We start from the raw sequence: 239,268 nt of genomic DNA on the forward strand, positions 1-239,268 counted from the left end.
AAAATATTTAAATTTAGAAAAATAAATTTAAATATGTAAAAAAATATATGATTTTAGAAAAATATATTTTATTTTAGAAAAAAATATTTAATTTTAGAAAAAAATATTTAATTTTAGAAAAAAAATATTTAATTTTAGAAAAAAAATATTTAAGTTTAGAAAAAAAATATTTAATTTTAGAAAAAAATATTTAAGTTTAGTAAAAAAAATTAAATTTAGAAAAAATATCAATTTAGTTTCGAGAAAAAATTAAGTTCATTTCACTTCAGAAAAAAAATGTTTTAAGAAAAAAGTTTTTCTTTGGAGAGAAAAAAGAGAAAACCTTTTTTGCCTGATTCCGTGCATGCTTACACCAAAAGTCCACCGTCTGAAAAAAATTGAAAAAAGAAAAACTTTTTGATCTGATTCCTCCCGGGCGGCACACTTACTTACAACTTTCGTTTTCATACTTCCTCTGGATTTGTCTTTGGATTTGACTTTTGTTATTCAGACAAGATTATTTTTAGTTAGTCACTTTCACGTGACTAAACTCTCAAAATAATATAGTCTGAATCGCAGACCTCTACAAAACCAATGGAATGTTTACATTTGAAATTCGAATCCCAGACCAGAAAAACAAAACAGAAAAAAGATAAAAACAATCTGATACGCGCATTGTGTACAGTCTGTAGATTTATTTTTGACTTTTGCTTTTATAAAATATCTGGTCTGTAAATTTATCAAAACTTTTCCATCAGCTCTTCGGTTCCTCTTCGGTCGAAGCTCAAGAAATACAAATATGAACACAAAAGTGAAAGAAAACAACCAGAAACACTCCAATCTCTTCAAAGAATTGGAGCTAAGTACCTGAAAAGATACAAAGGCCACACAGTATTAAAAAGTGAAATGCCAAAGCTGAAGAAAAGTTCTTTGTTTGTTTTGACATTTAAAGGCCCTTGTTGAAGGAACAACAACACTCCCTTTTGTAGAATCATAAAGAAGTAATGTCAGAAATATTCAATATGACCCCCAAAATGTACTGTATATACATAACTAGAATACCTTGAAATAATCTGCAACATATCTGTAGAACTGACAAAACAATTATCTGGAGCCAAAGTGATCAACGAATCCAGTGTGGTAAAAAATTATACACTCATCCAAATTAAAGCATCAAAATGTAGTTTTATGAAGCAAAATTTTGTTGGTGCACACAGAAGATACACCAGGGCACTTAAATTCAATAAATCTAATTTCTCATCTTTAAAAAAATCTCCACATTAAACAAGAAAGGAGGAAGAAAAACAAGCAAACTTCCTTCCGCCTACTTTTTTTTCAAAATCCAAATATATTTTCCAATCTATGATTTGGTGCCTCACAGAAAATTTAAACATTACGTAATGTTATATTTGTAGACACTCGCCAGCTAAAAATGTCTTTAGCCGTATATCGGCTAAAGGCGGCAAATCTCTGGACAAAGGAAATATAGCTTATTAAGCATCCTCTATAAGGAGCACGAATCCGTTAGTGGATGCCAGCAGCCTACAAATAATATGGTTTTCTTCACTTAGCTCGAAAATAGATCTTGTAATTCGACGTTTATAAAACACTAATTTCGGTTAATAAAGGTGTAAAAAATTTGGATTTGAAATTGGAAAAATTGAGTAAAAGTTTTTGGTCGGGAATAAAAAAATCGGGTAAAAAAAGTTTTGGTCAGGTGATGAAATGTCGGGAATAAATTTTGTTGGGGAAAAATTTCGTCACCCCTTCAAAATTTTCGTCACTTTCCACCGCTGACATTTTTTTCCCATAATAACAACGTAGGTAAAAAAATTTCTGATTATCATAAATAGGTAGGTAACGGTTGCGTTAGATTTCGGTAACAAAAATTAATGTAATTTTTTTTTACTAAAATTAAATTTAAATATTTTTTTCCCAATTTAAATAAATTTTTTAAAAATATTTTGTTTCTAAATTTAAATTTATTTTCTAAAATCAAATATTTTTCTCTGAATTCAAATTTATTTTTCTAAAATTAAATTTTCTTTTATTCTAAAATTAATTATTTTTTTCTGAAATTAAATATTTTTTTGTCGATGGCACTTCTCGGCTTCCGTAAAAAAGATAGTATCCCGTAAAAAAGATAGTATTGTTTCAATTAAGATAATGTTTTTTTGGAAAGATAGTATCGTTTTAATAAAGATAGTGTCGCGAAATGAAAGATAGTGTCGCGAAATAAAAGATAGTGTCGCGAAATAAAAGATAGTGTCGCGAAATGAAAGATAGTGTCGCGAAATGAAAGATAGTGTCGCGAAATGAAAGATAGTGTCGCAAAATGAAAGATAGTGTCGCGAAATGAAAGATAGTGTCGTGAAATGAAAGATAGTGTCGCGAAATGAGAGATAGTATTTATTTCCGCTTTGGCGCGCCATACTTTTCCTTCATTTGATTGGATACTTCTCTATAAACAATTGTACGGCAATTTTTTGATTGGACAAAATAAAACAATCAATATCGTCGTGATTGGATAATAAAATATTTGGCGCTTTCACAAGCTTTGTGATCAGATTGAACAAAATAAAACAATCTAAATTTCCAGGTCGTGAATTTTAGTTTTTCTTCTATTTCTTCATGTTCGCTGGGAAATCTTCATATATGTATACCATAGTAGAAAAACTGAAATGAAACCCGCCAACTAAATCTTGAGTGTGGGAAATCCCAAAATTGGTGAGCAATCATTTTTACAGCTTTTCTCTTTGATCTTTTATTGGTTTCTTTTCAGTTCTTTGGTTGATTTCTTGTGTCATCAATGACTTGCACAAAATTCCTTGAAATGGAAACACACATATTTTACCAAGTTGCTTGAGGTGCTGTTAGCCGCTGTTGAAGTTAGCTTGCCTACTAAATTAAAAAGAGTGATTGAAATAGTGGGCAAGCAGTGGTTTGTCTAGAACAGTTGTTAGGAAGGTGTGGTTTGTTTGTAGTTTTGTTTTGAATACTTCTTTGGAACAATTTGTCAAATTTCTTATTAGTCTGGTGGATAAACATAGTGTGCATATCCCAACAAATCTCCCAACCCTACATGTGGGATCCTCACAGGTGTTTACAACAACAAGCAAAAAATGGAAATACGGGAGGCACGATCACGATTTCGACATTCAACAGAACAAACAAAATTCAAGATGGTAGACGGCGAGTGAAAAAAAGAGAAGCGAGAAAAAAAGCTGTTTTTGTTTAGGATAGCTTTCCTCTATCAAGAGGTGATTTCACAGGGGATTTTCATGAGAGTGATCCTAAGTTATCATAGAACACAGCATAAATAAAAGTATCATGCACTTACATTCCGATATGAAAAACGATGCACATTGTAGAGGGTACTTTTCAAGTCATTTCTAGACATTTCACTATCATGCACGGGGTCTATTTGAAAATCATTTTTATGAGAGGCTTGGAATCATCGTAAACAAAGCCATTCTAAATAGCTTATACCAAAATCCCGTTCCTTTGTTCTGAAAATCCAAGAAAACCAGAGAAAACTAACCTTAGAATGTTAGGGAGGCCATTTACAGTGGTTTAGAGAAAAACTATTTTCTTTATCCTTAATTAGCAGACTACAGATTACAGATCACAAAGCTTCTTTTAAAGTGCAACTTTAAACACCCAGGAGATTAAAAAAACCCTAATACTTAAGTTTTCTTAGCAGCAAAACATGACTAAGAAAAGAATAATGAACCCCCGTCCCAGAGTAATACTGAGAAATTTGGCGTGGAAATATTGATCCAATCAGTGTGCCTACATTGCAAGCGCAAAAGCAAAATACAGCAACGCAGTGCATCAAAATATGAGTGACACGTGCGATATCCGCGATGACAAAAGTAAACGTTAATTTTACTGGATTCATTTGCCAAATTAAAGATGGCGGACAAGGAAGTGTGTTGATTCCTGTTTTTGCAGGTTTGTGATTTCACTTTGGTTAGGTGGGACCTGGAACCCCCTTGCCTGCCCTTGCACACTATGATAAAAGTACCATTTCTATTTAGTATAGCGAATGTATTGATCTAATGAGATAAAATATATGTACAGTAACATTACTCTGAGTTCATTATTGTACAGTCTGGGAAGGATGTTGGACAAGCGAGGGCCCTGTTGAATTTGCGGTATGTACATGCACTTATATTTGTTACTTTTTTAATTTGATCTTGGATTGTTTCTCATATGTCAACTTTGTGTCTAGGGTGACTTTGAGGTCTTTAACTTCTTTTTATTTTTGATTAACGTTGCTGTGTTGGAAAAGTAGCAAGAACTTCAGGGTGTCATTTTTCCCGTAGGTAAGGTGCTCAAATTTAAGACCATTCATCTGCATGTTGTTGTCTTTTGTCCATCTGTAAGAAAATGTTAAAACCCCTGTTTTGATATCTATGAGAAATTCCAAAAATTTTCTTCCATTCCTTGGAATCCAACCCCTTGGAAAAACACTAAGACCCCTGGACTCCCTGGAAATGTTAATCCACAATTACATGAGACTGATATAAGATGGAAGTGCCTATTGCCCGTCAACCTTTTTTGGGAGGGGACTGTTTCAGTACCAAATCGTCCAATCTGTGTTAATTGTAAGCAACCTCAGTTTTAAAATTTGTTCTGGGAAAGTTCCCAGATATCTGCACACAAAGTTATGTGCACTTTTCAAGGATTAAAGGGTCACAAAAATAAAACTCTTCTTTTAATTCAAGGCAATAATCATAAGATGAAATAAACATTTGTTAATCATAATAAAAACACCCTATAATCTTGAACCTTACGATTTTATTATAAAAATAGGGAAAATTAGGAGTAAGAACCCAATCGCAATCTTTAGTTCCAAAATTCTATATTAAAAATTCACTTAGATTTTCAAATATATTGAATGGGTTATCATTTTGTAGCGGGGGGGGGGGGTCCCTGGGAAGCTATGCATGCTCTGAGCACCAACTTTTACCCATTAGAGACGACTTAATATATTTAATAAATTAAATATTCAAAAATTACTACTTTCTGTATTTTAGAAAACATGACATGACATAAAACATTAGATGTAAGAGAAAAACGTGCACCCAAAAGATTATAATTTGGGTATCTGGAACACTAATATAAATAGTCATGAGTTTTTTGTTTGCCAATAAAAATAAGACTTTTCGTCCAAGGAGAAGTATCCCAGAAGGAACACATCAATATGATTTATTAAAACATGCTGAAGCTACTCTTGGATCAGGAAATCTTCGAAATGCTGTGATGCTACCTGAAGTATGATTTTCTTTGATATTTTAGCATTTTTTAGTTGAAGAGGTTTACAGTATACAACTCCTATGTCTTTTTTCTCAAAAATGACGCTTTCGATAACTTTTGAACACGTGACGCAAATTTGAAGTATGATAGCTCAAAATTCAAGTTAGTCTTTCCTCCTTCGAATGGCAAAAAAGCTTGGATTTATAACATTTTCAATTTTCTAGAAAACTAACTTCAAACTTGTACACTTTTTTTCTGTATCACCCGGTACTTTTTATGGGACTTGTTTTATGTAGCAGAATTAATTTTTAAAGTGTAAAGGTGTCGCAGCAGTGTTTTTGCAAAACTTATTTTGACAATTGAAAATCATTTTCTGTTGAAGCTATTCACAACTTTTCAGTCACACTTAAATGTAAGCTTAGCTTAAAAAAGATTTGCCTTCCTAAAAAATTTGTTGTTGCTAATATTTGTCTTTTCACCTTTTCAGGGCGAAGATCTAAATGAATGGGTTGCTGTCAATACCGTTGACTTCTTCAATCAAATTAATATGTTATATGGAACCATAACAGAAGAATGCACCCCTGAAAGTTGTCCAGTCATGTCTGCTGGACCCAAATTTGAATACCTTTGGGCTGATGGTACCTCTATTAAGAAGCCTGTAAAATGTTCTGCACCGCAATATATTGATTACCTAATGCAATGGGTTCAGGATCAGCTTGATGATGAGACCTTATTTCCGTCCAAGATTGGAGTACCATTCCCCAAGAATTTTTTGAGTATCGCTAAAACCATGTTAAAACGTCTGTTCCGTGTTTATGCTCATATCTACCATCAACATTTCCCGCAAGTCGTCAGCTTGAAAGAAGAAGCTCATTTGAATACGTCTTTCAAGCATTTTATCTACTTTGTGCAAGAGTTTAATTTGATTGAGAAAAGAGAGCTGGCTCCTTTGCAAGAATTGATCGATAGGCTAATTAACAAAGCCTCTGCATAAATTCCTCTTGATTTCACCTCCATTTTTTACTGGAAGCTACACAATTTGTTATGAGTGATTATACCAAATGGGAATCAAATTTTATTTTTGGAATATTTTTGAATGCATTCATGATACCATATAATAACCGAAACCTTCCAAGAGCACCTTATACCAACTGGAACTAAGGAATTGGTTTATTGTTTTGCTTCGTTAAATCGTAAATTTTTACTGGCTAATTACTTTGTGAAGTAGATAGATGTGTTATACTAAAATTGAGGAAACTGGTTACATATGTTTGTAACCAAATGCTGAATTATTATGTTAATTCAAATGGAATTTTTGCCAAAATCTTGATGTGACTTGATAGAAAATCGAAAAATATTTTTTTATATGGTGACATTATAACCCCCAGATGAATGATTGTGTAAAAAAATGAAGTTATTATTTTTGGTTCACTTACTAAGCTGTAATTATGTTTGGTTTAAAAGCTCGAAGCCAAGTCGTTTTGGTTTTTTTGGTTTGTTGGTTTATGTTCAAATGTTTATATATATAACTGAAAAATAACAATTTTGTTTATAACTGATTTTACAGTAGTTTGTAGTATGTTTGGACAGAATTTTTAGAATGTGCTTAAGAAAATGAATCAAGGCAACACATTTTTATTCAACCAAAATAATACTGTAGATTTTGCCAAAAGCAAGTACGTAAGTGTAATGTAGCTTCTCAAATCATGTATATTAAAAAAAAAAAAAAAAAAAAAAAAAAAAAAAAAAAAAAAAATTATGACCAGCTGTGGATTTTTTTAATTCACTTTCCAATGGTATATAATACACCTATACCTAATTTTTTGTCACCTATTCGTATCTTGTAGACGAGTTTAAAATAGATTGGTTAAGATTTAATTCAGCTTTTCCTATCAATTCCAGCTTTTATATTTGTTGTCTTTGGTATTTTATGAAGTACTATAGTTTTCAATTGTGGCAAACTCATTCTAAAGCACAGTTAAGTCTCGACTTGAATTTAATTGATAGAAAATTCTCTATAAAAATTCTCTCTAAAGATGTATTTGTTTAACAGTGATTTAACAGGGATAAATTAAACACAAAAAATAATATTCTGGGATTCTACAGTTACTTTACTTGTGAGATGACTTAATGGGGTCATCACTTGATGTGTACGAAAATAAAATTCTCAAAAAGCATTTATTGTTTTTTTCTTTCTTCTTTAATTCTATTGAAGTATGGTTTAGGAATAAGGTAGGATAAAACTTGGGATTAATTTCAATCTCATGGATTTTAGAGAGCATATGTTTTTCTCTCATCGATCCACTTACTTTTTATATTTTTTTGCTCGAACATTACGTCACCCCTTAGATTACGTCATATTCCCTTACTAAACTATGACGTAATAATCAGTGGCTTTCAGTTTGTAAATAGTTAAACGAAAGTTTATCACCATTCGAAACAATATTCTTCTGTGGTCCTTAGAATTTTAGTCTGTATCGCCGCTTTTGAGCCTGAATTAAAGCCGGTCTCCACTTTCGTGCAAAATGAGCGAAAAGTTTTTGACGTTTTTGTAAGGTCTTTGGTCGGTTGAAAAATGAAGCAATTCCATTGGGCAAATCTGACGTAACGGTTTAAAAAAGTTGAACTTCTTTCAACTTTTTAAGGCCGGTCTCCACTTTTGCGCGAAAGTAATCTTATGCAGGCAAAATCGATTGAAAAAAAAAGGTTTCGCTCATTTTTGCGCGAAAGTGGAGACCGACCTTTAGCGGGAATTTCCCAACGTGATCCTATTCATGATATGCACCACTGGAGAGTCTTCTGAGAACTTTTAAAATTTTCCACCCAATACGTCATTTAAACAATAAAAAATATGACGTATTGGGTGGAACAAAAATAAAAAAGTGAAGTCATTGCACTGGTGCATATCATGAATTTGACGTCATATAATAAGGAACTTCAATACCATTACATAATGTTAACAGCGTTCCGTATGTTTTTTTTTGTTTTATTTGAAAATAATTAATTGATAAATAATTAGTTTCATAAATAGTTTTTATGAAGTGAACTTATTTTTATGCTAAAACTAAATGATTTTTTAGAAAAAATACAAATTTTCTTTTTTTTTCTTCTTTAATTATTCACTACCTATATATTGCACTTTTTCATTCTTTCAAGCGATTTTTTGTAACTTTTTTGTTGTTGTTTAGTTTAATTTCATTCTATCATTGTTAGCTTTAAAACTTAAAAAATACTTTTCTTCCCTTTAAATTATTGTTCACTTTTTTTCTCCCCGACCTGATTCCTTCCTTTAGCCCCAATGACACCCTCGCACAAAGCGCTGGGGGCCTTTACTTGTCATTCTACATAACTTGGAGCTAAACCTTAGCTCAGGTTAATTCCAAGTCGAATGAAGTACATCCCGCCACCGCACCGAGGCGGTTATGAAATAATATATTTCGGCTGCCGGTTATTCTGTCCTTCGCCTATATATATCCTACCGTCAAGCCCCTTTCAGCGCAGTTCAGCTCGGTCTCAATTGATCACAACTTCAATCTTTCATGGCTTTCATCATCTGAATAACGAACAACACGACGAACAACGACCACCATTTCAGCCATTTTGCCGCTATATCTGCTACACGTGTCAACAACCAGCGTTGAATCCAACGGCTCGCCCAAACTTTACAATTCCATCAACAGTGCCAGTTTCTTCAGTAGGCAATGAAACCAATATCCTGGTAACAGTATTCGAAAGCATCCAGCAAGCTGGCTTCGTCCATCCAAATAACGAACGAACTACAACCTCTTCACCCGCTACCGCCTCAAACGCCCTCACAGGAGCGATCAACAACAATAATGGTAGCCTCGCTACGAGTAAAAACGTCCATCAACTCTCACTGCCACCCCTCCTTTAATTTTCGGTATGAATCTTTGTATTGTTTTCTCTTTTCGTCTGGATTTAGATAGTCTTAAAAGGCTGGTAAAGTTATCGAGGCAAGTTTATCAGTATTCACCTGAATATGTGGCATTTTAAATTCAATCTTTGACTTGATTGTTTGCTTCTTCTGGCTTTTGTTGTTCCTTTGCTTTGTTTTGAGGAGTCGTGTCTGTCTTGAATCAAGATAATTTCTGGCACTAGAATTTTGTTCAAGGCTTAAAAGATTTTCCTGCATTCTGAGTGATTTGTGGCTGGAGTGACACTTGTCATCGTTTCTGGAGTTGTGATTGTCGGTCGTTGTGCTGCTTCATTTAGCCTTTTGAGGATAGGGGCCTGTTATCCAGTGTTATGGTTATGTATTTTTTATTCATAATTGTTATAAATTAACCGGTCAATGAGCTATGAAACGATTGTCAAGTTGTTTTGGGATTTGATATGATGGGACAAGTTCTTTGAGAAAGATGTCAGACTGTCAGATTTAATGATTGTTTTGATTTTGACACGTACGTGGTATACAAGCCTGGTACGATTGAATATTTGTATCTGCTTTCTCAAAGTTGAAATGACAAATTGGTGTTGTTACTTGTGACTTGAAGAATAAGGGTAGTGATCCAGTTTTTGCCTTTCGTCTTTATAGCCTTTTCGTCTTTTGCTTTTTAAATAAGATCAAATTAAATGCTTGTTATAGTTTATATATATATATATCTTGATGCATCCCCAATGTCATCCCAAGTTCTATTATACATTTTCGGCATTCTTGTTTACGTTTCGAAATATACTGTTTCCATTACTGCACACTTATGTCTCTATTCTATTTCCTCTGTTGCTCATATCCTTTGGTACCTAGATCAGTGTATTTCGACCACTCTCAAAAACTTCTCATCTTGCCTCCTTACAGTTAGTCACACTAGGAAATCTAGCTTTCAGAAAAAACAACATCAGTCATCTACAGGATGTATTTGCACAACAAGGATGAGAGTTACCTGAATCAAGTTCGCAAGACAATTAATTAAAACTTGAAAGTTTGAAACAAAATAAAACGTGCAGCAGCCAAAATCAACCAACCAAAATTTGTCATTCAATTCCCGAGACAGCGCTTCGATTTTTAAGGCCTTGTTTATACACTAAAGTAAAAATAATTCCGCACATGTAAATGGGTCACTGTTTGAGGTCCGGCAAAATTTCCGGAAAACAGCCTATCCGGTGGTGCGCGGATCTAGGTGGGTTCTGCCTCCCCCGTAGATCTTTTTCTTGGGAAGTTGATCTTCAAATTAGTTTTCAAGGTTGGCTTGGCTCAAATTTTTTCATCTATGGCTCAAATTTTAGGCAATTTCTCAAAGTTTTTGAAAATGTTAATTTCAATTTCTAAACACCTGATTTTAAGAGCTGACATGTCAATGGTTAAATGCATTGAGTTTCAAGCCGAAGGCTAGAGGTCAATCTCTAACCTTTCTCAGGCAAGAAAAATTGAAGCCTTAAAATATGCGCCGTATTTTTGATGACGGATTGAATCTAGCAATTCCTTTGTTTTCGAGTGATATATTTTTCGAAATTAAGCGGTAAATTTTAGTTTCAATCTGTCATTTGTGTAAAAACCAGGCGGGTCGCTCAAGGCCGCGCAACTTTGGTAGGATTTGTTGGCTTCAAATCCTACCAAGGAGATTGACCTCTAGCCTTCGGCTTGAAACTCAATGGTTAAATGTGGACAAAATTTATTGACAAAATGGGCGTGGCCTTTCTATTCTTCTCCGTACTTATTTTACTTTGTAGATTTTTTGTTGGAGGACGAGTTAAGGGTTTAAAAATCTGTCAAAAATATTAAATAAAGAGCAAGTAGCCACCTAGTCCTGGAAAATTTCAAAAATTTGAATCTGGCTTCTAATCAAGACCTTAGTGTAAAGTATAATGCTGGGGGGTACTAGGTTTGCGAGGTAATGGTTATGTCCAAAATCGAAATTAGACCCTTATAATGAGAAAAATTCGAAATTTTAGAGAGCCTTAAAGAGACTTTTTCCTAAATTTTGGTCGATTTGTCCCCAGATTTTGACTAATTTTATTCAAATTTTGGAATTTGTGACCCTTTGAGAGGGAATTTGTTATTTCTGTGATAATAGGGCGCTTTCAGAGACTAACTTATGAATTTATTTCTCTTTGAGAGACTTGTGAGGTATGAAAAAGGGTACCCTTATGGCTCACACTCCCGGAGTAAAGTCTAGCTCCTACACCGCAAGACGTGTGTGGCTTTTTTCCTGCGTTGTCTCTTTGTAACTTTCTACGATTTCCCCCCATTGAAAACCTTGTAGGAAGATTGACGTGACTTTGAAGTCATTACAGTATAAATAAGAAAGTGACGTATTTAATTTCAATAAAATATCTTTCAAAATCCTTTTTAATGATTGATAAAAACATACCGCCTTATGTTTATTGAAATGAGGAATATTTTTTGATGGTTTGAACTTTCATGATAAACGTTGGCATTTATCTAATATCTCTGTTTGTTCAGGAGTGAGTGCTTTGGAACTAAAAAAATGTGGAAATACCCTGCTAAGCGTCAAGCCTTGAGATATCAGATCTTAAGGTCCGGTGTTTAAAAATGATTCATCAAATACAACAAAGGGACTGGGGACTAGCCAAACTTTGCTATTTAAGTATTTTGAATCCTATAAAGGGGAATTTCCCAAATTAGCGTCGAGGCCACGCCCATTTTGTCAACAAAAATTTTCCACAGTTAACCATTGACTTTCTTGCATTGACATGTCAGCTTTAAGATGCGGTGTTTAGAAAATAATCTTAATACAACGTGGAGACAGAAAACTAAAAAAGTCTATTCACGATAAGTGTGCACTCTTCTTTCTTTTACCTATAACTTTTGAAGGGATTCTTCAATCTTTATAAATTTGGTATCATTGGAAAGATATTAATGAGTTGAACCAATTGAAATAAATCAACTTTAAAAAAATTCTAAAAATGAAGATGAAAATGGAAGAGAAAAAATGAAGATCTTGTAGAAAAGTAGAAAATTATAAAAACAGGTGAGTTAAGGCAAGTCTAAAACATATTTTGCGTGACGCGCACCGCTTCCCATTGTTCCTTAACTTTCGTATATAGCTCAAAAGAAGCGTATTAAGGAGAGGATTTCGGAAAGTGCTGGACCGAAAATTTAAATTAAGTCAATCTCAAGATATCGGCCAAAAACTGATTTTTACGTTAGGAAATACGTCGAAAAAAGACGTCAAAAAGACAATTAAATACGTCATATTAAAAACAGCGATAACTTCGATAACATTGCTACAAATAACACCAAATTTTGACTGGAGACGTAGATTAATGATTCTAAAATATTTGTAGAGAAATTTTCAAATTTTTTAGATGACGTCATTTACTGTCGGTAAAAATAAAAACGTCAATAATGATGACGTCATCAAAAATTTTCAAATTTTTTTCATGCAATATTTCAGAATTAACAATCAACGTCTCCAGTCAAAATTTAGTGTAAATTGTCGTAATGTAATCGAAGTTATCGCTGTTTTTAAATATGACGTCATTTAACTTGTCTTTTTGACGTGTTTTTTCGACGTATTTCCTAACGTAAAAATCAGTTTTTAGCCGATATCTTGAGATTGGCTTAATTTAAATTTTCGGCCCAGCACTTTCCGAAATCCTCTCCTTAATACGCTTCTTTTGAGCTATATACGAAAGTTAAGGAACAATGGCAAGCGGTGCGCGTCACGCAAAATATGTTTGGAACTTGCCTTAACTCACCCGAGAAGTAAAAAGAGAGCACACTTACGGTGAACAGACAAGTAATAATGCAAAATGTGATGATTGCTTTTTTTTCTTGTTTTATTTTAGCAAAACAATTTTGCGAAAACCACTGATATTTGAACCTGAGTTACCCGAGTTTGAGCTGTAAAGAGGCCGACATGAGTAAACGGGTAAATCAGGTAAACCCGATAACTTAAAAATCGCGAAATTCACGACATTTACTTTCGTGAATTTAACGGGAAAATGTTTTTCGCGAATCAAGACATAAAATTGAGAATTTTCACGTGAAAAAATGACTTAGAGGGACAAATACTTCAAGGATTGACTTGAAACATTTATCAGGCTAAAAAGTGCCATAAAGTTGCATTTTATTCAAAGTTTGAAGTTTTACAGATTTCCAATTTTGTCAAGAATTTTTCGCAAGCATAAACTTTCGCGAATGGCCCTTCCTAGAATTTTTGAGGAACATTCACTTTCGCGAAAAGGGCCAAAATTCGCGAAAATCGTGAAAGTTTCTGCTCGTGAAAGTTTGTACGCCTAAAGTATTTTTAGGGAAAATTTTAGCTCACAGAAAGTGCAGAAAGCATGAAATCTCACATCACAGAAAGTTTTCTTTGCAATTTTGGTGAAAATTTTGGTCTAAGAAAAGTCAAACAGCAAAGGAGGCCTTAAAAAAGGTCAAAGGTAAACAAAGGAAAAAGGTTAGAGGCCCACACATTCTTTTAAAGGCATGATAAGGGAAGCAAAAAAAATTGGACGAAAAATTTTTACTAAAAAAATTGAGACGATTCTTCTCGGCATTATTATTACGTAATATACAATTAATTAATATGATGAAAAAAGGCGAAAAAAATTACATCATTTGTGAAGGACGAACAAGGAAAAAAATTAGTATGAAAAAATAAAATTGAAATTTATATATGTATAATGGAAATTTCTAAAATATAAAATGTAAAAAAAATTTATAACAGAGCAGGACTCAAAAATGGCAACAAAAAAAGATACTTTTACCATTTATGTTGAGAGATTTTACCAGCTAAAAATTAGAGACCTTACGACCTTTCTCGGTAAGAAAAATGAAGCCACTTATTTCCCATTCAGAACGCGCCTAGAGTGCGCCGCGATCATGACGACGGATTGTATCTAGCGGTTCTTTTGTTTTGAGGACTGCATTTTTTGAAATCTAGCCATAGTTTTACTTTCAATCCGGCGTTTGTGTAAAAACCGTTCGTAAAAACCGGCGTTCTGGATGGGAAATAATATGGTATGATTTCCCATCGCAGGAGTCTCGAGTCTATGATAACAACACTTCTAATTCACCACTGAAAATTGAAATTTTCAAATTAGAAAAGTAGAGCTCTGTTGTAATGATGGAAAATTGTTCCCATATCTTAGCTGTCAAAATAGGAATTAAGCTGGAGCTCTACTTCTCTAATTTCTAAAGAAATTTACAAAAATGTAAAAAAAAAATAATTTATCATGGTATCACAAAAAGTAAAATTGATCAAAAAAAATGTCAAACTAAGATTTTCCGGTCAAATTTAGAATTCAAAAGACTCAAAATATTGCAAAACCAAATTACAAATTTTGTACTTCTTCCTCTTACCCGCAAAAGAAATATTTGCAAAATTTACGCATGTCGAAAAATGTCTAAGCAACGTGCAAAGATGTCCAAAATAAAGATAATAAAAAGAATAAAAATATGTCTATCAACTAGTCTTTTAAAAAGTGGAGTCTAAACGTAAAGAAATATAATGGCGAGGTCAAATATCGGTAGATAACTTGAGATTCTTGCCACTTTCGTTCATAACACGGCGCTTTTCCACAGGTTAAACCCGAAAGCAAGGCAGACATAAAATATCACGTTCGCTAATAAAACAAAAAACTGAGCGGAAATTTGCTCTAAAAGCAAAGTCGATATTTTGTGAGTGGCATATCTGTAAACAAAGTTCCGTGGCGCGAATGGTGGCTCTCGCAACATCATGCGTCGTCGCGAGACCGTTAATTAACCTTGTTAATGAGTGAGATCTGTAAGCGTCCTTTTTTTGCCTATCAAATTCGTTTGAAATGGTGGCTATGAAGTGCCGTAAGAAAAAGCTGCATATCGTTGTTTGACGTGGTTGGGTCCGAGACTATCCAGTTGAAAACTTCTTAGTATTTGCTAAAGTTTTCGCTGAGAAATCAGAGTCAAAGCATGATCCCTTGACCATGACAAACTCGGACCAAATCACTAATACTCACAAAAAAAAACTGAACCACTATTGGTCCCCCGCAGGTACAAAAAATAGTTACAAGCCTAAATTTGACATCGCCATAACAAAAATAGGTGAAAAGTCACAAAGTTTCAAATATGAGTTTTGAGTCCCATCGTCAGACTTAAGACCTTGATTTGAACTCATCAATAATAAAAAGGTAAAGATATCTGTATTTTCTATGTATATGATAATATGTCTGTGCATTGGGTCCTCTTTCCATACAAGAGTCTGCTTATCGTCTTTTTACGAACTTAAAAGAATCATTTTGAACGACCAACGAACGTATAATCTGTCCATTTTCAAACGAATGATAGCAATCTGTATATTATATAAAGATACGTTCTTCATTCATAGTCTTTGCTGATCATTCTGTTAGCAAGTTTCCTTTTCCGTTCCCATCATACAAACCAAGTCTGTTTGGATAGTATCTTCATTTCGTTTCGTTTGCTTTGAAACGTTAAAAAGTGTAAACAAATCCCTTATGTTCAAATTCCGTCACCAAAAATAAAAAGCTGACGACCAAGCTATTAAGTTCCAGAACACACTTTTCAAAATCAAACCAAACTTTTGTTTTATTCCTTGATTCTCATTGGTTGTAGAACTTCTATTCTCAAATTCCATTGGTGGAGAGAAATTGATCCTCGTTTATCATTAGTTGAAAACCATTCATCATTCGAATAATACGCCAATTTCATTGGTCGACAAACAAAGCTATTCTCGGTACGCTATTCGTTAAAGATGATGTAACCCACACATCTGATTGGTTCAAGTAATAAACAGAACTGAACATGATTGGTCGATCGACCAGCGATCCTTCTCTCTACATTTTCTCTTTAAAATCAACAAGAAAGCTTGAAGAAAATTTCTCACTACCCCTCTCTTTAGTGAGGTCATTTAAAAGCCTCAGCGACATTATTATCAAACGGCATCAAGGGTTCAAATTCGTTACTAACAACACCATTCTCTTGAGGGGGCTGGGTTCGAGAGTTATGATTATAATGAGTTAAACTTGATCTTAAACTACTGGTCCGATCGAAACGACTTGCGAGTGCTATGGGAGATCCACGATGACTTTGCGGTGTTCCGGTACCGTGAGGCTGACGTCGTCGATTCCCGGGTGAGTTCCGTATTAACGGGTAGATATTACTGAGAGATATATTGAGTTGATTTCGATTGATTGGATCATCACAGCTCTTTAACCAGAACGTTGGTACGTCTCCAATTCCCTACAGAGGAGTTTACCGAATTCATTATACTGTATTCAGGAAAGAAAATTGGACAGAGTCACACTCGATAAGGTCATATTTTTTTGAATACTTTCAATTACCTTTTTCAAGTGTTTCGTGAAATCTAATAAAGAGATAAAATTCGCAAAAATGTCAACCGAAAGAAAATTTGACCTGTGGCAGGAATGTTAGAATCTTACTTATTCTTGGTGTCATGGTTGGTTTACTAATCTGCTGAGAGTCATTAGGCCAGTTGGTAGACGGCTTGGTTCACAGGCCCAGCGGAACAACCGTAAGATTGGGGAGGCTGAAGGCTCAAAATGAGATAAGATTCGCTAGGAATTCGTGAAAAAATCTCAATTGCTTAAAAGTGGGAAGGCTGAAGTCTCCCCAGCCTCCCCGCTTCCGCCGGGCCTGGTTCAAAGCCGCGCGCCCGCTAACTGGCCTAAGTATTCTTAGTAAGAGGTGAAGAGCTTTAAAGATAATTGTAAATTACCTTTAAGAACACGGGACCACGATCTTCAGTATGAAAAGTACCGAACAAATCCAAATTCTTTTTCAACGGTTGACTGACATGGATCCGTAAAGCTGAAAAGAAAACATTCCATTAGAAAGAAAATGAGAAAAATTACATAATTTCATAAAGTCATTGCAGTGGTGAATATCATGAAAAGATGAATTCTTACTAAAGACATGAAACTTACGAGTAATACAAAAAATGAAATACAGTGGACCCTCCAGAACTCGAATGTCTCCTTAACTCAAACATGATTCCTAGTCCCTTCATTTAACATAACCTTATAAACAAATCTCCATAACTCGAAATGTCCGCGACTCGAGTCATGGAGACTGCAATGTAGTTCTTTTCTTCTTGATGGTACAGTTTGAGCAATGTTGAAGCACTTGATATCATGGATAACTTACGTTCACCATTAGATTCCATTCGAGCAGCATAATTGACCGTGTCACCAAACAAACAATATCGTGGCATAGTCGTTCCAACAACACCCGCTACAACCGGTCCCGAATGTAATCCGATTCTCACTAATAACGGTTTATCGGGTTTATGTCGGATTTTGAATGTTTTGACTGCGTCGAGGATGTGTAGCGACATGGCGGATATTTCACGGGCGTGTTGGCGCCCGTTACGGATGGGGAGACCGGACACGACCATGTACGCATCACCTATAGTTTCAACCTACGCAAAAAAAAAAGAAACAGTAATCAACTACTTTACAATTTGCTGCTTTTTTTTATCTATTTATTTGAAAGACAAGACAAGATAGCGTGAGAGACTGGAAAGATCAGATCCCAGTCGAGACTGGATCCACGCTCAACGCTGGGTCAGCTTTAAAAATTTACAGTAGATACCCTACATGGAAAACTACTGTCGCGAGGAGCCTGACCACCTGACCAGTTAAGCAAGCAAGCATCTGTTCGTTTGTCGTTTGTTAAAATTTAACTATCATTGTTTATGTTTCTAAAGCCTACCTTTAGGTTAATTTCGAATTAAAGGTTTTTAAATAAGAGTGATATCGTTCGCTTACTCATCAATTTTAATTTACAAGCTTTTTCACATTGGATCGACACGGATGTGGAGCAAGATTGGTCAGAAAGGAGGAAAAGAAAGACATTTTTGCTTATATCAGCGTGATATACAGTATAACGATAGGAAGACACTGTCCTGATATGAAATATGTGTCTGATATGAAACGGGAACACTTATGTAAAAATAAAACTTTTAACGTTTTTGAATAAAACCAAGCTTTTGTACCCTCGTATCCTCGTATTTTTTTTTAAATCTTACTTACCTTGTAGACATCGTAATAAGAGATGACGTCATCAAAGAGGGTGTATAAATCATTGAGTAACGAAACAACCTGAAATAGAGATAAAGAAAAATAAATTGACGAGGTATCAGTTTAAACCAATGAAAGCGACTTCAAGTTAAAAGTCAAGTTGAACGCGGATGCAAAGAGAAGATTGAAAAATACAGTCGACGCTCTCTAATTCGATTTTCAAGGGGAATCGGATTTTCATCGAATTAGGGGAGCGTATCGAATAGTAGAGTGTCGTTTATGAGAATTTCTTGTTGACAATAGCTTTCAATATTATCGAATAATGGAGCGTATCGAATAGTAGAACGTCGAATTAGAGAGCTTGAGCTGTACTAAAAAATGTTCAAATTTATAATCTTTGGAACCCTATAACTCCAAGCTCTGAAGAAAATGTACGTGTAGATTCTTCATAAGCCAATCCAAATTCTATCAATTTAAAACCAAAGTAATGATGCAGTGTAGTCTCTTTAACTCGAACCTCTATAATTCGAATGTCTTATTAACTCAAACAAGTTTTATATAGTCCCTTCAGTTGACAAGGCCTTATAAAACTTACTCTATCTTGAAGTTTCCTTAACTCGAACAAATTTCTGTTCCCCGTGTGTGTTCGAGTTATACAGACTCCACTGTATAACCCCTGGAAAGTTAAGCCCTACCTGGAGAGGTGTGCTATCAGAACACAGGGTTGTGAATCCGACAATGTCACTAAAATAGATAGTCACTTCCTGAAAGCTCTCTGCTTCAACTTCTTGCCCTTTCATCAGTTGCCTAGCAACCGATTTAGGGAGCATGCGTAATAAGAGATTTTCAGTGCGTTGTTTTTCGCTGATTAGTTCGCCAGTTCGTTGCTCCACAACTTCTTCTAAATGATTTGTGTACTTTTCCATCATGGCGACCATATTATCAAGAATGTTCAGTTTTCTATGGTGCATAGAAAGAATTAAAATGTGCAAGGGAGAGAAATATGTCAACAAAAGCCTAAACTAAACTTTCATGGACTTCTCTTACGTAGAAATAGTGACGAAGAAGATAGCTCTTCTATACATTCACCAATCCTTGAGCAGAAAGGGACCGGGGTAGATAAGTTGATAGATTGATCGATAGATAACTCGTGACGACGGACAAGGTCTCTGGGTCCGGTTGTTCAAATATAGAGAATTATTCGGGCGATTGTTTGAAAAAAAATAAAGATTAAACCTTGATCACTTTTCTAATGGCTGAACGGGAGACATTTCCCTGCGTGAAAATACCGGCTTTGCTTTTAAAACGTATATAGTAGTTCAATTTAGTTTTTCATTTTCAAAGCAAAGGTGATATTTTTCAGCTCTTGTAGACTTACAATCCGTTTATTTTCATGAGATTTTCGATTTCTTTACGGCACTCGGCGAAAGAGGGTCGTTCGTCGGCGTTCTCATCCCAGCACTTTTTCATTAAGTCTCTCAACGTTTCAGCGTTCTCAATAAGTTGAGGAACGTGAGGGCGGAAAGGTGGGCGTTCAACTCGTTTCACACGAGTCACAATTTCTAGAATTAGAAAGTAAATAGATGAATACTTAAAACCTTTAATAGCGGTTGAAAATATCTGAGTTCAATTTTATTCTCAAGCTTTAGTTGGCTTATGCGTCTAAAGAGGCTACCATATTAGCGGGGAAAAGGGGAAAAAGAGTCTCTTGGCAAGCTTATAACTTTTTACCAAATAAAGCGAATAGAGAAAACTTTAATGCATCTGCCTTAATTATTATGTTGAGTTGAGTTTCACAAGTTTAACCATTTAGCAGTCTTTTATTATTGGTCGATCTTAGTTTAACAAAATGACATACCTTTAGGCTCAAGATAAGAAGTAGACCATGGTCCTTCGCGAGTATGGAACTCTTGAATAATGATGGCAAAACTATAGACGTCTCCTTTCTGCGTCCCTCGGCCACTTGGGTCCGGTAGCCGTAAAAGCTCAGGTGCTTTGTATAATAGATCTATGGGAAGAAAATAAACTCATTAAAAATTGTTCAATTGAAACACTGTCTAGTAGAATTATTGTTTATTTCTTTATTTTCCCAGCATCAGGCTTTTTATTAGCAAGTCGCTTTCCGTGGTGATTGTCCGTTTTTGAAAAAGCAGCACTTTGTCAATTTAAGTAAATTTTGGAAGAAACGGCGCCTTATAACAGACATTCGACTATTGCTTTTTCGCTGGGCCTTCATGCCGCTTTGGCTTCTTGTTCTCAGCTTTAAATCCTCGACAACTATAGAAAGATTCTTTTTTTCCTTCAAAGATTCTAAAGAAATATTACAAAGCGTAAAAAGATCGAGAGTAGATTTAAACTGGAGAAAGTTCTTCTAAGTGAAATGCTAAAAAAAATGATAAGATCGTGATGAGAACTTAATTAATCCAGCATTAAAACAATAGCGTACTGATGCATAATTAGTAAAACGTGCACTAAATACGCATTGCCATTGATTCGATTATCGATATTTTAATCATTAAAACATGACATTGAGATTAGGAAAAGGTCCAGGACTCACTTCTATAAAATTGATGTGCTTCAATATTTGAATCATCTTGTTTGCTTTTAAACTCTTGCAGTCCAAAATCTGTGATTTTCAAAACCCACCGGCTGTCGATGATACAATTGGATGATTTGAGATTGCCATGCGATTTGATGTCTTCAGCGTGGAGATATTGCATGCCTTTCACAATGTCGTGGAGTAAGGATAAACAGAATAACTTGTCTAATTTGATGTCTTCGTTCTCCAAAATATCCTAGAATGGGAGGAAATTCAATCGTTTGTTATAGTTTATATAGCAAATATAAACTTAACTGTCAGCTAAGTAGCATTTACTCAGATCATATCTTATATGTCATTTAAAACGTATTTTAGCTAAAATTACTAGTTACTATATTATATTATTATATTACTTGCTATTATAATCTAAAGAGGACAGATCTTGAATAAGATCTTGAATATTTTCGAAATAAATTTATCAAGGCAGTGAAAGAAATTAACATTGAATCAATAAAGCAGTCAATGAGTAGGTCAAGTATCGAAAAGTAACTACCACTCGCACCAACGGACGGATTCATGTAGCCTTTTTTGCACAACGGCACTTCTTTAGGCTAACGGAGGACGACATACGGCTTCCCGTATAGTTGATCGAGTTATTCATACTTTACCAGGCTAATACTACAACGGAGCCTCCATAACTCGAACACGCACGGGGAAGACTAACTTGCCCGAGTTAAGGAAATTTTGAGTTATGGAGTAAGTTTTATAAGGTCTTGTTAACTGAACGGACCATAAAACTTGTTCGAATTAGAAAACATTCGAGTCAAAGACACTCCATTACTGATTTTATGTATCAAAGGATATCGAGGGCGACGGTAAGTGAAATCGATACAAAACAAGTGATACTTTTATGGACCTACCTGGTTATGCATTTAACACATTTATAATTGATATCTTCGTGACGTGACCATTTAACAATCATTCAGAACACAAATAGTGACAATCTATTTAAATTAGTCGCTTGTTTCTTATAAAAAAACGTTTAGAAACAAAAATTTACTCTTGAAATATTCTTTCATATTCAAGACTTCGTGAGCAAAAAAACATATCTCATCAAAAATTTCAGCATCTTAAGAACATTGATGTATGCTTATTAATAGTGATTCTTATAGATAAAGATGCGTTTTTTGAGCCGAAAAATTCTTTTTTTACCAAAATCTGCTTGAAGTATCTTTTACCTACTTTCATGCAAAAAATCAGAAAAAAAACAATGATCCAATATTTCACAAAGTCCAAAAACCCGTTTTTTAGCCGTTTTTTGGCCCAAATTTGCCCAATAACATTTTTATTTGAAAATCGGACACCGTCACATTCGAAGGTTTATAGTTATGCATCTTTGTGCAAAATATCATAAAGAATGAAAAAGCCAATCTCGAGAAAAGCTAATACCTAAGTAATTGATAATGTGCTTATAAAAAATATCGAATTTGGCCAGTTTTTCTATAAGAACACGCCAAGCAACTAAAATTTCCTGTCCTAAACATACATATTCTTCAAAAGTAAGCCCTCATGAGCAAAAAAAACATCTATCTCATAAAAAAATTGAGTAATTTGACTAAAAACATTGATGTATGCTTATTAATAGTAATTCTTATAGATAAACATGCGTTTTTTGAGCCAACAAAATTTTTTTGCAAAATTCTGCTTGAGCCATCTTTTACCTATGATGGTACCCTACTTTCATGCAAAAATCAAAAAAAATTAATGATCCAATTTTTCACAAAGTCCAAAAAACCAGTTTTTTAGCCGTTTTTTGGCCCAAATTTGCCCAAAAATTTTTTTTTCTCGAAAATCAGGCTCCGTCACATTTTGGCCACCACCGTTTTGCACTTTTGTACCAAAAATCAAAAGATTCCTATGATTCAATCCTGAGAAAAGTTGGTAACAGACGAACGAACGGACGGACGAACAAACACAGGTTAATTTATAGGACCTCCACCGGGGTAGGTCCAACAAAGTCGAAAGTTGATGTACAGCTCTATATCGCCTTTGCTCACCTAAACAGACGACGGTATTTTGGTGTTTTTATCGTCATCGAGCAAAGTGGACGGCGATTTCGGTCCCATGTCAACTTTGCTTTATACCGTCCCCCTCGATTTATCTCGAATACATAAACTCGCTAGTGTAACAAGAAAAAAAGGAATCCCTTACCTGTAAACTACCACGCACTCCGTATTGTGTGACAATCATAACATTGCCTGTGTCTATACAAGCTCCAATGAAAGGGTTAATGTTGTCGTGCCGAATATCACGCATCTAGAAACAGGTAAGTATGGAAGAAATATTAATACAACGAGAAAGATCTTTTAATGGACTTAAAAGAGTCCTGGAAAACAGGAGAAAGTTAAAAAATAAACTGGAGCGAAACTGCTGGAAACAATAGCAGACTGTTGATTTAGGATGTACAGTAGAACCTCCAATTAGCGGACACTCTAAAAGGCGGACACCTCTAATTAGCGGACAAAATATTTTTCCCCGGCCGTTTCCTAGTCAAATCCTTTTAAAAAAGTCTCCAAAAGGAGGACACCTCTAATTAGCGGACATTAATCCGATTCGATCCGATGGTGTCCGCTAATTAGAGGTTCCACTGTAGGGTGATTAAGAAAACATGCTCACGTAAAATTCTTCTAGTGTAAAGATGGATACACTTATTCGAAAGCCTAAACGAATTCATTTTTTAATTCAAAAATTCAGAAATTTCTGACTAGGGCATTTAAATATAGAGAAATAAGGAAATGACAGACGGGCTTTATAGGCAAAATATAATAAATGTTTTTTTTAATTTAAGATTCTTGCCATGAACACTTTTTACATACCTGTTTCAATTCCAATAGGACTGCTCTTGTCAGGTCCACACTTCGCTTGTTCAATTTTCTTACGGCAACGAAAGTACCTTTATAAGTGGCGACTGACGTGTATCTTTGACGTGTAGCAGGATCGGTACCGTATGAATTGTAACTTGTCCCCTCCCTGTAATGATAATTAAAGAAAAGATGAAAAGAGATTTAGAATCACTTTGGACCAAAGAAGACTTGGTCGGGATATTTAGAGTGCAGTGCGTTTTATAACAATATGTTTTCGTAGATAGCGTGTAGCTGACTGTAGTATCATTACACCCGCATGCATTTATCTGATATTTTGATGGCGGATTGGCGGTCACCCACGCTAAAGCTCTAAAGGAACAGGCTAATTTCCATTCGGAGAGGAATAATAGTGAAAGTCAGCCTTTAATGTGCCACAATCTTATCGATTGGAATTCCGTAATCCAAATCTTCAAAATGTTGAAAGTTTTCCAGACATTTAGAGCTTTAGCGTGTCGGAAGAATATTCGTGTATCGGATGCAAGATGACCATGAACATGTAATGTGCGTTTGTGTGTGAGCCCAATGAAAGCGAAGGCGGAATGAAAGACCACGTTCAGACGGTGCTATTCCGTTCCTCTCCGAAAACTTTCATTACCAAATGAAGCTATTCGTCTGGTAGAAATGACGTTAGTCCCAAAATTAAGTCATAAAATGGCTTAATTTCAGGTCAGAATCCTCACAAAATATGAACGTAGTCTAAAGCTTTGGCGACAGAGTGATGAAAGAATTTACCAAAGGGTAAACCCTCCTACGGTGTATATACAGTTGCTTTGACTGAGGACGACGGTTAATCAGCAGTTTTACCGTCCTCGATTTACAGGTCCGAACAGGTCCCAAATCGCTTCGCCGTCCTCAAAAGGATAGGTTCTCAAACTCGGCCATACCGAGAAATTTCAACGACGATGGGCGATGCCCGATTGAACCGCCTCAATGGGTGCTATCAAATGGTGCATATGAGTGACGGCGCTCCTAGGTCCTTACAGAAGGTGTCCAGTCACAAATGAGCGTGACGTAACGTACCTCTTATTCATGATATACACCATTGCAATGTATTCTAACATTACATCACGGACCCAACTACTGATTGGTTTCAAGTGACGTATTGTCTGATTTTCCGTTACTTACAACCAATCAGCTGCTGGGTCTGTGGTGTGATGTCGAAGACATTGCAGTGATGCATATGATCAATTCTCAGGAATGGCCGGTTACTCCAATGGGTGAGAGTGGAGTTGTAAATGAATGAATGAATGAATGAATGAATGAATGAATGAATAGTGAGTGTGCAATGTGCATTATACTTACAACACTTACGAAACTACCAAAAGAAAGTTGTGAAGATCGCCAATCCCTAAACGTCAAATCGTATGAATTGATCTTCCATAGTTGACTTGTTAATTCTTGTTCCAACTTGTATTGTCTATAAGAAGAAGATTGACACATTGATAAATTCAAGTTTTACGTCACTTCTAACCAATAGAATGGTTTTATTTATTTTGTTTCGGAGCGAAACGAAACAGTTACGTGCGAACGTGGTCTTAAAGATAACTTACAACAAAGACTTTGTACTTTTGTAAAAAAAAATTATACTTGGAGCCTCTCTGCTTGATGCTCAACAATCAAATACAATGGGGTCAAAGGTAAGTGGAAATATCCAGTGAAAAAAGTGGGCGCCCTCTCCTACCTCCAGGTATATAACTATTGAAAGAGGGGCATTCGAGTACGCTCCGACCGCGGTCGCAACACTACCGATTACGTATAGGTAATTGTAACTTTTAAAGTTAAAACATGCTCATCTTTAAATAAAAATAATATAACGAGTTTACCTGATATATTAACTTAGGGGTAACTTATCATACGCAGGTAACATCTAAATGAGCATGACAAAACTATTCTTTATACAGGAATAATTCAACTATTTCACCTGTATTCAAGAATCGAGATCTGAACTCACCTGTACATAACGATGGGAGCGATGATCAAGATAACACCAACCATGGTCATTGCTATGGAAACGCCAAGCACTATCTTGTCTAAAAGAACATAGGAAAAAAAGGTATCAATTTCCGAGCATTTTCCTAGTGTACCTAATTTTTAATGTTTCACTCCAGAAAATGGATATAGAGAATCATGAGCATCTCCAGTCGATAGCCCTCTCTCTATATCTCGTTTTCAAATATATCTTTTATTATCCATTATATAGAGGTATCAATTTCAGGGCATCAAGTGAATCTAATATCTAATCCTCTGAATAAAATGAAAATTGAAAATAAAATAGCAAGAATATCACTTCAAGCAAATTACAACATGTCGATAGCCTTTCTCTTTTCGAATAATCCCGCAGTTCCTTAATCCCGATCAGCCAAAATCGTTGATTGAAGTTTTTTTGAGCGATGTAAATGCATCGAGAAAACTAGATCTACTTTTCCTTGAATACTGTGATTAAGCCACAAATATCTTATATTTTGTTTCAAATCTCATGACTTGGGAAAGGGACGAGAGGCAGTAGCTCTATTTAGTGTTTTATGTAAGATATCTGTAGATGTAGCGCCGAGTGACGTCAGGCAAAGTTTCAAAAGTGTTTCTTTGCGCGTACCAGTCTCAAAGAAAAACGATACGTCAAATATGGTGGATATATCTGAGTCCAGGCTTTATTATACTCTGTACCAGAGTGTATCTCACGTTTATCGCTGTGTAGTACACTCTGTGCACATTGTCTGTTTGATAAAAAAAATTCCCGTACGGAGACCTCTGCGATGAAGTATGATTTATAAATAGTCGAACGTGCGCAACGCACTGGGCTCAACTTCAGTGGCTTCAAATTATTCATAGGCCCAATTGTAGACCAGATATTCACCCAAGGAACAAGTGTGCAAAATTTCAGCCAAATCAAACAATTTTTGAATCCTCCAGGCTGCCCCAAAGTTTTAGCCTCGTTTTGGCGAAAAACTCGTCCCCAGGCCCCAAAAATCAAAATTTTCAAAATATGAAAAAAATAGCCCCAGATATTCACCTAAGGAACAAGTGTGCCAAATTTCAGCCAAATCCGACCATTATTTAATTCTCAAGGCTGCCCCAAAGTTTTAGCCTCGCTTTGGCGAAAAACTCGTCCCCAGGCCCCAAAAATCAATATTTTCAAAAAATGAAAAATACCCCCAGATATTCACCCAAGGAACAAGTGTGTCAAATTTCAGCCAAATCCGACCATTTTTGAAGTTTCCAGGCTGCCCTAAAGTTTTTGTGACAGACAGACAGACAGACAGACCTTGTCAGATTGTAGCTCAACTGAAGTTGAGAATAGAACACTTCTCTCATAGTCTCCCCTCTCTCACAAACACTCCATTGCAGCGGTCGGTTGAAAAATCTCAAATGAAAAATCTCATTGGCAACAAGCCAGAACTAAATCCAATCTACGAGAGTCAACTGTAAATCCAACCTACCTCTTTGGTCATCATCGTCCGTGCTACATTTCAGTCCGTCAAATCCGCATTCCGGCTCATCCCGTATATTTTCCAACGTCTTTCCACCGGGCCAATACATTTTCGCATCCGGTATAGGGATGTATTGGAATTCCCAGTTCTTACTAGCGTTGGTGTCTCGTTTCCTTATCAGTTCTAATTCCCCAATGGGTTCCATCTTGGGAAATGGGTATATACACTTGTTGGCTTGATAAGAAAAATAGTAAATCCCTAATGAATCATATGGTCGAATGGATGAGGAAATTTATTTCTCACTAGCTGGAATATCATTTTCATAAGTTGAAACTTATTGCAGTTTCGTGTTACTATATTTCAGCAAGATGTTTCAACCACATGGAAATATGTTTATGTTCCAGTAGTGGGAAATGAATTTCCCCATCCTGACAACAACTAGGGAAACTACTTTTCCCCGAAAATCGCAATATTTCAAAACATGCAAAAAAACTAAAAAATGTTTTTTGACATTGAAAAATTCTTCCAGCGACACTGCAGAATAAAATGGATTTTTTGTTTCAAGAATTTCCCGTGTCAAAAAAAACATTTTAGCGCATGCGTAGGAGGTACAATAGTTAGTAGAGAAAAGATTATAATATATAACGGGGGTAATATTCGTGTGTGCATACATAGCAAGTGTGTTTGCATTGGGTGAGAAAGGATGTCAGAATAGGAAACAAAAGAAAATGCATGAAAACTCCGGTCTAAAGATTCACGTATAAACTCATACAACCAAATTTCCCAATAACTAACTAAAAGGGAGTTTTTACCAGAATTTTTGAAGAAGTTTCGAATTAAATCTTTTACACAAAGTCTATGTGAAAAACATGAAATTTTCACACGAGCTGGAGGAAATTTTTGGGAAAGTTCATTGTAGTTTTAGGGAGGAGCAATCTATGGAGCATACTACGAGTTGTTACATTTTCATAGTCTCCTTTTTTGACATCCTTTCAACGTTTTCCTAACGTCATTAAAATGACACTGAATGAATGAGAGGGGAGGGGGGATCTCCAACTTTATGGAGCATGATTCAACGAAACGACTCCTGAAGTTAAATTTATTAAGGCCAATCCGAAAAAAAAAAACTACGGAGGGTGCCAAGGGCCAAACTCGACACATCACCACAACTATCAACTGAACCAAAAACTTTATCCAATTGATTTCTCAATATGCAAAAGAGCAAAATCTAGAAAAAATTTATCTCCGATTTTTAAAAGAATACTTCTATAAATTATAGAATTAACTCGGGTAAGAACGAAGAATCATGCTATAAAGTTTGAGATCTTGCTAAGTTCAAAACTGTGTAATTTTCGTTCAGTGTAAGGTCTTCTTTGCAGATACATAAGCTACTGACTTTTCTGGTCTTTAAGTAAAAATCAATATGGCGGATAATACATAAATTTAAAGGACAATTGAAAGACCAGAAAGTCTATGGTTTAGAAGGTTGTTAAACTGATCAAAATTACATAGTTTCGACTGCATGAGAGGGCAAATTATGATCATGCAAAACTTCTGGGTCTAGTAGAGCAGGGTGTACTAAAGTAGGGATGTTGTGTATGGGTGTATCATGTATGGGCGTTTAAAAGGTTGGTAAAATAGTAAGGGTATGTTTATGTGTATAGGTTGTGAGTTGTGTGCGTTGATATGAAGATCTGTGTTTTGGAGAAAATGAAGAAGTAAGACTCTTCAGTGTAAATAACACTTAAAAATATCAGAGACATTGTAACAATATTGCAGTTTTTGACATAACAAAATGGATAAAAAAGATCTTGGCATTGTTTAACTCTCACAGTGCAAGATCGACTAATTAGTTTACTGATCGTTTTTCTAGTTCTAGCTCTAATTCTTAGTATTCATGATGTCATTTTCAATACGGAAACGCCTGAAGAACACCAAGTGTTTGCTACTAGTTTGAACTTTGAAAAAGAAAATTGATGGCAAACGCCCGATGTTTTTCGGGTGTTTCCGCATAAAGGACTAAGTCATGATTATCAAGAATTTTACTCGTTTCAAGAGAAAGTTTTCAAGAAGGGAAAATAAGAGTGACTGAGGTGTAAAGGAAAAAAAGAGAAGACCAAGAAATTGAACGAAATAATGAAGAAATGAATGAAAAGATTGGTGAATGATTAAGTGAATGAATGTTGGTAAAGACATACTATCCTTTCTATTGAAACTGACAGAAAAGTTCCCTTAATATTTAAACCAAAGATTACCTTAAGGGAAGAAATTGGGTATGTGTCATTTTGGTATAATGAGTGACACAATGCAAGTAAAACTTTTCGAGTTATAAAGGATCTCGAGTAATGGAGTGTTCGTTCAAAAGGATGTGTTTACAGATTGAACAAGACATTTCTTTCGAGGTTGGGAGAGATTAGTGTAGTAGAGATTCAAGGGTAAGATAAAGAAAGAAATTGTGTAAGAAAAATTCCAAATTGTCTGTAGTTTGAGTTGATTCATTTAGGACAGATAGAAAGTAGTAATTGGAATGTAACTGTGTAGATAAACTTTGTCAGCCGGTTAAATTATCCCATTTTTTAGCATTTGAGCCTCATCATTTTTAGAAAATTCCTCATGCTACCAACTTTACGTTTCCACTTTCTATTTAAACATACCTGAAAAAAAAAAGTTTTTAGAAAAGACGAGCAAAACTCAAGACTGGATAATTGTTTTCGTGCGATTACGTTACGTGCAATTTCCATAAAATGTATTTGTATTTCCTACGTGCAAAATATTGTACTTTTATAGTGCAAAAAATAAATTGAAATTATAGTGGTTTAGAACGTGATGGTGTGGTTAGTAAATATTAAAAGGCAAAGAAAACCAAAAAAATATATAATACATTAATTTCGACATTCCCAAGTAGTCTCGGGGTATGGAAAATCTAAAAATTTTGATCCGGTATAAAAAGTTTCGGTTATTTTGAATGACAAATTTGAATTCATCCATATCTACTATTATCAGCTATTTTTTACATTATTTCATATAAAATGCTGAAAAATAACATTTAATTTTTTTCCCTTTAGATTCAAAAAGGTCTAACAACATTTTATTTATGAAGTTACTTGGTTAGAAAATGGAAACGGTTAAATGGAAGGATGATGTTGATTAAGTTGTTATTCAAATGAAATTCATATATATAAAGTCTGCCCTTTTGAACACTTTTCAAATGATATAATATAAGAGTTGACTGGACTTTCTTCGTACAGAAAATCAAAAATCTTTTGAAAAAAATGGACCAAATCATCTTTTGTGGCTATTCAAAAGGGCATTGAGTCGCTCTCGTTACTCCTGTCCATACTGTTTTTAGAATCAAGATATTTCAGGATTTAGAGACTTGTCGTCGTTAAAAATAAGTTTTCAAAACAAAAACATTTTATTTCTCACAACTGACCGCTTTAAAGTGAATATCCAACATATGATTCATCTTAGTTTTTAGAGAGCAATTATTTCAAATTTTAAAACGACGAAACCGCTATAGATTCAATCCCTCGCCTTCAGAAATGCGGCGCAAAAGTATCACTTTCTCGTGACTGGAAAAGACCAAAGATTCTCTTCCAACCTTCAGCTATATTTCGCCCTTTGGCAAAGATGATTTCGAATTAGAATTTTCAGGACAGAGTTAAAGAGACACGAGTCAATCAGAACAACCTCCATGCATAATAAATTGTTTAAGCGTGCAAAGTGCATGTGTGTGGTTAAGTGTGAAGTCGATGTCGTGTAATATGTCGAGTTATAACGAGTTAATCAACTCGGTGAGTTGTCAAAAGTCGAGTTGTTCAAGCATGTCGTGTTAAATTGTCATTCAGTCAAGTAATTAAACGTAGATAGAGTTAGCAGTCAAGTCAAGTCGTAAAGTACGCGTCGATTTAAAAAAATAAAATTGTCAACGACCTTTCAGTGTCATTTTAATAAACTAGGATTTGTTGATTTTTTTGGAGGGGCAAGCTTGATTATAATATATTCATAGTGCAGTGCATCTTATGGGGGCGGATTAGAGAGTGCGAAGGGGCGTTAGTTTTGTGACTTACTTTCGCCCGGATTATCAAATAAACAATTGCAAATTGGTCCGGAAGCTAGAATGAATAAGAAAAGAAAAGAAAAACATAAACTTAAAATTCCCAAGAGAGTCTTCTGTTGCTAATTATTGAATTGATAAAACCAAATGCACATTAAGGAATTCGTAAACCAAGTCTTAATTTCATTTTGTTTATTTTAATTGCAGATCGTTGCTTCACTCAATATCCACCATGTTGATCCAGTTTTGGCGTATCTTGCATATCTGGAGCAGGTTGTGTGTTCAATCACTGGCTTAGTCATACCAAATACTTTGTACTAAAGCCTTTGTACCTCTCTGTTTGATGCTCGGCAATTAAGAGAAGGATCAAGGGTAAGTCGAGCAATCCAGGGAGAAAGAGTAACGCCCTTTCCCTTCTTTCTGCCGTCGGGTAGATAGCTACCGAAAGAGGAGCATTCGTCTCCGACTGCGATCACAGACTTCCTTAAGAGATGGCCATTAAAGAGATCTTTAGGTTGTGATATCTTTGAGCTATGAGACACCTCTTTTTCTTTGGCTATTTTCGAAGAATCCAAAAATAAAAAATAAATTGTCAGAAAATTGTGCAAAACGTTTTGTGTATTGTGTGATTTTTGAAGTCAACAGTCCATAAAAATAATTGTCACAAAAAGGAATGATGCATCAATGAAGTGAATATAAATCTCATGCAGAATTATATATATTGATATCAGAATGATAAAATGACGTGCTGCTTTCTTATTGGTGCTTGTACAAATTTGATGATCCGATAAATTTATAATGAGATTGGTTGCAATTTCTACATATCTAAGTCAGTTTTTTATTGATTTTAGACACTACAGGCACGACGCAACGGGTACGGCAGGTATGGCGGCCACCGTACCAGATTTTCACAAAAAAAAACCCCGAAATTTTCCTCTTCGTCGGTAATAATCGCTATGAAATCCCTTAAATTTTTCTCATTCGACGTACCAGATATAAAAAGCTTCCGTCGTGCCTGCACTACGATATAGCTTGTTTAACACAGTGATATAATTTATTTTTTAAAGAAATTATTACCAAGAAGTTAAATCAAGTGTAAGATACCCGTATGTTTCGAAAAATGATAACATAACATTTACTCTTTCAATTTAAATATTGACGTGCCTTAGACTTTTTCTCCATGCAAATTTTCTATGCAAATTAGTGAAAATGCTTTTAAAATGATTAGATAGAAAAGGCTGTTGGTTAGTTAGTATTTAGTTAGAGTTAGGAGGTGAATCAAACCTTCAGAATAATCTTGACACTCGTGAGTGTCGCAAATACATCCATTAACGAACGCTCTATTATCTGGGTAACAAACCACTGGAAGAGAAAAGAACAATATATCATAGATTATATGCAACTCGGCTCAACTCGGTTTAACTTAGATATTAATGTTTATTTATATACGCATTATTATCTCAGAAAACCACCATTACCCGGGGGTGTACTACCCTTGCCGACCGACGGGGGTGTGCAGCTGAAGTTAAAAAAAGGAGCCTACTTGGGACTCTTTTTTTTTCTTTTTAAAGTGACCCTGAATGGGACTGAAATTCCAAAATTTTCTCAAAACGTCCCATATTTTTTTCAAAATTTCCCCAAAAAGGGGCCCTAAGAGGGACTGATTTTTCTATTTTGGCTCTACCTGGAACTCATTGAGGTGAAAAAAGGTACCCTGACCAGCGGCACATCCCCGTACCTCTTTTTGCCCAAGGAATCCCCCCCCCCCGCGGGCGCCAGTAGAAGTAGCTCGATTCAAATCAGTTAAACTCAGATTTTTAGTTCTCATTTGATGGAGGTAGTAATAATACACGTTTTTTTTTATAAGGAACCTTAACTTTGCTCTGAGCCTGGAGTTCCTTATTTTTACAGATATTCAAAGTTCCTTATCCAGTTCCTTACTACATAGGAAATTTTGAACTTTTTGCCCCTTGAAAGATCAAAATTTGGTCAAATTAGTCCCAATAAGGTACATTATTTTCAAATTCACTTATTCTCAGCCTGAGCAGTTCCTTAACAATTCCTTATTTTTTGAACCATTTTCAGCCTCGAGTTCCTTATAAACGTGTTCCTTATAAAAAAAAAACGTGTATTCGAATAAAGATAGATTCGCACAACTCGGATTAGCTTCTTTTGTATCTCTTTTTAAAAAGACTTGACTTAAAATTCGAAATTAATTTTAGCGATAGAAAAATCTTTTTTTTCTTCAATATCATGGAACACATATGTGATTAGTGAACTTTATTAACAATGGCGTGAAGTCTATACTTGTGGGTGGAAAGGGTTTGATGTGATATGTTATGCGGGGAGTGCTGAGTTAAAAAAAAAAATTTCTATATTATATAACGAGTAAGTGGTTTGAAATGATAGAAAAGGGAGATTATGTGTGACAATTTTTATATAGACTTTGGTTTTTACGAAGCTATGTGTAGAGCTTTATTTGATTCATTTTCTGATAGGTTTGGAACCATTTATTCCAGCCTCGTTCCCGTGTATCCCAGGCTTGATTAAAGGGACATAACATTAGCCATATTTAGTTTTATTTTTTATTTTGACATGTGAAATTTGTAAACAAACTGTATGCAGCGGATACAAAATCAAAACAAATGTCACATGTCAAAATAAAAAATCAAACTAAATATGGCTAATTTTGATTGTTTAATTGTTTTACAAGTTTGTTTTGGACACGTGATTTTAATTGTTCTCTTTAATGACACGTGGTTCGAGCAATGTTTACATTTTACTACTTTTATGTCCCTTTAACGTTAATGATGAACGCCAGAGAATACCAGGTCTTTTTCTGACGCTATCAGTATCAGTTAGTATACAAAACCGACAATGCGCAGGGAACAAGATCGTTTTTATCCCATATTTTCTTTCAGTTGATTTCAAAACAAAACAGACTCGATGCGTCACGTGATCTTTCTCCATTCAACATAAATCTTGTTCTCGTGTGTGAACTTTTGTTCAAAAGATTCTTGCTGCACTGAAAATTATATTCGGTGAATCGTCGAGTCCATTTGATGAGAAAAAGGCTGTTTATTCAACGGATATTACGGCTTTGTTGAGTATGAATGTAAGACGGGCCTTGGGGATGGTAAAATCTTAAACACGTATATCCAGAAAGCCCGTTGCAACTTAAAAGCATATTTTTGTAAAAAAGCAGAACACATCCATTACTTTAAAAGTGGAGTGCCTGCCGGGGGAAAGTGTAAAAGAACTTCCTTAATTGAAAAAAGCAAAAATATTATAAAATACAGCTGTCAGAATAAAAGCACCAGTTTTCACCAAGACTAATGATCGAAATCGAGCCTAGTTAACACTCTTGTTGTGCGATATCAACTTGGTATTATATTAAGGCCTAGTTTACACTCTCCTCAGAAGAGAAAGGCCTAATTTACACTTACGTTCAGTACCAAAATGATGCAAACGGAAAGAGTATTGAACTTCGCCCTCAATATCAAAAGACATCTCATAACCATGAATACCTGAATAAAAGAGAAAAAATTTGCTCGGTTGGTTGGTCTCAAAAATTTCATTTGGTAGCCTTATAATTTTTTTATCGAGAAAGAAAGAACATATTTACTGAGTAGACCAAAGTTCGGTACCGGTAATTTGTTCAATCAGATGGCGGGAAACGAGGAGGCGAGAGGATGGTCTTGATTGATCGAAATGCCGGCACCGAACTGTAGTCTACTTATAAAGATGACGCATTATTTTGCTTCAGTCTGGGACAGAGTAGTTTTCTAGTGTTTTATTATAAGATCTCGGTGGTTGATATACACCTTTTTTTTAAAAGAACATCCAAAACTGTTGAAGCCTTTGGATGATCTTAACTTTTTGAGTTTTAAGCCTAAAAATGTTCTTAAAATGTTCTTAAAATGTTCTAAATTCCGTAACCCTAACAGAGTATCTGAATTTTGTGAGTATCTTTGTGCAATTTCCTAAGAAATTATGTGTTTCAAAGCCCATGAAGCCTTAAAATGTTCTTGACTTGTTCTTAACATTTTGGCCTTCAAAGCCTTATGTTGTTGTATAGTTTGTTCTTATATAAAAAATGGTATACTTACTTGCAAAGACTTTATTCACCATGTTCATTCTAATGGTGGTACCATTCCTGTAATTCCCTCCTTGTGATATCGTATCATTGACCGTAATCGCGTAAAACATAATAGCGTCGTAAAGATTTTGTGCATAAGTTGGTGGCTGAAATATCATTAAGATAGAAGACGTTGTAATTGTAAGTAATAGGTATGCACCATTGCAATGTCTTCCGGACCTAACATCTGATTGATTGCAAGTGACGTATTGACTGATCAGTTGTTGGGTCCGTGATGTAATGCCAGAAGACATTGCAATGGCGTATATCATGAATATCAAGCGATTATTTGAGTAGAGCTAACTGTTATACTTTCAAATATAACTCATCATCTGGTACCTGCATTAAAAGGGTAGAGGAACAACTGATTTTAACAAACCTTGGAACAGGCTGTACCCGCCATCTTTGATCAGAGTTTTTAGAAAAGTGGAACTCTAATGGTAGCGCTACTCGATTTGGGTTAATTTAAAATTCTAATACAATTCTTATACTAATTCTTAATACATTGAGCAAGCAGTGGTACAATTAGGGTACCATTTACAAAAAACTTCGATCAAAGATTTTTTTGGGCTGGGATCAAGAAACTGTGTCCAGGTATTATTACATAAAGGTCGATGAAAGGGACGCTTAATTGAGAAAAAAGAATCAGAAAAACTCGCCTGGTGTTCTTGTCGTGTTCTTAAAAAAATTTCTCTAAAACATAAAAATGATAAAAATCAAACCTTTGACATGTTTCGCGAATAATTGGTGGCAGGTATAAAACCTTCGTACACCGAACTGTTGAACATGTTCTTCATGCCATCCCGGACGCGTTGTTGAAATTCGGGTAGGGACTCGTGACTAGTGATAAGTCTTTTCTCAGGTAACTTGGTCATCATAAGAAGTGTGGCTTCCCAAGCTTTACATAATTTCTTGCTTCTCTCGATAAATGCTTGGAATGTTTCTTGATTCTCAGCAGCTGTAAAGTAATGAAAGAAAAATTTTATTTTCCTCTACGACAATTTTTGCTGCAAGTAAGCCAAAGTAGCAAGAAAAATACTGGAAATTTGATTGAAGGTGAAGGATTGTATGTCAAGTCTCGAGTTACGGAGAGTTGAAGTGGAATGGTCTATAGTCTACAAATAGACAAAGTCGATATTTAACGTGGATAGCCCAGTTATCTATAACTTTCAGACAGTCTTTCGATTGTTTTGACGGGGTCAACGGCCAGCCGACTCGGCTATCTACGAACTGAACAGAACATTGGAAAGAGCGGGAATTCGAACCGTGAACCCCAGGTTACAGGCGCTAACGCCTTGACCATTCGGTCATCTCTCTACAAAGACTGGAGGAAGGAATGAGAAATGTGCGATAGCTGATTCGAGTAACTTTAATGTAAAAAAATATATATTTCTATAAAGAAACTTGCTCATCATTCATTCAGAGTAAATCAATTGAACAAAGCAAAACGAAAGTCGATTTTAGGTTTAGTAAATATTATATAAAGTTGATCTGGAAAAAAACTTAACTTCACTCTCTAATAATCACAGATATATTATATGAAACACTAGATGTAGCTTCTACGTTCTACGACTGAATAAAGTGAGACGTCTTTGTTCAATGGTTGAAACCATTTCTAGCATCCTAGCACTCCGCTACACGTTTTTTATAAGAACAAACTATATAAGAACATAGGGCTTCGATGGCCAAAATGTTAAGAACAAGTTAAGAACATTTTAAGGCTTTGTGGACCAGTGTGGACTCTAAAACACTCGATTTCTTAGGAAAATTGCCAAAAAAACTCACAATATGGTGAAATTAAGAACATGTTAAGAACATTTTCAGGCTTGAAACTCAAAAAGTTATGAACGTCCGAAGGTCTCAAAATTTTGGATGTTCTTATAAAAAACGTGTATGTTAGTTGCTTTGCTTCGAATAAAAAAACGCGGGCATCAAAGCTGTGGTCTACATTAATCAATTTTTTTTTTAAAAATGAAGATTATTTTGCTTCACCTACCGTGGCGTAGAAATAAAATAGAAGCTCTATCTAGTGTTTTATATAAGATATCTGTGTGGATTTTGACACCTTTTTATATTATGATGAAGGTGAAAGGGAGGAAAATATATTTGACAGGTGAAACAAAAGGGAAGAGGTACTTGATTGAGTGTGAGAAGCAATTTTTCAAATTTTTCATATCGAAAAAAAAGAAGAAAATTTCGTTTTATGTGGTTATGATGAAAACCTGACTCTCAAGTTACAAATGAAAGGAAAATTTGGACTTTTTATTTCTATCAATACACAAAAATTCGCATCAACTTTTACCTTTTCGTTTTGATGAGGTTTTGTGAGGAAAAGTGTGAGAGCAGATGATGAAGATGTGTAGAATGGAAAATTAGATTTTGAAAGAGTTTACAAAGTTGTTTCAACGTCAATTTAATGTTCACAACGTCCATTTAACGTTAAATGAACGTTGAAAGAACGTTGTGTGTCAGCTGGGGGAGCAGATGATGAGGATGTGTAGTATCAGGGTGTCTACAGATTTTTTTTCGGGATTTTCAAGGTTTTCAAGGTTTTTTTGGTCATTTTTAGTGGTTTTCAAGTTTTTTTGGCAAAAACTTTGGCATTTTTCAAGGTTTTTTGATACTCAGTTGATATGGCTCTTTACTGGAATTTTTTTTTTCAGAGTGGTAGGTGGAATAAAAAATAGAGGACAGCAAATAAAATTTCTTCGCTTTTGGTGCCCGGGGAATTACTTCCACAGTTAAACTCCTATCTCCCTCTCGAGACAATACCACAAAAAGAAATACTCCAGCTCCCTAGTCTTCCAACTGTAGAAATAAAGAATTAGAAGCAAAACCAATTCTTTACAGTGACCGAGGAGGCGCAACTGGGTTGCCCCGACGAGAGAAAATTTTGATTTTAACTCTTTCAAATGGCTAAAAAACGCCTTGTTTTTGATTTTGTTTTTTACAAAAATCAATTGCCAAAAGAGTTGTTTTAAGGAATCCTTGAAATTTTATTGATGAAGAGCCATTATTCCAAGACGCCCGTGAAGCGCTTTAAAAATTGGGAAACAGCTGATTTCTTAGGGCTCATGCATAGGAAAATTAGTGACAAAATGTTGCATTCGTTGCAACAGAATCGCAACAGAAACAGGGAAATATGGAATTCTCTAAATGTTATAAACAGGTTTAGCGCCGCAGGCGATTTTTTACTTATTCTTACTTTTCGAATGACTGGATAGTGCTTTTCAAGGTTTCTAACGATTTTTCAAGGTTTTCAAGGTTTTCAAGGTTGGGTGGTTCATTTTCAAGGTTTTCAAGGTTGGGTGGTTCATTTTCAAGGTTTTCAAGGTTTTCAAGGTCCCGTAGACACCCTGAGTATGGAAAATGAAATGAGATTTTGAAAGAGTTGTTTCAACGTCAATTTAATGTTCACAACGTCCATTTAACGTTAGATGAACGTTCAAACAACGTTGTGCGTCACCCAGCTGTATATAGCATATACACCTATCAAGTCTTAAAAGCGCGGCCTTCTTGTGGCCTGGTATTGAATTTACAAGGAAATAATGACAAAATACTTTGTCCTTGAGAATGTCAATGCAACAACTTCAGACAATTTGACGTCATTCCTTTCTAGTAAACTCGAACTCAGTCTCCTCGTGATTTAAGGTTGATACCTTAAGGGGATTAATTTTCACGGGGATTATATTTCGCGAATTTCGCGAGTGTTTCCGAAATTCGCGAAAATTAATCCCCGCGAAAATTTTAGAAGCCTTTGGATTCGCGAAATTCGCGAAAAATAATCCTCGCGAAAAATTTAAAATCATGATTTTTGCCTGAACCCCTTCCTAGGAAAATGAAAGAAATTCGGTCAAAAAGGTCAGAAATTTTATCCTCGCGAAAATTTTCATTTTCTGTGCTCATGAAAATAAGTCCCGCGAAAATAAATTCCCTTAAGGTATATATGGTATATTGGCAAGTGTTGTTACGGTTTTATTTACTTGGTTACCCTCAAATTACCAGGAGGCCGAAGATACAAGTTTATCTTTTTGTTTAATTTGGAAGCAATGGCGATGACGACTGGACACTGTACAAAAGGACTGTCAAACTCTCAGACGAATTTCACAAATTGATGCGGTAAGTGAAATATTACAATTGCTTAAACCTTTTGGTAGCATTACTCGACTACTTGGTGTGACTCACTTTATAATTCAATTAAATTTACAATTCAAAAATGTTTTCAGTCACTTTAAGGAGTGCTATTATAAGCCAATTCACAGTCGAAATGGATCATGGGTAATCAGGACTGATAACGGCTTTATTGGTTGGTTAGACGCTATAATCTTCAAAAATTTTCAAAACTTTGGACCAATAGTAAGTAGTCATTAGCGCGCAGTGGTCCCGATTACCCATTACGCTTTGCGACTATGAAATGGCCTATTACGGTACCACCTTCAACGAAACTCTGAACAAAGTTTTTGTTGAGCTGGGATCGAGATATTGTGTCCAAGGTACACGTTTTATTTTTTATAAGAACAAACTATATAAGAACATAAGGCTTCAATGGCCAAAAATGTAATGTTAAGAACGAGTTAAGAACATTTTAAGGCTTCGCGGACTCTAAAATGGCCAATTTCTTAAGAAAATGGACAAAAATGCTCACAAAATGGTGAAAATAAGAACATTTTTAGGCTTAAAACTCAAAAAGCTAAGAACATTCTAAGGCTTCAAAATTTTTAAATGTGCTTAGGAAAAAAAAAACGTGTATATAAAGGTCAGTCGTCTATTAAAATAAAACACAAAAAACTTGATCACTCACCATAGTCAGCGGTTGCCCATTTAAAAGTCATCGATTGTCTGGCCGTTCCGCCAGCGATGTCGATTTCGAACGCTAAAAACACGTAATCTCCTCCAATCATATCGAGGTCGGCGGCGGCGATTAAACATTCCTTGACTACTCGTATACTCATCAGTAAAATGATGACTGAAAACGAAAATGATTTGTTTATTTTAAAGTAGACTGGAGTCGTTTATAATTCGTGTAATACAGTAATATGGGTATTACATGATATACGATAATTGTTACGGGATATCAGTTTGTATAAGTTAGCCGTCTATAGCATCCTAGGTTAATTTTTCAGTGTTTTTAGTTCATTTGAGAAGAAAATATTGTAGTTTTTTTTGAGATGAAGTACAGAAAAAAGATCCAAAATGTTTGTTATATGCAAAACAATGGCAGGAGTGGTCAGCGATCAGGATATGATGATGTTTATCTCGGGATAAAATCTATACATTTATATGGGCCACTGATCTTTTTATATCCTGAACCAAAGTACAAAGTACAAAATATCAGTGGTCAAAGCAAGGTTTCCCGTCTGAGACGGAAAATGGATTTAACCGAGCATATTAGTAGCACATAGTCTTGAAGTTTTAGTAAATCATGCAGAATAGCGCTTCGTCGTGCAAACGTCATGATATCTCAACGTCATGATTATTACTTCTCTCATTTGACCGAAATTCAATCCCACATAGTCTTGAAGTTTTGGTAAATCATGCAGAATTTTGAGACGTAAAAGCCTCTTCATATACTTCAATGAGAAGGATAGCCGTCTCAAACGGAAGAACTTGTAACGCTTAAAAAAGATACTGAGAATCAAAGACCATTCCGCCACCGACAATTCCCCGACCGACCATTCCCTGACCGTGCAATTCCGGTTCTATTCAAAACTATCTACATTTTAAAAAACGTGATATTTCTCCTGTCAGTTAAACTTCGTCAGTCGGGGAATTGTCCGTTTAGGAAATCGTCCGTTCGGGGAATCACCCGGTCGGGGAAATGTCCGTTCGAGGAATTGTCCAGTCGGGGAATAGTCTGTCGGGGAGCTGTCCGGTCGGGGAGTTGTCTGTCGGGGAATTATCGGTCGGGGAATTGTCCAGATACCGATACTGAAAGAAAATACGCTGATAAAAAAACAAATAAAAGGGGCGTAGAATTGCAGTCAAAATAATGGACAATAAACCACTTACTTCTTGCTTTATCCTTTAATTTCAACATATCTTCTCTAGCTTGTCTATAATGTTCATCGTACGAATATTTAGCGGGCGGTGGCATGTACGCCTCCGCCAACACTTGTTTTCCAAACGCTAACTTGATATTATCAAAAGCTTTCTCGTACATTGTAGAGTTTTCACCAATAAGGGCAAACTTGTTCCATTTGAAATGTTTTAGGAGCTCCTTGATGGCAGGCGTTAATTGGCGACCGATTGGTTCCGTCCGCGCGAACGTTGGATAGTCGACTTTATTTGATAGAGATTGCTCTTGGCACATCTGAAAGGGAAAACATGAAAACATTTTGAAAGCGAGGCAAATTTAGTTGCTCAATTAGCAAATCTTTATCAAATGCTCTCTTAGATTTTTGATTTTAAAGGCCGAACGCTACAAAGACGCCATTGGCAAATTTAACAATGCTCAACCTTAAAAATAATAGAAAAAATAAAATTCCAGGCTAAAATTTCACTAATTAATATTCATTAACCCGTTAAGTGCCACTGGAATCATACGAGATCGCTCAATTTTTTTCGGTCCTGTACCGGTAGGAGCGCCGCAACTCGTGCCCGGTTTTTCGACCCCGCTCCGAATTAAACAGAGTTGAAATTGACATTGTTTTTTAGTGATGGAACTTAATGGGGTAAAAAATAACCTTCAAATGGTCTATCTAATCTCACTATAGAAATTCCGTTCTTATAAAAAAAGAAAGAGGAAGGTAGGTAATATAGAAAATACCACGAGTTAATATGAGAGAAACACCACGAGAAGTTTTACCCATGAAGTGTAATGAAGTCGTTAATCATTAGATGAAACAACCATGACAAAAGATCTTTCTTTTTGTAATCGGAAGTATAGAAGTGATTTAATGGTGATTTATTGAGGTTTTATTGAAATGCAAAACACAGATATCATAATCGCTTTTATACGCACTAGATAGGCTAAAATGATTACAAGTTTCCCATGAAAGTGTGTCCAGTTTTAAATCTAAAGAGCTGACTAGCCCGCCATGTTGCTTTCTATTTAGGCCATATTTCTGAACGTTTTAATTTCAAAACATTCAAATCCCTTGGTTGTTAACCTGGAGAAAAAAAACGGTTAACTGGTAGATTGGTGAGCTCTAAAACTAGACACACTTCCTATTATACCATAAGCCCGATCCAGTGCAATAGTTAGATATCAGTTATCGGAAGTATGAGAGTGACAACATTTTTCCATTACATGATTTATTGAGGCTTCATAGGACAACAAGCAACCTGACTGACAGGTTATTAAAAGATATATGCTTTTTAAGCACGAATTTCTATGAGCCTTATTAGGGTCAAAAATGTGGGAAATAATTCCGGATGAGTAAAGAGACATAGTTGATCTTAGTATTTTTAAGGAAAAGATTAAGCAGTGGAGGCCTGCATCATGCCCGTGCAGAAACTGCTGGACAAAATCTTGACGGAGTCAGCTTTTTGTAATCACCTTACAAATTGTAAAAGTAGCGTTGACTTTTATTAGCCTTTGTTGCTACCTGTTCGTCAACTTGAAATAAACTATTACATACATACACATTATTATGCCTATCAAAAAAAATTCCGTTTGGGCCGCAAATTTGCTGTCTAAATCAGGTCTTCGTCTGCATATCTTTACGAGGATTCTTGGTAAAAAACAATACTCTTCCTGTCTTTGACTTTCGACCTTACTAGCCACTACCGTTTAAAATAGCGATAATAATTAAAGAAATAACAGAAATATCCCATGACATCTTAACCCTTTAACTGCCGTTCGTATTTTTTAAGGTTTTAACCTATTTGCCACGGAAAAAAAAGAAGGTTCGACCTATTTGCCAGACATGGGCAAAAGGTAGCGATTTTGACTTCATTTCCTGAATAATATATGAAGTATCAGCGAAGGACTATAATTTTGAGTTGAACATTGTTGAATAGTTATTTTTCAACATAGAAAAGCTTTTAACTATTATCTTTTTTCATTTTAAACCATCTAATACAAAATCTTTGTAGAAGTGTTAAATTTTGCGACTGTCATTTAATGGGATTAGTCAATTTTTAAAAAGTCATTACTTTAAACTTGTCCTGTTAGAACATTCCTTTTATTTCAATGGGAACACTTTAGAGTAAAATAGTTTTTAGTGATCCACCTCCTTATTCTATGAAGACATCCTAAAAATACCTCACTTCTAATAATACTTGATAAGAGGAGACCAAAAAGGAGAGGCTAAGATTTCTGAAAGTGTTAAGAATTTAGTTTTTTTTTTACTGGCAATTAAGAAGACTCTTGTAAGCCTGGTTCAGACTATCATGGTATCAAAAATTTGCGATATTGGAGGCATTTTTCTTAAACCATCTATTGTTTAGTTTGAGCCGGGCTTCAGAGTTAACTTCTGTGGAGACTTAATCATGCTAGCTCTAGCTGATAAAAGATTACATCATTTTTCTGTCTTGACAAAGTTCTTGTAAAACACAGCAATGTGTATAGCTTTTAATACCATTACAGGCATTATTAAAATCGTATCATATCGTGTTTCAGATAATTCTATTATAAGTCAATAGCCCGGATTAAAAACCTTATATAAAGAAATACTTTGGACTAACATCATTGTATACAGCTCAACATACCAAGTACTACAAGAAAATGAGGAGGCATTGTTTCAAAAAGTGCCTCGTTATATAAGAGCAAGTTAAGAACATTTTAAGGCTTTGTGAGCTTTAAAATACCCAATTTCTTAAGAAATTAAACAAAAATACTCACAAAATGGTGAAAATATGAACATTTCTAGGCTTAAAAAACTTAAAAATTTCAGAACATCCGACGGATGCGTACATTTCAATTTCAAGTATGAAATGTTACGTGACTTAATGCTGAGAAAATCTCAAGTCAAGTCAAGACAAAAAGGATTAAAGACATTTCTTTTGAATGTTTAGCCAAAATATGTCAGAACGGATAAACAGTCGAGGAAAATAAAAAAGACATATTCTTTGCGTTTCAATCCTACTATTCAAAAGGGGATCATCACTATCCTTATTTCAAAATGTCTCTTTAAGAATGAGAAATAATGCACACTCTTTTTGTTATTAGAACAATTTTATAAGAACAAAATCTTCGAAAAAAATAAGAACAATTTATGAGCAGGGAAATGGTGAACCTCAAGCAATTTAACTGCCAAAGTATAAAAATCGGACATAAAGTCTAAAATGACTTAAAAAATCTCAACTAAATACTTCTGGATGTTTATCAAAACGAAAGACCAGTCTGTAAGCGCCCTACAGAGCCGTTGTGCTATTGGTCAAAGGTAATGAAGTCAATCTATTGTTTTAACCTCCCGAAGTATGTTTTTACCGCTAGCTAAAAAAACGATTTATAAAACTCGAAAATTTAAGTGCGCTTAAAAAGCTTCACTAGAGAGTCGAGACCAGATTTTTAAAATCCTAGAGAGAGGAATGCTATTGAGTATTTGAACAAGGCTAAAACAGTTGAAGATCTCTTTACTAGTTTCGTCTTGACAAACAGTCATACAAACCCGGAAAAATTATAAATAGTGATTTGTCAGCAAATATGAATCGTCAAAACTTTCGTAAACGTGATAAACGTGTATGTCCTTTCGAATTTTTTTCATCACTTGCTCGTTTCCGGCTGATTTGAACCGAGATTAATAACCGATATTAATATCCCTGATTTCATAAACGAAAGGTAACGTAGCGTGGCTTAACTTTTTCATTCTCGGCAAAACATTCCTGGCGCATTTTCCAGGTTTGCTTCCGCTACTTTTAGGTGAAATACTTGTCTGACTACGTATAAAATTGCTTTGGACAATCTTTTACAGCTTTTGGGCTGACCGTTATAAAGTTATATACTTTTTAACCTATACAGGGTCTTAAAATTTTTCCGCTGTACAAAGGCAAATGGAATGTTATACCGGTAGAAAATGTTTGGCGGTTGCACGATGGTAGAACCAACGTGATACGAATTCAAAAGTGAAAGTGCAAAAACAATTTTCACTCACTAATAATTCCAAAGTAATTTCTATTTATAGGTTGACTAATTATTCAAAGGCTACCGAATGATGACCGTGCCAAAAACAAATTAAGATGTCTTGACTTGGTAGTGTTGCCAAAAATTCAATGACAATTGACAACATTTATTAATGAAATGATCTGTTTATTTCAATTGTTGTTCATGTCTTCAATTTTCGGCAAACTCTTTCAATTTTAAAATTTAAGTAGAATGTTTTTTATTTTATAATTCGACTATGTTCAAAGTAGACTCAATTTCAAAATATCACATTTGCGGTTGGTTCAATAAAGGCCTATAATACACCTACGACCTGTAAAACTCTTTTTTAATAACAGTATTGGGTTATTCCATTTGATGTCGATACAGGGGGTTGGGCGAACATTTTTAGGGGGTAAAAGGAGGGTTTACAGGTAGTAAAAAGTAAATTCTAAAAAATCCAGGAGGTAAAAGATTGTAGTACGTCCAACCTCACTCTCAGGTATGAAAAGAATCTTTCAAAGGGTTCTTATGCAAAATGTTGCTATTTTCCAGGGGGTATCCACACATTTACAGTTTTTAATGTAAAAGGGTATGTTTGAACCAGTAGCATGGATTTGACAAAATAAATAGTGGTAAATAAGCAAATAATCAGAAATAATCGATTGAACCAAATCTATAAATGCTATCAAACGATGCATTGGTTGTAGCGCACATAACGCTTTAAGCCATCCCCTAATAAAATTACAGTTAACGCTCTCTAACTCGATTTTCAAAGGGAATTGGGATTTTCATTAAATAAGGGAACGCTCGAATCGAATATCAGAGCGTCGTTTATAAGAGTTTCTTGTTGACTTCGATTTTCAACATTATCGAACAATGGAGCGTATTGAATAGTAGAACGTCGAATTAGAGAGCGTCAATTGTATTGCCAAATCAGACAAAAAGAAAGCTTTTTATTTCATGCTAATCTCTTATCTGTTTATCTCTTATAGTCGTATCACTTCACGGAAGCCGTTCTAAAAATAGAATCAATCCAAAAAGGTACAAAAATAGATTGTCAAAAACCAATAATATCAACAAGGTGACGTCAATTGATCACGTTCTAAGATCATCTTAAAAGTCATAAGCCGAAACCGCTAAGAACAAATTACATTTAGAGAAGCAAAATTAGAATATTTTGTTCAAAATAGAGCTAAAGGTCTTTGCAGATCCATAATTTAAGGCTTAAAGAAGGCAAAATTAAAAAATAAAAACTTATAAGCAACTCTTGTGCCTCAGTCTTGCAAACAAGGCTTAGACTAGAAGTCAGTCTTGCAAATAATGCTTAGACTAGAAGTCAGTCTTGCAAACGAGGCTTAGACTAGAAGTCAGTCTTGCAAACGAGCAAGAACTCAGGCTTAGACTAGAGGCAGTTCAGCAGTCAGTCCTGCAAACAAGGCTTAGACTAGAAGTCAGTTTCGCAAACAAGGCTTAGACTAGAAGACAGTCTTGCAAACAAGGCTTAGACTAGAAGTCAGTCTTGCAAATAATGCTTAGACTAGAAGTCAGTCTTGCAAACGAGGCTTAGACTAGAAGTCAGTCTTGCAAACGAGGCTTAGACTAGAAGTCAGTCTTGCAAACGAGGCTTAGACTAGAAGTCAGTCTTGCAAACGAGGCTTAGACTAGCATTCAGTCCTGCAAACAAGGCTTAGACTAGAAGTCAGTTTCGCAAACAAGGCTTAGACTAGAAGACAGTCTTGCAAACAAGGCTTAGACTAGAAGTCAGTCTTGCAAATAATGCTTAGACTAGAAGTCAGTCTTGCAAACAAGGCTTGGACTAGAAGTCAGTTTCGCAAACAAGGCTTAGACTAGAAGTCAGTTTCGCAAACGAGGCTTAGACTAGCATTCAGTCCTGCAAACAAGGCTTAGACTAGAAGTCAGTTTCGCAAACAAGGCTTAGACTAGAAGACAGTCTTGCAAACAAGGCTTAGACAAAAAAATCAGTCTTGCAAACAAGACTTAAACTAGAAGGAGGGTACAATTTATACTTTCAATTAAGAAACAAAACGGAACATGTTATTGTTGAAGCATATACATTTTGAAAATGAGGTCTAGACAAACTTTAGTATCTTTTTTTCTGATTTGTTGATAAAATAAAACAATAATAAGTTTAAACATGTTTTAGGGTTTTGCCTCCGTAGAGCAAACATTCTTTTAGCGAAAAATAGAAGTATTTACTATTATATGTATCAGGGGAGGAGTTTCAAACTTTAATAAAACCACGAAGTGAATTAATTACACATCTAAAATTTCATAAGCCTTTGGATGTTCTTGACCTTTCGAGTTTTAAGCCGAAAGATGTTCTTAACATGGTCTTAATTTCACCATTTTGTGAGTATTTTTGTACAACTTCCTAGGAAATTGGGTGTTCTAGATTCCATAAAGTGTAAAATGTTCTCAACTTGTTGTGATATACAGTAAAACCTCCAATTAACGGACACTCTAAAAGGCGGACACGTCTAATTAGCGGACAGTAATCTTATTCCCCGATGGTGTCCGCTAATTTGAGGTTCCACTGTAGTTTGCTCTTATGAAAAACGTATATTTTTTGGAAATGATATGTATGATAAAACAACAGGCACATAGCATTGTCTCATACATAATAATAAAATGACGAAATTGTACAATCTTTTTATAGAAGTGAAATGTGCATAAATGAATATACAGAGGCCTTGATATAAGAAAGATTTCTCTGTTCAAATTCGTCAAAACTGTCAAATTAATGTCTAATCAGAAATGGATAAAAGTAAAATGTACTTTTTTTGGTATACGAATATACGCGTTTTAACATAAGGCTTCGATGGCCAAAATGCCAAGAACAAGTTAAGAACATTTTAAAGCTTTGCACACTCGAAAACGCCCGACTTTTTAGGAATATGGGTAAAATGGTCACAAGATTTGAAAAAAAGAACAATTTAAGAACATTTTTAGGCTTAAAACCCAAAAAGTCAAGAGCATTCGAAGGCTTCAAAAATTTTTTTGGATGTTCTAATAAAAAAAAACGCGTAATTTGAATTCAACAAGATGTAAGCATTTTGATGAAGACATTCTAGAATTATATAAGATATAGTCGAACGTGCGCAACGCACTGGGCTCAACTTCAGTGGCTTCAAATTATTCATAGGCCCAATTGTAGACCCCCAGATATTTACCCAATGAACAAGTGTGCCAAATTTCAACCAAATCCGACCATTTTGGAGGCCTGTAGGCTGCTTCAAAGCTTTAGCCTCGTTTTGGCAAAAAACCCGTCCCTAGGCCCCAAAAATCTAAATTTTTGAAAAATGCAAAAAGCACCCCCAGATATTCACCCAAGGAACAAGTATGCAAAATTTTAGCCAAATCAAACAATTTTTGAAGTGTCCAGGCTGCCCCAAAGTTTTAGCCTCGTTTTGGCGAAAAACTCGTCCCCAGGCCCCAAAAATCAAAATTTTCAAAAAATGAAAAACGTGAATTCCCCAGGATTTTCTTGTGCAATCTTTTTCATAAGAACAGTTTTAGAACAGTCCTGTAAACAATTTTTGATAAAATTTAAAGCTATATCAGACGTCAATCATACCTTTTGGCAATTTGAGCCTCAAATTGATATCATGTTCTGTCAATAAAGGGGGGGGGGTATTTTACCCAATTTCTACTGATTTGACTCCAAAATTGCTTAAAATCCAACAATTCCAGGCTTAGTTTTGTTCTTAAATTTGTTCTTATTTTTCGGGGTTTTCAAGCCACATTGTTCTTATAAAATTGTTTAAAAAAAAAGAGTATTTTTCCCAAGTCAAAAATCGATACAAACCAATGGATAAGACAAGGATATTCAAGCTAAATTTTTGATAACATCGTCTCTAAGATCCTAGACAGATTTACAAAAAGGAAGAAAACTTCGTATCTAGAAAAAGGACTCAAAAATTATCACCTGAAAAAAGCGGGAGAATTTATAATAAGGCCACAGAGAATAATAAATAACTTTCAAAAATATTTCAAAAAATTTACGTAATACCTAAGGCAGTAATCCTTAAAAAATTGAGGAGAGTGGAAAACAGTTGTTTTAAACGAATTGCGAAATTTGTCCCTCGACTATGGAGGTTGGAGAACTGAAAAATTTTCAAAGTAAAAGATATCTAAAACAGCTTTCACGTCCAATTCAGCGAGTGGGCAGTAATACACTTTTTTATATAAGAATAAATTTGGACTTGGTTCATTCCTGTTCTTATGCTATTCTTATGGTTTCCAATCCCATTATTCTTTTGATATGATAATTAGTTACTTTCTTGTTAAAAACACACAATAGGAAATTCGAATAGTCATTCCTTTATAGCCAGTCTTTGAGATCTTGGCATTAGGTTGTTCTTAAAAAATTTGTTCTTTAAATTCCAGCAAACATCGTGTTCTTACAAGAATTTCCTTATAAAAAGAACAAAAAAAGTAAAAGATCTGTTCCGTATCATCAGGTTCATTTTCTTACAACAGAAGAATCATAGGTGTAGCAACACTTAAGTGATAGCTCCTCAAATTTGCTTAAAAGCTTATAGGGGTCTCATAGACATAGATAAGAAGGAAGACCTGATAAGCTCCTATTTCTATTTCTAAGTTTTCCTATGTCTTTCTTCTTTATAGTATATAAACCAATCCTACTCCTTTTGCTGTTCATCTAAAATATTCAGAAATAAAAAATACTTCGAAACCTATAGATGTAGCAAAACAAAAAAGCTCTGATGATTTTTAGATAAAAATTTATGGAGTTAATTGTGAGTTTAGTTATCCAAAAAACTGTATTTATAAAGGTATGATGATTTTTGTTACAAATAAATATACGATTAATACTTAAAGCATTTTTTTCTAATAAATAATCTTCGGACTTAAATATTTCAAGAGTGGGAGAATGAAAGCTCAATGAGTTTATTGGTAAAAACATATATCACCCCTTTATTTCTTATCTTTTTTCTAATTATCCTTCTCCTTACACTGGTCTAACTATTTATATAAGTTTTTTTTCTTTCTTTCCGTCTTTATTATAAATAGATCAGCGAGAAAAAGGAAAAACCCCTATCTAACTAATCCAAAAAAATATTCTACTTCTTGCTGTTAGAAATCGAGTCAGCAATTTCAAGTTTTCAAGGGGGTATCGAAACTTTTAGGGCTGATAGGATATCATGATATTGCACAGAAACAATAAAATTTAAAGTAACATCACAAGATATTGAAGATTTACTGAGACAATCTGTTTTAAAAGTGCATTGGATAACATTTTAAGTGTTCATAATAATAGAAAAACCAACTAGGCCTGGAATCCGTACGATTTTATACTTATCAAGTTACTTTTGAAAAGTATATATGGGTCCTTATTTTGTTTTGAAAGTAGGCTCTTCTTTCATCTTAAAGAAGGCAAAAATTCATTAAGTTCAATTCACAAGAATCATGGAAAAATAAATAACCCTTGAGAATAAGTAAACCCTGCCCTCAAGAAATGAAATCAACATCACTTTTTATTATCCCAATACAATGACTTCCAAGAATTTGAGAGCCATCAAAATATTGGTTGGTGTACAAAAGAATAAAAACTTACATGTGAGATGAAGGGTAGATTTTCTGCACCAGCATTCCGTGCCGTAGCCTCACATCCCTCACAACCTCCACCAATAAAGGCATCCACTTGGAGGTCCTTCATCATATTCAGTTGCAATTGTATTGTTTCTTTCCAGTCACATTTTGTGTCTGCCCATATCAACTCTAACTTATGGTTTGGTAACAAATCTGTATTATTGTTTACGTCATCAATAGCTATAAACATAGCCGATGCATAAAAACTACCACTGTAGTAAGCAGTCATCTGTGCTTTTCCAAGGGAATATGGTAACAGTACGCCCAATAATATAGTGCCTTTATCTTTACGTAATGAACTACCAGACCATGAGGCACATGTTAAATTATGCAATGTATTTCTTAAATTGACGCATTGGCAACTCAAATTTCCTGATGGTGAGGTTTCCTTTTTACCACAATCACAAATATACTGTTCTTCGGCTGTATATACATTATTATCCTGGTGTTTACATTTGCATCCAAAAGAATCAAATTCGTGGTTATATTTTGGGCAAAAACATTTGCCGGTAACACCATTAAGTTCAGTGTATGAACATGTCATGTCATAAAAACCCTTGTTCTCCTTATCTATTTTATAGTCATCACCACGAAATCCAAAAACTGGTTTTCTTGAAACAAGTAAAAAAATCAAAACCAAGTACACTAAAACCATATTTTTGTTTAAAAAACAACATTGTGTGGTACTACTATACGATTTCATTGATATTTTTATGTCCTTTTATACTTTAAGTATTTATTATATGTCTTTCTGTTTTCACTTTTTTTTAAATTGTTTTTTCATGCTATAAAGAAAGAATTAGAAAATTAATATTAAAATAAAAAGATGATATACTTCAACTTCTACCTCACAACAAATTTGAAAAAGATTGTACTTGTAACTTGCAATTTTTGGAGAAAGAGAGAAAAAGTTGTCTTACTGCAGAAAAATTCGTGCATCTTGTACATAACACAACTAAAAGGTTTTAAAAATTGATATACTTTCCTTTTGTTTGCAACAGTAACTTCTTTTTCTAAATCAATAAAAAGTTCTGAGTAAAAGACCCAGAAAAAGTCTTTTTTCCCTGACAAAGCAGAAAAATACCATGGATTACAATATTGTTAGTTTATTCTCTATTTCCAGTGAAAAGGAGGAACTTGAAGAAGAAAGAGGGGAAATTTACTGTACTGGTATTGTAATCGAAAAGTGTTTTGTTTTTTAAAGTCCCAAAAGAAATTAATGAAGAACCCACTTTAAGTCTATTCTTTTTCACTTTAAAATTCAAAACAAAAATATATATATATAACATGAGAAAATTATCTGTGAGAACCAAGAAAGCGACCAAAGAAAGAAACTAAAAGTATAAAGTAATAGTTTTTATCAAAAAAACATATCAATACAGACATCAAATTGTTCACACTATGTTCACACTTCGAAGTGATAAACTTCAGGGATACAAGGACTCTTAAGTAATAAAAAAAAGAAATTGATATTCTAACCAGTTCTAACAGTGTCTAAAAACAATAATTTAAAACATTTTCAATTAAAATTTGCCTAAACTGAAATATGATTAAGAGGAAAGGATGCGAATTGAAAATCTTTTTTTGGTAAAACCACATATCATTTTGCAGCAGTGTACCATCAAGTTTTTCCTCTATTTTTTGTAGTAAATTATAACTTATCTCTTTTGCAACTTTAAAGGTTTAAATTGTTTTTTAAATGATAAAAAAGTGCTAACTTACTTACTTACTTATAACACTACTCCAGTCTATTAACAATTCTCTCCATCTTGAAGAAATATCACCCAAGTAAAATTAACACCACACTTTTGTGTTTCCATTCAAGTCAATGGAAAAGCCAAATCAAGCCAAATCAATTTTGAGTTCAATGATTAAAACCTTATTGTGGAACACAATCATTGATTATCCAGGCCCAGGTTATTACTTTTCTAATACATAGTATGCTCATAGATACCTACCTTTTTTCATGGGCCCCGGCGAGCCATTTTGAGTGAGGGGGCCAACATTTGGGGGCCAACATTTTGGAAAAAAATGTCCCCTACCATGGTTGGGCGACAAAGAAAATTTTTCACTTTTTACACCCTCAAAACACCTTAAAACGGTATCTAATTGGGGAGAATAATAGTTTTTGTGGTTTGATTTGGTCTCAAACCAGCTTAAAATAATAACTCTTAAAAACGTATGACATGGTCTACCAAAAAGTGGGGGGCCATGGACCCCCTGCCCCCCCCCCCCCCCCCCCCGTTGACGGGGCCCATGTTTTTGATTAATGTCATAAGTGTATCAATGTAATTCTTTTGTTTCAAAATTTAACCTTATCTAAATGAAGAATAAAGACTATCAGGCAAACGAAAGTTGAAAGTTTTTTTCCAGCTTTATTGTATAACCAGAATATACATTCTTGAATATATTTATACGCATTCTGGAAGGAAATTATATACATTTTAACACAGTGCAGATGACAACATAATAATAACACAGTTTTAGAACAAGGTTATACGTCTAGAATAAATATAAATGTAAATGTATATAGTACAGCATTGTGTGTAAAAAGAGCCTTATTTGACAACTTTTATTTTGGCCTAGATTAAAATGCATTGAGAATGTAAAAAGGAATAAAATACAGTACTGTATATAAGAAACAAAGGATTCAGTATTTTTTCATCACATTTGAAATTCCCTGAAAAAAAAATTTTGTATAGACTAATTTATCAGTAAGTGTCATTCCATTCCCAATTCAGAACATCTTTGGTACTTGATCAGACTAGACCAAAAGATTTTTTTTCTTCAGACTATGGAAAAAGGTTCCACAGCAAAAACTGCAAAAGCTTCTGTCACAATAATATGTATTCTATTGAGTATTGAATACAATGAGCTTCAAAATTGATTGAAAGTTATAAAAATTATAAGTACCATTAGCTCAAAAACAGGCTATTTTCATGCCTTTTCATTGTCAATCCCTATTTACCTTAGCTTCAAAATAACAAAATTGTTGTTAAATACAGTCCCTTCAGTGGAAAAATTCCCTTTCAGGTCACGAGTCTAGGTGCTATTATGTCTTTCTTGAAAATTCTGTTTTGATCAATTTGAACAACCAGATATCTTATCACACTCAGATGTTGTAAGTCTGTTTAAGTGTGTGTGGAGTAGGGTCACATGCACTCACTGGTCACATAGCAGGTCTAACACGATTCAGTCTACATACTTCATTGATTCATCAAAAAATATGTATTGTATTCCTTTAACACTACTAACCCGGCATAGTGCGGAAAGGGGTCTGATCCTCCCTTTATAAATGATCTTCTTGGCACCCCCCTAACCTTTAAAAATCCCCAAGGATTTTGGACAAAAATAGCTAACAAATATATGTGAAACATCTTTAGAGAGAGAAAGCGAAATAATAAACTTCTTTCTTCTTTTTGACTCAGACTACTCTAAAACTTTCTTTCATGAAGACCAAATTTCATAACAATGCTTGAAATATGAAAATAATCTACAATATATATGTCAGCCCCCCTTCCTTGCTATCCCCCTCCCTTTTTCATGAAAATTTCTGATCCCCCCCTTCTTCATTTTTCGGAAAGTGTCATCCCCCCTTCAGAAAGGGGGGAACACACTATGAAACCAATCACCATTACTAGTCCAATCCCCTATCCTCACTGACATCTCCATTCCTCGCTATTTTTCAATGTTCCTCTTCTTTTCTCAGCATTTCCCAGAAACTTTATTACTTTATTTTATCATTCCTCACTCATTCCTCGAGTACGTTGCTCAGGAATGGAGATACTTCTTCTTCATTTTAATATTGTTCCTCATCTATTTTTCAAACGCTCCAGAGGAAAGGATATTCATGGCGATATTTAAAAACATTCCTCATTGCTCCTCAGGAATAGGCATTTTCAGAGCTGTTATATTTCCATGGAAAAGATATTTGATAAATAAGGGCTTTTTACAACCTGTGTTTTTCAAAAATCCAGGTACAAAACATGGAAAGATGGACAGAGTTCATTAGTTCCTTTAAAAAACATAAAAATAAAGATGATAACAAAAGTAACAGAATATATACTTTATCTCTGTTTATCTTGACTTTCATTTTCGAAAACTTCACAAAAGAGGTTCCTCGAAGTGGATTCGTACTAAACAATTATTCCCAAGGAAGTAGTGACAAATGCTGTACATGAATGTCCACTCCTTAGGAACGTTCGAGGAATACAGGAAGAAAGATACAGTGAAGAAGAAATATTTCCATTCCTGAGGAACGTTTGAGGAACAAGTAAACACATAAAAATGACGTTATAAAATGTCCATTCTTCAGGAATGTTTGAGGAATAGATAATGAATGCTAATTTTAGCTTTGTTTTAACAAAGTTTTGAAACATCCATTCCTGAGGAACGTTAAAGGAACGCCGAGAAATAGAAGAGGAATGGCGATGTCCATGAGGAATGGTGATTGGGTTAGTAGTGTAAGTGGCTATAATAACTTCGATTCACAAGAAATTGTTGTTTCCTTACCACTTGACCAGAAAGAACAAACATTTCTTTGTAAAATAGGCCCAACCTTCTAACTTCTTTTTCAAACAATCAACAACACAGAAAAGTTAAATAAGCTGTGCTTCATTTTTCTGTTTTATACATTTGCTGCTTCTATATTTTATGTTTTTTACAATAAAGTGAATCGAGTTGCTGGCAGAATCACTGATTGAATTTCCTTTTAGACTATTAAAAAAAGAAATATAGTTTCAATCAGTGATTCTAGCCTTCCTGTTATTCCCAACTCTAAAGAAGGGTGTGGGAACTAGATAAAGGATGTCAATAAAGTAGGTACTCATGAGTAGACTTGCTTGCTTTTCAATAAAATCTCACCACTGCAAATTTTCTGCCATTGTTCTTGCATTTAATCTAATGTCGTTAGTATGTATCATCATGTTTTTGCTGCTCATTATTTTAATAAAGATAGAATTCCCTTTGGTTCATTGTCTTGGATTGATTGACTTTGTCTTGAAATATCTTAAGATTTCAGGTAAAATTTCCTTGATAATCAACTCCACATTTTAACTCAAAATATAAAATATACCTGTTTAAAAGCTCTCATTTAACTGCTATGTGTCATAATCTAAAATATGGACCTAGGAGTCCTCAACTCGCGGTATGGCCCGTATCTTTTTAGGCAACTTGGTGATTTTGAACTTGAAAAAGTCCAGAACATGACCCATATTGGCGCGCTCATGTTTATGGCATGTTTTTGAAGGCAAAAATCTGGCCTGAATCTGACCCAAACATGACATGGTCCAAAAAGATTATTTTGTTATTTTCAGTATTTTCGCTTGGACATGTCCTGGAAATGGTTGGGTTGTATTCTGGGTTGTATAAGTCCTGTCCTTTTATAGTCAAACAGATGAAGACGCACCAGACTTACAGGAAAACTTTTTAACACTGGACAATCCAAACACCACCAGATTGGATGTGAACCAGTCCGGTGCAGTGCGCGCCGCGCTAAAATGCTAAAAAAAAGTCCAGAGTTTGTCAAAGTGTCTAGATTTCATGCACAACCGTGAGATCGGGTAACTTGCATCAGTGGAGGCTAACATGCATAGCCCTCAAATGAAAGACTTGGCCGGTCATTAAAATACAAAGTTAAATCAAAACAAAAATGGTAGAGTAGAGCTGCAAGCGGAGCTGCGTAGTTGTATTTTAATGACCAGACAGGTCATTCATTGAGGGCTATGCATGTTAGCCTCCACTGATGCAAGTTACCCGATCTCACGGTATAACATTGGACAAGCAACAAACAGTTTTGTCTGGCATAATTTAATAATACTTTTCAGCACCGTGCAGTTTGGTGCATTGGCAGGGTTGTAATTTGTAATTTATGTAGTCAGATGGCACATACTGTAAGGGGCCGTCGACAAACGACTTTCCTTTTTTTTAACGGCCTGAGGCCGTTAAGGTTCAGACCCCCTCCCCCCTACGTCTTAGCGGCCAAAAAAATTCTTCAAAAGTAAATACTTTCACTGGTCCATGGCCGCCATGTTCTTTCGATTCGTAATCCTCAAAGTTCTTCTTTTCACACGGAATAAACATGTGGTTTTGAGCCGTGACCTTTCAATTTTGAAACTCCAAGCCCCGCAGCAAGTCAGGGCGGGATGGGTGGAGCAAGGAGTCAACTGAGGCGGAGGGAAAATTGCTGACTTTCGTCACGTGACCAGTCATTTTTCTCGTCGAAGCATTAATTGGTGATCGGGAATAAGGTGAATGTCGTGTGGTTGCTTTGGTCTTAGCCTTTCTTCACATATTTCTACTTTTTGGACTGATGAAATTTGTAAGTGAGACTTTCCCTTTTTTAAAAACTTTTTTAACGGCATTGCAGTGACCCCCTCCCACCCCTTACGGCCAGAAGCCGTTAAAAAAAAGGAAAATCGTTTGTCGACGGCCCCTAATGCCGAGCCAGCAGAGCACAAAAAAGACAAAGTAAAAGAACATCACATTTTTCCAAAGCTCAATCTTTTTTTAAACATAGAATATAATATGACTTGAAAAGAGAAATATATTTACTCAGTACCATACAAGTTACAAAAAATGTTAAAAATGGGGTGAATTGAGTTTGGAGGCTTGAAAATATAAATTTTTAAAACCTATTTAGATTGAAATAGGAAGAGCTGAAATGAATGAACATTTAAAAAAAATTTTCAACTTTGATACTAAACTTCTGATTTTTGAGCCTAAGCCTCTTAGTAAGCTCATATAAAGATGTCATATTTTTAATGACTCTGTCAGCCATTTTGGCCTAAAAATTGATTTTCTCTCTAACAAAAATAGCCCAGTTTAACAAAATTTCATTCTTCAATCAGTTTCAAAAACACATCAAATAGAAGACATACAACACAAACAGTACTCTTACAGTGTAAATACCCATCTGCTTTGTCCCAACACAGGCACTTTATCAAAAGTTTATGTTCTCTTTTCTTTTCTCTTCTGGCTTCTTTTCTGACCTCTGTCATTTTAATCAAAACATAAACAAATGCAGCGGACGGACTAGAAGGATTGGATCGAGTTTTGACTTTTCAGCGCGGAGAGTTTTTTCCTTTTTGACTCGTCAATCGTACAGAATCTCGATGTCTCGAGAATCTTTTGTGGTGACCTCTCTCCGTGCTACTTAGGAAGTATAATTACGTCAGGTATTTTACCCACATGGTGATTTTTTATCCAAAAATTTCAATCTCAACTTTGAAACCATTGAACAAGGAAGAAATCGGAAGAAGAACAAAGTTTTTGGGGACTTCGTCGATACTTTTAGGTAAAGTTTTCATGATGTACATTTTTTACTGTTTTGAAACAATTCTAGCACCACCCTCCCTTTTTAATTGTCATTTTTGGCGGCTGTCCTCGATTTGCTCATGTCTTAAAGCGGGCAAAGATTCGCTGTGTTGATGACCTCTTGAACAAATTTTGACCACACAGCCGATAAGTCAGTGTCTCTTTCTAGGATGTGTCCACTGTAAATTTGAAGTTTTTAGGGAAAATGAGCATTTCTCGAAAATTGCTTGGTATTTTTTTCCCATTTCTTTTGCATGATGATGTAAGATGGTAATGTTTTACAATCTGATGGAGTCAAATTTGGGCTGAAAAATCGACGGGTACATAATGCATAAAACATAATGCATATTGCATAATGCATCATAATGCATAATATTTGAAAAATGTCAATTTTAGAGGCTGTAATAAGGCGGTCATCGAAAAAATGCTCTGTTCGCGTCGCAACGGGTGTTAAAAATGCATGCGGGCGGACGGGCGGTCAAAAACATTCCCGGGTTTTTTTAATCACGCCAGTAACTCAGGGGTGGGTGGTAACACAAGCAAAACAATTTTTCGATGGTCGTCAGAGCAATTGAGAAAAAAGCTATACTTTAAAAGAACAAATTGCTCTTCCCAGATTTTTTTCCGCATCTCCGCACCGGAAAATTTGCGGAAAATTTGATGCGGGGGCAGGTGACGCGAATAGAACAATTTTTTGATGACCGCTTAAGGAGAATTTGAAACATAATACTTTCAACAAATCAAATATACCATTTTCTACCAGAAATTAAAGGCTAGAAAGCTGTAAATTTGAATTTTGGATAGTGAAGAAATTATATGATCCACTGAAAATGCTTGTCGCCATTGTGATTTTCATAGTTGTATTTTACAGAACGTAGTAGAAGTGTAGAAAAAACACGAAAATATCTCCTCCGTATATTACTTTTTTAACTTGAAAACTTAGTTTTTATAGCAAGATCTTTATTCTGGGTTTTCTTGTTTTCTCAGAGATCTTTCGAACAAACAATATTGCTAATAAATTTCGACGGGTTTTCCCTTACAAAGCATTAACCATGTGAAAACTAGATCAAAGAAAATAGACTTGGAATCTTTTTACATTCGAATGTTTGTGTGTATTTACCTTTTTTGAGGAAGAAAGAAGGGGGAAATCTTTCTGATCTGTTGCTTTTTCTTATTATTTATGCAGAGGGAAAACCCTTTCTGTTGTTATGATTCGAATGTTTTCTCTTTCGTTCCGATTCGAAAAGTAAATATCATGTCTGGGGAAATCCCTCTGATTGGAATGTTTACTTTAAGAAACTCTGAAACTCTTCTAAAGAGGTTTTTCGCAGTTTTAGCCTCTACAAAGGAGAGTTTTAGGAATTATAAAATCGTTCTGTAAATTACACAATACTTGTTCCATGTTGGGAACATCAAGACAATCCTCGAAAAAAGTGCCCCTGAGGTCACTACATCATCAATTGACAAAGCCCACCCAGTTGGACCAGTTATCAATGGAAAGCAGTCAATAATTGTAAAGTTCTCCAAACATTCAACTGTTAAGAGTCTTTACATGAAACGAAGACAAATCAAGAAGGATTCACTGGTATCACTTCAACCTTCTCTTACTCGTCAACGCTCGAAAACTCTCAAATCCTTGAAAGAGAAAATTTCTAAAGAAGGAACTATTTTTAACAAGTTGGTAAATTTTATTTTTGCGGACATTGAAGGAAATTTGAAAGCTTGCCTCAAAAATCCTTTGCGTGGCAGAAATATTCACACTTTTACAAATGAGGACCATCTTGCTTATATTATTCATGATCTAAACTATGAACGATTTGATGCCCCTATGTAACTATGCTAACCAACCTGAATGCTGAAACTAACACAAACTAACGTAGAATGACTCCAACCTATGCTCCAAGAAAGAAAAGTTCGTTAACAATTTCATCTTAGGTATATTTTTTTATTATTTCTCACCACCTCAACAATCTCTTCACGTACATAGCTCATTGCATTTATTGCCTGATTCTTACTACTTTAAACACTTTTCTCGTCTTTTGAATTTTTTAAGCTCATTTCATTTATGGACAAATGTCCTGTTTGTAAAAAAACTGTTAGTGATAAGTGTAATTCAATTCAATGTGACATATGTGACCTCTGGACCCACCAACACAAATGTTCAGGGTTATCACGAAAACAATTTCAAGCTCTGTCTTTACCCAATTCTCCAAACTGGTATTGTCCTGTTTGCATTAACAATACATTACCAGGTTCGTATATTTTCAATAATAAACCTGAAGACCAAAAAACAACTGATTTCTCTAGCTCCAATCTTAATGATGAGTTGAAAACACTACTTTCTGATCTTAACAAAGTCGATAACATCCAATTTCACAACAACAGTTGCAGTTACCTTGACTGCAACGAACTCAATGACGTAATCTCTAAAAATAATTTTGATTGCTCTGCGTTCCATCTAAACATTGCATCAATGTCTAAACATTTTGACAAACTAATAAATCTTCTAGCATTGATAAATTCCAGTTTTAGTTTTGTTGGTATCTCTGAAACTAGAAGCTTGACCGACCAGCCTGAATCTACTCTAGAATCTGTTCCCCTGGAACAAAAAAGTGACTTCACTATTCCAGGGTATGAAAAATTTTTCACTCCGACAGAATCTTCTGCTGGTGGGGTCTCTCTCTACATTTCCAAGAAACTTCTATATAAACCCAGACAAGATCTCAGTAATTCCTGTTATCAATCTCTCAGTCTTGAATCTGTCTTTGTTGAAGTCATTCTCTCAAACCGTCCCAACATTTTAGTTGGTAACATATATCGCCATCCATGCATGTCCATAAAAACTTTCAATGAAGAATTCTTACAACCACTGCTTCACAAAATAAAACGTGAGAAAAAACAAATTATTTTGCTTGGTGACTTCAACATAGACCTGCTCAAATGTGAAGAATCAGCTGAGGCTTCATCATTCATGGATATCCTTGACTCCCACCTTATTCTTCCTCAAATTCTTCTCCCTACAAGGATAACTGACCATTCCAAAACTCTCATCGATAATATTTTTTCTAGCCCTTCTGAGTCAGGAACAATTTCAGGTAATATATGCCACTCTATATCTGATCATCTACCACAATTCTGCCTTTTCCCCTCTCTTAATCTTGACAAAATCTTAGACAATGGTCCCTATTTTCGGAAAGACTGGCAAAAATTTAATGAGGTCAACTTCATTCTTGACTACTTAGATATTGACTGGGCTGCTCTTTATGAATCCTCTCATCTCCACCCCAGTGCTTGTTTTGATGTTTTTAATAATGAAATCAAAGACCTTCTGGAGAGACACATTCCCACAGTCAAACTTACAAAAAATCAAGTCAAATCACAGCTCAAACCTTGGATCACCCCTGGCATAGTAAAATCTATGTCAAAACGAGATTTTTATCAACGAAAATACTTAAAAACTAAAAAAGCAGAAGAAAAACTAAATTACAAAAATAAATATAACACCTATAGAAATACAATTGTTTCATTAACTAGACGGAGTAAGTACCTTCATTTTACTAATTACTTCAACCGACACTCTAAAAATATGAAAAAAGTATGGTCTGGTGTTAGAGACATTATTTCTTCAAAATCAGGTAAGTCAACTTGCCCTATATCAATCTCAGTTGGGGACACTGTAACCTCTGATCCCAAAAGAGTTGCTAATTCTTTTAATGATTTCTTCACTTCCATAGCGGACTCTATCAGAGAAAAGATGCAGCCACCTAACCATCATTTCTCAAGCTTCATGAAAAACCCAAATCAAAACTCAATATTTTTTGCGCCAACGACCCCAGAAGAAATCACTAAAATAATTAATTCCTTCTCGCCCTCTAAATCTTCAGGTCCGAACAGCATCCCAGTCAGAATACTTAAACTTTTGAACCAAGATTTATCCACTCAAATATCTTTCCTTATCAACAAATCCTTTGAAACAGGAATATTTCCCTCATCTCTTAAGATCTCCAAAGTCGTTCCTGTCTTTAAAAATAAAGGATCACCTCTGGATGTTTCTAACTACAGGCCTATATCTCTGCTTTCTAATATCGAAAAAATTTACGAGAAGGTAGCTTACTCTCGAGTAATAAATTTTCTAAATCGGTATAACCAGATTTACTCAAAACAATTTGGCTTTCGGAAAGCTCACTCAACCATTGATACCCTTATAAACATCACAGAGCGAATTAGAAACAAACTTGATAATAAAGAATTTGCCTGTGGCGTGTTTGTTGATCTCCAGAAGGCCTTTGACACTGTTGATCATGAAATTCTTCTTGCTAAATTAGATCACTACGGTATTCGTGGCATCGAAAATGCTTGGTTCAAGTCATATCTTTCTGACCGTTCTCAATTTGTCTCTCTATCTAATTCCAATTCTGAGCTTCTACCTATAAGACATGGTGTCCCTCAAGGCTCTGTCCTAGGGCCATTGCTCTTTCTACTCTACATCAATGATCTACATTCCTGTATTAAGACATCTGAAACCTACCACTGTGCAGACGACACTCATCTTCTTAACTTTTCTAGTACAGTATGGTCTTTGTGTGGACGAGTTAATGCAGATCTTAGGGTTTTGGTCAGCTGGCTCAAGGCCAACAAAATATCTCTCAATGCAAGTAAGACTGAATTTGTTATCTTTCGATCTCCTTGGAAGCGCCCTGATTGCATTCCCCGACTCAAGCTGGCCGGTCAAGTTCTAACACCCAGTAAGTGGGTTAAATATCTTGGAGTCTATCTTGATGAGCATCTTAACTGGAAGCAACATGTCTCGAACGTTGCTACTAAACTCCGCAGAGCAAACGGAGCTCTCTCAAAAATACGTCATTATGTTCCTACAAAAACCTTAGTCAATGTCTATCATGCAATTTTTGCCTCACATGCTAGATATGCTGCTCAAATCTGGGCTTTGCGTGACAATACAACAACTCACAGAATCCAAACTCTTCAAAATATTGCGGCCAGAATCATGACCTTCAATGGCCCTATGGTATCTGCCAATCCTCTTCTAGCTAATCTAGGACTTCTCAATATCTTTGATCAAGTCAAAGTTATGAACATTATGTATGTTCATAAATATTTCAACCAAAATCTTCCTCTGGAATCCCTAAACACTTTAAAATTCATGAAAACCCAACATGAGATTGGAACTAGAGATAAAATCATTGAATTAATTTTTCGACCCAATGTCAACACTAACTATGGATTGCACTCTTTCACAAGGATTTCCTCAAACCAATGGAATGAGCTTCAACGTATCTTTTCCGACGATAATCTTTCAGAACTTAAACTCAAAGAATTGAAAAATTTCTCTTTTGTTATCTGCATGAGCTTGTACGAGATTTAGAAATATTGTTATTATTATTATTATTATTATTTATTATTTATTATTATTTTTTTTTTTTTTTTTTTTCTCAGATGTAACTGGTTTTATATTTATAAATCCTGTAGCTAATAAGGCTATTTTTTAAATGTAAATATCAAACAAAGTTTATAGTTTTTACGGTTATATATGTATATTTTTTCTTAGGTCGACCTCTGTATTTTTATTAGAATTAAGTTTCTAAAAGGGGTGTCCCTTCTACCTCACCTGGGTAGTAAATATATTCAAAATGTTCAAAATGTTCAAAAATGTATTATTATGCATTATGCATTATGCATTATGTTTTATGATTTTGTACCCGTCCGCTGAAAAATGCCTAAAAATGGCATTTTGTGAAATTACCATCATCAGTTTTTTCTGACTTTTTCCATAAAGACAGAGGGCAAGTTTGAATTTTCTTACTATTCCTGCTTCAGGTAGGTCCATTCAGTATGTAGCTTGTTACCTTCTCCCAGCATACATTTTCTGATGTTGATGTAGAGCAAGTCGTGAAACTTAAAACATATTTAAATTGTTTTTAGATTGGGAAATAACAAAAATGACATCATTAGCTACACAACTGAAACAGTTGCAAATCCCTGGATTACAACAAACAGTTGGCAAAGTCAGCCATGTTTCAATCCTTTTTGACAAAGAAGTTGCTGCCACCCTTGATATGGAGTCCATCTACAACATTGGTACGAGTGGATTTCAGCAGATTGTATCGGTCGATCCTATTTTCCAGGATTACGAAGACATCCTTTTCTCACAAAAGTCTTTGCATTTGCAGAGAACAATGGAAAGTAAAGATATTAATAACAGAATTCATAAGGCTGTTGATGAGTTCCTAGTTTTCTTGTCTCCTTACTTACAACTTCAAGCTGCCAAGAAATGTCTAGAATGGCTCATTTGGAGATTTCAGATTCACAATTTTGAGCGTGATTCATTGATTAGATGTATTCTACCATACCATGAAACGCAAATCTTCTCCAGGATCATCCAGCTTGTCCATATGACAAACTATGGTACCATTTGGGAGCATTTGCTACCAAAATTAAAACAAGGTGGTACGATCAACACAACAACTTTGTTAAAACATTGTAGATCCAATTTGAATTTGTTGTCATTCATTTTTGATATGGCACAACAAGCAAGTCATCTTTTGAAGAAAGAACCTAAATCTGGGTTGCAAGTTGTGTTTTCGTTCTACTCAAGAACCATTTGTGGGGTCATCAGTGAAGAGAAGCTTAACATTGAAGTCATTGAAAGGGTCATGTCTATGATTGAAGTGGGAATGAATTCAAATAGTTCAGATTTCATTTGCTCAACCTACATGGTCATCACTATGTTTGTTTCAAATAACCGGCAACTGAAGTCCAAAGCAAAAGCAAGTCTTATGATCAGAATTTTAAAGGTTTGTTTTTTGATTTGTTGTCAATGATTGAAACTAATTATTTCCTTTTGATTAAGTTATGTTATTGTTATTGATATTGATATTAACTGATTTTTTGTTCTTTGCGAGGCTGCAAGGGAAAGCTTGGTTGAAATCAAATCTTTCAGCCAATTCGATTGACTTCAAAATTTGCCAATTTTGCCCTTGAAATTGACATTGAAATTGTGGATTTGGCAAAGTTGGCGAGTATGGTAAATTTTTAAGTCAATCGAATTGGCTGTTGGTATTGCATTCAATTTCATTTTATGATGGAACTAGTTCTGCTCCATAAAAAAATTGTTCATTATCGATGACAATACATAAAACAACATATAATACCGGGTGACCCACGAAAAAGGTGACCCACGAAAAAGTTCGGACAGTTTGTCTCAAATGTCTCAAAGTTTAAAAGAGGTATCAAATTGTTTTATTATCAATCAATCAAACAAGGTCCTTAAATCGTTAGAAAAGAGCATGTTAGATATTTTTATTCAATTTTAAAACTTTTTTTAGATTCTTTACTTTCACAAAATTTATTAACAAGTTATTCGTTCAGAAAAGAACCACCACCATACACTTTCTAGCATATTCCAGGCAAACCCACACTCTCTGTTCTTTCATAAGACACGACATTTTCATAAAGAAGGCAAATTATGCCTATTTATAAAATATTTTTGATAAAAATATTTACAATAAATTTATATAAATCTACTTCGTTGTTAATTTATTATTTTACAAACTTTAATTACCTACAACACTAATTAACGAGGTCATAAAACATCAGCACACTCGAAAAACACAATGTTAAAGATAAAAAAAACATTTATAATTTGATACCACATTTTTGACGTGTTTTTGCACTTTCCGATGATTGAATTTTGACTTTAAAAGCTCATAAATGAAGAACCAACTGAACCAAATTTAAAAAGTAATAGCTCAAAGTTTAAGTTAGAGCATCCTCTATCTTTCAAAAAAAAGATTGAGTTTATATTACCTTTATTTCAGACCCTAGCCAACGAAAACCGTCCGAACTTTTTCGTGGGTCACCCGGTATATTTTCTTGTTTTTAAAGGGCTTGTGAAATAGCATGCTATCATAGATATTATTCTTTTTTTCAGTCAATGGGAATTGCAAATTATGAATATGGCTTGATGTGCCTGCTGAGTATAACTCATCTCTCCAGCTTTACCTCTTTACCAGAAAGGTATTAAAAACTGGCTGAAATCATAAAACTTATCTACATAGGTCTCATAAAACTATTTTAAGCTGATCTGCCTATAATGCCATAGAAGAAGCTCCATTGTGACTTATTTCTGGTCTGATTTGAGCTTTTACAGCAAAAGAAATTGAAAAGGTATAACCAGTTAGTTTCAAGATACAAAAAGTTTCAAAGAGTGTATGAAAAGATTGGGCTGCCAAAATAAAGGATGTACACGAGGGGTTCTATTAAAGATTCTACTTTCATTTTTTTCCAGTCTTTACAAAGAATTTCTGAATTTGAATCCCAACCGGTTGGTAAACTGTCTATCAGAAATGCAACAGAAGTATGAGATTGATTCATTCCTTCAGTTGGTCTTACAACTTTTCTGCAAGCATTTCAATGTTCAAGAACCAGAGATTGCTTCCAGTGCCATCGATATGCTTTTCATACATTTAGAGCTTTCTGCAGAAATGCTTCATAAACCTTGCCAGTAAGTGCCTTTTCTTAGAGTTATTAAAATTGCTTTCAAGAACTCTGAAGCCATGGGATAGAGCCATCAGGAAGCCATAAAGAAGGCAGCTCTTAAGTAAATTGTATTTATAAAAATGGAGAAGAAATCCTATGAGAGCCAAGTCTTATATATTATAAGAGGGATAATGTACATAATATGCCGGAGCAACTTTTTAAAATAGATTTTCATTTAATTTCAGATACTTGGTTGATGCTTTTGTCAAATTAAACGATGACAATGAAAGTGCTGCTGAAGAATTAAGTAGACTGATCAAAATCATCTCCAAAAGGTTTGTTTACTATCTTGATTTAATAAAACATTCTTTCACCATCAAAATACTACAGTGTTTAATGCATGGAAGGCTTTACTTACTAATAAGAAATAATCTTGACAAGGTAAATCTGCTTTCCTCCAAAGTGTAGATTATGTTTTATGTAATGTACCTTCAGGGCAGGGGGGGGTCATGCAGTTATTATATAAACACTATGACAATTACTACCGTGGTGGTATATAAACCAAAATTTGGGAAAACAGTTACTCCACCAGTGGACTAACTGCAACATGGGTGGTGCCTAAGCCCAAAATTGTCGATTTTGGTAGGATATGGTGTACTAAGTGAGCACATTTTTCAATTTTTCACTTAAAATTTTAGGTTTTTAAAAAATTTCGGAAGCAAAAAAATTCAAAACATTTTTTTCAAAAGTCAAAAAAAAATCAAATTTTTTTCTTCAATCAAGGCATGAAAAATATTTTAACAAATTTGGAAAATGATTGAGATATTTAACTCTTGAACGGTCGTTAATAAGACGTACCCAGTGAAATGGTATCAAAAATGAGGAATTCAGTAAAAAAATTGCCAAATTTGGCATTTTTGGGGGTGGTATACACCAATTTTGAGGGTAAAATCAGTTAGTACACTATGGAATAACTGCAAGGGTGGTGGTGTCTGTAGAAAATGTCCAAAATTGCAGTTACTCCACATAGTGTCAAGGAGTAACTGCAAGACCCCCCCCTGTTCAGGGAAGTAACTCTAGTGAAAACTTTTTTTGTGGTACAATGGTACGAAGTAAGCAATTTTGCCAGCGTTTTGCCAAAAGTTAGAATTTAAGTAAAACTGCTGGTTTTCACAGAACAAATTTTTGAGGTAGACGACTGAAGCCACAAAAATTAGCTCTTACAAAAATGATTTCTTAAAAAAATTATTTACGATGAGTTAGTAATATAATTATTATAAACCATAATTACAAACGATATTTCCCTTAATAAGGTATGTCATTCTCATTTCATAGATTTCCAACAGCTTTTGATGGTTGCATTGATACAAAGTTCAAGGAGCATGAAGAGAACCCATCAGCCATTGAACAACTAAAAATTTTAACCAGAATTTGCTTGAGTGAAGAGAAATCAAAAGTGATAGGAAACGCTGAACTACCCCTTGTTGTTTGCTTAAACCATCCTGAGAAACAGTTACGATTGATGGCTACAAAACAGCTGTTTGAGATTTTCAAATCTGGTGTTTATTCTGAAGATCCTTCATTCTTTCAAGAGGGCGTCATCAGCAGATTGCAGGATGATGAGCCAGCTGTGGTAAAAGAGTGTCTGAGCCATCCAAAATCACTTTTGAAGATTCTCTCTAAAGATGATGTCCATATTGTCTTGGAAAAGTTATCTGAGCGAGCTGATGATACCTACAACTTGAGTCCCTTGTATATGAGGGTGTTACAAGATGTAGATCAAAATAGTACTGCTGATCAAAAGTTATTCTTCATGGTTTTATCTCAAGTTTTCACATCAATCACAAGTAAAAAATTAAATGCAGTTTTTGAATTTTTCAACAACAAAGAGTATAACATCGACAATCACATCTTGAAAGCAATCAAAACCACACTTTCATCCCATGGTGGTGTCAAAGTCAAAGATGAAGCCAAGTTACTACAGCTTAATCGAACCTTGATGATGAACGTTGCAGAAAGTTATGATTTGGATTCATTCAAAATTCTTTGGCAGTTCCAGTCCTCTCTACATTCTGATCACATTCTGAAATTTATCTCAAATCTGATCTTATTGATCAACACTTTATCTGGCAAATTTGGAGTAAATGAAGCTGCTTGTTTTGGACTGTCGAGAGATGTTGTTGCTTCTCTTGATGTCGATAACTTTTTAGAGAATGACCCAGTTCCATTCATGTTGGAAATGTTTGTAGATGGTATCAAACGAAATCGAAAGTTTGATGTTTCATTGACCAGTCTTTGTAATGCATTCTTTGTGAAGGTCTTGATCCAGAAAATTTCAGGTCAGTCAACTTTCTCGTCTTTTTGATTGCCCTAAAGTTATAAGGTTGTGTTCAAGTGCTGTCTCTCAATTATTATTTTTTATGTCTGATAGCTTTGCCTTTTAACGTATTAACAGAATACTGAAGCAGATGCTATCAAATTAGATTTAATAATTCCTTTTTCTCAACAAACTGGCCTTGTACATTGGTTTAAAGCTCCAAGTAATTTTAGTAGGATCTGTCTCACCTTAACGAAAGACTGTTTTAAAAAGGTTTCTTATTTTACAGAAAACAAAGATGAATTTGATGAAGTTAAACAGAACATCTTCAAGACCATTGTCCCTTTTGCTACCAATAAAAAGTCAAATGCTTTAAGCAACACTTGTCGTGAACTAACGAAAACGTTTTTCCAGGTAAGAAGATAGCATCAGGAAAAATTGATGATTTGTAAAATTCATACCATAGTCATTATAAAAAAACCCCGGTCTGGCAATGTCTTGTTTTACCTTTTTGTTCAATTTTCTTTTGTTACAAACAAAAGATAAGTTGCGATTTGCATACTTTTTGATAACGTTACCAAAATCTCCTCTTGGGATTGGTCTATTTTGTACATTAACTTGTAATCATAGCTATAAAAGTTGATGTTTTTGCTAAGAATATTTCATACACTTTAAATTTATTTGTTCCATCTTTCAAGACATGTTTCCAAGATACAGAACAAGTCCGTCTGTTCACCGGCCAACTATGTATCAACGAACTATTTGCGAACCAAAACATCAGCAAGGTGGATTTGGAAATTTCTTTGAGCTGTTTATCAATTGTTGGTCTGTTGGTTGAAAGTGCTGAGAATGCATCAATCACTGATCTGGGTATGAACGTAATATCGATAGTGATCTATTAAAATTCTGTTATAAAAGAGGATGGTTGTGTTTGAAACTTCCAGAAATTGAATAAAGGGTATTGGGAGTTAGCTATAGACGATGAGGACCAGGAATAAAGTCATATCTATCTGAAGGCTTTTGACTTAACAGAAATTTGCCAAAATTTGACAAAATTTTCTTTTTAAATTTTGTAAATTTTGTTTGAAGAGCTAGAAATGCAGCAAAGACTGTAAAAACGAACTTTTAGACTTACAATACTTTGTTTTTCAATTTAAGAAATTGGACTACAAATCGGCTTATTATCCTTCCCAAACAAGACAGTACGAGAAGTAGTGTGCGACATAATGGCGAAATATGGTGAAGTATTGAAGTCAAATCATCCTTGGTCATTCTTCACAAATCTTGTTGTGGAAAATACTAACGAAATCGTTTTGGATGATACCCATGCTAAAAGGTAAAAGAAATTAATTTTCTTTGGCTGTAGAAAAAAATATCAAAAGAGAAGTATCATTAAACAATTTTCTTTACCTTTTTTAGCAAAAGACAATCTATTTCAATATTCTGAGTGTCGGAGTTATAAAAACTTTTGTGTTCATCTTTCTAACGAGTATTTTTATCAGCCAAATAGTTTGAGTGAAGAAATTCTTCTTGTCCACTTAAAATGAACTAAAAGATTTAATACCATAACATTTTTATTAGGATGTTTGGCTCTACACTGAAAGCATCTTCAACTCGGAGAAAAAGTGAATTTGATATGTTCTCTAAGAAGGATATACCAAAGAAAGAAAAACGAAAGACTGCAGCATCAGAACATTGTATCTCTTGTTTGGTTAAATGGCCAGCACTGGTATCTTCAAGAGTCTTGGATGTTATCCAGTTTGCTTCTCTCCCTGATGTAAGATTCTATTTTTATACCCTATTGAAGCCCAAAATACCTTAAAAAACCTCCTGAAAGCCTAGATTTTATTAATAATATGCAAAAATAAAACCACTTAAGAAAGAGATTAATGCATTTTCGCTCATGCGGAACTATAAACTTAAGTTTGCATTAGTATTTGTTATAACTTTTATCAAATTTTTGTCTTCCATATAGGAGCTGTTACAGAAGTACCAGAGTATTGAAGAACTCCAGAGTGTTCCAACCACCTTGAAATTTTATAAACAACTAATCAATGGCATATTGAAAACAACCTCGTCGACACTATCCAAAGATGCCATCAACTTTATCGTCAGATGTCTAGATACTGAGAATTCGCAACTTGTTTCGACAATCATTGAAAAAGTAAGCACCTTAATGTTTTCAAAGCTCATTATTTTCAAAAATCAGTATTTTCGACAGATGTTCAAAAATAGTACTTGGTTTACCTAGGCCCTTCTCTTAAACAGGGCCCTATTTAAGAGAGAAACTGATCGTACAAACAAAAACTTGTTGAGAAAACATAGGCGAGACAAGGAAAAAAATTTGGCTGAAAAAAAATATCCCCAAGAGATTCTTAGAACAACTTTATGCTAAATATCAGTACTAGAGATCGTTCAGGCTGTTTAGAAAAAAAGTGCACGAACAGTATATATCTTTGGATGGGCCGTTTTCAACTTCTTATATATCTCTTTTTAGGCAGTGTTAATAAGGCTTTCCTCCCTTTTGAGACGGTAAAGTTTGGCTCAAAAAGAGTCAATAATGAATTCCGTAGGGAATTTCCCTTCTGTCCACTATTTCTCTCAGTTTGAACCACAAGTGATTTTGTGGTTTAGAGATGCTGGCAAGTCAGGGTGCAGTACGCAGTGTTGATGAGTCCCAATAAGGACGTAATGCATAATGCTGCTGCCCTGTCACCCAAATCTCCTGAGTGAATATAGTTCTCATATAGTTGGACAAATCAAAATATAATAGCCGCATTCTTTTTCACCGTTCAACATATATATTGAAATCTTGTTTTTAGCTTGATGGTCAAACCTATGAGAACTTAGAAGACAAGTCAAAACTGGAAATTTTGAAGACTTTTTATAAACTATTGAAGAAGCTTCCTCCAATCAAAACAGCAGAAGTGAGATCAGCCTTGAAAGAACTGCCAATGAAAACCGAACATGTTTGTCAATTCTTGACGCAATTTGTCACTTCTGTTGAAGAGACAAAGAAAGTTGACAATGACGAAACGTTAGTACAATTATAATTTTTTTAATCTATGATTTTTGGTCTCTTTTATTAAATTTCTTTCAGAATTCCAAGTTTTAATACAAAGAAACTTACACAAATCAATTAGTATAGAACTTTCAAACCCGAAGGTACTAAAAAAAATGATCATCGTTAATTGAAACATTGTAGATGTCTGTTACGTCTTTGAAGCTTGGAGTCTTGATACTTAAAAAGCAGACAACCTACTAATCATACTTTTTTAAAGTCCCTACTAATGAACTTTTTCAGCAAAAACTCCTTTTTGAAAAGTGTAAAAAACACGTAGAATTATGTTAGGAGTCAAGGAGGACTCCAGGAGAACTGTAAGTAAGCTGTGCACAGATCCAGTATCAACGGCTAATTTCAAAATTCATTGCCGTAGAAGTTGTACTACGAAGCGATAAATGTGAGATACTCTCTGGTACAGAGTAGGAGAGTCCGGGAAAACTATAGTAAGCCTTCTGCTATCTTCCCACTCAATAGAACAACAACACAAGAAAACTTGAAAGAATCCATTGGTGATATTGAAGAGCTTCTACTGGCTGTCAGCAATCAAATGGTTCAAGAACGAGAAAATGATCTGGTTACCAGTCTCTTTGCTACACTCGAAAGGTTTGTTTCTTTTCTTTAAAGCTTTTTTCACATGTACGTAAAATTTTACTTAAGACCTTGAAGGGTGGGGAATTCCCCACGCTTACGTAGTGTTTTAAGGCCTTATGTAGAGTTTGCTCACGTTCAAAAAGTTTTGAACGGAAGGAAAAGTCACGTAAGACCCTCTTAATCAACAAAAACTTTACATAATGTCGAAATTCCCAAAAGACAGCCTTACGAACGATTTCCCGTAAGGTCTAAAGTAAAATTTTACGTACATGTGAAAAAAGCTCAAAGGTTCTTTTTAATAAAGCTTTTTTCACATGTACGTAAAATTTTGCTGGAGACCTTGAAGGGTGGGGAATTTCCCTAAGCTTACGTAGTGTTTTAAGGCCTTATGTAGAGTTTGCTTACGTTCAAAAAGTTTTGAACGGAAGGAAAAGTCACGTAAGACCATCTTAATCAACAAAAACTCTACATAATGTCGGGGAAATTCCCAAAAGACAGCCTTACGAACGATTTTCCGTATATTATAAAGTAAGATTTTACGTGCATGTGAAAAAACTTGACATCGTTTGCTTACTCATCAATTTTAATCCACAAGCTTTTTCACATTGGGTTGGGATTGGTTAAAAATAGGAAAAGAAAAACATTTTTAGCTTTTAGGCGAGACCAATTTAATTTGTTGTTCTACGGACAGATCGTTAGAAAAATATGGGTCGGTCGGTCGGCAAAATAAGAATAATTTTTTCATTTATCAGGGTCGGTAAGGTACCGAGAAAATTTCCCAAAAAGTATCTGGATCAAAAATTCACTTTGTTTTTTATCTTCGATGAAGATCATAATAAAATTTTAGTGTATGGAATGATTTTTATGATTTTTCAATTTCTTGAATTAATTTTCAGCTTTATTCAAGTTTAATTCTTACAAATAACTAGTGTGTAAAACATATTGTAGTGGAAATTTGAATTATTTTTTTGATTTTAGCAAAAATAGGGTCGGTCGGGTCCGTAGAACAACAAATTAAATTAGTCTCGCCTTACCAGCACAATATAACAATAGGCAGACACTGTCTTGATATGAAAAGTATGTGATATGAAACGGGAACACTTATGTAAAAATAAAACCTTAAAAGTTGGTGTAGAATAATACAGAATGTACTTAGCTCGAGGATAATTCTTTCCTTAGGAGATAAGAATTAATTTGAGCCATAACTTTACCATAACTCTTGAGTGTTTTCTCACACGATTTTAAGCTTTTAAATCTCTGATATAGTAGAGTTACCAAAGGTTGAAAACCGTTTAGTTGCTTTGACAAGGGTTGCAAAACTTTAGAAACCACTTCTAATATAAAAGGCCGAATCTGCTAATGAATGGGACATGCAAATGTTTGATAGATATTTCACTATTCAAACTATTTTCCACCCTTATCAACTATACTTAGATTTCTATTCTAATCTTTCCAATTTTTTCCACTCTTTACAGTTGTCTTCTGGTGCCAGGTAGTGAGTTCGTCAAACAGCTCTGTCTCAACGTCTTAACCAACCTTACACAGCAAGACAAGCTCAAACTCAATTTCCACTGTTTCAAAATGGAATTCCTACTCGATTGCTTGCGTTCAACTGAAGATCCACAAACACAAGAAAACTGCTTGCAACTCATCTCTGCTACGGCTGTTTTGTTCCCGACACATATTCTACACTCTGTGATGCACGTCTTTTCGTTCATGGGTGGTACGTTGTTGAAGATAGATAATGAACATACGTTTAACGTCATCAAAAAGACAATTCATACTATACTGCCACCTATACTACAAGTAAGGAACTATGATTACTTTGATTTGCATTTTTTGGAGCGATGGCCTAGTGGTCAAAGGCGTCAGCGTCTCAAACCAGAGATTTGTGGTTCGAATCCCCGCTCCTTCCAATGTTCCGTTCAGTTCATTGATAGCCGAGCCAGCTGGGTTGGACCCTGTGAAAACAATCGAAAGACTGTCTAAAAAGTCCTAGATTACTGGGCTATCCACGCAAAATATCTACTCTATGTATCTATCTATCTATCTATCTATCTATCTATCTATAATAGCTTCGTTGTTGTCAAGCTTCTCTTAGTATTACTACTAGATTGATACAAAAACAACCGCTGCACAAATGGAAAAGCTATTGTTAACCTTTAGGCACTGCTGCTTCCGGATAACCAACATCACGGAACACATATTGACCAGAAAGCCAATGACGACGCGAAAAAAAAAACACAATTCGTAAAAAATTGAGATTACCGTCCAATATCTTGCGTGAAGCTATGAGTGCGTCACTGCAATAAATGGCGAAATTCAATAGCAACCATCCTTTTTTCATAGTGTTTACATAGGCTCCTCAGCAATATGATATTTCCTTCGTTTTTCTATATACAGGTGAAAGAAAAGTCATCAAGAAAACGCCTTTCAGATTCCAGTATTCAAGAAGTTGTGTTAGATGCTATACAGGCTTTTGTAGCTTCGTGTCCCCATTGTCCAGAGGTATGAGAAACCAACCATATAATAGCAATATCTTAAATGTTTCCTTTATTTTTTTTATCTATTAACAAAAATACTAGGCTATGTCATATCTTCCTTCGTATCGAGCGTAAAATTCCTACTTAGATTGCCTAAAATCCTGGAGCTGTCTATTTGTGTGGACTATAAAACTAATTGCCTCAGTCAATTCTTCATCGGTTTGCCCCGGAAGTGAAATTGCACAAATTGGGAAGTAATCTAAAATGATCCCTACTTTCTATCTAGCGTTTTAGGTTTCCCAAAATTAGAAAATTATTAAGTCTAAATAAAGCAATAATTTTGAGATAATCATTTATATTTTTACTTTATCACCTTCAGCACCGTCGCGAATTCATTCTTCAAGAATTATTAAAAGCGATTGGAATTGAGGACAACCTTGGAAATACTATGTTACTTTTAATCAAACTGATCTCAAGTGATTCCGATGGCGGTAGTGGCGGTTCAGCTGAGGGCGTTGGCGGAGATGTTGATATGAAGGAAGTGGAAGGAAAGGTAATATGGTTTTAACGGTTGTATTTACATTTTTATAAGAACAAACTATATAAGAATGTAAGGCTTCGATGGACGAAAAATTAAGAACAAAATTTTAATCTTAAAACTCAAAAAGTTAAGAACATCCAAAAACAAAAAGATTGGATGTTCTCATAAAAGAATGGTCGTCTCTCCCAAGAGATATACAGTCATCAGACTCATCTTGTGTTTGTTCTTTCCAAACTATTACGTTGAATCCTTATGATAGTAATTTTAACATTTCAACTATGTAATTTCTACTCCAAAAATTTTATATTCTGAATGCACATTCTCTCATATATTTTCGATCGACCATTATTAGGTCATATCATATCATATATGTATAGACCTTTCAGCTCTTATGCCGTAAGCTGAATGTATTATTTGCCGAACAAACTAAATTGACGTTAAAGTTTTTGAATTTACCGCATTCGATGTTATTCAACCTTAGTAGATCCGCATCCATTCCACTTGTGGTGTTTAGCAACGAAAGAACATTTGCAAAGCCTTTGACAAAGCTTCCATGAGACTAGAGTATACTTCTGACTGGACTCTACCTTCTGACTATTTTGTCCAGTGAAGTATCAGCGCCAACTAGTCAATCAAAAAGCTATAAGTGGCCCTCCGGCCAGGGGGGGTTCTGTAGTAAAATGTCAGACATAATGACGTTTACTACGGTGGTGGTGTGACGAAAAATCGAAAAAATATTTTACTACCCAGGGTAGTTAAATACTAAAATGGGTGGTATCTGTGTGTTAAATGTTGAAAAAATTTTACTACCTGGGTAGTTAAAACTGGTAAAATTAGCAACTTTTAGCTATTTTTGAAAAAATTTTCTGTTGGAAAGTTGTTTGCTGCAAACAAAAAATTCTCGAAATTTTTTGTCAATATAAAAAAGACTAATTCTAAGGGCAAAACAATATTTTTTTCACTAAGTGAAAATTGTGTCACAGAAATAATCATTTTTTAACTTTTTTTGTAAAATCAGTCCGAAAAGCAACCAAAAAATAGGTGGTCTCAATGACAAATTATCCCAAAAACTTTTACTACCAGGGTAGTAAAATAACTCTTCCAAGAGTCTGGGTGGTGGTATGTAAAAATTCGTAAAAATCATTTTACTACTCATTTATGTCTGAGATTTTACTACCGATCCCCCCCCCCTACTCCGGCTACGTTTCCATTGAAAAGTTAAAAAAATACTAGATACATTCGATTCTCTTTCAGAACATGTATTCGCGAATGACATTGGACTTTTGCATCCACTTCTTCTCCTTGTACGACATCCCAACTCAATTGTCGACCGTCAATAAAATGATTCGCTACCTCTCAACATTATCCATTCAAAAAGCTAGTAAGTTACGCTGTCTATTAATATTTGGCTATAAACCCTCTCGGGATCGGTCGAGCCATGGCCGGCTTATTTCCTTTTAACCAAAAACATCTTTAAGATGTTACAAGAGTTGTAAGAATGAAATAAATGGACTCTTGACGAAATCAGCAAGAGTAATCAGTAGAGGGGGTAAAGCGACAGGAAAATTTTCTTCGTGGTTTAAAATAGAAATATTGAAAATGGTGAATAGCCATGGTATGACTTTTCATCATAATTGAATGGGAAAAACCAGGGAACGTGTCAATTTCAATGTAATATTTCGAAATATATATTTCGGCAACAATTTTGGCCTTGAACCAAACCAAAACCTTTTCGATGTTTGCGCATGGTGTGCTATCCACATGACTGGAGGCTCGAATCTCAATTGAAATTAATTGAAAATAGAGCCACTCAATTTCCATCCAATTCTTTTTCGTACTCGAATCAGTTTCCCCTCTTCATACAAGATGGCTGATTTTCCAAATCAGTCAAATGAAAAATTCTTGATTTTAATCTTAAGTTCTTTTTAGTGACGAAAAAAGCTGATAAAAATCTCCCTTTGGTTTCTTCGCAGACACAAGGAAGAAGGGTCGATTAGGAGCAGTGGATGCTTTATTCGATACACACAACGAAGGAGAGAAGAAATCAAGATTATTCATTTATACTGTGATCTCCTTCATTGATCATGTATTGAAAAGTTTATCTGCTGATCAACAATTACACGTTATTGTCGCTTCACAGAACTTTACAAGAACTTTCCTCGCGTAAGTGAAGCACAGATATTTTATATAGAATACTAGCTACTGTTCCTGGCTGAACCATATAATGCGTCATCTTCATAATTGATAATTAGACCAGTTCGGTGTCGGCAATTTGGTCAATCAAGACCATTCTCTCGCCTCCTCGTTTCCCGCCTTGATAGTTGTTTATTATTTATCAACAATTACACGTCATTGTCGATTCACAGAATTTCACAAGAACTTTCCTCACTTAAGTGAAACACAGATATCTTATACGATATTGGGTTGCGAATTTTTCGACAGTCATCTATTCTGCTTTTTTGAAGGGTCAATTTTCGCTAAAATATATCAGCAAAAAATATTTAGGTTAACGGAGGCTTTCATTCACTATGCTGACCTTTTGGAGAATTCCATCAAAGATTTCGAAAATAACACAATGTCACGAGCGTTCGTGAAGAAACTGTTGGCAAAGACTTGCCATGTGATGGAAATGTCCTTCAAACTGTTACCTTTCATTACTTACATGGAACTTTTGGCTGGTAAGATTCTAAATCGCCAAATGTTAATCAATCAATATTTAGAGGCGATAGTTATCTTTCTCAGTGCCAAAAGTTCTTCCGTCCCAGAAAGAATTCTGAAGTATATTCCGTCAGGCTTTTCCGTCTCAAAATTCTACATAATTCGCCAAAATTTCAAAAAAATGTGCTTAAATGGCTGCCTTAAATCCATTTTCCGGCTCAGGCTATAGCTTGAAATTCTTATTTTGTTTTGTCGCGGCTATTAACTGCTATTCCTCGTCGAAGTGTATCAAAGAATCATATTGGCTCATAATAGGAAGCCCTTTACAAGATGTTAATTCCTTTTTCAGATTTCATAAACATGTTTTTCTGTAAACTGATATTGTCAGTGCATTTGAATTTTTCGTATTTTTAATCCAAATTTTCTTGAACGTACGTTATATATTGGTATATGAATTCCAAATCTTAATTTCTTAGGCTTAATGCAAAAGACACAGATATTGTTGAAAACGAAAGCATTTGAATTGCTGGCTAAAGTGTTGAAGGAGACTGAAAAACTGACAGAAAAAGAGGTAGGGAAGGAAACTTCTTCAATTAATTTAGTTTTAAAACTTTCTTCGATTTTTTTCGATTGGTAATTAAGCATTTTTTGTTTTACCTCGCTTCAAATTGATTTCGAATTACCGGTCAGAATTTTGATTAACAGACCCCGGAAAGGACGTATAGTAGAAGCGATAATAGATAACTTGTATAACATTACCCTATTTTGATAAAGCCTGTTAAAATGAAGTAAGTTCCTGTTTCGTGCATGTCAAACTATACACCCCATTCTGGTATCAGTTTGAATTTTAGGACCATACTTTACAGCCATTTTTACTTGGTGGTCACTCTAGGCTGCCTGATACATTGTTTGGTGTTTTGATTCCGCTGGACGTGGCACTTCTTAGAGAAAGAACTATGCAATTTATTTCTTCTTTCAGGAGGAAGCTTTGATCGCGCTCACTCCGATCATCCACAATGACGTCACCAGCTTGCAAAAGAAACGAAAAGTAGACCCCAACATGTTACAATTACAACTTTTCGCTATGAAACTTATTGTGATCCGAGTCAGTGGAAACCATCCCGAACTCTTTGTATCGTGGCTGCCTATTACAAGTGCGTTGTGCGCTGGCGCGAACACCAATGACATGGTTTCTATTAACGCAATGTTGCTATGCAAAGAATTAGTTGGCTTGTTGAAACTTGAAGTGCTTCCATACTTAGGAGATATCGTTCAACCAATGCTACAGAAACTTTCTCATTCCATTGAAAACATTAGTTCTAGGTACGTCTTTTCGATATCTTTGGGACCATCCGAATAGTACGAAGGCAGTGAACCATATGATATGAGAATACTGGACCTAACACCGCTGTGACCCAGGCTGCTCAGTTTTATTACCCCTCCCGAATAAGAGACTTCGAGATAGGAATCTTTTTTTGGGGGGGAGGGTGGTGTGCGCGCATTCAAAATCAAAAAATATTTGAAAAACTGAAATTAAGAAGTGATGTCAGTTAAAGGAATTATACGGTGTTTATATACACCCGACTCGTCTGAAACTGATGTCAGCAAAATTTTAATAAAAGAGTCCTTTCAAATTTGTAAATAAAAGGAAGAAAAAAATCTTGCTCCACATTTTTCTTTATTCATTACAAAAGATTCTATTTATTTCAATCTGCTGAATCAAAATACATTATAACTATGTAAAAGGTCAAAAGCTTTAAGGGTTTAAACCCCTGGTTTCTCTATTTTTTCTTTTTTACCTTTATGATTCAATCAACAGCAAAGACACACTACTCATGGTCACGTGTATTATGTCATTACAAAAGATCTTCATCTCTGTGCCGAAATTCATGAGTCCTTACATCAACCCAATATTCACCAAAATCTCACATATTGAAACTTTGAAGAAAACTTTATCAAAAGACACAAGCACACTGGATGGAGTGGTCGAGAAATTCAAAACGAATTTGGGTGAGAAGGTGGCACCGCGTATTTTGTTTCCCATCGTCAAGGAGATGGTATCCATGGCAACTAATGATTCATCGAACACAGTAAGTGTAGTTACTTTTAGTAAAGTTAAGTCTTTACTCGTCTTTCAAAGCGCTTGCTTTCGACGGGCGGTTTTCTTTCTAAAGTTGGAGGACTAAGATAGCGAATATTATTGATATAACAGCAAAATGTAGGGCCCACACCAGCGGGGGGGGAGGGAGGGGTCCAGGAGGCCACTTTTTTGCAAAGTTAAAATTTTTGGTTGCGCCTCTTTAGACTCCTCTTCAATTTCTTAGCGTGGGCCCTGAAATGAAAAACGATTGTTTTAATGATCAGGGCAATCAGGGTACAAAGTAGCCTGTCAGACGAAAACCGCTTTTTTATCGCGATTTAACGTCTGTTACTTTTTGCCGTGGAATCGAATGTTCTTGGACGGGAAAGTCCGTCCAAGATTTTCTCTTCGGCGCGGCGCATTTTGCCGTGACTTTGGACAAGTTGCACTCCATTGCATGTGCCTTTTTCTGATTTTCAAGAAGTCATTGCATTGCTTCGAGCGGTAAAGTTCAAATAGATTATCGAACTTTCGAATTTTGAGATTCGAATGTTGAAAATTGTTTGAGTGATTTTGTTTTGTTTTGAAAAGTGAATGGCTCTTTCTCGAAAAGAAACAAAAATCTGCGGAAGGATGAGAAAGAAGATGGAAATTTTATCATTGCATCAACAGCAGCAGAGTCGTTGGGTTATTTCCATAAAAGTTTAATCTCTCGGCTTCTACAATCCTGTTATGGTGAATGAAAATTATCAAATCATTTCTTTGCTTTGGTTTGGATCCTAGCCATAATAGTGCTGATGATATACGAACTTGGTTTGGACTTTTTGTATGTTTTGGGATGGCAACGAATATCTTTTGGATATGACTTGAAACCTAGAAGAATTTATCCCTCGCTTATTCCAGTGGAAAGAAGAACTGTTTGTTTGTTATTGTTTTTATTGGCGGTTCGACGTGGTTTGTGATCGCTTGTTTGAAAATGTGACATAAATTGAATTGTAGAATGTAAATTGACATACGATTGAAAGTAAACTGAAATTTGATTGTATTCGATTCGAAAGAATTTAATGAATGTTGCTGGGTGTGGAAATGATTTTCTTCAGCTCTCAGCACCAGTGACCATTGTCATTGGCAAATCTTGACATATCAAAACTTGACACTATTTTTTTTATTTTGATTTTAAAACTTATGCGCTGAAGTTGATACAATGACAGATTTTTTATATTTTTATGTGAAAAGTTTTGTTCTGTATAATTAGAGTTTAAAGGTTTACTACCAATTAATTTTGAGTGAAGATTAAAAACTTTCAAATTCCTCAACTTTGGAAACTAGATAGCCAGTAAAGTTTGGAGGTTTTGCTTCGAACTGTGGGAGAAATTTTGTTATTTTTATCTTACTTTCCTTTTAAGATTTTACAGTCATGGTTATAATTTTATTACAATTTTTAAAAAAACTTTGATAATTTTTCAAGTAAATAATGATGTAACAAATAATTATTTTTATTTTGTACCTCTGTATCTTGGAATTGTACGAGATCGACTTATTCCATCAAATACTAGTCTTGGAATCCTCATTATTTTACATCCCTGTTTCAAAGACTGGCTAGTGCTGAGAGTTTTTTGATTTTGGTTGTTTCTCTGCAAGGAAGAAAACCTTTTGAAGAAGGGGGGTTTCCTTTTTTATTAAATTAAGAGCCTGTTGACAATACCATTAATCGGAGCTGCTTGGAGACTTTTTTGCTTCTATAGTTCTTTCGTTATAAAGCGGTGTATCAAAATATTCTCGTTTTGAAAAACAAGCATTTTTAGCTCACCAAAACTTTACCCCGATCCCGAGGATTCTCTTGTTTTGATTTTATGCACGGAACTCTAAAATTAAGACTAGATTTGACATCGACACGCAACCTCTCCACCAAGAAATTCTATTCGGTCGTCCATTCCAGTCTTTGCTTTCGAGTTCCGTGTTTTTCCCGCCTTTATGCACTCCGCACGGAATCGACGTCACCCTCCACCACAGTGCGATAGCTTTCGACAAACGCTTCAAAGTGTAACTGACCATAAAACAAAGAAAAAATTTGGTTTGTGGGAAGGTACTGCCTAGGTACAAAGTTCTTCCGTCACAGACGGATTTCAATCTGAGGGAGGCTTTTCCCTCTCCAAATTCAACAAAGTCCTGCAAAATTTGAAGAATATTACCCTTATTTGAAATAAAACAAATATCAATGATCTTTCCTCCTGGCCTCCTGGTTAATTCGTTTCCTATCCAATAATGATATTTTGTTTATATTGCAGAACACTTTGGTCACGTGTCTCGACATTTATCGAATCAGTTTGGATCAAATGACGTCATCAGAGATTAACGACGTTTTCAAAACAGATATTGTCTCACTTTTCCAAGTTTTACTACAACAGTCGTCCAACTATGAAGGAGAGATGAGCGAGAATATGCTTGAGACTGAAACCATTAAAACGTTCTGTAAATTAGCCTTGAGGATGACAGAGAAATCATTACGTCATATTTACACACAGGTTTGTGTTTACAAGCATCACCCATAGAGCCTTATTGATTAAATACTTTAAAAGTTAGATTAACCCTCTACCATTTAAGCCCACCCAACACTGGCGGATTTAAAACAATAGAGCAAGTATGTCGAAAACAAGCGAAGGAGTGCAAGGCCCGTTAAAAGACGAGAAATTACAATTACAAATCTCCTCTTCTGACAAGTTCGACATGGTCAAAAACCGCCTATGCCCAACTCTTCGTCGCAATTACAATATGCTCATCTTAAGGTTTTCGTTTTTCATTCACGAGACAGATAGGAGATTTGTTTCTAGCGCCTTTGGTTAGTTCAATTCTTTGCCAAACCATGGCTTATGTCAGAATTTTACACACTTGTTTTACTCACTAAAGATAAATTTTGTGTTTTCAGCTCAGCAAACAAAACCTTTTAGCGAGTTCAACCATAGTATGTGTTTTCCAACAAACTGATTAAATCTTTATTGGTTGAAAAGTGCATAACGTGACTCTCTGTGGGTACCTGATATAATTCTTATTTTAAACATTTCATTATTATAGCTTTTCAACTGGGCAACAAAAGACAACGAATTGGTCTCAAGGAAGATGTTGGTATTTTACCGTTTGTCTGTCTCTATGGCAACAACACTGCAAGGGTTGTTCTTGTTATTCGTGCACGAGTTACTCGAGAAATCTGCAGATGTCCTGTCTTTCTTATCTAAAGGTTTGATTTGATTTTTAAAGCCTTGGTTTTTGATGGCTTCTACTTTTGCTCAGCTTGCTTTTATCCCCATCATTTAACTGCGTTTGTATGACCAAAAAACTTGTTTGATTTTATTCTCTCGAATTCTAATAAAAGGAGGCTTTCAATAATCAGTGTGATTGGAAAACATCTCAAAACCGGGGAAGGGGGTGGTTGGGATGAGAATGTCTTCGATGGAAACAGTTTGAAAAGGAGGCTAATACAGAATTAGTGGGAATTCAGCTCTTCCCTATTCTGTATGTTATCACATCAATTATTTTTCGAACGTTTGTAGAACAAATCTTAATAATATTTCCTGACAAAGAGAATTCAGAAACCTCATATCATCTTTCGTTTTTCAGGAACAGCTCCCAAAGACATGACGTTATCACGTGAACTTTTGATTTGCGTCATGGATTGCTTCACGTCAATCTTTACGTATGACACGCACGGTTTCATGAATCGTGAACGATTCCAAATGGTCGCCAAACCCATCGTACAACAGGTGAGCGTTGAATGATTTTTCTCGGGAACTAGGCTAGGATAGAATTAGGCTGGGTAACGTTAGGTAAAAGTAAGTCTCATTTTACTATTGAAACGTTTTACTGTTGAAAAGTAATCATGGGTAATCAAGACTAATTGTGCTCCCCATAACGGCTTCCTTTTGATTGAGCAAAAGCCTTCAAAATTTTAGAACAACAACCAACAGAAAGCTGTTATCATATCCGAGCGTAGTGGTCCAATTTCGACCCTGAACAATGACTCGTTAATGCTACAGTGTATTTTCTATAACTCAGTCCCGCACCGGGGGGGGGGGCACAAATTTGTTTGATTTAAGGCATTGTTAACTGAAGGGGTGAGAAAACTTGTTCGAGTTAGGGTGACATTCAAGTCATGGACTCTACTGTTTATCTAAGAAACCCCAGCAAAACTCATAGATTGAACATTCTATTTGTTACTTTCACCTTATAGATCGAGACATCACTATTCGAGGAGGACATTTCAAGTTACAAGACTTTCTATGGCGAACATTACCAACAGTGTGTAGTGAAATTAGCATCAGCAGTCAACGACCCTGTGTGCTGGAAAACGTTAAATATCGAATTATTGAACCGAACTAAATCCGATGACGTACAGGTTAGTGTAGCAAAGGCTCCGTCCGTTGACGGGTGGCTAGCAGGTTGGGCCATGGCCCCCTCACCAGAGATTTTTCTAAGCACTTTTTTGTGTCTGTATGTCGGCCAAAATACTACTCAATCTAAGATTGAGTTTTTCAAACTAAAATAAAAGAGACATTTTCTAGCAAAATTCAACTTCTTTGTTGTTAACAAGCAAAAATAACTAACATTATCTACATATTCAAAAAAGTTTCGGGAGCTTCGCCCTCTAAACACCCACCAGATCCCAGGCTTCACCAATATACAGCTTCAATGAGAAAAATTTCCTTTCATACAGATTAGAATCTCAATCTAAGTTTACAAAAACGGCCCTAGCTCAAAGTGCTTAGAAAAATACCTGCTCACTTTTATGCAGAATACTTTTTTCATGTTTTTATCAAAAAGATAGCTTTTATGGAGTTTAGAAGGTGCAAAAAGTAGAGAAATATTTTCTTCGCTGTCCAACCATGGTGGGCAACACCCCCTTTCCTAATCCCCGAAGTTTTGGCCCCTTCACTTCAAACGACTCGCCGGAGCCAATATATAGGTCTTGAAACCCGCTTCTTTCGTGGGTATTTCGTTGGGCTCGATTTTAACGCCAAAAATTAGATATCTTTGATTGATATTACCATTGGGCCTAGGAGAACTAAATGGTTACTGTAGTATGTAATTTTGTTCATCAGGTGCGCTTGGCTGTACTGAATGTGATTGACAAGATCTACGATTCTTTGGGTGAATCTTACATGGTACTGATCCCTGAAACCATACCATATCTTTCTGAGGTTCTTGAAGGTGAGTATAGTCCTTTTTGGGCCTTTAACATGAAATTAATTAAGAGTTGCTCCCTGAGAAAATCATCATTTCGTGATCCGTAAAAGATTTATGGAGCGATGGCCTAGTAGTGGTCAAGGCGTCAGCGTCCGAAACCAGGGGCTCCCGGTTCGAATTCCAACTTTTCCGATGCTCCGTTCAGTTTTTAGATAGCCGAGCCAGCTGGTGGTGGACCCCGTAAAAACAATTAAAAGACTGTCTAAAAGCCCTAGATTACTGAGCTATCCATGTGAAATATCGACTCTTGACATACTTTGAATAAATCTGATGAGTCTGTGAAGTTATTATTTGATGCCTCTTTGTACAGTGGGTCCCAAAAGAGTTTATTTTATATAAAAATTTGTGCGCTTTTTTGGGACACGCTGTATTCACCTTTAATGTTGAGGTCGATTCCATTACATCTACATGTACGTTAACCAAGGTTTTACTGACCGGTTTTAGAGCCCTTAAGAAAACAATCATTATGAACATCGATGATACCATATTGCCTAACCAATCCATAGAGAGTAAACCTGTAACTTTTATTGTCTGATACTTGAAGTATTTTCATCTTTTCTTTTCATAGACGAGTCAGCAGAAGTGGAAGAGAAATGTCGTTTCGTCATCAAAAAGATTGAACAAATTACTGGAGAATCCATCCAGAAATATTTCTAACCAAATATTTTACTGTATCTTTTTATGGTTTTATCTCATGACATTTTTTTAAATTTCTCGACATTTTTTATATCAACATTTTATATATCTTACCATGATTGATATGGATTCGAAAGATTCCTGCTATAATTGAATCGAAATTTGAAATTCTTTTGCATTTAAATAGCGTTCAAGGGCCGATCCCAAACTAGTAAAGTCAATGTGAGAGATTTTTGTCAATGTAAACCAAATTTGTGCTTTTTCGGTAATTTTGTCCAATTCTTAAAACCTAGCTACAGCATTGTTCTACACGAGAAAACAGGTGACTAAAAATCGGTGTAACTTTATCTACCATTGTTTTAACATTGGAAATTGAGATTTTCTGATCGTTTAACTAATATGCTTTTTGATAATTTTTGATGACGCTGAGTCCAGTGAGTCAAGCTTTAAGTGGACCCCAGGCTACTAATAATGCGATTTGCAATAAATAAAATAGGTTGATATAAACGTTTGAAAATTATGAAAAACAAATAATCTTTCCCGTGAAATTTTTATTCTTCCACCAATTTTGAGAATTTAAAAACTTGTTTACATAAAAGCCGAAGCAACATTGATAAATTTGTAACAGAAAAATAAATTTAACAGAAAACCAAATAGTACAGAGTAGCTACTTTCAACTTGGAATTTTATCTTTTACATTTCCGTAGGTGGCAAAAAATGTATAATACGGTTTGTATGGTAAGTTTGTTGTCTATAATGTACAATAAATTGAAGTCAAGATTAGAATTGTTTGATACTCAAAGTTTCACGAAACTTTTCGTTACGATCTTCAGTCAAAAAATCTATACTTAAAATTCAAGTTTCAAGTTTACAAAAATATACTGTGCAAAAATTTACGAATTTTTTGACTGAAGAATGTAACGAAAAGTTGCCTGAAACTTTTAATCTCAACTTCAATTTATTGTATAAAATGCTTCCTCCGGGTCAAGCACTCTCTTGCTGAAGAAGATATTCATGATATGCGCCACTGGAGAGTCTTCTGAGAACTTTTAAAATTTTCCACCCAATACGTCACTTAAACAATAGAAAAAGTGAAGTATTGGGTGGAACAAAACAAAAAAGTTGCATAATTTCGTGAAGTCATTGCAGTGTTGCATATCATGAATAAGAAACTTAAGATTATTTATGATATATAAACATGGAGACTGGAGACCGGTAGAAGAGATGGAAAGATGGAATTCCAAGGAGTATTGTAAAGCAAACACTACACTAAGTTGTTTTTCAGTGAAGTCATTGTACAGTAATTTGATTTTATTGCCTTGCATCTGATTAGCCCCTACAACTATCTAGATTGCAAAAATTACTTCATGTTTTTTGTACTTTTAGATATAATACCACAGACCTAAAGCCAATCAATGCAAACTGTATTGTTTACAAAACGAAAGCATTTTTCCTCTATTGCGCCATCTTGGTAACGAAATCTCCATGGTGACCCCACAAAAAGGTATTTACATTTGCACTTATACGTTGCTATTAATTTTATTTTGAAAATAGAAATGTGCTTTTCTGAACAATTTTTTGAGGAAAAGCTTTCCTCGTGATGTCGTGGTAGCTAATACGAAATGCCAAAATTGTCTGTGTGTGATGAACTTTTTTCCTTCTCGTTTTAAAAGCTCTTTACATTGTAAGCTTTTTGAGCCAGCAAAGTAGACTATGCCCTATTTTGAATAGTATGCTGGAAAAAGATTCTGCTTTCGTGCGCATTTTCATTTATTAGTTGATACCAAGATGAATTATGATTTTTCATGCTGGTGTTTTTCTCGTGCGCTTTAGTGTAGTTAGATGAGTAGCATTTGCTTTGGGAGGTTGTGAAGCTGGTTACTTGATGGAGAGCTCTGTGAACATCTTTATCTATCCAATTTTTCCTACTTTATACATGTATAAATGTTTATGCAGGCACGACGCAACGGGTACGGCATGGATGGCGGCCGCTGTACCAGATTTTCACAAAAAACCCCGACATTTTCCTCTTCGTCGGTAAAATCGCTATGAAATCCCTTAAATTTCCTCATTCGCCGTACCAGATATAAGAAGCTATATATGTTATTCTCAACTTCAGTTGAGCTACAATCTGACAATGTCTGTGTGCCTGTGTGTGTCTGTCTGTCTGTCACGCTGAAATTTGGTACACTTGTTCCTTGGGTGAATATCTGGGGGTGTTTTTTCATTTTTTAAATAATTTGATTTTTGGGGCCTGGGGACGAGCTTTTCGCCAAAATGAGGCTAAAACTTAAGAGCAGCCTACATTCCTCAAATATGGTCGGATTTGGCTGAAATTTGGCACACTTCTCCATTGGGTGAATATCTGGGGGTCTACAATTGGGCCTATGAATAATTTGTGCACGTTTGTTATATATGTATAATTTGTTTCCAGGTGTGGTTTAAAACGTCATCATACAATGTCTTATATTATACGAGTTAAGATATATAGTAACCTCGTTTTCATGCCTGGGCTAGTTTGTCAAACAATGTTAGTTTAGCCATTGTTGCATCTTTGTAAACATCCTCAGAGTTATTTTTCTGTCTGTTGTTGTCTTTCACGATGGCATGGGGAAATGCTCGATTGTTGCAGTGTAATTTGAGATGCGTTGTTGATAATTGTCAGACCTTGTTTATAAATGCTATGATCTAAACTTCGGGCAATGTTCAATGGCTTTGAATGCAAGATGAAAGCTTTAATCTTCATAAAGATTTTAGTTTGCCTTCCGTGATAGTGGCTTCTTTTTATCATTTTTTATCGTTTTATATATGAGTTAAATTGGATTTTCATTTTTGACTTCATGAGTTGTTTTATCAGGCTTCCATCTGCTACACGTTTTTTTATATAAAACAGACTAAATAAGAAAATAAGACTTCGTGAACTCGAAAACAAGTCCGATTTCTTAGGGAAGTGGACAAAAATACTCAAAAAATGGTTAAAATAAAAACATGTTAAGAACATTTTTAGGCTTAAACTCAAAAACTTAAGAATATCCGAAGGCTTAAAATTTTGAATGTTCATATTAACAAAACGTGTATGCGCTTTACTTTAGGTGTGCTAGTTTGAAATAGGTTTATGAAAGTGAAAGAATTTTACTATGCATAAGCTTTAACAAATGTTATGCTAATTAACAATGTTAGAGATCATTAGAACGACTGGATTATATTTTACATTAAGACTTTTCGTTCTTTTTTCAGTTAAAATCTGTGAACACAATATCAGAGCACCAAGAGCAGAGGAAGTTTGAAAAAGATTTGACGGTGGTGAACCTTTAGCTCGACAATAATGTATCCAGCAGGTATGTTATAATTCTATTTGCTTTTTATTTCTAAAGAACTGCTTTCAGTTCTTTTCCAACCAGCCAACTCGTTGAATGCAAAAGAAAAAGATCTAATGGTGCAAACGGATTCAGTTTGAAATAGCACAAATTTATAAAGCCCGAAAGGCTAGATGTCGTGATTTAAGCCATCGCAGGCAAAGAAAAATTTGATAGCGGAAAAATATTGTTGCAACTGTTTTCAAAAACCCGCAAAGCTTCTGATTGGTCAAGCGCTGAAATTCTATTATAATGTCACGTGACCTAGGTAGGATTTCCTACCTAACCACGGCACACTTTTCAGCCGAAGCACGACATCTAGCCCTTCGGGCTTTATAAATCTATGGGGAAAAGTTTGTTATCAGTGGTGACCAGCGTGGTGACAGGGGGTGCGAAAAGACAAGGGTCGGAATATCTGATAACTCATTTTGGCGCCCCTTTGCTTTTTACACCTTGGAATTAGCAGTTATTTCATCCAAATAGCAATCCCTGTCTGAATTAGTGCGTGATAGCTCCAATTGTGAATGGAGTTGAACACAAATTTGATTACAACTGTTTCTATAAAAGGAATCCCTACCTACTAAATCTTGAATCTGAATCAAAATTTTTCTTGATCAAATATTCATAAATTGTACATTTGTTGAATTTCATATCGTAGTGAATTTGGAATATTTAACCGAAATTCAAAATAAGGAATACAAAATGCATAAACTTTCTGCGAGGAAATCATATCAGAGATGTACATTTTGAGGCTGTTATTGATGATGCTATAGATTTGGGGACTGTTAACATCTTTTTGGATTTTTTTTTATTTTGAAGATGCTTTTCCCAAGATCTGTACCAAGCTTCTGGCTAGGTAAATTATGATTTTTTTTTACTTTTGTTATGAATGGATTTTTTTAAGAACCCAAAGAAATCCATCTCGCTTCAAATGCAAAAGCCGATTTTCTGACTATGAACACACTCTACATGCTTTCTTTTATAAGAATATTTATGATATGATGAAATTGAAAATTAAGAATATGCTTAAAATATCACTATCATGGAGTCTGGCAGTAGAACCTAACAATGCCAATTTTAGAGCCTTTTTAGTTGTAAGTTGCTCGAAACTTTTGCTAAAATGCCACTTTATACTTTAGGTATGTATTACGTTTCAAATTTAGGTTGAATTTTGATCCTGACCGTAAGAATAGTTTAGGATGATTTTCCCAAAGAGTTAAGAATATCCATGATGAAATGGAAAAACACCATTCTTATACAAAAGCGTGTAATTAAAAATTGGCTGTGCAAAAGAAGAACAATTATGACCTTTGAGATTTACGTACAATTATGCATGCAAGCACACGTTTTTTTATAAGAAAATGAGAATAAAATTTGATTAAAACCTAAGAACCAATTAAGAATAAGCTGAGCCCCGGATTACTTAGATAATACTGATTTATAGCCCTTAAAGGTTTTGTTTTTTAATAAGAGTGATATCGTTTGCTTACTCGTCAATTTTAATTCACAAGCTTTTTCACATTGGATTGACACGGATGTGGAGCAAGATTGGTCATAAAGATGAAAAGAAAAACATTTTTTGCTTCTATCAGCACAATATAACAATAGGCAGACATTTTCCTGATATGAGAAATATGTGTCTGATGTGAAACGAAAACACTTATATAAAAATAAAACCTTTAAGTAATGAAATAAAGTGTAATAAGGAAGCTATAAGAACATTTAAACCTAAAGATTTCGAAAGAATTGAGAACAGCCGAGCATCAAAACTTACTGTTCTTATAAATAAAGCGTGTAACAATAAACCTGGAAATACTATCACTAAAATTATGTAGTCTCGACTTCATCAATGTCTAAAGAACTATCAAATAACCAAGAAAATGCATTGCAATTTTATATAAAATCAACGAAATGGTTTCGATATGTCAAAATTCTCATATATTAACGAAATCAAACTCTGAAAATGTCCACCCAATTTTGACAGGACGGTGTAAAATTTCATTCAAGCATCAAAATTAGAAATTATTAAAACATTTCATTGATTGAAGAAAAGGCGTTAAATTTGTTTGGGCATCCACGTGGGAGATTGTCTTGACTGATAATCTTGTTGAATAACAATGGCCTGACACTTCTTCAGAGAGGTTTTGTCGGGTTCACCTTGCCTCTTTTGTTTAATTCAACTTTTTCTTTAATAAAACGGCTGAGTAAATATTTCTTGTATTTTTGATGCTACCTAGCTCTGTTTTGTTTTTTGGAAGTTGTGGAGAAGCCTTCTTTTTATCTGTTTTATTTATTCGTAATTTGTTAAAGTTGGTTGATTGTTGATGTTACTGTATTCCAAAAAAGGTTTTCCAGGGGATGAGTGTTTGTGTCCAGGAGGTTCATTTAGATGGAAAATTAATAGTCTTGCACGGTTTTTCGACCGTGGCCGACGGCTCGCAGAACATTAGCTCGATTATTCCTCGTCAAGCAATTTTTTTCTTCGTATAACTTTAAAGAAAGGGTCGACTTGCTATTAAAACATTCTGTTAGTTGCCTTCAGATAGTTTTTTTGAGCTTTTTTTTCTTTTGCGAAACTTCACAGTCAGAAAGATCTTGCTTTACTAGACGTAAATAAACTAATTATAATTATCAGAAGTAACTGCTGGGCGTAAACTTGAGACATTGACAATTATTACGAAAATTGTTTCGAAATCCCAGATGAGATGAGAACATCTGAAACCGTTGGTTGAACTTAAATTATCACATAATTGTACAAGTTTCTCCCATTTTCTTATAGACTTCAGACTGTCCTTATATTTGATAACAAAGTAGAAAAATTTTGGCTGCAAAAGTAATCAAAACCTTTCGAAACCATTTTTTATTGGTCATGAAATTTGATGAAATTTTATTTGAAAAAGTGGGTTTCAATAACTTGAGATTTTTTCTTGAGCTTATTGGAGCTTATTTTATTAAACTCATTTGTAAATCGTAGCGTTGTTGATTATTGGGTTAAAAATGGTGCTAGATGTTTGAAACTGGTTTCATAAAGAATGTAGCCGAAACTATCGTTTGAAATTTAGAATTAATTTTTGAAATGTTAAGTCTAAAATTAATCGTGAGGCTCACGTTGTTATCACAAACATCTAATACTCGAATTTGATAACAGTTTAACATTCTTTTACTTTTGTTTACAAGTCGATAAGCACTAAAGAAATATTTGCTGATTGTTGGAAAGATTTTGATTTTTTGTTGTTTTGAATATTATTAGTATGGCTGATCAAGAGGGTAGGTACATGTTTCTATTTGAACATTTCTCATTTTCTTACTAAATTATTCACTGAAAATGCTAGTAAATCGATAACTTAACTCGGCCCGCTTTTCGCCCTGCCTATTCTAATTGTGAATTAAAGTGGGGGAAAAGTTGGCTGTCTAAAGTCAACGCAGTGCTCTCTTTTGAGGGAAATGCAATGTCTTATTTCAAGCGAAGATTTCAACTGCAAACTTTCTGCCCACTTTTTGCCTATTCTGACAATTGGAATAGGCAGAGATGAAAGCTGGCCGTCTAAGCTAGAGCTATGACACTACCTCCAAGATCTTTGGCATTTCTACTTTGACTGCGAAGGGAATCTTTGAGTTAAGGAGAGGCTAAATAGCCTGAGAGACTCAGGGATCAAGAGAGGTTCAAGTTATGATCATAGATTTATAAAGCCCGAAGGGCTAGATGTCGAGCTTTAAGCCATCGCAGGCAAAAATAGTGAATATCGGAAGAAATATTGTTGCTATTGTTTTCGAAAACCCGCGAAGCTTCTGATTGGTCAATCGCTGAAATTCTATTGTAATATCACGTAACTTAGGTAGGTTTTCCTACCTAACCACGGCACACGTTTCAGCAAAAGCTTTACATCTAGTCTTTCGGGCTTTATAAATCTATAGTTATGATGCTCCGGCTGTAGGATATGAAGCCACGCCCCTTTTGTCTCAGCTGGAGGGTCGATGTCTTTTGTGCTGATGCAGGGTTGTTCCTTTTGTTATGCGAAAAGCGATTAGTTTAAGATTTTATGCTTATTGACTTGATTAGATCTACGATATGATCAACTGAAGCAAGAAAGAGCGTTGGTGAACTCAGACAGATATAAAATATAGGTTTGAAAATGTTCTTAGGCGTCAAGAATGAAAAAGTTACCATGGTTTTAGATTTTCATTGGCTTGACAAAGTAAAGCCAATACTTTCTTTTTTCTAGTGAACTCCGGTTTCAGTTCTCGCTTATATGTAAGAATCAAGATATCGCAAATTATAAATTAAGCCTTGGAAAAATTCTTTACATATCTTAAAAGTAAGGGTGGACAAACTAAAATCAGTCTTTTACCCCCTAGAAATCAAAACTTTTACCTCCTGGAAAAAATGAAAAAATACTTCGTTATACCCTCTGGAAATTTTTCCGGGATTACGCTCTGGAAGTGTTCGTCCATCCCCCTGTATGGATATAAAATGGAATGGCCCAATTGAGATTTTAATATTTGATTTATAACACCATGCATATTGAAATAATGTTGCCTTGAATTAGTGGTAATTTCAGGTTTAAAGTCTCGTATTGGGAAGTGACGAGAGTATGATTTTCAGGTAGAAAGTGGGACGTTTTTAACCGGATTTTTTTTCGTTGTGATTGGGTGTTCCACTTGATCTCTCTGAAAAGGAACGGGGAGTTTTTTGTTTTTTTTGTTTTTTGACTTTTTGCATATTTCCGGACGTAGTCTCTGTACTAATAAATCGATCAATGACATTTGAGACATTTACATAGGAATATTTTATTATCAAAAACGAATTGAATTTTCCTGGACTACAAAACTAGTCCCTTTCTCTCTTAATTCCAATGAAATTGAGAATTTCCATATATTCTTTCAATGGAAAACCTGTTCTACCTTAGATATTTAACTAGCTTTAAGTTATACGAGGTTCAATACAAGTTTTTTTAAGAACAAACTACATAAGAACATAAGGCTTCGATGGCCAAAATATTAAGGACAAGTTAAGAGCATTTTAAGGCTTTGCGAACTCCCAATTTCTTAGGAAAGTTGACCAAAATACTCACAAAATGGCGAAATTAAGAACATTTTAAAAACATTTTAGGCTTAAAACTTAAAAAGTTAAGAACACCCGATAGCTTAAAAAATGTTGGATGTTCTTATAAAAAAACGTGAAGATGAAAGACCCTTGGAAGCTAGTGTCTCACTATTTCGTTATGTTTATAGGGCTCTAATTTGAGCTTGGGTCTAGATGATTGTAATTCAACGTGGAGAGAGTGATATGGTTTAACACCCTGTTTATTAAAGGACTTTACGTTTGAAACTTAATCTGAGGTTTTATTTACACATTCACGGCTATCAAATTTCGTGGTAAAGAGATGGATTCTTTTGCATATAAATGGTGATTTGTCAACATTGACTTTTTACTACACCAGTGTACAGTCAATGAAAATTTTCCGTAACAGCGGGAGAGATCTTAATAACCCCATATTAGGATTGAAGATTCTTTAAACTCTCTCCCCCTCTTGGAGGATTTCATGACATTTTTTCTCTCTGGTGTTTGGTGACATATTAACTCGTCATGTTAAGCAAATAGGGATGAATTTCCTACGAAAGTTGATGACTTGCAAATAGTTGTTTTTCTTTGGTGCAACTTCGCTTCATTTTTTGTAAATTGATTTGCTGTCTAGTTTTAGGATAGGCTTTCTATGACTTCCTTCCTTAAGGCATACACAGCCTGGTGTGTGATATCTTTTAAGATGTAAAGCCTGGTTAGGAAGCCCCCAGCGGTTTTCGTGATGGAGTGATTGGCGTTTTTTCAAGTTTGTGATTTCGTGATTTAAGATTTTAAAGTGCGTGATTTGATTGTGTGATTGGAGGAACCAACGTGATCAACGTGATTGTGATAGAAAGGAAATTTAACTCGTGATAACGTGATTTGGATTTTTTTTGCGTGATAGCGTGATTTGAAAAGTGACTGGGGGGTCTGGTTATCTTAATTTCTTGTTATATTCTCCCATCGGGGTTCAAGATTGGTCTTTAAGCGTTATGTAGAAAGAGTAGAGTATAGTGTTTGTTATAAGGCGAGACCAATTTGATTAGTTGTTTTACGGGCCCGACCGACCCTGTGAAATTCCATAAATCGAAATAAAAATAAAATTGATTTTGGTAGTACCTTTTTATTTTCTTTGCTTTACAGACTGCCAAATTTTCAAAAATTTTGTAGTTTTTCCAAGGTTTTGAGAATTTTATGTCCAATTTTTCATTTAATCCATGAATTCAAGATATATTTTTTGTATCTTTTTAATTTCTGTTTTTTTAGGAGGCTCTACGTAAAATTCTACTTTTATTTTTATTTTTTCGCCGCCGACCGACCTTCTTTTTTGGGTAGCTTGGCCCGTAAAACAACAAATTAAATTGGCCTCGCCTAACAAAACATATCAGTAGAATGCTGACAGACCAAGTTCTCGTTATTTTTACGGTTTTTAAACTCCGGTTTCAGTTCTCGCTTATATGTAAAAATCAAGATATCGCAAATTATAAATTAAACACGAATACAGAATGGGCTGTTCCATTAAATTTCCATACAAGAGGGTGGACGAACCTTTTAAAGGAAAATAAAGATTCTTAGAAATATGTGAATACCCCTGGAAATTTGCAAAAGAACCCTTGGAAAAATTCTTTACATACCTTAAAAGTAAGGGTAGGAAGAACTAAAATCAGTCTTTTACCCCCTAGAAATCAAAACTTTTACCTCCTGGAAAAAATGAAAAAATACTTCGTTATACCCTCTGGAAATTTTTCTGGGATTACGCTCTGGCAATGTTCGTCCATCCCCCTGTATGGATATAAAATGGAATGGCCCAATTGAGATTTTAATATTTGATTTATAACACCATGCATATTGAAATAATGTTGCCTTGAATTAGTGGTAATTTCAGGTTTAAAGTCTCCTATTGGGAAGTGACGAGAGTATGATTTTCAGGTAGAAAGTGGGACGTTCTTAACCGGATTTTTTTTTCGTTGTGATAGGGTGTTCCACTTGATCTCTCTGAAAAGAAATGGGGAGTTATTTTTCAACTTTTTGCATATTTCCGGACGTAGTCTCTGTACTGATAAATCGATCAATGACATTTGAGACATCTACATAGGGATATTTTTTATCAAAAATGAATTGAATTTTCCTGGACTACAAAACTAGTTCCTTTCCCTCTTAATTCCAATGAAATTGAGAATTTCCATATATTCTTTCAATGGAAAACCTGTTCTACCTTAGATATTTAACTAGCTTTAAGGTATATGAGATTCAATACTGATGGAAGACCCTTGGAAGCTAGTATCTCACTATCTCGTTATGTTTATAGGGCTCTAATTTGAGCTTGGATTTGGATGATTGCAATTCAACGTGGAGAGAGTGATATGGTTTAACACCCTGTTTATTAAAGGACTTTACGTTCGAAACTTAATCTTAAGTCTGAGGTTTTATTTACATATTCACGGCTATCAGATTTCGTGGTAAAGAGATGGATTCTTTTGCATATAAATGGTGATTTGTCAACATTGACTTTTTACAACACCAGTGTACAGTCAATGAAAATTTTCCGTAACAGTGGGAGAGCTCTTAAAAGCCCCATATTAGGATTGAAGATTCTTTAAACTCTCTCCCCCTCTTGGAGGATTTCATGACCTTTTTTCTCTCTGGTGTTTGGTGACATATTAACTCGTCATGTTAAGCAAATAGGGACGAATTTCCTACGAAAGTTGATGACTTGCAAATAGTTGTTTTTCTTTGGTGCAACTTCGCTTCATTTTTTGTAAATTGATTTGCTGTCTAGTTTTAGGATAGGCTTTCTATGACTTCCTTCCTTAAGGCATACACAGCCTGGTGTGTGATATCTTTTAAGATGTAAAGCCTGGTTAGGAAGCCCCCAGCGGTTTTCGTGATAGAGTGATTGGCGTTTTTTCAAGTTTGTGATTTCGTGATTTAAGATTTTAAAGTGCGTGATTTGATTGTGTGATTGGAGGAACCAACGTGATCAACGTGATTGTGATAGAAAGGAAATTTAACTCGTGATAACGTGATTTGGAATTTTTTTGCGTGATAGCGTGATTTGAAAAGTGACTGGGGGGTCTGGTTATCTTAATTTCTTGTTATATTCTCCCATCGGGGTTCAAGATTGGTCTTTAAGCGTTATGTAGAAAGAGTAGAGTATAGTGTTTTTCTCCTCTAACTCTAAACCATAGTAACTTCCCACACCCTAAACTCCCGACTCCCATACCCACAGAAGAAAAGACACAGTGTTTTCTTTATAATTTGGTGGACGGGTCTTTGCAAGCACTGAGGATACTCTGGACAGCGGATAAAATACAAGAAGTTTATTCGTTGAGTACTGTATAATAAATTCTTGGCTCGAGTGTCATTGTTGTAAATTTGAACGTGGTAATATTTCGTAGAAAGTAGTGATTGCGAACCGGCCGGATGCGCCACAAACCCCTTCGTGAGAGGAAAATACATATTCCTCGTCCCAATGCACGGTCGCGTCCTCGAGGGTTAAGGCACTACTCTTGAGTCTCTCGCAAATACGATCTCTCATTAAATCGTTCATAATTACCGCCTCTCTTTAATTCGTTTGTAATTACGTATATTTCGTCAGTTCTTTCGATGGAAATATATGATAACATCGACCAATGTTAGGATATCGTATCGTATCGTTTCGTCTTTCGAGTTCGGAATGCTCGGATTCTTCTCTTGCAGGTGTTGTCAGTGGTTGTTCGTTATCGAGTTTTTATCGTGTATCTGATTTGTCCGGTTGCTCTTTAGTCGGCTATAGAATCGGAAGTGTTTTTCTGGATACATATCCCGTTTCGTTGCCTCCGGTCATCGTCGATGCATCACATGAAAATAAAATATAAGATTTATGTAAGTAAGGTTAATGTCCAGAGCCCTCGACCCGAGATGTTGTTTTGAAAAAGGGCTACCATTTTTAAACCCATACATGTCTCATCTGAGCATGCGTACTCGGACCCATGTCTCTCGGACGCCCGTCCGCCCATTCACGATCACGCCCTGACGCCCTACTATTTGAGTGCGAGATCGCGGAGAAACTAATTTTCGCTCTATCTTCGACTGCGCGAAAATTCGCGTTATAAGGCGAGACCAATTTGATTAGTTGTTTTACGGGCCCGACCGACCCTGTGAAATTCCAAAAATAAAAATAAAAATAAAATTGATTTTGGTAGTACCTTTTTATTTTCTTTGCTTTACAGACTGCCAAGAATTTTATGTCTAATTTTTCATTTAATCCATGAATTCAAGCTATATTTTGTGTCTTTTTAATTTCTGTTTCGCATTTTTGTCACGATGTAATAGTTTTTGCTGCCTTTTTAGGAGGCTCTACGTAAAATTCTACTTTAATTTTTATTTTTTCGCCGACCGACCGACCTTCTTTTTTAGGTAGCTTGGCCCGTAAAATAACAAATTAAATTGGCCTCGCCTAACAAAACATATCAGTAGAATGCTGACAGTCAGGACGAGAGTAGTGGAGGAGCCCTGGTTTCATATGATTGCATCTTATATGGATCAAAGGTCATGACATTCTGATACAAATCAGACTTAAAGGTTTTCAGCTTTCCTGGTATGCAAAGCTGGAGTCTCGACTGCTTTTTGTAACTCTATATAAAGCTAATAGCCTGATCAGTGGAATCTTTAGTAAAAGGTTTGTGACTCTTGTAACCATAGCTAGGTGGTTTCTGGTGGTCAGTTATTAGAGTTTGGTGTGTTGGTTGTAATCAATTCTGATCAATTCTCATTTTACTCAAATCTTTTGCGGGAGCTGATTTTCAGTGGCGTGATTGAGAAAATTCGTGGATTTTCCGTGGCGTAAAAATAAAAAGAACTTGGTCAGGCCCGGCGGAACAACTGTTAAAGTGGGGAGGCTGAAGGCTCCCTGAAATTCGCTAGAAATTTGAGAAAAAAATCTAATTTGCTCAAAAGTGGGGAGGCTGAAGTCTCCCCAGTCTCCCCGCTTCCGCCGGACCTGTTGGTTCAAAGATTTTAATGAACAATCAACCTTACAGAGCCAATTTTGACACATGTTGCTTAATGCCTGAGCAGAGTTTCAGACACATCCATACTGAAATATTTGCTCTCTCAAACCTATGAAATGGGTTTACCGATGTCAATCGTTTTTACAATGAATTTTTGAATCCAATCCCCAACAAGGCGTAGACTCTTCTTGATATTCAAGGTCTCAAACACGTAAAACTTAATATTTTAAAATTAGAGAATCTTGGATCTATTGCATATTAGCCTGACTTTTGTTCCGTGAGCTACTATTTTTCCAGCATCTAGAATGTGGTACAGCATTGTGGTCACGCTAATGCCTTGTTAATTGAGGCTTTTAATTGGGAAATGATTATAATCTATTGGAGTAGGCATTCCAATATTTCTGTTTTAATATAAAAGAGGATTGACATTGTTTTTGTTGTGATCGTTAAGGAACCTCGTATTTTTTTTAAAGTTTTCGTTGATTGAAATGTGTGATTAGCTTTTTCTGGATAGCTTGAATAAGGTTAGATGATTTTACATTTTAAGGTTTTTGAGGTAGATTAGTATCCATAGTGGAATGAGTTGTTAGGTAAACTCTGTACTAGAGTGCATTATTGACGCTTATTAGCGAGTTTACTCTCGGGTACCTAATAGCCGTCCCCCCCCCCCCCGCTAATTAATTTTTCGAAAAATTTCCACCCAGGACATTCTTATTCCAACCCCCCCCCCCGCTTATTAATTTTTGGGAAAATGTTTTTGAAAGTTCCCTTTTTGTGTTAATTCTGCTGTATTAGCCTCCTTTTCAAACATTTTCCACCCAGGACATTTTTATTCCAACCCCCCCCCCCCGCTTATTAAATTTTGAGATTTTTTCCAACCCCCCTGCTTATTCCAACCCCCCCGGCTATTAGGTACCCGAGAGTATGTATTCGAGGTAAATAGAGGGGAACGGTATAAAGCAAAGTTGACATGTCTCCAAATTCACCGTCCACTTTGCCCGACGACGGTAAAAACACCAAAATACCGTCGTCTGTTTAGGTGAGCAAAGGCAATATAGAGGCGTACATCAACTATCGACTTTCTTTTGTATCATTTCACTTACCGTCGCCCTCAATATCCTCCGATATATAAACTCGGTATTTTTTATTCTACGGCAGTAAATTCTCAAATTTTCTTCACTGCTTGATATATGTTTTATTGTCAGTTTTCCTATGTATGTATCCACCTTTTCGACCGTCCACCTTATTCTTTAATTTACCACTCGATCCAATCCTTTTTTGACACTTTTTTCTATTGCCTCAGTTGCAAAAAAAAGACTGGGACGATTTTAAGGTGGTAAATCGGACAAAAATGCCCGCGCTGTAATTGGCGGCTGCGGTCAAAAAGGTGTATTGTACTGGTGTAGGTTGCGTTCTTCTACTTAATTTTCAAATACTTTATTATCTCGATCCATAGATAGTGAAGCACATCTCCTCACAAACACACAAGGTGATATGTCTGATGAGAAGACAAAAACACCGGCAGCTGAGGATCTCATGTTCGAAGATGGCGTCCGAAGAATCGACATCATTTTCGCGTATGAAGCGAACGCTGAACTTGATCCACAGCGACAAAAATATTTAGACAATTTGAAAGTGTTAGGATTGGAATTTGAACAAGCAAAAATGGTAAGTCGCATTTTTCTGAAATTCAGGATGACTTGTACCGTACTTACCGCTAACAATCCAAAAGTTCGCAAAACAATCAATCGAAAACATTTCCGCTGAAAATGAAAATTTCCGAATAATTCGATTAACGAACCAAGCTGGCTGGCTAAAAAAGACTCTGCGAGAAGCCTTTCGGGGATAAAGCACCAGCTTGGTTCTGTCTTTATTCTATTCTATTATTTTGGCGCGTTTGATCGTTGAGCGAACTTTTGGATTGTTGATGGTTTATTTTTTCAGTTTTTCGTAATTAGAAGTACTCTCAGTTACCTAATAAACCTCCGGAAGATTTTCACTCAGAATAATCATATTCAAACCGCGCCCCGCCCTTGCCAATTAAATTTAGGGAAACCCTTTACCATATCTCCCTTCCCGTGATTCATATTCTTCGGGCAAGACACTTTTATTATAAACACCTACCCGTTTTTTCTAATACCCCGTCTATTAGGTACCCGAGAGTAAAGCTTATATTTTTTTCTCCAACCTTTATTGGAGGGTCATAACCTATTTTCTCATGCTAAATTACAACTAGCTACTAACAAACTGCTAACTGAATAACAACAATAATGCAAAAACACTAACATATTTTCCAACATTAACTTTGATTATTGAGATTCCAAGTTGATAAGGGAAAGTGTGGTTATAAAAGTTTATAGTGTTTATAAATGTTGAGACTTGAGCCTCGTAGACTACTAGGATAGAAGTTAAAGGAAGATCAGATATTTTTTTCTGATACAGTGGAGTTTCTATAACTCGAACACGCACCAGTCAAGTTAAGGAAACTTCGAGATATGGTGTAAGGGGGGGGTTGTAGGGGTTCGAAATACCGTTTTCCCGTCAAAATTTTTGCTGAATCTCGGAATCCCGAAAATTGAAAAAATAATAACACCGTCACACCGGCTTGTACAGGGCAAAAATGTACCTAAATACCGTCACCGTCTGATTTTAAAATACCGTTTTCCCGTCCCTTTTTTCGTCAAATCCCGTAATACCGTACTAAAAAAGGGCCAATCCCGTCACACCGTAAAAATACAAACCCCCCCCCCCCCAGTAAGGTTTTATATATAACAATGTTCACTGAAGGGATCAACATCGATCGAGTTAAGGAGACATTCGAGATATATAATTTCCAGTTATGGAGACTCTTCTGTTGTTAGTTAGAAACAAAAAGTTCTTATGACAAAGAAAGATTTAGAAAGATTACTTTTGTAAAATATCTTATGTTATAAATTATAACATTTGAGGAAAATAAAGTATGTTCTTACGCTATAGGAAGCTTTTATATATATATATTTCCGATCGGATATTATGGACGGTTGTATGATACATATGCAACTATCACTGGTGACAATGATATGATATTACACCATCAAGTTAGATAGAATTCCGTAGCATCAAAACTTAAAACTCGTACCCATAGGAGGAAGTGTAGTTATGCAACCTCATTCCCGCTTCGGCTTTTTGCTGTTTTACTGATACACTTTGAGCCTCAAATTGTTCTTATCCTGTTCTTATTTAAGGGTTAATTGAGGTGTTTTAGGTGGTATACCAAATTTTTACTACTTTGGCTCCTAAATTGCTTAAAATTTAAAAATTTCAGGCTCCGTATTGTTCTCAATTTTTTTTGTTCTTATTTTTTGGCGATTTTGGGTGCCATTGTTTTTATAAAATTGTTCTTATAAAAGAAGAAATGTAGCGTCAGATGATATAACAGCGTTCAGTTTGAGGTCGTTGTTGTTATTTTCTGCTCGCGCAGTTTGATTATTAGCCCGAGAGTGTCATTTCCGCAAATGGCACTAGAGGGCGCAAATGGCACTAGAGGGCTAATAATCAAACTGCAAGGGCAGAATTAATGACAACAACGAACGAAAGCTTAACACTATTACTATTATTATCAATATCGGAAATTCAAACAACGTTTTTTTCTAGCGTCAGCCAAGTCTTTTCGCTTCAATGCAATGACTTCAACAAGTTTTGAGTACCCTTGCGAGCGGGCTGCAAATGACCAAAAAGTGTTTTTTTTCTGACGTCGGTTTAGTCTCACCGCTTCAATGCAACGACTTCAATAAAGTTCCGAGCGGGCCGCAAATGACGTTATCGCCCTATAACCAGGGCGGTTAATGATATTTCAGCCCTCTGAAGCTATTATGACTATTTGAGTCATAGAACCTTTCAATACCGCCCGCCGTTCGAATCTTTAATGGCTTACTTAATGACCGCTATATGGATAATAATACCCTATTATCTGACGTCCATCAGTGCAGTAACATAAATAAAGCCTGGGATACATCGGGAAGAGGACTGTTTATGTTAATACGAAGGGGGCGACCGATAAGCATTCAGGCGAAACACTTTTTTTGCTCATAATGTTTCGACCTTGCTTGAAACATTTCTCTCTCACAAAAAGTCTTCAAACCTGTCAATATCCCTCCGACTCAGCATGTTTACTCGTTATACCTTCATTTTCATAACAAAAACTAACTGGGGTGTGAGCAGCATAAACAAACACCCGATGTATAAAATACAAGAAAGAAAGCGTGTGGAAAGAGGGTGGGAAAAAATAGAGTCTGCTAAATTGCGTGGGTTGCGTGGGTGCGTGGGTCGATATTTTTGCGTGGGTCATTTTTTTGCGTGGGTGCGTGGGTCAAAATATTTTTTGCGTGGGTCAAAAATTTTGCGTGGGTCAATTCTTTTACGTGGGTCATATTTTTTGCGTGGGTCAAATTTTTTGCATGGGTCAAAATTTTTGCGTGGGTCATTATTTTTTGCGTGGGTCATATTTTTTGCGTGGGTCATATTTTTTGCGTGGGTCATTATTTTTTGCGTGGGTCAAAATTTTTGCGTGGGTCAAAATTCTCTCTGTAATTCGAAAAAATGCCTTCCCTTGAAATTCGAACTGGTCACATCCAAAATGTTGGATGTGTTTTACATAACACGTTTTGGTTTATTTTGTTTATTTTGCATAGCTGTACAGTTCCGTACTTTCTGAATAATAATATGGTGAATTTGTTCCAATAAACGAGGTCGGAAAGAACTTTTCCAACAAAGGAGTGTCTTTTTATAAGAGGAAGCTTTATAGAATCTTTTTAGAAGCTTTATAGCTTCTTATAGCACCCCTTAATCTTTTGGGTTTCCTTTGAGTGTTAAAGAACGAAGCAAATGGTGACAAAACCTGAAAATTTTTCTACAAAAGTTATATTCATTAGGCGAGCGATGCTTATTTCCATGACACTGGAATCCTGAAATATAGCATGCTAAAATTCAAAAGTGTGATCCTGAAGTGTGTCTACAAAAATTAGAGGGGTGTGTGTTGATTCTGTATAATGTTATAGTAAATAAGTGCAGCTATGTAAAATAAACCACAAGGTGTTACTACATAAAAACTATGTGCCTTTGTTTAGTTTTAGTAGATATATACACAACACATTTGTGTATAAGATAACTTGAAAATTTAAATTTGACAAAAAAACGTCTTAGCTAACTCGAAAGTTTTAATTTGGTAAAAAAATCGAGTTAGCTAAAAAATCACCAAAAAAATAGTGACCCACTCAAAAACTTAGACCTACGCAAAAATTAATGACCCACGCAAAAAAATATGACCCACGCAAAAAATAATGACCCACGCAAAAAAATATGACCCACGCAAAAAAATATGACCCACGCAAAAAATTTGACCCACGCAAAAAAAATTGACCCACGCAAAAAATTTGACCCACGCAAAAAATATTTTGACTCACGCACCCACGCAAAAAAATGACCCACGCAAAAATATTAACCCACGCAAAAATATTGACCCACGCACCCACGCAACCCACGCAATTTAGCAGACTCGAAAAAATTCGCCCTTTTTTGATGATGCGTAATAACAGTTGTTTTTTTCTCTGTTCTAATACACCTTTTCGACCGTAGCCGCCAATTGCCGCCCGGGCATTTTGTTGTCCGCTTTATCCCACTAAAACCGTCCCAGTCCTTTTTTCACACATATAGACAATAGAAAAATGTGTCAAAAAAGGATTGGATCAAGTTTAGGGGGATAATTAAATGATTAAGTGGCACGCGCTTGACCGCGTGACGACGGTCGAAAAGGTGTATATGATATAAAGTAAAACAGTTAAAGAATAAAGTATAAAGTTATTACCCAGTCTAGACAAATTCCGTCTTACACGGCTTACACGTTACGTAATTTCCATGTTACTTTCTGTAATACCAGAAATACGCAGCTAGGAGGTCAAAAAATGTCATAAAGTTCAAAAGGGAAACTGCTTTTTGGTTCTACTCTACTGTCCATAATTCGGTGTCTTTATTCAAAAAGAGCTTTATCTTTTTACTGTTCAAACGAGATCGAGGCAAATACAGTTTGACCTTGATAAAGTAAAGATATTCAAATTTATTTTTGAAATGCTTTAAACAAACGTTGCCTTGGAAAAATATTTTTTAGTAGAATTGCTTGTTTGCGATACCGAGATGATATAAATTGTTTGCGAAAGATATCCAAGATGTCAGCCAAATGTGGATAATTATGATAATAATTTTTTTTGCGAGATTAACATTTCAGACTATGCTCAGACCGATCTTAAGCAGAGTCACGGAGTCATGATGTAGGTTATTTAACCATTGCTCTCTTCGCGTCCGAGAATTTTCACTTTTTTGGTGAAGTATATTTTGAAGAAGTGGTAGAAGTTTCCCTGAATATAAGATTGCCTATTCTTTAGATATAAACCGTTTGTTTGCAAATAACTAAAGTGTGACCACAGTGTCAATTGGGAAAACATCGCGTGGTTGTCACATGCGAGAGAGATTACATTTGAAATATTTCCGGACGTTATTGTGTATCGCCTTGGCCCTGTTTGTCGGAGGTTTCTTGAAAGAAATGAAGTTCAATGATAAAAGCAAGAAAGTAGTACCTATTTACTCAGCTTGCTGTTTGATCTTCAATATAGCTTTTTTTTTATATACTCGTCGATTCGACGTTTAAATTTAACTTAAAAATACATTTTTCAAAAGCGTCGTCTTCAAAAATATATACAGTAGAGTCACCATAACTCGAACGGCCAGGGGGGAGGAAACCGTTCGAGTTGAGGAGACGATCGAGCAAGATTCGAGCTATAGAGACTCTATTATACTTACTACACACAGATAAGGAAACTAGTTATCTAATCCCATTATGAAATGGCAATTAGTCGCTATTGTGATTTAAATAGATTGGAACTTGATTGCTTTTGTTGACGGGTGAGCGAAAGAGAAGCCAAGAAAATGTCGATAGCTAGATATAAACACGGAAATATGGCTTTGTGTGCGTTTTGCAGAAAAAAAAACATTAGGATGAGAAAATAGACTGTAATCAATTAAGATTGGACGCGGATGTCAACTATTTTCTCTATCCATGTCAAAATAAATAGAACATGAAACCGAAATCCTTAATGAAAACATTAGACTATTAAGATTTATCAAGATTCGCTAAAATAATAGCAATGAAACCAAATTTATTTGTGTCCACAAACTGTGTTTAATTAAAAACGTGTGCCGCCTAGGCATTTTTAAAACACTTTTTCGAGCGCAATTTTTCGCGTTATATATGCGCTCTTCGCTTTTGTTTTGAAGTGTTTAGGTGTGGTTCGACTTTTTGGTGTGGCTCTATAACGTACGTACACGATGTCTCTTCCATTTCCTCCTACTACACTACCACACCGCCGGCGCGAGCTGGGTATGTCCTTTTCACTCCTCCCCGGACGGCACGCACACTCTTCCGGGTTTTTTTGTAGAAAAATGTCAAAGTTTCCGCTTTTACGTTCTGCAAAATACACAAAATCATTGTTTTGATCTTTTATTCGATTTTTAAAGATGGTAGCCTTTTATCATAACAAATCCCTTGTGATTTGTGATCTCAAAAAAAAAACAATACATGTTTTATACGGTACATTAATTCTTTTAATATGAATCTATTCATATTCCACATAATGGTTTCAGATATCCATAATATAAAAAGGGGATTTGATCTGACTGTCATTACAGACTGTGGTTAAATAGCCAATTGTGTTCAATGTTGTCAAGGAGAAAGGCAGAGGGGCGTTTGTAAAAAAGAGAGAAGCTCGTCACATCGCATGCAAAGCTTTCATCTGAATAGCGATTATCAGTGACACAACAAAGATATCTTAATTGTTGACTTTTGTGTCAGAGCTCAGAATGGCTAGTGAGACACAAAATGATGATCAAGTACTGTTAAGTGCAAAAGACATGGCTGAAAAAAAGAGCGACGATTCACAGAAAGACTTACGTTTTGATGATGGTGAACGTAAAATTGACTGTATCATAGCTTATGATGTTTTAGCTGATGATGAAGATGCTGCCACTAAAGAAGCTCACCGAGAAGCTTATTTAAAAAATATCGAGAAAAGAGGCCTTCAAATTGAAAAGGGTGACTCCAAACAGGTAGTTATATTTATACAAAACTGAAATTTCTTTCAATATTTTTATATCTTTACGGAAAATTGCCTTTTCTCCACTTTGTCATGTTGTTTTTATTATTTTCAAGCTGTAAACCAGAAAGTCCAAAGTTCAAAATTTGATTCAGCGGGTGTGTTATGCTACATGATGATTTTACAAGATTTTCTTCTTATCTTGGATTACATCCTTAAGGATTTTTATATTTCCTTCACTATCATGTCAAGCTTTTCTATATGAGAAATGAGGATTGATCTTTTTATCCCTGTGCATTCTCAAAAATTGTTATTTGAAAAACTTCTTTGGCAAATCTTAAGTTTTAAAATCACTGAAGCTATATCATCATCATCATTGCTCGAACGCAGTCGAGACAAGCTATATAAGCTACCGTAAGTTGGTCTAATATCGACATCCCTCGTCTAATTCCAACACCCTTCTTTAAAGAAAGGAATAATATGAAAGCTTGAATCACAGATTGAAAAAGGATTTTTCCTCTCTAACCACTGAGCAAAGAACAACAGTTTCAACATTTCTATAAATTTCAGCTGATAAAAAGTGTGTCGAAATTAGAGGAGGGGTGTCGACATTAGACCAAGTTACGGTAGCATGTTCACAATCTAAAAAGATTAACCAATACAACCTTTGGTTGTTAAGGGAATCCAGCTTATTGCAAAATGTAGAATTTGTTTGTTGTGAAATTTGCAACCTTTGATTTTTGTTTGAGATTGTTTTACTTTGAACACAATGACATTTTTACACAACTTACATGAAATAACCACACCATGACAGTGTATACTTATACTAGATAATTTCACAATTCATATTGTAACTATACATTGCACGCATAAGTTTTGCACTTTCTGGAGTAAACTTTGCATAGAAAGAAACTAATTTCAAAGAACTAATTTCAAAGAACTAATTTTTAATGTGAAATTTTCATACAATTACATTTTGATTTTTAGCTTGTAAAAAAGTAAAACACAGAATTAATATGGGACCGCCTTAGTTAGCTTTTTAGGTGAATAAGACCATGCTCACACTATACCGGATAGCTTTTTGAGATGATGGAAAATGGTTAGTGTGAACACCAAATCCAATATGATTTTTGAGACAATAGAAACCAATTTTTGTAGTGGATAAGGTGTTGAGACGATACGATGTCTTAAGTGCTATGTCACGTTCCATCACATTCTGGATCGGTGCATATTTTCAGTGTGAACACCCTATCCGATATGATTTTTGAGATGGTAATCGCTTTATAGGAGAAATTATTGTTGTCATTTTTTATCTTGTCATAATATGAACACAGTAAACAAAAAGAGCCCTTCGTAGCATTTCATGCCAAAAGATGTTCACATCAAAGCGGATGGTCTAAGTTAGAAAACTTTCGTTTTAGAATCGTGCAAAATTTTAAAGTTTGGATTATATAAAAAATTTTGAGCCAAAAATCCACTAGTACGTGTGAATGTGTGAATGTTACATATTTTTTGCATGATTTTTCCATTTATATATGCCCTATTTTTGCCCAAATTGCCCTTTTTAATTTAAGGCAATTTTCTCCAAAGAATTTCTGCAGTCTTGCATGAATTTCTAAAGAAATCAGCATGAATTTTTAAAAGAAATTTTTGTGAAGGGTCTAGGGAAAGTTCCTCAACTGAGAAATTGTCTTTGAGGGAATAAAGCTGGAATAATACAAAGTGAAATTTTAAAATCAATTTATTCTTGCAGCCCCTCCCCATTTTGTAAAATCAAGTTATTGCTATTGATTTTAACTTTTCAAACCTTGACCAAAATAAACCAAATGATATACTCTGGGGTTCTTTGAATTTAGTGAACCTAAATAATTTATTCTCGAAAATCTTTTTACACAATATTTTGACAGTTGGTGAATTCTGGCAGTTGAGCTAATATAAGATTTCATTACCTTAAAGGAAGAAATTTTGGCGGAAAGAAAATTTGGCGGATTTGACTGAAATCCGGCAAATTAAGTTCCCGCTAAAATTAAGCATTTTGAAAATATGATCTCTTTTAAAGTGTTTTTGCTATTTTTTCGCTGTTTTGACGCCATTTTAAGGTTAAATTTTTAAGCGACCGCCAAATTAAATTCCCTCTGAAAAAACTTTTTTGGCCATCCGCCAAATTAAATTCCTGCCAAAATTTCTTCCTTTAAGGTATGTTAAAAATGATTTAACTGTGAATAATTGCACCTGGGATTATGCAGTAGTTTATGAGTTATCAAAATCATAGAATTGGTTAGGAAATGGCAAGCACAAAAAGAACTTTAAAAGATAATTGATACTTTAAAGTGATTTTTTTTAAGTAGAGTTGTTTTTAATTTTGTAATACTTTAGTTAAATTCATCTTATCAAAGGAGGTGTTTCTAATCGCACGACAAGTTCAGACATAATAGGGCTTTATTGAAATATTTTCAAAATTGGTTCAAAGAATCAGACAAATGAATAATGTATTGAGACAGAAACTGACAACTTTTATAAATAGATCAGGATGTTTATTTGTAATGTAAGAGCTAACAGTTACATTGACTTAAAAGAATATTTACGTCATGAAAACTTAATTTCTAATAATCATTTTGTTTTGCTATGATAATAACTAAAGCTTTTAATTTTAGAAAGGCTTGGACGAGTTTAAGTCTTTATCCTAACTTGTCAAATCAATAAAACTTACAATACCATGCAATTTGCATTTCACTTAACTTCACACCACACGAGTTTGCTTGCATTTTAATTATTTACTTTTGCACCTTATACCACTATACTACACCCTATACTCTGAATAAGTGTCAAATAAACTTAGGAGCATATAGTTTTTTGTCCGAAATTTTACACCTTTGAAACCCATGAAATCTGGTTGAAAATTTCCTCCTTTGAATTTTTATCAAAGGATTGGAAAAGAAGATTTATTTGACACTTATAGAGTTTTTGTATTTTGTCTATTGCACTTTTAACACACTCATTTTATATAATACATTGACACTGACATTCTCCTACTACTGACTCGACTTTTTAGCATGGTAAAGACTATGGCAGTTTCGAAGGACAAGAACAAAAGGTAAACAAACACAACACAAAAAGAATAAAAAAACAAAATCACACAAACATCATTCATTTTGCAAAAAGTTTCTAATTTAAGAGGTTTTTGCCTCTTTTGCTCTTTTACTTCCATTTTGGAGATATACACAAGCAATGATAGAATAGATCACAATTGTTCATCATTTATCGAATTCTTATATCATTTTTATCTCAAAAGCTCTTAAGTATATAAAAATACATCACATGTATTTTAGCATTTGGATATTTAGAAATTACTGTACCCCATTTTAGTTATTTTACATGCTTCAAACATTCCCCTTTTCTCACCAAAATTCAGTGAGAACCAAGTGAGAAAATCATAAAACATCACTTTGACTTTCTAGTGAATTCACACTAATGTTATTGAAGAGTTTCAATATTTCATCGTAAATTAGCTTTAAAAACACTTCACGCCTTTTACCTTGAATTCACCTGAAAGCAGATTTCTGTAAAGCCCAAAGGGCTAGATGTCGTGCCGTAAGCTCTTCCTAGAAAAAAAAGTGAACATCGCAAAAAATATCACTGCTATTGTTTTCGAAAACCTGCGAAGATTCTTATTGGTCAAGCGCCGAAATTCTAGGTAGGATTTCCTACCTAACCTCGACATACTCTTCAGCCAAAGCATGACATGTAGCACTTCGGGATTTATAAATCCATGCCTGACACTGTATTTTGATATTTTTTCCATTAAATGTCACTTTCTAAATATTTCTTATTTCTTGCTTTTAAGGAAAATGAGACGCATTTTATCAAGGTACATGCACCTTTCGACCTTCTATGCGACACTGCCGAAGACATGAAGATAAAAATGCCGGTTAAAGAAAACGATATCAACATTCCCGCATGGTACGAAATGTTATAAAACCATAAGGGATGAGGTTCAGAAACGTCACACTACTGTGACATCAAATGTCATCAAATCATAGGTCCTTTACAGATCTCTACAGCAACGAGTTTTGAAATTCTTGCCTTTTTTGCAGACAATCATAAGTATTAATGCAGTGATAGCTCTGAGAAAGAGCACCATCTTGTAGATTAACTTTTTCATTTTCTTTCAGCATTTTAAGCCAAAGTAAATTTACTTCAAAATATTAGCCTTTTTAAGTAATGTTTTTGATTGCAGAATACTATGCAGTATTATTTTTTACTCACGTTTGCCGTAAGTTAAAGTATTGAGCCTCTACTCCCTCTATCCAGGTACGAAAACTATAGTGTAATCAACACCATCAAGAACTTGGATCCGTTCATCATTCGCGAACCGAAAACCGTCGATGAGAAACTATTCTTTGTAGCCACGTTCGATAAAGATCGGCTTAAAGAATTCGTCGGACATGAAAATCAAGACACGTTTTTCTCACCTGCCGAACGTAGCCGCATCGTTTATTTCCTTATGGAGAAGACGAAATTTGGAGACCAAGATTTGGATGTAGGTATCCTTAAAATGCAACACGAGGGCATTATCACTGATGTCTATCCACTCCATGATGGACCTACCAAAGAGATTGATGGTTCTGAACCAACCAATGACCGTCAACGTCTTCAAGAAGACTGGGCTCGACCAGGACGTATCTTCAAATACCAACCCGTACCCGCAATCAAGGAATATTTCGGTGAAAAAATCGCATTGTATTTCTCATGGCTTGGCTTCTATACAGCTTTTTTGATCCCAGCTGCTATCGTTGGTGTTATTTGCTTCATCTATGGTGTTGGAACTGCTGTTAATTATACTCCAATCAAAGAATTATGCGCTGAAGATACCAATAACAATGGCACAGGCGCATACAAATTCGTCATGTGTCCTTTATGCGATAAACTTTGTTCATATTATCTACTGTCTAAAGAAGGTTGTTTATATTCAAAAGTGACTCATTTCTTTGATAATGAAGCCACACTGTTTTTCGCCATCTTTATGTCGTTATGGGCCACCATTTTCTTGGAGTTTTGGAAACGCAAACAAGTTTCTCTTGCTTATGAATGGCACACGATGGACTTTGAAGAAGACGAGGAAAGACCAAGACCTGAATATTTGGCTGCTGTTACTCGATTGAAGGAGAATCCTGTTACAGGTATGAAATTTTTGATGAGCCGTTAGCGAGTTTATGTACTTTAGACGTACAAACTTTCACGAGCAGAAACTTTCGCGAGGTCGAAAAATCGCAAAATTTACAACATTTACTTATGCGAATTTGAGGAAAAAATATTTTTCGCGAGCATAAACTTTCACGAATTATCCAGTTAAGAATTTTCAAAAACATTAACTTTTGTGAAAAAGACCAAAATTCGCGAAAATCGCGAAAGTTTCTGCTTGCGAAAGTTTGCCAAAGTATGCCATGGAAACGATAAGTTTATTATTTGTCTTAATCATAACTGACTCTGGATGACGGTAGATTATTGCTTTTGCCTTCCTCGATTCTGTAGGTCAAAACTGCGAGTTAGATATACAACTTATTTTTAAACCTATGATCAGGTTTCTAATTTAATTCACTTACAGACGGTAACGACTGATTTTTGGCACAATGATGCAAAGAGACCGGCCTTTAAAACGTTTTTTTTCATCATTCTAGGTAAAATGGAACCCTACATGCCGCTCGGTCAAAAATGTAAACGCTTAACGGGAGCGTTCGGTATCGTTATTTTCTTCGTCGTCCTCGTGTTAGCTGCTGTCGTAAGCGTCGTCATTTTCCGTGCTGCATTCTACGCCTTCTTGTTAAAATCTGACAACGCCATGATCCGACAACGTGCAAAATTGGTTGTATCTGGCGTGGCTGCATGTGTCAATTTAATCGCTATCAACTTGTTGAAATTTATTTACCAACGTATTGCTGTTATGATTACCAACTGGGAAAACCCGAGAACGCGCACCGATTATGAGGATTCCTTCACTGTCAAAATGTTTTGGTTTCAATTTGCTAACACCTACGCTTCAATATTCTATGTAGCTTTCTTTAAGAGTGAATTTTTCACTGGATCGGTTGGACGATACAAGAGATTCACAGCTTCCAACTTCAGGTTCGATGGCTGCTCTGTACAAGGTAAACATGATTTCTTTTTTATTTAAATCTTGTAAGAATTTTATATGGTAAGCTTCTGGTTATCTTGATCCTCTTTTTTTAGAGTTAAGTTTGGAAAATATGGATATCAAAATACTATACTGAAATTGACTATTCATAGTTCGGACCCCCTTCCTTTCTTAAGTGGGGGATGACCCCTCTTTCGAAAAAATGTAGAAGGGGTATCAGAAATCTTTATGAAAAAGGGAAATAGTTTAAGAAGGGGGGCTATATATTGTAGATTATTTTCAAGCACTGTTATGAAATTTGGTCTTTGTGGAACAAAGTTTTCTGTTAGAGCAGTCGGAGTCAAAAAAGTTTATTATTTCGCCTTCTCTCTCTAAAGATATTTCACATACATTTGTTAGCTATTTTTGTCCAAAATCCTTGGGGGATAGGTATTTTTTGAAGGTTAAGAGGGATTCCAAGAAGGGGACAAGCTGGAGTTTTTACAAGCTCTTATTTGATTTTGTTGGTCGTTAAGATGTAATAAAAGAATCTTATTACTTTTTCTAAAGAAAGCGTCATCTCTATCACTTTAAATGACCAATTAGTGAAGTTTCTTGTAAAAACTCCAAGGCATCTCCCAAGAAGGGGGGTCAGACCGCACTATGCTAATGGGGAATTGGTTGCAAATTTAGCAAACCTCACTCAAGTACGAAGATATATGTATATATGTATTAGTCAAGAAGTATAAAACCTTCAACTACTTAAAATGGAAACAATAAAGACAAAACTCACAAAACAAAAAGACAATATAAATACAACAAAAATCTAGAATGAACATTCACAGAAAATCAATCAGGTTGGAATTGAAAAGGAAAAAATGATGCTATAGACATCCATCAATGCAAAACTAGTGATCTAAAGTGACTATAAGGAAGAAAGCGACTCAATATGAGTTAAGATGGAAAGAAGTGACTCAATATGAGTCAAAAGAAATTTCAAGAAAACACATTATCTGTTCCTCAGTTTTCGACCTACACAGGATTTCGGCCTTTTACGAAAATATCCTCCTATATTTATTATGGAAATAGGGTTGTGTAGGTAGACCAATCAGTATATATATATATGTCCATTTGTAACTCTTAACTCTCAATAACTTTTAGGTTGTTTCATGGAGTTGACATTACAATTGATTATCATTATGGTTGGTCAACAAATTATCGGAAACATCATGGAAATTGTCATCCCGTAAATTTGTTATATTGTCCTCTATGTGGTTTGTGAAAGTCAAGACTACAGCTATTTTCTGATAAAAAAAAAGAAAAGAAGAATTTTTGATAAGAATCTGTTCTTCTTCTTGAAACACTGTCTTTCTCGTCCTTAACAAACATCTCACCCATACAGCTTTATGATCGCATCTTAATCTAGTATTGTATTTCTTGTAGATTCTTGAAGACCAAATACCGCGATTATAAAGGCAAAAAACAACATTTGTACGAATCTAGCGAGGAACCAAGATGGGTTACTGATTATGAAGGAGAAATGCAAACAAAATTCTCGCTTTTCTGGCAATACTTAGAAATTGGTAAGTATGCTATAAGACTGTTTTTTGTGTTCGATGTTAAAGAGCTGATTATGTCCAGCTCAGAAACAAATATGATCACGCAACGATAACCGCACTGGAGTGATGCGAGATCGTCGAATCATGAATGTCTAAAATTTAAAATCTCTTTTTTGAGGTAATACTTTCGTTAATAAATTTTCAAGGTTGTTTTACAATCTTCACTTGATTGTACGAAATTCTTCATTTTCATTTTCTCTCAGTACTTCAATACGGATTCGTCACTATGTTTGTCGCTGCTTTCCCATTGGCTCCTTTGTTTGCCTTGATTAACAACATGGTGGAAATTCGTCTCGATGCTTCAAACTTCATTCACAATTTCCGCCGACCCGTAGCAGAGCGAGCGGAAGATATCGGAGCTTGGTATTCGATCCTTGCTACCTTAACCACCGTAAGTAGTCCTTTTAGTGTTCTGAATTAGTAAGTAAGTAAGTAATGAATTTATTTGTCTTAATAAGCGAGACGAGCGACCACACTCATAGACATAAAACTAAACTAAGGAGGTGGCCGCACGCTACTGTTACAAGAAAAAATAGTTTCTAAGATCTTACTAGGATACATTGAAAATAATTTTTTTATATATTTCGATTGCATTAGTTGGTATTCTGTACTGCAACTTTCCATTATGAAAGCAATTGCGGTAATCTGTAAAGGCAATCTTTTATGCAATCCTGATGTTAACGGCCAGAATCGTAAGCTGGTTGGTTGCATCCACTAACGGATTCGTGCTCCTTATAGCTATACTACTTATACTTAAAGGAAGAAATTTTTGCGGGAATTTAATTTGGCGGATAGCCGAAAAAGTTTTTTCAGGAAATTTAATTTAGCGGTTTACTTGGCGGGAATTTAATTTGGCAGATGAAGGACATTTTTGTCCAAAAAACGCCATTAAAAAAGGAAATACCTGTTTTAAAGCCTAAAGTAGCACACATTTTGGGGAATAAATAGGGCAATTTAAATTTGGCGGGACTTAAATTGGCGGATTTTGACCAAATCCGCCAAATTTAAGTTCGCGCCAAAATTTCTTCTTATAAGGTATCTGCGGTTTTGTAGAGGTCTGAGATTCGGACTACAATAATCACGGAACTTTTTTGAGCAAAACTTTCTGAGCAAAACTTTTTAAGCAAAACTTTTTAAGCAAAACTTTTTAAGCAAAATTTTTAAGCAAAACTTTTTAAGCAAAACTTTAAAAAACCTCAATATTTACCGTCTGCGGAGCCACCTGTGCCCCATGCGTTGGTCTCGTGTTTGAGATAATAATAAGCTGTCTGACATCTCGCGATGCGTGTGATCTTTCCTATAAATTTCTACTTTATTTGCTACACGGAAATCTAAAATCCGAATAATACGTTGATGGACTTTGAAGTTTTTGAGTTGTTCAGCTTTTCAATTGTATGACTTCGATTGCCTTCCTCTCTTAGCCTTAGCCTTTGTTAATTCAGTTGGAATTTATACCAATAATATCTGATTCATCTTTCAGTTCTCAACAATCGTCAATGGATTTGTATTGGCTTTCACATCAGAATTGATTCCTAAACTCGTCTACAGATATTACGCCTCAACCACTGGTAGCTTAGAAGGATTCACTGAATGGAGTTTATCCAAATTCCCGATTGCCGAAATCGGGGCAAATGGACGACCCGATAATCCTCAATTAAATATTCCCGATTTCAATGCCACAGCTAATAAATACTGTCTGTAAGTATTATTTTATGAAAGTCGTTTTTGAATTGAACTCTTTTTATTTCTCTTTCAATAAGTAAATATAGAGCTATTTATGGTTACACGCTTTTTATTCATAAGAACATTAAAAAGATTCTTAACTTTTTTACTTCCGTTGAGTCGAGCCTCAAACATTCTTATTTTAACCATTTTGTGAGTATTTTAAGTGCGATTTTCTACGAAATCAAATATCTTAAGTCTGCAAAGCCTTAAAATGTTCTTAACTTATAATTTATTCCGGCCATCGAAGTTTATGTTTATTTAAGCCCATTATAAATTAACACCTTTCTCTTTTCCCACAGTTACCCTGGTTACCATGAATCAAAGGCACCTTACAAACGTGATCTTGATTACTGGGTTATCACATCTGCTAGATTAGCTTTTATCTTGGCCTTCCAAGCTCTTGTAATCACAATCACATGGGTCATCGGCTATCTGGTACCTGACGTTCCCAAAAGTAAGTATCTGCACCTTTATTGAAACATTTCTAATCTTAAAATGATCCATTGAAGGTTTGTTTTTATTATAATATTCTATTCCATCAATCGAAAATTTCCTTTGTTCTTATAAATAGCTATTGTATTCTAACAAAGGTTTCAGACAAAAGTTCCCTGAGTCTAAAATGCTTATTTTATCCTAAATATTCAATAAATTACGGTTTAAACGATATATTTGACATTAAATAAAAGTTAGGAATTTACCGATAATTTCATGGCAAAAGCTCTATTATTTCAGGAGCTGTCGCCATTAATCTGACCTAGGGTTAAAAGCAACGAAGTTAAATATTTATTGAAATGTTGCATTAATGTAAAATGAGGGAAGATGATACCTTTTTCGTTGACTTGCGTTATTGTGAAGCGAATATACACGAGCGAAGCATGTTTTCTATAGTGTGTTTGTACCCTTAAATCAGCAGAGCAAGTAAACTTCATGTGTTTTTACGGTACTGAGAAAGTCTGTTCAATTCGTCAGATTTCACAAAACGTTTAAAATGATGTTTTTTCATTCAAATAAATTTCTTATTTCTTCAGCTTTGGAACTCAGAATCAAACGTGAGAACTTTATCGCTGCCGAGATGGAGAAAAACCACAAAGAAAGAACCGGTAAACGAAAACCACGCCCTGATGATGACCGCAATGACGTCACACTTTCAGGGGAAATCACTAACCGTGGACACGCAGACTCGTCACTGTAAGCTACGTACAATCCACGTTTTTATTTTAGCGAGGTCGACCATACAGCTGGTCACTTTTGATTGGCGTCTATAGAAACAATAGAACGATGCAATCTATTCAGATCTTGGTACAAAACTGCAATGAAAACTCGGCATCAAAACTCTTATTAAAAATGATAAAAATGATACAAAAATTCATAAAAAAAGTATTTTTAGGTGAAACAAAACATAGGGAAAAGACAATGCTACTTAATTTGAAGGCGGACTACATTTATTATTTCTATTTGGGAACTAGCGTAATTTTTTTGAGTTTTTCATAGAGCCAAATGTTGCTTTGTTTATTCTTTTTTCTTTGTTTGTCTTTGCATTTCTTGCTAGCTTAAAGTTTCTTTGTTATCCCAGTTTTAGCCTAGTCTGCTAATTCTAAACCTAAAATTGAGCTTTCTGATTGGATGAGAGTTGGTAGATAACGAACGTGATTGGCTAATACATTTCTTATTTCGTTTCCAGGTCACCTGATCATACTCATACAACATACATCTAAATACCATACCCTCAAACCACATTCTAACTTTTTCCATACAAATATATGTAGAGTAGAAGCCAGAAAACCTTGGATATGTTTATAAGTCTCAAACCATGCATGTTTCTCTAACAATTCCATTATTTTCTCACATTTTCTGCATGCTGCAAAATTGTTAGGACTGCATTTTGTTAGGTCTTGCACTTGATATTTTTCTTTGCTGAAGCACAGTGAAGAAAACCAAAAGTTTGAACTCTTTATTTACGCACAATTTTATACACAATCACAAATTCATGATATTAATGATACCTCGGTTTTAGCCAGTAGTGGCTAAAATTTAAACTAGTCTAAAAATTGGATAAAATTTGCCACTACTGGCAAAAACCTGGGTCTTTCCGTAGAAAACATTACGTCATGAATATCATGAATAAGGAGTCATTCAGCATTACTCAGACGTTAGTTCTAGATAAGTTCTAACTCTCTTTTTCACTCACTTTTTCTCTATGCACCACTCTCTGCATTTTTCTTGCAAAGTATTTTTATAGGTATCTTTAATATTCTTAGGAAATGATCTTTAATTTATTCACTTTTTGTAGTATCGTACACGTAATGTTATTTTTTTCGTTTATTTTTATACTTTTTCGTTCGTAGATAATCTTCAAAAATATTTTTTTACACTACTAACCACCAAAAAATACACTTATTATTCAGCTTAATGATTACTGGCAATTTTCTTTTGTATTTTTTGTGTTTCTTTAAAATGACACTTTTATAGTCTTGGGAATTAATGTTACATACTTAATTTATATTTTCTTGGGTGTATTTTCAGTTTTTTAGCACTTCCTTTTTGTTTCTTTTTGCTGGCATACAGCCACGTTGTCCAAACGTTTGAACGGTTTATATTTTCATTTGTTTACCCTCTGTTATTCCCAAATAGCATTAATTTATCTTAAAACATTATTTTTTTATTTCAATTTTTTTGGGTAAAACTATAACTAAGTACTAAATTTCTTTTTTTTTCAATTATTTTTTAATATGGCAACTTTTGGTTTTTCTCTTGTAAAAATTATATTGGAAAAATATATTTTAAGAAACTTGTATATGATATTTGTGTACTCTGTGTCTTCAATTATAGTTGATCTACGTTGAGTAAAGTTCTTAGGGCTTTCAAAACTACTGAATGCTGACAAAGTAGCAGTGGTTAGCTCTCTTTTTGCTTTTATCAGTGTGTACTTCTTTAGGCTATATCTTACTTTACTTATAGTATCCTGTCTTAACCTTTGTTTTAAGTTTCAAAAGTATTTTTCTTTTTTTAGCTCCTAAGAAAAGTGAGTGCATTCGTTTCTCACAATGCTCGTGAGCATTGATTAAAGAACTGTTTAAAGAACAAATTAAGAAATAAGCTGGAACTCAGATTTTAAAATCGCCAAGAAAATACTGATTTAAAAAACCCTTCAGTTCGCCCGGAGAAAACTTTTGGTACTAATTTCTAGAAATCTAATGTTTTTCCCGTACAGAGCAAAGTAGACAACGACATGTCGCCTTTTAGCCGTAGAATATCTCCAATACAATCTCGCTATTGTTTTATCTTTAACTGGAAATGTTTTGGAGGGATTTTAATCTCAGAAAATGTGGGTAGAAAGTCTTCATTTTCACAACGATCTTCAACAGCTTCCATTACTTGGTACTTTACAACATATCGAAATAAAAATAAAATTTATTTTGGTAGTAAATTTTTATTTTCATAGCTATACAGACTGCCAAATTTTCAAAATCTTGGTAGTTTTTCCAAGGTTTTGAGAATTTTATGTCCAATTTTTCATTTAATCCATGAGTTCGAGCTTTTTGTGTCTTTTTATTTTCTATTTCGCATTTTTGTCAAGATGTAGTAGTTTTTGCTCCTGTTTTTAGGAGATTCTATCGACCCTCTTTTTTGGGTAGCTTGGCCCGTAAAACAACAAATTAAATTGGCCTCGTCTAATGAAATAATTAAATCAACGAAAACAACATTATCTATCCCAGTTAAATATTCAGTCTTTCATTTTTAGAAAAAATTCAATGTCAATAAATACAATATGATCTTATTTATTTTCAAAAATAGTTGCCACCAAGCAATCAGTGCTTGCTCGTCTCCAGGCTCTACTGCTCGAAATTTTCCAATCCAATGGGATTATTCATAAAATTACTACAAATGAGCTCTTCCAGAAAAAAAATTTGAATATAATGGTGGAGGATTTAACATTTTTTGGAAATTTACCCCCCGGACATTATGAAAATGACCCCCGGACAGGCATTAATTGACCCCCTGGACATTAAAAATCACCCCTAATCAGAGCAAGCAAGTTTTCCCCCAAAATAAGGAAAACTTTGCAGATTTTATTCACTACACCCGGACAAAATATCCAATATATCTTCCACCACCCCCCCCCCATAGGCGTAGCGAGATACCCTGCAAAAGTTATGGATAAGAGCGGTTTTTACGACACTGTAAATATTGTTTGTGTTTTATCAAAAGATGATGAATATGTCATAAACGTCTGCACTCCCTCATAAATTTTTCAGGGTATCTCGCTACGCCTATGCTCCCCCCAATGTACAATTTTTCTGGAAGAGCCCAATGTTTTACTTTCTAAACAAATTAACAAAGTCAAAAATGTCCTTAACTTTTCTAGGCAATCAGTGTTTTCCTTATTTTATGAACCATTTTCAAGCAATCAGTGCTTGCTCATCTTCAGTCTCCATCCCTTGATCTTCTCCAATCATCATCTCCTCATTATTGACCGTAAACCGCATTCGAATATCTTTCGATTGTAACGCATGTGCAAAAGACACATTCTTTTTTCCGTAGCGAAAACAACAACTAGCTAGTTTAGCGATACGTCGGAATTGATCATCAAACGCGTATAAGATAAACATATTCATACAACACTTGTAATGGAATAGATTCTCAACAATGACTTTAGCACGCTCTTTTTGATACCATCCGAAAGTGCAACAGTATTTGTGAAGCATATCCAAAGTGAACGAAGGCGTCCATAGAAAGAAGTAAGCTAAGAAGAATCCGTAGATAGCCAAAAGTCGACCAGTACTTCCTGTAGAGAGGATAAGATTTAATGCTGTTATATTATTTCTAGTCATCTCCTGTGTCACTTTTCCGGAGCATTTCTCACAAAAAAAGATAACTAGGGAATAATAGAACGGCTATATTTTAAGGTTCCATACTAAAAGTTTGTGACTGACATAGTCTAGATCTAGACTAGACTAGTAATTTAAAATTCCAGGTCAATAATTAGCTCCACGAGAAGAAGGTGCGCTCGTCAAAAGAGGAGAGATTATTCAAAACACTCTCTCGTCCGTTTTTTTTATGGCAGACATACTCCTTTCTATTTTTTACTTTGTAGCAGAATTGCCCCTATTTTGCGTAATAAGAATAATGGTCTGGAAATCGAGAATATGACTGACAGGGCTCTTTTATTCCTCACCTCTTCATCAATCTCTCTCAAACTCCAATCATGGTCGAAATATATTGAAAATTCCGATTATTTTAACGTTTTTCAAGATTTAAAGTTCGCCGGCGAGAAAGTCGATTTTGGTCTATCAATTTGGGAGGGGTTGGTAGACTTCCAGGCTATATTCTGAGCCTTATTGAACTATTTTTGAACTTTTGGGTCCTCAGTTCCCAAGTGTTAAGTCTAGCGTTAAAACTCAAAGTAAAAACTCAACCCTTCGAACCTATTTTATAGCACTTACAAATCGTTTGTGGTTTCAAAACTTCCTGTGGAATTTCCCTTTTTTCTCAAATATTATGTCCTTAATTTTCGATACCTTCGGTCGTCAAAGTCAGTGTCCTCAGAGACACACTAGAAAGGTAAACTGAAAAAAAACTGGTTTTTAATAAATTTTTAAATAATTAAATTAAATGTTTTACCTTCGTTATAAGACGTTGATAATTCAGTTTTCAAGAATCCAGAAATCAAAGTCGAAGCCATCACGAACAAAGGAAAGTAGAGGCATATAGGTGCTTGAAAAGCATGGAACCATTCCTCTTTAATAAAGTGGTAGTTGACAAGACCGATGACCAGTGCCGATAGACCCAAAGAGACGGAAGATACAATTTTCCAAGAGGTCTTCATTTGTTTGAAACCATCTTTTCTGAACGCTTGAAAGAACCTAAATTGAAAAAATCATGAATTTGAAAATTGAAATCATGCAATATTATAAATCAGTGTAAAATCAACCTGTAAACCTTGAGCCAAATCCCCTCTTGTGTGACTCTCGGGGGGGGGCACTGGATTCAAACACGACCAAACTTGCAGCCCAAAACCAGGTCTTTGAAATCGAACCCTTACATTCTACAGTCAACTTGCATTTTTTTGAAATTCTTTGACCATTTTCAGGCAAAATTATGATCAGATTTTCGAAAAAAGTGCTCATCTTTTCTGATTTCAACCCTTAAAATGCACTTTGGGAAGCTTGGAAGATATACCCTTAAGGACCACACGTATGGTAGGTCATTTATCTTGAGTCCCCCCCCCCGGGTTCTGGCTAATTCGAACTCAAAAGGGAGATCTTTGAATTGAACAAAAACCTAAATCATAGAAAACATTTTACACAGAGGATTCCCCTCGACCGGGAGTTCGATAATTATAGGAAGATTAATGATAAAGGTTCGAATACACCTTTTCGACCGTAGCCGCCAATCGACCAGTTCTTTTTTCGCACCTATAGACAGTAGAAAAATGTGTCAAAAAAGGATTGGATCGAGTTTAGTGGGATAAAGCGGACAAAAAAATGATCGCGCGGCAATTGGCGGCTACAGTCGAAAATGTGTATAGCAAAGTCTATTGTACCTTATAATACAGATTAGCGTGAAAGTAAAAACCGACGCAGCTGCTACGCCATTATGACTTGCTGCGAATTTCTCGGTCGCATCTCTGAAAGTGAGATAATTGACATTCATGTATAGTTTCTTTTTATAAATCCATAAATCAGCGACCATGATCGGGTATTTCAATAACGGTAGAAACATATCAGCGATTGCGATCAGGACGAACAGATAATCTGTGGGATCTCCGATGTTTGAAAAAAACACCAAAACATAACAAATAAATCCATTGGTCGCTAATGATGTAATTGTTAGCAAAAATCCAGCAAAGGTGCTAGCTATGATGTAGCCATAATGTTCATAAAATTCTTCCGGTAGAATGAAAGGTATTTGGGTACAAAGCCATAACAAGATAAGTAGATAGATTATCAGCGCGAACTTTTTCGGCATTTTGTGTGCGATAAGTGAACCGTCTGTCGTATTTTGAAGATAAAATCCACAAGCGATGTAATAAGAATCAATGTTGAAAAGTTGTTTCAAGAAGAACCTCGGATTACCTCCAAAACAAAGTATCTAGCGAGAGAAATTCACGTTTTCAACAGAGCCTTTTACTCTTCTCTTCAGAGCTTTGTTTATGAAAACTTAGAGAAAGTCCACAAATAAAGCAAAAAGGAAAATGTAGAATTTTTCATCAAAAATATGTAATTAGCTTCATTAGCTTGATGTATTATGCAACTAAGTAATTAACATTACTTCCGTTTTATGAGGTTGTTACACGACATTACAAATTTGTTTTTGAATATGTTTGTGAGAGAATGTGTTATAAAAGTTTTCATTTGGTAAGGATAGAACAGTAATTAACGTTAATTCTTCTCTCGGCGAAACTGAAATCTTCAAGTAGTTTGACAAAATAAGCAAATAGTCCGGTCTCTTTTCTCGATAAACCGATATGCCAGGTACGACGCACCGGGTACGGCAAGTACACAAGAAATCCCAAAATTTTCCTCTTCGTCGGTAAAATCCCTTAAATTTTCTTATTCGCCTTACCAGATTTAAAAAGCTTCCTTCGTGCCTGATTTCTTCTAACGGACTCGTAATCCTCATACGTGTCGGTAGCGTAGACAAGACGGACACAAAGTTTGCGTGTAGGGTGGGCCAATTTTTATGACACGGTGATTTTATATTATAGATCAACCGCTGTGTCATAAAAACGCTCTCCTAGTCCTATACGAATTTTGCGACCTCCTGTTTACGTGTTACCTGCGATTTTGTTGAAACCCCTATTCCGATTAAAATGTGATTTTTATATGCCCTTCCCCCTTTCCCTGATTAAGTAAATAGTAAGTAAAAAGTAAATTAGTAAGTTTTCGATCGTAGTCAAGGGCATCCGAAGGCTCCCTTTTCATTCCAAAGGTATGGGAGGGCGCTACTCCTTTTCCTGGTTTCTCCAATTGTACGAGGTTGCAATTATCCTTCATCCTTCTCTTAATTGCCCAGCATCAAGCAGAGCTGTATAAAATACCACTTTTGTACTAAGTACAAAGTCTTTGGCATGGGTCAGTTGGGGTTTAAACCACAACCTTAAAAGGCAACACGAAAGGAGGGGTTGGATGTGGATTTGAATTTGAACCCAGTCCTTTAGCACGCTTTTTTATTTTGATAGCATGCACGAAAGCTTCTAGTAGCTACAAGCTTCGTTCTTGTATTTTTGTTTATTGTTTACATTGCATATATTATTGTTTTGTGGAATAACAAAAGATCATAGAAAACTTTCGGTAGTATGTCCAAAAGAGTTTGTAAACGTGAAGTGGTCTAAGTAGCTCTGGGGTACAAGGTTTTTCAACTTTATTACCTAAGGGAGGAATGTTAAACTGTTTTGCGTGCATTATAGAATTCATAATGACACACGGGTAAATTCACCTCCAATCTTCTATGACATTAGAAAATTCTGAATTCGCACACTCATACATCTTAAATGATACAACCTTATACGTTCGCAAAAAACGATCCGTTGGTCGAGAGGCGAGTTGAATGGTTTTTAGGCTTTCTAATACTGCGGTTGTTTTCAAATCGAGTGCACCCAAAGATTAGTCTGAATATCGCAGACCTCTTCTACAAAACAGTAGTAGTATATCTATAAGGAGCACGAATCCGTTAGAGGATGACACCCGGGGGGGGGGTACTAGGGTTGGCGAATGAGGGGTATATTTGGACAGGACCTCCGAAAACCGACCCTTAGAGAGACTGATTTTTGCTGAAAAGGTGACCCTTAGAGAGACTTTTTGAAATTTTTTTTTCGATTTTTGAAAAAAGTCATACCCCTTAGAGAGACTTTATTACAATTTTTTCTCTGGAAATCAAAAAATTTCCTAAAAATCCTGAATTTTCCGACCCTTAGAGAGACTTTGAAAGGTGAAAAAACCGACCCTTACCGTCCGTACCGAGTTAATTAACTCGTCAATTTATGGTGCACCATAATCTTACGAGTTAATTAACTCGTCAATTTATGGTGCACCTTAATCTTACGAGTTAATTAACTCGTCAATTTATGGTGCACCTTAAACTGACGAGTTAAATTTTCATGAAACCAAGCTGGTCAAAAATTCTAAAATGGTGGTTAAATTATTTTTTGTGCCTATTTTTAGTTTAAAACTATTGGAATGGTAATTTTCTCTCATAATATTCTATAGTCTTTAACTGAGACAGAAGTTGACAAAAAGTATTTAGGCTGGCTCAAATGCTAAAGGGGAAATGTAAAAAATAGAACTTTAACAAAGAGGTTACTCGTCAATTTAAGGTGCACCATAAATTGACGAGTTAATTAACTCGTAAGATTAAGGTGCACCATAAATTGACGAGTTAATTAAATCGTCAGTTTAAGGTGCACCATAAATTGACGAGTTAATTAACTCGTAAGATTAAAGTGCACCATAAATTGACGAGTTAGATTATCTACTTGTGACGTCATAATTTCCCATTGATGACGTCACATTTAACGTAACTCGTGTTTTTTAACTCGTGTTTTTTAACTCGTGTTTTCCGAGCCTCACTTTAGAGCACTTACAAATCGATTGTGGTTTCAAAACTTCCCGATACTTTTTAGCCGGGCGTTTATTTTACCGGAACAGACCCGGACACCCGGACTTTGTATATTTAGCCTCAGTCGGCGGAGTAGCCTGGAAAGGCAAAAACCAAAACAAACTTCGAGGTGTGGAAAGTTGAAGATTTTGCTTGCCTACAGTACAGTTTACTTTGGTTTTGACAATGCAAACAATGGTTGGTAAAATTCTTTCTTCTTTTTACATCAAACGTAAAAGGGGTTACACACGGAGAACGAGTTTAGACGCCCCAAGCCCAATAGTTTTGTAAGGAAGAGAGGTGGGGTGGAGTGGAGGCTATCAATCCGCTGCTCAAAAGAATGTCGTACCTTTTTTCTCAAAATTCCTAATCCCAAAGAAATTCTGAAAATCTAAAATCCCATAAATCTAAAAATTACAACTTAAAACGGATCAAAACTCAAAATAAATACTGCGAATCTTGATATTCTTGTGATGATGACGTCATTTTTTAAGCAACTCCAAGATTTTTCAAATTTGAATTTTTTTTCTTCAAAACCTACTTATCCTATCTTATAGAGCTTTGAAAAAGAAAGAAAATGAGGGGTCATAGGCCTCCAGAGGATAAGTGGTTGTAAAGATATTCAAATTTTAGTGTTAAAAATTTGACTAAAAATGTTAAAAAATCAATGGTAAAAGGGGTTACGCACGGAGAACGAGTCTCGTGTTCGCAAAGCGAAAGGGATTCTATACTTACTTATACTTACTTTTGGATGTGTTTGAGCGTACTGCTCTGGCAAGAATCTTTTGATCCACACCACAATCTTCATTCAATCCATAATTCCTGAAGGAAGAAATGGATCAGCAGAGAGATTTCATGTCTAAAATTGAGTTTGAGTCAACTCTCCTGCACCCTGTATAACCACGGATTTGGGGTTCATCGGGAATTTTTGCAAGTGTTTGTCAAGTGCATTTTTGAATTTGTCAACAGTTAAATTTTTCAAGTTTCTAATGCTCTTTGGCATTGCATTGAAAAGTTTTGCTCCTTGTATAGTCAGGGTACTGTCGCGTAATTTTGAATTGTTTGGACCGGCGTATTTGCTAAAACACATTCGTCCTAATCTTGGATGGTCTTTAGATTTGAAGCAATCATTGATATTTGGCACAAGATTTTCCAATATTTTCCAGGTGTATATGATCCTGTAGCGTTCTCTCCTTCTTTGAAGTGAGTATATTCTAAGCTTCTTTAGACTTTCCCAATAATTTTGGTGTGTTCCTTTTATTTGTTTCAAGAATGATTTCTGGATCTCTTCAAGTCTTTGAATAAGACTAATAGTACTGTAGTACTGGGGCTCCATAACGCTGAGCAATATTCTAGTATAGGGATCACAAGTGATTTATAGAGAGTGATCATGGTATGTGTAGAGCAGGAAGTGAAGGTACGTAATATCCAAGAAATGATGTTTTTGGCTTTTTCAATTATTGATTCAATTTGATGTTTAAATAGACAATCATTGGACATAAGAACTCCCAGGTCTTTAACATATTCCTTTCCTTCAATTTTATCTCCTGATGGTGAGGTATAGTGAGATTCATTTTTGATTTCTGTATTTGAGCCATAACGTAGCAATTCAAATTTTGCATCATTCAATTTAATATTGTTTGCGATTGTCCATTGATATAAAATCTGAAGGTCTTGTTGCAATATTTTTACATCTTCAGCATTCTTTATTGACTTGGTTGTGCGAGTGTCATCTGCAAAGGACTTGACGATAGATTGGATAACATTCTCATCTATGTCTCCAATGAGTATCAGGAAAATCAGGGGTCCAAGTACACTTCCTTGTGGTACACCTGAGATAACTTCTTGGATGTTTGATTTCACACCATTAACCACTACAGTTTGTTGCCTGTCTCTCAAAAAGGACTCTATCCAATTATAGATTTTACCAGTTATTCCTAGCCTTTTGAATTTCGACAGAACAATTGAATGATCCACTTTATCAAAAGCTTTAGAAAAGTCTAAGTAAACAACATCTACATTGGTCTCTTTGTCAAGTAAGTTTAATATAAGATCATGTTGTTCAAGGAGCTGACTCAGACAAGATCTTCCACTTCTAAAGCCATGCTGATTTGGGTTGAAAAAGTTATTTTCGTCCATGTGTTTGACAATGTGTTTTCTGATGACTTTCTCAAAGATCTTTATAACGTGTGATGTTAAGGCGACTGGTCGGTAGTTTGCAGCCAGTGATTTGTTTCCTCCTTTGTAGATTGGGGTTATAGTTGATATTTTCAATTTGTTTGGAACAATTCCTTTTTCCAGACTGTTTTTCCATAGATGGCACAATGGGATGGCTAATTCTTCTTTACATTGTTTCAGGACTATTGCTGGGAAACCATCTGGACCTGCAGCTGAGGATGGTGATAATTCGTCAATGGCTTTCATTATGTCATTTTCAGTGACTACCATTTCTGATATTTCAGTGGTTTGTGTGTTGAAAGCTTGATCGTCAGGTGACATGGGTTCACTGAAGACTTTAGCATATTGATTGAAAGGATGTCAGCCATTTCTTTATTCTTCATTGTAAGGTTCCCGTTTTTGTCTATTAGTGGTCCAATTTTAGTTCTCACTTTTGATTTCTTCTTGGCGTATGCAAAGAAATATTTAGAATTCTTTTTGATTGATTCAATAGCTTTATTTTCCGCAAACTTTTTGAATCTTGGAAGGATTTTTGCAATTTTTTTTCGATTTGCAGCAGCTCCTCTTTGATTTTTTTCTTTCGGGTTTGAGAATTTGTGAGTATAAGTTTTTTTGTGATTTTTCTCCGTCTTTTGGTTAAGGATCTACGATACCTTTCAACTTTTGATCTCCTTTTGCCTTCTATTGGTGTTCTGGTTGGTACATTATCTTTACAGATTTTGAAACACAGGGCATTTATGGTTTCCAATAATTCGTTTGGGTCGTCACTAAGTGTTTCCTTCCACCTGATATGACGCATGGTCTCTTTTATATTTTCCCAGTCTATTTCATCAGCAAAGAAGTTCAGGGTGCTAAAACCTGTACGAGGTTCTGGCTGCTCATCTTCATCTGATACAGTGTTAACATTAAGACAGGTTGATACCAGGACAATTTTGTGGTGTGAGGTACTTTGAAGGACAGGAACTGTTGAGCAGTTATGGATAATGTTTTCATTGTTTGTGAAAACAAGATCAAGTATGTTTCCATCTTTATGTGTGGGAGTTTTCACGTATTGAGAGATGAAATAATCATTGAATTCAATAATCATATAGACGCTGGGTGTAGACACCCCAAGAGGCTATCAATCCGCTGCTCAAAAGGATATTGTACTTTTTTTCCGAAAATCCCAAATCCCAAAGTCAAAGAGATTACGAAAATCTAAAATTCCATAAATCTAAAAATTACAACTTAAAACGGATCAAAACTCAAAATACTGTGAATCTTGTGATGATGACGTAATTCTATATACAGAAAGTTAAAGGAAGCAACAATTCCCGAGTTAAAAAAGGAAAAATAACTTGGATAGTTAACTTAAGGGGTCACTCACATATCGATTCTTCCCACGACTAACGTCAAATTGACGCTAATTTGAAAACCCCCCACCCCCACCTCTTAACGTCAAAGTTCAAAAATTATCAAAAATCGATGAAAATTTTCTCCTTCACTTTCATCGTTGTTTCGTCAGCCATCTTTAATTTCGCTACAGCTTGCTCAGGCAGTTTACCTTTAAAAAATAATGGAGATAATTTCTAAACTTTTTTCAGAAAGTTGCCGGAATTAATTATCTCCATAATCAAAATCAACAGAAAAGCCGCATTTCATAAAAAAAAGACCGACCGTCGGCGAAATTCAAGGGCCATGCGGACCGTCTGAACAAAAGGAACTCGAGACGTAAACATCGGAGGCCGTTTGTTTTGGTTAAAATTTCTGTAAAATAGTGAAGCGAACGAATATTTATGTATGTAAAAGGAGGAAAAGAAATATGGAAAGTAACATTTGTGACGGAATAAACGTATTTAAAGTCGATATTTCTGGTGAAATTTCTTAGCGTCAAAGACTCTAACCCACCCACCCCTTCGCGTCAATTTGACGTTAGTCGTGGGAAGAATCGATATGTGAGTGACCCCTAAAAGAGGCACAATTTCCCGAGTTAGAAAATCAAAAATAACTCGGAAAGCTAAAGGAAGTAAAAATTCACGAGTTACAAAATCAAAAATAACTCAGACAGTTGAACCAAAAATTCCAAAGTCAAAAAATGAAAAATAAAGTTAAAGGAAGCAAAATAAACTGAGTTATGAAATGTAAGATGACTCGGGATTACTCGGTTTTTTAACTTGGAAAGAATAACTCGGGAATTCCGGATCTCTATAATTTCGAATGTTTTTGTTCGAAAATCTTGTTAGATTAGAACGTTAGATTCGAACGTTTAGATTCGAACGTTAGATTCAAACAAAAACATTCGACAATTAAATGCACATCAAAATAAATAAACATCTTTTTTTATCCAGAAGCTTCAAAATAAATGCAGCAGCTTTTTCAGAAATGTGAAATTATCATTATACGTAGAAAAAGAAGATGTATTGTATTTTTTCGATTGAGAAGAAATTCTTCGTCCTTGCGTTTCTCTATAAGATTGATAACACTTTTCGATGTTTTTGTTTCGATGCATGGATGAGAGAAATTTTCATACTGCTACTGGTTTAAATAGCTATAAATGGTCTGAAACAACATTTTTGCAACAAAAACTAAATGGGGGGGAACTTCTCGAATTTCAACTTTATTGTCAAGCTGTAAACGTGTCGAATTTTCAAAGTTGTTGAAGAATTGATGTTGAAAAGTCAAAAACACAGTTTTGTGGAGAATTGGCTGGGAAAGACACGAGAAAACTTTTACAAAAATCCCTCGTTACATGGTTTAATCAAAGACATTGAATTTCCCTTGTTTTGTTATTGAAAATATTCTTGACAAGTATTAAAGAATTTCAAGTTTTATGCATTTATTGTATTGATAAAAAAAACTTTTTGGTTTTCACGAACGAAAGTGCCAAAAGCTGAACTTATCTGCTTTGGGTTGTGTCACGTGTGTGTCGAGTAGTTTTGTAAATAATTTCTTTATATTTCATCAGATTTGATTTCACTGACTTTTTGGAAAGAATAGAATAAGAGCTCATCAAAAAATAGTTGTTTTTTTTACGTTTTCCCATTAGCATTATTTATTCCGAGAGTTCAGTTCTTTTCGGCTGTTTTGTTTTGATTTTCTCACACCACTTACCCAAATGTTGGCTAATTTCTATTAAAGTCGTCCTAAAGCATCATAACACCCCTCTCTCATTGCATTCTCGATAAATTTTCCGATCCAAAGAGGGGTTAGCCATTTCAGAACTCCTTTCCAATCTCAAGTTATCGCATTTGTTTTGTTTTGATGACGTCATCAACTAAAAATGGCTAAAAATTCAGCCAAATTTGAAGGTCCTTCTCAAGCCTCATAAATCCTCCAATCTTATTCCCCATAAAATTCTCGATCTAATGAGGGGACAACGACCTCTCAACTCTTCTTCAAACTCGAGATATCGCATTTTGAAGTTTTTCCCAAACCCATGACATCATTGGGTCCCTTTATCCCTAATGTTATCAACGGTCAATTCGCAAATTTTGGAATTTTTGCAATCAACAGGTACCTTATGCCCCAAGGGTCCCAAAAAACCAAAAAAACATCAATTTTTTCCAAGGGAAAGTGGGTTTTTAAATTTGCGAAAGATTGACACTGCAACAACTTCTTCTTAAAAAACGCTAATTTTCACAACATTTTCAAAGCTGAAACATTCCAGAGGCTAAACATGGTGGAATAGCGGCTAGACGAAAACAATCGTGAAAAAAAACAACTGAATTTCATTTTTTGGGCCCGCATATTATTGTAAATTTTGTAAATTTTCTTACACGCGTGCATTTGCCAAAAGAGTCGCACTCTGCTCGCTCCATGCGTAATCAATTGTAAAAGGGGTTACGCACGGAGAACGAGTCTCGTGTTCGCAAAGCGAAAGGGATGCTATAGGCGCCCAAAAGCACACCAGTTTTAATATTAGAGGAGGTTGAGGACGTCGAGGCTATCTTTCCGCTGCTCAAAAGAATCTTGTGTGTTGTACTTTTTTTCCAAAAACCATAAATCCCAAACAAGTTCTGAAAATCTAAAATTCCATAAATCTAAAAATTACAACTTAAAACAGATCAAAACTCAAAATACTGCGAATCTTAAATGACGTCATCGAAAGCGGGTAATAAACTTTTTACTTTACTGAAATCGATTTCTAATTCTAATTGTTCTGTGAGATTCTATCGATGATTACCAACCCAATGCCAATGAAGACTCAATAAGTAATAGTTGTCGCATGAACTTTGAGTGCAATATGAGAAATATTTTACAAGGCGAGCCTTTTAAGCTAATATATCAGTAACGTAAATAAAGCCTGGGATACACGGGGACAAGATTGATTAATTCCGCTTCTGTTTTTGTTTGGATGGGGGCCTTTTGATGCATGAATGAGAGATTTCAAACTCGAGATATCGCATTTTGAAGTTTTTCTCAAACCCGTGACGTCATTGGGTCCCTTTACCCATTAATGTTATAAACGGTCAATTTACGAATTTTGGAATTTTTCCAGTCAACAGGCACCTAATGCCCCAAGGGTTCCAAAAAACCAAAAAAGGCATTTTCCAAGGGAAAGTGAGTTTTTGAATTTGTTAAAGATTGACACTGCAACGACTTATTCTTAAAAAGGGTCAATCATTGTTTAGATGCTTCTCAAATTTGAGATATCGGATTTTTCAGGTTTTGATGATGACATCGGATCAAAAGTGACCCAGTGAAGGGTCAATCATTGTTTAGATCCTTCTCAAATTTGAGATATCGGATTTTTCAGGTTTTGATGACAGCATCGGATCAAAATTTTAGCCAGTTTTCAAGCTCGTCCCAAAGCCTCAGTTAATCACACTAGTGTCTCGTCAAATTGTGTATCAAAGATTAATGCTGTGGAAGCGCTTTATCAATTACTTGACTTGTGAGCAAAAAAATGTGCCACAAAACTTCTAAAGAGATTTATGAAAAATAAACCAACGCTTAATTTAATAAAATTAACACTAGATAAAACTATGAAAAATGACCTAAAATTTGAAGCCATAGATGAAAAAATTTGAACCAAGCCAACCTATTTGAAGAACAACTAATGTTCTCAAGGGTCAATTCATGAATTTTATGGTCAGCAGGTAGCTAATGCCCAAGGGTCCCAAAAAACTAAAACATGAATGTGAAACATTCCAAAGGCTAGACAAGACGGAATAGTGGCTAGAGAAAAAAAACTAAAAAAAATATTCATTTTTGGTACCAGCATAATGTAAATCTACACGCGCGGTCATTATGCCAAAAGAGTGATCTACAGAAAAATACCTTAAGTGGATTAATTTTCGCAAAGGATTATTTTTTCGTGAGTTCTTCCAAAAATTTGTGAAATTTAATGCTAGTGAAAATTTAAAAACTAATAAATAATTTTGCTACATATTTCATAAAATAAAATAAATTAATTGAAGGAGTGGGAGATTTGCTAAAATAAGTTAGGCAAAACAGTAAATTATCATTGAAAGAAGCTTTTGCGCATGTCATGTGGTGTTGAATAAGTAAACAGTCAAGCATTGCAATATAACACACATAATTAATGAACAGTTATTATTTTTTGTCATTGTTTTAATGCTGAAATCAGTGGTTTTCAATTATACTCAACACACTATGCTTGACTGATATGAAAACTCAACTTTATACAATTGTTCCGTTTTTAAACTACAATGAAATTGCCCAATATCTGGTTTAGGACAGTTTTAAAAAAAGAAACTCTCATGATAGATAGTTTGATGAACGTTAAGAAAAATCTCAAATTTAGGATTCACAGCATATTTCAACTTTCACATAAATTCATAATTCATAATTTCATAAATTCATAATTTCATAAATTCATAATTTCATAAATTCATAATTTCATAAATTCATAATTTCATAAATTCATAATTTCATAAATTCATAATTTCATAAATTCATAATTTCATAAATTCATAATTTCATAAATTCATAATTTCATAAATTTCAACTTTCACAGTGCTTACGTAGGTGCAAATAACAGATTGTGAGGCTTTCACAACAAAGATTCTTTCAAATTTCCAACACACAAGGCCCCTATGTTCCTAGCCTGGGTGTCCAGAATCAAAATTTCATTAAAATACAAGAAATACCTCAGTCAAAGTCTGATTCACTTAGAAAAGTCTGATAGAGTTTGTTTGACACTGTCTGTGAGTGAACCCTTCTTGAAAAAACCTCACAATTTTGGAATCCCAGACAGACATGCAAAATATGCACATAATCAACCTACCTTTAAACATCAACAAAAACAATAAAAGACTATCGAAACTGTGAAAACATGTAATTAAAAAGCCAATCATAAAAGTTTTTTCATTTGATTTCCTTTTTTTGCCTTTGAGAGATATTAAAAAATCATTTGTCTCGGGAAACAACCAAAAAAACTAGAAAAAGAAAAAAAACTTTTTCACTTTTGATTTTGTCTTATCTTCCTTCATAAAAAACCCTGATTTAACCACAGAAACTTTTTTGATTAGTTTTTGAAGGATCTCGTACCACTTGACCCCTTATTCTTGTTACTGTGACAGTGAGGTGGTAGTTTGCTTTTCTATCTAAATCTAATAATTTTCACAGGTAATTTTTAAGTGACCTTATCTTCTTTTTAGATGTTCTACAGTGATCCTGTATGTTAGATACAGTAAAACGTGATCAAAAATGGTCCAATGAAATATCAACAACATATTAACGCCGCAAAGAACCAATAACAATGTTTGCAACTGGTACAAAAGGACTTTTGGTCTGGTGTAAACAGATCACAAGTAAATATGGGAGTGACGTAGAAGTGAAAAATATGACCACATCTTTTAAAAATGGAATGGCGTTTTGTGCAATCATACATCATTTTCGACCAGATCTAATGTAAGTTACCTTTTTTCATTAGTACTACACATTTTTTTATAAGAACATCCAAAATTGTTGAAGCCTTTAATGCTCTTAAAATGTTCTTATTTTCTTCATTTTGGGAACATTTTTACCCATATTCCTAAAAAATGGTCCACAAAGCCTTAAAATATTCTTAACTTGTTCTTAACATTTTGACCATCGAAGCCTTATGTTCTTATATAGTTTGTTCTTATAAGAAAAAACGTGTATAATGTGTTTTAATGGACATAGGGGTAAGGTAGAAAGGATTTTCCATCTGATCACAATTAGTCCATCCCAGGAAAACTTGTGCTACCAGACACTGATGGACACTCTAATCTTGTCAATTGCTATATTGGTCCTTCCAGTAATGAATTTCTCAACTTAAGATAAAAAATTCTTGGAAATATTATTTAATTCATTTACTTTTGAAATTAAAAAGATGATATAAGATGATCATTTTTAAGGTGATATTGTAATCGATGATTTTAAATGATGCTTAAATTTATAATTTATTTATTTGTTTCATGAAATACGTCTCTGAATTTACAAATTTAAAATTTAGTATCCACTGAACACTTTCGTATTGACTATAACAAGTTTGTGGTCTTAACAAGTCCATCTAACATTTTACCATATAAATATAATAAGTCAATAGCAAGACATAGTCGAATGAACTGGACCAAAGCAATGTTAATTTTTATTGTTAAACATGTTTCAATATATTAATATCATCATCAGTAATTATTAGTGTTCTAAAAATAAATAAAAATTAGGTTATTAAAAGTGCAAGTAAAATTGTAAAATGAGACGAAGTACAAGGACAAAATCAAGATAATCAAACTGCCAAATTAACTTTTCAACGTTTTCTGAATGTTTAAGATACCTCTAAAACGTTCATTCCACGTTTTTTACCATAAAAAGACGCAACCAAGCCATTTTGTTAAAAATTACACTTTTGACATGTCAGTAAAACTCTGAGTTGCTATGTAAGAGGAATTATTTTCATCTTTGCTTATAGTGACAGCATTCAAATTACAGATTGTTGTAGATTGTTCAGACTCCATATCATTCCTGGATAGAAAAACAGAGAAACTCTTTCTGAAGAATGTTCGTATTTCTCTGTTTCTCATTACGTAAATATGTGCATTGATTCCCATGTTGAGCAGGAATGTTAAGGATAACCATTTTGTGTACCGAACTAAGTTTATTTGTGCTTCATATTCATTCCCAATGAGTGTTTGAATGATAATCATGAATTGCAGGGTTGCTAATGGCAACGTGGTTATGGTGGCAACTATAGATATTGTCAGGAGGGTGTATGTAGCTTGACGTTGGTGTCGGGAGCGTGGTACGGCACCATTAGATAACATTTCATGTTTTTTCAAAAATCGCAGCATGAGCAGGTTCAGTGTGATCATTGAGAATAGTGAAAATAACATTAATCCAAAATAAAAACTTGTGATAATCATGTTGTCCAATATTGTTTTGATCAGATAAATATTTGCAAATGCGAATAAGAGACACACTGTGAATGCTGATATGACCAAGAGAGCAACAAATTTCTTGGTGTTCAGGAAATTCTTGGTGGATGGTGTCAGATGCCTGGTCACAATACAATACCTTGCGATCACAATCATAAGAAAAAATAGAGGCTCCACAACAAACAATGTCCTTGATATTGTAATCCATGTTTTCTTAACAATATCACATGTTTCTCGGTCAAGTGTTTTAACAGTATTCAGAGATGGAATCAGATAATTCAAAGCAACCAGTAACCCAACTGTCATGTCGATAAGGCACATTGTGATGTGTAGAGTATGGACTGCAACGAAAAGGCCAGCCACACGGCATAAGGCGACTAAGAGTAAGGTGTTTGTGCACAAAATGTATATAACTATGATGATATGTATCCAGAAAAGAATGTTTTCTTCGATATCTTTCTCGACCGGGATAAGGTTCATTGCATGGTTGATAATGCAAATGTATGGTTTTGTACTGTTTTCCATGACTCCTTGTGTCTTTAGAAGTGGTAAATTGCAGACCTCTTCTTAAACCTCAGATAGTTTCTGTTTTTTTTAACGAAATCTCTAAACGTTCGACACCAGGACCCTAAAGCTCACAAAAGATGTTGGAGATTTTGTTTACCTTAGAGTTGATTGTTGGTTACTAGATCGATGACTGTTGATTTTGGAAAATTGATTTGCTGTTTTCTTCTGATAGTTCAGCGTTGCTCTTCTTTTCACATCTTCTCTTACCTAAAATTCGAATGAAAATATAAAATTTGTGCTATTATATATTTCACCAGAAGTTCACCAGTCTAGAAGAAGGGGAGGCTTTATGGTCAATCATGCTACTGTTGAGATTGATAGAGCAATGCACTGACTGCATGATTGAATCTTTATAAACCCACGCCAACTGGGTACCGCACTCTACACTCAAACAAAAAAAAGTCAAAACACAGGAAATATAGTTGAAAAAGCATTCAACACAACGTGACAAAGCTTTCCTTTAGAACTCAAAGTTCTTTAAAATGGATTAGTTCGTTTAATCACTTTATATGCTAGACACTAGATTCATTTCGCAATCATTCGTTAGGTCTCTAGAAGACTCTATTTAGACCTCTTCGATTGAATCCTGAAATATGCGCTCTTTTTTAATACGTAGGTCGAACAGTACTCTGTACCAGAATTTATCTCACGTTTATCGCTTCATAGTACACTCTGTGCCCATTGTCCGTTTCATAAAAAATCCCTGTACGGAGACCTCTGCGATGAGGTTTGATTTATAAATAGGAACACTTCTCTCATCGCCTCCCTTCTCTCACCAACACTCCATCGCAGCGGTCGGTTTGAAAAATCTCAGATGAGAAAAGACAATGACAACAGGTCTGCGGCAATGAATTTTGAAATAAGCCGTAGATACTGAGTTTGTGTACAGCCAAGTCGAACAGTCAACAACATTCAAAGAAAACGATATTTTCATTAGTTTTTAGCACTGCAATGACCTCAATATCTACCATCGACCATACAACCTTTTTATTAGTTTTCCTAATACTCATTTTTGTTTATCACACCTACACGATCTTCTAATTTAAAAAGTAATTATTTGTACCGCAAATTACTCGCCAAATGAATGAAAACCTATAAATTAGAAACGGGAATTGCAAAAAAGTACGAAAATAATATGTTTTCTGTTCAGAATCAATATGAGAAATATAGAGGTCAATTGTTTGAATGTTTATCGCTAAATATGCATTTGTTCTAATTTTGAGCAATAGCAACTTTTTTTTATTTTAATGAAAGATAAAAGGTGGAAATCAAAAAAGATTTTTTTACTGTGTATTCAAAACTCGAAAAGTAAATTTAAATTTATCGAGAAAATCGATTGCATTGTCCTTAACTCCAACTAGTTCTTCGGCCTGATCATTCTCACCGAGGCTAAAAATAAAGCTCATATTATGAATAGAAGGTGATAGCTATACCTTATCGGGGAAAAAATGTCGGGGTTTTAATAAGTCGGGGAAAGATTTCGCCACCTAGAGGCATTTTTGTCACTTTTACCCGACCAAAATTTCAAATTTGTCACTTTCACCCGACTAAACTGTCCAAAAGAAATGGTTTCCTTCACTAGCTCGAAAATGGGTCTTGTAATTCGACGTTTAAAGCACTAATTTCGGTAAATAAAGGTGTAAAAAAAATTAGATTTGAATTTTGGTTTCGGTTTAAAATTTCGGGTAAATGTTTTGGTCAGAGATAAAAAAATCGGGTACTTGTTTTGGTCGGGTGATAAAATGTCAGGGAATTATTTCGTCGGGGAAAAATTTCGTCACCCCCTCAAAATTTTCGTCACTTTCCCCCGACATTTTTTTCCCCGATAAGGTATACGATAATAGCTATATAACGAATTGCTAATCGATAAACTGCTTAAACTTTGCGTGAACCACAGATATTTAATGTTACCTAACATCATCATTTTCTTCCGTGAAATTCACTACTTTCAAGTATTCATTTTAAGATTGCCGAAAAATCTCTTTCGTTCAGATCAACCAACAAGTTTTTCATGTTTGGCTAAGTTATGTAACTTCCGTCATTATGGAAGCAAACGTTTTTCGATTTGCGTAATGAATCTACAAACTCGAACGTTTGCTTAATACACGTTTTTTTCTTTATAAGAACCCAGTTTAAAAGAACATTGAGGCTGAAATTCGTCGAAAAATTAAGAACATCGTAAGAACATGCCCAGCCTCAGTTAGGAAAAAAATGACAAGAAACTACATTTTTTTCCTCTTTTCAAGCAGTTTTAACCGAACTTAGAGATGGATTTTCTAAAATCGAGAGTCAAATATTTTCCAAATTTTACCAATTCTAAGTGCTCTTTATTTTGCATGATATAGTCGATTTTGAGCCTGAAAAACTCAGCTCAGCCAAATTTTAGGTGTTCTAATAAAAGATAAACGCGTAATGGCGGAAATTACGCACTTCAACGAAACTTGTAAAACCTCTATATCTCGCACAAATTTTACCCAGTACCATGTGGTCATCTGGGTTAAGAGAAAAGAAAATTTTAATATTACTTGACTCAACAACTGACTCAAACCTAGACTATAACATAGTGTCCTCCTGGGTTGGTTCCCCCCACTAAAAATCAAAATTTTTCTCCATTCCCCCCTCTTTTATTTCCCCCACCATATTTCAAAATTTTTCGGTTCCCCCCTCTTTTTTGAATTCCCCCAGCTATTTGAAGATTGTGCAGTTCCCCCATATGGTAAACATAAAAATGCCTTAAATCAAGTTTGAAATTTTGGAAAGCTTGAAAAAATAGCCTTGAAAGTGCTGGAAAAATGAAATTGTATTGAAAAGTTGGTTTATCCCAAAAGATTTGCTGATTTTATTGCTTAAACAGGTTTTGCAACAAGATCACCTTGAGATCAGTGAAGTTCCCCCAGTCAAAATCTCCTAAATTTATGGTTTTCCCCCTCTTTATTTTCCCCCAGCAAATTTCAAATTTTTCATTTTCCCCCATACTTTAAAAAAAGGGCCAAAATCAGAATCCCCCCCCTTTATAAAGGGGGGGGAGGACACTATGTATAATTAAAATATTTTTTCTAAAACCAGCATTCGCATATACTGTTGATTTTTATTTACTAAACCTTTACAAAATTATGCTATTCGATCCGTTGATAAAGCTGTTAAAACAAAAAATATAATGACTTCCATAAATAAAACCGGATTTATATTTGCGTACGGGCGAGAGAGATCAGTGTTGCAACTTTTCCGTGTGTAGGCGGAAATCCGTCCAGTTGAGATACAAGTACACCATTTCCGTCTTGTCTTTAAGGGGGTTTTTGGTGAGTTTTCCGTCCATGTTCTCAAAAGCTAGTTGCAACGCTGAGAGATACCCGGTCGTTGAGCCGATGATATTTTTAAGGTCTCTTCAGCTTCCAAAAATTTCATTTCAACGAAAATCGTAAAGAACATAGAGAATGTAGTCTTTTTAAGTTGTATATTTTTCTCGTTTACATAGAATCACTTTTGGTACTGGAACCTTTAGAAGGATGGAAGGATTGCAGAAAAATCATAATTATTAATGGTTTTTCTAACTCTTATTTGATTAATTTAGGCTTTTAAGGGTCAAAAAAGGTTTTACAAGCGTCTTATAGCTGCTAGATTTTGTAATTTTGTCTAGACTTGCAGGATTTTAAGCCAAGGCGGCACTTTCCTGTAACCTTCAGTCTCCAGTCATTAAATTAATTTTGTCTATTTATCTTCAGAGATTTCAAGAAGCTTTCGAAGGAAAATATTGCTGAAAACAATGCACTGGTAGGATATTTGGCAATATAATACTTTAAGGACAGAAATTTTCGCGGGCAGAGGGTTTCGCGAAATCAAAAAGTCGCGAAATTTAGCGAACTTAAGGTTCGCGAATTATGTTTTTAGTCGAAATTTCACAGATAGAACGCGAATTCATATTTTAAATTTACCTTTTTTGGTAACAAAAACTCATAAAACACGCAAAAAATTTAGCAAACAGTGCAAAACTGAGTAGGAAAGTTTATTTTTTGCGAAAAAAAACTTTCGCGTTTTTCAGGTTCTGGCAGAAACATTCGCGAAAAAGGATCAAAATCGCGAAAAACGCGAAAGTTTCTGCCTGCGAAAGTTTCTGGTCTTAAAGTAATACAATATTCATTCAACCTTTATTTTAGACCTATTATCTCTACAGTGTTAAAAGAAATCTAAATTCTCGTATTCGAAGTCTTGTTGAACTTTTATAGACCCTGGAGGTAGTTACTCAATACCGACCATGCAAAATCTTTGATAGTAGTTTTTTTTTTGAAACTGGTACCCTAATAGTACCACTACTCAAGAGTAGTGTAAATGTATAGAGAGCGCTAGATCTACTTTTCCTTCAATCCCATAGATATCTTATATAAACCACTAGATAGAGCTACTCTGTATTTCCCAAGCAACCAATGCGCCATCTTTGCTGAAAGTAGGTCAGATCGGTACCGGCAATTTGTTCAACCAAGCAAAAAAACCTGAATCATAGTTTCTACCCCCTACATTTGGGGGGGGGGTTTGGGTTTTGATGAACCAAAAGTAAGGGGGGTGTTAAAAGTATGACTTTCCTAAGAGGGGTTGTCAGTTAAGGGGTTTTTTTTAAGGGGTCTTCTTACCTAAGGGGGGGGGGTCTTCTTAGGGGGCTTCAAGACACCTGTCCTCTTACCTAAGGGGGGGTCTTGACCCCTCTAGAAACTATGTGAATGGTGCGAAGCCACAAAGCAAAGATAGGCTTGATCGATCAAATTGCCGGCACCGAACTATAGTCTACTTATCAAAAATGAATGGATTATTTTGATTCAAATAGGGACGGATTAGCCCCATCTAGTGTTTTATATAAGATGTGTTCTGTGTTCAATCCTTTTGATGACGTTCGATTTTAACTCTGCAATGTCTTCTTTGCGGATACCACTTTCAAGAAAAACTCAGATCGAAGATGGCGGATATAGGTTATTCCAGAGTTTATAAGGCCAGTGCTTGTTACCAAGTATTAAAATCCTGACCATTTCTTCCCTGGTAGCCCGTTATTGATCATGTTCACACGTAACGATTCCGTTTCGCTCTGAAACGAAATGAAGCCATTCTATTGGTTACATTCAAATTTTACGTCACTTCTAACCAATAGAATGGCTTCATTTCGTTTCGGAGCGAAACGGAACCGTCACGTGCGAATATGGTCTGAGTCAGTCATTTGATTTCATTTTGCAGGCTTTTCGTATAGCAGAAGATGAATTGGACATTCCAGCTTTGTTGGATGTTGAAGATATGGTCAACATGAAAGTTCCTGATAAACTCTCCATCATGACTTATGTCTCACAATATTATAACTACTTCAAAGATAAAGTTCCTGGTACGTTAATCATTGGAAGAATTTAAGGCCGGACTCTACTTTCGCGCGAAATTTTTCAACCGATCAATGACCTTACAAAAACCGATCATGTCGCGCGAAAGTGGAGACCGGCCTTAAAATGAATAGAATAATGTTTGTAATATCTTACGTGGGACGTAAAGCCTGGTCTCCACTTGCGCGCACTTAAATCGCACTTATTTGAGCAAAGCTTCCACGCTATTGGTCAAAAGAAAAATGAAGCAACTCCATTGGTGCGATCTGACGTAACGGTTGGAAAAAGTTGAATTGTGTTCAACTTTTTTTTCGAGCGCGTGCTACATTTTTATGACGTAATCTTTTTTTTCCAAGCAAAAAGGAATTGAAGCGAAAAAGTGCGATCGCAGCGCGCGCAAGTGGAGACAGGCCTTGAACACACAAAAAGAAACGACCATTTAAACAGGCCAAAGTTCGTTCGAAAGCCTGTTGAAATCATACTCTAACTGACAGAACTTCGAAAGCGTGTATTTCTTTATATGTTTGAGTCGTTACAGTATCTTTTTTGGCTCAGAATTTCATGCTCTTTCCGCGATGGTATCTCTATCCAATCATTTGCGTTCAATTCAATTTTGAAAAGTCGTCAATTATTTAACTATTTTTGGGGTTTGGCGTTTTGCCTACAACGTCAATTTTTTTAACCATAAAAACTTTTGCCAGGCCTAATTCGTGGGCCCCCTCTCATTCAAAATCCTATCCACTTTCGGACCAATCACATGCGGTTACGTCCCACGAAAACTGTTACGGATCATAAGGGTTGGCCCCCTACTAAAACACTTGAAAGACTTCTTCTTCAGGATGAAACTCCCCAAGAAACGACATAGTATTTCCCGTTTTTTTTTTTTGGTGAGGCATTCGCTAATGGTTGATAAATGGGCTTTTTCATCTGAAACATAAACTTGACGTTTTAAACTGTGAAAAGAGAGTTCATACAACCTCGTTCCCTATGTATTATCAGCTTTTTCATGTTTACTGATAGCGCTAGATAATATTCTCCGGCGTCCATAAGTAACGTAAATAAAGCATGGGATACACGGGGACGAAGTTCATACTGTATTTACTCATTTTCTTTGAAACTTCATTTTTGTAATTTCTAAATCCAGGTGAGATCGAAATCAAGAAATACGGATCGAAGAAGCGAACATTGGCAAAAGACAAACATGAAGTCATTCCAAACAAAAAATCGAACGATAAATCTAAACAGGTAAAATATTGTTTCTAACTTTTAAGTAGCGATGGCCAAGTGGCCAAAGGCGTCAGCGTCTCAAACCAGGGATCCCGGTTCGAATCCCTGCTCCTTCCAATGTTCCGTTCAGCTCATAGATAGCCGGGCCGGCTGGCCGTGGACCCCGTGAAAACAATCGAAAGACTTCTAAAAGTCCTAGATTACTGGGTTATCCACGTAAAATATCGACTCTATCGACTCTATCTATCTAACTTGTTTTCATCTTTTTTTTCCGTGGTGAGTCCATCATTTTGTATACATATCAAACCTTATCGTTGTCTGTACACAGACCCAGTATCTACGGCTAATTTCAAAATTCATTGCCGTACTACGAAACGATAAACGTGAGATACACTCTGGTACAGAGTCATCTTATCGATGCTGGTAATGAATTGGCTTTTTGGGTCATGTGAGATGGAAAAAGATTCGAACTTTATGTTTTAACTCCAATTCATACCTACCTTTGTAAGGAAATTATACTTAACACACAGTGGATGAGCCAATTGGAGCCCACAAACTGCGCATGCGTTCTTTTAAACCGTTAGTGGTTAAATAGCGTAAAGAACTAAGGGGAATGAAGGGGTGGTACAGACACTTTCTGTCGGGGTTGTGGAAGGCAAAATATGTCGTTCTTTATTGTCGTTTTTTCGTTTTTTGTCGTTCTTTGTCGTTTTTATTCGTTTCTCGTTTTTTCTTCGTTCTTTCATAGTCTCTTTATGGTGGTCTCATTTTGGCACTTTCACTTCCTCTAATAATTATGGGTAGTCAGAAGGTTTAAAAAAAGTAAGAATAGTGCAGAAAACATCCCTGTTCGATGATGATATATCCTATGGATGTAGAAAATACACGCCTTTTATGGCGCCTTTTATTAACAAACTCTATAAGAACATAAGGTTTCAATGACTAAACTATTAAGAACAAGTTAACAAAATTTTAAAGCTTCGCGAGCTCTATTAAAACACCAAATCTCCTAGGAAAGCGCACAAAAACACTTACAAAATGGTGAAAATAAGAATATTTTTAACTCAAAAAGTTGAGTTATTGTCCGAAGACTTAAACATTTTTGGATGTTGTTATAATACAGTGTGCAAGAAAAACAAAATTTGAATAATACAGTATATGGCCCCCAAAACGTCGATCAAATTTAAAATTTCTCTCTAATCTAGAGGAAAAGAGGTTTTACAAAAAATTTTGCTGCATGAAAAACTTTAACATTTCAACTTTATTTCCCTGAAGTTCTTTTTCAAAATTTTCAATTTCAACAATATTTTTCAATCGCTTAAAGAGAGGTACCTTTTATCTAATGGCCCCCAAAACGGAGGTTTGCAATTTTAGCAATTTCTCGAGATATCTTTAAGATATGAATACAAAATTTTGACCATAGTTTGAAACTGTGATTTAGAGGGTTTTGGGCATAAAATTGTTTGATAAAATTTTTACAGTATACCCCTGGTTGTCAAAACGGAGGTTTGGGGCCCCCAAAACGTAGGTCTAATTAAAATCAAATTATTAAGCCCAGTGGTAATAGGGGGAGAAACTATGAACATATTTGTGTTTTCCCTTAAAATTACGACCCGATGGGTGTAAAATTTATGATTTTTTAAAAATATTTCAAGATTTTCGATGATGCAAAGTCCAAAAATGTCAATTTTGATTTAACAACGTCTTAATCAAGTTTCTGAAAACCAATCTACAATCAGTGACAAAATACTTGGCACAAAAGGGAAATTCACCGGGGTTTTTTGAAACCACAATCGATTTGTAAGTGCTCTAAAGTAGGTTGGAAGGGTAGAGTTTTAACATGAGACTTAAGGATCTGAGGATCTAAAAGTTCAAAAATGGTCCAGTAGGGCTTGAAATATAGCCTAGAAACCAATAAATCCCTCCCAGATCGAAATAATCGATGAAATCAAGTTGAAGGCCTGAAATTGACATTCTCGCTCGAACCTCAATTTTCAAAAAATGGTAAAATAGCCAAAAGTGCCAATATATATGGCACGGATTGTATTTTGAAAATAGTTCCATTCATGTATGGAATATGCTGTGAAAATTTTAGAAAAACAGCTTCACTGAAACTGAAAATATTAAGCTTTAAAGGTACTTTTCTCCTACATTTTGCAAAAAAATGACAGAATTTTCTGTTTTTGCTGATTCAGCGAAAACTTTTATATATAATGTTAATTTTTTGTTATAAGCTATTAAGTCCAGCTGGTATGAACGGAATTCCAAGATGTTTTGCTGTTTCTCATATTTAGAATTTTCGGTTTTATCAATGCTGTATCTTTTGACCATCCTCTAAGGTTGCAGATGTATATGCATTTTCTGAAAGGCATTAGGTGTAGAAAGTTTCCTATACCCCATTTTCATAACTTATTTTCACTATCCAAGGAGCTAGAATGAGTTATATGCAATTTTTATCTAATTTTGGTGTTGAAATATTTCCTTCAGACGCAAATATGTTATTTCGAAGCTGTCTCAAACCATCAAAAACATACTCATTTTTAATGATGACCATCGTTCTTTCAAAATAAACAAAAATCGTCTAATTTTGATAAATCTACAGGTCAGAATCCTCATTTTAATGACGACCTACCTTTTGGGGGCCGTCTCCGTTTTGGGGTCCATATACTGTAGTACTTCAAGTTTCATCTTTATCGAATCGTCAGCTATCAAATGAAAAATGACAAATGCTATGATTTTATGTTGAAAAATTTGGATTGATCGTAAAAAAAATGTATAATTGGAATGAATCCCAATGGTCATAAATACAAATGTTAATTTTCTATAAACGTTCTATATGCGTGAAGATCAATCTTCAGATGTTGTCTTATATAAAAATAGTTGAAGCGCCAGGGTACTTCACACTGAGGTTTACTGACCATGAATACTTTTAAATTGACAATGTAATTCTTTATAGATTTGCCAAGCTTGATCATTTCAGTGTTTTCTAGCTATGTATCCGCTTCACTTTTAATACCGCTTTCAATACATCGATAATTACTTTATTGTTTTGATCAGGTTCTCTTTTAAACTTTCTGCAATAAACAACTGACTAGCACTGCATCATAAGTATTGACGCTATTAATAATACGTAATCTTTTATAATGGAATTGATTGCTAGCTTAATAATTTGATCATTCTTTCTTAAAGCCTTTCTTTCTGCACAGTACGTTTATCAGCTCAAAGGATCATTCTAGTGGTTTTTATAAAGCTTCCTTTTTTTTGCTTTCTGACCTTTCTATGCATCTGATCATTGCTTCTGCACTTGTTGTTCTATGGGACTGGCTTCTTGAAGTCTGTTTGTTTACAAACGAGTGAGTAATGTTATATACAATCGCTGGACTAATTCCACTTTCTGATATTTTCATCTACTGACATTCGCAACATTATTTTGACTGTACAATGAATATAAACGGTGATTATTTGCTGACAGTTACCAACTTTACTTGTACATTAGGTGTGGATAGCCCGTCTTAATTTTTTTTGGTCAGTAGACAAGAATTCACTTCCAGCTCTACGGAGTGGCAATTGAGTCATCGGGTTCCACATGGACCCGTAGCTCAATGGTAGAGCAAATGCCCGCGAATGGCATGGTTGTCAGTTCGAGTCTCGCCGGATCCGTTGGTTTTCCAACGGTTCTGGTGGCTGGTCAGAAGACAACATGAGAGCGACTGTATTCACTTCATTTTTGCCTATTAATTGTATCTTTAAGGCCGAGGTAAACGATTCCAACATTCCATCCAACATGCCATTTTCTCTCTGTTGGACAGAATGTTGGAATCGTTTACTCGAATGTAAAAATCGGAAAGGAAGAAAAAATTATGTTGGAAGAAAGAAAAAAGTGTTGGATGGGAGTTTGATCGCCATCAAACATTTTGTCCAACATTTACTTCTTTTTTTCGTGTTGGATCATGTTGGATTCGTTTACTCAAGCTCACATCCAACATTTGAAAGGGTATGACGTCATTAGAAATAGAATCGAATGTTTTTTTTGTCAAAAATTCGAAAAATCTCGTAACAAATTTAAAAAGATGGTAGAGAAGCTATAGTAGAGGGCATTTTGTAAAATCGCTCGACTGTTTTGTTAGAAGCACTTGTTATACATTTTTGGAAAGCTAAGGGGTAGGGGAATCGAAATTACTATGTTTCCAATTTTTTTTCGAACACTTTGGTGTGATTTTCGGACAAATATGACGGTCTCAGGCAAAAATCATAGGGTTAAAAATTAATGAAAATTTTAGCTCGAGAAAACGGAAACCTGTTGTATATTTTTGGAAAGCTCTCAAAAAATTAGGATTAGAGATATATTGCAAGTATAGGTGATTTCAGACTTAACTCGAGATAATGAGCTTCAAAAAGCGCAAAAACTGGACAAAATAGCTGTTTCTGGCTGAAAAACACGGTTTTCAAGGGTTAATATCTCGAGTTAGGTACAGAAATCACCTATACTTGCAATATATCTCTAATCTTAATTTTTTGAGAGCTTTCCAAAAATCAGGTCTTGGTCTTTTTTTTCTGGAGCTAAAATTTTCATTAATTTTTAACCCTATGATTTTTGCCTGAGACCGTCATATTTGTCCGAAACTCACACCAAAGTGTCCGAAAAAAAATTTGAAACATAGTAATTTCGATTCCCCTACCCCTTAGCTTTCCAAAAATGTATAACGAGTGCTTCTAACAAAACAGTCAAGCGATTCCAAAAAATCGAACAAAATTCCCCCTACTATAAGCGATCTATCGTAGAGGTGTGACCCTTTAAAGGTACGTTTTTCAGGCTTCCCAAAATGCACTGTAAGTGTGTAAAAAATGAGAACACAGTTTTTGTTGCAAAATCTTTTTTTGACCATTTTTTGCCTCGAAATAGATATAAATAAATTTCAAGAAATTGCACCATAAAGTCGATTTTTCGCAAGAATTTTCTCTGCATTTTAAGTAAGAGTCCAATTATTAGACTATAATTTTTGTCCGCATGAACAGCAGTAGGTGCACTGGTTACACTGGGTATAAAAATTCTCGCCATTTCTAATTTGAAAAGAATGAATTAAAAAAAGAATGAATGAACACCCAGTTGGATGAAAATGATGTTGGACATTGCGACAAAACGATTTTAAAGAGATCCAACACCTTTCCAAAATCCATCCAACATTCGTCCAACCTTTCAATTTCTATGTTGGATGAAATGTTGGAATCGTTTACCTCGGCCTCATAAATTTGAAATGTTTCACAAAATTTTTAGAGTGAGTTAAATTGAACCTTTTCTTCGTTTAACTTTTTGTGGAAAGGTGGGGGGGGGGGGTTGTACTAGGATTGGTGGATGAGGGGTATGTGCGGATGGGACCTCCAAAAACCGACCCTTCGAGAGGCTGATTTTTGCTGAAAAGGTGACCCTAATAGAATCTTTTTTTGAAAAATTTTATTCGATTTTTGAAAAACTCCCTACCCTTAGAGACACTTTTTCAAAAGAAATTTCCTAGAAATCGTGAATTTTCTGACCCTTAGAGAGACTTTGAAGGTTGGAAAAACCGACCCTTACCGTCCGCACATACCTAGCACCCATTTTTGCCTAAGTACCCCCCTCCCCGGAAAAAGAACCCATTCTTGCAATTTTGATTGATTGACACTTCAAACTTCATACACTAACTTGATCACAACACAATTTACCCTCGTAAATTACCACAGCTCAAACTTTGTTAAACGGTTGTAATCAAAGAAAAGGTAACCGATTCGCGTTAATAACTTGAGTAGTTATATAAGTGTAATAAGTTTTATATTCTAATCGAATTGAATTTCACGAGATTGAATCTTGTGCTCTCGTCCATCTTTCGCCTTTTTGTAAAAATTCCCTCCCCCGTAATGTTGTGCAAATCTCCACTCAAAATATCAAATCCATTAGTCAGAGATGTTTTTATGGAGCGATTGCCAAGTGGTCTAAAGGCGTCAGCGACACAAACAAAAGCTTTCCTGGTTCGAATCATAGCTAGATAGAGTGCTTGTGCTGAAAAGTGTGCCGAGGTTAATTAGGAAATCCTACCTAAGTCATGTGACATTACAATAGAATTTCAGCGCTTGACCAATCAGAAGCTTTGCGGGTTTTCGAAAACAATAGCAGCAATAATTTTTGCGATATTCACTTTTTTTTGCTTGGAAGAGCTTAAAGCATGCCATCTAGCCTTTTGGGCTTTATAAATCTATGGTTCGAATCCCCGAAATCTCAAGTGTTTATCAATTGCTAAGCTATCTGACAGTGAATCCCGTGCAAACAATGGAAAGAGTGTTTAAAAGTCCTAAATCACTGGGCTCTATACGCAAAGAAATAATGACTCTCCATGCCGAGAGAGCTTAATTGCATAGGGTATAGTGTAGTGACGGAAAATGAAGTACTTTATTATTATTTTTTGCATTTGAGAATTTAATAGTAGAATTTCACGTTGCTTGATCCAAAAAATATCTGCAATCTGATTGGTACAAAATGTAAAAAATAAAAATTGACGAAAAGATGTTGTTGCATTGTAGCGGTAGCAGCAATCTAACGTCACTTTGCTACAAAACTGCCCTGCGCTTTTTTCCAACACAAAAAATGTATTTTTTTGCGTCACCGATAAACCAGTTATCAGACATTTGCTCGTACAATATGGAAATATTTCACTCGTTCCGGATTTTCTGTATATTTTCCTCGCCTAAAGGCTCGAAAAATATTGTACGGAAAAATGTCGGAACTTGTAGAATATTTCTCATATTGCAACTTTCCGATAACTATTACTTATTAGAATTAATTTTCTCGTGTCTATTATTGGCGTATTGTTAATTCGTTAGTTTTTCAATGTTCTAAACGTCCAAAAATCAACAGGTTAATCAATAAGTCTTTTATAAATCTCTCCTAAACCAACTAAAACCTTTAAACATTTCAAGAGAAAAAAAAGAAAAATGTCTCTTTAAACTTTCTGTTAAATTTTTTTTTGGAATTTTTTCTCAAATGATGAAACACGTCCTTAAGTAGCCAAGGTTGACCAGCAAAGGCTAGTTTAGCCCCTGGTTGGCCTGGTTCAGTGAAGCCATCGTCAATGTTTTTAATCTATGGATTTCTATGTATTGTGCTGTACATTCTGCTGGAATTTCTCAAACATGTCAGTATTTGCTACTATTCTTATATTTATTGTCGAGGTTCTAGGGTTATGTGCATACTGGACCTTCAAACTCAGACCTTAAGACCAAATTTCACCGAGTGTCCCTCAGAGTAACAGTTTTTTTTTTCTTTTTTTCCACCCAGACAAATTTTTGTACCTTTGACACTTCACGGATTTTGTTTATTTGTGTAAATAATCTTGATATATCTTAAATTTATGAGACTTTCCACAAGCTGGTTCAAATATTTCGATTGATCGAATATTATTTGAGTGAGATTTTCACCTTTGTTGTTTTAAGACCTTGCGTAAGCAAAAGCCGAAAAGATTAATCCAAGTCTAATCTCAAACGAGGTATTGTTCTTTAGACCAAGTTATTATGCTTCAGGGGACCATGGGCATAATTGTAGTGCATCATGCTACGGTGTGCAAGGTGTTTGGTTCAATTCCTGACAGGGTCTTATCAAAGATCCCTAAATATCACTTGACTCCTCTCTGTTCCTCTCTGTTCCTCTCTGTGCTTAGCATACAAAGAGAAGGGTCTAGGGTAAGTCAGATAATCTAGGAAAAGAAGTGGTAGGCACACAAGGAAAAGAAGTCCTTCGGGTCACCCTCAATTGCGGTCGCAAACCATTGTTATTGAGTTTCAAGCCCGAAGGGCTAGAGGCAAAAAGGCATGACGATGGATAGTATCTTGTTGTTCCTTTGTTTTGGAGGACTACATTTTTTGAAATCTAGCGATAGATTTTAGTTTCAATCCGGCGTTTGTGTAAAAACTACGCGCAGACGTTCTGGATGGGAAATAAGTGGTTTAATTTCCCATACAGGAGTCTCGAGTCTAGCCCTTCGGGCTTGAAACACAATATCGCAAAATTATCATAATATGTGTACGTCATCGTTTGTTTTTCCCAGGGGACGAAGATGTCATCACAGAAATCGAATGTTTGTTGCTTATGCGAAAAGAAAGTGTTTTTAATGGAACGTTTGACGGTGGAATCGAAACTGTTTCACAGGATTTGTTTCAAATGTTGTGTATGTAACATACAATTGAAGACCAGCACGTATGAGTATGATCGATCGTCTGGCATGTTTTTCTGTGCCAAGGATTTCAAAAATAAAGGTTGGTTTGGTCTCAGACCATGTTCAAACGTTACTGTTCCGTGTCGCTCCGGTATGAGTTCCGTTACGGATCGAGTGTGTTCATACTAGTTTCGGAACGTTTCGGAGCAAAAAAAACGGAGCAGTTCCGTTCCGACGAAAAAAGTTTCGATCTGTTTTGCTTTGTAACGTCTTCTTTTTTGACGTTTCGAAATTTGACGTTCACACTTGTTTCGGAACCGTTACGGAACGGAACCGTAACGTCTGAACATGGTCTCAGTTCCTCTTTTTCACTTTCTTTAGCTCTGATCTAGTCGGCCAACGGCGAACTTTTTGTCAACTTTCTGACTTTTTGAGAATCTTACCGGTGTCTTCCAAATCGGTCCAAAGTTTTTAAAAATGTTGTCAGAATTTGAATGCAACTAGTAACTATTACCCATGATTCATAGAAACTATGCTATATGGCTAATGAGATAAGTAAACAGTTGCCTTTGTTAGCAAATAGTCATTGTTTTTTTTATGTCGAAACTGAGAAGCAATGCAAAAAGTCGTTTACCCTAGAGCTCTATATTGCCAGTAACACTTTAAAAAAGGAAACTAATCTATTCCTAGGTGCTTAAGCTTTTTTCACATGCACGTAAAATATTCCTCGTTAAAATAAGACCTCGTTCATAAGGCTATCTTTTGCGAATTTGCCCGACATTAAGTAGCGTTTTTATTGATTAAAAGGATCTTACGTGACTTTTCCTTCCGTTCAAAACATTTTGAACGTAAGCAAACTTCACTTAAAGCCTTAAAACAATACGTAAGTTTAGGGGAATTCCCTATTCCTGAAGGTTTTAAGTATAAATTTACGTACATGTGAAAAAAGTTTTGCTTTTAATTTAATATTCTCTACAATTTGAATCTTTCTCTAATTCGACGAAAACTCTTCCACCCTTGAAAAAGGTTGCAAAATTTAAGTCTGAAGACAAATCACGGTTTTACTTGAAATTTTTATGTGCTTGTTACATGACTTTTTTTTCTCATTGGTTCGAATTTATTGACACTAATAAAGGTATCAGCTGTAAGTTGTAAAGCAAGTAACATGGGAATAAAGTCACGTGAACCTTCTGTATATTGATATCATTTTGCAACCTGTGTATTAAAGTTGACAGTACCAATATTATATTGAACAAATGGTTTGAATATTTACAAATTCAAATCTCTTTTATTTTAGCAACAGTCCGACAGGAACCAATCGGAAGCGAGAGAAGTGGTGCCGCCAGTCCGTTATCCAATATTTCCGAAAACAGTGAAGTTACGGAAATCCCAAAAATAGCGGATAACCCGTTTAAGCGGAACGAACAATTCGTCCGGAAAGGTATCCGTCCGCAATCTTCACCATCGGATATTGAATGGGAGAAAACGAAAGTTGTGAAATCGAAAACAACCGAAACGAAATCTGAAAAACCGGTAAAATCGGGGAAACTGTCTTTTCCTGGTTTGAAAAAGAGTAAAAAGAAAGCAGAGCTTGATCCAAAAGACTTTCATAATCCTTCTTATCAACAACAGTTGGAACTGTCGAATTTCATGCATTCTTTGGATGCCAAAACTACAGACCCGAATATGAACGAACGAGTTGTTGTAGGCTCCGAAGGTGATCAAACGTTTGACGAACAACGCGCGGGAACACTTTCTGGTCTGCAAGTTACAAACGCTCAACCTGTGCAAAAATTTCAAGGTGAAACTGAATTGGATAGTAAAACGTCAGCGGCTATTTCTGGAAAAAGTCCGAAAAAGAAAAAGTTGATATTTAATGTTAAAAAGAAATTGAAAGGTAGTAAAAAGAATAAAGACTCATCAGATGGTCCGCAAAACGAACAAAAGGATCTTGGGTGTGATGGCGAGACTTGTAACCAACCCCCTCAAAATGCACCGAATATGAACTTTTATACTGAATTCAAGGCAGAGAAAACGACAGAACAAAAAAATACATCTGCAAATTACGAAAATATTGAACATTTCCGAGGTACGAAAAATGAACCGACGAATTACGAGTCAGAAGAAGAAGTTTACGAGAACGATCCGAGAAAAAACGAGAATTCGTCGGTAGAAACGATGAGCGAGAATGAAATCGGTGTCTATCAACCGAGAAAAGTCACTCGGAAACTGAGCGAAGATCATTATAAAGTACCAATGAAAATTATTTCTGATCCCACCACTCAAAAAGACGAAAACGCCCAATCTGACAGTGACGACTTGAGGGCGGAAGAAGATATTTCTGTGGCGGGCCCAGAATATCAATCAATACGTTCCAAATTAAAAACAGTCGAGAATAAAGAATGTATAGAGAAAGATATTAACGAGAAAAGGACTGATACGAGTGTTGGAGAATCATATCTGTTGGCGCGTTCGAAATTAAGAAGTTCAAATCACAGTTTGAAAATGTCAAGTCCTGAACCATCAATTTCATCGAACAGTATCGGAGGCTCAAAGGGTAGTATCGATAAAGTGTTCGGTGAAACTGAAGTAGAAAATATCGGCTCATCTAATGTGAATCAAACTGATACTAGTGTTATCCTAATAAGTGATTCCGATGTTACCCCGAAAACTGACCCGGTAGAATCGGAATCTGAAATTTCTGAGATGATGGAGGTAGACGGGGAAGGCGGAGATAAAGGTATGGGGAGTGCTTCGAATCCTTTCGGATCTTCAGATGAAGACGAAGAGGAAGCAGAGGAGGGGTCTATCTACAGTTCGGCTCAAGACATACTGTCGCCAGGTGAGGATGAGGAAGTTTCCCCTAAGAATGAAGAGGTAGACATGGGAACTGAGGAGGGAACCTCTAATACGGAGGAGGGAGACATTGTGGAGGTAGCCTCGAATAACGGCCAAATAGTTGCAAATAACGAAACAATGCCTGGAAAGATTGAAAAGTATTGTCCGAGTGGTTTGAAGGATGAACTTTTAAATGAAGAGGATGAACTTTTAAATGAAGAGGATGTTGCTCCAACAACTGTAGAAACTACCCCGAAAACTGTCGAAGCTCCCCCGAAAATGGAGGAAGCTATCTCGAAAACTGAAGGAGTTACCCCGAAAAATGGGGACGTAGCCAGCCACGACGAAGACATTACTCAAGAAACCACGACTACATTTGATAATCGAGAAATCGAAAACGCGGTAGATATTACTACAGCTGTACGGGATTGTAGCTCACTAGATGTAGCAATACAACCGAATTTATTGGAAGGTGACAAAAAAGGTTCTTTTGATGTTGATATGGAGCCGTCAGAGGATGTGGTGCATGATTCAAATCCTTTTGGTGATTCTGATGAAAATGAAGATGAAAATGAAGAAGAAAATGAGGAATCCAGTGATCTTGAAAAAACAAAGAAAACAGAAGAAGAGAAAATCATAACAGCAGGTATGTCTATTTTATTTCATCTAATTTTTTTGTCACTATTTGGATTTCAAGTGCTTAAATTCAAAACTAATGCATTGGTTAGTTCTTGTTCGACCTACTTAGGCCGTCACATAGAGGGTAAATAAAGATTCGCAACTTGGGGTCAAACAGTCCTCCTCTTGTTGTCGATGATGAAAAATTACTATTGTCTTGGGTGTTATAATTCTTGAATTTTAATATTCTATTGACGTGATATCCGATTATTCTTATGAACTTTCTTCATTTTGGATCGAGTCCATTAACTTGAATGTTTTGTCGTAAACAGGAGACCCGTCCTGTATTTTTCATAATCTGATATATACAGGACGGGCATGAGCTGTGAGGCAGATTTCTGTCTCAAAAAATTTACAGTGGGAAATTCGAATTTAGCGCTGTCTTCACTTATTAAAATAAAAACCAATTTTCGGAGCTTGTGCTTTCTCTAAGGAAGTGTGACCACTAAAAGAATAACAAAATTTTATTGGCCATGTTTTCAACCGTTATTAGGATCTATTCAAACTCTCAGACCAAACCATGCTATATATTTCGCCATCAGTATATAAAATAAGAAATCATAGCATGGATCTGCAGGCTAGTTTTGTTGGGGAATCGTCTTCCACGAACCGGTACTCTGCTTTTAAAAATCAAAAGGGAAAACATGACTTAAAATTATGCCATCTTGCAAACCAATCAAAAATCGCAATGACATATTTCTAAGTCGTTGGCATACTTGAGAACACTTTTTTTTTAGTCGTAGCAAATAAATTACACCACCTAATTTTTTTCCAAAAAAGCGCGGCAAATAGAGAGAGTCTTTGAATAGAGCCGTGGCACTTAAAGGGTTAAATTATCTTTCCAACGATATAAATTCATTTTCAACCTACAAAATAAAAACAACTTTCTTGTCTCTTCTTTTCATCCTTTCTTTTACTTTTCATCATTTGTAGCACGATGAAATTAATATCTTTGTTAATTTTTTTGTCAGAGTATATTTCTAAAGTATGAATTTCACTTAGAGAACAATAATTTCCGATGAATACTGAAATTCCGCTCTCAACAACCGAATCTTTTCACCTTCATTCTGGGGGTTAAAAAGCGAAAAAATCCAATTTTCAGAATAACAAAATGCTCTTTAGAATATTGTTTTGGTATAAAATATATCTAAAATTTGCTGCTATAATTAATCAGATTGAAAAAATATCAACATTATACTATTACTAGATTTAAAGCCATAAAACCAAACCTACATTCTCGGGGCTATTACGAAAATGGGAATCAACTTCAAGGACCAAAAAAATAGCCTATCTATCAAAAGTAATGAAACTAACCCCTGGGAAAGGATTTTGGGAGTTCAAAATTTCGTTGAAAACATTCAATATTTTTTTAAATGCAAATCTACATCTTTCAGGTCCGATTCAAATTTCACCTACATTCTCGGGGTTAGGTGCTGTATACAACTATTCTATTAACAATAGGTTTTACTAACGCCTTAATTTTTGAAAGAAAATGCAATTTTAGAAATCAGTTGTTACCAAAACACGACGACAAAAAGATTTGATTTTCCATGCGCATTTGTTTTGAGCTGGGTCTTTACAAAAATATTGACCTGCCAATTTGTGAGTTAAGGGCTCTGAGCATAGTCAAAAGATCAGTTATGAGATTTGAAGATAAAACTTGTGTTTTGAGTTCCTTTACACTGTCTTTAAAAGTTCTTTGTGAATTTATTCTATCAAGAGTAATTAGCAATTTAATTACAAAAATGATGTTATGAACCTGAAAAAGACGTAAATAAAACGTTATATTACCCTCTTTTACAAAAAGTGCTTAGTTTTAATGGGTAATTAACCTTTTTGTTTCAATGTTTTTTTAATTATCTGCAAAAGATTGAACTATCTAAGATTTTTCTGAAAAATTTTCTAAATTGGTGTATCAAGAGTTATGACTCTTTTTGTAAGAAAAATTGGGATGAAAAAGCCACTATTTTCAAGATTTTGAGACAAAGAAGGTTTTACAAAAATTTTCCGAAAAGCTATTTTTAGTTTGGTTAAAGATACATCATCTAGTGCTAAAAATCTTTTCAAAATGTCTTTTCTTCGCCGAAAATAAGGTCCCCAAAGTTAAATACTTGTCTTCGCGAAATGTCTTCATTTTCTTCTTCGTCGAATTTTATTTGTTTTGAGCATGTCTTTTACATTTTTGTTAGGACCTTGACAATTTAGGAGATTAGGGCCGGAATCAAGAGGGCCGTCGTAGACAGGGCCATAATTTACTATTTTACCTTAATCCGGCGTTAATTTTCACTCGACTGGTAAATTATCAACATTTTATGATCCAAGATGAAAATAAATCAATATTTTTGCTCCGAACCCGAATCTTCAATTAAATCATCAACTTAGGACGTATAATGGAAAATCCAGCCAATATTGTCTATTTTGAAGGCAATTTAGCAATTTTGTAGATTTTATATCTAATTGGCGTTTTACCTCAAAATTTGACAGTGAGTGATTGAAGGCCTGTGTAGAGGGTAAATTATAGCAGGCTTAAAAAGGGCCGATAATGTAGCATGTTTTGAAACGCCTTGGAATTCGAAAGATAATTTCTAAAATTTCTAACATTTTCCAATACAAAAATTTTTCAATCATCACTGTACATATGATTAGTGCGTAAAGCACTGAACTCTGAGTGATGTACTTTTCAGTTTTTTAATGGAAGACAGCTTTTAAAATATTGATATATGGCTCTGGTTCTTTACTAATCGAGCAGTCTTATGGCATTGATTTACCGTGTGGTTATAAAATTTTACTTGCCATTTTTTATAATTTACACCTCTTTTACTAATTTTAAACCAGCATGTCTTAAAGATTTCGTTTTTAATAGGTAATTACCATATTACCATAACGATTCTTCAATGCTTATTTGTTCAGTACACGTTCTTTTTTCTTTCGTGTAAAAGTATCTTGGCGACACATGCTTCCATTTTTAAACATTGCAATTCGAGTCAAAACAAGGTCGAGTAGAGTCAGTACAATCCTTGCAATTCAGATTTTTCTGCTATGCTTTTTTATTCTGAGGAAAAATGTTTTCTTCATTAAATTGGATGCGACAAAAAACATCTTATTGAATCGAATCTTCAGAAACTAAAATTATACATTGGGTTGTTCCATTAAAAAAACCATACAGGGGGGGGGAGTGGACGAACCTTTTCAAGTCAAAAAAATTATTGAGAATGTGTCGATACCCCCTGGAAATGGCGAAATTTGTAAAAGTACCCTTTGAAAGATTATTTTCATACCTTAAAGTGAGGGTGGACGAATTAAAATCAATCTTTTACCCCGTGGAAATTTTAGAATAACTTTTTACCCCCTTGGAAAAATGAAAAAAGACCCCTTGGAAATTTTTCTTGGATTACCCTCTGGAAATGTTCGTCCACCCCCTGTATGGATATAAAATGGGATTGCCATTCAATATCCTCTAAAGTAAAAGGTCTCATTTTCCATTAGCAAACAATAAATAATATTTGTTAGAATATAAAGTCTATAATTTCCGTGGATAACCATCTAGCATGTCTCCCAGAAAAGATTCTCCCTCTTTGAAACGATTCTTCTGAAGTTCTATTAACTCTTAAAGAATCAATCATTTTGCAATGGAAAGAGGAAGGATAAACTTAAATCTTGAGGGGTCATTTGTGAAACTCGGTCAGCTAGATCAAAAGTTTTGGTGTAAATGCTAAAACATTGGGCTTTTCCAGAAAAAATTTTTTACCCCCACTGTTGAGGATATTGATTTTTCGAAGTATTGAACCCCCTGGATATCCTACTTTATTAGTAAAGACCCCCTGGATATCCACTCTTAAAAATATGCTCAACTCCCTGGATATCCTCTCTTATAAAGATGCTTACCCCTGGATATCGTATTTCTTACTTGAAAAGACACTTCACCCCCTGGATATCCGCTCCCTTGTAGATATTTAACCCCATGAATATCCTCTTTTGAGCAAAAATCGTACCCCTGGATATCCGATATCCTCAACAGGGGGGGGGCACGGACTATTTCTGGAAAAGCCCATTACTTCTCAAAAAAATCGGGAAAAGGCGAAAAATAAGGGTGTTGAATTTATTGTATGACAATGGCACAAATCTTTTTTAATTCATCAGGAAATGTATTTCCATTTTTACCAAAGCACTCTTATTTACACGACTAATCATTCCCGCAAAGGCGCTTCGAATCATTTGAGGGTCGAGATTAGCTGAAACATTTTTGATTGAAGCGTTCAATTGATCAAGGGTCTGGGATTGCAATTTTGTGAAAGTTGCTCCCAGATTCGTTGTTTCGTGTAACCCCACAAAAAGAAATAATATAGTTGATAGCATCAGATATTTGATTTCAGACCTCGAAAAAACCGTTGGTAAAGAGGTGCACCCTTGTTAACTTCTATCGATTAACTAAAAATTGATTCACTCGAAAACTGCAGGAGATTCGAGGGGCAAATTCTATTTGTCAATTCTACACCCTATTTTTTGCATAATAGCAAAAAACTGCCCTGATCTAAGGGGTGTCCCATGAAAACCTGTTTTAAGGCTTTTACTGAATCTCGGACGCTAGTCTGCATACGTAGCGAGTTTATGTATTTACCATTTTGAGGACGGTGTAGAGAATGAGTGTTGTGAGGTTGTTCAATGATTTGATATAAGTTTCTTCTGTTAAAAAACCATTTCAAAATGTGGCGTGAGCTACCCTCACAACCTTCTCTGATTAAATGAAAATTTCCACAGCTTTTATAGCATATCAACATGTCAAAATATCTAACAATGTCATTAGGGAATACAATCATACAAAAGAAATAAGAGGGATTTCTAGATAAGCTAGAAATCCCTAATGACTAGATAAATTACAAACAAATTCTTGTAAGTCATTTGGGAATTAATACGTGTATCAAATAAACTATTCATTTTAAATGTAAACAAAATTCCGCATGTCATTTGGGAAAATGACGTCAGTTCAGCAGCAATTAAACACAAAGAAAAGCTCCTTTGGTGGAGCGTGCGTCGAAGTCAGTAATAACACAAGATGTTTTACAATATACCCCTCCCCTTAACGAACGTTGGGAAGTTCAAGTCTGTAGATCTTCGAAGCGGGTCGGAGGTATGTACCAGCATTCGTCTTTACATACGCCATTCGAATTCGATTGTCTCGTCCGGGTATTGTTTCCACAATAATACCAAGTGGCCATTGTCCTCTTGGTGCATCCATGTGCAGGAGGACCATATCACCAACTTGCAGGTTTCTCCTTTCTTCGACCCATTTGCCTCTTGTTGTCAGTGTTGGGAGATATTCAGATCTCCATCTATTCCAGAAGTGTTCTAAGCACATCTGAATGTGCTTCCATCGTTTGCGATAGCATTTTGTTATGTCCAAATCTTTGTCTGTATTGAGTAGGACTTCTGCGTTGTTGAATCCTTTTAGCAGGTGGTTCGGTGTTAGTGCCTCTAGTCTTTAGGATCTTCACTGATTGGAGTTAGTGGACGACTGTTCACGATATTTTCCACTTCAGTTATGAATGTCATAAGTTGAAATTCGGTTAATATTAGATTCTTCAAGGTGAATTTCATGCTTGTTTTGACGGTTCGAACTAGTCGTTCCCAGGCTCCACCCATGTGTGGCGCCGATGGAGGGTTGAATTGCCATTCAATCACCCTGAGTGAACAAAATTCCCCAATCTTGTGCTGGTTCAATTTTCTTAGTTCTTCTTTGAGCTCGTTTACCGCACCTTTAAAGTTCGAGCCACAATCCGAGAGCAGCTTCCTTGGTTTCTGTCTGCGACTGATGAAGCGTTGGAGTGCGTTTAAAAAATCGTCGGTTTCCATACTTTCTACAACTTCAAGATGGACGCATCGGACCGTCATGCATGTAAATAGTGAAACCCAGCGCTTCAGACGTTTGCGACCTTGTTTAACGAGGATTGGTCCAAAGAAATCCACACCAGTATTGGTGAATGGTGGTTGGTTGAGTTGCATTCTGCTGTTAGGTAAGTCAGCCATCATTGGAATCTCAGGTTTGTTTTTAAATCTTTGACATTCCACGCATGCTTTGATGACTGTTTTGATTACTTGCCTTTGGCTAACGTTGATCGGTTCTGTGGTTGTTCTGAGATAAGCAACTGCACCATAGGCGTTTTCTGATGCATCGCCAAAGATATGTAGTTGAATCTTGGATGATATTGGAATGTTGTAGCATCTCTCCAACTTGAACATGTCGATAGTGGATAGGCCAGATTGCCATTTGTTCCACTTTCTTTGAATTTCGTAGTTGACTGGTTCATCCCAATTTGTGCCATCTTTCCATACATCTTGTAGTATCATCTTTGCAGTAGTGGTGAAAGGTGAAAGAAACCCCAGCGGGTCATACAGTGAGCTAACAACGCTAAGGATTCCTCTCTTGGTTGAAGAAGCGTTCACAATGTTTGGCAGGAATGTTAGCACATCTTCTTTGGTATTCCAAGTGATGCCAAGTGCTTTAGTAGAATGATTTTGTCCATCTTCCATCTGAATGTTTACTGAAGGTGATATCAATTCTTCTGGTACATTCTTGAGTAGTTCTGGGTCGTTGCTAACGAACTTTGTTAAGCGATTTCCGCCCAGCTTTGTGATGTCGATAACTTCTTTGATAAGTTGTTGACCAGTTTCGATGTTTTCTGTAGATTTTAATAGGTCATCCACATAGAACGATCGTAAGATTGTTTCAATGGTGCTTGGGTCGAAGTCTTCTAAATGATCCCTTGCACATCTTTTTAGAGCATAATTGGCACACGTTGGTGAGCATGTTGCACCCATGATATGAACCAACATTTGGTAGGTGTCTGGTTGATCAGGTGAGTCAATATCTTCTTTCCAAAGGAACCTCAATGATTGTGTGTCCTCTTGGTTGACTTTCACTTGATTGAACATTCCTTCAATGTCTGCGGAAAATGCGAAGTGGTGTGTTCTGAATCTCATCAGTACTCCAAGCATATTGTTAAGCAGGTCTGGTCCAGTGTATAGAGCATCGTTTAAGCTTGTTCCTTGAAACTTTGCAGCTGCATCAAACACAAGACGAATTTTGCCTGGTTTGTTTGGGTTGAAGACGCCATAATGCGGCAGATACCATGTTCTTGGGTGTGCGGTAGCTGCCTCTTCTGACGTCATCTTTCTTGCATAACCAATCTCAAGATATTTGGTCATACTTTGGTCGTAAAGCTTTCGAAGGTTTGGTTCTCTTTTCAGCTTGTTTTGAAGTTGGTGGAATCTTTTCTCGGCCACGGTACGGTTGTTTGAAAGTGTTACATCTTTCTTCCAAAGCATTGGTACTTGATACTTTCCATCAGCGAGAACAGTTTCCGATTCCAGCTTTTCGTGACACCGTTTATCCTCTATCGATAGGGCTTCGTCACGGTCTGATGGGTTTGTAATAAAGTCTTGATCCCATATTCTTTGTACACAGTGATGGAGATCAGCTTCTGGTTCGATAACAATTCTGTTCATTGATACCGTCTCTGGTTGTCCACTGGCACCGAAGAGGGTCCATCCAAAGATTGTTTTGATAGCCAGTGGTTCGGAATTTTCTCCTTCCTTGACTTCCAAGGGTATGTGGACGGATGGAACGTTTGCTCCTATGAGAATTCCAATTTCTTCATAAAGAGCATTGTGTAGTTTTATGCCTTTCTCCTCCTTCATCTTTTTCATCAATGTTGAAGGATATTGCTGCTTTGGCATGTGGAAGCTTGATTTTGGCACAATATAGCAGTGGTCAATGTTGACGCCGATTCCATCATCTCTGTTTTCGACACGCATTGACGTTTCTTTGACTTTAGTTTTTGTCCCAATGTCATTGATTGTTGTTATGGTGATCTTCTTGTCTTTTCTCTTCAGTTTGAGTTTCTTGGCAACGTCATCTCTGACCAAAGTGCTTTGACTACCTGTGTCCAAAAGTGCGTAGGTAGTGATAGATGAAGAATCCAGTCCTTGAAGCTTTACTGGAACGACAGAAAGATACACTGTACCAGATGGTTCAACAACTTGAGTGTTTCCTGAGAACGATTCTTTTACATGTTCAGTGAAGTATTCATGTAGCGTGGTATGATGACGTTCATCGCAACCAGCGTTAAAACAATTGTTCTTTGATTTGCATTTTGAAGTAAAGTGATCCTTCTTCAAGCAGTTGTAGCAAAGATTCAACTTCTTTGCCATTTCAAAGCGTTCTGGTTGATCCAGTGATACGTATTTTGGACATTTGTGAATTTGATGCTCATCCTTGCATAAGTAGCATTTGTTGCTTGACTTGTTGTCTTTGGATTTTGTTTTTGTTCCTTGTTGCCCTGTTCCTTTTCCATCTCCAATTTTGCCAGACCAATTTGATCGATGGCCATTGTCATTTGATTGATTTTGCTTCCCTTGTCCTTGTCCATTTCTTGAATCTCTTTGATCTTTATGGTCCCTGTGATCCTTTCTATCGTCATTCTTTCTTGGTAGATAAGAGTCTTTGGATGCAAGAATCCTTTCTTGAAGCCAGGCTTCCAAGTGGGTGAGATTCGGTTCACAGGATCTTCTCAGGGTAAGACAATAATCAGCCCATTTATGTAGCAGGTACTGCGGAAGTTTGGTGCAGGCTTGTCGGAGTATGTCTGTGCTGTATAGGTCGGAAACATAGTTTAGTTTTCGTAGCGTCACCAAGCAATCACTTAGTGTGTAGTAGAACTCGGTAAGCGAAGTTTGATCTCTGTTGCCAATTGGTTTATAGTCGACAATCTTTGTGATGACGGACTCTGCAATTCTTGATCGTTGACCAAACATGTACTTTATTCTTCTGAGTGCAAGGACGTAGCCTTCATGGTCATTTCTGAAGCCTTGGATCGACCTCTTGACTTCCCCTCGTACAGCTTGATGTAGATAGATGCATTTCTGAAGCGTGGTCAAATATCCTTGGTTGTGGACAAGATCTCTAAAACTGGTTATGAATTCTACGTAGCTTGATGGAGTGCCATCAAACCATGGTATTCTGATCCTTGGTAGACCTTGCTGTACAAACCATGTGGCGAGTGTATCTTCCATTTTATTACCAGCCAGTTGATATGGTGGTTTGTTGATGTCGAGCTCATCTATCCATGCATCGACCTTGTTAGAGTTGATTGGTATAGATGAGTGATCTGTAGTTGTTTGATTCTTCGGTACTGCATCCTTTGGCGCATGTTCTTTTGGGGTACTGATAATCTGGAATGGTGATGGATCCACTCTGCTACGTTGTGGTTGAACATACGTCGATTTGTCGAATGCATTGGAAAATGTTGTGCAAGTAGGAGCTATGGTAGTCACGAATGGATTAACCATAGTTGTTAGTGGCAATGTTGGATTGGGTAGAAATCCTGGTGCAGATACATTTAGGGTGCTTGCTGGTTGTGTTGTTATTGGAGCCAAATTTTCAAGCTCCTTGGTGATTTCCTTTTGTGCTTCGTCCATTCGGAGGAATTTCCCAAGTAGCCAATCTGATCCACCAGCTTCCGAAGGGGGATTATCTTTTAGCAGTTCAAGATAATCATCGATCTTTGATTTGATGTTGTCGGTTTGAAACTTCATGTCATCCATCCATCCTTCTGTATCATCACCAAGATCTTCAAGTTTTTGGATGATGACGTGAGCTTCTTCCAAAACAAGAATCATCGAGTCGTACAATGAGCGAATTCTGGTACGACTGCCATTCATCTTCATGATTTCCTCAATCAAGTTGATTCGTTTGGTTATTGAGCCTTTCTTTCCTCCTCGTTTTCTGCGAAGACTCGCTATCTTCAGATCCACAGACATCTGGTCTCCAGTTTCACTAGTGACAGACATCGTTTGGTGGTTGAATGTGAGCAGTTGATTTTGTCAGCGACGATCGAAGTTGAAAATGTGAATGGAGCCTAACCAACAAGCTCTCTGTTGATGTGTTGACTTGACAGCTAGAGTCGAAGCAGTTGTACCGACGTGCAAGCAGCGGTCTGTACCAAGGTAACGTTAGCTTGACTCGTACTGAAAACACCAGATTGTTTCCAGTTGTTGACTTGACAGCTCGAAGTTGAGGTGTGAATAGAGCCTACCAACGAAGCTCAGTTGAGGTTGACGACGTGACGTTTGATAGACAGCGTCGAAGCAGTTGAGTTGACGACGTGACTTTTGATAGACAGCGTCGAAGCAGTAGAGTTGACGACGTGACGTGTGACAGACAGCGTCGAAGCAGTTGAGTTGACGACGTGACGTTTGACAGACAGCGTCGAAGCAGTTGAGTTGGACACTTCACAAAACAAAGTTGAAAGTGTGAAAAGAGCCTTACCAATGAAGCTCAGTTGAGTTGACGACGTGACGTGTGACAGACAGCGTCGAAGCAGTAGAGTTGACGACGTGACGTGTGACAGACAGCGTCGAAGCAGTTGAGTTGGACACTTCACAAAACAAAGTTGAAAGTGTGAACAGAGCCTTACCAACGAAGCTCAGTTGAGGTTGACGACGTGACGTTTGATAGACAGCGTCGAAGCAGTTGAGTTGACGACGTGACTTTTGATAGACAGCGTCGAAGCAGTAGAGTTGACGACGTGACTTTTGATAGACAGCGTCGAAGCAGTTGAGTTGAACGCTTCACAAAGTAAGTTGAAAGTGTGAAAAGAGCCGTACCAATGAAGCTCAGTTGAGTTGACGACGTGACGTGTGACAGACAGCGTCGAAGCAGTAGAGTTGACGACGTGACGTGTGACAGACAGCGTCGAAGCAGTAGAGTTGACGACGTGACTTTTGATAGACAGCGTCGAAGCAGTTGAGTTGAACACTTCACAAAGTAAGTTGAAAGTGTGAACAGAGCCTTACCAATGAAGCTCAGTTGAGGTTGACGACGTGACGTTTGATAGACAGCGTCGAAGCAGTTGAGTTGACGACGTGACGTTTGACAGACAGCGTCGAAGCAGTTGAGTTGAACACTTCACAAAACAAAGTTGAAAGTGTGAACAGAGCCTTACCAATGAAGCTCAGTTGAGGTTGACGACGTGACGTTTGACAGACAGCGTCGAAGCAGTTGAGTTGAACACTTCACAAAACAAAGTTGAAAGTGTGAACAGAGCCTTACCAATGAAGCTCAGATGATGTTGACGACGTGACGTTTGATAGACAGCGTCGAAGCAGTTGAGTTGACGACGTGATGTGTGACAGACAGCGTCGAAGCAGTTGAGTTGACGACGTGACGTTTGATAGACAGCGTCGAAGCAGTAGAGTTGACGACGTGACGTGTGACAGACAGCGTCGAAGCAGTAGAGTTGACGACGTGACGTGTGACAGACAGCGTCGAAGCAGTAGAGTTGACGACGTGACGTGTGACAGACAGCGTCGAAGCAGTTGAGTTGACGACGTGACGTTTGACAGACAGCGTCGAAGCAGTTGAGTTGGACACTTCACAAAACAAAGTTGAAAGTGTGAAAAGAGCCTTACCAATGAAGCTAAGTTAAGGTTGACGACGTGACTTAGATAGACAGCGTCGAAGCAGTTGAGTTGACGACGTGACGTTTGACAGACAGCGTCGAAGCAGTTGAGTTGAACACTTCACAAAACAAGTTGAAAGTGTGAAAAGAGCCTTACCAACGAAGCTCAGTTGATGTTGACGACGTTACTTTTGATAGACAGCGTCGAAGCAGATGAGTTGAACACTTCACAAAACAAAGTTGAAAGTGTGAACAGAGCCTTACCAACAAAGCTCAGTTGAGTCGACGACGTGACGTTTGATAGACAGCGTCGAAGTAGTTGAGTTTTTGCAGTTGGAGTCGAAGCAGTTGTACCGACGTGCAAGCAGCGGTCTGTACCAAGGTAGCGTGGCTTGACTCAAAATGAAAACACCAGGTTGTCCTCAGTCGCAAAACTTGAAGTAGACTTCAAAGAAATTTGGATGTAGATAGAGTCTTACTGTTGCAATCGAAGTCTTTGCAGATGGAGTCGAAGCAGTTGTACCGACGTGCAAGCAGCGGTCTGTACCAAGGAAGCGTGGCTTGACTCGAACTGGAAACACCAGGTTGTCCTCAGTCGCAAAACTTGAAGCAGACTTCAAAGGAATTTGGATGTAGATAGAGTCTTACTGTTGCAATCGAAGTCTTTGCAGATAGAATCAAAGCAGTTGTACCGACGTGCAAGCAGCGGTCTGTACCAAGGTAGCGTGGCTTGACTCAAATCCAACCAATCTCCGTTGACCAAACCAGCAATCACCTCAATCCACCAGCCAGCAATCCCCTCGATCCACCAGCCAGCAATCCCTCGATCCACCAGCCAGCAATCTCCGTTGATCCAAACACCAGATATCACCGTTGATCCAACAACCAGATCTCCTTTGATCCAAACCAAGAGTCGAAGCAGTTGTCCCGACGTGCAAGCAGCGGTCTGGACCAAGGTAACGTGGCTTGACTCGAACCAACCAAAGAATAAGAAAATATGATCTTACTCTTTAACAAGAAAGCAGCATTCTTCTTTCATCATTATGCAGCTACTAATTTTGAAATCTTTATGTAGAGAATGAGTGTTGTGAGGTTGTTCAATGATTTGATATAAGTTTCTTCTGTTAAAAAACCATTTCAAAATGTGGCGTGAGCTACCCTCACAACCTTCTCTGATTAAATGAAAATTTCCACAGCTTTTATAGCATATCAACATGTCAAAATATCTAACAATGTCATTAGGGAATACAATCATACAAAAGAAATAAGAGGGATTTCTAGATAAGCTAGAAATCCCTAATGACTAGATAAATTACAAACAAATTCTTGTAAGTCATTTGGGAATTAATACGTGTATCAAATAAACTATTCATTTTAAATGTAAACAAAATTCCGCATGTCATTTGGGAAAATGACGTCAGTTCAGCAGCAATTAAACACAAAGAAAAGCTCCTTTGGTGGAGCGTGCGTCGAAGTCAGTAATAACACAAGATGTTTTACAATAGACGGTGGAGTGCCTAAAGCGATTTGGAAAGACCCACAGTTCTGACCCTCAGTTCTGACCCCTCTGTCTAGGACGGTAAAAGTGCTGATTCACTGTCCTCCTTAGTCAGTCAGAATGTAGACGAATAACAAGCTAACCACCTCCGTCGCTGAACAACACACATACCTTATCGGCCAAAACTTAGCCTTAATTTTAGTCGGCCTTTATTATTAGTCGGCCCTAATTTTAGTCACCTCGTCAAAATTTAGTCACTAAGGGCCGACTAATAATTAAGACCGAACTTTGTTAAAGTAATACCGATATGAAAAGTGGGTTAAGGAAAGCTTAATTATAAAGTTTTAATTTGGCCCAAATTTTTAGTCAACCCAAAGTTTAGTCACCAAGCCAAAATTTAGTCACTGAGGGCCGACTAAGTTTTGGCCGATAAGGTACATAAACTCGCTAGAAATTTGTAGATTGGGGGATCAAAAACCTTTCAGCTTTCAGGCTAGATTGCATGTCTGAGTAGGCTGCTTTCATGGTCTAACGGATTCATTCTCCTTTTATACTACAATCTGTGGGCGTATAGAGGTATAAGTCATAGCTGGAAATTTCTCCTTTGTGTGATCTGAGCAATAGCATCAAGGAAGGGAACATATTTGTCGAAGATTCTGGGAATTTAGTTGAAACAATTTGAATTCGAGATTTTGGTGAATTTCTTTCTAAATAATAAACTTGAAAGTTTTAAATATCACATTTTTTGTTGTTACTCAATGCTGCGTGGATTTCTGATGTCGTTAACCATTTTATCCAAAAAACTCTTTCCAACCTTTGAAGAACCATCCCTTGCAATCAGAGGCACTGAAAAAGTAAAAGTAAATATAATTTTAATATATTATTTTCTGAGCAATGAACTTTTGCTGAGCTTCTCCCCAGTTGTTCTTATTTTCAAGGTTCCAGGCTAAAAATGGTCCTTCCCCAGCTGACACACAACATTGTTTCAACGTTCATCTAACGCTACATGGACGTTATGAACATTAGATAAACGTTGAAACAACGTTGTGTGCCAGCTGGGTCGATTCTCTTCATTTTCCTCTTCAACAGTAGCGTGGTGGTCGGAGGTTTAGGGAGGTAATTGCCGGTTTTTAGGGGGGGGGGCGAAGGACAAGGGGTCAAGAGGTCCCTCTGATCACTCTTTTTAGCTTCTCTTTACTTTTTGCTTTTTTCGTATACGTTGTCGCTTCTCTCGCGTAAATTCTATAAACTTATTCTGCTTTTAATAAGGTGTGCCAAAGTCGCTACTTTTGAAAATTATTAATTTTTTGGTTGATCCACCACGCTACTGACTCACAAGGGTTAAAAATCTTCCTAAATATATTCTACATGAAGTTCGAACACAGAAGTGCTTCATTTATTTTGGTTAAAATTAATGTTTTCTAAAAATACATTTTCATTGTCTTGCAGAAAATACGCAAAATAATGGGTTTTTCCAGAAATAGTCCGTGTCTCCCCTGTTGAGGATATCGGATATCCAGGGGGTTAACAATTTTTGTTCAAAAGTGGATATCCAGGGGGTTCAGTATCTACAAGGGAGCGGATATCCAGGGGGAAAAGTGTCTTTTCAAGTAAAAAATACAATATCCAGGGGTAAGCATATTTTTAGTGGATATCCAGGGGGTCTTTACTAATAAAGTAGGATATCCAGGGGGTTCGATACTTCGAAAAACCAATATCCTCAACAGTAGGGGTAAAACAATTTTCTGGAAAAGCCAAATGGAAGGGAGAAATTTTACTCAAACTGATATTATCCCGTAACATTGTCATATTATCATAATCATATCTGTGATTTGGCTTTTTGATAGCTATTGGTTTTTGTTTTTTAACTTACCAAACGGGCTTATTTGGTTCATCTTCGTCGCCTTCTGCCTCATCGAAAACCGGCATGTCGTAAATCTGACCGTCAATGACGTCAGCAAGCTCCATTTTCGGCTGACGGTTATTTTCCATTGGGTAACCATTGGCGACCAAACATAAAGCCAAGATGGGTTCAGCTTGGCTTACACTAGCCGTCACCCGGCGTGCCAAAGTCGCTACTTTTGAAAATTATTAATTTTTTGGTTGATCCACCACACTCCTGCTCACAAGGGTTAAAAATCTTCCTAAATATATTCTACATGAAGTTCGAACACAGAAGTGCTTCATTTATTTTGGTTAAAATTAATGTTTTCTAAAAATACATTTTCATTGTCTTGCAGAAAATACGCAAAATAATGGGTTTTTCCAGAAATAGTCCGTGTCTCCCCTGTTGAGGATATCGGATATCCAGGGGGTTAACAATTTTTGTTCAAAAGTGGATATCCAGGGGGTTCAGTATCTACAAGGGAGCGGATATCCAGGGGGAAAAGTGTCTTTTCAAGTAAAAAATACAATATCCAGGGGTAAGCATTTTTAGTGGATATCCAGGGGGTCTTTACTAATAAAGTAGGATATCCAGGGGGTTCGATACTTCGAAAAACCATATCCTCAACAGTAGGGGTAAAACAATTTTCTGGAAAAGCCAAATGGAAGGGAGAAATTTTACTCAAACTGATATTATCCCGTAACATTGTCATATTATCATAATCATATCTGTGATTTGGCTTTTTGATAGCTATTGGTTTTTGTTTTTTAACTTACCAAACGGGCTTATTTGGTTCATCTTCGTCGCCTTCTGCCTCATCGAAAACCGGCATGTCGTAAATCTGACCGTCAATGACGTCAGCAAGCTCCATTTTCGGCTGACGGTCATTTTCCATTGGGTAACCATTGGCAGCCAAACATAAAGCCAAGATGGCGAAAATGATGACTATTGTAGACTTCATACTAAAAAGTGAACGAGGGCAAATGAAAAAATGAATCCGGATGTATGAAATTTATAGAACGGTCCTAGAAAAGTAACGGACAACTACCGTAGTGCAGTGGTAGAGCATCCGGCTACAGTGCGTAAGGTTGTGGGTTCAACCCCCAGCCGGGTCATACCAAAGATTTCCAAAATGGTACTTGATGCCTCTCTGCTTGATGCTCAGCGATTAAGAGACGGATCAAGGGTAAGTGGAGCAATCTGGGGAGAAAGAGTGGCGCCCTCCCCTACCTTTGGGTAGATAGCTATCAAAAGAGGAGCCTTCGGGTCGCCTTCTACTGCGGTCGCAAACTTACTTACTTACTTAACGGGCTTTTTCGGAGAAGAATGTTTTACCGCTACTGTCGAAGATATTAGCCAGTTTATATGTGTTTTTTTTAGTGACGAAGATGGTTAGCTTCTGTTTTGTCTAGATCCTGTTTGACTGAGGATGACGGTAAATCATCACTTTTGCCGTCCTCAGTTTTTCGGGATTTTCCAAATCGCTTCAGTCCGCCGTCCTCAAAAGTGCAAATTCATAAACTCGTTATTCATCTTCGAGGCATCGAACTGCCTGGATTATTATAACGTTTTATGGACCCCGTAATATCCACTTGACACTTCACCCTTTCACCACACCACGTCCACTTTTTTGTAAATTTTAAACCCTTGGATATACCAAACCCAAAAGATAGAGATCTTGTGTTTTCTGGACCGGATACACTTTTTTTTTATAAGAACATCCGAAAATTTTTGAAACCTTTGGATGTTCTTAACTTTTTGGGTTTTAAGCCTAAAAATGTTCTTTTATACTAGTTATAAATAATAATAAACTAATAAATTTTTACTTATTTTCACCATTTTGTGACCATTTTTACCTATTTTTCTAAGATAACGGGGTTTGTTTTTAGTCTACAAAGCCTTAAAATGTTCTTAACTTGTTCTTAACATTTTTGCCATCGAAGCCTTATATTCTTATATAGTTTGTTCTTATAAAAAAACGTACATCCTGTTTTTTTTTATAGTATTAAAACTTTGGAATTTTTAAAAACTATTCGTTTCTTCGTCTGTCATCAATTTTTCTTGGGATTGGATAATACATGACTCAAATCAACTAATTTTAGTAGATTTGACTCGCAAAAGCTCGGAAAATATACGGAAAAGCTTGGTGCCATTCGAATCAATCAATTATCTAGAAGGATTATCCTGATCCCGAAAAATTTCAAAACTCACCTTGTTATTGCGAACAAAATTGCTCTTCAAATGGTCAAATGTTGATATTTTACATGCTAATTTATTTTGATCGTGCATTTTCTTCTTGTCAGGACGACAGGACCTTGAAATTCGTTGTTGATATCCTTCAATTTTCCTTAGTGTAAAGGAACCTAATGAATTGACACTGAAAAAGCCTTTGATTTACAAAATCTCTTTTTATAATAAACCCATATCAAAACGATTAATCCTTCTTATACAGGGTGTCTGGAAAAAAAGTATCGAGTCGTACCACTTCTATAGAAAGAAAGTTCTTGTGTGTAGTGTTTCACTAAATTTGCAATGTTTATCAAAGTTTTTCTCTGTGTCATATAAATTGTCATGAGACATCTTTTATGAATATCTTTTACAAAAAACAATTCTCAATAACTTTAACGTCATGAAAATTATAAAGAAGTTAATTCTTTTTAATCATAATGACGGTTGTAAAAATAATTATTGTGTAGGTAGATATATAGCAAGCTAGACGACTAATTCAGATATATTAGAAATAAAGCAAAAAGTAATAAAGGGAACAATTTTAGTCGTCTAGAAACCTTTGTGCACTAACTCCAAACAAAAAAAAAGAGTCAATATCGCAATTAAAATTTTTTCCCGCTCACAAAAAAATTCTTGAAAATAAAATGTGTGTGGATTTGTGTGTTAAAAGTTTTTCATTTGAGTTGATTTTATTTTGAGAGTTTGTTGCTGCTTGATAAATTGTTTTCTCGCTACGCAAGTTTCTGCGTAGCTAGGCCCGGTATCTATAAGGCTGGAACACCAGATTCTTCCAGTCGTTTATACAAACTAAATCCCGTATCATTATTTGTGTTTATTATTAGTATTGCATGCATTATAAACGACTCCAGTCTAGATATTTTCTTGCATTTTGTTAAACACACGCAACAACCTTCTACTCAGAATCATGTTCGAACTCGATACTTTTTTTCGGAACACCCTGTAGAGCTTCATAAGTTACAGTGGCGAATATCAAATTTTCCTAAATTTTCCAAAATACCGTTTTTAAACTAATTTCCCTTAAGGACATAAAAAACGTGACGTCATAATCAGTACAACAGCCTCGTAACAAAAGATAATAACTAAGCTTCCAAGTTGATGATGATGATGTAATTAAGAATCTTTTACACCTCAGCATAGTTTGCAGAGGGTTATGAACCCCTCCGTATTTATTTCATCTCCCCTATATACCCATACCACCTTCTGTAATGAAATTTTTACCCCTTGTTTCTTTTTTAGAAAATCTTTTCTATGCATAGTGCGGAAAGGGGTCTGACCCCCCCCCCCTTCTTGGCATCCCCCAACCTTAAAAAATGCCTATCCCCCAAGGATTTTGGACAAAAATATCTAACAAATGTATGTGAAATATCTTTAGAGAGAGAAAGCGAAATAATAAACTTCTTTCTTCTTTTTGACTCAGACCACTCTAACAGAAAACTTCCTCATAACAGTGCTTGAAAATAACCTACAATATATATGTAAGCCCCCATTCTTAAACTATCCCCTTCCTTGCTATCCCCCTTTTTTTCATGAAAATCCCCCCCCCCCCATTAAGAAAGAGGGGAAGGAACTATGCTATGCACCACGAAAATAATCAAAGAGTATTAAGTATATATGCAGTCACGAGCTAACAATTTAATAATTTAACTTTCAAACAGACTGTCGCAATTTGTATATAATAAAATTGAACACAATTTCCAAGCTCTTCCATAGTGTGCTCCCCCCTAAATTAAGGGGGGGGGGTAGTCTAGCAAGCTAGACGACTAATTCAGACATATTAGAAATAAAGCAAAAAGTAAATTTTAGTCGTCTAGAAACCTTTGTGCACTAACTCCAAACAAAAAAAAAGTGTCAATATCGCAATTAAAATTTTTCCCGCTCAAAAAAAATTCTTGAAAATAAAATGTGTGTGGATTTGTGTGTTAAAAGTTTTTCATTTGAGTTGATTTTATTTTGAGAGTTTGTTGTTGCTTGATAAATTGTTTTCTCGCTACGCAAGTTTCTGCGTAGCTAGGCCCGGTATCTATAAGGCTGGAACACCGGATTCTTCCAGTCGTTTATACAAACTAAATCCCGTATCATTATTTGTGTTTATTATTAGTATTACATGCATTATAAACGACTCCAGTCTAGGGGGGGGGGTTGTTGATTTGGGTTCAAAATCTTTAGGTGGGACATCCGATTTTTTGGATTTCAGGGGGAAACAGGATTAGGTGGGACCTGATTTTTTAAGGTGGGACTAAGGTGGTTTGGTTGTAAAATTGAAACATCTTATCAACATCAATCAATGATATATAACTTTAGTAGTTACCTTTTACTATTGAAACCTAGTGGATAATCTTGTACATATGACCTGTATTATACTTGAAAGAAGACTTAAGTTTTGCTTCCTAAATTCTGCTGGGAATTCAAATTTTTCGAAATCTTGGTGGGGGATAGATATACTTAGTGGTGGGACCATGCATGATTGATTCTAGGTGGGGGTTTTAATGTGTGCTGGAACCTTATTTTTTTGGTGGGACCTGGACCCCCCTTGCACACTATGTCTTCATTTTTTCTATTTGATGCAAAAGGCGAGACCAATTTAATTTGTTGTTCTACAGGCTGATCGCTAGCAAAATATGAGTCGGTTGGTCGGTAAAATGAAAATAAGATTTTCATTAACCCACCAAGGACCAAGGTAATTAGGCTTTAGGTAATATTTTCAAATAATCTTGGTCGAAAATTCATCATTCAAATCTTTGATGAGAGTTTGTAATAAAATAATTTTTTAGGCAAATTTGGGCCAAAGTTCGGATTTGTGGAAGTTGCTTCATTCAATTATCTTTACAGGAAAGAAAGGATTGTTTTGTTTCTGCCCAAAACTCCTTGGAGCTCCTTAGCTCTAAAACATCGGAAAGCCAACGTGAAACAAGTTGCATCATGTTTTCAAGCTTACGCATCTCTATGCTATTTATCTTTTCTTTTTCGTTTGAACATTAATTTTCACTCAGCATGCTTTCGAATAGCTTTATCTGGTAGGTCCATTCAGTATTTTTCCTGTTTTTTTATGAGCATACTTGTTTTGAAAACAGACTTCGTTTTTTTTGGCTTATATTTTGAAATCAAGCTCAAATCTTTTATTTTTCTGAGGGACCTTGAGTTTGAGCTTAAGCTTGATTCCGGGGTAGTTTAGGGAGGGGGAGTTAGATTAGGGAGCGCCCCTCCTTTTCTTGCTCCTTTCAGCTTGCTCGAATCCCAATCTATTTAAAAGTGGCGCTTGAATGTTTGACACTTGACTCCTGATCGAAAGTTTGTGGGTTCCACGCCTCGTAACCCTCCGAGTCACGTATGAACTAACCACCATTGGAAGTGAATTCCGACCGAAGAATAGTTTTTACATACAACTTTGAATATTTTTCAGATGATGAATCAATGGAAATTGATGATGAAACAGGACCAACAACACAAGACGAATACATAGACGATACTGTTACTTCTCATGAACCAAAACTTTCACCATCTCCACAACCTGCACGGGAAGAAGATCATTGGGATGGCAGTGAAACTTCTATCGATAAAAAGCCATCACCCCAACCTCGACCGACGAGAGAGACTAGTTCCAATCCTTTTGATGATACAGATGATGAGCTCGATGAGATTGAAAGTTCTTCTACATCCTCGAAGCAATTACCAAAAGAATTGAACCCGTTTTTAAGTTCTGACGATGAAGCGGATCTTGATGAGAGTTTTGATGCTTCAAATCCGTTCGCTGAAGACCTACGTGCTGAGCGATCTGGAAAGTCACGTCAGGCGGACGAATATGACGAAACGAATCCGTTCGCTGAAGACGCATGGGAGGAATTACAGGAAGAGCGTGCGCCGAAACCGTTTCAGCGAAATCAACTAGAGCGCATGTCACAAAAAGATCGTGAGAGGTTGAATAAAATTGGTGTCGATGAATCCAACCCGTTTGCCGAGGATTTATTAGAGGATGAACAAATTACAGAATACGTTCCCACCAAACGCCCTGAATCCTCTTCGGGAAAGAAAATGGTCTTAAAAACCAAAGGTGGGCGTAAAGTTCGAGCTGCGCCAGCTCCACCCAAAAACACTTCGCCTGCACCGCGCCCTCAATCAAGCACTCCACCAACAGTTCGCGCTACACCGCAACCAACACCTCGATCTACGAAGAAGAGAGCGGCACCTAAAGCGCCTGAACGCCCATCATCTCCACCCGTCGCACTGGACCCTACTTCAAGTTTACGTCGTAGTTTGAAAAAACGACCAGCGCCACGACCCCCGCAACAACTTCCACCTAAAGATCCAGACGAGATTCCTTCAAAACCTCCAAGACGAGAATCAAGCAAAACAACTGTTTTACCTCCTGGTGTTCAGTATTGTAATGTTAGTTTTGAAGCCGGTAACCTTAAAATCAAAGACTCAAATGACCAAGAAGGCGCCAGTTCCGTAATTGACGAAAAAACTGAACTGATTGGTGATGAGAATACGATGAACTCTGACCAAGTTCTAACAGGCTCTGAAAAAGCATCTTCAGTTGATTTGACTGAGACTGAGTCTAATTTACATGAGAACGAGGCGAAATCAGATAACGAAAGTGAAAGTTTCTCCGAAGACATTGATTCGAATGAAAATGGATCCCAAAAATTACCTCCTGTAGAACAAGAAGATGAAGAAGAAGAAGAAAAATCTGAGATGAGTTTCTCTCAAGACACTGAAAATGAAGATGAGAACGAACAAAGCGAGGGAGAGAAACGTGAATCAGTTTCAGAGCTAGAAGATGATTTGGAAGAGAAAGAGGACTCAATTGCAGAGCTACCGACTAGTATTACCATAGCGACTTCGGAACAACAAACACCTGTGCGGAAGATCAGTGAGAAACGCAAAGCACCAACGAGGCCACCACAACCCGCACGAAGATTGGAATCTCTTGGTGATAATGAGGTTAGATTTCAAATCAGTGTGTTGAAACTTTTGTTCCCATTTCCTTGTTGTCCATCAAATGTCATCATTCCGTAAAGTCAAATTTTGATGAATTTTTTTATTTTAGATGCGAGTACACCCCAATTAAAAAAGTACTTCGACTTGATATTTTATTATGGCTTGCGTCACGGTACTTCAAGCCTACCAGTATAGGACCGTAAATATTGAATAATTTTGTGTGATGCCAGTAGCCAGTTAAAGTGTTATGACAATTTATTTATGCTCCGATTTAGGTGGAAGGAAGTATCGCTTTACGTGATAAACAGCCACGTCGTAAAGAGATTGAAATCGAATTACGTGAACTGGAAGAGAAACAAAGGGGTCTGGAACTAGAAGGCGTTGCCATGGAAAAGAAGTTACGTGAACTCGGTGATGGTATGTTGAAATTCTTGATATCGTGAAGTGAGCTTTTATACAGAAACATTTGCCATCAGTTTTATTTTTTTAAATTTAAGCCACATTAAAGATGACAAAAATTTCAACATTAGGCGTAAAAAAAAATGTAGTGTTTCCGGAAACCGGTCCGGTGAAAAAAAATCACTTTCTGACCCGGCCGCTGTAAATCAAGTTTTGCTCGTTAGTAGTTAATACATTAGTATTCAGGGCTTACTTCATATTGTTTGTACATTTTATTGTTATTTTCAAAGTTATATTTCAATGATCTTAAGTTTATCAAAAATAGTAAAAAAAGTTTTTCCGGCCGGCCGCATGAGAGCTTTTTTCCTTCACCCGCATTCCGGAAACACTACATTTTTTTATTTTCGCCTTAGCAGTCGCTTTATCTTTGTTTTATCAATTTCTTGTTGCTATACTTTTAAGTTTTAAATTTCTAGATGAGCCGGAGGACGCTTACTTGTTAACGTGGTTCGATTTGGTCAACCAAAAGAATTTGTTGTTAAGAAAAGAGAATGAATTAATATATATGTAAGTCAGAAAACATTGATTCATTGGTTCTTGTCCTTGGCCGAAATATGTTTCGTTAAAGCCTTAAATTACGAGTAAATCTATTGTCAAAGTTTTGAATGACGAGATAATTTTTCATTGTGGTTTATTATTTATTCATGGTCTTTATATATGGCAAAAAGTCTTTCGTCAAAGTTTTAAATTTTTAAATGGCGAAAAATTCTTTCGTCGAATTCAAAATCTTTCGTCGAAGTTTTAAATGATGGAAAAATCTTTCGTCAAAGTTTTAAATGACGGAAAAATCTTTCGTCATAGTTTTAAATGGTGAAAAAATATTGTCTTATATGGCAAAAAATCTTACGTCAAAGTTTTAATTGACGGAAAAATCTTTCGTCAAAGCTTTAAATGGCGAAAAAATCTTCAGTCAAAGTCTTATATGGCAAAAAATCTTTCATCAAATTTAATTTTTAAATGGCGAAAAATTCTTTCGTCAAATTCTTAAATGACTAAAAAATCTTATGTCAAAGTTTTAAATGACGGAAAAATCTTTCGTCAAAGCTTTTTTATATAGTGAAAAATCTTTCGTCATAGTTTTAAATGGCGAAAAAAATCTTAAATCAAAGTCTTATATGGCGAAAAATCTTGAGTCAAATTTTTAAATGACGGAAGAACCTTTTGTCAAAGTTTTAAATGACGGAACAATCTTTCGTCAAAGTTTTAAATGACGGAACAATCTTTCGTCAAAGTTTTAAATGACGGAACAATCTTTCGTCAAAATTTTAAATGACATGTTTTAATTCAGAGCCAGAGATTTGTACTAGTAATAACATGGTTTAGAGGGTGATTTAGCCCTCACTACGTTGGGGCTATTTTGAAATGTTTTCAATGAACCTCGGGGCTATTAATTCAAAATCACCCGAGAATACCATGTTATTCCGCGTTAATTATATGGTCAAAAAAAGAATTGAAGAACACTCAATCGCTATTCTTTTCGAAACTTATAAAAACATTCGAAACTATAAAAAAACATTCGACTGACACTCTAATTTTGATTGGCTTAAAAATTTCGTACAATATTTTGTTAACCAATCAAAATATCGTACGATACTTTTCTTTCAACCAATAGAAATTTTTGTTTACATCAGGGCGATTACAAAAAAGCGGGGCTATTATGGATTTATCGCCCCGCTCGTCCTTTACAAATCTAAGCTAAATGTAATCAACCATATAATTTATCCTAATATCCTTCTTTTAGGTCACAAGAATTAGACTTATTACAAAGTCAACGTCACGCTGAATTTGAGTTACGGCAACTCATGATGAAATCAGGTACAATTTTCTGTTCTCTTTAGCTTTTTATAAAGGTATCTTCCCTACAAAATAGGTTGTTCCATTAAATTTCCATACATGGAGTGGACGAACCTTTTCAAGGCAAAAAGAAATTCTTAGAGATGTGTGGATAATCCTTGGAAAATGGCAAAATTAGCATAAAAACCCTCGGAAAAATTATTTTCATACCTTAAAAGTGAGAGTCGAAACTGAAATCAGTCTTTTAGCCTCTGGAAATTTCAGAATAACTTTTTATTCCCTTGGAAAAATGAAAAAAGACCCCTTGGAAATTCTTCTCCGAATACCCCCTGGAAATGTTCGTCCACCCCTGTAGGGTTATAAAATGGAATAGCCCAATTAACTAGCTATAGTACAATCTAGCTATATGGAAAAGAGAATTTTGAAATTTTGACCCATCTCGGTTGACACCAAGGGTCATTTTGACGTCCATCAAACGTTAAATTGACGTCCATCAAAACTGTCATGAGTTATTTTAGATATGTCATAGGGGACATACCGGGTGACCCAGAAAAAGTAGAAGTTGGACTTTGCAATATCGAAAATCTTGAAATATTTCATAAAAATCATAAATTTTATATCCATCGGGTCGTAAATTTAAGGGTAAACACAAATATGTTCATAGTTTTTCCCCCTATTACCACTGGGCTTAATAATTTGATTTTAACTACACCTACGTTTTGGGGGCCCCAAACCTGCGTTTTGACAACCAGGGGTATACTGTAAAAATTTTATCAAACTAATTTATGTCCAAAACCCTCTAAATCACATTTCCAAACTATGGTCAACATTTTGTATTCATATCTTAGAGATATCTCGAGAAATTGCTAAAATTGCAAACCTCCGTTTTGGGGGCCATTAGAAAAAAGCTACCTATCTTTAAGAGATTGAAAAAATATTGTCCCAAAAGGAAGAAGTCACAGATTTTGATTTAAATTTTCATAAGCTTCAAACTTTTCAAAGCTTATAACCACTGAACCAAATTTAAAAAGTTTTATACCAAATTTTAAGTTTTCCTTTCCTCTTCACAATAGTAAAAGAATCTAGTAGAAATTCAAATTATTTTGGACACAGCCAGGCATAAAACCTTATACTATTTTCTGGGTCATCCGGTATAATTCGCATAATTCAAGCCCTTTTTAAATCCCTTAACTTAAGCGGGATTGATCTAAAAGGAAACGTGAAATTAGGAAAGTTGTGGTCGAAATGGATATGGACTTTGGTCATGAAGGGGCATGGCTCTCTCAACATGATCTGCAGCCCCCGGGGTCAAAAACGACTTAAACTTTTGATAAAGTTCGAACTAGATAGCGGATTTGTGATCATTGAGTGAGAAGATGAATATTGTGAAGCTTATAAACATTGGTAATAATGCAAACAGAGACTGGGACTGAGCCAACACGATGTTAATGAACTGAAAGATGAATAGACATCAATAGAGTGGGGCTCAGACCCTCAAGCCCAGACCCTGAATAGAGCGAGAAGATATGAGCAAGAAAAGGAAAAATATTGTCGTGTTCCCGGGCTAGAGATCTTATAGAAAACCCAACTTTAGAACCTCAATTATTCAGACTTTGAATATCAGCGATCAAAAGAGAATATGGTGTGTAATGCAAAATAACATGAGATAGTGTTTAGGTTTCTATATATGCTCATCTTCAATGAAGCATCTTCAATGGCAAGAACAGTAATATATCTACTAAACTTATTTTGAAAGAGAAACTTTATCGCTGATCTTACATTGTTCGTGTTCCTTTGTTACGTGCCCATAAAGTTATCTTTAGTAGAGAGGAAACCCTGGTCAAATGATATAAGTGATGCCAGAGGTCCCCTCGATAGCTAGAGACAGCAAAACAACCTCATAACTTTCATTCTCTACAATATCTTCGAACAGAAAACATTGAGGCTGAAATTCTTCGAAAAATTAAGAACATCGTAAGAACATGCCCAGCCTCAGTTTGGAAAAAAATGACTTTTTTCAAGCAGTTTTAACAGAACTTAGGGATGGATTTTCTAAAATCGAGAGTCAAATATTGTCCAAATTTTACCAATTTTAAGTGCTCTTTATTTTGCACAATATTGTCGATTTAGAGTAGTCTGAAAAATTAAGAACGCATTTAAGAACATTTTAGGCTGAAAATTTCTAAAAAAATAAGCACATCCAGGCTCAGCAAAATTTTAGGTGTTCTAATAAAAAGAAGACAGGCTTTAGGTTGTTTTTCTCGATAGACTATCATACTGAAAATTTTTCATAAACATGTGACTAGATACACGTGTACTTGAAGGTTTTATCTTTACGTAAGTGTTCCCGTTTTATATCAGACACATATTTCATATCAGGACAGCGTGTTACATAATGATGATATAAGCAAAAAAATGTTTTCTTTTCCTCTTTCTGGCCAATCTTGCTATCCTATGTGAAAGAGCTTGTAAATTAAAATTGATGAGTAAAGCAAACGATATCATCCTTATTTAAAAACAAAACATTTAACGATGGTTTCTTTCTTGTTTATTTTGAACAGAACATGAGAAGTCAGAAGCGGATCGAGACAGGGAAGAAGTGTTGCTGTCCGAAATTTTGAAAATGGTGACCGAAAGATCGAATATTGTTGAAAAAATGGACGAGGATAGGTTAAGGTATGATCGCTGCCATTTCTCGCTCCTCTTTAGAATATGCTGACGTCATCACCAGACAGCACCTTTTCGCTTTCCGTATATTGTTAATTTTTTTTAGAAATGAATGATTTGTTGGTGAACTAGTTTTGATATTTTCTTCAGAATTTACCAAGGACAAGTTTCGTTTTCATTTCCATATTTTGGGGTTTAACCCTTTGACTCCGCTGTCGACCGCTGTTTTTGACTCTACAGCGCGCAGTGGTTTTTCATAAAAAGTCACCTTTTACGCAAACCGGTATAACTTTTAAACAAATCAACTTCAGCTAAAAAGTTATATATCTTTGAAAAGGAAAATTTATCTGCTTTCTTCTGAGCCATAACATAACTCCTATACTGCATTTTATCTCAGTCAAAGTTTCAAAAGGTTCAACACTACATTTTACGACACCGAAAAAAAGTGCAAAATATGGGCCAATGAAAATCTATTTTTTCAAAAGCTATTTTAGTGAAAAACAAATAAAAAACTTACAGAACAGCAGTAGAAGACATTGATGTGTTGAAGGATAAAAAAATTCTGCACTAAAACTGCCAAAATACTTCAAGAAATCTCAAATCCTTACCTCTAACTTTCATAACAGTCATTTCACCGCCTCCATCTTGAATTTGAACGTTTTTCAAATGTTTGTTTTGATTGCGCACTTCATCCTAACCCTTTGAAACCTATACTTTCCGGAATGGAAATTTATCGCTCTTTTCAAATATCATAACCATTTGATTCTCACAACAACAGAAAACTAAATATCATTGCTTAAATGACCATACATATAAAAGACGCGTATACGCGTCCCTCGTATATAGGCGCGGACGCACATGTGCGTCCCGCGTGGGCTAAGGGTTAATATGGCGGGTTCATATTCTGTTAACCCAAGATAATGAAAATCAGAGAGTTTGTAATTTTCCGCTGAATATTTCAAAAATATCTTTCGTCTAATATTTTTTTCGAGCCATAAAATCTTTCGTCAAATATTTTTTTCCATAAAATCTTTCGTCAAATATTTTTTTCCATAAAATCTTTCGTCAAATATTTTTCACAAAAAGAGAACTTTTGTCAAATATTTTTCAAGTCAGAAAATCTTTCGTCTAATATTTTCTTCCAGCCATAAAATTTTTCGTCAAATATTTTTCACAAAAAGAAAACTTTCATCAAATAGAAATATCTTTTCAGGTCAAAAAGTCTTTCGTGTAATATTTTTCAAAGCTAAAAAATCTTTCGTTAAATATTTTCCCAAAACTGAAAAATCTTTTGTCTATTATTTTTATATACTTTCACCAAATATATTTTCGAAACCGAATTATCGTACCTCGAAATATAATTTCAAGCATCTTTCGTGGAATATTCTTCTCGAATCAAAAAATATTTCGTTAAATGTTTTTTCAAGTCAAAATTCCTTTACCAAATATTCAAAATCCTTACATCTCAACTATTTTCAAATCGAAAAATATACCATTGTTTGTAAATTTTTTTATACTCTTTCTATTCAAATTGAAAAAAAATGCCTTATCAAATACTTTCGAAAAAAATGCGTCGAGAACTTTAGGCAAACTATGCATTAACTGTAAAAACGCGTGAGAGAAATTTCTTCAAATTGCATTTAGCTATCAAAAGCCTTTTTTGCTTCCACTACAAATCATATTGAGACTAAATCGAATAACTGACCTCTCTTTTCCTTGTAGGGAACACGAAGAGGACGAGGAAGTTCTTCAAATGATGCAAGCTCAAGGTAAAAGACACATCTATACGATTCGAGGGATAGTGAAGGAGGGAAACTATATGTGCGTGGAATTTACAACCATAATGGGTGGTTTACGTATAAAATAACGGCTTATAGTTTGGAACAAACGAAACACTGTAAACAACTCCATCACTGTCTCCTCCACCCCAGGCTTAAATCCATTATCATATTCAACCCACCCCTTATTCCATTTTTAGTGACCTTCCAAACATCTACAATCTGTGACTTTTTTCATCAGCAGCGAGACTACAGCAAATCACCTTCCAAACACTGTACCAGACGGACACGGCTTTTTCTCGATACTGCTCCGTCTCTAATTTTTTTCCTCTCAGAAATCGTGGGGAAGATTGACGTCACTTGAAATCATTCCGATAACATAGTGTAGCTTGAATCCACTGACCTTTATCAACCCTGGACCAAGTTATATCCGCCATATTTGATCGGAGTTTTTTTTTTGAAAAGCTACAAAGAAGGCATTGTACTTTGCCTAATGTACAACACTACATCACTTGTGTGCAAACGAACCAGATCTAGCACTCTCAATGTGGGTACCACTTTATAAAAACTCCGATCAAAATATTTTGCTTTGACGGGATTGAGAAAGTGCCTCCAGGGTCATATAAAGTTCAGTGCTTGAACCCTTCTTTAACTTTAGGAAATTTCTTGGTTCTTTGTTTGAGCTTCTGTGCTTTATCATTTTGTAGGTTTAAAGTCAACACCTTCTAAAGACGAATCGCCGGTGTCGGCAGATTCACAACAACAAACAAAAACGAAAAAAGAGAAGAAGAAGAAAGAAAAGAAAGAGAAGAAAACAAAGAAGAAGTAGATTTATTGCGCCTCTGGAACAACGCATTGATTGGTCGAAATGTTTTGAGCGGGAAATTGCAATACAATGATTGGTTGAAAGGCTCAATAGTAGGAATCACAACACATTGATTGATTAAAGGTTTCATAAAAGTTATAACTATCGTCTCATGGCTTCGTGTTACTGAGTGGGCTGTGAGGAAATTGATCATGTTAAAAATCTTTCCGTTACTAACAAGACTACTAACCCCGCTTTGTTTCGACGAGAAAAGATTTTGTTCTGTCTCTGTGTTTGCGTACACCCGTTCCAATTCAAATCGTTGGTCCAAATGTGTTTATGAGTTCACTTCAAAAAAGCAAACAAGTTGAGCAAAGTAAAGAATGATGTTTTTCTGATTTTACTGAACCTGAAATGTTCCGAATGTTCCAAATCTCGCGATGGATGTTTTTATTGTTTTTACTCTTTTAAAGGTTTTTATGTTGTTGTTGTTTATTTTTCGTTTGTTTTCCCTTATGTGTGTTTGTTTTATTTGAAAATTCCGTCGCACTCTACTTGTCATTTTTTATCTTATCTTCCAATAAGATGTTATCGTAATTTTAGCTAGATTTTTAATAGATTTAGTCAATATTCTTTGAGTTTATCCAGTTTTTATTTATCAATTTATCTACTACTCCTTCCCATATAACACTCTTTGGTAAAAAAAACAAAGTTTTGAGAACTACGTGGAAGATCGCCCGTTAGAGGGATAGTAATCGCGGGAAAATATTCAGTAGACTCAAGGCGTCAGGGTGGTTTACGGAAATATAGTGGCGGTAGAGTTTGAAACAAACACTGTAAACATCTCCACTACTGCTTACTCCGCCCGGGCTAACCACCCGTTCGCAAATTTTTCCCGCCTCCTAAACTATTCCCTTTCTTAGTGATCTTATCATGCCAATGGGCGTCAAAAAACTCTGCAGGAAAATAGAACCTACCGGAGAGTGTAAATCTTTTTATTGAACAAACTGATATTTAGGTTTTACTCTATAGATTTTGTCATCTCTTTTTGGCCTTCAAACTTGACCTGGTTGATTTACTTATTTTCTGCAATATAGTTGACGCTCTCCAATTCGACGTTCTACTATTTGATACTCTCCATTATTCGATAATATTGAAAGTCACTGTCGACAAGAAACTCTCATAAACGACGCTCTCCCATTCGATACGTTCCCTAATTTGTGAAAATTCCAATTTCCCTTAAGAAGATTAGAAATCGTCAACTAAATTAAATTCTTCACGTGAAATCCTCAAAGCTCATTATCGCACTGAGTTAACTATCCAAAATTTCACACCAAAATCGTAAAAATTCGGATAGTGCTGCGATACAGCGACTTTAAATAAAGGCAAAACCAAGCTGGTACTTTATCCCCGAAGAACTTCTCGCAGAGTCTTTTTTAACCAGTCAGCTTGGTTTGTCTCTCGAATTATTCGGAAATTTCAAATCTTTGACTGAATGAATACACGGGTTGCAAAATGATAGCAGTGAAGTCAAAACATATGATTACTCACGTGATTCATTCCCATGTTACTTGTTTTACAACTTACAGATAATTACTTTATTAGTGTCAATAAATTCTAACCAGCCAGAAATGAAGGTCATGTAACAAATGCATAAAAATTCTGAGTAAAATCGTGATTTGACTTATTCAGTCTTTAATTTTGCAACCCGTGTATTGATTGTAAGTACAGTGTTTTTGAAAATTCGAAACACATGAGCTCTTCTAGACCTCCAGATGTGAAATAAAGCAGGTTGTTTTGAATGGGTTATTCCACAAATAGTCTGTACCCCCTATGTTGAGGAGGTCTGACGTCCAGGGTGGTCTGGAAGATAAAAAATCCAGGGTGGTCTGGTTTTTTGAATGATAAAATCCAGGGTCAGTAAAATCAGGTTGAAAATCCAGGGTGGTCAGTATAACGAGGTCGAAAATCCAGGGTGGTCCAAAGAAATACGAGAAAAAAATCCAAGGGGGTCCTGAAAAATTGGAAAAAAATCCAGGGGGTTCACCTTTTAAAAAAACTCCTTAACATAGGGGTACAAATTTTTTCTGGAATAGCCCAATTTCTGGACTAAGTTTTCTTCGGACTGCACCTTTAGCTTTTCCTTTATTTTTTAAAGAGAGAATTTATATTGTAGAAATAGGCATTAAAATATGTACATAAAATATTTTCTTTTGAATTAAATCTTGCGCTCTTTTATAAGAAAATCATTGGCTGTGCCTTTTATGCCCTTTTTAAAAATATTTTTTGTTAGTCCACTTTGATTCCTTTTCGATGGAAATGATTTTTCCTGTACCCTGGGTAATTTCTAAATGAGATATTAGGGATTGATAGATGAATTGTGATGACGGACGATGGCGACGAGTTTCTTCCAGTCTTCGTTTGCGCCACGGGACTTTTCTACAGGCCAATCGGAAAAAAGTCTGAATCGCAGGCTTACCTTCAATTTTTCTCCAGCAAGAATAGTTGATGTCTTAATACATCTTTTCGACTGTAGCCGCCGCCAATTGCCGCGCGGACATTTTTTGTCCGTTTTACCACCCTAAAAGCGCTCTAGTCTTTCTTTTGCACCTAAAGACGATAGAAAAAAGTGTAAAGCTAAAGTAAAAAAAGGATTGGATCGAGTTTAGGGTGGTAAATTACGCGACTACGGTCGAAAAGGTGTTAAGATTTGCGTCGCTTGTTAAAAAAAAATCATGATAACAGACTATCGTATTCGATTCTTGCTTGCGATTCCAGATCTGTGTACAGATTTTTCTTATCTTTGTTGGACAAAAAGTAACTTTGAAGTATGCCTAAAACGACCGAAAATGACTCAGTCAAAATAATATTTGATTGACCCTACAAAATGTTTTGACTCGCTCGTTCGACCCAATATTAGTGCCTACTTCTGGCTAAACTTTGCTTTTTGATAATATTTGATGATGTTGAGCCAAGTGAAGTAAACTTTTATCTACACTTAACAGTCAAGAACTATTGCAAACTAGGATAAATTATCCTAGTTAGGCTTTTATCCTAAATAGGCTAGAATATTTATCCTACATAGGATAATTTATCCTAGTTAAGCTGTGTGAAAAATTCAAATTGAAATATTGGAAGAATGATACAGATCCGCGTCTTCTTTATTCTTTTAGTCAATTATGCACATAAAGAAGATTAACTTTAGCCAAATATGAACTTCTTATTAGCGCGGAGTAAGAAAATATAATATCCTAACTAAGATGAAATAGCTTAATTAGGAGGAATAGTACATAATATTTTATGTGTTATGCGCTTTTCCCGTCACAAAAAAATAAAGATCTTTAAAACAAGCTTGAGTGAATGAAAGTGTCAAAAGTGTTCATTCTACTTGAAACAAATGTAAATACTCTCGGGTACCTAATAGCCGGGGGGTTTGGAATAAGCAGAGGGGGTTGGAAAAAATCTCAAAATTTAATAAGCGGGGGGGTTGGAATAAAAATGTCCTGGGTGGAAAATGTTCGAAAAGGAGGCTGATACAGCAGAATTAGGGCAAAAGAGGGAACTTTCAAAAAAATTTTCCCAAAAATCAATAAGCGGGGGGGTTGGAATAAGAATGTCCTGGGTGGAAAATTTTCGAAAAATTAATTAGCGGGCCCCCCCCGGCTATTAGGTACCCGAGAGTAACGCTGTGTTATATCTTATATTGTTTATGAAGATCTCTATTTGAAATTTTCTTTGAAAAACAACCATCATAAGCAAAGTTATCATTAAGAAAGTTCGATGCTTAACATTTGGAGTTTATAAAGTACTTCTTAAAAATTGGATAACTTCTGAACGCACGCTGACTGGGAGATAAAACTTCTCAAGCATCCTTTGCTGGCTCTAAATTACTCATATTCATGCAAATCTCGACGCAGATCTCAAAGTTTATTCAATAAATCAAGTTTTTCTTCCTTGATCCTAAATAGGCTAGAATATTTATCCTATTTAGGATAATTTATCCTATATAGGCTAAATACTCGCATTTATCCTATGCTTAAGGTGAAGATAAAGACTTAGGTGGAATCCAGGCTAGTTCGAACACCGAATAATGAAAACTCAAAGTGAATGTTATTATCTCTTATCTTATAGTCCCTTGATATACCTCTATGAGACGCCAACATCCAGCAGTAATATAAAAATAAAGTACTTTACTCATTGAGTTAGCAGCCCCAAAGGGGTTAGAGAGGAATCTTCGATCTTTCTCAAGCAAGTAAAAGTTTTAAAAGATTTACCTCGCAATAAGAAATTTTGTGTGAAAAGATGGGAGAGGATGGGAGATAAGTGGCTACATTTTCCATCAAATCGGGGCTTCGAAATCAATGAATGGGCTCTTCCAGAAAAAATCCGTTTATGGGGGGTGGAGGATATATTATTTTTTTCATGAATTACCCCTGGACATTTTGATTTTTAACCCCCTGGACACGGGTTATACCCCTGGACGACCATCAAATCAACCCCGTGGACACAAAAAATTACCCCTGGAAATCGGAATTTACCCCCTGGACATTTTTTGGCAATTTTATGGTATTTTTCAATACCCCTGGACAATTCATCCTCCACCCCCCATGAATGGAATTTTTCTGGAAGAGCCCAATATACAGTTACTAGGAGTTAATTCGGACCTCTCTGTAACTCGATCCCTTCAGCTGGAAAGTAACCTAGAATAATGTCTGTAACTTGAATATTTTTCCAATTCGAAGAAAAATCTTGGAAAGAAGATAAAAATTAAAGTGAGAAACTTAAACGTTCGATTAAGAAGAATATGCTTTCGATTTATTTTGGATTTTTAAGAAGGTACAAAGTCTTTAATATATCGATCGTATTATATCAAGCGAAAATAAACTTCAAAATAAAAAATATCTCGAAGAGCACTTTCTATTGATAATATTGGCAATAATTATTTTGAACAAAAAAAAAATTGATTAAAAAAACTTGAAGAAATATTAAATTAAAAAAATTCTAAAAATCTACTCCTGTTATAGATGCAAAGTCGGGAAAAGATAGACCTCAATTTTCATCCCCATACAAAAATCGAGTTCCCCAATAATTTAAACGAATAGTTGTATTTCAAACCTAGTTTTCAATGGTTTTTATTTTTTGAATTAATTATTCAAAAAAAAAATGAACAGTGTACGTATAAAACATAAATAGGAACGTTCGAAAAATCACGCCCCCTTGGAGGAGATAGAATAGTACGTCTCTGTAGCCACGCTCTCTCTCTGTGAGGAAGCGCAACAACTAATTGAACATTTAGTAAAATAAACAAACAAAAACAGTCACAAAAATAAAATCACATACAATAAAATTACAAAGAGATAACATGTAAATATTAGCAAAATCCGAAAATGTTTCCTACATTACTACGGAAGAAAGCAAAGTGTGAAAAAATACTTTTTACATAATTTCTGATGTCAATAAATTGATTTGGTGAATGAGCAGGTGATGGGCGTGAATAATAGGGCGGACAACGGGCGTGCTTATTCAGCCGCCTCTTCATCATCTTCATCCTCGTCATCCTTAGCGCGACGTCGAGAAGTTGTTGAACGAGCGCCTACTCCTCCCCTTCAAAGAAAAAAGCAAATATGAGTTAGGAAAGGGTACATGTTATTTTTTATAAGAACAAACTATATAAGAACATAAGGCTTCCATGGCCGAAATGTTAAGAACATTTTAAGGCTTTGCAGACTCTAAAACAGCTGGTTTTTTAGAAAAATGGGCAAAAATTCTCAAAAAATGGTAGTGGTAAGATTTTAAGGAAATTTTCTCTAGCTAGAAGTAGAAAACATTACGTCACAAATAAGGCGGAATAAAAACAAAAACAAAAAAGGCCTACTTCATTCTTTGTCGCAATTGATTAACTTCGCGTTGCGAAGATTCGAGCGTTTCGTTGCTCTCATCCAAATCACGTTGAAGCTTTCGTTTAGCACTGTTCAATCGTGTTACTTCTTCTTCAGTCTCGTCCAATTGTCGTTTCATGTTCTTCAAGCGGGCATTCACTTTATCAACCTGACGGATAGGAAATAACCAAATTAAAGAATAATACAAATGTCGGAAATGGAATTCAACCAACATAAGCTGGGTAAGATTCTTCAAATTCTACGGAAATCCGAGGAGATTGAAAAAGTTTGATCACTGATCAAGCAAAACTATAGTATTGAGGCTAAAAGCTATAATACTATTTTGGTTTTCAGGGGTAAAGTTTATGATACGCGTTCACTGTGGTTGTCTGTTAAGTAATAGAAGATTCAATTCAAGAATCTATGGTCTAAATAGACGATATCGGCTTAACGTGAAAGCTCAAATTTGACCTCCGAGAATTAGCCGCAGTGCTTTGTGCGGAAAAAAGTTCACGGTGAGATTTTTTCCGCACAAAGCATTGTGGGGAATTCTCGGAGGTTAAATCTGAGTTTTCACGTTAAGCCGATATCGTCTATTTAGACGATAGATTCTTGAATTGAGCTGATGTCTGTGACAAAGGATATTGCTAACTATTGCTCATCGACGAATCACAAGGGCGGATTGTTTATAGAGGCTCAGCCAAAAATTGAGTGGTTCATACCTGTTGTTTGTAGGAGTCAGTGTGAGCTCTTTCTTCTTCAATTTGAATATTCAAGTCTTTGATTTTCTTGTCGGATTTTCTCAAGTTCTTGCTCAATTGTTGTCGGTCTTTTGCTTCTTGATCCAGTTGGATTTCCAGGTTGTTGATCTGTAGCAAAGAGATGAGAGGTACAGATTAAACAAAACCAAAGTCCATACAAAACGAAATAACACGTCGATTACTTAGTGTAGCATGTATGACCAGTCTGCATGTTTTTTTTTGCAGAAAAAGAGGGATTCCAGAAGATAGTTCACGGCACGTTTAGTTAAAACATAAACAAAGTTGTTTTAAGGTCAAACAAGACGATCCTCCCAAATGAAATGAAGCCATTCTATTGGTTTAAGTGTCGTAAAAATTGAATTTAACCAAAAGAATCAGAGAGAATGGTTTTATCTCGTTTCGGAGTAACAGTCGGTCTCCACTTTCAAGGCCGATCTCCACATCAAAAAGTTTTCGCTCATGTCGCGCGAAAGTGGAAACCGGCCTTCACGCGACATAAGCGAAAACTTTTTGACGTTTTGTTAAGGTCATTGGTAGGTTGAAAAATGAAGCAATTCCATTGGTCAAATTGACGTAACGGATGAAAAAAGTAGAAAAACTTCCTGCAACATTTTTTTTTTGTTCACGCGAAACTTTGACGTAATCTTTCCTTCAGGCAAAAAAGGTTAAGAAAAAACTGTCGCCCATGTCGCGCGAGGAGATCGGCCTTGAAACGGAACCGTGGTGTGTGAGCGTAGTCTAAGATTTATACCTTGCTCTCCATAGTGGCGACGACGTTCTTGTTTCTTGATCGAAGTGAAGATTCCATGTCAGCTAATTTGCCTTGCAAGTCTTTGTTTTGACGTTCGAGCTGCATTCGAGTGTTGTCGAGTGATTGGGCTGCTGACCGCTCCTCGTTTAACTCGGCCTGCATTTGTTCGAGTTGTAAGTTGCTGCGACGGACCTATAGCGAAAGAATGGATTAATTTACAAAATAACACTGTTAAGGAGAACATATCAAAGGAGTTCATAGAAATTTTGCATTTCGTTTTATTGTTAACTTGATTGGCTGTAGCAAAGTTCTTTTAAATTTGGCACTAAAATCTTATTCAAATACCTAGACGATATTAACGGTGTCTTGTATAGAGAACTTAACCTTATTCAGCCTCGCTATTCCCAAAACCTTTAACAGTGTCTTGTATAGAGAACCTTACCTTATCTTGCATAAGTTCAGTCTGTGTTCGTTCTTCTTCCAAATCTTCTTCAAGAGCGGCGATTTGAGCTTCCCATCTTTTGCGTTCTTCGGCGACCGCTTGTTTGGCTGATGTGTTGTTGTTAAGTTCTTCAAGGAGCTCGTCGCGTTCTTGCTCGATGGTACGGCGGGCACGTTCGGCCGCACTGAGGTCTTCTTGCATTTGAAGGAAGTCGGATTCCAATGTCTTGAGCTTCTTTTCGTTCTCTTTGACTTGGTTGGCGAGATCGTCGCGCGATTGTCGTGAGTCTTCCAAGTCGCGTTGTACGTCTTTGAGCTGTTGTTGGTATTTCTTGAGTTGTTTGTTTCCTGGTGTGAATAATTGTGAGTTGAAGTTGTAATACCTTTACTTATGAAGATAGGTTATTATAAGAAATTCGTTGTTTGGAGTTAATTTTTTTTTTGTTAGAAATCATAAAGTCAATTTAAGTTTTAGGATACTAGCACCCATAAAATTCCTAATAAACTGAAAAAAAATTTAAAAGCCCTTAAAAATGTTAAATCATAAAATAATTAAGGAATGACAGGGAGACTAGTAACAAGTGCCCAACACCCTCTTAAAATGAGCTCTACAAACCTTCTTCCTTGATTCGGTTGGCTTGTTCCAATTGTCCTTCGAGGTCTTTGTTGTCTCCCTCCAGCTTTCGTTTGGCGGCCGAAATGGATTGGCGTGCTTTTCGCTCGTCCTCTAATTCTTCTTCCATCTCGCGTAACTGAAGAAGAAGAACAGAGAAATTGAGCCATGCCGATAGACCGTGCTTGATACTAGCACAAAGGTTACAGTTCATCAAACAGAAAACTACGAGAACCTTGAAAAACTTTGTGTATATCATATCATCTTGACATCAAAATACAAAGACTTAACTCCTAATAAGGCTGTCAGGGAAAAAGTAAAGAGCTAAATTATATTGTCAAAAGACTGATGAAACGGTTGAATTTTTGTTAAACCTAATTCCCGAGGAGGGCGAAAAACAAAAGGAACTTTAACTTACTTGTTTGACAAGGGATCTTCGGCCTTCTTCGATTGAGTCTTCCTTTGCAGCCAAGTCACGTTCGAATTGTGCTTTAGCGGCTTGTAAATTGACCTGAAGTGAAACAATTTAAAATTCATAAATAATTTGGAATGATTGTGTAAGAAATCAGTAATGCAAGAACTCCTGCTTGTTTATGGTAGCCCGGGCTAACACCCGGTCTTTTTTGAGTGCTTCCGTGCAAAACATTACACCACGAATACTTTTTTATAAGAATAGTGTACTTTGACTGAGAGTCAAGTATTCTAAAGAAATTGCCAAAAATAGAGGGTGAAATACTCTTAACATATTCTTATTATTTCAGAGAAAAATTTCCTTTCTAGACAGCTTATGTGAGTGATTCTAATTTACGTATACATACACAAAAGAAAAAACACTCTTTTTTGTTAAATAATTAGTATCACTTTTGTTTTCCCATTTTCTGAAAAATGTCAGTTTTATTCTTATCGACTGATTAAAATAGTCGAAAGTGCGCAACGCACTGGGCTCAACTTCAGTGGCTTCAAATTTTTCATAGGCCCAATTGTAGACCACCAGATATTCACCAAAGGAATAAGTGTGCCAAATTTCAGCTAAAGCTGACCATTTTTGAAGTCTCCAGGCTGCCCCAAAGTTTTAGCCTCGTTTTGGAGAAAAACTCGTCCCCAGGCCCCAAAAATCAAAATTTTCAAAAAATGAAAAAAACACCCCCAGATATTCACCCAAGGAACAAGTGTGCCAAATTTCAGCCAAATCCAAGCATTTTTAAAGTCTCCAGGCTGCACTAAAGTTTTTGTGACAGACAGACAGACAGACAGACAGACAGACAGACAGACAGACAGACAGACAGACAGACACACACACACACACATTGTCATGTCAGTTTTATTCTTATCGACTGATTAAAACTCACCCTGGAGGGTATTCTTAGGGTATTCTTACGATTTGGCAAATTTTCACCCTGATATTCTTATAGAAGCTATTCTTATATAAAAAAAGCGTGCATCACAAATAGAGAAAATTCCCAGCTCACCTCCAATCTCAATTTAGCATCCTCAGTGGCTTGAAGTTCATCCTCCAGTTCTTCGACTTGTGTTTTCTGTTCGTTGAGTTGTTGTTCCAACAAACGTTTGGTTTTCTCAAGTTCGTGAACGCTCTTGCCAACATCGTCTTTTGTGTCGACCAAATCTTGCAACTCCGAAGCTTGGTTTTTTCTCAAACGTTCGGAATCAGCCAATTTGTCTTCCAATTCGGCGACCAAGTTTTGAAAAGATAACACTTTCGTTTCGTTGGCCCGCGCTTGTTTCTCAACGTTGTCACGGTCGACGCGTAAGGCTTCCAATTGGGCTCGTTCTTCAGCCAATTGAGTGTCGAATTTGCGTTGTTTGGAGGAGATTTGGGCGGCATTTTGGCGCTCGCGTTCTGTTTGAACGTTAGCGTCGTCCAATTCTCCCTGCAATTTCTTCTTAACTTTCTCAGATCGTTGGTAGTCGGCCTGCACTTTCTCCAAATCTGCACGTAATTCGTCGTTCTCGCGTTTCTGTTTTTGTTTGGCAGCTTCGGCTTCTTCGATTCCACCAACGGAAATCTCCAATTCTTTCTTGGCGGCTTCGAGCTGAAATTAGTAAGCGAATTAAGTATTTGTTAGCAGCGTGCACCTGGAAATTTCACCTAAAATACTTGGAAGCTTTCTTATTTTTTGCGAATCTATGATTTTTGGTCTAGAGAGAGCGGACCTTTTCGAAACGGCTTGACCTCTTTACCCGTATAATAATTTAGACAGTTCTAACACAACATTTTGAGCTTTACTAATGAGAAAACCTCTTTTATCATCCAAGAAAGCAATTTAGGAAAGTGAATTGGGAAATTTGACTTACTTGAATTTGCACTGTAGACAGAGCTTTTTGAACAGCTTTTCGTTCCTCTTCTTCATCTTCCAATTGTTCTTGCATACGGTTCGCTTCATCATTTGCTTCCCTCAATTTCGTTTGTAATTGAAGTTTCACTCGTGTCTCATTCGATAATTGGTCTTGTACATCCTCCAATTGAGCTTCAGCAGACAATTTGGCACGTTCCAAATTGGCAGCTTTCGACTCGATGTCTTCCAAAGCTCCATTGAGAGAATCGCATTCTTTTTGCAGTTTACCGCAAGTGGAATCCAATTTGGTGATTGATTCTTCTTGCTCTGGATGATGAAGTAAAAAGGAATGATGAGAAATTAAGTCCAGAAGTTTGCTTGTTCTACACACAAAGTTATCGCGATCGAGAATGACCATTATGACCACTAAATTGCCGTAGAATTATCCTTCAACAAATTCAAAACATCATAAAGGACTAACTATTCTGCCTACTTTTTTGGTAAATCTTAAAATGAACTAAAATAACGCGACCAATTTATAATCTTTGGACAAATTTAAGTCATTTTAGCGTAGATAAGCGTCAAACTAAAGGTTATCGCTCGGTTTCCTGAAGCTCCGTCAAGTATATTCAAGAACACTGGTAGACTAATTAGTTGAATAAATAAAGAGGGCTTGGAATGGTTACAATGTAAGATATAAATGGTACCTGCGCGAATCATGGTGAGCTCGTTGACTTGATTATCCAAAGATTTGTTCTTCTTCTCGGCGTCAGCTTTCATGGAGCTCACTCGTTGCAAATCAGATGCTAACTCAGCATTTTCACTCTCAAGTGAGTTCTTGTTCTTCTCTAGAAAGGGGGGAAAACAAAACGATTTCTTTGATTGATTATGTCTTCAAGATTGCTTCATAATAAAACAATCATTTGATCAAAAGTGCTCAAATAAGTGCGAGAAATAGACAAGCAACATTTTCACATACCGATTAGAGTGGGGTACCCAGTTGGCGTGAGTTTATAAAGATTCCTGTTTATTTATATCGGCAGTATATTTTGCTGAGTAGAGCACACTTTATGTTGAAATTCGAACAAAAATAACCCCAAAAGCGTAAAAAGACGTACACAGAAATGAGCACACATGGGCACTTTCGTAAAATAAAACAATGTATTCATGATATGCACCACTGCAATGTCTTCTGACATTACATCACGGAACCAATCGCTCATTGGTTGTAAGTGACGTAAAATCAGTCAATACGTCACTTTGAACCAATTAGCTATTGGGTGGAATGGAAGACATTGCAATCATGAATTAAACTTAGACGAGCATACCCAAGGAAGTTTTGGTTCGTTTGAATTGATCCAATTGGTTGTTGAGTTCTTCAACCAAATTATTATGTTTGGTTCTCAACGAAGCCATTTGTCCTTCGTGTTCCTTGGCTTCCTCTGCGACCTGTCTCTTGAGATCCATCAAGTCTTCGTCACGTTTTCGTTGCATGTCCTTCTGGACGACTGAAGCGTCGGCGGAAACTTCAAGCTCGCTACGTAAATCTTCTAAATCCTGTAATAAGGAGATTATTTAATCTACAGTTAACTCAACCTCGTATCGTGTCCATTATCTGGGAAAGACTTTCCAGTGGTGATCGCTAATTCTTCAGCCCTTATTATTCGAGTCACCATCATCATAAACTTAATTTTACATGAAATATGTTATTGAATTGCTCGATCTTGTAAAGGTTAGAAACTATAGATGTTAAAAATTTGACCTCAAATCCTCTGTTAGACGAGAAAAATATTTTGAAGGGTGTCTTGTAAGCTTTTTTTGCTATAAAATCGATAAGCTTTTTGACAAATTTATATTTAGCTATTATTAGATGTTTCAAAAGCCCATAACATCCTGCTCAAAAGCCCACTTGCTTTGGCTCAATACCAAGATTTTGTTCGTCTAATTCAAAAAATTAAATCAAAAGCAACTTAGGCTTTGGCGAAGTGTAGAAGTATCATAACATCCTACAATGGGAAAAGTGAGACTTACGTTTTCGAGATCGCGTTTGGATCGTTCAGCTTTCTCTTTGGCGGATTTCTCATTATCATAGTCGTCTCTCAGCTCGTCTAACTGGCTCTGCAATTCACGTTTCGCTCTCTCTGAAGCTGCTAGCTTGGAACTTTCCTCATCTCCGCGTTTGTTGGCGGCGGCCAATTCTTGATCGCGGCGTTTGACGTCGTCTTCCAGGTCAGCAATACGCGCATGCGCTTCATTCAATTGATGTTTCAAATCAGCGATCTCTTGTTGGAGTTTACGGATTTCTTTCTGTAAATCCGTAGTGCTCTTGTCTCCTTTGCTAATTTGTTCTTCCAATTCTTGAATGAAAGCTTCTTGCTTAGCCTTTTGTTTGGCGAGTTGTTTTGCTTTTTCTTCTTCAGTTGAGAGCTTGGTGCTGATGTCGTTAACACGATCTTCGAGTTGCTTCTTCTCGTGGGAGAGTTTAGCGTTTGAATCATCGGCAGTGGCTTTGTCGTCTTCAAGTTGCTTGAGTTTTGCTTCAACTTGCACCTTCTCTAATTGCAATTTCTGTCGTTGAGCCTCTTCCTCTTCCAAGCTAAACAATTATCGAATCAAGTTTATGATGTAGCAGGCAAGGAAAATTCTAGATTGTTGAAGGATACCTTGTAAATTTAAAATATTTTCTAAAGATTGTAGAGCAACAAAGATGAAAAAGAAGACAAATAAGAAGTTGCAATACTATATATTTTTCTAAAGGAGTGAAAACGTCATAAATAAAAAATCAAGGCCATCAGGTTATAAATACCTACCTTTCTTCAAGGTCTTGAATTCCGACTTGCAATTTCTTTTTCTCTTCGGACAACTTCATTGTCTTGTCTTCCTCATCTTGAATTTTCATCTCATAATCTTGGATGACGTCTTCAAGTTCTGCTTTGCGTTGCATCAAGCGATTTCGGGCTTCTTCAGCTTCTTGACACAACTCAATCTCAGCTTGAAGTTGTTCGGCAATCGAATTCTTCTCCTCAACCAATTTCTCGTGAGTCTTGGTAATCTCACCAAGTTGCGATTGCATCTGAACAAAAACGAAACAAATATTCTCAATTGGTTCTCTCAACAGGGGAAACATTGCATGCGTTTATATGATGCAATTAATTTACTAAAGCACTTGAGAAATGGAAACAAGTTTTGAAATTTGGAATAAAACTACTAAATCAGCTGACATCATTTGATTTCTTTAATGGGAATATACCTTATCATTTTGGTCAGAGAGTTTCTTGTAGTCTTCTTCCTTCAGTCTCATCTCATCCTCTTGTCGTGTGACATTCAACAAAGGTTTGACCTTGGTGAACAGTCTCCACCATTGCCAGTTGCGGAGTTTCAACCAAGCACGACCGTTACGCTGGATGACTCTGTAACAAATAGACAAGTTTTACATCACTTGAAATAGCAATTTCAAGTGGCCAGATGAATTGTAAGTAATTTAATTGGGGCAATGTCAGATGTCCAGCTATGATTTCCAGCCCAGTGTTTATGTTGATAATATTGAAAGACTAATCGACTTCACTTCTTAATCATTAGCCCCTGTATACTGGCTTTTTGATAAGTTGACAATTAATCTACTGACCATCTTAAAATGATATCCCCAACCTAAAACTAGGTTGCATATCTTATAAGGAGGATAAGGAGACCACAAAATGAATATAATGGGACAACTATTACCTGATTGCAGAGAGTTGTTGGATTCTCTTCTTGTAGTTGCGTCGAGCAATGTTTCCACGGCAGTAAGCTTGGAATTGGACAATGATTTCAGTCAATTTGATGTCACGTTCTTCTTCTAGGTGAGCAAGAACACCGGCACGGAAGAAGATTTTGGATTGACCAATTCTGTAGAGGTTAGGGTCCATCTCTAAGTTTTCAATCTAAAATAAAGAATTGAAGAAGAAAATTAGACAATACAAGAGTCCAGTCATTTCAATAAGATTTTGAGCAATTGAGTGGATTAAAAGATAGCTTACTCTAAAAAGTGACTTTAAGAGAATTTGACTTTAGAGAATTTGATTTTGATTTTGAAAACATGAAAGTGCAAGAAAAAGAATATACCATTTGTTGAGCAGCTTTACGTCCGTCCATAAATCCTCTTGGTACAATACCAGGGCACAAGATTTCATAACGCTGTCTGAACTCTTGGAAGAGGATTCTGTTGGGGAAACCTTGACGACAAATACGGATACCTTCCAAGACACCATTACATCTCAATTGATCAAGGACCAAGTGGTTGTCAATTTTTCCAGCACGTTTTTCGTAATTTGGAATGATACATCGAACAAAGTTGGGTTTGGTGCTGTGCAATGTATTCATAAGACCAGCCAATTGTTCCTTAAATATCAAAATAATTTTTTATGGCTTTGAACAACATAAAACAGTAATTCATAAATCATCAATAGAAAGCCTTTTTGGCAATGAAACTTAATTCTTAGGAAGTAGAACACTGATTTTGTGATTTGAGGCAACTTTCTCATTTTATAAAGAAAATGAAAGTTTTTAATTACCTTGTACAATTGAGAGACTGTTCTGAACATTCCCTTTTTGGTTCTGGAAGCACCAAAGGCAGTATCCATACTGTCAGCAACACTCATACCGACAATGTTGTCTAAAAGCAAAAAAAATCATTTTATGATGCTGTATTCTGAAAGTTGCGACTCCGTATCATAACCATCAAGAAAGCAATCCTAAACTATTTCTATTACTGAAAAGTCTTGATAACTTCACTTGAAACCAATATTTGTTGATCATAAATTGTGATTTACTCACCAACATCCTTCCATAATCCTGAAATGAATGAATCTTTGGATTGAGTCATTAACGATACAATGTTGTCATTCAATGGGTCCATGTTTTTGGTCAACCATTGGGTAGCTGAGTAATCGACACGTCCAGCATAATGGATAACGCAGAAGTCTGAGTTGGATCTGAAGTCAGGCTTCAAGTATTTAGGATGTTTCAAGTGTTGTTTGTTCAATTTGTCTACCAATGATTTGTCAGTAGCCTTGGGGAACCAACACTCTTCATCCAAGAGAGCCAAAAGACCCATTGGTTTTTCAATGAGGTCAATGGTAGGTTGGAGATCCAGCCCGAAATCAATGAATTTCCAATCAATACCTGAAGAGCAAAATTAGAGAAGTATTAAAGATTCTGTTTAAAAGTAGATCACTTTTCACATAATCAATAAATATATTGGCAAGATTCAGAGATAAAGAGATCATGGCATAAAATGAAAGTTACAAGATGCAGTTTACACTGTCATTGACCCTACAACTCAATAATAAAAGGTTTCAGCACAAATTCATACCTTCCTTTTGGTACTCCTCTTGTTCCAAAACAAACATAGTGTGGTTGAAAAGTTGTTGCAATTTCTCGTTGGTGTAGTTAATACAAAGTTGTTCAAAGCTGTTCAATTGAAAAATCTCAAAACCAGCAATATCCAAGATACCAATGAAAGAGTTGCCATCACGTTTTCCTTTGTTCAAAGATTTGTTGATGCGACCAACCAACCACTTGAACAGACGTTCATAGGTAGCTTTAGAAATGGCTTCAATAGCAAATTCACATTGTGCTTTGGTTTGAGCTTTTTGTGTGAATTCACGACCAACCTTAACTCTTGGTTTCAATAAGCTCTTTGTGAAATCAGTGACAGGCATTCCTAAAAGATGGCAAATCTTTTGAGCAATGGTGTTGTCTGGCAAAGTAGCTTGGTCTGATTTACGTTCTTGTTTGAATTCCATGTTTCCAAAAAGCAAGAGGGAAGAAATAACTTTGAAAATGGGGTCCAATTCTTCTTGTGTGATTCCCATATCACGCATAGCTTCAAGAGTAGCTTTGAACTCGGCACGGTCGTCCATGTTGGCAAGAGAGACAGTTCCGTTGGACATGAAATTGTAAGCAGTTGGCTCCAACAACAAGAATTGTTCTAAAAATGAAGAAAATGTCACTAATGATGAATAATGCTTGAAACATGATAAGTCTTCACAATTCATAATAGTATAGCAATTGAAGGGTGATAACCAAGAAAAGCATTGCAATGGACACAATTCATCTTTTCATGCATTGAGCATTAGTACATTAAAAAAAAAAAAAGATATTCAAGATATAATATGAATATGAATTAATTACTTTTGACTTCAGGGCTAGCTCCCAATAACAATTGGTAGAAGATGTGGAAAGTACGTTCCTCAGGTGCTTGACGAACAATTCTCGCTTTTTCCAGCAAGTATTGATCAATGTTTGCTCCACAGATGAAACCAGAGCTGTCAAACATGATTCTGATGAATTTACCCTAAAGCAGAAGTGAGAAATATTTAAAAACAATATTTTATTAAAACACTCAGAGAACTTCCAATTTCGTCTAAGAAAAGTCTAAAGTTTATTGTACTAGTCTCTACTTATTAATTAGTTTCATTCTATTACACAAAATATACAGCAAAAAACTATAATACTTACAAATCGAGATGAGTTGTCATTCTTAACAGTTTTAGCATTACCAAAAGCTTCAAGGATTGGATTAGCTTGTAGCAGTTGGTTTTCCAATTTCCCTTGAGTTTTGTCCTCAGTATCAACTTTGCCTTGGTTACGGCCAGCAACAGCAGTCAAGTATTGAATAACTTTCTTGGTATTTTCAGTTTTTCCTGCTCCAGATTCTCCTCTGAAAAACAAAAATATACACAATAAATGAAACAGTTTTCCCAGTTAAGATTTTTAAGAGTAGTTCAAGTTATCCCAACAAGGTTTTTAAGGTAAGTGCAGCCCTGTGAATTCAGATTGAATGAGGATGACAGAAATAAGGAATTTTGGGTCTGTTTGGGCCATTTTAGTTCATCTTCAAAATGCTGGCGTGAATTCAAGAGATTGAGTGAAGTGCACCATTTAATTTTAATAACTCTTGCCTGGTACAGTTGAGTTCTAAAAAGTTTTCAGAGACATGATACAACAATAACCCTCTTAAACAAGAAATCTGAATAATTAGACTTACGTGCAAAGAATAGATTGATTTTCACGATCTTGTAACATGCTTCTGAAAGCAGAGTCAGCAATTGCATAAACATGTGGTGGGACTTCATGTCGCTTTTTGCCTTTGTACAAGGCTACAACTTTCTCTGAGTAAATGGGAAGTCGTTTGTAAGGATTGACAACAACACAGAACAAACCAGAATAGGTCTAAATTAAAGAAATAAACACTTTTTGCTATCAAGTATGTTAGAGTCACAATTTAGAGCTTTACGTTCTGACTCAAATAAAGCTGGCTTCTGGATAGTAATTGCAACGACACAATTAAGATAAATTAGTCTATTATTGCTTGGAAAGGCTGTTAAATCCTTATTTTGGATGATTAAGAATTTATGCTATGGAAGCATGTCTGGAACCCCACCTCCTCAATTTTTATCACTATTAAAGTGAATAGACACTCACTAGGGCAGGGGTCAGAGAGATGCTGAAAGAAATAGCACCTGACCTTTACAGTTCTAGATTAGCACCAAATTGCTCGTTAGTTATCATACCTTTCAGACAGTCTGACACAACTTTTTAATGATTTGAATGCTCAAACACTTTTAATTTCAGAAATTTTTCCTGATTTTAGATTTTTAGAAAAATTGTCCCTGGTTTTCTTTATCTTGGAAAGATAATACTCTCCCAGTTTTCTGACCAGAACTTGGGGTAGTTGAAAAATGAGCTTTGAAAAGCTAGACAGTTTCCTTCTTTTAGAAAAAAAAATTCCCGGTTTGTTTGTGCCAACTATCCCAGGAAATTCACGAAATCCACACTAGTAGTCTGGGAAGTCGAAACTTGCCCTTACGATGGTATATCTTGATATCAAAAGCAATGGCTTCGGTAAAATCCAGTTAGGAACTAACTCATGCTGCACATATTCTTTCTGCTATTTCTTAGATAATTACCTTATCAGCCCTTTTTACGCCGGCCCTTATTGGCGTTATTTTTAGGCTCTTGGCGTAATAAGGGCTGGCATTAAAAGGGGCGGTGTGAAAAGGGCCAAAATTTTGCAAATTTTACTTAAAAGTAACGTTAATTTTTTACCATTTTTCTCTAGTTAAAGGATTTTGTGAATATGATTTCAAGATAAAACAAGCTAGATGCTGAATGGACCTACCTGATGATGAAAGTTAGATAGCAATGCAAGGAGAAAAATGAAAAAAAATCAGTCAGAAAACATAGCGTTTAGCGAAAATGCATAACGCAATAAATTCATCATTGATTGTTGATAAGGGGAGAGGGAAGGGTTGTAGGGAAAAAATTAATAGAAAGTTCTGGTCGCAAAAATCAGTTTTATTGACAATTGAATCATGCTTGATGGTGAGCATTGTTATCAATAATGTTTTTGTGTCAAAAACATAGAAATACAAGGAAAAAATCTAATGAAAATCTGCAAAAACGGCGATTTCCGGCATTTTCAACCGGAAAAAAAAAATTCTCAAAAATCGAACTCAGCCATGTTTTGGGCAATATCAATACGCATCTTAGAGCAAAAAATCAGAAAAAACTAATGATAAAATCTCGAGAAAATGCCAAAAAACCAGTTTTTCCGGCATATTTCCGGCACTTTCGGCCGGAAAAAAATGTTTTTCGAAAATCGGGCTCCGTCACTTTTTAGGTATTGTCATTTTACATTAGTGTGCAAAAATTCATAAAAAAATATAAAGTACAGCTCAAGAAATTCAAGAAATACCGTTTTTCCGGAGAAAATCGGCTGTTCCGGCGATTTTTAGAAAGTTCCGGCTTTAAAAATCAGTTTTATCGACAATTGAACCATGCTTGATCGTGGACATTGCTATTAATAATGTTTTTGTGTGAAAAAACAACGAAATATAAGGAAAAAGTCCGATGAAAATCTGCAAAAACGGCGATTTCCGGCATATTTCCGGCATTTTCGGCCGGAAAAGAATTTTTCTCAAAAATCGGACTCTGCCATGTTTTAGGCATTGCTAATACGCATCTTTGTGCAAAAAATCTGAAAAAACTAATGATGAAATCTTGAGAAAATGCCAAAAAACCGGTTTTTCCGGCATATTTCCGGCATTTTCGGCCGGAAATGATTTTTTTTCGAAAATCGGGCTCCGTCACATTTTGGGCATTACCATTTTGCATCATTGTGCCAAAAATCAGAAAAAACTAATGAGCCAATCCTGAGAAAAGCTGGTAACAGACGGACGGACGAACGAACGGACGGACGGACGGACATCGGTTAATTTATAGGACCTCTACCCCACCGGGGTAGGTCCAAAAATTATCCATTGTTATACTGCATATCTAAAACTTTGCAAAAATCAGTGATTTTCAATGGATTTTTCAACAGTTTATACTGAAAAATGATATTTTGATGTATAAAATTGAAGCATAAATAGCTGTTCTAAAGATTTTGGGGTTATTTACGGCCCTAATAATTGGCATAAGCCTAAAATCAGGCTGTGGCATAGTAATAAGGGCCGGCGTAAAAAGGGGCCGGCGTTAAATTAGCGCCGGCGTTAAAAGGTGAAAATGACTTTGACACAGAATCTGTCTAAACTTGCTGTCAACTGTACTTTCTCTCAACAAAATGCAGGAGCAAAAAATATTTGTTTAGTTTGATTTCCGGGCATGCAGGAATTTGGGAAAAGTGTAAACTAGCGCCAGCGTAAAAAGGGCTGATAAGGTAGCTGATACAATTTAGGTGAAAATGACTTTGACACAGAATCTGTCTAAACTTGCTGTCAACTGTACTTTCTCTCAACAAAATGCAGGAGCAAAAAATATTTGTTTAGTTTGATTTCCGGGCAGGAATTTGGGAAAAGTGTAAACTGTACTAGAATTGCAGAGTAATATTAATAGACAATAAAAAAGAACTGGGTGCTGATTGAGCACACTTACATAGATCAAATCAGAGAAATATCTGTCTTTCAAGTTGTTCAAGACCGAAGCTTCATTTAAGCAAGTTAAGTCGGCCATATCTTCAACTTTATTAAATTTCGGGGGGTTCATTCTTTGAATGTCATCCTTGTGGAAGGTGGCACTTTTTCCTCCATCGAGCTGGACAGTAACTTTATCCCCATCTTCTTTCTTGATACTGGCAGAAAGGAAACCATGATCTTCGCTTGGAACCCAGCATAATTTTTTTGAAGCCCATTCTGCATGTGCAACTGGATCAGACACTTGTCTGCGATCCACCATAAGATACTTTAGTTCATCGTCACCCATTTTGGCTTTCTCTCTTTATTCTTCAGATTAGTTGATGCTAAACATAAAACAAAAATTTATCAGTCGACAGTCGAGAAAATGATATGTGCTGCTGTCTGTAGAGCGATCACTCCAGCACTGTGTATGCTAAACATAAGACCGAACGCCTTTCAAAATAGCCCAACCCATTTTGCAATCTGATTGGTCAGATACATCCTGATCACGTGGTTCGGTAATCTATGGGCAGACGTATTAAAGATACCACAGAGCCGCAAAATCTCAAAGTCTCTAAATGAAACTTTCGATTTTGGACAAAATTTTGTTTAGTTTCATCACATAATGTGGAGCATATTTACTTCTAAGAAAAGATTCCCTAAATCAAAGAAAATAACAAATTAGAGATCCAAACGGATGAGAAAACGCTAAAGCTTTTTGTTCGCTGTCATTCGTAAACAAAGTCAATTTAATTTTAGTGAGTGTGATCAGTATTTAGCAATGTAAACAGAGCCGTAACGAGAAGAGGGAGAGAAGCGAAATCGAAAGTGTCAATTTCGTCGTAGCTAAAAATCGAAAAAATCCAGTGCGAAGAGAGAAAAATTGAGACATTAGATTTGGCTCAGATGATATAATAAACACATAACTTCATTAATACGTGTCATGGCAGACATGAGATGTCACTTTTAAAAAGAAAACGCATCATGATATAAAAAGATGAGATTTGTGTGAAAAGAGAGAAGAGAGCGCTTTTTATCGATATAAAGGCAACAGGGAGGTATTTTTTCTTTTGAAGTATTTTTTTTGTCAATGTGTCATTACACCGGAAAACAAACAAAAAGCAAGAGAGTTTAGTTCGTAACCTTATAAGGAAAATAAAAATCTTTTTGTCTACGAAGTATTAAGATACGTCAGGAAGGAAGGAATTTTAAATTCGAGCGTCATTAGCTTGTTAAAGATATAAGACCTGAATCATTACGTTATGTGCTAATGTTTACGGTTTAAATCTAATTCTATTTCGACTCTTGTAGTATAGAAAAGGTGTATATGAGTATATCCAAAATTTGGAGGAAACTGTAACTCAAACGCCTTGCCAAGTACAAGTAAAATTCAAAGGACGGTGTAGCATCAATTTGTGAAAATATATGTTTCGATTCATTCTTTGGGCTTTGCTATGTAAAAAATCGAATGCAATGAAGCTAAGAAAACATTTAATCATTTTCACTAGGCTACGAAAAATAAACAATTCCCTTATATGGCTTCAGTTCCTTTTCTCTCTGCAGCAAATATTGAAAATGAATGGCAAAAAGCTTTTTCTATTACGTGAGTCGGCTCTTCGCTTTGGTTTTTGTATGGGATTGTAAACACTTTCAAGGATTCAATTTCATATCAAAGCTATAATCCATTTTAAGGGGGAAATTACCTGGGAAAATATTTTATCATCTTTAGAAATAATCTCTATAAGGGTCTTTGGGGTCTTTGGAATCGCCGAATATCCTTGTGTCGTCTTGGCCAACCCAAAAACAAGAAAAACTAAAAATTTGCAAACAGTACGGGAGTGTTCTTAGCCTAGAAATCTAAGCTATTGATTGATTTAGTCACTTGGTTTAATCTGATGTTTAGTTTTAAATGAATAACTATTCCAGCAAACTTCAAAATTATCACTGAAAATATCTTTAAAGTGCCGAAAACGCTATTTTGCCGTGTAACTTAGCCTTGTGAATACGGGATTAGACTCGAAGGGCTAGACACGAGACTCCTGGATAGGAAATGAAGCGACTTGTCTCCCCTCCTAAACGTGTGACCCGTGACACAAACGATAGATTGAAAGTAAAGCATCTCTAGCCTCTTCGGGGCTTTAAACTCAATGGCTTAGACTAGGTTAGATAGAAAGTTCTCTTTTGTAACCAAGCTAAGTATTCTCGAAAGCTCTGTTTCCAATGCAAACACCAAAGGGAGTGTTTCGTCTCACAGTTGAAAGTATTTACACAGGTTTCAACATTGACTGTGTGTGAAGGTATTAAATCATAATATTTATGAAGTTCTGGCGAATGAATGGAAATCACACAACGACGTTGCTAGTCTACACTATCAGACAGTTTAGGGAGTTTACAGTCCTGTAGTTTTGATGATATACGTTTTTTATTATAAGAAAAAACTATATTAGAACAAAGGCTTCGCTGGCCAAAATATCAAGAACAAGTTAAGAACATCTTAAGGGCTTGTGGACTCAAAAACACTCTATTTCTTAGAAAATTGGTAAAAAATATTCACAAAATGGTCAAAATTAGAACATGTTAAGAACATTTTTGAGCTTAAAACTCATAAAGTTAAGAACATCTAAAAATTCAAAAAGTTTGGATGTTCTTACAAAAAAACGTGTGGCTGTGAATGAAGGAGATATGCCGTGGCCAACAGCGTTACAAATGAAATGCAGTTACGTCTTCCATCATTAGAATAATCTAGACCCAGCTGGCACACAACGTTTTTTCAACGTTAATCTAACGTTCACAACGTCCATAAAACGTTAGATGAATTATTTTCCCGTATTCTAATGGACGATTCCATCCAAGAAAATTCTTCAAGAAATTTTACTGAAAAGTTTTCCCTTCCAAGAATCTCACTTATGCGAACACCAGACGAAGTTAACACTCTTCATTGTAAATGTTGACCACTATGCTTCTGTGGAAATCGAAAATATTTTCTGAAATCTATTTCTATCTTTTTAAGAAATTGATTTAAACTCAAGACAAATCTCGGATAAAAAATTCCTTGTAACCGCTTATATAAAAAGATATTATAACAAAGATAACGAACAAAATAAAGCACAAATTATTACATTATATTCCCTGAGATTGAAATCTCACATCTAATAATTTGGAACGATTATTACTTTAAGCAGAACCCAGTCAAAAGAAAATGAAAGACAAGCCTAGGGGCCTTAATTTAACCGCTCCATGATTAGACTAGCAAGCGTCTGTCTTTCCTTGAACACAGGAACGCGGGAATGGTGCTTATAATAAAGAGTTCTTATAAAAAATAGAAATTGCCGCGGGAGAGTGGATTGGAAAGACAGTTGGAGATTGGAAAGTTGATTCAGTGAACATATAAAAAAAATAGATCCCATTTGAAAGTTTAATCTGCAGCGAAATACAACGACGTGGTTTACTAGTCTACTCCATGATAAGAAAATTTTAAAGGCTCTTGTATGGATCAAAGAGTGTCAACAGTAAGTTTAATTTGAAAAAAACGTTGGTAGTACAGGGATTGAATGGTGGTCCAAACGTTAAGACGTCTTTAGACCTTTAGACCACGTTCACACACTACGGTTCCATTTCGCTCCGAAACGAAAGGAGACCATTCTATTGGCTAAATTTCAGTTTACGTCACTACTAACCAATAGAATGGCTTCATTTCGTTTCGGAGCGAAACGGAACCGTTACATGCAAACATGGTCTTTCTCGTTCACTACAGTAAAACTAAAAACTCAATAACCTGTTCAATTCAACTATAAGAACAATTTTATGAGAAAAATGAGACTCAAAATCATCAAAAATAAGAATAAATTTAGAACAATGACCCTGAAACTTCTAAATTTCAAGCAAATCAAGGGTCATAAAGTTAAGTGGTAAAAACTGGGAACAAAGCTTAGAATACATCGCAGCTTTGTCCTTAAATAAGAACATGATAAGAACAATTGAGGCTGAAAGTGCAAAAAAATGATAAGAAAAGTTGAGCCTCATAGCGAAAATTTAGTTCTTACAAAAAAAAAGAGAGGTAATAATACACCAAAAAGAATTGAACTGTCTGGAGGTGAGACAAGTTATCATTAGAGTTGTTTTAAATCATACCCTGCTAAGTTAATTAGAATGGGATTGATAAATAGCATACACGTTTTTTTTATAAGAACAAACTATATAAGAACATAAGGCTTCGAGGCCCAAAAATTTAAGAACATTCTAAGAACATTCTAAGGCTTTGGAGACTTAAAAACATGCCTTTTCTTAAGAAATTACGTCAAAATGCTCAAAATATGCTGAAAATAAGAACATTTTAAGAACATTTTTAGGCTTCAAATCTAAAAAACTAAGAACATCCGAAGGCTTCGAAAATTTTTGACGTTCTTATAAAAAAAAACGTGTACACAATGTAAGCAGAGTGCTGAGATCAAATTATTTTAAAGTCTAATAGTAGACAGATACCATTTATCTCAATCTTCTACATATTCTAATCTTTCTTTTTATCCAAAAGCATCCATTGGGCTGTTCCATTAAATTTCTATACATGGGGATGGACGAACCTTTTAAAGGCAACAAAAGATTCTTAGAAATATGTGAATACCCCTGGAAATTTGCAAAAGAAGCCTTGGAAAAATTCTTTACATATCTTAAAAGTAAGGGTGGACGAACTAAAATCAGTCTTTTACCCCCTAGAAATCAAAACTTTTACCTCCTGGAAAAATGAAAAAATACTCCTTTATACCCCCTGGAAATTCTTCTCTGAATACCCCCTGGAAATGTTCGTCCACCCCCTGTAGTGTATAGATATAAAATGAAATGGCCCATTGCAATCAGTATTCTGAACGATGACTCTGAAACTGACCAGAGATTCCTCCAAAATAAATTCTGTATTTTTAATCTCTGTATAAATGTTATAGAATATCTCGCCCTCTGACGGCTATAATATTCTCACAGATATTGGGAAAAAACTTTCTTATTTAAAATTAAGTCTTTAAAAGATAATTTGATTTTAAGTTCTAAAAAATTTTAATGTGATTAAAAAAGTTACATACCTTTTGAAATGAGTTGTAAACACACGAAATGGCAAGAACGAAATCAAACTCGTCAAGCCAAAAGTGAATTTATAAAGTTCAAACGAGGTATCAGAATTGTTTTTATATAGAAAACACACGGAGAAAGAACCGCACCTCCTTTTTAATTGTGTTTTCTTGATACTCCTTCTATTGTTTTCAGACAATTTCCTTATTTTGCAAATGTTTTTATTGCTGACACTCTCCTATGTAGGGATTTTTTTTTTTCAAAGTCAGTATATAAACAACTTGAAAAAATGTTGCGAAAAATTTTGTAATTTAAAACCACCCGAATCTTAACGCATATGCATCAAAAATAATTTTTTTTTGTATAAGAAAATTTATCACAGCACAAAACAAAACTCCCTCCCTTAGCTATGGTTGAATGATCAACGTTATCAAAAATTTAAGCACTTGTCCGAGGCTACCACTCTACTGCTAAATACTCCAGTGAGACAGGGTTGGATTTCTTGAAAATTTGGTAAGAATAACAAAAAACACATTACTGTTCTTATAAAAAGTTGTCAAATTGAGATCTTGTCATGATAAGCTAACCTCAAAAGTAATATAAGTCAAATACCAAATTTAACCACTGAATTTTCTCGCATAAAACAATTCACATAAGAAAAGTTCTCACGAAAGGATCTGCGAAAAAATGAGAAATAATTGTACAATAATTTAGTAGACATTCAATCCAAGGTTCAAAAGTTAACAACAGACTTTTCCTTAAACACCACCAGGAGTAATTTCTTTTTGGGAATTCGGGTTCCATCCTGACAATTTTGGCAATCGTTATCGGAGTGTAATGTTTTTTTAAGTGTATAAAAGTTCGTGTTGTTAAAGGTACTAACCGAATATACCAAAGATCACTGAGCTGCGATATATTCTTTTTCTCAAGAACAATCTTGTTTAAGAACAATGAGGCTCAAAAATGGAAAGAGGTTAAAAATATTTATTTAAAGAACAATGCTGAGCCTGGCTGGCATGGCGGAATATCCCGGCGGAATATAAGGCAAATTGAGAGTCACACTAGTAAAAATAGGGTATAAACCCTAAAATTGGAGTTAAGCGGTCGAGAATCTCCTTGAGGTGCTCCCAACATTTGAAACAATAACTGAAATTTTATGGACATGAAAATAACAATATTATAAGTGTGCTTGTATAAAAAAGAATCTGTGTTTGTTTGTGTTTTGAAGAGAAATACACCTTGCTGGAGTGTATCCGGTTGGAATAAGACTTTTATGGTCATTTGAATGCACATTAATTAGTCATACATTAAAATTGTTCCATCTATTGTTCTCTCTATTAAAATGTAGCATAATTTATTTCATGATGCATGGTAATAGAAATATTGTAATTTGAGTTCAAAATAAAAGGGAGTTGACGGGACAAGGATAAACAAAAAATTGTTTTAATGTCAACATTTAGAACAAATACAGCTTACGAAAGTGTTTAAAGAATCAGAATCCTCTCTACTGCAGCATGTTTATATACTCAGGTATGCTGGAGAACTTCATTTTTTTTTACCCTGAAATTAAAAAAATGAGAATCGAAGGAAGCCTTTAAAATCCGAGTTATAAGGGTAGAATATTAGCGGAATTCCTTGATGAGTTCCGTATTTTTTAAAAACAGGAATCAATTTTTCATTTCAGGATATTAAGGAATAGCAATGGAGTGCTAAATGCACCAAAATTAACAACAATTTTCTATTTGATTGCATTCTGATGTTGCATTCAATTTTGAGTTGATTGCTACAATTCGGAAGGTCATAAAAAAGCAATTAATGTAAAGAATATTCCATTGATTGCAGGCCATATTAATTGATCTTTGAATGTCGTTTAGCGGAAAACTGAAACGAGAAAGTTTTCCCATGAAAGAGGATTATATAAAAGCTTGTATATCTTCTCGAGATACAAGCCTTAAGCAAGATATATTTGCATACAAAAATAATTGATCAATTTAGGCCCCTACCCAATCTCGTACCCAGAGCCACTTGTACCACTTTTAGATTTCACTGATTAATGTGAAACAATCGCTATCAGAATCATAAAAAAAAAAACGAACAAAGGGACTGGGTTCGAGTTTGGATTATCCTTTTAAAGTGCTTTCATTATATATTTGGGATATTGCAAAAAAAGAAACACTGTACTGAGGAATTTAATCTTTAAGAAACACTAATGTAAAAACAAAACCTTTAATTTTACTAATTGACGTAATCATAAAAAGTGAACTAAGGGACTGGGTTTGAGTTTGGTCCCTACCAAACCCAAATCCATACCTCCACCCACAAGAATGGAGGCAGATGGAAGCAGTTTGATTGATCCAAACTATGAATGCTGAAAAAACTTTGAGCTCGAAACAAAATTTTCCACCATGATTGATAAGACAGGGATACTGTATTTATTTAATCTTTTTCATGTATACACTAGGCAAGGTGATCATAAACGTCTTTTTTTCAATAAGAACAAACTATAAGAACATAAGACTTGGCCAAAATGCTAAGAACAGGTTAAAAATATTTTAAGGCTTTGCAGACTCGAAAACAACCGATTCTTTTGGGAAAATGGGTAAAAAAATGGTCACAAAATGGTGAAAAGAAGAACATTTCAAGAATATCTTAAGGCTTAAAACCCAAAAAGTTAAGAACATCCGAAGGCTTCAAAAATTTTAGATGTTCTTATAAAAAAACGTGTATAGTAGGACTTTCAAGAAATTCAAGGGATAAAGTCGTATCCATCATTACTACCTGCCTTTTCTCAACTTGATTTAATCTACGTGCACAAGATTCATTCTGTTTGAGCAAGTAAGATTAAATCTGACGAAATGGTTTGATAATGATTAATTGTTTTATCGCATGTATTTTCATTCAAAACCAATGAATTCGACAATCAATAGTGTAGGCAGTCTGTTTGAACATTCCTTCTCTTCTTATACACTTTTTTTTATAAAATCAATTAAAGTTTTTGAAAACTTCGGATTTTCTTAACTTTTTGAGACGATCAAGCATAAATACGTATCAAACATGTTCCTATTTTCACCATTTTGTGAGTATTTTTGTTCAATTTCTTATGAAATAGAGTTCTCACAAAGCCTTAAAATGTTCTTAACTTGTTCTTAACATTTTGGCCATCGAAGCCTTATGTTCTCATATAGTTTGTTCTTATAAAAAAGGTGTAGTTTTTCCCAATTTTGTCTCTCCTCGTATGGAATATTACGTCCTTTTTTGTTAGAACCACGAAAATTTAGCCAAAATTGCTCAAAATTATCTGAATTCGAACGAATCTTTCGTAATTCAGTAATTCGTTTACTTCTCAACTTCAAACTATCTAAAGCAAATTAAAAGTTCGGAAATCTCAAAAACATGATTAGATTTTTCATACAGTAGATAAATACACCCCTGTGTCACAGGCCTGTTGGAACCTCTGCCGAACTGAAAGAATTTGAACAAAATTTCTTCCCCGGTGGGAAAAACACTTTGTAATTTCAGCCTCATTGGCTTTGAATTTATTTTCATCCTTATGTTAAATTCGATGGAAAAAAATTACACTCCAAAATCATCGATTTTTTGACTTGCAAATAATAGAATTTCTATCCCCATTGGGATTTCGATAGAAATTTCATCCCCAAAAAGTGTCTTTAAATTTTCGATAAGTTTGTTCACTATTAAAAAAACACCTACAAACAGATAGTATACCTTAATCTTTCGAGTCTGCGCATAAATTCCTTAAGTGAAATGGAGAAAGAGATAGGGTTTAACATCGGGTTTAACACATATTTGAAAGCCAATTAACAGGGGTTGTCAATTTCCCTTTTGAATCTATATGGTATATCAATCAGCTTAATCCTAATGAAATAGCGTGTACATCTGAGTAATTTAAATGGTTTTATTCAAATCGTAAAAAAAAAAATCGTCCAGACCACTACTAGAGGCAGTAACGTGGTGGCAGGTGGCATGGTGGCAAATACCCCCCCAAGCGGAGGTTTTTCAAAGGGGCGCTGAAATACAAAGGGTGCAAAAAGACGCCTCTAATTACTAATTTCGGTGCCCCTTTGCTCTTTTACACCTTAGATATGGCAGTTTTCGGCCAAAAAGAGAGAAAATACCCAAAAAATTTTCGTGCTCACTTTGCTCGCGTCATTTTTCAAAAAATATTTACTTTTCATACCGGCGCCGAAATCAAAATCTTCTAAAATTGCCTCCCCAGTTTGCCCGAATTTTATTCGATCCACCACGCTACTGACTAGAGGTCGTTCTGATCGATTGAACCCACTAACCAAACAGACTCAAGAGTTTTTATAAAGCTAAATGATTTAAACACCTCCTTCATATTGAGAAGTGATTTGGACTTGGAAATTCGATTAACGGAGTATTGACTTTCATCACGTTATAATATATCAAGTATAAAGTTGTCTATCAATCAATATTTCTTTGAAAAGTGTTTTGACATTTTTATCCCACATGAGATGGAGTTTTTATAAGATACTTTGATAATTGGTCATTTGACGTGATAAAAATGACGCGTTCTTTAGAATAAAGTAACAAGTTAGATCTTATCGGAGTTTTTGATTTTTCTAAAAAAGTGATGCATTGTGGGATTGTTTCTGGTTGATTACAATAGAATTCTCTCGAGGAATTCCTAAGAGATTTCTATTGTAATACACTCGAAACAATCCCACAATGCATCGCTTTTTTAGAAAAATCAAAAACTCCTATAAGGTCTATTGGTCATTTAAAGTAATAAAAATGCCGGGTTCTTTAGAATAAGTAACACATTGTTTTATTACTGGTTAACGACCAACCAAATCAAACAAGAGCTTGTAATAACTCCATCTCCCCATTTGTGTTTACATTTTATCCGTGTGTTAAAACTATCCCCTCTATCAGAATACATACTAGCCCGAGGTAGACTTGTTGATAGACTGGATGGCGCGATTCAGTGGCCCGGTAGCATATGGTAGTTTTCATTTTTAAGTTTTTGATTTTTAAAATAATGATCAAAACAACATTATCCTTTTTAAAATTTATAAGTTCTCTTTTACATTTTTCCTGAAACGATAAGAGAAATGAAATTTATTTCTAGCCCCTCCCAACTCAAAAAGATTAAAGTAGCATCTTATTCATGATATGCACCACTGGAGAGTCTTCTGAGAACTTTTGAAATTTTTCACCCAGTACGTCACTTAAACAAGAAAAAGTGACGTAGTGGGTGGAAATTTTTGAAAATTCTCAGAAGACTCTCCAGTGTTGCATATCATGAATTGGAAAATTTTCAAATCTAAATTTTTTCTCAAAAATGTACCATTTAGATCTATCTACCTTGATTCTTTTTTAGGTTTTGCTGGTCTCAGTTTCGCTAAAGTTAGCCCTCTTGTTGTTTTTCATAGTCATAAAGCTCTTCTTATGAAAAATCAACTTACCAGAAGGCCCAAATTAAATTATCTTGGAAGAAGAATGTTCAAGAAAATAATGTCTCATTTTTTCATGTTTCCTTTAAATTGTAAAATGTACAAAAGATTTTTTTTTTGGTTCAGTAAATTATAAAGGAATTATTAGATAATAAGGGTAACAAAAAAATTCCTAAGTTAAGCCAATTTCAATAAAAAACGACAGCAGCGAAGTTCAACAGAAAACTAATCATATAAAGTCACCTGTATTTAGCCTGACAGGTAACATTTTTATCCTCTTGAAAAAGAAAAAGTAAAAAATACAGCAGGTCTTTGGCAAATTAATTTTTATGAATAAGCTCTTTTTTAAAAAAGTGTGTAGATAAAGATTTTTAGACTCGAAGCAATAAAAACAAAATACAAACAAACGTCACATATAAAATTTCTAAAAAGGGAAAAAAATGAATCCTGAAAAAAGTTTCAACCCAATAATAAAAGCTTATACGAAGACAAGTACGCAGGCAACATAATAGTATGGCCTTGTCACTGAGCTCAATATGAGGCAAAGCAGCAAAAATAGCACCCTAATGGTAGCACTACTCAACAGCGGTGTAAATGCATCGATAGCGCTAGGTCTACATTTCTTTGTGTGGGTACCACTTAAAAACAAATGCCGATCAAAAATAGCGGATACAGCTTAATCCAGGTTTATAAAGGTCAGTGGGCTTGTTACGCTTTAAACCGTTGCCCAATAAGCTCTAATTTAGACAGCCGACTTTCTGCCCAGCCTATTTTAATTGTTAGAGTAGATAGAAAGAGGGCACAAACTTGGTAGTTAAAATCTTTGCTTGGAAAAGCTGGAAAAGTTTGAAAGAAGACAATATTGCATTAGCGTCAAAAGAGGACATTGCTTTGACTTTAGACAGCCCACTTTAATTCACAATCAGAATAGGCAGGGCAAAAGATGGGCCGTCTAAACTAGAGCTAAACAACGTTTAACAAGAAAAAGCTGATTTGACGAAAGATGAAAACTAAGCACTAACATTGCCAAGCAATGCAATGCAACATTCCCATAATTCATTTCGCTTTCTCCACAAAAAACTATAAAAAATATTCGATTTACATCGAACTAACAATGTAACAAATGTCTTTAAAGCTCAGGCCTTTTAGGCTTTGAATAAAACCAATCAACTCAAGGGGGTTGGACCCGAGTTTATCGAGATCGAATGACGTCAAATATTTCTAAAAGCTGTGAGAGTCATAATATTGACTTGAGACTGATTGGTGTCATTCGGTCCCAGTAAACTTGAAGTCCGGTCCGCTTTTATAGAGTTCTATACGACACGAGGGCTGGTAGGTATATTCATTCGATGAATTTCTGTGGTTCGATTTCTTATAGAAAGTGACGTCATTTAAGCCAAGCAGTGTCATAGCCAGCACAATTTGCCAAAAAAACTTGAATTGTAAAGACACTCCCATTTTCGAAAAGATTACGTCATATGACGTCATTTGATTGACATGTGACGTTTAGTCATTCATACTTGGTCCAGGATGGGTTGAACGAAGCCTGCGATTTCGTTAACCGGTGTTTTCTCGTGAGTCAGGATGAATGAGTCCGTCTGAAAAAAAAGGAACAAAATACGATAAGTATATAACTCTGACTGTTGTTTGATGCTTGGAGATAAGCGAGGTAATATCGTGTAAAGAAACGTGAATTTGAAAGCTATTTCTAGTCTAAAAGTCGAAACTATGATGGCTGCAAATAGATATAAATGTCTAAAATGACAGTAATGACATTCCAGTAAAAAATCAGCAGACGGCAAGAATAAACATGAAAATTTTATCTTAATTGCGATTTTCAATTTTTTTAATAGGGTTAAGTCCAGGCCGGATATATATAACTAATCAACTACAATCAGTGACAAAATATGTTGCAATTTCTTAAAAAATCCCCCCCTAAAATCAGGGTTGATTTGAGCTTTTTCTGGTGGCAGCCTTTCCACCCATCAACATTTATACTAGGGGGGGGGGAGTTCTTGCCACAATATTTAGTCACAGATTGTTTCGCTTAACGTACCAATAGAGTGTCATATTTTGGTCTTTCCAGGAAGTTCTTCTTCAAACTGAAAATAGGAAAAGTCAGAAATTCATACAAAATATCGATACAATCAATTGATTAGACGACAAGTTTTTATTTAAAAAAGAGACATTCAAAAAACTCTCTACCCGAATAGATCGCCCTCAAAACTAAAACTATTATATTTCAAAAACACTGACAGTGTAGATAGAGCTTTCCAATATTTAAAGAAACGAATAACACAGTTCAGCTCTCTCCAGTATTAAAACACAAAAAACGTTAAAAAACAGCAAGTGCCTTTTAAATATTTAACTGTTTATCCTTTCAAAGCCTTTTCTCGTTGACCTATACTGAGAATATCAAACAGGGGGGGAAGTATTCATGTGCGAATCACTAACAGCGAGATCGTGTATTATGCAAAACGAGAGCTATATCTTTTTGCAAAAATAAAATGATCTGCTCTCAAACCATGTTATGTAGAATTTTCTATTGCAAGGAAGAAGGTTTGACATAATTCACCATTCAATAATTAGATAGGAGTAGCTATCACACTGCGATGATACTTCCGAAATAGCAAATGTGAGCAAGATTATACAAGTATTCGTGATATGCACCATTGCGATGTCTTCTGACATTACATCACGGACCCAACAACTGATTGGTCAATACGTCATTTCAACCAATCAGCTATTGAGTCCGTGGAAGACATTGCAATGGTGCATATATCTCATGAATAAAAGCTTTTCCCGATCTTTCAAATAAAGACTCTCTTGACAAAGTTAGTACAATTGAGTATCAAGCCAAATATGTTAAAGAGGAATCTTCAACCTTTCCCAAGCAAGAAAAAGTGGAGCCTTAAAATGTACGACGTATTTCGGACGACTGGTTTAATCGAGCTCCTTTTTACATTTTTCGAATTCTGGGGGTAAATTCCAATCCAGCGTTTGTTTGAAAACCACGCGAGCCACGCAACTTTTGTAGGATAAAGCCTAAATATAGGGGATTCGACTCTAGCCTTCGGCTATAACTTAATGGTAGGTACATATAGCTAGATATAGTAAGCTGTGCTGACGGGTATACCAGTATAAAAACAGTAGTAGGACAGTAGGGGGACAAACCCTTTGGACCCTTGACATTTTTTATACGACGCAACCAAACCTGGTCCATTTCAAAGAATGAAGTATTTAGAGAATTTTTCTCGATGGGGGGGGGGGGTTTCTGCTGAGGCCTTGAAAACTTTTTTTAGGATCCAAAAACGTCATCACAGGCAAAACCCCTTACCCCAAAAATTTGACATTTTGACATTAAAACCCAAAACTTATAAAACAAGTGATACTTTTATGGACCTACCTGGTTATGCATTTAACACATATATAATTGATATCTAAGTGAGCGTGACCATTAAACAATCATTCAGAACACAAATAGTGACGATCTATTAAAATTGGTCGTTAGTTTCTTATAAAAAACCGTTTAGAAACCAAAATTTCATGCTCTTTAAATATTCTTTCATATTCAAGCAAGCAAAAAAAATATCTATCTCATAAAAAAAGAGTAATTTGACTAAGAACATTGATGTATGCTTATTAATAGTGATTCGTATAGATAAACGTGCGTTTTTTGAGCCAAAATTTTTTTTTTCACAAAAATCTGCTGAGCCATCTTTTACCTACTTTCATACAAAAAATCAGAAAAAATTAATGATCCAATTTTTCACAAAGTCCAAAAAACCCGTTTTAGCCGTTTTTTGGCCCAAATTTGCCCAAAAAATTCTTTTTTCAAAAATCGGGCTCCATCACATTCGAGGGTTTATAGTTATGCATCTTTGTGCAAAAAATCATAAAGAATGAAAGCGCCAACCTCGAGAAAAGCTAATACCTAAGTAATTGATAATGTGCTTATAAAAAAATATCGAATTTGGCCAGTTTTTCTATAAAAACACGCCAAGCAGCCAAAATTTCATGTCTAAACACACATATTCTTCAAAAGTAAGCCCTCGTGAGCAAAAAAAACATCTATCTCATAAAAAAAATGAGTAATTTGACTAAGAACATTGATGTATACTTATTAATAGTGATTTTTATAGATAAACATGCGTTTTTTGAGCCAAAATTTTTTTTTACAAAAATCTGCTTGAGCCATCTTTTACCTATGATGGTACCCTACTTTTATACAAAAAATCAGAAAAAATTAATGATCCAATTTTTCACAAAGTCCAAAAAACCCGTTTTTTAGCCGTTTTTGGCTCAAATTTGGCCAAAAAAATGTTTTTCCGAAAATCGGGCTCCGTCACATTCGAGGGTTTATAGTTATGCATCTTTGTGCAAAAAATCAGAAAAAACTAATGAGCCAATCTCGAGAAAAGCTGGTAACTAACGAACGAACGAACTAACATACAACGGTTAATTTATAGGACCTCGACCGGGGTAGGTCCAAAAAACAAAGCTTATTTCAATCGAAGTCAGTTTTTGAGTCCTAAAAAAGTTTCCTATACTTTAATAGGAACGTCTTCAAATACTTCATTCTTTGAAATGGACCTGGACCATAAAAGATGTCACGGGTTCTAAAGGTTTGCCCCCTACTAAGGTAGGCATTACTTTATCAAAAATGTCAATCCCTGGTCGGAGATTGCTGGGCAGACAAAGTTACAAAATAACCCTGAACAATAAAAAAAGTTGAATAAAAAAGCTATTCAAAGAAAAGTTCTCAGACAATAGGCCATTCCATCTTTAATCCATACAGGGGGTGGACGAATCTTTCCAGCGGGTTATCCGAGAAGAGTTTCCAGAAGTGAAATGAAAAGTGTTGAATTTCCAGAGACCTTATTGAATTTTTCAGCAGGTGAAATTTATTCCAGAACTCAATTTCCATGGACAATTTTTGCATTTCTACCATTTCTCCGAGGGGTATCCAATATTTTCAAGAATTATTTTTGACTTGGAATATTTTCACTGCCCTGGATGGATACTAAATGGAACAACCTAACTAGCCAAGCAAAAGAGAAAGTTCTTACCAAAGTGAAATAAATTGATGAAGTTCATCAGAATAATTATGTTCGGATGGTATCGTAGGCGAAGGCTCCTCTACCACTGCTTTTAATTGATCGAAAGGTGTTGTCCACCTGCTGTAGGGGAATTTCAAACATGCCAGTTCGACCTGGATTGAAATATAATTTAAAATACATTCGCTTGAAGTGTGCACTCTTTTTTGCTACCAAGTGGAAACCAGTCCCAAGGGAATTAGTCTGAATCACGCTGACATGGTTTCTACACCGTAGCAAAGAGTACGCATTTAAAACGAACGGACTATAGTATATATTTCCATGGTCATTCTTATGCGAGTTAAAATAAACAATAAATACATTCGCTTTAAGCGTGTACTCTTTTTTGCTACCATGTGGAAACCTCACTAATTGAATACACTAATTCATGATAAGCACCACTGGAGAGTCTTCTGAGAACTTTTAAAACTTTTCTGTTTTTGTTCCACCCAATACGTCACTTTCAATTGTTTAAGTGACGTATAAGTGACGTATTGGATGGAACAAAAACAGAAAAGTTGCATAATTTCGTGAAGTCATTGCAGTGGTGCATATCATGAATAGCAAAGAGTACTCATGATGTGCATTGCCACGTCTTCCACAGACCCAACAGCTGAAAGTGACGTATTGACTGATCTTACGTCACTTACAACCAATCAGCTACTTTAGACGTACAAACTTTCGCGAGCACAAACTTTCGCGATCTTCGCGAATTTTGGCCCTTTTCGCGAAAGTAAATGTCTTTAAAAATTCTAGGAGAGGCCATTCGCGAAAGTTTATGCTCGCGAAAAATTCTTGACAAAATGGAAAATCTGTAAAACTTCAAACTTTGAATAAAATGTAACTTTTATGGCACTTTTTAGCCTGCTAAAAGACTAATAAGTCAAAGGACAAATGTTTCAAGCCAATCCAAGAAGTATTTGTCCTTCTAAGCCATTTCTTCATGTGAAAATTCTCAATTTTGCGTCTTGATTCGCGAAAGTTCATGCTCACAAAAAATGTTTTTCCGTTAAATTCGAGAAAGTAAATGTCGTGAATTTCGCGAATTTTTAAACATTTTTTTTTATAAATATTTTCAAACAATATTCCGACCTGCTTGCTAGTGCAATGACACAAAAATACAACGCAATCTTCAAATTTTATGGTGGAAACAGATTTCAGGTCTGTTTAAACTTATTTATTTAACCTTTCAGAAATGAAAGGTGAAGAAAAATTGTTTTTAAAATGCACGCGTCCAAAAGTTCTGTTAGCAATGTTGAAAAGTACGTCACAGATTTGTGATCTAAATTACGCATTAAAAATTAGCGATAAAAATTGACGACTCCTGTATGTAAACAAATCAGAAAACTGATATTTATACAATGGAGTCTCCATAACTCCATAATTCGCGGGGAACATAAATCTGTTCGAGTTAAAGAAATATCGAGTTATAGAGTCAGGCTTATAAGGCATAGTTAACTAAAAGGACCATGAAACTTGTTCGAAATAAGGAGACATTCCAGTTATAGAGGTTCGAGTTAAAGAGAGCCCATTGTATTAATTTCATCCAAAACGTGTAGCAACAGTGACAAAACTGTCGAACGTGCTAACCGCACTGGATCAACTTCAGTATCTTCTAAATTACTCGTAGGCCCAATTGTAACAATAAGAAAACTTTGAAAAAATGAAAAAAACACCCCCAGATATTCACCCAAGGAGCAAGTGTACAAAATTTCAGCCGAATTGGACCATTTTTGAAGTCTCCAGTCTGCCCTAAAGTTTTGAGGTGACAGACAGATTAACTGACTGACATACAGACATTCTCAGATTCTAGCTCAACTGAACTTGACAATATGAGTGAAAAAATCATTCAAACGAACCATGGTAATTCCTAAGCTCCACACATCAGAACGTATATCATAACCATGTTGTCCCTTCGTTGGGTTGATACGTTCAGGCTGAAATGTAAAATGTATCTTGATTTAATTACTTTTAAAGTTAATGTTACCTTAACGCAGTGGAAACCTCAGAGAATCGCCCTACCCTAGGGAAGTCTTTTCTAACTTGCTATATTACCGATGACGAAATTCTTTTTCACTACTTATTGATTTTGCTTGGAAGTTGTAATTTTTGTTGCGGTGTAAACACTTCCAAAGAAGAATTTTTTTTTATCGAATTTGATTTATTTAGTTCGTGAACCTGACAGACTCAACCGTCAAATATAACATAGAATGGCTTAAACTTTCTCATTCACGGCAAAGCTTTCCTATTGCCACTTTAACAACGTAAAAAACCAACGCTCTGGGTAGATACGAAAATTATAGATAGCTTCGACTTATAAGGTGGTCAGTCACAAGGTCATTGTGTGTTATCTATACGTATTTGCACGCAGCAAAAAAACTATTTTTCCAGTATACCTGGGAAAAACATCAGAAAGATCCTGGAAATGCACCTGGAATGTTTCCCCTGGGAATGAGAAAGTTTAACATCAATCAAAAGGTGATTTAAGAGCGTATAGAACTTGCATTGGATGAAAAGAGAGAGACAGTATAATAACAGGAGTTATCAGTAAAGTATAAGTATTTTATAACATACAGCCATATAGGGCTTACAGCCAGCTGTAAGGGTTTTTGCCAGAGAGTCAACCAGTTGTCCGCTGATTCCAAAGTCACATAATTTGATCTCTCCGTTATCATTAACTAATATATTGGATGGTTTGACATCTAAGAAAGATTTCATCGTAAATAAAAAACAATCAAGATTTCCATCCTCAGGGAATGATAAAATCTATAGATTCAGCTATATTTATAAGCTTCGATAACAAGTTATAAGTCGTGGGTGAATGCTTACTCTGATGAATTCGTAATTAATTATAAGGGATTGAGAATTTTTCGAAGAACTTTACCCAAATTTTCATTCTCTTTGGGAACAACTTTAACCGAATAATTATCTCACCTCTGTGGATTACTTTCATTTTACTATGTAAATATTCCAATGCAGAAACAACCTGAAAAAGCAAGTATTTATATAAGAATTTCGTTTTTAAGAAACACCTGTGTTAAAAATAGTCAAGAATCGATCTTAAACTGACTGTGACTTGATTTAATTGTGTAATTTGAAGGGATATATATGCATGTTCCTTGCACTTGACTTTTTATTTTGATAAAACATAAAAAAACCAATTTGAATGACCAGGCACTTTCACTTTTGTAAGGGGTGACGCGGTTTTGATTGTTTTAGCTGAACAACCAGGTCAGATTGTCAAATTTACGCCATCACTTTAGAGCAGAGCGTGGTTTGCGCAGGATGGATCTGCTATGAAAGAAGGACTGGAATTTTAAAAACACGAATCAAAAAAACAAAGAACACTTACAGCGAAGGATATTTTTCCCAGTACTTTTTCAGGTATCAAAGCCCCTTCTTGCTCTGCAACTTTTTTATAAAATTTATCGAATGATGTTTTCATGAGTTCCATGCATATCCAAACATCTCCCTAGGAAAAACAAAAGATTAACATGAGCACCTTGTTTGTACATATTTACAAAATTTATTCAGTTTAGGAATATCCTGAAAAAAATAGATCAGACTTACCTCTTTGAAGAGTGCACCATAAAACTGGATTGCATAGGGGTAATTACTAAGTCTCATTGAAACATCTAAATCCATTAATAAACGACCTTGCTCTGTCGTGTTGACTGTGTGCCTAATACGCTATAAAATAAACAAAGATACCAAATATAACAGTCTAGAATTTGATTTGAAGTCATAAAAATATGTGTGTAAGTAAAAGTTAAATCTATAACTTGTCACTTTTATTGTAAATTCTCATGAAGTTCTTAGACGTTGCATATGAAGGTCTAATGGGCTAAAATAAATTGATAGATAGCAACAATGCTTTTTAGTAAAGTCTAAAATCAGTTCAATCTAAAAAACAAGAAGAGAGATGAAGATTTTCAATCAAGATCTGGGATTTTGAGAATGAACAAACCTTCACAGCCATTTCTATGTTAGTTTGTTTATGTCTCATTTTTTCTACAACGCCATAGGCCCCACGACCAAGCTCGCATATTTCTATCAAATCGTCAGTACTGCATGGGTAATCCTGAAATAAAAAAAGTGAAAATTCAATAGACATTTTTATGACAGGTACTAAAAGCACTAACACATTCCTATTAGGGGAAGGAGTGGAGTAAAAAATAGGGGATGTCATATCTGTGAGGGGGTTGATACCATTGAATTTGAAGTGCAAAAGGGGCTAACGAAACTCTTGGATGGGAAATGAATCTAATTATTTCTCATCAAAAACGCCAGGTCTGCATGGTTTTCACACAAACACCAGATTGACAATAAATGAATCGATGAACTTTAAATGATTACAGTGCTGGTTTCGAAAAACGAATTGTGTGAGAACAAAAAAGGGCAAAGTCTAATCAGGCATCCCATAGAAGCAGGGTAAAAATTAAGGGGAGAAAGGCTGAAGATTCCTCTCTAGCCCCTTTGCCTTTAAACTCAATAGCTGATACCCTTGTACCACTATGAAAGTCTGTGAGATTTCAATTAAGTATCCCATTACTTTCTTTAAATTTGATTGGTCACACATTGTTTTAATGAGTCAAATATTATTCATTAAGCCGTACTACTTACCTGGCTGTTCACAGTTAATGTGGTTCTATCTGATAAATTCCTTGGAGCATTTCTAAAAACAATAGAGATGTTCCTACTAAACAAGTTTTTTAGCTTTTTTTTCACAAAAATACATTGATTGCAAAATGTAGTTGCTTGTTAAACAAAATGTTAATGATGAAGCAGAATCGATATACAAAAAAAATGCTTCATTGGGCAAATTTAGAGAATGATAAGATAAAATGGTGAAACTCTCTTACACTGGTTGAGGCTGCGTTTGGTGAACAGGAGGCATGATAATTTTTGGTAGGCGTTTCTTCTCTCCCTTGCCCATTCTTCTGTTAGGTTGCTCTGTATATAAAAACAATAACACAAGATATATATTGATTGAACACTGAAGAAATAGAAAAGGTGAAAACAAGTTGTCATCCAATCATCTCAAAAGGTTTGCATCTGTACGATCTGTATTGAATATTGTTTAAAAATATGAGATATCAAAAAATTTGTTAGATGACAGAAAATTTAAGACAGTGAAATTCATGTGACCAAATTGAATTTTTCCTGGAAAATCATGTAGAAGGGGATTCCCCTTTCTCAAATTCCCTTTCAAAAAATAACATCATATTTTCAATATTATTTCAAGTAGAACACTGTTTATCTAGTAACCTGACAATTAAAAGGAATTCTAAAACAACCCTTCAAAAATAACCTTCACACAGCCCAGATTCCTGACATGATTGAAACAGCTAAAATTCTTAGCAACTTCCAGCCCAAATATTTCGTTACCTCTTAGAGATGGGAGTGGGTGATGGATTTGATATAGATGATCTTATCATAACAAAATAAATATAAATGTGACTCCCCAAGCGATTTTAAGCAAATGAAAAAGCCAATCAGCCCAAAGACCGCACCTTCTGTTACGGGTCTGTGACCAGTTTTTTTCTGCTTAGGCTGTTGGGCAATATTCAGTAAGTTGTTTATTAAAGCTGCCTTAGGGCCTTTAAAGTTGGCAAAGCTAAAGGTTCCTGTTTTTTTTGCAGGCCACTTTTAGTCTGTTTTCCTTTAAAGATTTATTGACAGTTAATTATCTAATAATCTAACAGTTTATATCTGATCAGATTTGATATTGTTTTTGAGAGTCGAGATGATCTTCAGATTTCAACCAGAAACATTGAATCTCTTTAAAACGTTCCAAGAAAAACACTCAGAATCTTATAGACTGTTCTGACTAGACAATTTTTGAAAGAGAAACAGAAAGAAAGAAAGCAAAGGAAAAGAAGTTTACAATAGTAGTAATGGTCTTTTTGTATAAATATAGCATGGGACTTTCAGAAAACCAGGTATTTGTTGCCGAAGTGTATCAACTTCGATGTGTACTTAATTTGGCGGTTGGCCAAAATGCAATTTTTGGCGGGTATTAATTTGGCAGATGGTAGAATCTGTAAAATTAGGAGGGGATTTTATTTGACAGGTGGGAAAATTTCTGGCACTTGTAAATCAAAAATTACTTGGGATATTAAGAGTTTTTACTTAAAAATGCTGATTTTATTATAGAATTTTCTATTTTCTAATTACTTAAAACTGCCTTTGGAGTCAGTCACATATTGTGATTTTTTCCAAGAGAAAGTTGGGAAATTGAAAACGGTACCAAGATTTAGCTTATGAAAGTAGAGGTGCCAACTTGGCCCTAACATGACCCAAACTTGCCCTGCGCATGTTCAGGCCAGGTTTTCAGAGGCAAAATCTAAAGTTTTGTTGCCTTAACTTAGCCCGAACACCACTGTTTCGCTATTATGCCCCAAACATGACCCAAAAAGAAACAGATAAAGGATCAAAGTGAAAAGCCGAAAATGATTGTTTGCCAATCTTAGGGATTTGCTAAACTCAAAATAAAGTTAGCAGGTTTCATGAACTTTCTTATGGTATATATATGGAGACTGCCCGGACTGGCGTACATGAAGACATAGAAGAAAAACTAAGAAATCACCCCCAGGAAAATATTTACATTGTTTTTCATTTATGTAAGTTCAAATAGTCAATAATCATTCTTCATATAAATCTTATTTCAAACAATATTTCGAACTTCTTAGTGGAGGTCTTTATCAGGTTTACAGACGATCAGTCACATTGATTTATCTTGTTAAATTGCAAACACTCGTGAAAGGGCCAAATATTTTACCATACAATCACTGCGATATCAATTGTTTCATTTTTTTCCAATCAAAAAATTGCTGTGCGATTGTTTAAAAAGAAGTATCCAATCAAATGGAGGTAAAGGATTCTTTGAAAAAATAACGCTCACATCAGATTCCCGCTTTTGTTTGATAACTAAAGATTAGAAAAAATTCAATCCTTAGAATTAATAATCGAAACAAATAAAGTGGTCTCGATGAGCTTTGTCACATTGAACTTTTGTTTAGACATTGGATTTTTTTTATTGTTTGGTTCGTGTTGAATTTAGTAGAGATCTTTGTTTACGTCATAGAAAAATGACTACAGTTAGTTTTCTTCTCTAGCGTTTGATTACCAAAGAATTAATTTTGGAAGAACTCGTGCTTTCCCTTGCGTGGGGGACAAGACTTTAACACCCCTGCCTCTTGAAGACTACTAACGCCCAACAAACGTCTTTAAACCTCAGTTTATTCACTCGCTTTTTTCGTCACTTTAATAAACGTCTCTAAACCTCATTTTATCAACTCGCTTTCTTTGTAACTTTAAGAAACTCTGAGTCCCCCCCCCCGAGTGCTTCCTTGAGTACTTCCAAAATTTGAGTTTTGAGATCAAAATTTAGCAAGATAATCTTTTTTGCGGCCAACCACGTGTTTTTTTGTTGTCACCTGGTGGACCGGAAAAGGAAATATTTTGAGGGTCAGCCTAAACATTGCATGGAGAATACTTCTGTCAATGTGTATTATGTGTCAACTATGTAAGCATTGTATTGTTGAAATAGGACAGAGAAAGGAGATAACTCTAGCCTAATCTAAAAATTAGTCACACTTGCACCCTGCTGCATTGCGTATCAAAGATTAATGCTGTGGGAGCGCTTTATCAAATTAAATTAAATTTTTCTCCCTTCTTGCGGCAAACATAAAAGACTTTAAGAAGCCATTTATTTAAGAAAGGGGTGTTATATCATAAATAAATTATGTAAGTAAGTGATATTTTAAGTAACAAGTTCATTAACAATTTTATTTTGAAGTTTGTTTTTAAAAACAAAACCCCCGTGCTAGATGATAATTTCATTTTCTTAACTTATGGACCTATTTGGAAGTATTTGTAATACAGATCATTTGGCAGTGTAGTTGCAGCCTACACAAGAATTGGAATCTAAAGTCTGAAGTCGTAACTCCTTGCCAGTGCAGTGACCCCGCAGAGAAATTTTTAGTTGGCAGACACTAGCCTGGATATCCAAGCTCAAAATTTTAGAAAAAACAAAATTTACCTCAACATACAAAGTTCTAAAATTATAAAGCTTGGTCTCCCTAGAGAATGAAAGTGCAAACCCATGTTTCCAAAACTTTCCTAGCCAACCCAGGGCATCAAAACAGAACTTAATAAAAGCAGCCTTACAATATCTAAAACCATTTAAAACATCCAAAGATTACACCGGAGCCCATGAACAAGTTTGCATGCATTATCATGACCAAACATCAGACCATGTTTTCTTGGAAAATGAACTTGCCTCTGTTTTCTTCTTTTTCATGTTTTCATGTAACAGAAAGCGCTCTCTTCACTAGCAAGTGGAGGACTATCCTATTTTTGCTTCAGAATTGCTCCGCACCGTGTAGATTGGTCCTTACGGCTTCAGCGAAATGAGCACAAGCAAGCAGACTGCATTCTCATATGGAGAATGCAAATCGCTCTAGGGAGACCAGGCTGTAAACCAGAACATAAAATATCAAAGACTAGACTGTGAAATAGTTTACAGCCTGGATATCCAGGCTAGGCAGACACTGTCTTTAAGTTGGTTTGGATATCGTTTTATTTTGAAATGCAATCTTCACTTTAGATAAATACTTTTATTTATTTGGATTCATGAAAGGTTCAACGTTTGTAATACTTTTTATTTCAAATTATTTCATTGATTTATTGAGCTGTAATACCGTGAGATTGGGTAACTTGCATCAGTGGAGGCTAACATGCATAGCCCTCAAATGAAAGACCTGGCTAGTCATTAAAATACAAAATTTAATCAAAACAAAAATGGTAGAGTAGAGCTGCGAGTGGAGCTGTGTAGTTGTATTTAAATGACCAGACAGGTCATATTAAGTTGAAGTTGGTTTGATATTCTACGTTTGACGTTTGATATTCGTTTGATATTCGTTTGATATTCTCAAATTTGCGTTTTCAAGTTTTTGTGACTACTTTTGGAATTGGAAACTATTGGAAGCCAATAGAGTTTATTCTCAAGGGTGTCTGTGCAAAATTTCAGCGCTCTCCGTCGCAGCGTGCTCCCTCTAAAAATTTGTAACCGTTAAACCTCATTTCGGCCAAAATGACAAGTTGGGCTCCTGTGGGGGAGAGTGGTTATCTTTGGAACTGGAAACTATTGGAAGCCAATAGAGTTTATTCTCAAGGGTGTGTGTGCAAAATTTCAGCGCTCTTCGACGCAGCGTGCTCCCTCTAAAAATTTGTAACCGTTAAACCTCATTTCGGCCGAAATGTCAAGTTGGGCTCCTGTGGGGGAGAGCGGTTATCTTTGGAACTGGAAACTATTGGAAGCCAATAGAGTTTATTCTCAAGGGTGTCTGTGCAAAATTTCAGCGCTCTCCGTCGCAGCGTGCTCCCTCTAAAAATTGGTAACCGTTAAACCTCATTTCGGCCAAAATGACAAGTTGGGCTCCTGTGGGGGAGAGTGGTTATCTTTGGAACTGGAAACTATTGGAAGCCAATAGACTTTATTCTCAAGGGTGTCTGTGCAAAATATCAGCGCTCTTCGTCGCAGCGTGCTCCCTCTAAAAATTGGTAACCGTTAAACCTCATTTCGGCCAAAATGACAAGTTGGGCTCCTGTGGGGGAGAGTGGTTATCTTTGGAACTGGAAACTATTGGAAGCAAAATTTCAGCGCTCTTCGTCGCAGCGTGCTCCCTCTAAAAATGGCCAATAGTTTCCAGTTCCAAAGATAACCACTCTCCCCCACAGGAGCCCAACTTGTCATTTTGGCCGAAATGAGGTTTAACGGTTACAAATTTTTAGAGGGAGCACGCTGCGACGGAGAGCGCTGAAATTTTGCACACACACCCTTGAGAATAAACTCTATTGGCTTCCAATAGTTTCCAATTCCAATGATAACCACTCTCCCCCAAAGGAGCCCAACTTGTCATTTCGGCCGAAATGAGGTTTGACGGTTACAAATTTTTAGAGGGAGCACACTGCGTCGAAGAGCGCTGAAATTTTGCACAGACACCCTTGAGAATAAACTCTATTGGCTTCCAATAGTTTCCAATTCCAAAGATAACCGCTCTCCCCCACAGGAGCCCAACTTGTCATTTCGGCCGAAATGAGGTTTGACGGTTACAAATTTTTAGAGGGAGCACACTGCGACGGAGAGCGCTGAAATTTTGCACAGACACACTTGAGAATAAAGTCTATTGGCTTCCAATAGTTTCCAGTTCCAAAAGTAGTCACAAAAACTTCAAAACGCAAATTTGAGAATATCAAACGAATATCAAACGTCAAACGTAGAATATCAAACCAACTTCAACTTAATACAGGTCTTTCATTTGAGGTTTATGCATGTTTGCCTCCACTGATGCAAGTTACCCAATCTCACGGTAGCTGATTGAAAAACAAAGATTTTTGATAGTTATCAGTGTGGGCTTGGCTGCCATTTTGAATTTCGATTTTTTTTCTCCTGTAATCAGCAATTTAGAGGTTGTTCATAATACGCGATTTGGCTTACGCGTAACACTTGTGCCCTGTTAGCAAGCATACGCTTTTGAGAAGACCCCCTTCCCCCTTAGTGGTGGTGCGTACCGCAACTTGGTCTAATATCGACACCCCTCCTCTAGAATCCAACAGTACCAGACAATTTCAAAAAATACAAGAAAAAAATAACCCGGTCGATTGCGTTTGATTTGGTTCGACTGGTTTGATCGTCGATTCCGTTCGATTGGGATCGTTTGGACATCCCTCGCCTCGTCTAATTCCGACACCCTTCTTTTTTAGAGAAAGGAATAATATTTTTCAAAGAGGCCACCCTGTTGAATAATTATGTCCAGACGATGTCAATCGAACAAATCGAACGCCGAATCAATTGAACGCAATCGAATGTCAATCGAATATTACCGCGATTTTCTCGATTGATTTGATTGCGTTCGATTAGTGCCTGGATTCGATTGATTCGATTGATTCGACTGTGTTCGATTGATTCGATTGCGTTCGATTGACTAATGTATTCGATTGATTCGACTACGTTCGATTGGCTTATGCATTCGACTGGTTCGACTAATTGATTCTGTTGATTAACGTTGATTCTTGTTCAACATTTGAAGCGTTAAACGAGATGATATGAATCGAAGAAAAGACGGCTGTATGTCACGTTGCCCGCAAAATCTACGAGTACGATGGCTGTTTGGCCGGTTCGCGATTTCCATATCACCTTGAAAGGAATTGAGGTAAATTGGAATCTAATTTAATTGACCACCCGTCGAACGCAGTCGAACGTAATCGAACATCAATCGAACGTAATCGAACATCAATCGAACGTAATCGAATATCAATCGAATCAATCGAATTTTACCCAGAATTTTACGTTCGATTGATATTCGATTGCGTTTGGCAATCGAATCGCAATCATTCGATTGCGTTCGATTGATTCGATTGGAATTTTTGTTCGATTCCGTTCGATTGACATCGTCTGGTTATGTAGTCCAGCCATAAAAACAATGATAGAGCCATGCATAATTACTGTATCATGCATATTGTGATAATTATGCATGGTTTTATCATTGTTTTTCTGCTGGACTACATAATTATTCAACAGGGTGGCCTCTTTGAAAAAAGGTCTATTCATTTTAAGACTGTGAGCTTCATAGAACAAAACTGTGAGCAAAGGGAAAAGTGTCGGCAACCAAAAAGAAATTTACGAACAACGCAAAATGGCCCTGAAAAAACACATACCTGACATCTTTGAAAATGTCCGAAATTTTTATTCTCATCTCATTGCACGTTGATCCTTGTATATAGAGATCTGAATCTTTCAGAATTCAATGCTGAAAAGAGGGGGAACGTTCTAAAAATTGACAAAGTGTGATTCGAGGACGTCAAGAGCTGTTTGTAGTGTCTTCCGTCCGTTCCGTTCCGTTCCCTTTCCCTAAACTTTGGAATTTTACTAGCCTACTTCCAGCAGTAGTTTCTTTGAAGTCTTATCGCGCTGACAGATTTCCTTCTGCAGCTGAAGCCAACAAGCGAACTCATTTACGAAAGAAAAGTAAGCTCTGTAAAAATTTTATGCGATTATTACGGTAGACGATTCCAAAATGGCTGATTGTTTACTTCGCTGTAACCAACAAAACGGCTTTAAAAATTGAAAAAAAATCACAGCAAAACTTCTTTTGGTCATCACGTTTTCCCACTAACACACAAACTACTGATCTATATTGAGGGATGGTGTTATTTTCAAGAGATATCTCTTTTATTTTAGCATTTTTTCTAACTTTATCAGTCTAGACTAGGTATAGAGTCATATCACCAGTGCACGAACGGCCCCAGTGCACGAACGAGCGTCTTTGAACTTGAAAAAAACAACCAAAAACAAACTTCTATAAAACTTCCTTTGTGCAGCAGAATCCTCAAACTATTCCTTGCAATCTCTCCAAAAATTACAACTAAAGGTCGATTAGAATTCCTATAACTCAAGATCTTGTAGAGGTACCCATAAAAATAGACTTTTTGAAGAAATATGACAATATTGCCTGTTTCCGATACAATAGCAGAAAAAAAAAAGATACTTTGCAGAACAACTATATTGACTTCCGTAGCATATAGATGAATGTATAGCTTAGCTTAAAACCAAAAACCATCGCCTTTAAAGGTTTCTTTGATATCATAATCAACCAGTGTATGATTGCCACCATCGTCCAACAGTAAGGAACCAAAGGGCGAACGAAATTCGCGCCAAAAAAAAATAGATAACATTCCAATGCTATTTCCAAAAATAAACAGAAGTCATTGTAGTGAACGTTCGAAAATTCGAAAATTTACGCCTTTGTTTTGACGACGGGAAGAAAAAAAGCAGACAAGAAGTTGCAGCCGCGCTGTCTACATTGTGTTGCACTGTCTTTAAGGACTTATTATTCCAAGAAGAAGCTTTCAAACAAAGTGATAACAAATTGAAAGAAGGACTTCAACCTTGTCTACAAGATGGTCAAAAAGGATTTATGTAAAAACTAAAAGTAAGCGAAAAAAGTGAAAAATAAGTTTGCCGTTCGTGCACTGGGTACCCCCCTCTAATAGGTGCAATCATTTTCTATTTCTCTATTTTGGTAATTCAAAGGAGGTTTAGTAGGGGTGTCACTCATAAATCGATTTTAGGTTAGAAAAACGTCATGACGTTAGTGGGGGGGGGGGGGTAAATTAAAGGTTGTTGACATTTTTTTTCAAATCCAGAAACATCACAAGACGACGGTGTCAATCGAACAACTTCGAACAAAATCAAACAAAAATTAGTCAGGCAAATCCTTGCTTGCGCTTGCGTTTGCACGGGGTGTGCATAGGACCCTGTCGACGCACCGGACTTAACGAACAGCGGACACGCGAAAGTCCGGTGTAAAATGAGAATTTTTTTACCACCGGACCATCTCTAAACCGGACTAAAGGAAGTCGGTTGTCCGGTGTCGAAGAAGGATACTTTTTTCCACCGGACAATCAAAACATAAATGTCCGGCGGCCAGAATTCCCCGTATGCAACATCGGACTGACGCCGGACTTATTGCGTCCGGTGTAGCGAAAGGATACTTTCTGCCACCGGACAAATACACCAGACAGTCCGGTGCGTCGGCAGGGCGGTCCTGTGTGCATTTGCAACGGGTTTTCCCGACCCTGTGCAAATGAGCTAGAACGCGTCAGGCAAAAACGTCAATTTCAACTTTAAAGTGACAAAGGGGGGAAATGAAGATGAACGTCGGGGCTTTCATTTTTTCTTTACGAGATTCTTCATTCGTTAATAAAGAATTGTGTCCATTGAAAAAAGATTCCACCCATTCAATCTTTTTTAATCAAGCAAAATATTTTTGGTAAATTTGAGTATTTCTAAACGCCCGCGTCTAGATCGCGCGATTTCGCTACTCGAAAAATTTGCATACGGAACCTGCCCTTACCGGCTTCCTTTATGATGCGAACGGCCTTATCCATATTTTCTTCCCAAACATTACCGTAACTTGGTCTAATGTCGACATCCGTCTTCTAATTTCGACACCCTTCTTTAGAGATAGATAGGAACAATAGAAAGTAAGGAAGGTCGGAATCGCTGATTGACTTTGATTAGCGCGATGAGAGGAAAAATCTTTAGTCTATCAGTGATTTCGACCTTCTTATTATTCCTATCTATAAAGAAGGATGTCGAAATTAGAAGACGGATGTCGACATTAGACCAACTTACGGTAGACTTTAGAATGATTTTTGTGCTTCCCATCAATTAGTGTGCGTTACTTGTTACCGTAACTTCGGCAGTTTATCCACAGACTTTTGAGCGACAATCACTTTGTCTAGTTTCAAGTTTACCGCACCACGGATCTTCCACAGTCATAACTTCAATTTTCATTCTTTATTTAGAGTGCCACCATCAATGTTACCGATTGTTACCATTATGAGCTGTTCAGGGAGAGCGTGTTGCTCGAGAGTCGTGAAGAAGAAAATAAGAACCACCTTTTTTATTAAAGTTAACAATTTATAAAATAATATACGTTACAAAATAAATACAACATTAAAAAAAGTGGCCAAAAATAAAAATGAGGCCATTGATCATTACAATCAAATTAATAGAATATAGACTGTTCTGTTTCATTCTCTCACGCACATACACCACTGTCTCAGTGCCGCTCCGGTGGAGCTCTTTCCTTCAGTGTGGATGAAAATTTTTATTAAATCGTAGTGTCCAGACGATTTTTGGCTAAGTTTTCTAGTGGGGCGGGGGGCTCCACCGGATCTCTGACACGAGGGTATTCTCCCGAGGGTTTCCATCATATTCTCGCCCTCGCCAATGAATGTGTATCAAAATATATGATATTACAACGTTGGAAAATGTGGAAAATACAGGTCTCACCTGGATATGATCGCAATTGTGTTCCCATAAAAAATGAAAACTGAAATAAAAAAGAAAAAGAAGAAACGGCAAGAGAAGAATTGTTGTAATTCATCCTATCTTGACCACTGGAGAACTAAAAATAAGTATGGAGTGGCGGGATCGGGATTCTGAAACACCGTTATCTCACAATACCCGTATTCTAAGTTTCGTATGTTCCGCATTCGAAAATCGAAAATATGGCCGCGCGGATAAACTCCTTCGCTACAGCCTCACGCCAGCATAAGAAGGAACGATTCTTGTTTTCCAAATCAAAATACAAAGACAATAAAGAAGGATTTACCTGGTATATCTTATTGAATTTGATTCATCTTCTTGATATTGATTCTAAACAAAAAGAATGGTGTTAATTGATTGTAAAACCATTGCAAAATCTTAAATGTTCTAATTTTCCACCCCGTGCCTACCCGTTGCAAATGCAACGTAGCGGACCCTGTGCAAATGCAAGGATTTGCCTGACTGAAAATCGAACCAATCGAACGTGATAATCGATCAAATATTTACGATTCGATTGTCAAACCTAATCTAATCTAAATCGAACGGCCGATTCCTGGGTAATATTCGATTGTGTTTGATTGCGTTCGAGTAAGGTTAGATTCGATTGATTGTCAATTACATTATTAGATTTATCTTCGATTCTCCGTTCGATTACGATTATGTTCGATGAGTTTGCTTGCCATTAAATTCAATTGGATCACTCCGTTAGAGCTTTTTAGCGTGGACAGCCAAGCGCTTAACAGTTAGTCACACTAGGAAATCAAGCTTTCAGAAAAAAACAACATCAGTCATCTACAGGATGTTTTTGAAACAACAAGGATTAGAGTTACCTGAATAAAGTTCAAGTTCCCAAGACAATTAATTAAAACTTGAGAACTTAAAATGAGACAAAATGACCGATTGCTAACGTGCAGTAGCCAGAATATCAACCAACCAAATTTTGTCATTTAATTCCCAAGACAGCTCTTCAATTTTTAAGGCCTTGTTTATACGCTAAAGTGAAAATAATTCCGCACATGTAAATGGGTCAGTGTTTGAGGTCCGGCAAAATTTCCGGGAAGTAGCCTATTCGGCGGTGCCATAGTGTCCTCCCCCCCCTTTATAAAGGGGGGGGGGATTCTGATTTTGGCCCTTTTTTTAAAGTATGGGGGAAAATGAAAAATTTGAAATTTGCTGGGGGAAAATAAAGAGGGGGGAAAACCATAAATTTAGGAGATTTTGACTGGGGGAACTTCACTGATCTCAAGGTGATCTTGTTGCAAAACCTGTTTAAGCAATAAAATCAGCAAATCTTTTGGGATAAACCAACTTTTCAATACAATTTCATTTTTCCAGCACTTTCAAGGCTATTTTTTCAAGCTTTCCAAAATTTCAAACTTGATTTAAGGCATTTTTATGTTAACCATATGGGGAACCGCAAAATCTTCAAATAGCTGGGGGAATTCAAAAAAGAGGGGGGAACCGAAAAATTTTGAAATATGGTGGGGGAAATAAAAGAGGGGGGAATAGAGAAAAATTTTGATTTTTAGTGGGGGGAACCAACCCAGGAGGACCGTGCGCGGATCTAAGTGGGTTCCGTCTCCCCCATAGATATCTTTTCCTTGGATGTTGATCTTCAAATTAGTTTTCAAGGTTGGCTTGGCTCAATTTTTTTCATCTATGGCTCAAATTTTGGGCAATTTCTCATAGTTTTTGAATAATTTCATTAAAAAGCACCGGGTTATTTTTTCTTAAATCCCTTAGTTAAGTCTATACTGCACTGATCGAACATAAATTGAATACAATCGAACGTAATCGAAGCAACCAAACAACAAATCCCTTGGCAGTCAGGGCTTCCTTGGTCTTTTTTAACATTAGTTCGGATGGAATGAAAACATAACCTAAACCTGATCAACACAACCAAACCTTCTGTCTTGCGTTTACTCTTTCCTTCACAACAACTTTCGCTTTTGCTTATGTAGATTTTAAAATCCACAAGTAATGAACCTCTTATAGCTTTATCTGAGTAAATCTGGTTGAAAACCTTCTATCAGGTTTCATTCCGTACGTTTTTTATCCTCATGGTGAACCGGTTTCCCCGATTTCTCGATAATTAAAAATTAGAACTTTATTGGAACTGACAAAATATGCACGGCATTGATTATGACATTATTATATATGTCAATATCAATTCAACACCCGTTAAAGAAAATAATTTGTAAATAGTTCTTTTAATTGTAAAATTTTGAAATGTGAGAAAAAAGAGTCAAATTTAATATTTG

The 239,268-nt window shown here is 35.7% G+C and overlaps 9 protein-coding genes and 1 long non-coding RNA gene across 18 annotated transcripts; 5 read left to right on the forward strand and 5 right to left on the reverse strand.

Moving 5' to 3' along the window:
* The first annotated feature begins 5,019 nt into the window (after positions 1-5,019).
* LOC136797902 (MOB kinase activator 1B-like) lies at positions 5,020-6,800 on the forward strand. The gene is made up of 2 exons (XM_067054477.1): positions 5,020-5,259; positions 5,729-6,800. The coding sequence occupies exons 1-2, from the start codon at positions 5,116-5,118 to the stop codon at positions 6,233-6,235; spliced, it is 651 nt and encodes a 216-aa protein (XP_066910578.1). The 5' UTR covers positions 5,020-5,115; the 3' UTR covers positions 6,236-6,800.
* An 8,944-nt stretch (positions 6,801-15,744) lies between these two features.
* On the reverse strand, positions 15,745-51,735 carry LOC136797903 (resact receptor-like). 4 transcript variants are annotated; one of them, XM_067054480.1, is made up of 20 exons: positions 50,914-51,735; positions 41,300-41,600; positions 40,092-40,256; positions 36,013-36,248; positions 35,262-35,397; positions 34,599-34,679; positions 31,166-31,210; positions 27,105-27,329; positions 25,619-25,697; positions 24,979-25,084; positions 23,620-23,773; positions 22,955-23,059; positions 20,762-20,999; positions 20,063-20,212; positions 19,583-19,766; positions 18,900-19,164; positions 18,217-18,285; positions 17,330-17,603; positions 16,902-16,993; positions 15,745-16,405 (listed from the first exon to the last, which is right to left on the reverse strand). In XM_067054480.1, the coding sequence occupies exons 1-11, from the start codon at positions 51,649-51,651 to the stop codon at positions 23,699-23,701; spliced, it is 2,187 nt and encodes a 728-aa protein (XP_066910581.1). In that variant the 5' UTR covers positions 51,652-51,735; the 3' UTR covers positions 15,745-16,405; positions 16,902-16,993; positions 17,330-17,603; positions 18,217-18,285; positions 18,900-19,164; positions 19,583-19,766; positions 20,063-20,212; positions 20,762-20,999; positions 22,955-23,059; positions 23,620-23,698. The 4 variants fall into 4 exon arrangements, with proteins under 4 accessions (XP_066910581.1, XP_066910579.1, XP_066910583.1 ...); XM_067054478.1 differs by having other exon boundaries at positions 24,970-25,084; XM_067054482.1 differs by lacking the exon at positions 31,166-31,210.
* Positions 16,070-23,059, reverse strand: LOC136797930 (atrial natriuretic peptide receptor 1-like). The gene is made up of 9 exons (XM_067054515.1): positions 22,955-23,059; positions 20,762-20,999; positions 20,063-20,212; positions 19,583-19,766; positions 18,900-19,164; positions 18,217-18,285; positions 17,330-17,603; positions 16,902-16,993; positions 16,070-16,405 (listed from the first exon to the last, which is right to left on the reverse strand). Exons 1-9 carry the CDS (start codon positions 23,057-23,059, stop codon positions 16,070-16,072), a joined length of 1,713 nt encoding a protein of 570 aa, XP_066910616.1.
* Positions 51,736-58,064: 6,329 nt separating the features above from the next.
* LOC136797904 (HEAT repeat-containing protein 1-like) lies at positions 58,065-86,521 on the forward strand. 2 transcript variants are annotated; one of them, XR_010845315.1, is made up of 28 exons: positions 58,065-58,242; positions 64,203-65,074; positions 66,211-66,296; positions 66,568-66,783; positions 67,004-67,093; positions 68,094-69,097; positions 69,365-69,489; positions 69,774-69,945; positions 70,234-70,411; positions 70,657-70,852; positions 71,051-71,239; positions 71,898-72,112; positions 72,614-72,742; positions 74,206-74,536; positions 75,134-75,238; positions 75,593-75,766; positions 77,009-77,135; positions 77,728-77,917; positions 78,260-78,432; positions 78,889-78,983; positions 79,392-79,735; positions 80,232-80,502; positions 82,781-83,017; positions 83,565-83,727; positions 84,108-84,250; positions 84,718-84,886; positions 85,586-85,694; positions 86,299-86,521. XR_010845315.1 is itself a non-coding variant. In XM_067054483.1 (28 exons), exons 1-28 carry the CDS (start codon positions 58,137-58,139, stop codon positions 86,385-86,387), a joined length of 6,294 nt encoding a protein of 2,097 aa, XP_066910584.1. In that variant the 5' UTR covers positions 58,100-58,136; the 3' UTR covers positions 86,388-86,521. The 2 variants fall into 2 exon arrangements, 1 of the variants encoding a protein (XP_066910584.1); XM_067054483.1 differs by having other exon boundaries at positions 58,100-58,242; positions 84,718-84,882.
* A 3,080-nt stretch (positions 86,522-89,601) lies between these two features.
* On the forward strand, positions 89,602-120,145 carry LOC136797905 (anoctamin-4-like). 5 transcript variants are annotated; one of them, XM_067054487.1, is made up of 13 exons: positions 89,602-89,704; positions 101,232-101,443; positions 110,948-110,989; positions 111,740-111,855; positions 112,207-113,075; positions 113,574-114,041; positions 115,169-115,253; positions 115,451-115,590; positions 115,830-116,017; positions 117,107-117,324; positions 117,651-117,805; positions 118,380-118,539; positions 119,033-120,145. In XM_067054487.1, the coding sequence occupies exons 1-13, from the start codon at positions 89,692-89,694 to the stop codon at positions 119,064-119,066; spliced, it is 2,700 nt and encodes an 899-aa protein (XP_066910588.1). In that variant the 5' UTR covers positions 89,602-89,691; the 3' UTR covers positions 119,067-120,145. The 5 variants fall into 5 exon arrangements, with proteins under 5 accessions (XP_066910588.1, XP_066910585.1, XP_066910587.1 ...); XM_067054484.1 differs by lacking the exon at positions 89,602-89,704 and adding an exon at positions 90,527-90,578; XM_067054486.1 differs by lacking the exon at positions 89,602-89,704 and adding an exon at positions 92,894-92,989.
* Positions 120,146-121,068: 923 nt separating this feature from the next.
* Positions 121,069-124,519, reverse strand: LOC136797890 (uncharacterized). Its single transcript, XM_067054467.1, has 3 exons — positions 123,896-124,519; positions 122,974-123,215; positions 121,069-122,137 (listed from the first exon to the last, which is right to left on the reverse strand). Exons 1-3 carry the CDS (start codon positions 124,318-124,320, stop codon positions 121,752-121,754), a joined length of 1,053 nt encoding a protein of 350 aa, XP_066910568.1. The 5' UTR covers positions 124,321-124,519; the 3' UTR covers positions 121,069-121,751.
* A 2,496-nt stretch (positions 124,520-127,015) lies between these two features.
* Positions 127,016-186,950, forward strand: LOC136797911 (F-actin-monooxygenase MICAL3-like). Its single transcript, XM_067054493.1, has 14 exons — positions 127,016-127,146; positions 135,729-135,981; positions 141,758-141,806; positions 143,253-143,394; positions 144,531-144,631; positions 152,686-152,893; positions 154,091-156,277; positions 176,799-178,339; positions 178,612-178,753; positions 179,212-179,302; positions 180,537-180,610; positions 183,151-183,265; positions 184,979-185,025; positions 185,742-186,950. Exons 2-14 carry the CDS (start codon positions 135,830-135,832, stop codon positions 185,861-185,863), a joined length of 4,971 nt encoding a protein of 1,656 aa, XP_066910594.1. The 5' UTR covers positions 127,016-127,146; positions 135,729-135,829; the 3' UTR covers positions 185,864-186,950.
* Positions 186,951-187,392: 442 nt separating this feature from the next.
* Positions 187,393-188,119, forward strand: LOC136797920 (uncharacterized). The gene is made up of 2 exons (XR_010845316.1): positions 187,393-187,769; positions 187,801-188,119. It is a non-coding gene; the product is annotated as an uncharacterized lncRNA (long non-coding RNA).
* Positions 188,120-191,000: 2,881 nt separating this feature from the next.
* Positions 191,001-211,768, reverse strand: LOC136797908 (myosin-10-like). The gene is made up of 24 exons (XM_067054490.1): positions 211,586-211,768; positions 206,494-206,857; positions 203,606-203,790; positions 203,077-203,278; positions 202,750-202,912; positions 201,929-202,546; positions 201,391-201,738; positions 201,129-201,229; positions 200,680-200,955; positions 200,299-200,498; positions 199,829-199,988; positions 199,389-199,651; positions 198,610-199,174; positions 197,907-198,135; positions 197,286-197,426; positions 196,598-196,905; positions 195,754-196,335; positions 194,703-194,795; positions 194,288-194,423; positions 193,673-194,019; positions 193,231-193,422; positions 192,441-192,587; positions 191,715-191,887; positions 191,001-191,443 (listed from the first exon to the last, which is right to left on the reverse strand). Exons 2-24 carry the CDS (start codon positions 206,818-206,820, stop codon positions 191,359-191,361), a joined length of 5,841 nt encoding a protein of 1,946 aa, XP_066910591.1. The 5' UTR covers positions 206,821-206,857; positions 211,586-211,768; the 3' UTR covers positions 191,001-191,358.
* A 6,293-nt stretch (positions 211,769-218,061) lies between these two features.
* Positions 218,062-234,027, reverse strand: LOC136797919 (dual specificity mitogen-activated protein kinase kinase 6-like). The gene is made up of 12 exons (XM_067054503.1): positions 233,830-234,027; positions 226,968-227,058; positions 226,729-226,780; positions 226,073-226,186; positions 225,676-225,795; positions 225,458-225,577; positions 225,040-225,091; positions 224,680-224,807; positions 223,965-224,042; positions 222,079-222,221; positions 219,066-219,111; positions 218,062-218,607 (listed from the first exon to the last, which is right to left on the reverse strand). The coding sequence occupies exons 1-12, from the start codon at positions 233,834-233,836 to the stop codon at positions 218,524-218,526; spliced, it is 1,035 nt and encodes a 344-aa protein (XP_066910604.1). The 5' UTR covers positions 233,837-234,027; the 3' UTR covers positions 218,062-218,523.
* Between the last annotated feature and the right edge of the window lie 5,241 nt (positions 234,028-239,268).

The sequence above is a fragment of the Clytia hemisphaerica genome, unplaced genomic scaffold, assembly GCF_902728285.1.
Source record: "Clytia hemisphaerica strain Z4C2 unplaced genomic scaffold, Clytia hemisphaerica genome assembly, whole genome shotgun sequence".
Lineage (NCBI taxonomy): Eukaryota > Metazoa > Cnidaria > Hydrozoa > Leptothecata > Clytiidae > Clytia > Clytia hemisphaerica.

Excerpts from the sequence above, each read along its gene's own strand:
- LOC136797903 (XM_067054478.1), bottom strand. The coding sequence starts at position 51,651 with ATGAAATCGTATAGTAGTACCACACAATGTTGTTTTTTAAACAAAAAT. Across the intron at positions 40,257-41,299 it reads ATTAAAGGATAAAGCAAGAA|TCATCATTTTACTGATGAGT; the intron begins GTAAGTGGTTTA and ends TTTCGTTTTCAG. Across the intron at positions 25,085-25,618 it reads GCTCCCATCGTTATGTACAG|ACAATACAAGTTGGAACAAG; the intron begins GTGAGTTCAGAT and ends TTCTTCTTATAG.
- LOC136797905 (XM_067054484.1), top strand. The coding sequence starts at position 90,542 with ATGCTTTTCCCAAGATCTGTACCAAGCTTCTGGCTAG. Across the intron at positions 90,579-101,231 it reads TGTACCAAGCTTCTGGCTAG|ATAGTGAAGCACATCTCCTC; the intron begins GTAAATTATGAT and ends CTCGATCCATAG. Across the intron at positions 114,042-115,168 it reads CGATGGCTGCTCTGTACAAG|GTTGTTTCATGGAGTTGACA; the intron begins GTAAACATGATT and ends AATAACTTTTAG.
- LOC136797902 (XM_067054477.1), top strand. The coding sequence starts at position 5,116 with ATGAGTTTTTTGTTTGCCAATAAAAATAAGACTTTTCGTCCAAGGAGA. Across the intron at positions 5,260-5,728 it reads ATGCTGTGATGCTACCTGAA|GGCGAAGATCTAAATGAATG; the intron begins GTATGATTTTCT and ends TCACCTTTTCAG.
- LOC136797930 (XM_067054515.1), bottom strand. The coding sequence starts at position 23,059 with ATGCGTGATATTCGGCACGACAACATTAACCCTTTCATTGGAGCTTGT. Across the intron at positions 20,213-20,761 it reads AGCACATCAATTTTATAGAA|ATCTATTATACAAAGCACCT; the intron begins GTGAGTCCTGGA and ends TTCTTCCCATAG. Across the intron at positions 19,767-20,062 it reads TTCTTATCTTGAGCCTAAAG|AAATTGTGACTCGTGTGAAA; the intron begins GTATGTCATTTT and ends TTCTAATTCTAG.
- LOC136797919 (XM_067054503.1), bottom strand. Across the intron at positions 225,578-225,675 it reads ATGGTGCACTCTTCAAAGAG|GGAGATGTTTGGATATGCAT; the intron begins GTAAGTCTGATC and ends TGTTTTTCCTAG. Across the intron at positions 218,608-219,065 it reads CAAAATATGACACTCTATTG|ACGGACTCATTCATCCTGAC; the intron begins GTACGTTAAGCG and ends CTTTTTTTTCAG.
- LOC136797890 (XM_067054467.1), bottom strand. The coding sequence starts at position 124,320 with ATGCCGAAAAAGTTCGCGCTGATAATCTATCTACTTATCTTGTTATGG. Across the intron at positions 123,216-123,895 it reads ACGCTAATCTGTATTATAAG|GTTCTTTCAAGCGTTCAGAA; the intron begins GTACAATAGACT and ends TTTTCAATTTAG. Across the intron at positions 122,138-122,973 it reads ATCAACGTCTTATAACGAAG|GAAGTACTGGTCGACTTTTG; the intron begins GTAAAACATTTA and ends TCCTCTCTACAG.
- LOC136797908 (XM_067054490.1), bottom strand. The coding sequence starts at position 206,820 with ATGGGTGACGATGAACTAAAGTATCTTATGGTGGATCGCAGACAAGTG. Across the intron at positions 199,989-200,298 it reads CAACAACTCTCTGCAATCAG|AGTCATCCAGCGTAACGGTC; the intron begins GTAATAGTTGTC and ends TATTTGTTACAG. Across the intron at positions 196,336-196,597 it reads TGTCTACAGTGCAAATTCAA|CTCGAAGCCGCCAAGAAAGA; the intron begins GTAAGTCAAATT and ends TACTAATTTCAG.
- LOC136797911 (XM_067054493.1), top strand. The coding sequence starts at position 135,830 with ATGTTTGCAACTGGTACAAAAGGACTTTTGGTCTGGTGTAAACAGATC. Across the intron at positions 180,611-183,150 it reads GCAACTCATGATGAAATCAG|AACATGAGAAGTCAGAAGCG; the intron begins GTACAATTTTCT and ends TATTTTGAACAG. Across the intron at positions 183,266-184,978 it reads ATGGACGAGGATAGGTTAAG|GGAACACGAAGAGGACGAGG; the intron begins GTATGATCGCTG and ends TTTTCCTTGTAG.
- LOC136797904 (XM_067054483.1), top strand. The coding sequence starts at position 58,137 with ATGGTGATTTTTTATCCAAAAATTTCAATCTCAACTTTGAAACCATTG. Across the intron at positions 75,239-75,592 it reads CGTGTCCCCATTGTCCAGAG|CACCGTCGCGAATTCATTCT; the intron begins GTATGAGAAACC and ends TATCACCTTCAG. Across the intron at positions 75,767-77,008 it reads TGAAGGAAGTGGAAGGAAAG|AACATGTATTCGCGAATGAC; the intron begins GTAATATGGTTT and ends ATTCTCTTTCAG.